This window comes from Sebastes umbrosus, chromosome 3 (genome assembly GCF_015220745.1).
Source record: "Sebastes umbrosus isolate fSebUmb1 chromosome 3, fSebUmb1.pri, whole genome shotgun sequence".
Taxonomy (NCBI): Eukaryota; Metazoa; Chordata; class Actinopteri; order Perciformes; family Sebastidae; genus Sebastes; species Sebastes umbrosus.
Window position 1 is genome coordinate 7,010,446 of NC_051271.1, and position 235,845 is coordinate 7,246,290.

Consider the following 235,845-nt stretch of genomic DNA (forward strand, 5'->3'; position numbering starts at 1 on the left):
TTCGTTGATTTCACGGCCACAGGTGTCGCTGTTAAGAAGCATTTCTGAAAGTTACAAATAGTCCCTTTAATGGTAAATGGACTTGCATTTATATAGCGCTTTTCTAGTCTTCCAACCACTCAAAGCGCTTTACACTACATGTCAGCATTCACCCATTCACACACACATTCATACACTGATGGCAGAGGCTACTAAGGTGCCATTTTTTGCCCATCAGGATCTAATCTAAATACTCATTCACAATTTGGGGTTCAGTGTCTTGCTCAAGGACACATCGACATGTGACCCGGAGCAGCCGGGGATCGAACCACCGACCTTCCGATTGGTGGACAACCTGCTCTACCCTCTGAACTGTAACTGGTTTCTTTTTTTAATCACGTTGTTGTAACTGGTCTGTAACTGGTCTCTCTGTTTAGTCAGGTTGTTGTAACTGGTCTGTAACTGGTCTCTCTGTTTAGTCAGGTTGTTGTAACTGGTCTGTAACTGGTCTCTTTCTTCAGCTAGGTTGTTGTAACTGGTCTGTAACTGGTCTCTCTCTTTAGTCAGGTTGTTGTAACTGGTCTGTAACTGGTCTCTTTCTTTAGTCAGGTTGTTGTAACTGGTCTGTAACTGGTCTCTTTCTTTAGTCAGGTTGTTGTAACTGGTCTGTAACTGGTCTCTTTCTTCAGCTAGGTTGTGTGACAGGACCATCTCCACTTCCCGCTCAGAGTTGCTGCTGGTAACTGTGTTTGACAAACAAATAAAGAAACACTGTCAACCAGTATTATCATCTTAGGGCTTCATCAACATGCTAACAGAGTACTCACATAGGCAAACCAAAGTTATGAGTCCAATCAGGAGGAGAAGACACAGCAGACCCAGACACACTGCAGCAGCTCTGCAGGAACTCTTCTTCACATCTTCAGCACCTGAAGGTTACATGTAATATTGTGCTTGTTTGTATTTCAATGTCAAATTAACTAAAGTCAAGTCATCCTTTGTATTGTTGCTTCTCATAATACAACACACTGAAATTCAAAGGGGGGCCTATTGTTACCACAAGTAGGGGAGTGTGTCTGGGGGGGGGCCTATATGTAATTCATTAATGAACTGTTGGTATTAATAGTCCCTTGCTGTTTGACTCTCTCCACATTTTTGTTTCTCAAACAAGTCTTTTTAGCTTTTTTGTATTCCTTTAATATATACTGGGAAAAAAGGTTCGGAAACTTGTGTTTGGTCAATTTTTTCTCTGTTGTTACAATGCTAATTGGCATTATATTTTACGTCGTTGGAAAGCCCGTTTATTTACCTTCACGATGATGTCCAATTTGTAAGGATCATGCATTTGTGGGATGAGCAGCACAGCTGATTATGTCGGTAGCGCCCGAGAAAAATTTGCCAAAATGCTCTGTCAATGGTAAACAGTGTATTCTCCTGTTGGTATTGACTCTTGTTTTGAATTGTTTGGTGGATTGGATGATTGAACTCTCCATCAGTAACAAGGAACAAACAAGACAAACAATTAGCATTGTAACAACAGAGAAATAATCGACCAAACACAAGTTTACAAACTTTTTTTTTCCCAGTTTATATAGTCGTTTGTGTGTGTAAAAAATAAGTGTAACGTGTTTATTACCTGAGAGAGCAGGTCCAGTTCTTTTTAACTCCCACGACACATTTTCATAAATATCTTCTGAACTTTTGGTCTCCCTTTTCCTGTGGCTGGGATTAGCTGATGGTCTCTCTACATTAACATAGATATCCAGTTCATCCATGATGTTCAGCTGAACCGACGGTCCCGTTTGGTCCTGTGGTGCCTGAAGCCATCAAAGTCTGCCGAGTGTGCTCTTGAAATTCATCGAGTACAGAGTAACTCTAACTTTTAGAAGAGGAAGTTTCTTTCTAAAATATATGTTTCTCACATCATCAGGAAATCGACGGTGGTGTGAAATAGTTTAGGCGACCACTTTTACCTATTTGGCCTATTAGTTGCAGCTGCATGATGGTGCTTTCCATTTTGGTTTGTGCAAAGTCTCTTGAATGTCACACTTAAAACATCTACTTTTTTTTATATTCTCATTATTTTTTTTTATTAAAAAACAAAACTCTGTAACTCGCACACCTTGCTAATGTATATAGTGGGTGATTCTATGTTTATAATTTAGATTTGTTATGAGAGTTGTAGTAGTCAGGTATATTTATAGTGTATTCCAATATTATTTATATTGTGTATTCTATGGATATATTTCTTTAGTGTTGATATGTACATTTTATGTACTGTTCCTTTGCATTGCCTGGATAACCTACGGCTGTAACACAATAATTTTCCAATTTGGGATCAATAAAGTACATCTATCTATCTATCTATATATCTATCTATCTATCTAGTAATAGCTTATTGATTAATTTGAGTCACATCGTCAGCACAAGAGGCTGGCATTATGCCACGCAATCATCTCACTCATATTAAAAGACAAAATATTTATTATTAGATGTGGACAGTAAATATGTTGGTAAATTAATTAGCATTAACATGTAAATCTAGCTCAATTGTTATTATCACCCCCATAAAGATATGGATAAGGCTTTGTATTGCTTTCCATTTTGTACATACAAATAAGCCAGTATCATTATCCAGTCAAATACTGCTTTACAGCAGCACCTCCATAAAATAAGATATGCATATACTGTAATTAGAGATGATCTATTATGCTTTTGTGCCTTTTCCCTTTCCTTTAGTGTGCTATATTGTTTTTTGTGCATGTAAAAGGTCTGCAAAGTTACAAAGCCCAAAGTCCACGCCAAAGGGAGTTACTCCCCCCCACAGAAACACTGCTCCTGAACTGCCTGAAACGCCTTGTTGAAGTCCCGCCTTTTCTTCCGTAATGTGGTGATGTCACCAAGTAAAACATTTGCATAATACCTTCCTAGCTGATAGTTTGGCACGCCCTCAAACAAAACTAGCTAATTAAACATGTTCTAGTAGAAACCCAAAATACAAGCATGCACCGAAAAAAAAAAGCATAATAGTTGTCACGGTATGGCACTGTATCCAGATGCCTTCAGACTTTTTATAGACTGGACTGAGTTGTTTTCTGTGTTTTGGGTTTTCTGTACTCTGATTTTCCTCCTGTGTTCATGTACTGGCTTTCCCTCCTTTGCCCATCTACACACCTCCTCTGAATCGGCCTCGTTAGTTCTTCCCAACTAATCAGCTCCTTTCTTGTTCACAGTTTTTTTCCTTCTGCCAATCAGCTTCCTGCCCATCCCTCGGCCTAATCACCTCATTTCCTTCACCTGAGCTTCTCTGCCCATCTCTCCACTTGCACTTCATCCTCTCATCAGATCAGTTTGTATTTAAGTCCTGGTTTTCTGTTCAGTCTTTGTTGGATCTTTGATTTTGTCATGAGAGTTTCTGTTCTGCCTTGCCTGCATTGGAAATTTAATTAGAGTTATTTTCTCCAAGTTCCTGTTGTCTGATCCTGTTGTGATCTCCTGCATTTGGGTCCACCTGCTCCACTCTCCCTGACAATAGTTCCTCTTTAAAGGGGCCCTGTTGGGTTTTTGCAAAATACACTTTTTAATCTGAAATCAGTTCTGAATGCAAAGAAGACAAAACATATGTTATTCTCTAGAGCCAGAGACATTGTGGACAACAGTTTGCATATTACCACTCTGAATGGACTTAGTAGTTCTCTGAGTATTAATACCTCGGCATCTGGCTGGACCCAAAACTTACATTTAAATTTCACATTGACACACTGTAGAAGTAATCCCTTTCTAACTATATAAAAATGTGATAAACAATGATAAAAGTATTAATCCTATAACCCTTTTTTTTATTACTGAAACAGCATACAATCATAGTGCTACTGTCTTTTTTATAGACCCCAGTGCTGTAAATACTCACACTGGCCGCTTCAGCTCACAGCTATAGTGATGTAATGCTGGCAAATGAACTCCAAATCACCTCGCAGCTGCGTGGACAAGGCTGCCACTGAAGGGGCCCAAAACAGGGAATCTGTCTCTGACATAATGGATGTCGTGGAGGCACCTAGATCATATGTATGGTAAATGTTGATTAGTAGGATATTTTGACAGAGAGCAGTAAAAATGGAGAATACAAAGATATGTGATGGCGGAGAGGTGGGATGAGTTCTTTGATCTAGCATATAGGGTTGTGATGTGGAGCCCGCGAACAGTCGCGTCCGGAACGGCACAGGTTTGGTTGTGTTTTTGTCTGCTGATATTGAAACACAATAAAACTCTGCTTTTTGCACCATACTTGTAAAGCATCAAGAGATTCATTTGAGTAACCTATGTTGACTTTCTGACACCTGAGCTTTATTTCCTATGTTCTGTATGAAGCAAATAGTTGAGGCCGTTTTCTTGTCTGTCTTGGATTATGGTGACGTTATCTAAAGACACGCCTCTGCCTCCACTCTCAAACCGTTAGATTGAGTTTAAAGGATAATGTACAGCGAGCCGGTCATTGTTGTGAAAGAATCCCCACTACAGGGCAATGGCACACCTCATCATTGTCACTCATCACCCTGAAAGGGATTCTTTCACAACAGTGACCTGCTAGCTGTACATTATCCCGCTTATTACACGGCTACTTTCTTAAGAAATCAATAATTTGACACAGAAACGGTCCGCTAGCAACGGTCTGTTATAAATAACAATGTTTTACTATAAAGAAATGACAGACCGCAGAACGGCATGATTGACCAATCAGAATCGAGTTTACAACACAGCCATGTAATAATTATTTATAAAGCCCTTAATGGCAACTTGCCGTCATACATCATGGTACAGTACATACAAAATGGTCCTATAGTCATTACTCAACTCGTTCAAGTGATCGGCTAAAGCTTGAAGTCCCGTGTGCAAACTTTCAATTTGAGGAAACTACTTTTGGTGTTTGTGTTGTAAAACCTTGGAACAGTTTACAAAACACATTCAAATGAAACACATTTGTACCTCGGTGATTGTAAATGCATGATTACAAACTTCTCCGCTCTTTAATGTAACTGTTATTTACATTGTTCTATTGTCGTCTGGCTGATTGCTTCTTGTAATTCCTTACTTATTTTCTGTGTGTATTTATTCTGTATTATTACACAGCTGTGTTGAATACTCGATTCTGATTGGTTAATGACAGAGTTTTGCGGTCTGTAATTTCTTTATAACAGACCGTTGCTATGGGCACAGTTCTGATGTCGGACTCTGGTGGACCGTTTTTGTGTCAAATTTTTTATTTCTTCAGTAAGTAGCCGTGTAATAAGCGGGATAATGTACAGCTAGCAGGTCATTGTTATGAAAGAATCCCCTTCAGGGCGATGAGACACTCCGCTCCGCGTCAGGGTGCTGCGTCACCCTGTCAGGGATTCTTTCACAACAGTGACCGGCTCGCTGTACATTATCCCTTATTTATTGTACTCTCGACATCATTGTAAATGAGGACATGCCCTCAATGATTCCTTACGATTTAAATAAAGGTTGAATGAATGAATAAATTAATTTGTGCATTCAGATTAAACATGAAGTGAATTTCATCTTTTCAGGGTTTTATAAGCTGAGTTATGAAGCTATCTTCTTTTCACAGATCCAGAAGTTTTGGTCTCCACATTGTATATCATTCCAGCTGTTATCCAGTTCATGGAACTTTATTTCAACACAGTCTTCATTTCTGCCTTCAAACCCGTTTGGCTCCCCAGGAGCCCAGTAGCTGAAACCAAAATATAATCTTTTACAACCCAAGAAGCATCTGATGGACAGCGACATGCTGGAATGTGACCAGGTTTAAGTTACAAAATAAAAATGTTCCCTGTGATTCATTACAAATTGATTTATCAATAACATTGAAATTTAAAACAAAGCTTTTAGTTTCAGCATTAATGTAATTTGAATAAAAGAGTGAACCTTTTGGTGAGCGGAGTGCCATCCACCCATTTCCACGTCCCTTTAAACATCAGTCCGATCCATGTCTGCTTGTGGAATTTTCTTGTGAAATCCTTTTTTGTAGAGAAAAACAGTTGATCACTAATCAATAGAAATGGAGGTGATTTAAATCCACGGCCAAACCTGGATAACATGTTTCACTCTCTCTTATTATTGTCTCTCTTAACCTCCAAGTCACACTCATTCACGCATTAACACCTGCTCTTCTTTGCTGTTGATGATCACCAGGTCTGCACCTCTCTGCAGACAGTCAGCTCTGCTTTCTTGCCAGGACTTTCTGACAGAAGAAATGTAATAGAGACTGGGACGGAAATGCACCCAGCCTTGTTGGAAATACTGATCTGTTTTGGATAACAACAAAGAGAAACCTTAATATCTCAGAAATTAACATATGTGATTATGACAAATTGAACATTTTTGAAAAGTGATTTTGAATTGATTAAAGGGACTGTTTGTAAGAATCAGAAATCGTTTGTTAACAGCGACACCTGTGGCCGTTAGGTCAACCAAAGTCAGCGTCCTGTTGCTCGCGTGCACGCTTGTGTTCGCTCTAAATAGACATGAATGAGCATTGATCAAAACAGTGAGGAGACACACGTCAGCTAAAACCACAATATCACTCTATATTTCACCTGCTTGTCAGTAATGTTATAGCTGACCAGGTGAAGGTCTCTCCATGAATCAATGCTGATCCTAGTGTTGGCTTTTCATGCCTCAGCCTCCCGATCGTGGAGACACCGGAGTTTTGGTCCAAGACGATAACGTTTCTCGCTGCGGAGCCCATCACTTCACAAGACATGGGAAACCTCTGTTGGTCTGTAGGAGCAGCAGCATTTATTTCTGCACAAACGTCCACTGTACATTCACTAGATATTCTCAGAGCTAAATTAACTCTTATGCAGTGTGTAGTGTGCGCACATGCACGAGAGGTGGAGCGAGCTGAGTGAAGGCAGGCAGGCAGGCAGAGGAGCAGAGACTCCGGCCCTGGAGACCAAAGCTACGGTCTCCCCAGCGTCCTCCGACCGCGGCCAACACTGTTTACAAGATGGACTTCACTAGATAGAACCAAGAGGTTTTGGTGGAGTCTTGTCTGAACAGCGTAGCCACACGCGAACGCGCATGGGACATCAACCCGGAATGATTTATACCTGTAAGAAGTTACAAACAGTCCCTTTAAAACGAAATGCAAAGTATGTATTATAAAGCTCAAAGTAAAAAAGAACATGATGAAAAAAGGTCGGTGAATTACAGATAATATAGCAGGCGCAGTAGAGTTTCCTTTAACCCCGCCTGCTAGCGGGGTTAAAGGAAACTAAGGGACGTCTTACCCCTACTCCACTATATCTTTACATAGCAAATAACTGCTATAATAATGCTCTGTATATCGTATAGAGAACTTTTAAAGACAGAATTTAAAGTTTAAAAATTATTTGAATCAGACTTTTTGCAAAAACAAAAAACTAACTTAAATCTGATTGGCCAGGTGGCCAATTGATTTAATAATTATATGCTAAAATAGCATATAATGGTTAAAATAGGGCCCTTAGGCTTGAGAAGCGGCTGCTCTTCATCAGAGGTGGAAAACCAAAACTAATAGAAGACACTTCTGATCAGACACAAATCTCACCATTGTGTGACTTATTGTCTACACAAATTATGACATGATAACCTTTGACCTCAACCTGGTAGCTGATGTCATGATTCAGGGAGTTTTTTAAGAAAAATTTCAAATAAGTTATTTGCTAATTATTATCTATTTATCAGCAGACATGGAAATAAAGCATATCAATTAACTTTGTATTCTTTTCCTGGAAATATATTAAATAAATTACCAACTATTGGGAAATGGTGGAATATAATTGTTAAATAATGTTTATAATAAGGTAATTTTCAATAAATTTTGATGTAAATATTGGGGTAATTTGGCAGTAATTCCAAAGAAATTTCAAATAGGTTACTTGTTAATTATCACCTAATTACCATGAAATTTGCGGACCTGTAAAATGAAGTGATACCAAAGTCTGAATAAAACATGTTTAATAAATCCTACAGTGTCTTCCCAAAAAACAAAACCCCAGTATAACTGTAAAGTCTTATTTACAACAGTGGATCATCGTATCAGTCCGTTTGGCTCTGGTTTATTGTGGGGTTCATCTGATAAACTATATATAGTTTGGCCCAAGATTGCGCTGAATGTCTCTTTGGATGCACGCTCTCATTATTGGTATGACGAGTTTCATCCTCATACTGACCAAAGTTAATCAGTTCTCTCTTCAGCTCGTCAGTCAGGTTTGTGCAGCTGGCCTCTATATCTGGTGTCTTATTGTCTGAAAGAGAAGAACACTTCATTGAGAATTCATGTGTCAAGAATACTGGACTAAGTTTACAGGCTGAAAGTTGTGTCTTGGGTTTACAGTTTTTCTGATTCGCTTTTGCTAATTTTTTTGAAACAGTCTTAACTTTCTTTAAACTTTAAGTACAATTGTCACGACTGTTTGACGGGACATCACAACTCTGTTGCACGTCTGCAAAAAGTAGTAACTCACCCAAAACACTTCATTCATGTTTCAAAACCTCGTTGTTGTGTCAGTAAATTGACCACCAAAATGAAAAGTTGTTTTGTTATCGTGTGAGCCGTACTGGTCAAAAATGTTTAGACGTTTTTTCACCATTGCACTCAACTGGAAATGTTTCTAATATACAAAGCTGTGTTTTGTTCTTCTTTTTTGTTGACACTGACTGCTTACTGTTATACACAAGAATGTAGGTTTTGTCTCGCTGAATGCTGTTGTATATCACACTGATCTTTTTAGATCCGCATTCTAACAGCAGGTCAAATACTCTACAATACTGTTATAGCTTCACAGAAGTATTACAATTTACAGTATTTGTGTACCAATGTACTTTAAACAGAAATTTCTCTTTTGATCCTTCATGTAAAGTCATATACTGTGAACAGAAATTTTGCCACAAAAGGACATCTATGCCCAAAACGACAACAACCCTGCAACAATGAAAAAAACCTGCTGTAGTTCAGTTAAAAAACAACTAATTGTACCTCCTCGTCAGAGATATTTATGTAATATACATGAATATCTAACAGATTTTGATAATTGAATGGATAATTTTGCATGTGACGGTTCAAACGATGAATGAATATTAAGAAGTTGTGTAGAGGACGACAACTTCACTAAGAATCAACTCAGCTCAACTTTGATCAGCCAGACGTGTTCAAGTGATTATTGTACTGACTCTTTTGTACATGTGCCAAAACACGTGCAATTTGCTTGAATGAATGATAAATTCTAATCTGTTGTGAACAACAAACTAATTGTTCAGAGATTTGAATATATTGTTTTGAAAAAATAATTCTCGTTCAAGAATTGAGCCCAAAGCGAATGAGAAAAACTGTAACAAGGGCAAAAATATGATGCATGAACTAAATGGAAAGTCCCCCCCTCTTCATTCTGAAGAGTTCAAGTTCACTTTGTTGTGATATTACGATTGTGTTGTGATTCTAAACTTCCCCAAACTTGTGTAACTGAATTTTACTGAATTGCATGGAAACTGTGATGGAGCCTGAAAACACAAACACAGAATTATAATGAGGCGTTGCCATGTTATCATTGATCAAGTGAACTAAACACTAATAACATTATTAGGGCTGTCAAAGTTAACGTGATAATAACGTGTTAACGCAAATTAGTTTTAACGCCACAAATGTCTTTAACGCATTAACGCAACTTGCAATTTTCTAGGTTGTAGCGGGCTCAGTTTTAAAGCTAGAGTGAAGATACTGGCATAATATGAAACTAGAAAACCTGATGAATTCATTGATAACAAACATGTTGGTGGTTAACCAAAAGATTAAATAACGCTTCAAATTTAAGCTAAATTTTGGCGAGAAAAAACTGTCATGGCCATTTTCAAAGGGGTCCCTTGACCTCTGACCTCAAGATATGTGGATAAAAATGGGTTCTATGGGTACCCACGAGTCTCCCCTTTAAAGACATGCCCACTTTATGATAATCACATGCAGTTTGGGGAAGTCATAGTCAAGTCAGCACACTGACACACTGACAGCTGTTGTTGCCTGTTGCCTGTTATCATTTGAGCATATTTAATGCTAAATGCAGTACCTGAGAGGGTTTCTGGACAATATTTGTCATTGTTTTGTGTTGTTAATTGATTTCCAATAATAAATACATAGATACATTTGCATAAAGCAAGTATATTTGCCCACTTCCATGTTAATAAGAGTATTAAATACTTGACAAATCTCCCTTTAAGGTACATTTTGAACAGAAAAAAAATGTGCAATCAATTTGCAATTAATCCTGATTAACTATGGACGATCAAGCGATTAATCACAATTCAATATTTTGATCAATTGACATCCCATTAATTTCCGGTCCTATTATAATAGAGCATTTAAAAAGTCTAGGAGCAACAGTAGACACAGTTTGACTCACAGAGAGCGAGATGCAGGGAAATGTTGAGAGCAGCTTGTAGGACACACAGGAGTCCGAAGCTCACAGCAACCAGATGTACGAGATTTCTCCCTGTGTGCATAAATCAGGCAGACATGCACACAAAACAAGATAACAAGAGACACGGGGTTACAGAGTTATCTGGATAATTTTGCTCTTGACCAAGAAGTCAGAAGTTAGGCAGCTCTGTGAACCATTATGTACTTGGAAGTCAATTAAACAAACAAGAACTATAGCTGTAAAATGGTCTTCAGTGTAAAATGTCAATGAACTGACATCACATAAAAGCAGATCTATAATATTTTTATACATTTTCACACAAAACAGATGGAGGAATGAGTTCTTCCTCAGTTTTTCTACACTGAAATTTTCTTAAATTTCTGAATTATACATTTTAAATGTATTCATTTTCTATCCATATTGCTTTTATGGTTGAATGTTAAACTGAAGGTTTTCTGTCTCACCAGACACTGCAGCAGTCCTCCCCAGGGCGTTGCTCCTGGCTGATCCATCAGATAGATTTACGTAGTCCATAGTGATCTCAGATTGTGCCATGTTTTCACCACTGACTGGAGAGTGACAATAATGGTGATAGAGAATGTGTTTTTATCAGTGTGAAACTGATGTGTAATCCACTTCTTCTTTTACACTTTGTCTATAAACAACAACGCAACACATTTTTGTTGTTCCTCATTTTTCCTTGATCTTTGACCGCTGCTCCAGCTACAACTTGGTTTCCTGCAAAGTGGAAAATCTTAAAGGTCCAGTGTGTAGGATCCAGCGGTATCCTGCAGTGAGGGGAGGGGATTGCAACCAAGTGAAGCCTCTTCCGTGTGCCAAGCGTGTTGGAGAGCTACGGTGGTTGACGCGAAAACATGAATGTCCCTCTCTGGAGCCATCTGGAGCAGAGCCAGTGCGTAGAGAGAGTGTGTTCGTGGGAAATGAGTGGTGAAGCAAGAGAGAGAGCGCGGCGGCGACGGGAGTGAGTAACGTTATTGTCTCCGGCCAAAGCAGGAAAAGTTAAGAGAGTTTGGTTTGTCCTTTCTGGGCTACTGTAGAAACATAACGCTGCAACATGGAGAACTCCGTGAAGAGGACCCGCTCCCTATGTAGATATCAACAGCTCATTCTAAGGCAGGAGTCTGCAACCGGCAGCTCCGGAGCCAAATGTGGCTCTTTAGCCTCTCTCCAGTGGCTCCCTGTGGATTTTTAAAAAAATTAGTGGAAATGAATAACTGTTTTTTGTTTACATTTTCATTTTTATTAATCATTGTTGTAGGTCTATGGTACGACGGTACGACGGAGTATTAGGGCCACATTGAGGAAAAAAGATAAATCGGATATTTCGAGAATGAAGTCATAATATTACGAGAATAAAGTCATAATATTATAAAGTATTAATTTTATTTGTTACTTTCTTTTTTCTCGTCAAGTTATGACTTTATTCTCGTAATATTACTACTTTATTCTGTAAATCTCAGATTTCTTTCCCTCAATGTGGTCCTAATACTACGTAGTACATTTGTACTTTGTCCCTCACTGCATTAGACTTATATACAATATACTTAGACTCTAAACTGTGTTACCTTCATCACAATGCTCAAATGTTTTGCAGCTCCAGACAGATTTATTTTTCTTTTTGCCTAAAATGGCTCTTCTGATAGTAAAGGTTGCTGACCCCTGTTCTCAGGAAACAAAACACAACGATTCTTATTTTCAGGTGAGAACGTGTTATCATCGTGTTAACTTTGACAGTCCTAATTTAAAAACAAATCTGGCACAGTGTGAAGCCTAAACCTTCCATTATTCAAATCACCACCAATAGATCATACAAGAGATATTAAGGACACGTGTATTAATTAAAATGACTGATAAAACATTACATTAGTCATTAAATGGAAACACATTACACATGTTTGTGTTAAAACATCTCACAGCAGAGGAGAGGATATCTATCGGCTCTGTGAATATTCTGATATTCTGTTCTAAAATCTAAAATCTGCCAATATTGGACAGTGAAGTATACTGTAATTACACATGTTGCTTATTTAGATTAGATATCTGGGCACCTGTGAGCCATTTAGATGAAAATAAAAGGGAGTTTTCTTTCCGTTGTCATGCAGCCATGAGACAACAGAACACAACATGTGTTGAAACACAAAATGTCGTCACTGGTAGAGCTCGAGGTGAAAAAACCTAAATTTCCAACATTGCTGCAAAATCCGGGACCGAAAGCAGAAGTGCCAACAAAGTAAAATGACTCATTCAAATGGTCATTTCAGATGATGGTTATCAGAGTTATGAAGCTTTTTTCGTCAGGTTGTTTATCTCTTGAACCAACCAGTGCTTTTGCTTCACTCCATCTTCTCCTGCCGTCGTCATAAATTATAACAAAGATTTGCAATTTGGGAGAAAGAGGAAGAGGAAGAGGAAGTCCTACAAACTAATTTTCAGAGTTTGAGGTCAACACATTGCTAAAGGAAGTGAAATCATAACAAGCATAAGAAACCACGAGAGCATCACATACCCAACTTTTATCCATCGACAAAGACACAAATAGTATATTCACTCTCTGGGTACGGGAACATGTAGTACCAACAGCAGTTTAACTGATGTGCATAGCTTCATCTAAACTGATATACTGTAGCTTTATCTGGGACAAGATGCATGTAGACAACACATAAACAGGAAAAACACCATTTTATACACATACACTTATATTTTTTTTAAAGAGATGGGAGATGTTATATAATAAAATACATTGATTATCTCGGTGTGCTCAATTTTATTTATTGTTTTTACATACGGAAACATTTTATTCCTAGTTTTGATATTTCGAAATCTGATGTAAAAAAAAGAAGAAAGAAAGAAGGTGTACACATATTTCAATTGGCTGGCTCTAGCCTTTTTTTAGTGCCCTAGGCAAAATGTATCAATTTATCAAATATTTTGAATTATATAATTATAAATAGCTTTCAGTCGTTCAAGTGAAACAGATTTTAGTTTGAGAAATTGTATTTCCACATAATTATTTCTTCCTCAATTTGACTTCTTCTCATTAGCTCACTCTTGGGGAAGACACAAACCAGAAGAGGGAACACATAGTTCACTGATCAGACTCCTCTGAACTCACCAAATATTAAGGCAACCAGGAGAATGCAGCAAATAGAGATGGCAGATTATGTTAATGAGCGACCAAGACGTGAGCAGAAACGCAGAGGGGATACAACTCAAACAGGTAATAACACACTTCATTTTACTGTTTATGTACTGTTAAACAACACAGGTTGAATTGTACGTTTCTTTTAGTCGCACAACCCTACAAATGTAATTTATAGCCTACTCTATCTGCAAAACGTTCCCTGACAACGCGTATTAACAACAAAACCCACCAATTGCAATACATTGGTTATGTTTAAGAACTCATGATTAAGGTTAGGTAAAGATTGTGGTCTTGGTTAAATATTGAAAAAGTCAATGTTGACTTCACTTGTATGTTTACTGTTCAATATCTAACCAAAACCACAATCTTTGTTTCACCTTAACCAAACTGTTTTTATCTCTAAGTCCTGCGATGTACATCAAAGTAAGGAAGCAGTGATTCCATCTCATGGGACCTTTAAATGCTACCGTAACATGACAACACGCTATTGTTGCTAATATGCTAAATTCTAGTTGAAAAACTCACAGGTAGCATCAGCTCTTTATTCAACAAGCGTGTTTCAATACTGAACGTATACACACATTGGTGAATGTTATGTGGTTTATTCAGTGGGCAACTCCAGAGTCTGAGAAGTGAGGCCAATGCTGAAGTGCCTTAAACTTGAATCATTTCTAACAGCCAGCAGGGGGCGACTCCTCTGGTTGCAAAAAGAAGTCTGATTGTATAGAAGTCTGTGAGAAAATGAGTCTACTTCTCACTTGACTTATTACCTCAGTAAACATTGTAAACATGAGTTTATAGTCCCAATCAGTAGTGTCAAGTCTTCAATACAGCCTGAGATGGCTGCTACCATGGTTATATAGACTTTTTCTTATTGTTTGTATGTGTGTTGATTTTGCAGAGAGAAGACTCTGTCACCTGCTTTTTCTCGGCTTTGGCGTGCTGTTTATCATACAAGCCATTCTCAATATTTCTCTACGCCTTACATGTGAGTATGGTTTCTTGTTATTGTGCAACTTAAAATGTGCTAAGACAGTGTTGCATTGACAGCACCACAATATTGCAAATACACACGCTGAGTGGTGTAATTGTACATGTTGCTGTCAAACAAAACCTGAACAAAATGTTCTTTTTTATATATCAGTGTACTCAAGCAAGGACTCAGCCTACTCAAACTGCAACGCAACTGATGTCAGCGGCCAAAACCAGGTAAAGGAGGAGGAAAATGATTGTGAGAGAAAGAAGCCTGGCGAGTACAACAGATGTCAAGACAGAATCAACGCCTTGACCAGAGACAACAGCCGGCTTGAAAACAGAATCACTGATCTCACCAACATGATAAACAACTTGAGGGAGGAGAGGGACAGGCTGAAGCTGAGGGGTGAGAACAAATCAATCTTCTGACCTCAACTTTAGTTCCTCTTAATGTCATCCTCTTCCTCCTCAACTCATTCTTCATCATTCTTTCAGTCTTCATCTTTTTCAATTTGGTCACGTCTCCTGCTAATACCATGTTGAAGAAAAAATGCCCCAACCTTGTGCCAGCGAAAGATAGGTGCTTCTTTGGTTGTGTTTTCTGTTAAAAACACATTATTTGTTGTTTGGTTTCAGCTACTGGGGCCCTGGGGAGCCCAACGACCACGAAAATGAAGACTGTGGAGAAATAAAGGTCTATGGAAAAGAAATCAGCTGGAATGATAAATCATGTAAGAAGCTAAACTACTGGATCTGTGAAAAGGTGGGGCCTGCATAACTCTGCATCAAAACCCACCAGACTGTAAATCAATATGCTGCAGGGTTAGTGGCTCATCATCATGTATGCATGTACATAAACACATACAGGCCTTTCTAGTTTTTCTGTTTTTTTTAACATTCTAACATTCATTCTGTCTAAACACCTACATTCAGTGTGTTTAATCGTGTAATTAATCATCCTTAGATCCTTTAATGGCTTTTGTGTTTTTGAGTAACATGCAGTGTAACAGATATACTGCATCATGTATGTGTCAAGAGGTTTTTCATGCATAGACTGTAGCTTTCGTAAATCTTTGATTGCTGTACTGACTGTTTTGTGTTCAATACCACATGTTGAATAAATCATATTCATTTCATGAGAATGAAAACTATAAGCTCGATTACTATAAGTGAATTATTTAAACAGTGTTTGTATAGGAATGATTGGTAACACTTCATTTACAGGTCCGTAAATTTCATGGTAATTAGGTGATAATTAGCAAGTAATCTATTTGAAATTTCTTTAAAAAAACTCCCTGAATCATGACATTACCTACCAGGTTACATTTGTGTAGACAATAAGTCACACGATGGTGAGATTTGTGCCTGATCAGAAGTGTCTTCTATTAGTTTTGGTTTTCAACCTCTTTTACAGGTCCATATATTTCATGGTAATTAGGTGATAATTAGCAAGTAACCTATTTGAAATTTCTTTGGAATTGCTGCCAAATTACCCCAATATTTACCTCAACATTTATTGAAAATTACTTTATTATAATCATTATTTAATAATTATATTCCACTATTTCCCAATAGCTGGAAATGTATTATTTATTATTATTTATTTAATACATTTCCAGGAAAAGAATACAAAGTTAATTGATATGCTTTATTTCCGTGTCTGCTGATAAACATATAATAATTAGCAAATAACTTATTTGTAATTTGCTGCATCCTCCTGGTTGCCTTAATATTTGGTGAATTCAGAGGACTCTGATCAGTGAACTGTGTGTTCCCTCTTTTGGTTTGTGTCTCGCCAAGAGTGAGCTAATATACCCATTATTACACAAATAGGTTCCGAAGAAGTCAAATTGAGGAAGAGACAATTATGTGGAAATACAAATTTTCAATTTCTGTTTCACTTGAACGACTGAAAGCTATTCATCATTTTATAATTCATTAGAAATGTAAACAATCCTCTTTGTTACTGTTGTCCATATTTTTATGTTTGTGTGCCAAAATAATGGTGAATCAAAATAACAGTATAGTCAGTAATAATCATATGCGTGATGGGAGAAGGTGCCTGCATCTATAGGGCAGGTTAAGATGTTTTACTGTGACTGTTTCAGTTTGATTTTCATGCATTTTTTTATTAAAATAGTTTAACATGACATGTTTTAAATATGAAATTAAGCATGCATGAGTGTAAGGATATGAAGACAGAGAAAATTCACAATTGCAGTTTTGGTTTTCCACCTCCAATGAAGAGCAGCCACTTCTCAAGCCTAAGGGCCCTATTTTAACCATTATATGCTATTTCAGCATATAATTATTAAATAAAGTTTATTATAAAGTAATTTGCAATTCATGTTGAGGTAAATATTGGGGTAATTTGGCAGTAATTCCAAAGAAATTTCAAACAGGTCACTTGCTAATTCTCACCTAATTACCATGAAATTTACGGACCTGTAAGATGAAGTGTTACCCAATGATTCTGTCTTAAGCTTTTTTATCCTTATCAGTGGTTGAATACTGTAACCGTGATCACTATAAGCGGTTTCCATTGTAACTGTATTTATCATAATATAAATAAACAATTGGTCCCTGATATTATCGGCTTAAATGTGTTTAGTCACTTTCACTACAACGACAGTTACAGGAGTCTTTTGTCCTGGGCTTTCCTCTCCAGTTGTTTCCATGTCAGCCCGCTCTGTTTGATGTCCGTGTAGAGGTCCCTGCGCCAGGTGTTCTTGGGCTGGCCTCTCCTTCTTTTGCCTTGTGGGTTCCATCTAAGGGCCTGCCTGGTGATGCTGGTACCGGGTTTCCGGTTATTGTGGTCTTGGGAGCTTGACCAGATAGCCCTCTTGCCAGTCTGTTGGTACTTCCCCTATTCTGAAACAGAGGGTGCAGCATCTCTACGGAGGTGTCCATGTCTGCCTTCAGTGCCTCAGCAGGAATGTTGTCTGGTCCTGCTGCCTTGTTGTTCCTTAATTGTGTGATGGCCTTTTTAATTTCCAGCTTGTTGGGTTTCCCACAGTTGATGAGCAAATCCGTCTCCGCAGGTTGAATGTCTGGAGGGTTAGGTGGTGTAGGTCTGTTCAGGAGTTCTTCAAAGTGTTCTGCCCATCTCTCCTGTTGTTGTTCTAGTTCTGTGATCGTCTTCCCTTCCTTGTCTTTCACTGGTCGCTCTGTCTGTCTGGTCTTGCTGGACAGCTTCTTGGTGGTGTCGTACAGCTCTTTCATGTTTCCTTTTGCTGCCGCCTCTTCTGCTTCTTTAGCCAGGCTGTCGATGTAATTTCTCTTGTCCTTCTTCGCACTTTTCTTTACCTTTCTGTTGACCTCTGTGTATTCTTGTTGGGCTTTTGCCCTGGTTGTTCTTGTACGACAGTTGTTGATCTCTGCCTTCTTCTGTCTTCTCTCTTCTATCTTGTGTAGAGTTTCTGCTGATATCCACTATTTCTGCTGGCACTTCTTTAGTCCGATTACTTCCTGACATGTTGTTGTGACGGCCTCTCTTATCTTTTCCCATTGGTCTTGCATGTCTTGCAGTGCTTCTTCAGTTTCAGTTTCAGAGTGGCAACTAGCAGGTGGTGATCTGATGCTATGCTAAGTGATCTCCTGAACTTCCTGGTTATACAGAGGTGGTCGATCTGGTTCTCTGTCACGCCATCCGGTGATATCCAGGTCGCTTTATGAATCCTCTTGTGTGGAAAGACACTTCCACCTACGACTAGGTTGTTCAGAGCACAGGTGTCTGCAAATCTCTCTCCATTCTTACTCATCTCTCCAAAACCCTGCTTGCCCATTACTTCTTCATAGCCTGTGTTGTCTCTTCCGATCTTTGCATTGAAATCCCCGATTAGAATACTGATGTCTTTTCCCTTTATCTGTTCCAGTATGCTCTGCAGTCTGTTATAAAAGTCATCCTTATTTTCATCGTTGCTGTCGTTTGTTGCTGCGTAACACTGTATCACATTCATCTTGATCTTCTGCTTCTTAGTTCTGAAAGAAGCTGTTATGATTCTTGGACCATGTGCTTCCCATCCAATCGGTGCTCTCTGTGCTGTTCTTGATAGAAGAAGACCAGACTCCCTCTGTGTGCGGGGCTTTGTCTTCTTCATGGCCCGAGTAGAGTAACAGCTCTCCTGTCATCAGTCTTTGTTGTCCAGATTGAATCCATCTTGTCTCACTGATTCCCAACAGGTCTAGATTGTATCTATTCATTTCTGCTGCTACTTTCATGGTCTTTTCGGTCTCATACATGGTCCTAACGTTCCACGTTCCAATCCGGATGTCCCTGGTTGACAGAAGGGGTTTCGGCTCTGTGACTTCCTTGACTTTATGGCTTTCATCACACAGTGTCATATTTCCTCTTGATGAGGAACCCTCCTCTACCAGGATTTGATTCTGTCTTTCTGTTGTCAACGTTTCTGTAGCATATAGGTTTTTTACAAGTTGGGGTTGCTAGCCCCAAGCCCAACCGTCCAACATTTCTGGCTTCTGGTGTGTTTTGGAGTTGGTTTGTTAGTCCTCTCCCCTAACTTATTGTCTTCCAGGTAGTGGATTACAGTCTCATACCACGTGAGGCCAGACAGGCTTTGGGTCGTGTACAAGCTGTCTCGGCATGTCAAGCCCAACCAACTCCTGCTACTGTGTAGTGAAAGCTGCAACTAAGGCGAGCATTTCATACCAGCAGCACAAGACAGCTTTTTGATGTGCAGAGTTGGTACTGAACCAGTTTCCCGTGTAGTGTATGTGACTGATGAGATATTTCACATAGTTCATTTGGTGATGTGCAATTTTATATTTTCTCTGTCTTCATATCCTTACACTCTGGCTAATGCCTGCTTAATTTCATGTTTAAAATATGTCATTTTAAACTATTTTAATACAAAAATACATGAAAGTCAAACTAAACATCCTAACCTGCCCTATAGATGCAGGCACCTTCTCCCATCACACATATGATTATTACTGACTACACTGTTATTTTGATTCACCATTATTTTGACACACAAACATAAAAATATGGACAACAATAATAAAGAGGATTGTTTACATTTCTATTGACCATTTCAGTACTTTCAGTACCCTTCCATACTTCTCCCATAGGTGCATGAAGATTACTCTTCAGGCAACTTTGAGAAATTATGTATATTAGATTATAAGGTAAAATGAAGAAAGGGCATTTATCAAATATTTTGAATTATATAATTATAAATAGCTTTCAGTCGTTCAAGTGAAACTGATTTTAATGTGAGAAATTGTGTAATGTATTTCCACAGAATTGTTTCTTCCTCAATTTGACTTCTTCGAAACCTATTTGTGTAATAATGGATTTATTAGCTCACTCTTGGCAAAGACACAAACAAAAAGAGGGAGCACACAGTTCACTGATCAGACTCCTCTGAACTCACCAAATATTAAGGCAACCAGGAGGATGCAGCAAATAGAGATGGCAGATTATGTTAATGAGCGACCAAGACGTGAGCAGAAACGCAGAGAGGATACAACTCAAACAGGTAATAACACACTTCATTTTACTGTATGTGTACTGTTAAACAACACAGGTTGAATTGTATGTTTTTTTTAGCTGCACAACCCTACAAATGTAATTTATAGCTTACTCTATCTGCAAAACGTTCACTGACAACGCGTGTTAACAATAATACCCGCCGATTGCAATACAATGGTTATGTTTAGGAACTCATGATTAAGGTTAGGTAAAGATTGTGGTCTTGGTTAAATATTGAAAAAGTCAATGCTGACTTCACTTGTATGTTTACTTTTCAATATCTAACCAAAACCACAATCTTTGTTTCACCTTAACCAAACTGTTTTTATCTCTAAGTCCTGCGATGTACATCAAAATAAGGAAGCAGTGATTCCATCTCATGGGACCTTTAAATGCTACCGTAACATGACAACACGCTATTGTTGCTAATATGCTAAATTTTAGTTGAAAAACTCACAGGAAGCATCAGCTCTTTATTCAACAAGCGTGTTTCAACACTGAACCTATACACACATTGGTGGATGTTATGTGGTTTATTCAGTGGGCAACTCCAGAGTCTGAGAAGTGAAGCCAATGCTGAAGTGCCTTAAACCTGCATTCTTTCTAACAGCCAGCAGGGGGCGACTCCTCTGGTTGCAAAAAGAAGTCTGATTGTATAGAAGTCTGTGAGAAACTGAGCCTACTTCTCACTTGACTTATTACCTCAGTAAACCTTGTAAACATGAGTTTATAGTCTCAATCACTAGTGTCAAGTCTTCAATACAGCCTGAGACGGCTGCTATCATGGTTATATAGACTTTTTCTTATTGTTTGTATGTGTGTTGATTTTGCAGAGAGAAGACTCTGTCACCTGCTTTTTCTTGGCTTTGGCGTGCTGTTTATCATACAAGCCATTCTCAATATTTCTCTACGCCTTACATGTGAGTATGGTTTCTTGGTATTGTGAAACTTAAAATGTACTGTCTGTCTGTCTGTCTGTCTGTCTGTTAGCAGGATTACTCCAGAAGTTTGCAATGGATTTGAATGAAATGTTTTGGAGGAGTGGGGTGTGGCACAATGAACAATCCATTAGCTTTTTGTGGCGATTCAGGAATTTTTTAAGGATTCCAATCAGCCTGAGCATTAAGACTACTGGGTATAACACATGCGCAATGTAACTGATGACCCGTGACCCCGCCTCCTTCCTTATGACAGCAGAGAGATAAGTGTGTGGATGTGTGGCGAGACTTTGAGGTGCAAGAGCTGTTGGCCGTCCGCGGTGAGAAAGAAAAAAGTGGTAGATGACGGGATGAGAGACAACGAAGTGTAACATTATACAGACATAACAAGGCTGCTGAATGAGAGAGGCATCTGCCGATACGTTACACGGAAACACACCGTGTTAATAATAAGCCGACCACCTCACGGTACCGCCAGCTGTGAGCTGTGATCTGTTTTTAAAGTCAGGCACCTTGGCGGAGGTCTGCGCTCTCCGAGTGCCATTCTAGTTACGTCTATGATCTGAGACAGTCAAAAAATATTAGTAAACATGAACAACTCTCTCCTAAATCCAAAAACTAGAGATCTAAAACTGAAACGTGTGATGTCATAGGGTATAAAGTGTGGAGCTGCTCCACAGACAATGAATTGGGAGAAATGTTCTAGATGATTTTTGATGAATGATGATGATGAATGTTCTGAGTATATTAAGACATTTACTGTTTCACAACTGAAAACACTACAATAGAAGAAGCTTATTCGGGTATAAAAAACTACACTAATAAAAGTGAATCTTTCTGCTCTTTCAGACAGTTCTGGTGCAAAGACGCCAGATCTTGAGGCCATTATCAAAAGCCTGACTGAAGAGAGGAAAGATTTGAAGAGGAAGCTGAGCACCTTTGGTGAGTATGAGGACGAAACTGACTGCACCTCTGTGACACGGAGACTAAAAGATACGGCAACATCATAAAAAGGTTTTTCTATCTCCTTTTACATGTTTTATTTCAATTTCTTTTACTGAGAATGTTTTTTCTTCCATTTTGTTATCCTCAACAGCTACTAACTCCCAACTAGTATGGGTGTATTTCAACCACAGATTCTATTACATTTCTTCCATCGCCAAGTCCTGGCCAGAGAGTAGAGAAGACTGCCAGCAAAGAGGTGCAGACCTGATAATCATCAACAGCAAAGAGGAGCAGGTGTGTAAGAAAGTGAAATCTGTCTGTGAGAGACACGAGAGAAAAAGTGTGAAATCAAATCAATCAAGTTTTGTTTATTATTGTTTCTTTCTCTTATTGTAAACAAGGAATTTGGAAGTCAATTCAAGCGGGACACATGGATCGGACTGACTGACAGAGAGACAGAGGGGGTTTGGAAATGGGTGGATGGGACTGCACTGGGCACAAGGTTCATTAATTATGTTTTTTGTTTAAATTAGTTATTAATAATGTAGTATTGCTATATTAGAGCAATATGACTGAATACAACTTTAGTCTCCTTCATTAACCCTCCACCCAGCAGTGGCAGCACTCTTTGATTTTTATATGTTATGTATTGTCGAGGTGGAAATTATGAATCACTTGGCTTTTTTGAAGTGTTTCATTCAGGATAATTCAAAGATGTATCCAGTTAGTTAATTGTTTTTTAAGCTAAGCAATCACACCGCTGTTCAAATGCTCTTCAGTTTAGTAATGTATTAGTATTTATGACTTAACATTTCCTTGTGTGCTGCAGCATTTGGCCTTTCTACGTCTGCTAGGGTAAACCTATGGTCACCAGAAATGTAAAACTATTTTTGCAATATTGTTATTATTACACTGATAAGACAGTTTAATAATATTGAGGTTTAATTTGGCTACATGCTGCTTTGGTTGTGTTTTCTATTAAAAACAAATTATTTGTTGTTTGGTTTCAGCTACTGGTACCCTGGGGAGCCCAACAGCTACAACGGCACAGAAGACTGTGGAGAAATATGGAACTCTGAAAAAAACAACAACTGGAACGATGTACAATGTAACATGCAAAGGTACTGGATCTGTGAAAAGGTGGGGCCTCCATAACTCTGCATCCAAACCCACCAGACTGTGAATCAATATGCTGCAGGGTTAGTGGCTCATCATCATGTATGCATGTACACAAACACATACAGGCCTTTCTAGTTTTTCTGTTTTCTTTTATATTCTAGCATTCATTCTGTCTAAACACCTACATTCAGTGTGTTTAATTGTGTAATCATCCTTAGATCCTTTAATGGCTTTTGTGTTTTTGAGTAACATGCAGTGTAAAAGATATACTGCATCTTGTATGTGTCAAGAGGTTTTTCATGCATAGACTGTAGCTTTTGTTAATCTTTGATTGTTGTACTGACTGTTTTGTGTTCAATACCACATGTTGAATAAATCATATCCATTTTATGAGAATGAAAACTATAAGCTTGATTACTATAAGTGAATTATTTAAACAGTGTTTGTATAGGAATGATTGGTAACACTTCATTTTACTGGTCTTCAAATTTCATGGAAATTAGGTGATAATTAGCAAGTAATCTATTTGAAATTTCTTCTGAATTACTGCCAAATTGCCCCAATATTTACCTCAACATTTATTGAAAATTACTTTATTATAAACATGATTTAATAATTATATTCCGCTATTTCCCAATAGCTGGTAATTTATCATTTATTATTATTTATTTAATTCATTTCCAGGAAAAGAATACAAAGTTAATTAATATGCTTTATTTCCGTGTCTGCATATACATATAATACATATGTTTCATATAATAATTAGCAAATAACTTATTTGTAATTTCTGCATCCTCCTGGTTGCCTTAATATTTGGTGAGTTCAGAGGAGTCTGATCAGTGAACTGTGTGTTCCCTCTTCTGGTTTGTGTCTCGCCAAGAGTGAGCTAATAAACCCATCATTACACAATTAACAGGTTTAGAAGAGGTCAAATTGAGGAAGAAACAATTATGTGGAAATACAATTTCTCACGCTAAAATCTGTTTCACTTGAACGACTGAAAGCTATTTATAATTATATAATTCAAAATATTTGATAAATGCCCTTTCTTCATTTTCATTTTACCTTTATAGTTATAGTCTAATATACATAATTTCTCAAAATTGCCTGAAGAGTAATCTTCATGCACCTATGGGAAAAGTATGAAAGGAAAATTACTTTATTATAAGAATTATTTAATAATTATATTCCACTTTTTCCCAATAGCTGGTAATTTATTAAATAAATTTCCTGGAAAAGAATACAAAGTTAATTGATATGCTTTATTTCCATGTCTGTTGATAAATAGATAATAATTAGCAAATAACTTATTTGAAATTTCTTTAAAAAAACTCCCTGAATCATTACATTAACTACCAGGTTACATTTGTGTAGACAATAAGTCACACAATAGTGAGATTTGTGCCTGATCAGAAGTGTCTTCTATTAGTTTTGGTTTTCCACCTCTGATGACGAGCAGCCGCTTCTCAAGCCTAAGGGCCCATTTTAACCATTATATGCTATTTTAGCATATTATTATTAAATCGTGTTTATAATAAAGTGATTTTCAATAAATTTTGAGGTAAATATTGGGGTAATTTGGCAGTAATTCCAAAGAAATTTCAAATAGGTTACTTGCTAATTATCACCTAATTACCATGAAATTTACGGACCTGTAAAATGAATGATGTTACCGAATGATTCTGTCTTAAAGGGACTGTTTGTAACTTTCAGAAATGCTTGTTAACAGCGACACCTGTGGCCGTTAAGTCAACGAAAGTCAGCGTCGGGCTCGCGCTTACTTCATCTAAATAGACATGAACGAGCATCGCTCAACACAGTGAGGCGACACACGTCAACTAAAACCACAATATCACTCTATATTTCACCTGCTTGGCAGTAATGTTAGCTGACCAGACGAAGGTCTCTCCATGAATCACTGCTGATCCTAGTGTTGGCTTTTTCAAACGTTAATGTCTCCGACTGCGCCCGCAGGGAGACACCGGCATCCGGTCGGAGACGATAACGTTTCTCGCTGCGGAGCCCCGTCACTTCACAAGACATGGGAAACCTCTGTTTATCTGGAGGAGCTGCAGCATTTATTTCTGCACAAACGTCCACTGCACATTCACTAGATATTCTCAGAGCTAAACTAACTCTCCTGCAGTGTGAAGTGAGCGCGCGTTCACGTCTAGAGGTGGAGCAAGAACGCGAGAACGCGCGCGGTGTGTGAGTGAAGGCAAGCAGGCAGCAGAGCAGAGACTCCGGCATTACGGGAGCGTGCATACGCGAGCGAGCATGGGATCCCGACCCGGTAGATTTATACGTGTAAAAAGTTACAAACTACCCTTTAAGCTTTTTGATCCATATGAGCAGTTGAATACTGTAACCATGATCACTATAAGCTGTTTCCACTGTAACTGTATTTATCATAATATAAATAAACAATTGGTCCCTGATATTATCGGCATAAACGTATTTAGTCACTTTCACTACAACGAGAGTTACAGGAGTGAAAAGTGTATTTATTTATTTATTTATTTGTTAATATGTTACTCAAAGTAGTAAATGAGGAAGAGCGCCCACCAGCATATTTCAATTTCTTCTTTTTTTTTTAGAGGGCAACCAGTGACCTCCAGAAGGCGACTGTCTTTATAGCCTACGCCTTAAGCCGGCCCTGCATATTTCTGTCTTTGTGCGTTGGCAGAGTTTCAGTCAGCTTTTTGATGTGCAGAGTTGGTACTGAACCAGTTTCCCGTGTAGTGTATGTGACTGATGAGATATTTCACATTTTCATTTGGTGATGTGCAATTGTGTATTTTCTCTGTCTTCATATCCTTACACTCATGCCTGCTTAATTTCATGTTTAAAATATGTCATTTTAAACTATTTTAATACAAAAATACATGAAAGTCAAACTAAACATCCTAACCTGCCCTATAGATGCAGGCACCTTCTCCCATCACACATGTGGTTATTACTGACTATACTGTTATTTTGATTCACCATTATTTTGGCACTCAAACATAAAAAAAATATGGACAACAATAATAAAGAGGATTGTTTACATTTCTATTGACCATTTGAGTACTTTCAATACCCTTTCATACTTCTCCCATAGGTGCATGAAGATTACTCTTAAGGCAATTTTGAGAAATCATGTATAGTAGACTATAACTATAAAGGTAAAGTGAAAATGAAGAAAGGGCATTTATCAAATATTTTGAATTATATAATTATAAATAGCTTTCAGTCGTTCAAGTGAAACAGATTTTAGTGTGAGAAATTGTATTTCCACATAATTGTTTCTTCCTCAATTTGACCTCTTCTAAACCTTTTAATTGTGTAATAATGGGTATATTAGCTCACTCTTGGCAAAGACACAAACCAGAAGAGGGAACACAGTTCACTGATCAGACTCCTCTGAACTCACCAAATATTAAGGCAACCAGGAGGATGCAGCAAATAGAGATGGCAGATTATGTTAATGAGCGACCAAGACGTGAGCAGAAACGCAGAGGGGATACAACTCAAACAGGTAATAACACACTTCATTTTACTGTTTATGTACTGTTAAACAACACAGGTTGAATTGTAAGTTGTTTTTACAACCCTACAAATGTCATTTATAACCTACTCTATCTGCAATACATTCACTGACGATGCGTGTTAACAACAATACCCGCCCATTGCAATACAATGGTTATGTTTAAGAACTCATGATTAAGGTTAGGTAAAGATTGTGGTCTTGGTTAAATATTGAAAAAGTCAATGATGACTTCACTTGTATGTTTACTGTTCAATATCTAACCAAAACCACAATCTTTGTTTAACCTTAACCAAACTGTTTTTATCTCTAAGTCCTGCAATGTACATCAAAGTAAGGAAGCAGTGACACCATCTCATGGGACCTTTAAAGGGACTGTTTGTAACTTTTTACAGGTATAAATCTACCGGGTTGGGATCCCATGCGCGCTCGCAAATGCAAATGCGCGCTCGCAAATGCGCGCTCGCGTGTGGCCGGAGTCTCTCCTCCTCTGCCTTTAGCTCTGAGAATATCTAGTGAATGTACAGTGGACGTTTGTGCAGAAATAAATGCTGCAGCTCCTCCAGACCAACAGAGGTTTCCCGTGTCTTGTGAAGTGACGGGGCTCCGCAGCGAGAAACGTTATCGTCTCCGACCAGGTGCCAGTGTCTCCCTGCGGGCGCAGTCGGGAGGCGATAACGTTTTCTCTTCCTGCATCAGCCCCGGCACCGACCCGCTTTTCCTGCTTCAGCCCCAGAGGCTGTAATGAAGTTGTAATGAAATGTAAATCCATTATGGCAACCATTAGCATGCTAATGATTGTTGGTTAGTTTGGTTACTTGATGAATTTTATCATCTAAAAGTTTAAAATGCTATAGAGCATAAGAATAATTTATGATACGTCAACAATACACAGCAGCCTCACACGGCTGCTACCATGGTTATATAGACTTTCTTATTGTTTGTCTATATGTGTGTTTATTTTGCAGGGAGAAGACTCTGTCACCTGCTTTTTCTCGGCTTTGGCGTGCTGTTTATCATACAAGCCATTCTCAATATTTCTCTACGCCTTACATGTGAGTATGGTTTCTTGTTATTGTGCTACTTAAAATGTGCTAAGACAGTGTTGCATTCACAGCACCACAATATTGCAAATACACACGCTGAGTGGTGTAATTTTACATGTTGCTGTCAAACCTTTTTTATAATTTGCCGTCAAACAAAACCTGAACAAAATGTTTGATTTAAATTAATTAAAAAATATATTTTAATTGTAACTTATTTTTTATATATCAGTGTACTCAAGCAAGGAATCAACCCAGTCGAATAGCAACGCAACTGATTTCTGCAACCAAAACCAGATGAAGGAGGAGGAAAATTATTGTGAGAGAAAGAAGCCTGGCGAGCACAACAGATGTCAAGAAAGAATCAACGCCTTGACCAGAGACAAAAACCTGCTTGAGAACAGAAACACTGAACTCACCAACATGATAAAGAACGTGGAGGAGGAGAGGGACAGGCTGAAAAGTGAGCTGAAGGGTGAGAACAAATCAGTCTTCTGAGCTCAACTTTAGTTCCTCTTCATGTCTTCCTCTTCCTCCTCTCATTCTTCATCATTCTTTCAGTCTTCATTTTTTTTTTTTCAGTTTGGTCACATCTCCTGCGAATACCAGCGCTTCTTGTGGTTTCTACAAAGAAACCTTTGTTGCTGCTGGGAAAGTTCAAAAGCAGCAGCTCTTGTTTAGTAAAGTTTTTATTTTCTAAATAGCACATGCCATTTAGAACAGCAAATATGAACGCTTTAACTGTATTGGCGTTAGCTGCACAACAGGAACAGTTGTTGCATTGCAGTATCTTTTCTGATACTGGCACCAGGAGTCACTTAGGGGTTTTATTTATCTTTGCCAGGGTCTAATGAGATCGCCGTCTGTGAGAGTGGTGTGTCGTCGGTGTGTGCATGCATCTCTGTGTCTGTCCACAGCTAATCTTGCATACTAAGCTGACAGCTGACAGTACTACCAGTACACACACTGCTGAGAGCATCAGCGCCGCTAATGGCTAACAGAACTACACACACGGCTGCTCTGCAGCCAGAGACACAGTTATTCCATGCCTTTTTATTGCGCATCAATCTCACGTTTACACTCATATTGTCAAAAAATTGACTTGAATAAATGCTTCAAGTCGCCGTTATGCCAGTGAGACGGAGCTGAGTCGCGCCCCTTAGAGCCGTTGTAGACATCCCATAGATTAAAATGAGAGTGTATCTGTTGTGTGAGACGTGTGAGTGAAAAACACATCTGATACACTTGCAGTCTAGATGAGGGGTTAGCCTGTTGTGGGTTGTATTCAGTCAATCAAACATTACAGCTGTGGTCGTTGCAGACACACCTGGTGGAGATCTGCACTAGTTTTTTAGTTATAATTATAGTTTTCATTTTAGACATGAATATGTGTTTGCAATTGATGACTGTAGCGTTGTAGTCTATAGGTACTAATTACAATTAGTGTTTTTTGGTCATCTATTGTCTTTAAATTAAATTCATTGTCAAAGTTGGAGATCTATTTGTAGTTATAGCTGCCCATTAAATGCCTCAGAGTCTAATTCGTGATGTGTCGTTTGTTTCCTCCTCCAGAGCTGAGGGGTTGTAGTTCCTCTCAGCAGTGTCCTGCAGGTTGGACATTGATTAACTGCAGATGCTACTTCGTCTCCACTGAGGTGAAGACATGGAAGGACAGCAGGGAATACTGTCAGAGTAAAGATGCTGACCTGGTGGTGATCAACAGCGAAGAGGAACAGGTAAATCAGGCTCTGAATGTATGTGTGTTTGCTATTCTTGATGTTAAAGTCATAGTTACATTTTCTACGGTCTCAATCAACAGAAGAGCTTGTACCGCCTAAAAGGGAAGAGTGGTTGCACGCACTGGATTGGTCTGTATGTCCCAACTGGGAGCACTGGGTGGAAATGGGTGGACGGATCTGCGCTGACCAAATCGTAAGGCCTTTAGGAGAACCCTGTATTTTTCTGCTAGGCAGGTTGATTCAAATAAGATCTCAGTAATAAATGTTTCAAATTCAAACTGTGATTAGAAAGAAAACGCTGACACTAAAAGTCTAAAGGTGACTCACAGACACGTCAGTCCTGACATGTTAGCAAAACACCCATTTCAGTTTTGAGAAATATAACATTACTCTGAACAACCTGGTTTATTGGTTCTCACTCCAGTGATCCAACATGAATATTTAGACTGCATCTATCTGATCTCCATCTCTATACTGTCACTTAGATTTTGGACGCCTGGCCAGTCGAGTCGCCACCCCGTGATCATAGAGGACTGTGTGACGATGTGTTTCTCCTACCCAGAGCTGGCCAACTGGCATGACTATCCATGTTCGTCCAAGCAACGCTGGCTGTGTGAGAAAGCTCCACGTCCATGTTTATAGAATCAGCTCAAGAACATATTATGTTTTTGTGCATGTAAATGGCTTTTTCGCAATTCGCTTTGGCTCATTTTTCAAAACAGTCTTAACTTTTTCTAAACTATAAGTGCAATTATCACAACTGTTTGATGGGACATCACACCTCTGCAAAAGGTAGTAACTCACCTAAAACACTTCATTCATGCTTCAAAACCTAGTTATCGTGTCAGTTAGTTGGCAAATGCTACCAAAATGAAAAGTTTTTCTCATTCACTTTGGTTCAATTATCAAATGCCAATTTTTTTTTTCAAAACAATGAGCTCAAATCTCTGAACAATTAGTTTGTTGTTCACAACAGATTTGAATTTCAAGCAAATAGCGTTAGTTTTGGCACGTGTGCAAAGGAGTAAGTACAATTGTCTACAATTTACACGAGTGATGAGTTGATTCTCAGTGAAATTGTCATCATTTGAGCCATTACATGCAACATGATCCATTTTAATTATCAAAATATGTGACATGTATATTCCATAAATATTTATGATATGGTGTTACGTACTGTGATGAAGTACATTTTGTTGTGTTTTACTGAACTGACCGCAGCTTTTTTCATTGCTGCAGGTCTGTTTTTCTTGTTTGTTTTTATTGGCATTGATGTCATTTAGTGGCAAATTTTCTGTTCACTGTATATAACTTTATATGAAAGCTCAAAGGTGCATTTTCTGGTTACAGTACATGTAACACATTGCTACACAAATAAATTTACTGTATACATACAAATGTACATTTTTCTTTTCATGTGTATTACAGTTTTGTACAGTCTTGACTTTTCCCAGTGAAATTTTCCCTACTGATGTAGAAATGAACCATTTTGTAGTTATTTTAATCAGCAGAAAGAACTCCATATGCTCGTAAATTTCCAATAGAACATGAAATCAAAACATTTCTAAGACACAAAGCTATGATCAATTAATGGCATAATTTAAATAAAATGATCTGAAAGCAGTTATGTAATCAATCAATCACAAAAATATCTTAAATGAGAAAATATAAATGTAGGGATTGTGTAACAACCCTTTCTCTAACCCGACCTCCTCACCCTCAAAAGAGCACACTACTTTCTCCACTGGTACTAGATATTGGTATCGGGTGTTAATTGTGAACTGCAGAATGGTTCAATATGAATTAGGGCTGTCAATCAATTAAAATATTTAATTGCAATTAATCACACGATTGTCCATAGTTAATTGCACATTTTTCTATCGGTTCAAAATGTACCTTAATAAACTTTAATATTTTGGTAATTAAGAAAGGAAGTTTGGACAAAAATCTATATCATTAATTTACCTATACCGACTTCTCTCACTTGATTTATTACCTCAGTAAACATTGTAAACATAAGTTTATGGTTTCAATCGCTAGTTTCAAATCTTCTTCAATACAGCACGACGTTCATTTAGTAAATTATGGTCCCATTTAGAGTCAGTAGTGGTAGGTCTTGAGCCTGGTAGATAGCTCAGGGCGTTTGCCCTTTTCTATCCATAAGCAGTCTCCGATGGAGGGAGGAGAGAGGAGATGGAAGAGGAGCCCAGCGTGTCCCATGCCAGTTGAGTAGTTTTGTTGTATTTATTGGGGGGGTTCTTATAACAAATAAACTAAAATGAAATATGAATAATAACAAAATGAAATAAAACTAGATAAAATAGATAAATGAATAAATAAAAAATAATATAAAAATATATAAATAAATAAAATAAAATAATATAAAAATATATAAATAAATAAAAACAGAACTGGGCAAAGATCAATATCAAAGTGTGTATATGTGACTATGTACAGTGTGTGTGCTTGAGAGGGGGTGGGGGGTGGCTGGCAGTCAAATCAAATTAAGGCAAGACTAAAAAAAAATAGATATATAAATAGATAGATAGATGATGTTTAAAAGAGTGTTGGATAAAGGGTTGATAGTTATGGTGGTTTGTTTTTAGAGGATTATGGACAAGGGTTTCATTTAGAGTCAAATAGACCATAAAGCAGGGGATGCTTTAGGGAGTGGCTACCTTGTGATTGACAAGTTGCTACCACGTTGTCCGGTCTGGGAGTTGTTCGTGTTTTCGTCTTACAAATTTAACCCTTTCACAGTGTGTTCATGAAAGTTAATTATAACACTTTGGCTGCCTAAAAAATGTCTTATTCAGCGTCCAGTTGTGCTTAGCTCCACCCTCTCGTGTCACTTCTGGTTGCAAAAAAAAAAGATGGCAATGGCCAAAAACCAAGATAGCGACAGCCAAAATGTCAAACTCGAGGCTTCAAAACGGCCGTCCACAAACAATGGATGACGTCACAGTGACTACTAATACATGTCTATGGTCTAAAGACTACAAGTTTGAAAATGAAAAAAAAAAATCTGGCTGTGTGGTGTTAAGAAGAAGTGAGGTCACCAGACCTCTGTAGCCCGCTGCTTATCTCTGCCATAGACTATAAGGATGTGAAGCTAAAACATCTGGATCGCCCCCTGGTGGCTGGCTAAATGGTCAAAGTACACGTCAAATACTTTTTTCCCAAAGATGGTTTCTGTCAGTTTAGGTAGCTCGAGGCTGCCGCTAGCTACACACCTGAATCTCTGACCAAACTGTTGACAGTCGAGTTGCTTCAGCTAATCTTGAAGAAGAGTGATGAAGAGAGGATTAAGTTATTAAATTAGGCCTGCCAGAAATAAATAATTACCTTGAAGCTCTCTCTGAAGATCATTTCTCTCTTTGGCCATGTCTTCAACTCTTTTTTGGAGCTGGTCTCTCTCTTTAGTCCGGTTCTTGTAGCTGGTCTGTAACTGGTCTCTCTCTTTAGTCAGGTTGTTGTAACTGGTCTGTAACTGGTCTCTCTCTTTAGTCAGGTTCTTGTAGCTGGTCTGTAACTGGTCTCTCTCTTTAGTCTGGTTCTTGTAGCTGGTCTGTAACTGGTCTCTCTCTTTAGTCAGGTTGGTGTTACTGTGGCGTAACAGGACCATCTCAGAGTTGCCTTTGGTGACTGTATTTGACACACAAATAAAGAAACACTGTCAACCGGTATTATCATCTTAGGGCTTCATCAACATGCTAACAGAGAACCAAAGTTATGAGTCCAATCAGGAGGAGAAGACACAGCAGACCCAGACACACTGCAGCAGCTCTGCAGGAACTCTTCTTCACATCTTCAAAACCTGAAGGTGGAAGTCAGTATTCGTCATGTGTTTGTTCCTCAATGGAATAGCACAGGTGTATTAATGATTAATGATCGCTGAATTCCAGTCAGAGCTGGTTAATGTGGCCCGGGAAAGGGAAGTTTGGGGTCCCCTGCTGGAGCTGTTGCCCCCGCGACCCGATCCCGGATAAGCGGTTGAAGATGGATGGATGGATGGAATTCCACTTAGGGGAGGTCCTGGTATTTTGCGTATACTCTCTTACTGGAGGATGCAGTAATGGAAGTGAGCCACCATTAACGTTATTAGTTTTCCACCTGAGCTTTTCCACCTGCTCTGACATGTCAAAAGGTTAACTGTGGAAACAGGTCTGCATTATGAGCTTCATGGCATGGCTGAAGACTAAAAAAGATGATGTGAGAATGTCAAAATAGGACCTGGTCCTGTTGTTTTTTATGTCTCATCTATCCAATCTTATACAGCAAATATACTATCCTATGTATGTATGTAGGACATATGAGACAGACAGACAGGTAGATACTTTTCTGTTGGTCATCAGTGGTGTTGTCCTGTGATTTGTCCTGTGATTTGTCCTGTGATTCGTCCTGTGGCGGACTCTCCTCTGCCCAGTAGTTGTCATAAATCCTCGCATTGTCGACGTCTTTGCAGGCGTCTGCGCTTCTGTCCTCCTTCACAGCTGCCTGAAATCTACCTTTTTTGGTGAGGTCTGGTTTGGTATAGATATCCTCAGACATGGCATTCATGGCAGCATAAGGTACGGTATAAAGTAGGGAACAGGGAAGTAATTATATCCCTTGACCACATAGGTTTTAATAAAGGGAAAACAATAGAGGAAATCACTGACACAGGATCACTTAATGACTCGGATAATTACAGTAAACTTGGAAGAGGTGACAATACAGAGCATTAAGCCACCATAACGCCCCGTTATTTATCTCTTCTTTGTTCAACTATTACAGTTTTTCTCATTCGCTTTGGCTCAATTCTCAAGTGAGAATAATTTTTTTTCAAAACAATAAGCTCAAATCTCTGAACAATTAGTTTGTTGTTCACAACTTATTAGAACTTCTCATTCATTCAAGCAAATTGAGCTAGTTTTGACACATGTGTGCAAAAAGTAATTGTCTACAATATGCAACTGACGAGTTGACTCAGTGAAACTGTCGTCCTCTTCACAACTTCTAAACATTCTTTCATCACTTGAGCCATCACGTGCAAAATGATCCATTCACTTATCAAAATCTGTCACACATACATGCATATTCCATAAATATCGATGACATGGTGTTGCAAATTTTCTGTTCATTGTATATGACTTAACATGAATGATCAAAGGTGAATTTTCTTTTTACAGTAGCCTACATGTAAAACATTGCTACACAAATAGTTACTGTAAACACACATGTGCATATCCTGTTTCTGTGTTTACAGTATTGTAGCCTATAGTATTGACTTTCCCAGTAAACTTTGACCTATACTGTTGAAATGGAAATCTAAGCAACTCAGTGCAAAACACAACAGCATTCAGCTCAACAAAACTGACATTCTGGTATCATACAGTATAAGCAATCAGTGTCAACAAAAAAAATAGAACAAAACAGAGATTAACATATATGAAACATTTACTGCCATAGTGGAAAAAACATCTAAACAGTTTGACCAGTACGGCTCATATGATGTCAAAACAGCTTTTCATTTTGGTGGCCAATTTACTGATAAAATAACTAGGTTTTTGAAGCATGAACGAAATGTTTCGGGTGAGTTACTACCTTTTGCAAACATGCAACAGAGTTATGATGTCTCATCAAACAGTCGTGACAATTGCACTCACAGTTTAGAGAAAGTTAAGACTGTTTTGAAAAGTGAGCCAAAGTAATTGAGGAGAAACTGTAACATTAATGATTGCTGAATTCCACTTAGGGGAGGTCCTGGTTTTGTGCGCATACTCTCTTACTGGAGGATGCCGTAATGAAACTGAGCCACCATTATTAGTTCCACCTGAGCTTTTACACCTGCTCTGACATGTCAAAAGGTTAACTGCAGAAAAAGATCTGCATTATGAGCTTCATGGCGTGGCTGAAGACTAAAAAGAGGGATGTGAGAATGTCAAAATGGATTCTCATTTTTCTCTATTTATGCTCTGCATTGACAATATTGTACATACAGTACACACAGTATATTATATGTATTATATTGTGTATATATTAAACATACATATACATATATTGATATATTGTACCAAAACATGTGCAATTGAATGTGCTTGAATAAATGAGAAATTCAAATCTGTTATGAACAACAAACTAATTGTTCAGAGATTTGAGCTTATTGTTCTGAAAAAAATAATAAATAAATAAATATAAAAATAATTCTCATTCGAGAATTGAGCCAAAGCGAATGAGAAAAACTGTATTAGTGCAAAGCTACGACCATCAATGACAGCAAACCTGTTTTGAATGATCAGGAACCTGACAGTTCCTGATATTAGTCTTTGTTTTACTGTAAATAAATAAAATACAAAATTATTATATATATATATATATATATATATATATATATATATATATATATATATATATATATAAATATAAATATGAATAATAATAAGTTACAACCCGGCTCTTAGGTTGCAACAAAAATGGGAGTGGAGACGAGGTAAATGCAAAAAGTAACAGAGTTTATTTACAAAACACCAATTAATGAATAAATGTATAGATTATTATCAGTAATCAGTGGTGTAGGAGTGCATGGATGCGTGTGTGAGTGCATATAGAAAAAGAGGAAGAATAGCCGCGCCGCGATGTCCACAGGAATGGAGTGATGTGCGTGCATGGAGAGAGAGCGACATCTGTTGAAAGGTAGAGAGCTTTTATCCCAACCACACCAAGCCCAGGTGTGGCTCATCAACCTGACGACCCTCTCCTGCAAAACAAAGGAGAACCAGCAAAAAAGACACAGGACACCTAGTGGAGTGGAGGGGTCGTCACACCCCCCTCCATAAAAACGGTGTTCCCACCGGGAATGCCGACAGAGAAAACACTTCTAACAAAATACAATAAACTACATAGCCTAATAATTTCAAAAAATAAACCTTTCATACTGACCAGTTCTGTAGTGTGTCACCCAGGCAGCCAACCAATCACCACACTGCAACCCAGCAACTCCAACACCTGGAGAAGCATTTAAGAATTTACAGCATAGAGAGATTAGACAGTAATGGTACATCACCAGATATAAAATCAAGATGTTCTTTGGAGGGTTGGTCTATACATGGAAATCCAAGACTACGTGGTTAACATACAGATCGTCAAACAATGTGCAAGTATCGGACAATATGACGTGCAAAATCCCAGCTACCAAAACATACAGAACTGGACTTGCCATAAGCTCCAGCTACCAAAAACACACAGAACGAATATAAGCGCTACCCAAAAGTAGCATCGAAAGGTTCCTCTACAACAAAGGCTCACTAGCCAAACAAGTCGTCCCAAGACGCACAGCACAAAGAGGCAACCAAACTACAACAAAGCTCACACCAACCAAGGCATGAGCTGCAGTGCTTATGTTCCCACAGCTAACAGGCCAAGCTACTAAGTCGCACGTCACAGCACAACCAATGACAATTCACCACATCCCTCCTGTAATCATTTACTTGCCTACCACATGAACCACTATAACCTCCTGCAACAGCCATCATTCAGGTTCTCACAAATGGAGCACTTTCAGTGTAACTGGGTCCAACTACCCAGAAACCCTCCAGGCTGTTCAGAACTCTCATAACTGGGTCCAACTACCCCAGCCATCACACATTATTGGTCTAAAGGCACCAACAAAGCCAACAGACAGTGTTGCCCAGGTCAAATAGTGCACAAAAGAGACAATGTCTCCCAAACTAATGTGAAAGTCTCCCCCTACCTAAACTACCTATCTCAAACTAATCTACCTATCTCAAACTAATCTACCTCACTGAACCCTAGTCTTCATGCAGATTAGCGGGAGGCTCTTTAAACACTGAAACCAGTAGCCTCGGTTAGGCCCCCAGCAAGCTGGTTACCCACCTGACAGCTCTAGATGTGTCCCCGAGACAACTGCTCTGACCGCACACCACACAAAAATAACAAACTAAAAAAAACAAACCAACGAGCCCAAATGGACCACGTTGCTATGCCTACCCAGGGAAACTCCACAAAAGCCAAAAGTTACTCACTAGAGGACCCTGCACTCACTGCTGATAGCTCACACCTGCCAACCCGTGTTAACACTGGCTTCAGGACCAACAGAACTCAGTGCCACAAAATCACCAGCATGCACAACTCAATACTAACACACCAGAACAAATCAGCAACTTGTTATCCAATTCAGCTGCTTACATTCACCAAAAAAAACAGCAGAACAGCCTACTTACCACACTCGACCATGTCTCCCAAAAATCTAGATGCACAACTCAATTTACAAAATGAGGTGCACCTGCCGACTAGGCTACAACTGATCTCATTCATGAAACCACAGTCTCTGCCAATCAAGCATTAACAACTTGTAGAACCAACTGCACAATACCAATCTAAACTGGGTCAAACAAGTTAGGACGAGCCCCCATTTGTTACAACCCGGCTCAAAGGTTGCAACAAAAATGGGAGACCAGACGAGTTTAAAAATAGTAACAGGCATTTATTTAACAAACTAACAATAAATAACTAAATAAATGTGGAAAGTCAGTAATCAGTAATGTAGGCATGTGTGGGTGTGTGAAAATGTCTGCTGCAAACAAAACCAAAACAGGTGTGCCAGCCAAGGAAGAGAGAGCCACATCTGTTGAAAGGTAGAGAGCTTTTATCCCAACCACACCAAGCCCAGGTGTGGCTCATCAACCTGACGACCCTCTCCTGCAAAACAAAGGAGAACCAGCAAAAAGACACAGGACACCTAGTGGAGTGGAGGGGTCATCACAATATATATAGTGTTTTCCTGTGTGTAAAGATTGTTCACATATTTGCATGAACCTGCAGTCAACATCCTATTATAGTATGTGTACACCTGAGCAGTTTGGATGTGTTCCTTACCTGAGAGTGCAGGTCCAGTTCTGTTTGGCTCTAGCGTGTGGATCAACACATCTTCATAAATACTTTCTGAACTTTTTACAAAACTCTTCCCTTTGCCAGGATTACCATTAGGAGATGGTCTCTCCTCATTGACATAGATATCCATCAGGTGATCCATGATGACGTTCAGCTGTAGTGACTGCACAGTTTGGTCCTCAATGTCTTGATAGTCAAAGTGTGCTACTGAAATGACAGACTGTTGTTCTGGACTGCACTCACAAGAAGCAACAAACATAGTAATACAGGTGGCAGCTCAGTATTCACACATGTGATTCTCTGCTTCACTGTAACAGGAAACTGAGGTTCTGGTGGGATGAATTATTTTAGCTGACCACTTTTACCTGTTTGGCCTCCCAGGTGCATGATGGAAATCTGAAACATCACTAGATAGATAAATAGATAGATAGTGTGATCATCGTATGAGCCGTATTGGTCAAAATGTTTAGACGTTTTTTCACTATGGCAGTCAACCCTGGAAATGTTTCCTATATACAAATATACAAAACAATCTCTTTTGTTCTATTTTCTTTTGTTGACACAGACTGCTTATACTGTACGATACCAGAATGTCAGTTTTGTTGAGCTGAATGCTGTTGTTTTTCACACTGAGCTGTTTAGATTCCCATTTCAACGGTAGATTAAAGTTTACAGGATATATACATGTTTGTTTACAGTAACTGTATTTGTGTAGCAATGTTTTACATGTAGGCTACTGTAAAAAGAAAATTCACCTTCGATCACTCATGTAAAGTCATATACAATGAACAGAACATTTGTCACAAAATGACGTCAAAACCCTGTAACAATTAAAACGGTAGTTTCGTAAAAAACAACTACTTGTTCCTCCTCACTGTTCAAAACACCGTGTCATAGATATTTATGGAATATACATGTATGTGTGACAGATTTTGATAATTGAATGGATCATTTTGCATGTGATGGCTCAAGCGATGAAAGAATGTTTAGAAGTTGTGAAGAGGACGACAGTTTCACTGAGTCAACTCGTCAGTTTTGATCAGCAAAACGTGTGCAAGTGTTTTTTGTGCATATTGTAGACAATTACTTTTTGCACACATGTGCCAAACTAGCGCATGTGTGCAAAAAGTTATAGTTCTAATCAGTTGCGAACAACAAACTAATTATTCAGAGCTTGTTTGAGCTTATTGTTTTGAAAAATAATAATTCACTTTCGGGAATTGAGCCAAAGCGAATGAGAAAAACTGTAATAGTTGAAAAGAGAAAAGATAAATAATGGGACATTATGGTGGCTTAATGCTTTGTATTGTCACCCCTCTCAATTGTACTGCAATTATTCGAGTCATTAGGTAATCCTGCATCATGACCCAGGTGATTTCCTCTATTTTCTTCCCTTTTTAAAACCGAAGGGATTAAATTACTTGCCTCTTCCCTGTACCGTACCTTATGGTGATATAAATGCTAAAATGATGTGGGACAGAACAGAGTAGGTAACACCTGAGTTGAATTAGGTGAAGTGAAGAAAACAGCATGTCTGAGGATATCTATGCCAAACCAGACCTCACCAAAAAAGTTAGATTTCAGGCAGCTTCGAAGGAGGACGGAAACAAGGACGCCTGCGAAGACGTCGACGATGCAAGGATTTATGACAACTACTGGGCAGAGGAGAGTCCGCCACAGGACCAATCACAGGACCAATCACAGGACAAATCAAAGGACAAATCACAGGACAAATCACAGGACAACACCACTGAGGACCAACAGAAAAGTATCTACCTGTCTGTCTGTCCGTCTCATGTATATAAATTACATAGGACATTGTATTTACTGTAAGATTGGATGAGACATAAAAAAAACAACCAAAGTTTAGCTACCTTAAAGTAAAGTAGTATACTTCAAGTTTATTTTATAAAGTAAAATTAAATAAAGTTCAAGTATATTTCCCAAGTATACTTTATGTACTAAGTATACTAATATCAATGTACTAGCAGATGTACTTTAATACTTCTTGGGACTAAATTGACCCACTTTTTAATTTATAAAAATACACTTTTAAGTGTACTTTAAGTGTAAGAATAGCAAACTTTGAGTACACAACTAAGTTGTATTTTGTACCTCAACTATACTATGAAGTGGACTAAAAGTGAACTTATAGGTATACCTTTTGTTTACTAGTTATATACTTGTAGCCCCTCCTTTATTTCATGAAAGTTCGTTTGAAAGTATACTCTCAGTAAACTACTATTTTAATAGTTTTTACTTCAAGTATACTTGTAAGTTTTCTTTAACTTATAGTATATTACATAAAGAGACTTGTTTCCTTTTGCTATTTGACTTGATGTTTTGTGATGATAGAGAAAAAAGGTTTTCGCGCATAACGGAGAATGCAAAATAATTCTCAGTATGAGCCAAGTATACTTAGACTTTTCTGTATACTTGTCAGTATAAGCCAAGTATACTTAGACTTTTCTGTATACTTCTCAGTATATAAGCCAAGTATAATTAAGTATACTTTTGTTAAGTATATCTCTGATAAGTACATAAAAAGTAAACTGAAAGCATACACTCTTATTTTAAGTTTAAAAGAGGTATACTAATAGCACACTTGAATAAACTTCTTTTAGATAAGGGGACTGTATATAGCCAAGGGCATTTTTAAACGTGGGTAGCTAAAAATAACTAATTGTTAACTTTTAATGGATCAAAACCCAACTAGATATTAAATGCAAATCCTAATTAAGAGTATGCCACTAATTCTCAACTCTCATCAGTACTGTTTATTTGTGCCCACAGCCGCTTCAGTCAATGTGAGTTCAGGAAAGAAGACTCGTCCCGGAGCTGCTGCATTGTTTCTGGGGCTGCTGTGTCTTCTCTTCCTGGTGGCAGTCATTGTCCTGGTGGTCGTATGTATGTTTTTTTCTATATTCTAACTATATGGTACATTACCCGTATATATGATGTACGTGATCTTTGAGCCTTCCACATGTTGGACCCTTGCTGTGCCAGTTATTCTAGAGAAAAATCGACTGTCGGGGGACAACGCCAACCTGATCAGCGAGAGAAACGAACTACAGACAAGTTACATCAAAATTAAAAGTCTCAACGTCAACCTGACCAGCGAGAGAAACGAACTACAGACGAGTAACAAAGAAATGAAAAGCCTCAACGTCAACCTGACCAGCGAGAGAGACGAACTACAGACGAGTAACAGCCACATGAAAAGCCTCAACGCCGACCTGACCAAAAAGACGAGCCAGTTAGAGATCGAGAAAGGACGTTTGAATGCCACGAACAAAAACCTCACCAAAGAGAGAGATGAATTTAAAAGACTGGCTGGTGAGTGAAAATATGAATAATGGTTTTAATCAAAGTATAGTTTGACATTTTGGAAATTGTACTTGTTGTCTTTCTTGCCGGGAATTAGGTGAGAGGATCGATACCGCTCTGACGTAGCCTACGATAAGACTGGAAACAAGGGGAAACAGCTAGCCTGTCTTTGTCAAAAGATATTATAAAAAATTTAAAAAATTCAACCAAACAGTAAAGCTAAAGCTCCCTAATTAAAAAGTTATATAACATTTGTTTAAAAAATAGTTGTGTAACAGACTATTTCTTGACTGGAAGCGGTTGCCAGGCAACCAGCAGAGACTCCAGGAAGTTACCGGTCCTGGCCAAAGATATAAACATAACTTCCCTAAAATGGCTATTGTCATTTTTACAGCTTGCTTTTTGTATGACTTAAACAAATAAGATGTAACGTGTTAATGAGGCAGCTTTAGAGGTGCTTGTAGGTGGATCTTGTTACATTTGGACAGAGCTAGCTGTTTCCCCTTGTTTCCAGTCTCTATGCTACTGACTGTAGCTTCATATTTACAGTACAGATACAAGAGTGTTGTCAATCTTCTCATCTAACACTTTGAATTAAAGTGAATTAGCATATTTTAAGCCACTGTTTAGACATTGAGAGCTTTTTAGCTAGGCTAATTCAGACAGGACAAGTGGCTATACAGCATATACAGCATATACAAGCGGGTACGATGCTCTATATTGTGTTTTATTATCTTTTATCTTGTCATGAAGTTATATACTACGACGGAGTATAAGGGCCACGTTGAGGGAAAAGTCATATTACGAGAAAAAAAAAAGTCGTCGTATTATGAGAATAAAGTCATTATATTATTATCATATAGTCATTTTGTCACAGTCCGGCTCTAGAACTGTGACAAAAACGGGAGACACACGGGTATACTGAACAAATAAAGTGATTTATTAACCAAAATATTTAAAAAGTAAGTCAAAAGAATGTATGGGAGGAATCTGTAGAGTGAGTGAGTGTAGGGAGTGGATGTGTGAAAATGTGCTGCATGGATGTTGTGCTGTAAAAACAAAGACAAAGAACCAAAAACCAAGTAACAAACAAAGGTATGGTGCGTGAGGAGTGGTGCCAGCCACAGACTTCTTCTTCTTCTTCTTCTTCTTCTTCTTCTTTGGGGTTTTACGGCAGCTGGCATCCTTTGTGTTGCATTGCTGCCTCCCTCTGGTTTTACCCGTCCACTACCCCTACTCTACTACAGTCTCTAAATTCATCCAGTGTTGATCAGAAACTTAAAAATCACCTTTCTCCCCTCCACCGTGTCCCCGCATCCAAGCAAATCCTCCATCCTATTCTCCACAGGTGCCAACCTCTGCAAACCTGCTAACATACTCCGTCTATTTAACTCATACTTTGTGCATTAAGTAAGTACATGTTCAAATGTCTCCATGACCTGACACTCGCTACAGTGACCAGTAGGTTGTTTTCCAATAATATGCAGTGAGATGTTCAATTGGCAGTGCCCAATTCTTAGTCTGCTAATTATAACCTGTTTTTTTCTGTTTTTACCATGACTTCTTACCCCTCCTACTTTATTTTGGATTTTGTGTAAATGTCTCCCTTTGGACTCTCTATCCCAGTGCTCCTGCCACTGTTTATTGACCTCCCTCCAGACAATGCTTTTTCCCTCCGATTTTGAACGTTTTAAGCTTCTTTCGACCTGCTCTTTCATGGTCGCCTCCTTTGCTAATTTATCTGCCTTCTCGTTTCCTGGTATCCCTCAAGGCCTATGGAAAGGAAGCTGGGTCACGCGTCATCAACGCGTCACCAACGCGTCATACCTCCGGGGGTATAACACATGCAAAGTAAAATCTGGCCTGCAATCTCTGAAATTGAGCCAATCGCAACGCACGACCGCAGCTTCAGTTACACTGTGCATGTGTTGTACCCTATACCCATGTCCGCCCGTGACCCAGCCTCCTTTCCATAGGCCTTGGTATCCCTGAGTGTGCTGGTACCCACACGAATACTATGTCCTTCCCCTGTCTGGTTATATGTGAACAATATTTCATATACTAGGTCTTGATGGTATTTGGATGTTCCTGATTTAATGCTTGACAGTGATGAAACTGAATCACTACAGATGAGTATTTTACTCTCTCTTATATCCTCTGCCCACTCCAATGCTAACAGAATTGCAACTAATTCAACCGCATACACACTCAAGTAATCTGATGTTCTCCTATTAAACCCCATCCGGTGACTATATCATCGCTGCAACTTCAACATCAACTGCATTTATTCCGAAGAAAGTACCACACGGACCTGGGGGAAATTGCCTCTTTAGTGGAGGAGGAAATTACTTTTTTTCTCATAAAGTTATGACTTTATTCTCGTAATATTACGACTTTATTCTAGAAATTTCAGATTTTTGTTCCCTCAATGTGGCCCTTATGCTCCGTCGTAACATACAGTAGCTATTGTGACAGAAGACATGTCATTTTGTGTTGTAAACAGAGAAACCGAGCTGTTCCTGTCCCTGGATAACATTTGGCTCTAGTTGTTATTTGGTGGTCACCTCAAGAAAAAACTGGCGTGACAGCAGGACGTTCTGTCAAGGAAAAGCTTCAGACCTGGCGATCATATCTAGCTTACAGGAACAGGTGAGTGGAATGAAAAATGTTTCTTTCTCTTGAACCTATATATTCTCTGCAAACTGCAGGCCTATACTCTTTAAAAGATTTGTAAATGCTACCAAAATACAAAACCTGCTTCCCTTTCCAAATTCATCATTTTAATATTAGGACTTTTTTGTTATTGTTATTAATGGTTTCTGATACATGTTAAAGATTTGCATCAGAAATAAAACAAACCTATGTGTTCAATAATGGATTAAGAAACACTTTGCTTGCTGTGATATTGTATGCAGTGGAAAGTTTGGCCTTTTAAAAAGGTGGAAGTGGAGAAAAAAAGGTTAGTGTGGCAAAGCAGGTTTTAGTCTTCCTGAAATGTACGAAACAACGAAGAGGAAGTCTATAATGACTTCTGCAAAGTTGCAGAAGTGAATACAGGATATGAACAATGTAAGAAGGGGAAATGATGCATTTAAATTTGTGATTATTGTGATAGTTCTGTTTTTTTACTCTTCTACCTGCATTATTGGTGCCTTCAAATGAAACTCGTGAGCTCATGTTTACAACATGGGAAGTCGTGTACACGATATGCTTGCCGTTCAAGTGGTGAGAACACCGCTGCTAAGCAACGGCAATATTAACGTTACTGTCGGCATCTAGAAGCCACAGAGGCTAACAATTTAGCAAGCTAGCAAGTAGGTAACATAATGCAGGAAATGCAAAGGCATAATGACAGAGGAAGAAGATGAGGCTGTTGAGAATATCTACATTTTCCTCAGACATATTATAAAATTACAAGAAAAAATATATATAACTAATTTTACAATATGTAAGGGATAATGTACAGCGAGCCGGTCATTGTTGTGAAAGAGTCCCCGACATGGTGATGCTGCATTGTCTGTGTCTCTCATCGCCCTGAAGGGGATTCTTTCACAACAATGACCCGCTAGCTGTACTTTATCCCGCTTATTACACGGCTACTTACTGAAGAAAACAATATTTTGACACAAAAATGGTCCGCCAGAGTCTGACATCTGAACTGCGCCCATAGCAACGGTCTGTAATACAGAAATTACAGACCACAGAACGCCATGATTGACCAATCATAATCAAGTATTCAACACAGCCGTGTAATAAATTAACTTATTATGCACCAAAAAATGTACTTTCATGGCCTCCGCCATTTCTGACAACGTCAACAAACATGTCACAGCTCGTGAACTCGGAGCTTTCAGAAACTTTCCACTTACAAGGTTGTGAATACCACAAGAGGGGGGCGTTCATATGGACTCTTCTCACGAACACGGTAAACACAACCACATTTGAAGGCACCATATCACAACAGGCCAGCAGATGTTTTGACTTGTCATAGTAGGAAAATCACGGGTGTTTCTAATAACATTAACGATAGCGCCGTTCTATTCAAGTGTCCCAGTAAGTCATGACAGTGAGCCAGTGAGCCAGCATGCACAATGCCAGGACCCTGAAACTGAAGCAGCTAAATGGAATTCAGCCATCATTCATTTTAGCATTTACACCTGTGCTTTTCCTACTGTGACATGTCAGAACGGGGGCTCTTTATGTGCCTAATGTCTTTGGAAGAACAGTAAATAAAGAATGATAAATATCTGATTATAATCTTTGAAATCTAGACATTCATCAGCTCACTTAACCAAGATTACTGGATTGGTCTGACCGATGAAGAGAGCGAAGGAGAGTGGAAATGGGTAGATAGAACGGTACCTACCGAAAAGTAAGACATTTTCCAATTTCACCATGCTACATTCAAAATGTTTGTCAGAACAAGGAAACAAACAGTGCCTACTTAATTAATTGATCAATTTACAATAAAGCTCGGGGCTCAGTCTTAATGTGGCTCTGGAGGAAAAGTCTGCACAGACTTGAATTAAAAGTGATGAAGAATGATTTATAGATTGGCAATAAAGAACTAGTGTATATATATCGAGAAATTATGTGATATTGAGCATCCAGAATCTGAATCTTCCAAATGAAACACCTGAGCTTTCTGTGTTTGTTTATATTTAATGTTCTGTTAAAATCATAATTATGTGGGACCTCATTTTAACATGCTCCAACTGTATTCATTTCTAATATTTTAGTAATGGTTTAAATTTATGGTTGAGCAGATTTTGTTGTCTCTAGGTACTGGAGAAAGGACGGCCAGCCAGATAATTATGGAAGTCAAGGAGAAGACTGTGCTGAGATTTCAGACATTGATGGAACATATACCTGGAATGATTTGCCCTGCAGTAGCAGTGTAATGTTTATCTGTGAGAAAATGAGATGAAATCAAATTATTATTGTACATTCTTGAACTGATTCGACATCTGTTTTGCTCTCTCACATGTAAAATATTAATAATATATTGTACATTCTTCTCCTCTGAGAGAAACGGAGTGCATCTCTGTGCTGTATTTTTTATGCATAAATAAACTTCCGAGCTCAACTTCAGTAATATGAAATTCATGAATTATTTGTTGTGTCTGTGATGTATTAGCAAAACATTTGTCTCGGATGATTTTGTTAATTGCAACGACTGAGTGATTTAGTACATGGGGCATTCTATCAGAAATCAATCACTGTCTGACCTCCGCCCTTTCAGTTTGAAGCTGCAAGAACCGGATATGTCATATGAGCGAGCAGGGCGGTGTAGTCCCGTGGGTCTGATGCACGTTCATTATGCCGAGGAAAACCACTCTGGATTCAGCAATTAGTTCATTTTTACAACTTTTAGGACATAACGATTTAATTGAGGGCTATATAAGTGTTCGTACGGGGAAGTTGATTTACCTAAAAAAAAAAAATCAATCCTCTGATTTGCAGATGTCTCTTTGTACATCCATGGCCACAGACTCATTGGCGTTTTCAGTGCAAAATGGCGGCAGTGCTGTTGTCAAAAAAGCATGGGAGTATAGTCTCTTTGCTTCTATACTCTTTGCTGGTACTCCTGTCTGTTTCTCCAAGCTGGGGGCTTTCCGACCGCCATCTACTGTAGGTAATACACTGACTATGGGTAAGTACTTCAAACATCCCCACTTCAAAACCCCTTTACTATCCCTTTAATAATAGTAAACTGTGCAAGTAGACATGTTCTGTCAAGATAAGGTTTTCAAACAGGAAAAAAAAAACTTGCAAGGAATAACATTTATTTGTATGTCTACTTGTACAACAATGTGGAAATGTGAACACCAATGGAAACATCAGGACACAATGCAGATCACAATAACACCAGTAACAGTGCAGATTAAATGATGATGGTAATTGCATTGCCCAAGTGCATGCTGGGAAGTCATCAGACAAGCCTACATGATGTTGAGGTGCTCTGGCTCAGACAGCTGAACGCTTTTTCTTTCCACCTGACCCGCCGAAAGTCCCCCGTCAGAAATGTGCACGCACACTCAATAAAATCTATTCTAAGGCAAATTATATCATATCAATTATAATCCATCAATAAATAGTTCAAATAAAAAAAGGCATTTATAAAAGTATGTCATTTAAAAATACATTAATGAATTCATAAATAAATAATGGAATTTAAAAAAATTTAAAAAGAGAAATAAATAACTGGATCACAAATTGAATTAAGAATATAGGTTTTAATCTCCCTTGTGGACTTGAGGACTCTTGTGGTCCTCCATACTCTACAACCATCTGGTGACCACCGGAAATTATTTCGCGACCCCCTTGGGGGTCCCGACTCCTAGGTTGGGAAGCACTGGTTTAATGCACAGATATTAAAGGCTCTGCACACCCACACAGGTGTTTTCACTTTGGCTGATTAGTCCTCTGGTCACTCGGGAGGAGCTCTGCTGGGTAAACACCTGTGTGGGTGGACTATATGTGTGCAGCAGGGACTTTAATGCTGGAGGAGTAGGCTATCTCAAAGGGAATGTACTACAATACATGCCAACACATTCACCGCATACGGTGCAAAATGTTGGTGGCATTAGACAGTAAAAAGGTATGTGCTGCCTGACCCAACAACAATGGAAATGTATCTTTCTATAAAATAATTTCTGAACATTGTAGAGCAAAACACATCAATTCCTTTGCTCCATTTTAGTACACAAAAGATCAAAATGGCCATTCTTAAAGGGATAGTTTGGGTGTTTTGAAGTGGGGTGGTATGAGGCACGCCCTCAGTTTGGAGAAACAGTGGTTTGCCAACCGTCATCTACTGCAGGTAATACACTGACTATGGATAAGTGCCTGATACAACCCCACTTCCAAACACCCAAACTATCCCTTTAAGTTAAGCTAAATGCTTCAAAATTAACCAATAGTCACATTATCATTCCTCCGTCACCGTGAATATAACAGTGATTCAACTTATTTTTACATTTTCTGATCTAAATGCCTGGTATTGTACGATTTTTTCTATCAGGTGCACCGGAGGTAATGTGTTATGTATTACAAGCTTTGTATCAAATTATGCATCTACCATGACTCACTGTATTATAAATGTGTTCCCTCAGGCTATCCTAATTTTAGTCTAGGTGTTTTTGTGGTATTGCACAAGAAACCATGCCAACAAATTCAACGCTACATATATATATTGGAGAGAAACCTTCAAACATATTCATTGGAGTGGAAAAAGATAGAGGAAAATGTTTCATTTAATATAAACTGTAGACCTACATCTTATTTTAAATATATATTGAAAATGGAAAAAGTCATTATGCCTGGCCATCGTAGGGTTTTGTTCTTTGTTTATGCCTTTCTATAATTAGGGGCCCGCCATGGACTGTGTATGAAGATGGACGACATGAAAGCTCCCCAAAAGTGAAGACATAACATCTGGATCGCCCCCTGGTGGCTGACTGCAGTATAGGTCATAAAGCTCACCTCCTCCATGTTATCAGATAGGACATGGTCCAAACTAAAAAGTCAAAGTACACGTCAAATACATTTTTGGTTTGGATGGTTTCTGTCATTTTAGGTAGTTCTTATCACGCTGATGTTTGATCAAGTGTTCATTTTTCTGATAAGTTTGGTTTTAATTAGTTATTTGATGCTATAAAAAGGGGGTGAGACGTTATAATTGACAGCTGTGAGTCTCTCTCGATGACAAGCTGTGGCCGTATATACAGTCTATGGGGCCCATTCATTGTCTTTGTTTTGGTTCATTTAATGTATGTTTGCTTTTCATTTAAATCTAGGGTTGGTAATCTTAAGAATCTAGCAAGAGTACATTAGATTTATAAAATTATCCAACCGAAAAACTGAGCCCAGTGTTGCCAACTCTTTTCTAATGAAAGCAGCTAGCAGCACTAGCTCCAAAAGTCCCTCAATCTAGTGCATCACTGACAGCCCGTCCGTTCCTCCCTCCAAAGCCACTCCCACAAAATAATCATTATGAACGTGAACAACAAACTATTGTACTCACAGCTGTCAATCTAGCCGCTGGTGGAAGACTCCGGTGATGCATAATGAGTGTACGGGCAGAGTGCACGCAGGCAGGTAGACAGGCAGGTAACCTGAAACGATGGTACAGGCTTATTACTGGCCTAGAACAGCCACAAGATATCCTATCCTATCTGATTTATTGATTGCGCTCGGGATGTAATGAGAATTTCTACAAATATAACAAAAAAAAATGTTGAAGAACATTTCCAACTCTAGCTTTAAGTGGTCACTGAAACTTGAAACACGTTATGGACAACAAATCAAATGTCAAAGTGACTGTCAACCAGGTGACTTTAGGAGGAACAAGCAGATAGACCAAACAGTAATAACTGATGACTTCCTGTTTTACGGCTCTTCCCCTTTTATACGGCGTCACCAGTGTGGATGTCCAGAGTCATTCAGAAAACAGACACAGCTATTATATCAGGATTAAAACCAAACTTTGTGATACTGCGAGCAATCGTTAAGTTATAACATGTCTGGGGACGTGAACGCTGAGCCTGGCAAGGTCAACAAGTTTTACTGTGATCAGGACGACAAGGAGAATATAGTGAACATCTACGTCAGTTCAGAAAGCCTGAGAGTGTACGAAAACCCCTGGGTGGAGGGCATGTCACCAAACACACCGGGACCTGCAGAGGCTCAGCAGCACTCAGGTACGGAAACGGGGTCAACGGGGTCGACATAGATTTTGATTTTATTTCCTTTATTTTCTTATTTTTTAATTTCAGTGTATGTTTAGTTTTCTGTGTGGTTTGGTAGTGTGGTACAACAGTGTGATTTTGGTGACTCTGAAGAGGTGTTTTTAATGTCATTTCCTTGTGTTTCATGAATTGTAGCTTACATGTAGAAATAATAGATAACAAAATCCTCAAAATCCTGAGCCTGATGTTGATTATTTATTTGTGTCAGTCGTCCCTGGAGACTCAGGAAGGAGGAATCATATCAGACCTGATTCTGTGTTTCTGGGTGTGGTGGGTCTTCTCCTCCTAGCCGGGATCATCTTCCTCGGGGTTCAAAGTGAGTTTTTCCTAATTTTAGTAACAGAAACGGTAAAGAAATCAGCACTTCACATGTTTTTTATTATATGATGATTTCAATGATATGTGGGAATATTCAGTTGTTCTGTTTTGTTGTTCCCCTTTTCTACAATAGTGAATAAAGACAAAACCAGCTGGACAAGAGAGAAAAACCAGTTACTGGCCGATAACACCAATCTCAGGAAAACGATTGTCCGGTTCACAGCCAATAACACTGAACTCAGCAGGGAAAGAGACAAATTATGTAGGAAGTATTGTAGTAAGTACAAATATCACCACTTATATTTTGTCTTTTCTCATTGGTGAGGTATTTGTGTTTATTCAAATGCATCAACCTTTGTCTTCACAACAATCTATTATCATACAAGATTCTCCATGGTTCGGTCATATATATATATATATATATGTATATACAGTATAAATATATATATATATACATATATATATATTAACATTTATATAAAACAGCACATGATTTCCAATGTTGTGATATGTGGTGGCCCTGAGATGGAAAGCATAACAACATTTCAGATAACAAATAAACAAAACAGGATATACTCCTACATCTGCAGACAACACAACAGCACTTTACAAGCTATTTCTATCATTCTTAATCCTGGATGAATGGATGTATATGATGTCACTAGTCGAGGTAGAAAGTAGGAAGTGGTAGGGACATTTTTCATATTATTATTCATATTCATATTCATATTATTATTATTATTCACATTATTCATAAAGCTAAATGTCTTACCTCATCTTATAAGTTGGTTTTGATTGAAATTGAATGTAATTTTATGTCTCTTAAATTTGTAACAAATTACTATATTAACTAAAATTTACTCAAAATGTTTCTATTATTATTATTATTATTATTATTATTATTATTATTATTATTATTATTATTATTAATAATAATAACAATAATAATAATAATACTATCATTATTATTATTATTGTTATTAGTAGTAGTAGTAGTAGTAGTATTAGTATTTCTTTATTTTATTATTATTATTTATACTACATCCTGACGATATATTTCGTCTCTCTTTATTAACTGAATTGGTATAACTGATTGTACTTTATGTACTTCTATTTCCATTGTAAATTTAAACAAATGTTCTATACATTTGTGTTACATTTTCAGCATTCAACACATTGTAAATGTGTGATTTAAATAAAGGTTTTAAAAGAAGTAGGCCGAGGTGGTCATACTGCTGTGTAGTTCCACCTGTATATTAGGGAAAGTGGTGGAATGTAACTAAGTACATTTACTAAAGTACTGTACTTAAGTACAATTTTGAGGTACTTTACTTGAGTATTTCCATTTCATGACACTTTATACTTCTATTCCACTACATTTTTGAGGCAAATATTGTACTTTTTACTCCACCACATTTATTTGACAACTTAAGTTACTTTGCAGATTTATATTATTAATACACAATATAAATCAACTAATAAATTATCATGTATTATTATAGGTTAGGCCAGTTGCATATAAAGTAATTAAAATAAGCTCCATCTTTACCAGCTGCAACAATAAAGTGTTGAACACATGAATGCATCAATAATTATAATCCAATAATATGATATTATTATGTAATGGGCCATTCTGTATAATGAGTACTTTTACTTTTGGTACTTTAAGTGTATTTTGATGCTAATACGTTTGTGATTTTACTTAAGTAAGATTTTGAATGCAGGACTTTTACTTGTAACCGAGTATTTCTACGCTGTGGTATTAGCAATACCGTATTAGTACTTTTAATTATAGGTAAAAGATCTGAGTACTTCCTCAACCAATGGTCAGGGATTTATCATAATGGACTGCACTTCCCTGGTTTTGAAATAAAGTGAAAATGAGACAATGAAGCCAGAAAAACAAGTTCACTCTGTGTTCAGATGTCTCTCTCCTAGCAGAAACAAAACTGTCCCAGCTGTTTCTGTCCAAAACAAAGTGCAGACCGCTACTGCTCCACTACTTTAACACACCTGAGATCTATAGCAGTGCTGCTCACCAAGGTGAAGCTGTTGAAATGAGAAGAAATGCATAAAAAAAACGCATGTTATTATTGATTCAGTTATTGTATGCTTAATAAGTGGAGTGTCTGTATTCTGAGCATTTGATATGCGATTTAGTGTTTTGCTTTTGTATGTAAGGACTTTTGGGTTTGAAGGTAAAACAATTAGAAAGTCAGTTTGGCTCTTAGTTGCATTAAGGGTTTAGCGTTTGGGCCATTGGAACCCTGTTGTGAAAAATGAGCCAAAGCAATGGTAAAATACTGTACTAATTCAGAGAATGAATAGAGCAAATCCTGCCTTGTATTTGGGCTGATTCAAACATCTCTCCCTTTGAAACACAGGACTGAAGCCCGGGAAATGTAAGAACCAGGATTGGCTTGATTGTACCTGATAAAGAAAGGATCTGGGATGGGTGTCCCGCTGACCACAGACAGGTATTGAAATTGTTGTTCTTTTCGAAATATTTTTGTACTGAGTTGTATCACGTCAGAGCAGGCAACCTGGATGAAAAGGAGTGCTGCTGTACACACAAGCTCAAAATGGGTCATTCTTAAGCTAAAGGCTTCAAAAGTAACCATTAATAACAAATGCCTGGTATTGTAGGGTTTCTCTATCTGGTGTACAGGACATAATATCTTATGAGTTGCAGATTTTGTATCAAATTCTGCATCTGTATGTCTCACAGTATAAATGTGTTTCCTCAGGTTATGTGTCCCCATTTTAGTTATGATGTTTTTGTGGAATTGCACAAGAAAATGACCATTTGCAAAATAAAGGAGGACTAGATTAATTGCCAGACAAATCCTTTGTAAAATATATACATTTTATTTGGATCTCAAACATGATTATAATTACTTCATATGTCGCCATTTATAAGAAATGAGATTGCATATTTTATATATAGAAAAAATATTGTATATATTGTATTTAAATAATATGTTTGTTGTAATTTTAATTGTGTAATGTGTTTTGTTTTCTGTCTCTGCAGGTATCCGCATGTCACACATCTTTTTACAGCAACGTGTTAAGACAGAAAAGCTACAGGATGAAGATGGAGATCGATATGTTCAAACATTGTGTGTCAGAAGAATTTACTGAATCTGTTACGTTTCTAATTAATTGTGTCACATTAGTGCATTTCTCTTTGAAATAGATTTTTACATGCTATTGAATTTGTTACACTGGAGAGTTGGTTAATAACCAAACGAATGCCCCATGTTATATAAATGCAGCTGCTAAAACAAACTGTATTGTATTGTCTTTTTTCTTAAAACATCACATGATGAAACATTTATTTAAAAATGATATATACCAGTATTTCAACCGTTTCTCCTCTCAAGTACCATTGGATCAATTGTCACAACATTATCTTGATCAATAATGTTATGATGATATTCAAAGTCAAATGATTAAAAAGTACATTCCACTCAGCAACCCGACCCGGCGTCAGTGCAACAGTAACAAGTGTAAATGCAAATTTGCGAGAGTTAAACCTCACTTTAGTGTTTTCAAGAAAGAAATGGAACTATATATTAAGACAATATATTCTGCAAAAAAACAAAAAGGCTAGTAAAACAGTGAGTTTGTGCTCCCAGTTTTTACTTAAGTTACTGCTATGAATTTATTTATATTAACCCTTGACATGCTTTGCGTTTTATGTTACTTTTTTAAAAATTAAATTTTATGTTGTTGGGTTTTTTTTTTAACACTTTATTTCCTTTATTTGTATTGTTTACCTATGTATCGATTTAATTGTTCTTTGTATTGTTCACAAATTTAGAACACATATGCTGAAAGGTTATTATGGAATTATTGCCCAAAGATGCAAACAAAAAATCTGCCTACTGAAGCTTTAAATATTCAAATACATTTTTTTTTAAATTTAAACATAGATAAAGGGTTTGTTACGACTTACTGAATAACACACTAGAGTGCGGAAATGAAGTAGTACTAGTAATAGTAATAGTTTTTTAAAGTTTTCTTTCTTTATTTTTCTTTTTTTTTCTTTTTTGTTCTCTTTCTTTAATTTATTTTTCTCTCAATTTTGTTTTATCCATATTTCATTTTATCTTATTTTGTTATGAGGAAAGGGAAGAAAAAAATAAATAAAAAACTCCTCAACTGGCCTTGCATGGGCCATGATGCCTCAACACCAACTGGGCTCCTCCTCCATCTCCTCTCTCCTCCCCCCAATGATTTCCTCTATGGATAGAAAAGGGCATAATAAGCTCTGAGCTATCAAACCCTGTTTTGTGACAGGGAGGGGGGTTATAATTTAAGAGGAAAATTGAATTTTAAAAAGCATTGTGTTCGTACAAAAAAGAAGAGGTTGTGTATTTCAGTCTTTGGGGTGGATTTGTGGAATGGGTTGGGTGATGGGTTGAAGCAGAGCACAAATATAAATCAATTTAAAAAGCTATACAAAAAAGATATTTTTGGGAGGTATATGGTTAAGGAAGAGTTGTGATAAGGGTTGTGTTAAGGGTTGGTTATATACTGTTTAACTCCGGATGGATATGTGGGTTGTAAATAAACTTGGGATGCTGTTCATATATTTAATTTGGGATGTAAATAAATCTGGGATAGTTTATATTATATTATATTATTATTCTATGATATACGAGTTATTAGTGGAGAAGTGAGAAAGGGGTAGGGAAATATAAGTTTTACTTTTACCTACTCCTTTTCGGTCACTATTACTCTTGTTTTGTTTGTTATTATTTTGTATCTGTTTTTATTTATTTTGTGTTCGAAATATAATCATTCATTCATTCATTCATCATTTAAAAAGCTATACAAAAAAGATATTTTTGGGAGGTATATGGTTGAGGAAGAGTTGTGATAAGGGTTGGTTTATATCTACTTTTTAACTCCGGATGGATATGTGGGTTGTAAAAAAACTTAGGATGCTGTTCATATATTTAATTTGGGATGTAAATAAATCTGGGATAGTTTATATATCATATTATCATTCTATCATTCTATGATATATGAGTTAATAGAGAGGAAGTGAGAAAGGGGTAGGGAAATATAAGTTTTACTTCTAACCTACTCCTTTTAGAACACTATTACTCTTGTTTTGTTTGTTATTATTTTGTATCTGTTTTTATTTATTTTATGTTCGAAATAAAGTCTTTCATTCATTCATTCATTCATTCTCACTGTGAAATATCATTTTCCACTTGTGCAATTTTGTTAATAGTGTGTTTATTGTCAATACTGTATATACTGCTCCTATTTTTATACTTCCTTCTATTTAAATGGTTCATATTTTGTTACACTTTGTTTAGATTTTTTTTTTACTGTCATTCATTCTTTCATTCATTCATTCATTCATTCATTCATTCAAACCAGGCTCACGAATTTACGATACGATAAAATAGTACCATGGGTGTGCCACCACTGTTTTGACGCGCATTGATACAATGTAATCCGCCCCTCCGTGTTACGTCACATCCGTCTCTCCAGACAGACTTTTTGTCTGCCGGCATTTTCTTTTTGTTTTGCCTGAGTGAGCCGCCTTTAGCTCATAGATTATTATCTTCTGTTTTGTTTGAAAGGATTTAAACGAAGTCTGCTTCTCGCTACAGTACTCTGCTACACATAATGCCTGGGTTTTCAGACAGAGATCGTGGCAGAGATAGAGGGTAAGTGTTTCTGAACGTTGACAGTTAACCGACATCAACCAGTTTAGCATAACGGTTGCTAACGTTACTGGTTGCTAACGTTACTGGTTGCTAACGTTACTCTCTAACCACGACGGTTGTCTTGTTTATGTCGCTACTAGTTTGTTATTTAGACACACTCGTGTATTTAGATGTGAAAACACCGTGTTTTTAATGTGGTGAAGCGTCCCTGCTGTGGCGTATCTGTGATGTTCTTTGTATCTCTGTCTACTGGAGGTAAAATGGCAGCTAACGACAGCTCTGTCAGTTTGCACAGCAGCCTGGTCGTTGTCATGTGACGCAGTGGGGTCTCTTCTTGCTGGATGCACATACAGAGATGAAGATTAGTGTCACATTATTTTTAACGAGTCGTTCTTTATTAGCAGTAGTGTCTCACCCGAGAATGGCTCATAAGCTGAGTCCCATAATGTTACACTTCTCTCATGTATAATTTAAATAACTCTCAAATCAGTAATCTGACAGTTTAATGTAATTTACTGGTGAGTTATTTATTTATTTATTTATTTATTTATTTGCACATATATAAAACTGCACAAAATCCAGTCAATGAAAAAGAAAACAAGAAATGTGTCAGGTGAGGTCAAGAAGCCACAGGCTTATACAAAGGACCTCCCCTAACCCCAGGAAAAAAAAAAACAATAACAAAAAAGGAAGAAAGATCTAAACTAACATCATTTTAAAAATACAACAAGAAGTACACCAAACAGTGGAAAACAATCGCATAAAAACAATGAAATACATACAAAAAAACAGTACAGAAGAAAAGAAAATATGATATCTGTGTCAGTTTGCACAACAGCCTGGTCGTTGTCATGTGACGCAGTGGGGTCTCTTCTTGCTGGATGCACATACAGAGATGAAGATTAGTGTCACATTATTTTTAACGAGTCGTTCTTTATTAGCAGTAGTGTCTCACCCGAGAATGGCTCATAAACTGAGTCCCATAATGTTACACTTCTCTCATGTATAATTTAAATAACTCTCAAATCAGTAATCTGACAGTTTAATGTAATTTACTGGTGAGTTATTTATTTATTTATTTATTTATTTATTTGCACATATATAAAACTGCACAAAATCCAGTCAATGAAAAAGAAAACAAGAAATGTGTCAGGTGAGGTCAAGAAGCCACAGGCTTATACAAAGGACCTCCCCCAACCCCAGGAGAAAAAAACAATAACAAAAAAGGAAGAAAGATCTAAACTAACATCATTTTAAAAATACAACAAAAGTTAAACAACAACAAGAAGTACACCAAACAGTGGAAAACAATCGCATAAAAACAATGAAATACATACAAAAAAACAGTACAGAAGAAAAGAAAATATGATATCTGTGTCAGTTTGCACAACAGCCTGGTCGTTGTCATGTGACGCAGTGGGGTCTTCTTGCTGGATGCACATACAGAGATGAAGATTAGTGTCGGAGACGACCACATTATTTTTTAAAAAGTCGTTCTTTATTAGCAGCAAGCAGTGTCACCTAGAATAGCTCATAAGATGAGTTCCATATATAAAAGTTGTACTACACAAAGCTACAAATTTCTCTGTAAAAGTCCAATTTTTAGATTAATCAGAAGACGCGTCTTATTTTTATACATTCCTTTAATGACAGATGTTAGGACCTGGACACTATTTTATTTTTTCTGCATTTACTGCAGTCAGAGGCATTCATTTAAATCCAGTGACGGATGAGACTTCAGTGTCTCTCTCTGTGTGTTTGAACACTATGAAGTGTAAGTGGCAGCAAAATCATCTGATGTGTCAGGAGAGATGAGGAGTTTTGTTGTGAAACTAAATTTTGTGAACTGAGCCATGTTGCTATATAAAAATAAATGTAATTGAATGTTATACTTTTCTCATGTATAATTTAAGTAAATCTCAAGTCAGTAATCTGACAGTTTAATGTAATTTACTGGTGAGTGTTTATTTATTTATTTATTTATGAGTAGGGCGATATTCATACACTTAAATTTGGTATTGTAAACAGTGTTGGGTTTGTCTAAATTAAAGTGTAGCAAGCTATTAAGCAACTATTGTTAGAGATAGATAGATAGATAGATAGATAGATAGATAGATAGATAGTAACTTTATTGATCCTTAGGGAAATTCAAGTTTCCAGCATCACAGTTCCATAGTGCAAAACATGTTAGTAAAAAGGCAGTAAAAAAGTTAGTAGTGCAAAGTACAAAAAATATACCAGATATAAAAATACAAGGAGATGAAGAAAACTGATAAAACTGAATATAGTGCAGGGTAACAGCTGTGATACACGACTATTAAAAAAGTGAATATAGTGCAGAAGAGACTGCTAAAAATGAGTATAGTGCAGGGTAACTCCAGTAGCTTAGTCTATGTAATATTTGTAAAAACAAATAGTATTTCAGTTCCAACTTTTGCCTCTAAGGTGTAAACTATGTATCTGCTTGGAAGATTGCGTCCTCCACATTATACTGACTTTTAAAGCTGTTCACTAATGTAAAGCCCCTAAGTTACCCATTTTGTGTAATTTATGTGGAACTAGAAAACTGGGAAGAGAGGAAAACGTGTGTATAGTTTACAATACTTTCCCTCCAGTGATTTAGTATTGCATGTTCATAATAGGGGTGTAAGAAAATATCGTAAGAGATTGAAGGAATTACAAACAATAAGGCTAACTGGAATAACTAAACGTGAAGTGACGGTCAACAGAAAATATCCAAACCTATCTCACCCTCTTTGTCTGACTCTCGCGGTCCAAGTGAACAGGTAAAAATAGGTGAAACCACACCCCTGTGACAATTACCGCGGAAGTGATAATAACAAAAAGAAGGTGTGCAGCCTAAAAAAAAATAATAATAATAATAATAATAAACAACAGTTTAAATACACACTTTGGCTCCTACACAAAGATGTAATGAACCAACTTCTCTTCAGGTCGAAAGAACAGTGGTTTAATCATCTGCTTCTGTTCTTATTTTGAAAAATATAATGCATGGAGTCTCAGTAGGTGCGTGGAAAGATTGGTCGTGTTGCCGTTGTATTTTTATCTGGCCTTTGCATATTCTGCAAACAGCGAGTGATTTGTCGAGGACAGCTCCCTTTTTGAAAAAGCCGAAATGTTTCCACACGCTGGACCTCAAAAACTGCTTGAAAATCTCTCGCTCGTCTGGTTCTTACCCGCCATCAGCTATGCTTTTTTTTGTTATCGTCTTTCTGGATTGGCGCTGCAGGCGCATGTCGATGACGTCATACACAGGGAGAATGAACCGGAACTTCACTATTAAAAGTGCTAAAAAATACATCCATATAACATTTGTCGTGCTTAAATACAAGGTGCAAATTCTCAGTATCGATACAATAGATTATTTACCTTGCAAATTGATTTCAGATCGATATACGTCCCCCGTGAAGGACAACTTGCCGAGTTCCTATCGTTATGTGAGAAATTTGTGGAGTGCCCCTTTAATAAGCGTAATCTTTTGCCGTGCTTAATGCTGTGTGTCCCACTCTTTTACACAAGGTATGGTGGAGGTGGAGGACCCCCTCGTTTTGGTGGTGGTGGTGGTGGAGGAGGTAATAGGGGCGGACCTCCTCCAGGAAAGTTTGGCAACCCTGGTGAGAGGCTGCGAAAGAAGCACTGGAACCTCGACGAGCTTCCAAAGTTTCAAAAGAACTTCTACCAGGAACATCCAGATGCTACGCGTAGATCACTTGTAAGACCTGCTTCTAGCTGTTTCTCTTTTCTCAGTTTTAATTCATGCGAGTATATATATATCAACAGTGGACGTTTTTTTTTCCTCCTTCAATTCCAGCAAGAGGTTGAACAGTACCGAAGAAACAAAGAAGTTACAGTCAAAGGCAGAGATTGCCCCAAACCAATTATAAAATTCCATGAAGCTGCTTTTCCAAGTGAGTAGAAATGCTCCACCACACAAATGATCTTGAATAGCTCTTTACCTATTATATGTGTCATTGTCAGAAGGTTTGATGTTCAACAATTTAACTTGCATATCTTATTTCTTCAGGCTACGTCATGGAAGTCATTGCCAAACAGAACTGGACTGATCCAACTCCGATCCAGTCTCAGGGGTGGCCAGTAGCCCTGAGTGGCAAAGACATGGTTGGCATCGCTCAAACTGGGTCTGGGAAAACCCTTGCAGTAAGTGAAGTATTTTCCAATTACGATTTTTCAGACCCTTTCTACCTAGCACGAGGGATGTCACGGTGAGGACATTTTCCCACCGGTTAATAAATTTGTAACAACACCGATGTTATTGATTACACCGGACATTTTACAAGAAATCACGATGCTCGATATCTGCAGAGCGCTTACTTTGATCTTTAATGTCGGATGGCTGTGTGTCTGGCCTCTCCGGTCGAGCTTTTGCTGTGGGGCTGCAGGTTTCCACCCGGCACCGCAGAGCCCACACAGGCTGTAACCGCTCCTCATTAACGTTATGGTTCCCTTACAGTATTGGGTTTAAATCCGAAATATTGCCAAATAAGTGCTTTTGCTTTTTGCTTTGACATCAAATCCCTCTCCCTCGTCCAGTTTGTGTGAAATCTGACTCCTGCTACTCTGTGCTAAGACTCAGTACGGAGCAGACACTTCCTCTTTCGGTTTGTAGCATCCGTCGTCGTATGTATTGATAACATGCTTAGTTTTTTCCAAATTGGAGTCTTTTTATTTGATGAACGTGGGCGCTGGTACGCAAAAAATTAACTAAATGGGTTTTATTTCTATGAAAAAAAGAAAAATTATGGTGGGGGCGGTGTATGTAATCGATGTATTTTCGAACACAGTGTAACACCGGTAACACCGACTACTGCAGCAAGCCTACCCAGCACCCATATGAGATAAATTTGTTGTCTGTCATTAGACTTAACACTTTTGCCAAATGTTAAGACCCATTCGAAAGCAGGTGGACTAGGTTGCCAAGAATGATTGGCTCAAAATTGAACAGAATGATGTGAATACAGACCTTTTAAACAATGTCAACACTCGTCAGCTGAGGGAAGAAATATATCCTGTTGCTATGTTGTGGATGTTAATGACTACCAGGCAGCTGGTGCTCATTGGAACACTGATACATGTGCACTATGAGTTAAAATGTATATTTAGAGCTCAGTCCTTTATTTTTCTTTCTTTAGTACCTTCTGCCTGCTATTGTGCACATCCAACATCAGCCATTCTTGGAGCATGGAGATGGACCGATTGTAAGTACACTTAAAAATATATTATTCTTTTGTGTGATCAGACCGGTTTTCTCTCTCTGCACAGGATGCTGTTGACAGTCCAATTTTTGTAGAACAGGAAATTACTTTTAAGCTATCATAATATTATAACTGAAGGCCCATATCGTCATATCATATTGACACCTTTTCCAGAAATTTAATACGGTGTGCCAAACAAATAAGAAACCAGTGAAGCTGCTATCTTTAGTGTTAAGTTTGTGTATGTCTTGTGTTCCACCTGGCTGCAAGAAGATTTTTTTCTTTGGTGACAAAGTTGTCCAAGCAGTACCATAATATTATGGTATCAGCAGGGTTATCCCAGCTTGTCATGCTATACTGAGCAAGTTTAAACGGAGCAGTTGTTGTCTGCACGGATCATTCTTTCTTGGTTGTTGTGAAGTTACTTAGCTCTGTTTAAAGATTGTCCTACATGAATGGATAAAAAGTAGCTGTAACAGCCCAATGCAATACACAAAATAATTATGATTTTGAAAAATTGTATCCATCTTTCTTCAGTGCTTGGTACTGGCGCCAACCCGTGAGCTGGCTCAGCAGGTGCAACAAGTGGCTGCTGAATACGGCAGGGCCTCCCGTCTCAAGAGCACCTGCATCTACGGTGGTGCACCCAAAGGACCCCAAATCAGGGACCTTGAGAGGGGTATGCTTACTTTGTTATTTTCACTATGTAAATGTTAATACAATTCATTTGACTCTTCTTTTCAATCAGGGATTTGTTTTATGATTTAAGGTTTGATTGGTTTTAAGTTTAAATATATAATATTGTGTTTTCCCTGGGGTTTTTTTTAGGTGTTGAGATTTGCATCGCTACCCCGGGTCGTCTCATTGACTTCCTGGAGTGTGGTAAGACCAATCTGCGTCGCTGCACCTATCTGGTGCTGGATGAAGCAGACCGCATGCTGGATATGGGATTTGAACCTCAGATCCGCAAGATAGTGGAACAAATTCGGGTAAGTATATTATTATCTTTTACTTGGCAGACAATTGACATTATGAGACAATCACAGAGTAATTAAATTGTTGCAAACATGACTACTACCCAACTGCTTTGTTTATGCTCCAAAGAGTGGAATTAAATACATAACCAAAGAACCTGCAACCAACACTCATACTTCAGAACCCAGATTAACTGTTATACTAGAAATACTAGATATTAGACCGGTGCATCCTTACATTTTTAAAAAGTTAAATGTGAGGGATAAATTGACTTTGAAGCTGCAAAATAGTGTCGAAGTCCTCCTTTTTGTCCTTACCAGCCAGACCGTCAGACCCTGATGTGGAGCGCCACCTGGCCTAAGGAAGTTCGCCAGCTGGCTGAGGACTTCCTAAAGGACTACGTCCAGATCAACATCGGCGCACTGCAGCTCAGTGCCAACCACAACATCCTCCAGATAGTTGATGTTTGCAATGACATGGAGAAGGAGGACAAGTGAGTAGATGAATTCATACCTCTTTATTAGCATTAGTCAGTCAACTGATGTGAGGAAAACTTTGTATCAGTCCATGACCATATGTGTTACAGTTATCCTTTCCTCTCAAAACATGCTTTAAATAGGCAAGTAGTTCAAGAACATTGTTTATTTAATCTTAAATATGTGTGTGACTGTACTTGCATCAGTAGAAACACAATGTCTGTTGCAGTGACAGACTACATTTTGTCAACTAAGTTTTGTCTTAACTCCCTCTTTGTCTCTTCTCTGTCAGACTGATCCGTTTGCTGGAGGAGATAATGAGTGAAAAGGAGAACAAGACCATTATTTTTGTGGAGACCAAAAGGCGTTGTGATGAGCTCACCAGGAGGATGAGAAGAGATGGGTAAGGATCTCCTCTTCCCTCCCATCAAAAAATGTTTATTTTAATTCTATTCATCTGGAAATTTAACATTCAGGCGATGCCAAATGATAACTTTTCTTTCTCATTGCTCTTATTTGTTGTTGCATTAGTGTTTAAAGTTCAATCTGTCTGTCACAGGTGGCCAGCAATGGGAATTCATGGAGACAAGAGCCAGCAGGAGAGGGACTGGGTCCTTAATGGTGAGATTTAATAAATCACATTTCAAGATACGGTTTAAAAAAAAAAAAAAAAAGTATATATATATATATATATATTTATATTTATGAATCCTTCTCACAGGCTGTTCTGTAATTGAAGTAAATATTTGTCCATCTCCCTTCAGAGTTCAGATATGGTAAAGCTCCAATCCTCATCGCCACAGATGTGGCCTCGCGTGGCTTGGGTCAGTATGCCATTGAGTAGCACCACTTTCTTGTCAGTGTTTCACTTACTTTAAAGAAAGTGGGTTTGCTTTCTTTAACTTTTCTATGCATTTTTCTGAGTTTTTCTCACCTTAAGGTGGAGTCTTTGTGGCAGGCGCTAGGCATGACAGTCCCAGGCCTCGAGAGGGAGAAGGATGACATATTGGAAGTGCTCAACTGGCTTGCCACCCAGTGGGCCTAGAGAGGTGAAAGCACTTGTGTGCCAGAGATCTTCAAAAGGCTGTGTGGCTAAGCCTTCGTCTCTGATATGTTGTTGAAATACACACACATCTGTTCTCTGTCCATGGATTTCACCTGACAACTGCCATCCAGCTGTTTCCAACTCAAACGTTAAAAAAAAAAAAAAAAAAAAGATATGCTTGATGTTGTGACTTTTGCCTTGCATGCTGTTGTGTTAGAGAGCGCTGTATTGCAAGTCACTTGTTTGAGATTTGGAACAATTGTTACCTTTCGGAGCTTGTATCACACAGCATGGGTGCTTGTGAGCCTGTCTAAGCTTTCAGTTGTTTTCTTTTCCCGTCAAAGTGCTGGATTTCTTCATATGGAGAGAGCAGTTTGAAATCTTTTACTTGTCTCTGAAAATTGATGAGACCTGGCACATGTGTTTAGGGGGTAGTGGGAACCTCTAGTGAGAAGAGAAAGAGAGTGAGACAGCTCAAACCAAAGTTCCTCCCTCGCCTGCGTTTTATAGTCATGTCGAGACCTGCCAACGAGAGACATTTTCTCAAGTGAACACTGGCTTCTTGGAAGATCTTGCCTTGATGAGACTGATGAAGGGGGTGGGGGGAATTGTTCCGTGCTCGGTTAGGGGTCCCACAGGGTTCAATGCTTGGGCCTTTTTCATTTTTTTTGAAGGGGGCCCCTGTTCAAATTAGTACTTGGTCTATTTTGTCTTGGCAAGACGTGCAGTGCGGCCTTTAATATCAAGCTTCTTTTGAGAGTGTACTGGGAAAAACGGACCTGCAAAAATGTACCCCAGAATGGTCCTATATTGGCACATGAAGAGGCCCCAGTGCATATCGAGGCCCAACTGCGTAGAAGCTCCTGGATGTCACTTGACAATTTGTGGGGGATTTCGCTGCATTGGGAAAGGACTAGTGAATGCATACTCCTTTATGGTAAGACTTAAATCCATTTTTTTTTTCTCCCTTGGTTAACAAAAGGGAGAGTGAATGTCTTTTGGATCTTTTTGATTATGGTAAGCAATTGGAGTGTGCATCGTTTCTCTCTTCCCACAGTAGTATTCCCATGGAGTAGATGTATACACAATCTCATGTTGTCTTTAACACGTTTCCTCCACAGCCTAATGACCATCTTCTCCCCCCAGCCTCCACAGTTGCTAACTTGTCCCTTTGATCTGGCTGTTGTGGTGTGCAAAATCCTGTGTGGCCTCCATGTTTTGTTTTGCCACACTGCAACACTTTCACAGATGTGGAGGATGTGAAATTTGTCATCAATTATGACTACCCTAACTCCTCCGAGGATTATATCCATCGCATTGGACGCACTGCCCGAAGTCAAAAAACGGGCACTGCCTACACCTTCTTCACCCCCAACAACATGAAACAAGCCAGTGACCTGATCTCTGTGCTCCGCGAGGCCAACCAGGCCATTAACCCCAAACTGATCCAGATGGCAGAGGACAGAGGAGGTAAGATCTGATACTTGTTTACATTAATAATGCTTTTCAAGGAAGATATCTTTTAGTAGATATGAGAATTGATACTTGATGACTGTCTATTGATTTCAAAGATTCATATTGTACGCCTCTGTATTAGGAACTAATATCCCAGATGGTTTGGATGAAATGATATAATCTTCGGCTTGTCATTGTCTCAGAAGCCCTTTTTTAGACTTTTTACCTTGTTTCGTAAATGTTCTTAAAAGCACTTAATTATCTCTTATGCAGTAGTTGAGATTCTTCTCATGTCAGATGCTTGCAGTGGTTGGCAAAAGAGGCTTTATTTATCTTATCAGTGTCTCTTATGCCTCGATTAAGCTTTATTTATGCTTGCCGCATCCGCGAGGGTCCCATGTGTCCGCATGGCCAAAGAGATGTTACACCATCAGACATGGCCCTTCGCGGGGGTTCCGTGCAGCAGGTTTTTGCCTGTCCGTACACATCCAGAGTTTTCTAACTACGCGGATGGGCAGAAAACTTTGAGGAGCTTTGAGAATGTCTGTTTGCCGCAAGGAGAAACCTGCACGTAGTATAAAAGATCCAAACATTTCCTCTTCACGATTCCACATCAGCTCATGTCCGTGCAGCCATCCTTATGGAAAGCATAACCAAAGTTTTACACTCCCGAATGGACATCTACACGGACAGTTGCTGACACCACAAACGCAGAGTAGTCCTGTTTATACAGTCCGCTTGGAGGACGAGCTCCACACATGCGCAGTAGATCGCTGTCTGTGCGGCCACAACAAATTGCCGATGCGCGAACATCTGCACAAAGCCTACGTGTACACCCTCTGATGATGAGATTTACATAATGCGGATACTCGCGGTTGCGGAAAGTATAATCGAGGCTTTAGCATCACTGCCATGTTGTTGTAGGTTCAGTGTATTAATAGTCTGCACCCACTCTACTCTCTCTTTTGTCCCTCTCTTGTCTTCATCTCATGCAGGTCGCGGAAGGGGGGGAAGAGGTGGCTACAAGGATGACCGTCGGGATAGGTATTCCGGGGGTGGGAGGAGCAACTTTGGCGGTAGTAGCTACAGGGACAGGGACAGCGATAGAGGGTTTGGCAATGGGCCGAAGAGTGCTTTTGGTGGCAATAAGGCCCAGAATGGTGGCAGCTATGGAGGTAACAGTGGTAACTCTAGTGGTAGCTATGGCAACAACAATTATAGCAACAGCAACGGACAGGGTAATTTTGGTGCTCCAGCAAACCAGGTGGGTGCTTTTGGTAATCAAAGCTTCCAGGGCCCCCCTCAGTTCGGGGCCATGCAGAGGGCCGCTCAGAATGGCATGAACCACCCACCATTCCCATTCAACTCTCAGCCACCACCACCACAGGCCCAACAGCCACCACCCCCACCACCAATGGTGCCCTACCCCATGCCACCACCCTTCCCTCAGTAGATATGATATCCGCACAATATATGGAACCAACATGATTTTGGTTTAGTCTTGAAATCTTACAATATGATTATTATTATTATTATTATTATTATTATTATTATTATTATTATTATTATCCTTTGTACTGTTTAACTTTGTTTTGCTTACAGCAGGGTTGGAAATATTCACTAAACCCAGAAGCATTAAATGGGAGTCATAGACACGTCTCCTATAGTGCAATTATGATTGCTGCACTTTTCCTTGGATGTTTTTTTTGTTACATTCCTCAGTAATTTATTTTTACTAGGTAATGCAGTGTTTTCAGTTTGTGGTATGTTTTAAAGTGATGTTATGAAGATCATACAAAAAGGGTGCGTGTAACCCTTTTAAATAAAAATAAGAAATTGGGATCCGTGTGTTGTGTTGACTGTGTGGGAAGGTTGGGTAGCAAGAACTATTAGAACTGGGATTGTTTTCATGTGGATCACTTTGCATTGGTATACCAATACTGAGCTGACTTGTCAGAAACAATGCTGCACAGAAATTAAAACAATGCACACATTATTGGCAGGGTTGGAAATTAACTTTTTGTCCACTTGCCACTGTGGCTGGTGGATTTCATAATCTAATCATTAGACAAATCTAGCAGCCAGAATTTGGCTGGTGCTAATTTCCAACCCTGATTGTTGGGAAGTTTGGGCTCCCCTGCTGGAGCTGTTGCACCCGCGACCCGATCCCGGATAAGCGGTTGAAGATGGATGGAATTATTGGGCATCATGGATGTTTGCAACACCTGGATGTTCCTGCTCCACGTTTTTGGAGCCACTACCTTACTCTACACAGCTAAACTGTCCGGTGCACATAAGATATTACTTAAATTCAGGGCTGCAGCTACCGTAATTAAACTACCCGTTTGTGAATTTTTTTTTTTACGAGGCTGGTTGCAGTATTTTTTTATATTATCTTTAAATTACTACTAAAGATATCGGTCCTACTACTTTAAAGCAAAAAAAAAAGCATTTTATTCCAGACAATGGGGACAACGCTTCTAAAAACATTATATAAGAAAATAAAGATAAATATAGAGTACGGTCTAGACCTGCACAATATGAGAAGCCTCTCGAGATAACTTCTGTTATGATTTGACGCCATATATAAAATTATTTAATTGAAACAAGACGATATTATACGTTGTTTTGGTATATGATTTACCTCACTGGGACTATTTTTGGTGTTCCTTTGATTATCATTATTATTCAAGATTCAAGATGTTTATTGTCACGCCGGTTTTACAGGTACAAACGTGTGAAATACTTTTTGCTGGGAAGCTCCATTAAAATAAGTTATATTACATTTACATTACAATTTAATTTACATTATAATTATAAAAGGAAATACTTTGTACAAGGACATATTAAGAACATATACAGGCATATTAAGAACATATACATTAAGAACATATACAGTATAAGATATATTTTTGTGTGAGGTGTATGAATTAGATATTTAAAAGTCTGATGGCCTGGGGGAAAAAACTAATATATAATATTATTATATATTATTATTAATATATAATTTAATATATATAATAATATATAATATATATTATAATATAATAATAATATATAATAAAATATATATTATTATTAATATATAATATTATTAATAATAATTATGAAAAGCAATACTACTTGAGTACAAAAAAAACTTTTAAAAATATAGACATTAATTTAACTATTAAATAAAACATTATAAAATCACTTATTTTTGTCAAAATTATACTGAATATGAAGTATGTTAAAATATATCTAAACACACTGATTATTTCAGAAAGACCCTGAATGCACCATCTGACCGAAGCATTCGTAACCCGGATGTAAAGATTTCACTTCCGGATCACATGTCACATGTAGTTCCTGTGAATTTCAAACTTTCTCCAGCGATTATGAACATTAACTGTGTGACAACAACTATCATTTTAACATAAATGGTGTATTTTACAGTAGTTTTTAAGGTTTATTTGGACTTTACTCATGAGCAGTCATCACTACACTAGACGACCTTTGAATGTCTCTCAAGCTTCTCATCATGTTGTCTCACTGTGTCAGAAACGTCCCATCAAGACTCCTCTGCATATTAAAAACCTCCCAGTGTAGAATAACACCTGCTCTGCAGCAACACACCAGGAGACACTGCAGTGCATCACCATCCAGTGAGGGTTTGGATGAGGTGAGGACTTTGCTGCAGCTCTGTGTGGACAGGTACTATGTCTCACCTGGTGAGACTAACACAGAGCTGTTTAGGTGTGGGATGAGCTGCAGCTATGGTCCTCTGGGCATGGAGCTGAGGAGGAACCTGCTGGAGCAGTGGTGGCACTCTGTGACCAGCTCCACAGCTCAGGTGTTTGGGATAAACACTCTGAGCAGCAGCAGCAAGGACACAGCAACAGATGGACTGGGGATTGTTGAGTCTGAACATTTAAAACACATACTTGAGCAGCAAGATCTGAGCAAAGAGCAGCTCATCCAGAAGGTGCAGATGCTCATTCAGAGGTCTCCATCTCTGAGGACAAACTTCCTGCAAGGTAGAGTCCTGCATGACATATTGTATGATGATTATGATGACATGAAGTTTGGTGCACTGTAAACAACACTGTTTGAATTCTGGGACCTGATCTGCACATGTGAGGCTTGTACATTGTACATGATTGGAAAATCTGTGGATTAGCTCTGTTCTTCACTACATAGACAGACATTTGGGGAAAAGTGTCAACAAGTATATTTTATAGCCTTTTTCCTAACAAGTGCCTTTAATTGTATTTAGTGTGACTATTCCTGTCTGTAACCTGCTAAGTCTATTCATCTACGCAAAAAATAATGTTTATTAAAATGTATGTAAAAAATAAATAGTGCATTCAAACAAATCAGTAAGATAATGTAAAATAAAGGTGAAAAACAGACATATAATATATTTTTAAACAGTAAATTCACTGTAAAATACTTTGAAATTAATAAAAAAAAACAGTATTTTTCATTAACAGTACAAAGCTGTAGATTTCAGCGATAGTATAATAGTGTTAATTTTAGAGTAACATAAAGGCAACCCTGCTGCCAGTTCTTTACTGTTATTTTACCGGGAAATTCTTAACAGTATGTGTATAGCAAGGTGATTACAAGATAGACCATCTTTGGTTCAGCAAACCATCATGGAGCTCCAGTAAAATCTGACCTTGGTTGAGTCTATCCTAGTTCAACTCCACCTACCAGATATTATATTTAAGTTTAGGATCATTGTGGTTGAGGTTAGGACATTAACAGTCTGCAAAGGAGCTGGGATTTGTACCTGTCCTCATCTTTGATGATATCAGTCTATAAAAGGGATGCACTGATAATGGATCAGATATCTGTTACAATGGGGCAGATTTATTCAAGTCAATTTTATTTTTATAAACTACATACATAATATACTGTATATTTAATTCCTGCTTAAGTTTTGACCAATGAATTAAAAAGGGTTACACTTGAATTGTAATTCCTGTTAATTTTGAAGATTTTTGTTACCAAGTTACTGGTGTATGATTTATCATTTTAATAATAAAGAACAATTAAATACATTTATATCTATGTATTTATTGTTCACATTTTGCTTTAAAAAGTTAGCAAAGCGTAGCCTGATGTTGCCGTACACATAAAAGAATGATCCCAGTCACTTCCACACAGTGAGGCATACAGCTTATTGATTAAACACTGGTATCGGATCGGTACTCGGTATCGGCCGATACCCAAAGCCCAGGTATCGCTATCGGTATCTGGACTGAAAAGGTTGGATCGGTGCATCCCTATTAGTTTAGTCTATAGAGGGACAAAAGGATAGTGCATCACTCTTGGGAACATAACTGGTGGTATCTATCCTCAACTTGTAACAAAACAATTGACTTATCAAACAATGTTAATCATCTTTGTTGAAGTACAAAATTAGAAAGAATTGAATACAAACACAACAGTAATTCAGTCTGGTTTTGTTCTCAGGTGCCTTGGAGCAATTTGTCCCCTCGTTGAAGCTGGTGAACAGGAAGCTGCCCTTCGGCCTGGCTGAGACTGGTCTGTGTTTCCAGCCCTCAGATGGCTCCGGTTGGTGAGGCTTCATCTACTGTCTGTCTGTCTGTCTGTCTGTCTGTCTGTCTGTCTGTCTGTCTCTCTATCTGTCTGTCTGTCTGTCTGTCTGTCTGTCTGTCTGTCTGTCTGTCTGTCTGTCTGTCTGTCTCTCTATCTGTCTGTCTGTCTGTCTGTCTGTCTGTCTGTCTGTCTGTCTGTCTGTCTGTCTGTCTGCCTGCCTGTCTGTCTGTCTGCCTGCCTGTCTGTCTGTCTGTCTGTCTGTCTGTCTATCTGACAGACTGTCTGGCACTACAGATTCTCCAGATGAGATTTTGGAACGAGAGCAAAATTATTTTTGCTCCTTCATACTCAATATTGCTTGATGACTTTATGTTAGCACCACCTGTATGTTATATGAAGACAAGTATGTGGTCGTAGTAATTGAGTAATGTGTGCAAAAAAAAATAACGTCTTTTATAAATTATTAAACCTTTTTCTACCCACTCTTCTGAACATGGAATGCTAGCAATATGTACAACTCACTGACTGCTAATCCTATGAAAAGGTACATCAGTATGAACATGTAATGTATTTATAAATAGATTAGACAGTCTAGCATCTTTTTGGTTATTGTGGCCATTTCCAAAAACAATGTCCTGTAAAAATGTTGTTTATCTCCTTACATTTGGTAAACAAAACCATTTCACTTTTCTGTAGATTGGTCTGCAGCACATCACCTACAGTCAGTCAAACTAGCTCTTCTGATCATATCAGTTTTCATGTCAATAATTGTTTGCATTCATGTTGTTGTACACTGTTCATTATTTAACCACTAGAGGGCAAACTGGCCCTGGTTTTCTGAGATAATAGAGCATTGCTCTATTTCTTAATAAAAAAAGTATATTTGAATACAGTTAACAGCTAAAAAGTGTGTTTAATGCTGCTGTAATTATAAAGTAATGGTTCTTTGTCTGCCAGCCCGGCTGAGGTCACCCAGACGTCTCTGGTGTGGTTCTGCTCTCCTCGTACCTCTTCCCAGTGGCTGGATCACTGGACGCGACAGAGACTGAAGTGGTGGAGGAAAGTGAGTATTGTTAAATATGAAGGAGTATTTCAGAGCAATGATTGTAAGCAGAACAGATCCTCGTCATTACTCAGATACACACACACACTTTTATATGTTGGAAACAGCACGTAGGAAACATGTATTCTTGTGTTTTGTAGATTTTGCTTGGATTACAATATATTTATAACCACCTACAAGGTAGGAAATACAGTACTACAAACACAGAAGTACAATAAGTGGAAATATCAAATATGAAGGTCTACGATGAATGTATTCATTTATAAGTACTCCAAGTTCAGTCTGAAACGGTCTAAAATATCTTATGACGTCCCATCATTGATACTCATTTTTATTACTCAAAGATAACCTCCCTGATCTTCCTGCAAGGCCCCCAAACATAAAATTTCCCTCCAGAAAGCCGCTGATGTTTTGAACTTTAAGACTTCAAAAATCAACACTGAGATAGGAAATTTGGGGAGAAGTCAGGGATTGTAAATATTACTAAATCTTCAGTTACATGAACTCTGGTCAACCCATGCCATGTCTTTCCAGTTTGCCTTGTCTCCATTAGACTTCAGCAGCAGTGACGTCCCAGAGGAGGAGCTCGAGACGGCGTCTCGTGGTGTGAGGATCGTTTACAGGTTCCCGTGGGGACAGGAGCCCCTGGAGACGCTGTGGAGCAGAGGAAACGCCAAGCTGCTGCACACACACAAAGGAGTCCGTTCCAAACTACAGGTCAGCCTGCATATCTGTTTTTTTAGTGTCTTCATGACAGGACACTTTGTATGTGTGCTTTCTATGTCTGCATTCAGTTTCTTACCTGTCAGGTTGCCAAAGCAATCACGCTTGACAGCATCATGGAGATATTTCCAGAAAAATCACAAAGCAGCTATTTGCTGCTATTTTGGCTTTTCTTCAAGGTAATCACACGCAGTGTTAATTGTCTTTATAAACACTATTCAGAGTCGAGATGGCCGTAAGTCAGACACTCACATCGTCTCGGTAACCGGGAACATGGACCGCGGTGTGATGGCCTTCATGTCCAACTCACTCCAGCAGCAGAAAAAAGAAGACGGCAAGCAGAAGCTGGTGCAGAGGAAGGTGATGACCACCGCTGACCCACTTGTAAAAAAAATGATAATATGTTATTCCACCGTCTCATTCTTTTGTGATGTGATCCTCTATCACTGAGCTTGGGTTCGCTGTTGATTTCAGGTCCTGAAGTTGCATCCAGTGTTGGCTCCAGTCAAAGTGGCTTTAGACATTGGCAGGGGAGCCACTGTGGAGCTGAGGCAGGTAAGAAAAACATCTATGATCAATTGTTTTTATTTTATCTTGATTAAGTCTGTGTGAATACACATCCCAACAGTGAGTCAACTGATGATAGAATCAGCACTAAAGTATTTAATTGAACTTGTTTGCTGCGTAGGCATCAGTGAACGTATAATAATGAGTATTTCATTATTTTGTAGGTTTGTGAAGGGCTGCTGCAGGAGTTTATGGAGGCTAAGATCTCTGCGTGGCCCGGGTATCTCGACACTCAGCCAACGTCAATGGAGCAGCTGAACGTAAAGTAAAGTACAATTCAGTGTTGTAAAGGAAGAAAAATTGCTCATTAGCAGCAAATTATCAGTGTTTGTCTTGCTGCAGACTGATGTGCGTCTCTGCGTCGATGCATTTTAGGTACGATGAGATGGGAGTGCTTTTCACCGTGGTGATCAGCGAGAACACGCTGGAGAGCGGCCTGCTTCAAGTCCGCAGCAGAGACACCACCATCAGAGAGACCAAGCACGTCTCTGAGATCAAGAACTTTCTCTCCACATACATTTCTGCTGCCGACAACATCTGAATGGACTTTTTGTTTTGGCAGCTAAAAGGAAAAGAATGACTATTGTGCTGCTTCAGGTTTTGCATCCCTTCCAGGTACAAAATCTACGAGTTAGGGACTTCTTGTGAGGAATATTTCAGCTGAACGGAGCATTTAATGGAAATTAATCTTTTCCTGAATGACTTTTGACTCAATGTGACCGAATTAGGACTTGTGGATATTTTATGTGTTTATGTGGCTGTGGCCATTCTGTACCTCATCTTTGAAAAGGCTTTAAAGAAACTATTTCTGTGACTGGTGACGAGGAGATGTGCACAGTGTGTCATGTTGCTCAAAGTTTATGTTGCACATACCCCAAGATTTTTATTGGGTATGACTTAAAGGTCCAGCGAATAGCATTTAGGGGGATCTATTAGCAATAATGGAATATATTATTCATAACTATGTTTTCATTAGTGTATAATCACCTGACTTTGAGAATCATTGTGTTTTCATTACCTTAGAATGAGCTCTTCTAGCTACATAGGGAGCGGGTGCTTTTCACGGAGTCCGCCATGTTGCTCCGTCATGTTTCTACAGTAGCACAGGACTGACAAGCCAAACACTGGCTCTAGAGAGAGACTTTCACGGTTTTACGTTGAAGTGGCAGCTTAAATTTGGTGTTGCGAATGCACCGGTTGAAAGACGGAGGAAGAAGAAAGAAGAGGAATAAGTTGGTGCTGGTGCTGCTGGCTAACCATTTAGTGTTGTGAAAATTTTGAGAACCCAAATTTTGACAAATGGAGGATTGTGCTTATTACTTAGCACAAGAAAAAGAAAGGGAGCATGAATCCTCGTCGTCAAAGAAGCAGAAACATGAAGCTAAACGAAATCGTGACAGGCAACGGCAGAAAAGGAGGATAAACATTGGTGTGGCCTTCATGTTTTCAGAGTGACACCAGAGTTTCCTGTTTTCTGCTGAACCTGAAGGCCACCGTAGATTCTTTACACGCTTGGAAACGGAGGGGTGCAACCTCACCGCTAGATGCCACTAAATCCTACACACTGCTCCTTTAAGGACTTACAGCCTCCTATCAGTGCTTCTGAGACAAAGAGGTGGATAACTACAGCATGTGATAAAGTCACTGTGTGAATTCACCAGGGTGGTATTTACATGACCGAAGGAGGATTGGGATAAATCTTTTGTGTGTTTATTTCTGTCTCACTTTCTATTAAAATATACAGAATGTCTCTTTTAATATTTAAATTTGTGTTGTTGTTGTGATGGTCCTTGTTCTCCCTGTTGTTGTAGATTAGTTGATTACTAATGTGAGGTTCAAAAATCATTCTTGACCCTGGAAAAACACCTGAGAGTCTTACCTCAAGGTCCATTTTATAACTGTTCATAAGCTTCCAATCATATTACACAATCTTCATCATATTTTACATCTCTAAATTAGGGCTGTGTATTGGTGAGAATCTGAATGCCTCAATTAAAAAATGATGTATTTCTTCTGTATCTTCCTGTCAAAGCATCCTGCCAGAAGTATCCTGCCACACAAGTGACACAAACAGCACAGATACAATACAGTATGACAAACACATGAGAAAATGGCTAAAAACAGCATAGGTACATTAATAAACACTATGTACAAAAAAAGGCGGATTACTGGATGTTCTTTGTAAAAATGGAAGAGAGAGAGAGAAGTGAGGGCTGGTCAGCAAGTACAGCAGTCAACTATGACTTGTTGCAGCTTTTGTTTGAACATGTTGAGAGAAAAGCTGCAACAAGTCATAGTTGACTGCTGTACTTGCTGACCAGCCCTCACTTCTCTCTCTCTCTTCCATTTTTACAAAGAACATCCAGTAATCCGCCTTTTTTTGTACATAGTGTTTATTAATTTACCTATGCTTGTTTTTAGCCATTTTCTCATGTGTTTGTCATACTGTATTGTATCTGTGCTGTTTGTGTCACTTGTGTGGACTGTGCTACTGCCTCTTGGCCAGGTCATCATTGTAAATGAGAATTGGTTCTCAATTGATTTTACCTGGTTAAATAAAGGTCAAATAAAAATAAAAAGTATCAATCAATCAGCTCAAATCTCGCGAGAGTTGGATGTAGCTCCGCCCCTCCCTGTGTCGTCATCGGTCGCTGGTTGTACTCTGAGCATGTGTGTGTAGCTGGTAGAGCTCAGCCGTTAGCATCCAGAGATCCAGAGACATTTAGAGATGGCCGCAGACAAACAGAACGACGCTAAACTCTCCTCCACGGGAGCGAATAAAGAAAACGGAGGACTCGGACTGGAAAGTATCCTTCAACAGCAGCAGACGCGTAGCGGCCGGTTCGTCCTTTGGTCCAACGGTTCTGTGTCAGAAGCTAACGGCTAGCTGAGCTAACCTAGCTAACTGTTAGCTTCTGAGCTAGCTCTCTGTAGAGGATAACGTCGGTTAGCCTCAGCTCTATTTAGGCTACGTGTCACACTGAAGCAGGCTGTCAGTCAGTGGCAGGCTTGAAAAGCAGATTTATGTGGCTTGTCACAAACTTTTTGTTCAAGAATAAGGATGTTAAAACAACAGTTAGTATGTGCTGCTATAGATATATATGTTTAACTGGTAACCTCTCAGTTTCAGTAGCAGCTGTGTTCAATATCACAGCACCACATTCACACTGTTCTGGGTCTGCACGTCCAGTGCTGACATGGCTGTCATATTCATACTTCAATATGAATTACATATGTTCCCCTGGAAGAAAAAGCAGATTTATGTGGCTTGTCACAAACTTTTTGTTCAAGAATAAGGATGTTAAAACAACAGTTAGTATGTGCTATAGATATATATGTTTAACTGTTGTAGCCTCTCAGTTTCAGTAGCAGCTGTGTTGTTTCTGCAAAATATCACAGCACAGACTTTTCTGGGTCTGCACGTCCACTGCTAACATGGCTGTCATATTCATACTTCAATATGAATTACTTATGTTTCCCTGGAAGAAAAAGCAGATTTATGTGGCTTGTCACAAACTTTTTGTTCAAGAATAAGGATGTTAAATCAACTGAGAATGTCAGATAGTATGTGCTGCTATAGATATATATGTTTAACTGGTAACCTCTCAGTTTCAGTAGCAGCTGTGTTCAATATCACAGCACCACATTCACACTGTTCTGGGTCTGCACGTCCAGTGCTGACATGGCTGTCATATTCATACTTCAATATGAATTACATATGTTCCCCTGGAAGAAAAAGCAGATTTATGTGGCTTGTCACAAACTTTTTGTTCAAGAATAAGGATGTTAAAACAACAGTTAGTATGTGCTGCTTTAGATATATATGTTTAACTGGTAACCTCTCAGTTTCAGTAGCAGCTGTGTTGTTTCTGCAAAATATCACAGCACAGACTCAAGATTCAAGATGTTTATTGTTATACAGGTACAAACGTGTGAAATACTTTTTGCTGGGAAGCTCCATTAAAATAATAAGTTATATTACATTTACATTACAATTATAAAAGGAAATACTTTTTAAAGGGCATATTAAGAACATATATATTAAGAACATATACAGTATAAGATATATTTTTGTGTGAGAAGGTGTCGTATGAATTATCTGTTTTCTAGGTCTGTACGTCCAGTGCTAACACAGCTGTCATATTCATACTTCAATATTAAGAACATACATTTCCCTGGAAGAAAAAGCTGATTTATTTGGCTTGTCACAAACTTATTGTTCAAGATAAGGACGTTAAATCAACTAAGAATGTCAGTTAGTATGTGCTGCTTTAGATATATATGTTTAACTGTTGTAACCTCTCAGTTTCAGTAGCAGCTGTGTTGCTGTTTCTGCAAAATAGTACAAAATACTTCTCTAGGTCTGTACGTCTAGTGCTAACATGGTTATAACATCCATACTTCAATATGAATGACATAAGTTCCCCTAGAAGTACCATGTGTGTGATGATATAGATATATGTTTAACTGCTGTAGCCTCTCAGTTTCAGTAGCAGCTGTGTTACTGCAAAATATCACAGCACAGACTTTTCTGGGTCTGTACGTCCACTGCTAACATGGCTGTCATATTCATACTTCAATATGCATGACTCAAATGTTCCCCTTGGAAGTACCGTGTGTGTGTGTGTGTGATGATATAGATGAGGTTGTCCCTTAACACCAATTTCCCAGTTTTGCAAATAATCAAGGAGTCCCAGCAGCAGCATGGCCTCAGACACGGAGACTACCAGAGATACAGGTGAGCTGTGCAGGTCATACATGACCTATAACACCTGCACTACCTGGACCATAGCTGCAGAGATTTGTGTTTGGTAAACTGTTGTATGGCTGTTCACATAGAGGTGCACAGTTTTGACATGATCACAAGCCATTCATAGGGCATATCTGTGAACTTTATGTGTACTTAAATTTTACATTTCACATTATTTTTTATCCAGATTACTGTGATATAACACAGTATTTATTACCAAATTAGTTTTCTACATTGAGAAGAAGCTGTTTGCATGAAAACCTCTCCTGCCATATGGCCCACATGCAACTGTGCTGGTGTACAAATGTATCTTAATACTTTATTAACCACACTTGTGCAATATAATGCAATCAAATACAACAGCAAAGTGGCCACGCATTGTATTTTACACACATCATTGTCACTACTTTTAACTCTAAGTGGCTAAAATAATAAATCTTCCTTTAGTCAATTTAGAATAATAGTTTTTCAAAGAAAACCCTGGAATTGTATCGGTGAAAATTTACTGTGTGGTTGTCATGTCTATTGTGAGAAACCAGGGTTAGAAATGTACATGTAAATGTTATGAATTTACTGTAACGTAACCATCTTTGTGTAACTGTGTGCAGGGGTTACTGCTCCCGCAGACTACGACGCCTGCGCAAGACTCTTGGCTTCAGGATGGGCAACCGACACAAGTTCATTGGGAAGAAAATAACGGTCGAAATGCTCTCTGACAGCAGGTGAGGAATGGAAAGTCTGAGTCGGACATTCATGTGCAGTTAACCGGCTGATGTTACGGAAGAGCCTCATATACAGTAAATAACGGTTTGATACACAAACCCTGTGTTTGAAGCAGGATAATAAACGCACATTACTGAGGAGTTTGGACCGTTCGTACATAAATGTTGTGCCGTGTTGTTATCTACAAAAGAAATAAAAGTCTGCAACTGGTCTGGTACACCTCGCTGCTAAACTACAGAATTTAAACCAGCCCTTGTAATGAATATATCTGCAGAAGATAAATTGGTGATTGTCGACCTTGGATTGGAATTCAGTTACTGATTGCCAACTATAAATGGTGAAAATATGCTACCAAGCAACTGATGCAATGACCTTCCCCTCTTCAGGTATCTGTTGCTGGTTTTGATGGAGGCAGAGCGTGCATGGAGTTACGCCATGCAGCTGAAGCAGGAGGCCAACACAGAGCCGCGTAAGCGCTTCCACCTGCTGGCACGACTACGTAAGGCTGCCAAGCACAGTGAGAAGCTGGAGAAGCTCTGTGAGAGCCCCCGCGTCGACGCCAAGACCAAACTTGAGGCGCAGGTACACAATACCTTCAACCTGCTTTTACAGACGTGTATAGAATAAGAGGTATACATGTGCAATGAGATTGTAGCCTCAAAGGTCCAAAAGTGTTCTCAACCTTTGTCACATCACTCTTTGACTTTATACCATTTTTTAATGGTCGCTTGTTACTATGTATGAAACAAAATTAATAACATTGTTGACATATCCATCCATCCATTATCTTCCGCTTATCTGGGGCCGGGTTGCAGGGGCAGCAGGCTTAGCTGGGTATTCCAGATGTCCCTCTCCCAGCAATGTTTTCCAGCTCTTCCTGGGGGACCCCGAGGCGTTCTCAGCCCAGAAGAGATATCAAATGTGCAGGGTCTACCCCGGGGCCTCTTACCAGTTGGCCGTTTCTAGAAAACCTCCAAAGGGAGGCGTCCAGGAGGCATCCTGATCAAATGCTCGAACTACCTCAGCTGGCCCCTTTGGACGCAAAGGAGCAGCGGCTCTTCTCCGAGCTCCCTCCGGATGTCTGAACTCCTCACCCTATCTCTAAGGCTGAGCCCAGCCACCCTACAAAGGAAACTCATTTCGGCCGCTTGTATCCGCGATATCATTCTTTTGGTCACTACCCAAAACTCATGACCATAGGTGAGGGTTAGAACGTAGATGGTCTGGTAAACGGAGCGCTTTGCCTTCCGGCTCAGCTCCCTCTTCACCACAACGGTCCGGTACAACGCCCGCATAACGGCCGACGCATTGAAACGACTGTCCATGTCCTGCTCCATTTTACCCTCATTTGTGAACAAGACCCCAAGATACTTAAAGAACTTATTATTTAAAGCTGTGTTACAGGGAGCAAAAATCTATTATTCACTAATAATCATCTATTTTATTTCAGGCGTACACTGCATACCTGACTGGTATGGTGGAGTTTGAACTGCAGGAGTGGAAGCTCGCCATGGAGGCCTTCAACAAGTGCAAGTGAGTTTAAACATCACTACAGTTTCTTAATACATCGGTAGAATAAGTGGCAGTTTGTCGTGTATGATTTTTTTATTTCATTGGGAAATTTTAAACAACCACATTTGTGTCTTGTCAGGACCATCTATGAGAAGCTGGCCAGTGCTTTCACTGAGGAGCTGGCAGTCCTGTACCGCCAGCGTGTGGACGAGATATCACCCAACATCCGCTACTGTGCTTACAACATTGGTGAGTAACACTATCTTAGACTCTTTAGGCATCGTGAGACGTTGTTCACTAAGTGGACATGTCCCGAAGCTCATATCACCCACTCTCTCCCTCCAACACACATACACACACACAGTTTAACTGGATTTTTTTTTTTCTGTCTGATTGCAGGTGACCAGAACGCCATCAATGACTTGATGCAGATGAGATTGACTGGTGGAGGAGGAGGCATGATGGCTGAGAAACTAGAGGTGAACATACAGGAGTTGGGCATTAGTTTATATGCTTGTATCATCACTCATCTTTCATATATTTTTGATGCCTAATATCGTATCAGGGGAGGAACACACACATGCTCCTCAACTTAGGTCTTATTAAAAAATGTAAACTGAGCAAATTTGTGTGCATCAAAGACCTCTTGGCTCGTGTGGATCTGAAAATCTATGTTTTATGAAAAACGTTTCATGTGTTTCTTATTTCTCCTCAGGCCCTGATCACTCAGGCAAGAACCAAGCAGGCAGCCACCATGAGTGAGGTGGAGTGGCGAGGGCGGACGGTGCCCGTCAAGATAGACAAGGCCCGCATCTTCCTGTTGGGTCTGGCAGACAATGAGGCCGCCATCGCTCAGGTCAGTATATTTAGTTCCTGCTTTGTAGGGGCTAAGAACAAACTGTTTGTTGGGGGCAAAAACAAACTGTGCTGCGCTCAATGTGAAGCCCTTATTGTTATCATTACGTCAGCTCTTAAAAATACATACTGAGGTGTCCCTGTGGTCTAAAGCCCAAATGATACGAGGGTCCGCGTGATGTAAATTTCTGCCCACATGCTGCCCAAAATGTATGACTGCGTAGACCATACACAAGCAGTGATTGACAGCTGCCTAGAGACTGGTCGGCTCTGATTGGTTGTTTAGGTTCGGGTGTGGTGAAAACTTGCAAATGCCATTAGGAGCACTAGGAGGACACAGAGGAACGATTTTTCCAAAAATCTGTCTCATGCACTACTGTCAGGATATAGTGACAGTTTGATGAAAATAACTTTTTATCATATTTACGCAAAGTTACCGACTGTAGCTTTAAGATTTGATAAGCAGAATCGTTAAACTCCAAATGATACCCAACCCTACTTGTGCGAGCCTATGTCCATAACTACTCTTCCAGTGTATATACCTTTCTAATGTTAAGGTGTCTTGGCTTCAGATGAAACATCTCAAAATGGACATATAGCCTTAGTTTGAGCAGATCACCTCTTCCTCACAGTCCATGCAGTTCCTTAAACTTTCAGTAGGTGGCCCTCTCCTCTTTCCAGTCTCACACGTTCCCTCGCTGCCACCGCAGCTCATTCCTCCTGCTCTCTGATGCCAGAAGGCTCAGCACTCCCTTCGGACATACCTGTCACACCCAGAGCCACTCAGGTCTCTGGCATGCAGCGTCTCTCATTGCTCGACTACATTCTGTGCATTTCAGCCCACACATGAATACAGGGCTACACCCAGCAGGTCTCTGTGGACAGATTAGTATTATCCTCTCTAAACACCTTTCAGTTTCAGATGGGCCCTTTTGGGACTCAACTGTAGCGTTACAGTCTATTGTTAAAATAATAGTGACTGTAACTGAATGAATATGTAACTGAATAACCTTCAGCTAACGATTATTTTCATTGTGGATTAATCTGTTGATTATTTTCTCGATTAATCGATTAGTTGTTTGGTCTATAAAATGTCCGAAAGTGGTGAAAAATGTTGACCAGCCCAAGATCACGTCCTCAAATGTCTTGTTTTTTCCACAACTCAACTCAAAGATATTCAGTTAACTGTCATAGAGGAGTAAAGAAACCAGAAAATATTCACATTTAAGAAACTGGAATCAGAATTTTGACTTAAAAAAAACAAAAAAAATGACTCAAACCGATTTAATCGATTATCAAAATAGTTGCTGATTAATTTAATAGTTGCCAACTTATACATAAATTGTTGCAGCTGTACTTTGAAGCTAAATTATTGTTTGGTTTTTTCTTGATATTTTATGACCTACATCATAAAATAACATCCTCAGATATTATCTTTGTGAGTGAATGTTGTAAACTAGCAAGCTTAGGTGCCATTTTCCCAAATTGCTCAAGAGTATCATCACACGAACACCTTAAGTTTCCCTTGTGTTACCCCTGATCCCCAGCTCGTGGCCTCTGGGGACAGGAAACGCCGTATTGGGCCGTACATCAGTCCGAGGGGAAGAGCTCCGCTGACTCCTCCCTACTCTAATCGGTTTATCCGTCCAGCCCTCCTCCTGAACAAGAGAGGATGCTCGACAGGTTGAGCAGGTCATGCTAGGCGTTGCCAGGGTGTTGGCACGAGTGTGTAACACTAAATAACATCGAGCCTTCTGGGTGGATGAGAGCAGCTGTGTGACCAGACTATTATCACTACGAGGAATTTTCCTCGTAACATTCTTCCACTGTGTTGCCTCCTAAGGTTTTCGCCCCTTTTTGAAGGCGAATATGTGACAGCAACATCCACAAAAGTGATACTGTATCAACATTTCTTTTGTCATTAATCGCTTACATCTTCCCATTTAGTCCAACATGGCCTCTTTCTTTAAGTACGAACAAATATCCTGTAGACATCCGTGACAGTCGTAGAGTAACACAGGCCTTTTGTTCGGGTGTGTCGATGAAAGAAAGCTGAGGTGAAGAACAATCCCGTCATTCACAAATATTTGAACCCTGAAACTCCAGAGCGTGATGGTTGCTGATGAGTTGTGTGCAGGAATGCACCGGCAGCCTGCCGGGCCACATACCTGTGCCTCTCCCCCAGTTAGCCACAGTCACAGTTGCTCTTTGTATCAATCACCACTACGACTTGAGGATGAAATATTTGTGTTTGCATGATTGACTCTTATGAGTGCAAGCGTAGCTTTAATCAGGTGGAAAGTGTGTCAGAGTTCAGATATTGAGACTAATGTGTGTCTATCTTCTTTTTTTTTTTTTAAGCGTTTTTACGTTTATTCTTTTTCATTTTTAAGATATTTTGGGTGTAACCACTCAGACTAGGAGATAACATTTGATTCTGTAAATTTCTACAGGCTACAGTTCAGTTTTGCGGTCTAGAAAGTGTAAAATGTTTCTTCCTCATATTTACAAAGAGTCTTCCCCTCCCAAATTCCTCTCTATATGAAACCCGTGGACATAGTTTCATGATTTATTTTTCTTCCTTAAATCTTTCTACACCTTTTGTCATAACTGCAACATTGCACCACAAGGCACTAATTGCAACATGCATGTTATCATTCTGATCTGGTGGATCAGTATCAGTGCTGATACAGACCTGCCAAATGTGACCGATCCACATTTTAATACAGTTTTCTGGTTCGCTGTAATGAGATAATGCTAATGATTAACCTACTAGCACTATTGATAGTATTAGTATCGACTATTGATAGTACTAGTACCACCATTTCCTGCATCAGCTTCATAGTAAATACATTTTAATTAGGACTGTCAATAAATAAAACATAATCGCAAAATAATCACACCTTTTTTATCTGTTCAAAATGCACCGTAAAGGGAAATTTGTCAAGTATTTAATGCTCTTATCCACATGGGAGTTGACAAATATGTGTGCTTTATGCAGACATAGGTATATATTTATTATTGGAAATCAATTACCAATGGATTCCTTAGGTTTTTTTGTAGCTTCATATGATACCAATAACTTTACTCTAGCTTTAAAACTGAGCCCGTTACAACCTCCGAAAGGTCGATTGCGTAAAAGAAATTATTCGCGTTAAAACAAATTTGCGTTAATGCGTTATCCCGTTAACTTTGACAACCCTATTTTTAATGTGAAGCCAATATTATTATTTTACTATGAAACTGGAAACGTTTGTGTCAAATATCCACTATGTTCCACTATAAATCTTAATTATTATACCCCCGCGACAACATAGTCGGGGGTATATAGTGCTCCGCGTGTCCGTCCTTCCGTCCGTTTACGTGTCACACGTTCGTTTCCGGAGCAGAACTTGAAAACTATTTAACTTAGGAACTTCAAATTTGGTATGATGGTTGACAGTGTGGTCTAGTTGTGCTTTTTGGGGATTAGAAGTCCAGGGTGCCCAAAAAGTTTGAAAATTTTCCAAAAGGGCAAAACCTTTGAACCTACTTTAGTAGGGGTCAAGCAGTGAGCGGGGGTATGTGAGCCGTGCTCATTTTTGCCTTGTTGTTTCTGTTGTGCAGACGGCCAACGAGGAGACCAAAGAGCATCTGTATGAGACGCTGCTGGCCGAGTGCAGAGACACCATCCAGGCTGTGAAAGAGGAACTCAAGAGTGAGGCGGTAAGATAACACGGGTTTAAAAAGTTCACATATTTTGGTGAAGGAGAGGGATGAGTTTGTTGGTGATTTTTTGCTAACAGGTCAGAGTTGTCTGTTTGATTTATAGCTTACAAACAAAAGTTAAGACGTGTCGTTAAAACAAGAATGTGTAAAAGCTTTTTCTTTTAATTATCACTTGTCTTGTCTTGTAGAAGCAGCGAGAGAGGAGCACTGATGGTGACAGCAGCAAGGTGTCCAACCTGCAGTTCCTGCACAGGTAAAAGAAACACGTGTTGAAATATATAAACATCAGTTAAGAAGACACTTACTTGTGCTTGTAAATGCCAGGATCAGACTTCACATATTTTTGAGATGGTTGCTGTGTCCGATTATGCGATCACATCCTGTATCTGTAATTATTTCTATTATCTATCTGCCAATTCTTCTCTCCATTCATTGTTTTGTCTGTAAAATATCAGAAAATGGTACCCATTGGAATTTCCCAGAGCCTAATGTGGCCCCTTCAGATTGCTTATTTTGTTTGATCAACAGTCAAAAACCCAAAGATATTCAGTTTATATATTGCAAAGACAAGCACAATAACATATCCAGGCCTAAACATAAATAAGTCTTTCCACCCTCTGACATTTCTCTCATTTATCTCCTTTATAAGTGAATAATAAATGTGCTGTGGGTCTCCTCTCCCAGCTACCTGACCTACATCAAGCTGTGTACGTTGGTGAAGAGGAACGAGAGCATGGCTCACACTCTGCAGGCTAAACTGAAGGAACCCGAAGTCGACGAGAGCAAGAGAGGGCCCCGTCCACAGGATCTCATCCGCCTCTACGACATCATCCTGCAGGTAAATGTCAAATATATTGTGATCATTTTAATCACAAGGCCCTGTATGTATGGAGAAATAGTTTAAAAAATAAAATAAATGAGTCAAGACAAAGGTGCCTTTTTTACATGAATCGTCCATAAGAGCAGCATGTATTTCAGTTAGTATAGTTAGTTAGATATTGTTTCTCAGTTGCTCACAGTAGCTGTGTGGGTGTGATGAGTTGTTGATCTGTGTTATCAACAGTGAAGGGATGTGTACATGGCCTTGTTTGACAGTTTCTGTCACTTCTTTGTCGCAGTGTAAAAGCTGTTTTTCACCAGTGCGATGCGAAAATGTGGTGCGTGCGAATTATCAGTGTTGCCGTGTTCCAATTTCGTCAATGAGGCCGAAATGAGTTTCCTGAGGGTGCCCGTGTCCACTTCACACAACAAAAACTTAGACAGGGAATGTCTAAGGGGCTAACGTTAACTACACAACACATAAACTAATCGAACCCCAAATGTGATGCTAACGCTAGCTGTTGTGGCTAGCCCCGTCCCTTCACCAGCATATAACGTCAGCAAGTGCATATCAGCTACATTACCATCTTCATTGTATCCCAGCAGCTGGGCGATCTCAAGCCATATATTGTCCTTTATTTGGTTGTTGAGGTCGTAGTGTTTGTCGTACATTGAACCGAAAAATGACAATTTGTCCGCAAGTCTGTTGCCATGAAAACAAACCTGTTCCAAGGCCCTGAAATTACATTCTCTCCGTACAACAAACTGGCTAATTGTGTAGAATGGATGTGATCAGTTGGAACAAAGAATTTCATTGGTCAAACATATTTACGCAGGGGGAAATCCGCTGAAATCGAGGTCCGTCCAAAGTTTCCCCCGCACAAATGTTCCGCGAGAGTGTGCAAACATTCATGAGAAACCACAAAATCATTTTTTATACATTTTCATGCACATTTTTCGGACTTAAATCTGTGCTTGGTGTGAAACGGCTTTATCTCCCCTTCTGTTTCTCCTCGTAACCTTCCTCTGTCCGTCCGTCTCTCCAGAGTCTGGCTGAGCTCTCCACCCTGCAGGGCCTTGAGGATGACCACACCTTCCAGAAGGAGGTGTCCCTCAAGACACTGGTCTACAAGGCCTACAGGTCAGACATTTTTTGGGGTTACTACCTCCTAATCAAAAAATACAACTAAGATTCAAATATTAAAGTGTCGTCTGGATATTTTTTCCAATTTTGAAGTGTTTGTGAGACAGTTAATGTTCATTGCTGCCATATATTGGCATGACATCCATGAGCCCACATTGTATTACTCTTGCAGTTGCTGTCCTCTTGTAGTCATGTCTTTTGTTTTCATTTTTTATACATAAATACGTACACTCATGTGTTCCCTCTGAACCGCTCACAGGTGTTTCTTCATAGCCCAGTCTTATGTGCTGGTGAAGAAGTGGAGTGAGGCGCTGGTGCTGTATGAGAGGGTGCTGAAATACGCCAAGGAGGTCCAGTCTAAGGCCAAGGGCCTCAACAACAGCCTCAAGGTTGGTCATAAAAACTATTTAATCGCATGATTGTCCATGATTAATTGCAAAATAATGGCAAATATGCTGCTTTATGCAAACGTATGTATATATTTATTATTTGAAAATCAATTAACAATGCAAAACAATGACAAATATAGTCCAGAAACCCTCACAGGTACTGCATTTAGCATAAAAAATATGCTCAAATCATAACATGGCAAACTGCAGCCCAACAGACAACAACAGCTGTCAGTGTGTCAGTGTGCTGACTTGACTATGACTTGCCGCAAAACTGCATGTGATTATCATAAAGTGGGCATGTCTGTAAAGGGGAGACTCGTGGGTACCCATAGAACCCATTTTCATCCACATATCTTGAGGTCAGAATTCAAGGCAACCCTTTTGAAAATGGCCGTGACAGTTTTCCTCGCTAAATTTTGTACAAGTTTGGAGCGTTATTTAACCTCTTTCACCACAAGCTAGTATGACATGGGTTAACGCGTTATCGGGTTAACTGTGACAGCTCTAATAAAAAGAAAACAAGCAATCTCTCAGTACCACACAGTTTAATTTGCAAAAAGGCCCCCTACACATGTGTTGACATAAACACACCAAAATAAAAAGGAAACAAACTCCACAGAGATTTTCAGATGGATTTTGTAGTAAAAAAAGTCACATTGACAGTTTACCAACATCTGTACTCTACTAGAAACATCACTGTGTTTGTTTCTGCAGGATCTTCCTGATGTTCAGGAGCTCATTGCTGAGGTCAGCGCTGAAAAATACTCTCTTCAAGCTGCTGCTATTTTAGGTGAGAACACATACAGTTTTGTTTTGACAGTTTTCTACCCAACTCATTAATTTTTTTACAATATGAGAACCCGTTTAGTCACATTCTTCTCTGTTCTGCTTCATTCTGTGTACAACCCTTGGGAAATGTTTGTGTTTCAGACACTGATGAGACGGCTGAAGTTCCCTCTCAGCAGCAGGTCAAAGACAACACGGTAAGAGAACAAAATCAAGAGACGCCACACCAATATGGTTAATGTTGTCCTTCATCATGGAAGCAGCAGGTTTTTTAAAAAGAGAAATGAAGAACAGATTTAACAGACAAAAGGATGACAGCGATTAAAAAAAAAAATAAGTTGAGTCTCTGAGTTGTTGGTATAAACTTTATTATATATTGCTCTCTTTTTCACTTCTTCCTCCTTCATGCAGCCCCTCTGCAACCGCCTGGAGACCTTCCGCCTCGACCCGGCCCTCGTAGGAAAGCAGCCCAATCTGGTCCAGTTCCCTCCCGACTTCCAGCCGATCCCCTGCAAGCCGCTGTTCTTTGACCTTGCTCTCAACCACGTGGCCTTCCCACCCCTGGATGACAAGGTGGAGCAGAAGGGCAAGGGCGGCCTCACCGGCTACATCAAGGGCATCTTTGGCTTCGGCAGCTAAATCAATCCTCCGGGCTTTGGTCCCCACAGGAGAGCCACGAGGTCCTGAGTTCACCGCAAACAACCAGACTTGGGTCAGATGTTAATTAGAATAATTTAAATTGCTTTTATGTTAGATTTTTTTTTTTAGTGCCTAAGTGCAAGATGGGTGGAGTTTGAGGAACGCAGAGTGTAATCTACCAAGAAAGATTATAGAAAAGTAATCGAATCAATTTCAAGTAGCAATATGACCCAAGTTCACCTGCCACCTTTAGTAATAACATCTGGCTGCACGGGCTCTGAGCATCCCTCCTTAATTTGAGCCATGGAGGTGTCTGTGGCTTTCAGGTTTTACAGGTTACCATGCCGTGGTCTATAAGTACAGCCAAGTTGTCTATTTCACAATGCTGTCAGAGTAAACTAGCCACTTAGGCATCATTAGTAGTTGTTTTTTTTCAGTGTAACGTAAGCGCCTTTATATGTAATTTTTTTTTCTTTATGTAAGAGATGTTTTCAGCATCGTTTCTTAATCATAAAATCTACAAAGTGCAGTTATGGCAGCTACTTTGACGTAAAAACACAAAGTAGTACTCATCACATACCATGAATATCCGGTGACATGTAGTTCAACACACTGAAGTTGTTTTATCAATCAGCTTCTTCCGCTGCGTCCCATTTCCTTCCCTCCACCTTTGCTCTGGTCTCTCTCTCTCTCTCTCTGTGCATTAAGACGCTAATTTGTTACTCAAACCTTCACCTCGTATACTGACAAGTCAGTCTGGAAGAATTTGGATAAAGCTTTTTTAGTTTTAGGTGCATCAACAGGATGATGAAAGACAACGCCATGAATCAAAAGTGTGAAATGTTACTTTAAAAAAAAAAAAGTGCTGGATTGTTCAGTGTTTTTAATTTATCAACTGGGTCATACTGTATATGTTGTCCTGTATGACGTGTGTTGTTAGAGAAGGGTCCAACTGCTTCAGCCCGTCTAGATGGAAGCGCAAGCCGCAATTTTTAACACCCCTCGGTGTCTCATGTTTTCAAGGCACAAGGTTTCTACTAAAGGGCGTGCTGGGTGATGACTGTATGGTACCAGTTCAGCCCTTCAGACTGTAATTCATTCATATTATGTTTTTTTATTTTGATATTTGCATTTCAGTAAAATCAATATCGTAGGACAGCAGTCAACATAAAGGACTGGAGGGAGTTGTTAGCAGCCTTTCATTCATCACACCACCACGCCTGTTTGTCCATCATGAGTAGGACTAAAAATGTTTTCATCACGAGTGACATGTCTATGGATATACTGTAACTATAAAGACCTTTCATCTCCTCTGATCCTTAAGGGACCTGGTTAGCCTGTGATACCTGGTTAAACACTAGCTGGAGGATCACTTTGCTTTCTAATTTTTATCAATGTCTTTGGTTTTAATTTTTTGTTTCCCCCTTCAGTGTTTTATGTTAAAGAATTAAAGATGGACGTGCCGGAGTAGTTCCAGCACTTTACCTCGATTGGCCTGGAAAAAAAAAACTGTTGAGTCACGATAAGTAATTGTCGGAAACATTAAGTGGAAATGAGCTGATGAGAATGTATGATTTGATTTAATATCCAGGCCTATGATTAAATATATTTACACCAAACACTGATTTCTTCGTTCACTTCTTCTACGGAGAATTCAGCGACATTAATTGAAGTTCTTTTGATTCAGAGAAGGCTTTTTACTGTGGCAATTTTGTTATAGAGTTACAATACAATCAAACCTTGCATGTTTAACAAAGCAAAAGGTGAAATACCTGAAGGAATTTAAGAGGTGTGTGACTGTCGTCTTGTACCTCTTGTCTTGGGTGTGTTAGTAGGAGTGCATAGGATGCCTTTGCAGGGTGTGGATGTGTTTAGGTTTACTTTGTGTAAATGCATTTTGTTACTCAAACACAACTATGCAAACTATTCCCACCCCCTACATTTTAACATCCAAGTCACATGTATATTTAATTGAATTAATTAACCACCCCACACACACACTTGGCATATCTACCTGATGTTTTATTGCTGCTGCCTGTTCCTATACACGCACGCACGCACGCACGCACGCACGCACGCACGCACGCACGCACGCACGCACGCACGCACGCACGCACGCACGCACACACACACACACATTTGTCACAAACACACAGAAATGTGCTCTGCCTGGATGGACTGAAGATATTTGACGATGCGGAGATAAACGCTTATCTGCAGGAAGAAAACCAGAGATGAGACACAGTATCATTATCAGTCTTCTCTGTGTTTTTACATTTCTAATAATCAGATTATTCACCACCTGTATTTTGCTGTTTTGAGATGAAAAACATGAGAGACATAGAAGTTAACACGAGTAGATATTTCCATTTGTTGGCACGCACATATCTTTGTTATGCTGACTGTACAGTACTGTACTTGTTCAGGTGAAGTGAAGGGAAGAAGTTCAAGGTACAGTACAAGCATGAAAGCTTTGTAAGATTGACTCTGTAAACCAGACAACCATGCTGTGTTTAGTTTAGTGAAAGAGACTAACACACCCTCACCTTTGTCATTTCCTCTCAGTTCAATTCAGTTCAAGGATTTAAGTTCCCATTCCAATCACCACACATTTATTTAAGTTAAATTGCATTGTTAGCCTGAGAAAGCCCATGTAGGTGTTTTTTTTAATCACAGGTAGCTTTGAGCTGCGGTGACATCACTGAGCTTTAACACCCTGAAGGACCAGCGTGCAGCCTTTCATCTAGATTTACAGCCGTTCTTGGTTGTCACTTGTCATGTACTTCTTTGTAATGTTTTCTCTTTCTCTCAATATTGGAAGAATTTATTACTTCTGTTCATCATTTTAGCCATGCTCGCAGCGTGGCAATGACAGCTATTGGATGGATCCTCATGAAATCTTGTACAGACATTCATCGTCCTGAGAGGATGAATCCTACACTAATGACTTTTCTTCATTGAGGCTGACATTTTAGTGTTTCTGGTAAAATGTCTCGACAAATATTGTCTGGATTATGAATGTGGTTCAGACATTTAAAGATAAATTGTAAACCCTCGTTTGATTCCTTGACTTTTCCTCTCCAGCGCCAACATCAAGTCGCACCTAAACTAAGATGGTGAACATGGTAAACTCTAATATATCTGCTAAAGATAAGATAAGATAGAACTTTATTAATCCCGAAGGAAATTCTTGTGCCAGAGATTGCTCAAAATTACAACAAAATTACAACAAGTTCAAGTGTGTAAGATACAAGTGTATAAAATAAAAAGTACTATTTCTAGCACCAGTGCCTAAAAGTAAGATACATTTAGTAAAATTAGTAAATAAGATAAGTAGAATAAAAAAAGGTAAAGTAAGCTAAAAAAAAAAAAAAACAGAAAAAGAAGTAAAATTGCATATGATGAGAAAAAGAAGTAATATTGCACTTGTTGGACATTAATATCACACACAATGAACAGTGATATTGCACACGAAAATGGAAAAAGTAGTATTGCACATGATATTGATATTATTGTTGTCAATGTCCGGTGTTTTCAGCTGTCCAATAATAAACATCAACATGTTTGTATTTTTATTGTTAGCATGTTAAATTAAGACAGGGAACGTGGTAAACATTAATATATCTGCTAAACATCAACATGTTAACATTGTTATTGTTGGCATGTTAAATTAAGCTGCTCTTGAGCTTTCAATTATAATCAGCAGATGGGGTTCACAGGTAATAAAGATTTTCAAATTTCCATTTTTCTGAGCACCTTTTGTCCAAGTTCACTTAAAATGTAAGATTTAAGGTTTATTTTTGACTTTGGAAACAGCAGCTGATGAAAACAATCTAATCCACAAGGTCCATTTAGTAGCTGTTCTGGAGCTCTCAATCATATCAAGATTTATTTAAAATAAAATAAATAATAAAGATTTGATCTATAAATCACTTTAAAAAGCTAGACAACAAATATATTTTTGGGAGGTATATGGTTGAGGAAGAGTTGTTATAAGGGTTGTGTTATATCTACTTTTTAACTCTGGATGGATATGTGGGTTGTAAATAAACTTGGGATGCTGTTCATATATTTAATTTGGGATGTAAATAAATCTGGGATAGTTTATATATTATATTATCATTCTATGATATATGAGTTATTAGAAGAGAAGTGAGAAAGGGGTAGGGAAATATAAGTTTTACTTCTGCCTACTCCTTTTAGAACACTATTACTCTTGTTTTGTTTGTTATTATTTTGTATGTTTTTATTTATTTTTATGTTCGAAATAAAGTCATTCATTCATCATTTAAGCCTATATGGATAAGAGGTCCTTAAAGGGCTCAGAAAAAAAGGCCAATTCCACGATGACTTCATCTGCTGAGGAAGATCATATGTTTTGATCAAAAGCTCCAGAACAGCTAGGATGAATTAAGGGTGATTGGGACATCAGGTTGAATGGGACATTAATACTATACCGGGTTTATTTTCTCGCCTGATGAGTGAAAATAAAACCTTTTTTGTTGAGCACTATGAGCTATGAAACCTCATAATCAACACTGCATGCCCTCATTGGTGTGACGTCACGCAGGTGGGCGGGGCAAGCATCAAACAGGAAGTTGACCCTGAAAAGCATGAGGTGAGGAAGATGACATAACCTTTAGATGGTTTTCATCATAAGGTCATATTAAAATTGTCATAGCTAATACATGGCACAAACTTTTGATGGAAACATGAATATGATGTGCTACTGCAAAAAAAAACATTTTTTTAATATTCTGTTAATATATTTGGATTTAGGATGTTTTTATTTGGTCAGTTTGGGTGAATGGGACAGCATGGCTTTTTGGTTTGCTAAAAGTGCTAGCTTTAAAGTAAAATAATCAAGTAAAGTAAAGTAAAATAAAAAATAAGATAACATAAGTACAGCAGTGAAGGAACGGTGTGCCAATGGTAGTGCAAATAGTGCAAGGGTACTGAATATAGTAGTGTATATTATAGTGTATGATACAGTAGTGTAATGTAATAGTATAATAGTAGTATAGCTGTATAATATGATAATACAGAGAGAGATATAATGAGATAAGATAATATAATAATAATAATAACAATAATAATAATATAGGTGTAGTTTAGGCTAATACAACAATAATAATAATAGTAATACTAATGATGGTGCTATATATATATATATAATATGAATGAAATACAGTTTCCAGCAGTCAAGTACCTAGGTGAATATATAAACTACACAAACAATAACAAATACTAATACAAATAGTATTTGTTTAATATTGTTTTGGCATTATTAAACCAGGATCCATATACAGTCGCTTCTCCCAGGTCTTGCCCAAAATATTTTCTCCTGAAAAGGAAACATATATATTAGGCCTATAATAACAAGCTGCTTGTGTTGTATTTGGGAGCTGAATGTGGATCTCTGAGCAACAGAAAGAGTATCTGTTTTTCCAGACAGGTGGACGCACCCAGAGATAGAGACAGTGAGAGAGAAAGACTGACTGGTCCGATGAAAAATGTGTGCTCTCTGTGCTGTTCTCCTCTCTGCTGCAGAGAAAGCTGCCCGGCTGCATTCCTCGCCATGATTTCCTTTTGTTGATATGCTGCAGAGAGACGCCCTGATCCTGAACGACTCGCTGTGTCTGTTGATGCTACACATGGGACTTTGCAATGTATGGAGCCGTGTCTTTTATCATTAACGTTGTTATTACATGTGCTTCTATGTGAAGGTATTACGTAATTAACTTCTTTTCTGGCCCACAGGCTGTCAGGCATTTCCACTGTTGACTGTACACACCGTGCGTCTGGTGTTTGCAGCATTGAGTTTATCTTTCAGGGTGAAGATGGGTGTGAACAGAGCAAGGAAATATAAAAAGACCACTCTTAAAATGTAAAGTTGAAAATAATGATAATAAAATAATAATAATAAAATGCCTGAACAATCCAATTAGACCCAAACTTAATTAGATGTCCAATTAAAACAAGAAAATAGATAAAAAATATATATATATATATTTTGCTTTTATGCAGTTGAAAGAAGGAAGGCATGTATGTTTACTGAATAAAAGATTAAAAACAAAAAATCCCCTCAAAAATCAGCTGTTTGTGCATGAAATATTATATGAATGAATCTGTTATTTTCAGAGATACAGTACTGCTGACCTGCTTGGTGGAAGTAAAAACTGGTTTTCAAACCAGACCCCCCAGATCAACTCGCTTTGCCCGTGGAAAAACTTTTGCAAAATGACAGCAGGCCAGTTAATAAACAAATCAGAATAAAGGCAAAATGCCAAAAAAAATACTCCCAAAAAAAAAAGAAAGACAAGCTCTATCAGTCTGATCGCAGGAAAAGGCGTATGAATGACACGATAACGCGAAAAGCATTTAGCATGCAATTGCTTTCTTGCTTTTGTTGTGTCATTTGAACACATACCTGTACTGACTGTGTAATGTGCAACAGTCAGCGTTAGTGACGGAGAATAAAAGGAATGTAAAGACCGCTTATGGTGGGCAGGCAGGGCGGGAGGTGGTCCAACAAACACAGGACTTTGAAGGAGGAGACCGGTGTTTGAGACCCGTGTTTTGTAAGTTATGTTAGTGACGTTTGTAACGTGTTTTTAATGTGTTTTTTAGTGACATCTGTGACGTGTTTTCCGTACGTATGTTACGTTGTTTCCGTGGGTATTTTACTTAGTTAACGTACTTATTTTAAGCCCAACCATGACGTTTTTCCTAAACCTAACTAAGTGGTTTTGTTGCCTAAACTCAACTGCGGACATTACTGTTTTGTTGCGTGACGTACAAATGACGATATGCGATAAGCCTAAAATGCGTCCTTATGTTGTTTAATGTCGTACTATGTATACGCGATCCCGTGACACCGGGTTGCTCTATTAATCTATTTTGATGCTTCTTTCATGCACTCGGGCACCTTATTGAGGCTAGATTAAAAGTAAAAAACTAAATTCCCGTTGTGAATCAATTTATTTTCATTGTGAATTAGAATATGGTTGCGATAATAACGCGTTAATGCAAATTTGTTTCAACGCCACTAATTTCTTTAACGCATAAATGCAACTTGTGATTTTTAGGTTGTAGCGGGCTCAGGAATCCATTGGTACCAACATGTCATGCTAGCTTGTCTCAATGGAGGTTAAATAACGCTCCAAACTTGCACTACATTTTGACGAGGAAAAACTGGTCTGGCCATTTTCAAAGGGGTCCCTTGACCTCTGACCTCAAGATATGTGAATGAAAATGGGTTCTATGGGTACCCACGAGTCGCCCCTTTACAGACATGCCCACTTTATGATAATCACATGCAGTTTTGGGGCAAGTCATAGTCAAGTCAGCACACTGACACACTGACAGCTGTTGTTGCCTGTTGGGCTGCAGTTTGCCATGTTAAGATTTGAGCATATTTTTTATGCTAAATGCAGTACCTGTGAGGGTTTCTAGACAATATTTGTCATTGTTTTGTGTTGTTAATTGATTTCTAATAATAAATATATACATAGATTTGCATAAAGCAGCACATTTGTCCACTCCCATGTTGAGAAGAGTATTAAAATACTTGACAAATCTCCCTTTAAAGTACATTTTGATCAGATAAATAAATGTGGGATTAATTTAATTAATTTTAATCACGATTAATCCTGGACAATCATGCGATTAATTGCAATTAAATGTTTTAATTGATTGACATGTACCTATTGTCTGTGATTCAAATTGAGGCATTTTATTCCTTTATTAGATAGTGACAGAGAGATGACAGGAAACAAGGAGAGAGAGATGGGGGATGACATGCAACCCAGCTACTCCGAGACAAGTGGATGTCAACCTTTTCGAGTCCCGACCCCCCAGAATAATCAGGTTAGTGATCATGACTCCCCAGTTTTGTTTGTTATCAGCTAGGCGTTGTCCAATGTGCTCCAGGCACTGTGGATTTTTGATGCATTCTGTGACTTTTTCTCTTCCCCTGACCCGACGGAAATCCAAAATTCAGAAACTCATGTGCCCACTCACAAACACTCAGTAAAATGTATTCTGAGGCAAATGTTATCACTGGTATAGGGGATATAATGTAAAATAAAAAACATTTCCAAGTCAAAAATATGTTATTTTATTTTTAATAGATTATTTTGTTTTTCTCCATAACCATCTGGCGACCCCAGGAAATTATCTCACTTCCCCCAGGGTGAGAACCAGTGCATTAGACCACTGCGAGTACCCCAATAGTGCTAACGTTTGTCACTCATTAGCCAGATTTTGGAATCACTCTAACTTGATCTCTCTCAACTGTATTCAGTGTTCAGTTTATGAATACCATCTGGTATAAATAAATAGTGTTCCTTGCAGGAATTCAGTGTCCCCCCTCAGCCCCATGTATTATGCATCCTACGGTAAATAAAGGGTCCCTGCTCCATGTGAGAGATCTGAGAGTGTTTTTTAGGGCCCCGATGAAAAGGCAGGGCAGGACCGGGGGTGGGAGGAAGGGAGGGAGAGAGAGCTGAGGGAACAGGTCGGTCCGGTCTCCCTCCACAAGGTGGATGTCTGGGCGGTGACACACACCTGTTAACCTGTCTGGGAGGAGCTCCCAGCGTCAGACACTGCACTGACGCAAGTGCGTGTGTGTTTGAGAGTGTTTGAGAGGAACCAAAGGGAGAGGAGAGACAGAGTGGGAGCCACAGGGTGAGGAAGACACAGACGAAGAAGGAGTAACAGAGAGAGAGACAGAGAGGGAGAGATTTTTTTTGTGTCCTGACCCCCCCCAACGACCTCCAGGATGTTTAAGAAAAAGGAAAGTACCACAAAGGTCTCGGGCAAGACAAGCAAGTGAGTTATTAAATGTGATGCACGTATGAATGTATGTGTGTGGTGACACCGTATCTCGGTCATAGCACCCCTCCTCCTGTTCTTCTCCTGCAGAGAATTGTGTCATGTTTCCTGTGCGTGCCGTTGTCCTCTTTTGTGGTTCCCCCTCCTGTTACACTATGGCCTGGGTTGATAGTTTGCTCAAGCAGATTTTTAAGTGCTGCGTTATGTCAGGGTTAATCCTCAGTGATGGTGAAAGCTTTATGAGATGTTTGCCAGGCTGCAAATGGGGCCCTGAGGTTAGGTTTACTTTGTAAACACGAGGTGGAACAGTGTGCTTAAAGACAAGAGGTGGAACTAGTGAAAATGTGTTTATGACTAGAGGTGAAAGTCACAAAGAGAACAAATCTCATCAATCTGCTTCTACAGGCACCCAAACCCCACAAAACATGACTTCATGGGCCAGATTTCACCTAATCTGAACCAAAATTTAGACTTTTAGCAGCTAGCAAAACATTGTTGTTGGTGATCATATTTCATTGAGACAAAAATCTATCCTCTGAGAAGTGTGTGTGACCTGGCTGCTGTTTAAAATGTAGAAATATGTGTCACTAATACAGTACATATTTCAAAGTAGTACCTAAATATGATGGATGGAAGTACAGTAGAAGCCTGCAACTTGATTAAGAAACGTTTTTAAAAAGCTTCATTTGATGTGTAATATGTGAAATGTTGCCGTCCTTTTCATGCATTAAACTTAAAGAGACGTAGACGGTAACGAGCCAAATGATCATTCATTGTCATTTGTAAAAATGTGAAAAAGACAGTTACTGATCTCACAGCAGGTAAAGAGGGATGATCAGATGATTTCACAATGGGGAGTGATGAGGACCGGCTGTATCTGTGTTTGGACTCTCACCTTTACTTGACTTAAGGTGATATAATTGACATAATGGCTTTAAAAACCACACAAATCCACATTGACCACCAGTATGTGAGCTGACAGAGAGACTCTGGAGACATGCCAGAATGCCAGAACGCCAGAATGACTCATAGTTTCCTCTTATTGTCCCTAACGGGTGTCCCAGTACTGACGTGGTTTCACAGACAGGAGGAGACAGGAGAGGACCGGGTGGTTCCACCTTGCCCCGGCCCCTGGACATGTTGTCCGACTGCTGAGGTGTGATGAGGGCTGGGCAGTCGGTACTGCTCAGCTGGTTTCTTTCTCTCATGTGGGCGTTGGTTCCCAACCGTTCTTTTACGCCGTGACACACAGGACATGCTGCTCTGTTCATTTCAGAGATCTGCATCACCAATTAAATCAATTAAGACGGTGAAAGTAGGGCTGCAACTAGTGATTATTTTCATTATTTAGTTATTCAAGTTGATCTTTTAGTTTATGAAATGTCAGCAAATCCAGAACCAAACGTCAAAGACTCATCATTTTGGCCGCAAATCCATCAAATATTTCACATATATACGTGATAAATGACTTTAATGATTAATCAAACTTGTTGTTCATGCATTTTCTATCCATGGACAAATAGCTTAATCGACTGAGAGATGAATCAATACTTAGTTTTCTTGGTTTCACACCGGTAGCAGTGTCTAACTTTAAAAATCCACCTACAGTGTGGCGAAATGTAAAGAAACTTTAAATCATCAATTATAATAAGAAACGACATGCACAGATAAAGCGCAGAACATAGTGATGTGATAGTGTGTCTGTATGGGTGTGTGTGTGTGGGGGTGTGTAAGCATGTGGGTGCTGGTAGCTGTATGAGGGCGGATGACGTGATGTCCATAAGCACTGATGTCAGTATCCCGGAGGCGCCCATCTTGTTCTGCTGGTGCAATTTGTCGCTTACAAAACAGCTCACATCATTAGTGACACGTTGAATTAGTCTGTGACTGATGATGGTATACGCTGCTGGGAACTGTCAGCATTTCATTTAGTGAACAGTCGTTGTGCAGAATGGAGCTTTTAACATGTATATTTACATTAAATGTGATGTGAAAGGTGCCGAACCTGCCAGCTCTGAACGGCTTTCGACCTCTTTGAGACCTCAAAATTCAACAATTTCATAACATAACACTGTGAGCTGGGAGGAGATTTAAAAGTTGTAACCAAATCAAGGAGTGTTACTGCGAAGTAACGCAAAAAAAATGCAGGCAAGCCCTTCGAAATTATGCGGGTTATCCAGTTATCCTGCTTTCAAGTCAAATCAGCCGTAGCTGCCAGCTGTGTAGCCGTGGCCATTCATATAAATGCAACAAAATACTCATTAAGTCCTTTTTTTTAACTCATTATAATATATTTTAGTACATTATTTGCCATTAGAAGTTGACATTTAGCTCACTAAACACAAAAAATTAAACATAAAACAAGTTATTATTTAAGGGTTTAACTAACTACTTCAGGGGTCGGCAACCTTTTTGATGTGAAGTGCCCTTTTAAAATGTTCTTGTTAATCCGTGTGCCATATCAACATTAAGGTTAACAATAAAATAATTATGACAGCACATTAAAATCTCCAACAGATCTGATATTTTATTCCAGCTATAGGCAACGTGCATAGCGACATTTCTAAGAAATATTTTTCTCCCATAATCAGGACTTTGTAATTCTATATATATATAGAGCGCACTATACAAGACGGCTGCCATCCTTATGAAAACATCCACACCTGAGATGAAATCATCAACCCGACCAACCTTCCACCAGTCTTGTTCATCACCAATAAAGTTAACAGATTATGCGAAGAAGCCGGTGACTACTAGCCGATACGAGGCAGAATCGGACGGGAATGAGTGGAATGCGGGTGGGGAACATTCGGCATGCGGATGAGAGGACACTTCAACATTTCTAAAGAAACTCTCTTGCACAATTATTGCTATATAGCCAGCCATTGGCTAAGATACCGTGTGCCACCATTAGCACAGTAAGGTTGCATACCCCTATACTCAAGGGAAGCAGACAGTACACGTCCTCCACAACACACACTTTAATAGGCTACTCTATCAGAAAGTAAGCACAACTACAAGCCGAGTATACATTTCTGTAGGCCTATAAGGCAAGAATACTTAATTATACTTTTCTTTAAGTCTCAATCAAAAGATTAAATACAACTAGGTCTATAGGCCAAGTATACTTAGACTTTTTTGTATGCTTTCTCAGTACGAGCCTTAAGAGACCTTGAATGTAATGACAATTTTTTGTTTTTAAATTAGTATCTCATCCTACTATCCTACTATATATATATTTTTTTTTATATTATTTTTACTTAAGAAAAATAATATTATTCACAGATATTTAATACAAAGCATTTTCACTTTTCTCCCACCCCCCACTGCCTAGACAAAATAACATATAATAACATATCTGCACAGGGAATGATGGTTCAAAATTAGGTAATAAGATTAAAAAAATTAAAAATAAATAAATAATGTAAATAACCAAAAGCAAAATAAATAAATAATAAATAAAACAAAGATAAAAATTAATATATTACCTATTAATAACATATTTATATTAATAATAAATATATATAAAATTAATAATAATATTTGTAAAAAGCCAGCAAACACATAATTAATAAAATAAACCATACATACAGATTGATTGATTTAACATTTTACATAGTAAAAGATACATATACATGTTCAAGCATATACATGTAGGCTTATTTACCATCAGTTATTAACACTACATTCTGGTATATAGAGCACTCAATCCTACTATATTAATAACAACACAACATATCAGACTTTGACTTTATCGTTGTTGTTACGTAGTCCATCAATCTTTATCAAGATAGAGACGAGAGGCATTCAGTGTCTGACATGAAGATGTGTTAGAAAATAAGAATTCTATTTATTTTCAGAGAGCAAACAAGATACACAAGTATCAAAAGCACCCCGAGAAAGGACAGGTGGAATAAAAGTAGATCACATTATCATACTGCTTCATTAATCCAAGCTCTGCTGACTCTTCTGGGTCCTTGTCATTATTGTTTTTTGGCCAGCAGAGAGAGCAATGTCTCCTCACCTCCAGCTACTCACTCACTCACTGATGAGGCGGTGTCAGAGATGGTTTAAACAATACCACAAGTATTTCTGTGGCTGAAATGGAGAAAGTTGTGAAATAATTATGTGTACTATGTGTACTATGTGTACTATGTGTGTGTGTACTATGTGTGTGTGTGTACAGCACATACCTGTCTCTCCTGCTGAGTGAGCAGGAATAGGAAGACCATTGTCAGAGCGGCTGCAGAACCAGATCAGCTGGCAGCTCAGTGACTCAGTGAGTCAGAGCCGGAGAGGAGGAGCAGGAGCGCTGCATTCCTCTGTCGCTGCTCCATCATTACACAGAGCTGCGCCAAGATTGCATTTAGGCTGCTGCCATAAATCTACCTTATATGACACACGCTTGTCTTCTCCCCAGATGACTTTGAGGTAACTTTGATTTGTGGGTCAATTAACCAGGGAGGTCTTTGGTTTGCTGTTACACATCAGCGTTAGTATTTCAGAGGTTTAGGTTAAAGTGCATGAATGAAGTCTTGCAGGTTGTAAAATGAGCCCTGTTGCATAAACTCTCTGGGAGAAGTGCAAGAGTTTAACATGCTTAACATGTCACATTTTGAATGATTTATGATACATCAGTGGAGAGATATTGGAGTCTTCACTTTAGTTTCCTAAAGTTTAGTTTCACTGATGTGAAACTGATTTTAGAGAGTAAATGTGAGTTGGTAGTGTCTGGAAGGGAACCCGCAAGTTGGGGAAACTCTCGCCAGATGGTTAAGGCTAGGCATTGATCTCGAATAGTTAAGGTTAGGTTAGGATAGGTCACCGAGCAGCGAGGCTCGCAAGAGTTTTTACAAGTTTTTGCAGATCTCAGATCCGATTTTGCAATTTGCGGGTTACCTTCTAGACACAACCTCTTGGATGTTACAGAGCAACTTCTAGGTGGATTAATGTGGAACAATATCAACAAGATATTTCTTTGTACACACTACAGTGACATCTGGACTCGTTTTTTTGTAAGGCAGTTTTAATCACCATTAGTATTGAGGGATTGCACATTTGGACACACAAAGTATTAAATAGAGTAATAAATTCAACCTGCGAGTTTGTCTTTAAATGGGATGTAAGTTAAAAACCTGATTCACTGTGAGTGAAACAGAGAAAACAGCACTGGTGAGTGAGCAGTGTTTCCTGTTTGACCACAAAGTTTACTAGAATCAAAGCTCCTTTATTGTCCTCCCTTGTTTAAACTCGTTGGATTTCTCCTGTTTGCAGATGATTTGATTTGATTTGCATTCCCTATAATTGATCACTAACTCGCCATTTAGTCAAACGCCGAAGATTTAGTTACCACAAATCCTCTTTACATAAAAAAACAGTTCATATTAGATTGTAACATCACACCGTGTTATCTTTATTCAAATCATCATCAGCTCCAAATCCCACATGGACCTCTTATTTAGTTTTATGGGTGTAGTTCAACGTTCATTGCCACCCAGGAGAATCTCCACCTCCCTTTGTCTGTCTGAGGCATCGCTTTACCTTTTCTCATCGACACAGAGCAACACACACAGCGACACTGACCCTACGTCTCGTATAGTGCGTGATTTATCAGGTTGTGTTTGATCTTGATATGACCGGCGTCAGTCAGATAATACAAAAGAGTGAAAAGAATAAAAGGAAAACTGCCTCCGTGCAGATTTTTGATAGCGGAGAGATCTTAAGATAGCTTTTGACGTCATGTCTCTTTAGTTCATATTAAAAGAAAAAATATATACCAATTTTACTTTCTACTGTTCTTGAAAATGCATCTTTAATGGTATGAGAAAGTATAAATGTCCCTTTCTTAATTAAGAGAAACATCAAATTAAGGAACCCAGATACTCACAAATTTGGGTTCAATGGGCTTTTTGGGGGGAATTTCTGAGTTTACACTTTCAAAACTTTGTCAAGTTTATCAAGAAAATGTTTGTTTGTTTGTTTTTTTAATTGGAAGAACATTACAAGACATAAATACCATATCAAATGAGTAGTCTTTCCGTTTTTCCCTCCCACCGTCAACATTAAGAAAGATAAAGGAAATAACCAATATCACACCAATGACAACACTTACAACAAGACTTAAAGCAGCAGTGACACAAAAAATAGTGAAACACTACGCAAATAAAAATAAAAATAAATAAAGTAAATTAAAAATTTGAAATTAAAAATCAACAACACCAATCCAACAAAACAAATAAGGAGGCTCAGTCGTCACAACCAGGCAAAAGAGGTCAGAGATTCAATGTAGTTTTAGGGGAGGTCCACAAAACAATGGACTAGAAGAAGTCCATTGTTTTCTCATCAACATTTATGATCAATGAGATATTTATCTATTCACTGAGAGCCTCTGAGTAAGAATGTAAAACTAAAAGGTAAACTGAAAGGACTTCCTGGCCACGTCTACTGGTGAGTATCAGTCTCTCAGAGGATTCAGTGGGACTGTGAGAGGGATTATGGAGGAAAATTCTGATTTGATTCTCAATAACGCACCATCTGATAGTCTGTAGTTATGGCTTCATCACTGACCTTTTTCGACTCCTTTTCCTCCTCCTCCTCCTCCTCCTCCTCCTCCTCCTACTCCTCACCCTGCAGGACCCGGGCCAGCAACTTGGCCATCTTGATCGCCCAGATGCAAAAGAATGCCGACACGGTGGAGAAAGACATCCTCCGTGCCGAGGAGCTGCTGGCGGTGGTGAGAACACACACACGGAAAAAAGACAAATACAAACTAATGCACAAATCTCTTTCACTGGCAGCCCCTTAACTGTTGTCTACTTCCACCAGGATGGCGAGAATGACAAGAAAGAGCAGCCGACCCAGCACCAGGCCGAGATATCGGACAAGCTGGGCGAGGCCGAGGTCCTCCTGAAAGACCTCTTCCTGGACGTCGACAAAGCAAAGAAGTCCAAACACCCGCAGGCTCTAGAGATCGAGAGCGAGTGAGTGTGGAGTTTAAAATATTAATTAGTCTGCATTTATTCATATGATTATTTCAGAATGAATTTCTCAATAAATACTAAGTTCTTTGCGTCTCTTCTGCCCTCCAGTGTCCTCCTCCTCCACGAGCGCTGGTTGAAGGACTGCGCCTTCTACCGAGACATTTTCGAGCAGGTCGACGACGTGTCGCTGATGCCCAGAATCGACTGGGGACCTGTTCTCAACCAGAAACAAGTACGTATAATAACACAGAACATTTGAGCCAGTCGGCTTAAAAACCCCTTTGAAGGTCCAGGATTCATGTTATTCTTTGATCTTGGATTAACGCTGGCAGTATTTCATATATTTCTTATTGTCAACTAATCCAGTGAAAACCAACAACAATGCTGCAAACAACATACACCGGTCAGCCATAACATTAGGTCAGCATGGGCAGAATTAGGTGGAATATGACGGAAACTACCACAAAGAAAAGGGTAGGGGGGGGTACGACATGAAGCGACACAGTTCATGTGAGTCTCACAAGAATCACTGGATGCATTCAGGCAAAGCATAGAGATGTTACGAGATAAGGGGAAGAATAGAAATGTGTTATTATTTAACTTAGATAGACATTATATCAAAATTATTACACGGCTTTGTTGAATACTCGATTCTGATTTGTCAATCACAGCGTTCTACAGACCGTACTAGACTGTTGCTATGTATAACAGACCGTTGCTGTGGGCGCAGTTCTGATGTCGGACTCTGGCAGACTGTTTTTGGGTCAAATTATTGATTTCTTAAGTAAGTAGCTGTGTAATAAGCGGGATAATGTACAGCTAGCGTGTCATTGTTGTGAAAGAAACCCCGACAGGGCGATGCCTCAACTTGTAGACTACCTCTGATCTGGACCTCTACCGTGTAATATTTTAAAGTAGTTAAAAGTAGGATCTTGAAGTACAGGGAGCCAATGTAATGAAATAAAAACAGGGGTAATATGATCAAATGTGCTGGTTTTGGTTAATATCCCAGCAGCAGTATTTTTATACAAGCTGTAGTTTGCTAATTTAGGTGAACCGGAGAAAAGTGTATCGCAGTAATCAAGCCTAGACGAGACAAATGCATGAACAAGTGTTTCAGCATCAGCCACGGAAAGAATGGGACAAATCTCAGTGGAAGTATGCAGTCTTAGTAATACTGATGATGGGTTCTTCAAAGTGAGAGACTGGGATTAAAGAGTGCTTCTGTCAGCCTGTCAGATTTGTCCATTGGTGGTTATTTTGTCTCCACATCCCATTAACTGTGTTCTTCCTGTGTCTTTGCCCTCAGAAACTGGTGAGCGCGGAGGTGTACGGCCCCACCATGGCCGACCTGGAGAAGCAGGTCGCCGCTCACAACATCCTGCACAAAGAGGTCGAGGCCTACAACTCGCAGCTCTGCGTCAGCTCCGCAGGCAACAAGGTGAACATACGTGCATTCACCACAAGCTGATTAAAATGTCCTGCTTGTCTTCTTTACTCTTATTGAAAAACTGTTTCTCCACAACTTACATGTTGTTATCTTGTCTTTTAGGATAACTATTTAGCCCTGAAGAAGCAGTACAACAATATACTGGTGAGTTGATTTTGAGTTGAGCATTTATTGGGAGATCTTTCAGAAATGCCTCAGTCTCAGATGTTTTACTGTCTTCTGTTCATGCATCAGAATTAAATTCTTTGTTATAGCATCTTGGTAAATAAAATCTGCAAACAACAAAACTGATTTTGAGCTATTTGGCCTCTTCTCTCCAACTGATACGCCGTTTGTTTTATCTTGTATTTTCAACAAGAAATACATAACGATAAGGAAGCTCTCAAAGTACTGTTTTATTTTGACATAAACATTTATACTTTCAGAACTTCTCAGGTTTTATTGAGTTTTATTTAATTTCCTCCTCAGGATAACTCCAAGTGGCGCCGCCACTACCTGAACAGCCTGTATGACTACATGAACGGCTGCAACAAGGAGCTTGTCTTCCTGGGAGAGGAGCAAGATAAGATCAAGAAGCAGGACTGGAGTGACCGCATGGTGGACCCGCCTGATGTCCGCAGGCAGTATGAGGTCAGAACTGACGGGTTGTTACAAGTCTAAAATAATGAGACGATGTTTCTTCCAAACTGAGTTATTTGTTCTGTACCTGGATAACCAAACATGTAAATAAACACCCACTTTGATTTGATCTGGATCAGAACTTCAAGAACAACAGCCTGCTGTCCCACGAGAGTGAGGTGAACAAACTCCAGGACGAAGGAGAAAGACTTGTTGGACTGAAGCACCCTGCCAGTGAAACAATACAGGTAAGTCTTATTACCCAGAAGACACTGCTGTCAACAGCGAAGGCGACGCTTTACAGGGCCAAAGACTTTAACTTTAAAAATAAACTTTAACCTTTTAGATTGCGATGTTTATTTGAATTTTCTTATACGCAACATAACATTGGGCAATGGCATATGATACAATACCAATACATATGCATCCTCCCAAAATATACAGTAGGAACATCAGCAAGTCAAAGCAGAGTCATGAAGACAAAAGACAAAAGAGGGGACAAAAATAATATTAAAAAAAGTAATAATATATTTTAAAAAATGGGTAACTACTTGCAAAGGCTAAAACAAAATTAAGAAAACAAGGATTAATAAATAAATAATAAAGAGAGACAAACAATAAACCAAAAAAAAGTCATAGTCAAGTCAGCACACTGACACACTGACAGCTGTTGTTGCCTGTTGGGCTGCAGTTTGCCATGTTATGATTTGAGCATCTTGTTTTATGCTAAATGCAGTACCTGTGAGGGCTTCTGGACAATACTTGTCTTGTAATTGTAATAATTGTTTTGTGTTGTTAATTGATTTCCAATAATAAATATATACATACATTTGGATAAAGCAGCATATTTGCCCACTCCCATGTTGATAAGAGTATTAAATACTGGACAAATCTCCCTTTAAGGTACATTTCAAATGGATAAAAAATGTGCGATTAATCGCGATTAACTATTTTAATTGATTGACAGCCCAAAAAAAAAAAAAAAAAAAACTTTAACCTTCTAAACTAATTTGAATGCCACTTAAATCCAGGTTCATTTAACTCATAACATTACGTTACATCTCCAGGCTCAGAGAGATGCTGTTCGAGGCGAGTGGCAGAAATTCCTCAATCTCTGCATTTGTCAGGAGACACACCTGGACAGCTTGGAGGAATACAAAAAGGTAAATATGGGATACAGTACCCCACAATTTGACATTACTATAATCTGGATTTGAGTCAAGTTTTGTGTGAGAAGTTGTGCACTTTGTGTCTCTTTGTCATGCACTGAATATCCCTGTAGGGTGACACATTCAGGTTTCATACAACAAACATGTTTTTGTGCTGTTTTCCAGTACCAACTGGAGACTGAGCAGCTGTCAGAGACGCTGACCAAACTCAACAGCAGCCTGGACCCCAAGACCGTCAGCAAGAAGAGCAACGCAGAGACGCTGCTGCAGCTGGAGGTACGGAGGAACTTCTAAAGTCACTACTACAGAGACAGAATCGACGACGATGCACATAATAAATTCAACGTGCACCTCCTTGTGGGGAAAAACACACTTCTCTTACTGTAAATAGTTATATGAAGTAGAGCGGCAATGATTAATCGATTAGTTGTCAACTAATAAATTAATCGCTAACTATTTTGATAATCGATTTTGATTAATAAGTATTTATTTTATAGAAAAAAAGTCTAAATTCTCTGATTCCAGCTTCTTAAATGTGAATATTTTCTGGTTTATTTCCTCCTCTATGACAGTAAACTGAATATTTTTGAGTTGTGGACAAAAAAAGACATTTAAGGACGTCATCATTTGAGGATTTTTCTGACATTTTATGGACCAAACAATTAATCGATTAATCAAGAAAATAATCAACAGGTTAATTGACAATGAAAATAATTGTTATTTGCAGTTAATTTTGGAGCAGAAAGTACACATTGGAAAATCTGAATTAGGATTATTTATATTATTATTATTATTATTGTATACGCATTTGTATACCTACCTATCTTTTTTTTTTCTTGACCGTATTTCTTTATATGTTGTTTGCTTTTATTTTCTATTTTTATTTAATAAGTTTATCTGACTGGAGCCGTGATCAACAGAAAAAAAGAACTGTAAATTTTAATTTGTGGTCCCTTCGCAGATATTAAAAAGACACTCAATTAAGAAATAGAATAGAATAAAACAAATTCTATACACCGCATAATAAATGTGCACAAAATACGACAGTACACATCTACCAATAATTAATGCCACATTCTTTCTTTTAGTATTTTCGTTATTTGTTTTCTTTTTATAAAGGTTTGTAAATTGTTTTCTTTTATTTAACTCTGAATCTCACAACCTTACCTCAGTTAATAAAATAGATTAATTCTTTAAAAGAGGTCCAACTCAGTGGGTTTCTCCCATTGTTCACACTAACAAAACATTTATCAGGTATCCCAAAGTTTAAAAAACAGAAATAGATACATTATGTAGGATATTTGCAATATTGTTATGGACACAAAATGTGCATTAAACTATCATTAGAGATTCTTTAGAGATGAAGAACTTTGATTCAGTCTTAATTCTAGGATGATGTGTCTCCCACCAGGCCGAGGAGAAGACCGTGCAGAACAGTGAGCAGCTGCTGGCCGACCTGAGGAGTCGCAGCACCACCATCGCTCCTCTGAAGCTACGACGCGTCGCCCCTAACAGATCCATCACGGTGGAGTCCCTGTGTGACTGGGAGACAGATAAGGTTGGAGCTTCTAAACCGACAGAAGCTGTCAAATATCCACAGCTGAGATGGTTCAACTCAAGCGTTCGCCAATGTTTCTTTTCTAAACTTTGTGTTTTATTTATTATTATCATCTAGGCTTCTCTGGAAAGAGGCGAGAAATTCACCCTGAAATCGAACTCGGATGACAACTGGAACATTATCTCCACCGATGGGGCAACCAAAACCTTCCCGGGAGTTTGCTTCCAGATCCCTCCACCTGATCCAGAGGCCATTGACAAAGTGGACCTGTAAGTAATGCTGACTGCGTTATTATGTGTTATTATGCAGCTACAACAAACATATGTCAGTAATACTGTTTCTATTCTTGTTCCTTAGGTTGGGTGGTGAACTCGCAGACATCAAGAAGAGAAGAACTGCTCTGGTGGCATCGCTGAAGAATCACAAAGCCGAGGTCTCCAGGTCCCTACAATCAGGTCATTGTCTATAAATTAAATCCTAATTATAAGGCACCATAGGTTCTATAAACCGTCATGATTATTTACGACTAGTTGCACAAATAGTTTTTAATTTTCATCTTAAGACCACAGTCAGATCAGGCCATCAATAAACTTCCCTGTTTCCTCATTCAGCCCCAGTGTCTTCTGCCCCACCGGATCCCAAAGTGACAGCTCTGGCTCAGCAGCTGGACCAGCTGGACGGTGACCTGGCCAGCGCTGAGCAGAGCATGCTGAGCCGCCTGCGAGCCCCGCTGAGCCGCTCAGACCCGGCCGGAGATCTGGCCAAGAGGCTGAGGGAACAGGAGGTGAGGGGAATAAAGTCACAGACAACTGTGTTATTCATTTAATCTTTATTTATTGGAGCTAAAGATTGTTTTATTCTATCAATCAGCTCTTTAGACTTAGGTTAAATACCACTAATTTACCAAATGTCATCAACGTCAAGGATCCACAGATAAACTGTAGAAAGCTTCTGAAACATTTAGACCATGACGTGTTTCTTTTTTTGAGTTTACAGTTTTAACAAGGAGGAACCCTAGATGATTTGATTGATATTTGACGACACCCTACAGTATATGAGTGTCTAAAGTATCTATGTATGTCCCTTACAGGAAGCTGCCAGGGCTCTGAAGGCTCTGGAGCAGCAGAAGCTGGCAGCTCAGGCTGACCTGCAGCCCCTGCTGTCCAAAGATCCCAGCTCCTCTGCACTGCCACTCAAACTGAGCGCTGCCAACAATAAGCACGACAGCATCGCAGAACTCGCTGACCTCTACACCAAGAAGTAGGTGTTTTGTTTTGTTTGGGAAGTGGCGTTTATGCAGTGACATGGTGGAGGGTTTCTTGACGCCAATCAATATACAGAACGGTTATCCCTGTTTTAAAACTGCAAATTAAAACTTTTTTTGGGGGGGCTGTGGCTTAGAGGTAGAGGTCGTCCCACCGATCGGAAGGTCGGCAGCTCGATCCCCGGCTCCTTCGGTCACATGTAGAAGTGTCCTTGAGCAAGACACTTAACCTCAAATTTCTCCCAATGCTGTGCAATCGGTGTGTGAATGAGCGTTTAGTTTAGATCAGGGGTTCTCAACCTTGTGTAACTCCAGGCCCACGTCTGATTGTTAAAATAATTCCGAGGACCACCTACCCAAATAAATGACAAACTGGGCTATAAATATGTGTTATGCCACAGGCAGGTGTAATGACCCACATACATATTCAGCTTACCCTCACCCATCACTCCCTGCCATTATGAATCCAAACTATTCAGGGGCATATTTCCTCACCACAAGCTTTGGAGCTTTTCCTGGTGCAGGGTTGTCTCCAACATCACTCTTCGTAAAATAAAACGTTCCATTTTCTGTCACTGCATCCGAGACATATGTCTGTAAAGGGGAGACTCGTGGGCACCCATAGGACCCATTTTCATTCATTCGGTCAGAGGTCAAGGGACCCATTTGAAAATGGCTATGCCAGTTTTTCCTCGCCGTGTTATTTAGCCTCCTTCCCGAAAAGCTAGCATGACATGGTTGGGACCTATGGATTCATTAGGTTTTATAGTTTCATATCATTCCAGTATCCTTCCTCTAGCTTAAAACCCGCCCGCTACAACCTCTGAAAAACAGAATAGCGGCCGTTGGATTTTGAAGAGGTTAATCTAAACATTTGTCAGTACCTCCAAGGCCCACTAGGTGGCACTCTGAGGCCCACCAGTGGGAATAGCTGGTTTAGATCCTGATGGTCAGGTTGGCACCTTGCATGGCAGCCTCTGCCACCAGTGTATGAATGTGTGTATGAATGGGTGAATGCTGACATGTAGTGTAAAGCGATTTGAGTGGTCGCAAGACTAGAAAGGAGCTTTTACCATTTCCTCAAAGAACGCAATAAATGATAAATAAGAAATGTGACAAAAAATATTTTTATATTTTTATAGGCGTACATCTGTCTGTCTTTGTTGAGCTGTGCTACTGAACTAAGTAATCTCAGTAGGCCTACACTTCATCGATGCATTCATCCTGTTTTTTTCAGAGGGAATGCATCTCTCCAACTGGAGAATCAGATCAAGAAGGTGGACGGCCTCGTCTCTGGGTTTGAGAAAAAGCTGAGTGACGACGGTCCAATCCCTGACGTGCCAAGTGCAATCCAAGCCCGCGCCGAGGACATTCAGGTGAGAAGAATAATCTGCATTTAAAAATTGTACCTCTACTCCGTAAAAGGCAGTTCTTTTTCAGAATTTTAAAATCACACATCTCCTTTGCTGTTTTCAGTACCAGCGGAAGTCTGCGGCGGCGGCTCAGGACGACATGAAGAAGCTGAGTCAGGATCTGGAGACCACGGAGCAGCTGTGCAGCTCTCTGCAGCAGGGCTACCAGGAGTACTGCCCTGACATCCGGCGCCAGAGGACTGACGTCAAGCAGCTGCAGAGCCGCTACTCCAACGTGACCAACCAGCTGAAGGAGAGGTGAGAAACAGACTGTGAACAAACCGTATCAAATGAGCTCGGGATCCCCAAAGGAGTCATAAGATAAACGATGATTAAAGGCATAGGAAAGAAGAAGTTTTGCCTCTTCAGCCCTATAAAAAGTATTCAAATGAAACAACAGGGACAGACTTTGACGAGTTTGCATGCACTATACAACTTTACTATTATGCCGTGATTCAAACATACAGTATTATACATTAGTAGAGATGTTTTTTTGCTTTGGTCTATCTATCTAAAGGCAATTAATAATGTCAATAAAAGGATTATGTTGATCCTTATTTCACAGAATTTGTCATTACATACATACGGTACATAAAGAAAGCAGTATATACTGAGATGATGTGGTCAGGCAAAGGTTTAAGATATTTATACCTCTGATAAAAAATATTTTTTAGGAAAAGGAATGAAAGAAAGCAAAACCTTTTGAAATGTCAGTCATTTAATTTTCTGCCATATTGATGAATCCTCTCAGAGAAAACCTCTTACAAGAGGCTGCAACCAAGAACCAGGAGTTCCAGAGTACGTCCAGGTCCCTGAAGTCCTTCCTGGACAACCTGCCACGAAATGAGATCAACTACAACGATAATCTGTCTCAGGTCGCTGCCAGGCAGAGCTCCCAAGAGGTGAGGCTGTGATTTATTTACACATATGCGTTGTTCTTTGTAAATCTGTAAAAAAATATGCTTAATTAACATCTGTTAAATGTTTCACCACAGAGGGTGGTGGATGACCTGAAGAGGAAGGGAGATGACATGGACAGAGTGTCTGACCTGTCTCAAGACCTGCAGGGTGTACTCAATGTAAGAGATTATAATACAATGCTCTGACATATTAGCAAGAGAGTGTATCGGTGATTCTAGGCATTATATGAAAAGAAAATATCCCTATTGTTACCATCAGTGATGACATCATTTTATTACCAATCTAATTCTTGGTTTTTCAATAAATAAAAAATGCAAACGAGTCCACAAGTGGGAAAACAAGTATACTCGATTAACTGAATAAATAATTCTTCACTGTGTGTGTGTGCAGGAATACGAGACCAACGCTGACAAATACAACAGCACACTCGAGAACGCTGGAGTCACTATTTCCCAGAAACCTCGTATGCTCACACTGGCTGAGGCTGTTCAGAAAGAGGTAACATTTAAATTCCTCCAAGTTTTTAAACACAATGTAAATGTTTTGTTACATTTATTAAAAGATCAAGGTGGCTGATGGTTTGCTGCTATGTCTCCTGTTTATTACAGGAGAAGGGTCTGGTGAACCGTTACGCTGAAGCAACAGCTGAAAACACCCAACGCCAAAAACAGATGGGCTTGGCTACGAATCTCCTTGTACAAGTAAGAGAACAGGACATGAATAAAAACATCCTCTTCACTATAAAATGTGTTTTCCATAAAACTACGTCGCAACTTATTGTCATTTAATTAATTTGCTTTTCCTGCTGCAGAACGAAGAGAAAGTCCAAATGGTGGCACAGCAACAAGTGCAGCTTGAAAGCAATCAAAGGAGTTCTTTAGAGATAGATAGTCTGTTAAAAGAGCTGGATGAAGAGAGGGAGAGGAAAAATCATACCGAGACAGACCTGAGAACCTTCAAAGACAGGATGATGTCACTGAAGAGTCGCAGAGGAGTGGAGCGCGTCGAGGAGAAAGAAATACTGCAGTACTACCGCGACCCAAAACTGGAAAGCGACTTGGTCGATCTGCAGAAAATACTGAACGAAGAGTCCGTGAGGCGTACCACCACCCACACCGAGGTCGAGGTGTTCAACAAGAAAATCGCCATCGTGGAGGAAACCCTCAAAAGCTCTGCACCCAAACTGGTGACCAGAGAGGTGACGGAGTTTGAGAAAGATCCTCAGCTGGACATAGAAGCCGCTAAGATTAGAGACGAGATAGCAAGGATGAGGGATGAAATTCGAGTGAGAGACGGGGAACACATTCAGATGAGGACAGAAGTCACGATTCTGCAGCAGAAGGCACCGCCCATCAAACAGAGGATTGTTAAGAAGGAAGTGGTGAAAGTGGAACAAGACCCAGAGATGTTGAAAGCAGTGCGAACATTTGAGGTGGAAATTTCTGATGAGAGCAACAAGGTCAAGCTCCTAAACGACGAAATCTTCCAGACAAGAAGCCAGATTAATGCACTCGAGAGACTGATTCCTAACATTAAGCCTAAAATCATCACTAAGGAAGTGAAAAAGATTGAACAAGACCCTGAGCTCATCAATGAATCAAAGAGGGTTCGAACAAGTGTGGAGGAAGAGAGGATTGAAAACGACTCTCTGACCAAAGAGGTGATGGTGCTCCACAGTCGCTACCGAGAAGTTCAAGGCTGGAGGCCAAAGGTTGAGGTGAAGGAGATCGTTAATGAGATCTACCGGATAGACCCAGGCACAGAGGTGGAGATAGTGCGGCTCAGGAAAGACATACAAGACACCAACAAGCAGCGCTCTGATTTGGACAGGGAGAACATCCAGGTCACAACTGATGTGAATATCCTTCGTTCTGAGAAGCCCAAGGTGGAGGTAAGGGAAGTTCTCCAAGAGGTGGTCAAGGAGGAAAGAAGCCCTGAGAATGAGAGAGAGATCCAGAGGCTAAATGATCAGGTGAACTATTTACACACCACTTACAACTCCCACCTGGATCAAGTGAGAGTGCTCAAGAGAGAAAGAGATGAATGGAAAGCGGAAAAGTCCAAGATAGAGACCAAAGTCATCAACAGAGAAGTCATCAAGTATGAGGCTGATCCTCTGCTGGAGAAAGAAGCTGACCGCTTGAGGAGAGTTGTGCGGGAGGAGGCGCAGGTGCGGCGCAACACTGAAGAGATGGTGTTTGACCTGCAAAACAAATACATCCTGCTGGAGAGACAGAAGCCCGAGGAGAAAGTGGTTGTGCAGGAGGTTGTGCGTTTACAGAAGGACCCGAGGCAGATGGTGGAGCACGACAGGCTCAGCAGGAACCTGGATGAAGAAGTAATGACCCGCCGTCAGATAGACCTAGAGCTGCAACAGCTGAGAACAACGGTGGAAGAGAAACTGAGGATCCTCAGAGAGAGCGACGTGCGCCAAAAGAGGACTCAAGCCGAGTTTGAACTCAGAGAGATCCGACTGCGCATCACACAGCTGGAAAATGCCCCACCTCCTGTCGAGGAAAGTATTGTTGTCGAGGAGGTGCTGAAGGTTGAAAGAGACCCAAAACTGGAGAGGATGACAACCGGTCTTCGGTCAGACATGGACAAGGAAACCAGCAACATCCTGCGCATCCAGAGAGACATCCGTAACATCACCCTAAAGCTTGAGATCCTGCAGAAGGAGAAGTCTGGTGAGAAGACGGTGTACAAAGAGATTGTCCGCGTTGAGAAAGACCAGGCCGTCGAATCCGAGAGGGATCGCCTGAGGGAACAGGTGTCTGAGCATAAATTTGCTAGACAGGACCTGGAAGATGAACTCAGACGCCTCAATGGGAAAATCACCCACATGATGGGCAGCAAATCGAGCTCTTCAAGAGAGGAGAGTACCCTCAATCTGAACCGAGATGCCTTACAGAGGGAGAAGGACAACCTCACTCGGGAGCTCAGGACACTCGATGCCTCGAGACACGACATCAGCCTGTCCTTCCAGCAACAGAGCAGGCTAATGAGTGAGAGAACGCAGACGAGCAGGCAGAAGAGCCTCAAGATGGGGTCTGACTCTCAGCGTCTGGAGAGGGAAATCCTGGACGAAAAGGACAAGATCCATCAGCGAGACAGCGTCATCCGGGAGCTTCTGCTGAACGTGCAGAAAGAGGAGCACGCAGAGACAAGGACCAAAGAGACCAACGTCTCCACCAAAATCACCATTCTGGATCCAGATACAGGCAAAGACATGTCCCCTTATGATGCCTACCTGCAGGGCCTGATTGATCGCCCACAGTACATTCACCTGCAGGAGCTGGAGTGTGACTGGGAGGAGATTACTTCCCTGGGACCTGAAGGGGAGACATCTGTGCTGCAGGATCGCAAGAGTGGAAAGCAGTACTCCATCAAAGAGGCCCTTAAGGCAGGCCGGGTGACAGAGTATGATCTCCAACAGTACAAAAAGGGCAAGATTCCCATCTCAGAGTTTGCCTTGCTGGTTGCCGGTGACAATAAGAAGCAACCCCAGTTCAACTCAATCCACAAGTCCACCAAAACTACGGTGAATTCGACCAACTCAGTCACCACCTCTAAAGAAATCTACCCAGTTGCTGGAGTAGTGGATACAAACACTAACACCTGCTTTACAATACGCAGCGCCACCCTGCGTAAACTCATCGACCCCACTACCGCCCAAAAACTTCTGGAGGCTCAGGCATCAACAGGCGGCATCATTGACATCAGCAACAATATGAGATACCCAGTTCACAAGGCAGCGCTACGGGGTCTCATTGAGGACAGTCAACTCCAGAGGCTACTCAATGCACAAAAGGCCTTCGCCGGCGTTGAAGACCCCATGACCAGAGAGTGTTTGTCCGTGGGAGAAGCTGTTCAGAAAGGCTGGATGCCGAAGGACACCGCCATCCACTACATGGAGGCGCAGCACCTGACGGGAGGGCTGGTCAATCCCAACACCGGCCGCAGAATGAGCGTCTTTGACGCCATCGGGGCCAAAATGATCGACAGCACAATGATGAGGGAGCTGCAGTCCGAGACGACCTACGCCAAGGATATCGTAGACCCGATCACGAAGGAGAAGATCAGCTACAAACAAGCTCTGGATCGCTGTAAGACAGACTCCGTGTCAGGCTTACCAATGCTGCCCGCCTCCTCCAAAGAGTCTGGTTACTCTAAATATGCAAGATTCTAGATATGTTTACTACATAGTTGGAGTTATCTGGTCTGTGGAGTGATGTGGTAAAATATTAAATGTACTGTTAGATTATGGGAAATCCATATATTAATTACAATGTGCATTTTGACTCAGGAAAAGTCTTCTACTGCAAAGCTTTCTGTCTAGCCAAATGATTGCTGCTGCGTTGCCTTTGTTTACCAAACATGTCTGATGTGGGCAGATGTTTGATTTAATTTAAAAAGAGAGAATATAAATGCAGTTTATTATCTTTGATGTTGTTGCGTTATTAGGGATACTGGGACATGGTGCAATGCTATTTACAAAGATTGGTTTGATTCTGTATTACGCATGGGCTATCCTTGACACTTTAAACTCAGTCTTGTTTGATACTTTATGAAGAAACAAATATCAATAAATTTAAATTATAATGGTTAAAGAGCATGGACTCCCTCACTTTCTGTGCTGTGCATGTTGTCCTTTTAAATAAAACACACAGGCAGGTACAATTTAGACAATTTTTCAATGTTTACTTTCAAGAACGTAATACCAGACTCCAGTTAAAAAAATTTTACCACAGCTTCCCATTTTATGCACCTCTCACTCACCACAAGTGAGTCAGGAGGAAGAGGGTGTGTTCCTCAACTGATATCAAATGACTAATAATGGGCACCCACTACACCCAGTGTACACAAGCATGCTGGTTACAAATATAACACATTAAAGCAGAAGTAGGTAGAAATATGATTAAAAAAAGTTATTTTTATAAAACATCCTGACAGTAGTGCATGAGACAGGTAATCTGAAAAAAATCTGGTGCCTCTGTGTCCTCCGGTGCTCCTAATGGCATCTGCAAGATTTCACAGACTGGAGGAAAACAACCAATCAGAGCCGAGCTGGAGCCTTGCCGTTTCTGATCAGCTGTCAATCACTCGCAAGCTCCAATCAGACGGTCAAACTAGGCAGCTCTGATCAAATATGAATCAATATTCTGTTATTGTAATGCCTATTTCTCGCCTCAAATGTTTTCAGAAACATCTTGTAGTGTACTGTTTAGCTGTAAAATTAGAAAGTTTGTGACCCGCCAGCCATGTTGAGATCAGTTGAGGAAATACCAAGCACCGCCCACCAGCTGGAAGTAGTCTTCATGGAAGTATGTTTTGTTGTGTCAATAAAAAATATGATAAAAAAAGAAACATGGATGTCAACCCAGTCGTTTGGGGCTTTAATTGTCAAATAATAAACCCCAGGATTAAACATTAATCATAAACGGTTATGGTCAGAGGTAGACAACATAGTCACATAAACTCTCTTTTAACCAAATGGTCTTAAAGTTCACTTGAGCAACAGCTGTCCAAACAGCTTCAGAGGCAGAGCTGTAGTCCTTTTATGGTACTCAATGTGCACCCTGTGAAACTTGATGAACGCAGACCCTGATCAGGATGCAGGTCGTGCAGCATCACCCTGTTTGTGCTCCCTCTCCCTGAAGAAGCTCCTTTGCTCATCGATGGCTTTCTGTAGAAGGGCAACGTTTACACCATCGACGCAGTTCAGCACACGGGCACGGACCATCGCACCAACCCCTGCAAGACGAAAAGATGTAGATAAAGGCAGGCGATAGAGACAAAAAATCCTGTATTATATACTATGTACTTTCACTACATTACTTGCAGATAGACTGTTTTTTGATTGATATGTGGACCCAAGAAAAACAGGAAACTTCATGAATGACTCATCATTCCCCAGTCACAGATTAGAAAGTCTTTCCTTACCCTCAGCATTTTCAATCTCACCCAGAACTATGTACTGGGCCCCAATTATTGGGTTAAAAGGCTCCACAAACAAGGTGTGGACAGCCACGTGGTGCTCTTTTGAAGCATGCTGAGCGGACAGTGTGGCCCTGGACTCTTCAGGCTGATAGCAGACAAGTCTGGAAAATAAAACAGGAAGGTTTAGCATCCAGTCTGGATGATACAATTTTATCATTCATTTTACATATGAACATCTTATACATTATGATGCATTATTACAGATTACACTAGGGATGCAACGATACTGATACCGGATTGGATATCTGGCTGATACTGACTTAAAGGGACTGTTTGTAACTTCATATACGTATAAATCAATCCAGTTCGGTGTCCCAAGCGTGCTCGCATGTGGCTACGTTGTTCAGACTCAGACTCCAAGACAAACTACACGGAAGCACCAAAACCTCAAAGTTCTATCTAGTGAAGCCTGTCTTGCAAAACAGTGTTGGCCGCGGTCAGAGGACGCGGGGGAGACCATAGCTTTGGTGTCTGCTGTACTCTGCTCCTCTGCCTGCCTGCCAGCCTTCATTCACATAGCGCGCTCATTACTCACTCAGCTCGCTCCACCTGCACATTTGTGCAGAAATAAATGCTGCAGCTCCTCCAGACCAACAGAGGTTTTCCGTGTCTTGTGAAATGACGGGGTTCCGCAGCGAGAAACGTTATCGTCTCCGACCTGGTGCCGGTGTCTCCCTCCGGTCGCGGTCGGGAGGCTGAAGCAGGAAAAGCCAACACTAGGATCAGCATTGATTCATGGAGAGACCTTCGTCTGGTCAGCTAACATTACTGCCAAGCAGGTGAAATATAGAGTGATATTGTGGTTTTAGCTGACGTGTGTCGCCTCACTGTTTTGACAGATGCTCGCACACATTCAGTTAGCGCGTGCACATGGGCGAGTGCGAGCAACAGGACGCTGACTTTTGCTGACTTAACGGCCACAGGTGTTGCTGTTACAACCAATTTCTGATTCTTACAAACAGTCCCTTTAAATAGCTGGATCAGATATCGGTGTCAAGGGGGCCAATCTATTAAATTCAGTTCTATTATATACTATACACATTATATATTGGAATTTGAAGTCCAGTTTAAGTTTTGACCAATTTGTCGCTGCATTTAAAAGATTTACACTTGTAATTCCTGTTAATTTTGAAGATTTTTTTACCAAGTTGCTGGTGTACGATTTATTATTTTAATGATAAATAACAATTCAGTAAATTTATATCTATGCATTTATTTGTTACATTTTGTTTTACAATGAATAATTCCAGTATATAATGTATATAGTACATAAATATAGAATTGAATTGAATAGATCGTGTCACCGATATCTGATCCAGCTATTTGAATCAGTATCGGCCCCGATCCAGAATCGATATATCGATGCATCAGAAACCAAAACCCACCTGCCAAATACTCTCACTGATTCTCCTTCCTGCACCGCTCCAGAGTTTACTTCCCAGGGGAAATGAAAAACTGCAGCTGCTGGAAGCATAATGAAGCATAGTGGAAAGAAAAATGTGAAAGTGTTGAGGAAGTCTGGGTACTTCCGGGGTACTTCCGGGGTCTGGGTCACATGACTTGTCTCCGCTTTCCAGCTAGCGATGGGAATTCCGGCTCTTTTTAGTGAGCCAGATAATTTGTCTCAGCTCACCAAGAAGAGCCGGCTCTTTCGGCTCCCAAATGGCTCTTCGTTTTATCACTTCTGCCTTCTATAATTCAGCCAAATTTAGCTTTAGCTGTTTTGACCTATGATTAGTATGTGTGCACATATATCACTTAAATTATTCAATATAATTATAATAAACCCTATAATCTCCAGAATACCATAATTTGACATGCTGCTTCGTTTCCGACTTTCACTCATCTTGTCTGCTATTTGCGCACTGCACTCTTCTCTCTTTCTCTCCTCCTCTTCCTCCTGCTCTGTACCTGTAGACTGTCAGCGCGCCATGCACCCCCGCCACTCGCTGCTTGATGGTATGATCCTCGTCTGTCATTACCTGATTGGTCGCACGGACGTCATTAACACAACATTCAGTCACAGTCAGTGCATGGAGTGCCCGTGTTGAGGAGAAGAAAGTTTCCAAACGAGCCTCCATACTGTTTCTGGTTTAAAAGCTGGGAGCAGCAGCCAATGGAGGGAAAGCCTTCGTCCAATCAGGTGGGGACAGCCTTGTGTCTAGTGACAGCCCACCAAGCGTCCAATGTTGGGAAGCATCGCGGCCCCTCGCGATAAAAAACGCCCCTGTGGACATGTACCATTATCGTTCACTTAAAAGAGCCGGCTCTTTGAACCTGCTCGTTCTTGACCGACACATCACTACTTCCAGCAAGTCTCTGCGCCTGCGCCAGGAGGAGGAGGCCGTGACAGGAGACCCTTCAAGTTGAGGTTACAGGAGGTTATACAACACAACTCTCATTGTACTTTTGCGTTATAAGTGTTGTTTTCAGTCGGATACAGAACCATGAATCCCGATATTATGAAAGAGCGGCAAAACGCCAGTTTTAACGTCGAGAAACTGACCAACATTCTGGACGGAGGCCCTGAAAAGACCAGAAGAAGGAGAGAAATAGGTGAGTTTGAAATGTCCTATAATGTTATTAGGAGTTATTGTGCTCGTTACCGCCGACACCGACAACTTCATATAATGATGATAGTGATGATATGAAAACAGCAGTGTTGTGGCGAAAAGGGAGCGAATGTTTGCTTGTAGTTTTCCTGTCGACAGCAACAAGGTAATATTCTGTTTGTCCTGAATTGAAGCAACATTTTACGTTATTTAGAAACATATCTCAACCTAAATCTATTTAAGATGATATTTCTTAAGTTAGGTATGTTAGGGTGACTTGGTGAGCTCCACAGGTTAATTCGGCGTCCGTTTCATGTGTCAAACATCTTTACAGTAACGTGTACAGTAGTGTCCATTGATGCAAGTTAACAGGTAACCTGGCTAACGGTTACCAACGGTTACCAAGGGTTACCAACGGTTACCAACGGTTACCAAGGGTTACCAACGGTTACCAACGTGTACCAAGTGTTACCAACAGTTACCAACGTGTACCAAGGTTTACCAACGGTTACCAACGTTTAAGATAAGATAAGATATTTCTTTATTGGTCCCACAGTGGGGAAGTTTGCAGTGTACAGCAGCAAAGGGGATAGTGCAAAAAACAAGATGCATCAGCTAACAGTAAAAAAAAAAGAGCTAAACAAAGTGTGACAAAATATGAACCATTTAAATAGAAGGAAGTATAAAAATGAGAGCAGTATATACAGTATTGACAATAAACAGACTATTCACAAAATTGCACAAGTGATTTTACCAACGTTACCAATGTTCACCAACGGTTACCAATATTCACCAACGGTTACCAATGTTCACCAACGGTTACCAACGTTTACCAACATTTACCAACGGTTGTGCAACTGAATTTCATGCTGTGCTACTTTATTGACATTGACAAAACACAGCGTTCTAGGTAGCAAAGAACAACATACTGTGTGTTTGATTCAATGTGGACGGAATATAAATGCAGGTCATGTCAAATCATGGTAATATATGTATATATAGCTATGTAAAGAGGTAGATTTTTGAATGTGGACCCAAGTGTGTCAGTATGTGTATACACATTTAAAAATGTACGGTGCCATTATTGTGGCAAACCTCCTATTTGCACATGTGTGTGTGGAGAGTTGTGTAACTGTATCTCAATCCATGTGTAATGAGTAATCAGATTTGTAAATGTGTAGACTTAATGTGTAAATGTGTAGGGGAGAGTGGGGTAAGATGAGCCAATTTTTACTTATGCTGTCCTCGAGGTTAGGAAAAATGAGACAGAAGCAGAATGAAAACTTGAACCTTAAATTCAGGATCTCTCCTATCAAATGAAATGATCAGCATGCATCCATCACAAAGCTGTCTGGAAAAAATGACCTTCCCAAAAAAAGTGCTCCTGTGGCTCAACTTGCCCCAGGTAAGGGGTAAGTTGAGCCATCGTGGGGTAAACTGAACATCTGAGTTTTTAAGTTTAAACCTCAGCATAAGTGTGTTAACAAACAGTTTCACAGTTATGAACTTGTGAGAACAAACCACCTGTGAGTTTCAAGACCATTGAACAATCAAAATATCATTCAATATTCGACAATATTCCAATCGTCAAGGTTGCAGTGAAATATGAACTGTTGCTCCCTCCTTGCAGTTCCTCCAGCCTTTTGAGGTTGAGGTAGCTCCTTCAGCACATCACCCAGTGGAAAAGATGCCTCATCCTTTTCCTTGAATACAAAGGTGGGCTTCTCACGTCAAGTGTTCCCCCGGATTCTTCTGAGAAATCTTGCACTCACTTTGTTGCCCTCCAGGCTCTCAACCAAGCCAATGTAATGGTAGCTTCTGCCTTTGGATACAAAGTTTACTATGACAAAGTCACCAACTGACAGATCTGAGATGTCTGATTCACTTCTCTCATCATTAGAACTCTCATGCTCAGAAGTGTCATCAAATGGGATGGCATCACACTCTCCTCAGAACTGCTGTACACTGTGATTTTCGTCTTGGTCTTTGGTTTGACCTAGGCCTACCTGCTAAACCCTGCTCTTTCCAGTTGTTGGGGACAGGAAGGTTGTTCTTTCTGCCAATTCCAATGCCAGTTCACAGCATTTCTTTGGAGTAAGGCTGTGGAACTGTTCAGCTAGCTTCTTGATATGGTCTGCAAGCTCCTTCTCTACCTCCTCTGTGAGGACCCTCTTTGCCTCTGCTGTTCCACTATAACCAACTGTTTTAACTTCCTTTATCTCCCTCTTCTATAAAGGTTAACACATAAAAAAATCAAACCACGTTGTGTAACACTCAACAGTAATACCATTTTATACATCAGAGAATTAATTTGGTTAATTTATGGTGGGGTAAGTTGAGCCAATGGCTCAGAATAATAAAATCATTACACATGAATACAATTGGACTCATTGGATCCACAAGAGTCTCAGCTTTCCAGTGATACCCAATTTATGTAATTCTAAGACTGTTTATGGACCACAGTATGCAGAACTATTCAAATACACCATTATAGAATAGGTGAAAATAACACATTTGTACTGCATGCAAAAGAATGCATGGTTTTTGCCCAAAACTGCATGGGATTATCATAAAGTGGGCATATCTGTAAAGGGGAGACTCGTGGGTACCCATAGAACTCATTTTCATTCACATATCTTAAGGTCAGAGGTCAAGGCCCATAGGATTTTTAAGAGGTTAGTTAAAAATCAATGCAGCATTTTGGAGAATCGATTCAGTAGCACACAACATTATATCGTGATACTCATGCGTATCTATATTTTCTTACATCCCTATAAGTGTGTAGACAAAACTGTAAATGCGTACATATATACTTGATCATGCATGGATGTACTGTATTTGTGTAGTAATCTTGTCCTTGTAGACCTCAGTTCTAAGTTCAAGCACCAAATCTTGATACACACTCACAAATCTTCATCAATCATTTTCACACGTGGGTACACATTCACAGATTTTAACTAGACTTTTGGAAATGTCCTCTTTGTCTGTACAATATATGTGCTTTGTTGACTAAAAGATACTTTCCTGATTTAATATCCACCTTCTACTGTAGAGTCACTGGTTGTCAGCGACCCGGACTTTAAGGAGGAGGACCCAAACTTCCTGTCCCGCAGTGAGCGCTATGACCAGGCTGTTAGAAAAAGTGCCCAGATGATCCTGAAGCTCAGAGAGTATGGCATTGCAGACCCAGATGAGATCTACTGCTATAAGAAGTATGTGGTAAACGAGTCGACATGTGAGGCCAACAGTCAGCTGGCTTACATACTGTACTGTAGATCAAGATAGGTCTATGTGATTGCAAGGCTGAGGGAGAACAGCCCACACACAGCTGCTAGGGGAGGTGAACACAAAAAGCCTACACAAAAAGGGGATTATGTCCTTTGAAGTGCTCAAAAAACAGATCTCATGTATTGAAATTTGTGGCTCTGGCTTATTGATTTGGAAATGAGAACTGTACATCATGATACCTCAAAATGAGAATTTTGGCACAAGGAGATAGTAATACTAATAGTGCCCTATTATCACTAAAATCATGTTTAGAAAGCAATGTAAGGCACTTAACAGTCCAGTCCAGTTTGTTCTCATAAACATTAGGGCTGGGATGATTCACCTATCTCCCGATTCAATACTATCACGATACTTGGGTGCTGATTCAATATGTATTGCGATTTTTAAGTATTGCGATTCGATATTACAATTTATTGCGATTTCTGTTAACTTTTTTAACACTAGACCATGGGGAAAAAGTTAAATCATACACTTCTATGGACCTTTACTTTGGAAAATATCTAAATTAATACAGTAAAAATGTTTGATTTTCAGCATGTATGTAGTCAGAGATGTCATAAAGTCAAATATATCAGTCATTGATGTCAGGCATTATTTATTACATTTTTTCCAGCAACCCAAAAATCAAAGAATAAAGACATTCCCTCACAAATTAGTGGTATTTTCTTTTTAATTTTTAAGGGACATGTAATGTTTTATACTTCCGGTTAATATAATCCAATCAACCTTATTTCCATATATGTATTTTGTATATACAGTTCCCTTTGCTAACACCTTATTCTGAAAACCAGACGTAGTCACACACGTATACTTCCGCTAACTTCACCAAGTGCGTCGCTAGCTCTCTCATCAGCTCCGTTCTCTTTATACATCCATGTTCAGCTCCACCGGGCCGTTTGAATGCATTCAATATAAATGTCAGTATATGGGTGCTCTACAGTTGTAGCGTCGGCCGATTCTAGCTCTGCTTTTCCTGGCAATGTGTGAAACCCAAAGTGTTTCCATACTTTACTGTATGTGTAGTGTTTACCACTTTGGATTTAACATGTGAGGGTTCAAGTCGTATCCACGCGGACCATCCGCAGTTTTTTACTTTTTTGTTTCGGCTTGCTGCGGTTTGTTTTGTTGACAGAGTTGGAAAGTGACATTATGTTACTCTGACTACAACAATAAAAGCGGTAACTTCCTTCAACCTCCGCATAGACTCAAATGAAGCAAATATATTGATTCTGGCATTAAAAAATCTATTTCAAAATCGTAAAAAAAAATCATGATACATAGGTGAATTGATTTTTTTCCCACCCCTAATAAACATGGAGGTAACAGTGGTGAAGTGACTCTGGCACACAAGGAGTGCAGAGTCAGAAATAAGAAATATTACTGTGTACTGTCAGTCATTTACAATTCAAATTTAATAGAGGGAAGTAAAACAAACACAATATATACTTATGTAAATACACTTAGTTTTATACTTACTGACTATATGTTTTTAATATAGAGCAAACTATTATGACCTCTGTCAGATACTGTCACTATCAGGTGTTTGCAATTTGTAAATTACACAATGTACGTGGTTGACATGTTACACAATGTACAATGGCTCTACCACACCCTGACCGTACTTTATGACAGCAACCAAATAATATACCTAAATATAACTCACATAAATGCAGTCGGAGCAAAGTTCAACATGAGATTAAAACTGGGTTTTTCAAAATCATTATTTTAATTGAGGCAGCATGTAAAAAGGATAGATGTGGATCCCATTAATACCTCTTATACTGTCAGTCAAAGTTGTAATTTGACTGTTTTGCAGAAAGAAGCCCCAAAAGGCATTGTTTAATGAGAAAAATATGCGCCACTTTATCCAGTCCTAATGATGAGGTTACCTCAACCGGAGACTTTTTATTTTATCTGAAGTCTTAATTACTTGTTCAAACACTGAATTTGACTGAAAAACTTTTCAAATGACAGAGCAGCATGTCCAAACAAGTAAATAAATTGTATGTGTGAGATGAACTTGAACCTCAGCCATAAAAATCATAGTCTGTCAGTGCTACCATAGCAAAGTGAGTCAGCGAATACATCAGAACCTTTGAGTAACAGCAAGTCTGAACTTAAGTTGTGTATCCTATACCTTCCCTTCACCCAGTTTGGTGAAAGGCAACTTCCAAGAGGCTATGGGGCTTCACTTTGTCATGTTCCTCCCGACCCTGTACAACCAGTGTGACCCTCAGCAGTCCAAGAAATGGTTACCTCTGGCAGAGTCCTTCCAAGCCATGGGCACATATGCCCAAACTGAGATGGGTCACGGTCAGTCCTGGACTTAGCCATAAACTTATTTACTTGCTTGTTGGTGAAGGCCCTCAGACACAATTGTCATTCGTTTTTTTTTTTTTTATGATAAGTTCCAGTAGCTGTTCTGGTGATTTCTTGTACGTGTTTGACAGATCCAAATCATGTAAAAATTGCAAAAGTAGTTGCATGCGTGTCCTGACAATTGTGTTTTCACGTTACATTTGTTCTAACAAGAGATGCTGACTTATGGCTTGTTGAGTATGTGTACTGTAGCTGCATTACTAACAGCGCTCCACTAGTGGTTGTCCCTTACACCTTCAGGGTTAGTAGTATCTTAAAATAAGATATATTAGTTTTGTCTTGTCTTTTCCAAAACGTATTCCCATTTACTTTAGGTAGTTCTACTGCTTTCCTACTCACAACTCTCTCATTCCAAATTCATATCATGATAATGCACTTGAGTTTACTTTATGGCAGTAATCAAATAATATACCTGGATTGTTGGTTAACTGATAAACTATGTTATAACTATGTGCCTGTAAACAAAATTACATTACCAATGTTTGTTTCAAATACCATGATGTGTCATGATGTAGCTTGGGCACTATGATATGAGCACAGCCATTACAAATGGTGGACCATTTTAACATTTTTATTGCACCAATTCCACTGCCATCCTGTAACTGTATCAAACAACTAAACAAATGGATGGTTTAGAAATTTCCGGTGGAAACTGTGTTATATAAATTGTAGCTTTGCCAACAGTCGGTGTAGCTGTGTGTGGCCACGAGGTAAATCAGTGACAACAGTCAAAGTCCAACATGAGATTAAGTCAGCAAATACATCAGAACCTTTGAGAGTAACAGAAAGTCTGAACTTGTGTGTCCTATACCTTTCCTTCACCCAGTTTGGCTAAAGGCAGCTACCACGAGGCCATGGGGATACACTTTTCTATGTTCCTCCCGACCCTGTACAACCAGTGTGACCCTCAACAGTCCAAGAAATGGTTACCTCTGGTAGACTCCGCCCAAGTCTTGGGCACATATGCCCAAACCGAGCTGGGTCACGGTCAGTCCTGGACTTAGCCCTAACCTTATCTACTTGCTTGTTGTTGAAGGCCCTCAGACACAACTTCATCGTGCTGTTATAAAATAGCACAAATTGGCATTTGTGTTTTTGACTGTGAATTCTTGTACATGTTTGACAGATCCAAATCATGTAGAAAATTAAAAAGTAGTTGCATTGTTACATTTGTTCTAGCACAAGAAGGTCAGGGCTCTACAATAAGGATTGCCCACAAGTAAAATGCCACATCGGGCTAGTAAATCTAGCAACTCTTTTGCCTGATCGGGCAAATGGTAAAAAAAGAATTAAACACATTTCTCAAGAGCTGATGATGGAAGCAGCTAAGGAGTGAGCCATCTCGCTTCCTTGTCATCTCTGTTGAAAGATTCACATGCGCAGTACCGATCGGGCACTCGCGAGAAAATGCCGGCAGGTAAAGGCAAAGTTCATGAGCTGAAGCGCAAGCGAGTATTTCAGTTATCCTGGAAACAGGAGTTTAGTTGGGTGGCGTTAGGGAGAATGTGGGCAAAACTCCAGATTCTTAAATAATTATTAAACATGACAATTAACTTTAGTCTTTGTTGTTATTTGATAACCACTAAAATAATTAATAATTAATTAATCAAAATTGACTTTGTCAAGTAGATTTCTGACCCACCTGCCTGACCGGGCAAGTGAAAAAAAACATTAATGTTGAACACTGATGGTGACTTATGGCTAGTTAAGTGCGTGTACTGTAGCTGCATTTCAAACGTCGCTCCGCTAGTGGTTGTCTCTTACACCTTCAGGGTTAGTAGTATCTTAAAATATAATATATTAGTTTTGTCTCGTCTTTTCCAAAACGTATTCCCATTTACATTCGGTAGTTCTACTGCTTTTCTTCTGAGAACTCTCTCAATGCAGCTTTATGTCATGATAAGGCACTTATTGAGTGCATTTTGATTACTATGTCTTGATTACTTATCATCTCTTTTGCTAATAATTAACTCATTTTGCAATGAATTCTAATCAGTGATTTAGTCTTAATGACTGGGTCTGTCTTCGGTTTGGCTGTTGACATCTTGAGTGGCCAGAAATGGTGAAGAAGTTGTTCTGGCATGTGTATTAGTAGGTAGTGTAGACTGGAGACTGAATCTGGTCTGAACATCTTTTATATCTTTTTGCATTCTATTTTGGGTTGTCCATCCATTGGTACCATTCTCCTGATGTGTTTGGTGGTCAAAGGTCAAGGTCACTGTGACCTTACAAAACAAGTTTTTGGGCATAATAATTATGACAATTTCACACAAATGTCTAACAGGATAACATATTGAAGTAATGACATTTTGGACAGACATGGATGTAAACTGCAACTTGACTGGTTGGAGGAGACATACAACCGCAAGGCGGATAATTCTAGTTTGTCCTTTTCATGCATCCTCACATCAAAAGCGAGAGAAGCTACTTTATATGCTGCACAAATATGTGGTCTGGGATCCCATAATGAGGCTGAGTTCAAGCTTCTGAATGTGTCTTTGTAATCTGAGAGAATGTAGGCCAAGCCAGCTATTGTTTGTTGCCCTGCTGTAACAAAGTCAAGTGGATGTTGTTATGAATTAGTATTTCATCTTTGCAATCCTACACTGAAAGTTAAGAATCGATGGCCCCATCTTTAATAAACATTTTGTTCACCTGTGCTTTGGAAGATTACAACACTGGGCCAAATCCAGTGCATCCAGAGTGTCCTTATGTTGTGACCTAATGTGTGCCCTTGGCCACGTTTCTAGGGCTACAACTAACGATTGTTTTCTTCATCAATTAGTCTGCTGGTTGTGTCTTTATCAATCATTTGGTCAGTAAAACATCATAAAACACTCAAAATGTGCCTACAATATCCTAGATCTATCTAATGAAGAACAAGAAGTTTACATTTGATCACTAAGTGTAAAGAAGAGGCAGCTAAATCAGGAGTTTGTTTGACTCAGAACCTTTATGCTTTGATTTGATCAGCTTATGGTCAGAAACAGTGAACACGGGCAGGCAGAACCTAAACTGAGAACTGGCTAAAAGACTAAAGTGCTGTACATAACTGAGGCATTCAAACTCACATGTGGCGGGGGAACTTTATTGATGCAGCTCCTAAAGACAGATATAAAATGAGTGGAGTTTCAAGCCAAATTATGAGCTTACAATCAAACCAATATGCATGATATGCTCACAAGCTGTTTAAATTTGTCTCTCACTTCTGCCTTCACTTCTTTCTTGCACAACATCTGTCCTTATCCCTTCCCTCGCTTCTTCTTCATTTGAACCATATCAATTCATACCCATAATCTCTCCTGTGGAGTTTTGAAAATACTTTATCCAACATTCTCTCCTCATTCATCTGCCATTACATGGTTAAAATCTTCTATATTGCTGTCCTCAAAAATTCCCTAAGCATCTCCCTCCTTGCCCTTTCCGCATCACCACCTGCTTCTCTTTTCCGTTTGCCCATGCCCTGCGCGGCCTAGCTGTGTGCACCCAGACAGGCCAGAGCCCTTGGATCTCCATCTGGGGATGTTCCTGCCCACACTGCTCAACCAGGCCACCCCAGAGCAAATGGACCGTTTCTTCATGCCCGCCTGGAACCTAGAGATCATCGGCACCTACGCTCAGACTGAGATGGGCCACGGTAAAATGCAGTCCAAAATGTCAGACCTAATCAGGCCTGAGATTTTGGACTACTGGGATTATTTGGTTTATCATTGCCTATAGACCCCAAAATTGTGTAGTAATGATATTGCAAAAACAGACCGGTGCTACATTTTAAGACTGTGATAGGTCTGATGCTTTAGTTAAAACTAATGTTGATCTAATAGGCACTAATATGTACTCGTACTAAACTACCATTAATAATTGTCTGAGAACGTTTATTGTTTGTCTGCAGGTGTTTTTAAACATCCTTTCCGCCATATTTTGCTTTTGTGTAGGATACAAGTAAATTCAGTCAAGTAGGGAAAGCTACACGAGTGGGCAGACACACAAACAAATCCCAAGTTTAACTTAATTTTCTAAACTGCTAAAAGGTAGGGATCGGATTGGTAGTGCTGAAAATCTAGCAAGAGTACACTAGATTTTAAAAATGATCCAACCGAAAAACCCAGCCCAGTGTTGCCAACTCTTTTTTAATGACAGTAGCAACACTAACTCCAAATGTCCCTAAATCTAGAGAGAAAATCACCAAGTCTGCAACACCGACAGCCCGTCCCCTCAGGCCTCCCTCCAAAGCCACTCCCCCACTATTATCATTATGAACATAAACAAAGAACGTGGCTATTCTTGGTGCTCACAGCTGTCCGGTGATGCACAATGAGAGCACGGGCAGAGTGCAAGTAGACAGACAGGTAGCCCGTCCAATCATTACATTCATCCCAAATTAAATGGTTGGACGGGTTTATTACAGTCCTGCGACAGCCAGAGATACCGGATTTTTCCCTTTTTTTGTCAGAGCACTTGATTCATTGATTGCTGTCGGGATGTAATGATGAATTTCAACAAATACAACAAACATTTTTTTTTGAACAGCACTACCAACCCGTCCTTTAACACGATGACGAGCGCAACCAAAATTAGATCAAATATTTGATAATTGTTAATCATATTTTCAACCCGTCTGACCGCTTGTGTCAGTTGACCCACTGGACATCTATAAAGATTATCAAAAGTTTATACAAAATTAGAGTTCCCTTTGAATTGCATGCCCTAACCTCTGGAATAGAGTCTGTCACTAGGTGTTGTCTCCCTGACCACCAGCCTGCATCAGATAGTCCTCTTAGACAAACTAACTCTCTTGCTCTCTTGTCAACCCTTTATATGTATTATTGACAGAACTGTTTCCTTTACTAACTTTCTTAGATGACATAGATACAGCATGAATTTAATTATCTTAAGATATGATATGTTTTTAGATCTGTCAAACACCTACAAAGTGCACTGCTTTGCTCCTGTATGTTTTTCATTGAAAAGAGTTCAGATACCTGTTAATGCATATTTCAAATTGTCGAGGGCTGAACATGTTTTCTATCCATTATGATATTTGATGTTTTGAGTTATCTTTTTTTTGCTTTTATTGTTGAAGTTTTATTTTGTTCTGTATGATTTAATCTACAGTCTGTTCATGTCTCTTCAATTCATTTTTTGCGTTTCAACCTTGTACTCTGTATGTGTGTGTTTGGTGGGCTTTGATATGTTGTCTCTCCAGGCACACACCTCAGGGGGCTGGAGACCACAGCCACATATGACCCAGCCACGCAGGAGTTTGTCATGAACAGTCCCACAATCAGCTCCATCAAATGGTGGCCTGGAGGACGTAAGTACAAGAGTTATTTTGCAGCCTGGAATTGGCATAGTATAATAATTCCTCTAAGCATAACTAATATGTTTTGTTTTCCTCAAGATGTTACACTACTTTTAACCCTCTCACTCTCTTTCTAGTTGGAAAGACCTCAAACCATGCCATAGTTCTGGCCCAGCTTTACACTCAAGGAAACTGCCACGGTCTGCATGCTTTCATCACACAAATCCGCGACATGACCACACACGTACCCCTGCCAGGTAACCATCGTCTGTGATGTCTCTCTGGATGTGGTGTTTGTGGTAAAGTCAGTCCTCATTTACCTTCCCGTCTCTGCCTCCCCTTTTTTTTCGATCTGTGTCTTTTTTCTCTGTCTCTCTCTTTAGGTATTGTGGTTGGAGATATCGGCCCCAAGTTTGGCTTTAATGAAGTTGACAACGGCTTCCTGAAACTAGAGAACGTACGAATCCCACGGGATAACATGCTGATGAAATACGCCAAGGTAATGTGACATTATTTGAGTTGATGATTTCCCTGAGTTCAAATGGGTTTAAGTTGAATAGTGTAATTGCACATGTGCCGACACCAGAGGGCTATTGGTGGTTTTCACCGCTGGTCTGTTTACCATTAGAGGGTGTAAACTCATGCTGCAATAGTTGCATGACGCAATAGTTAAAGTTGTTTATTTTTTTGTTGAAACTTTTTTAGAGATGTTGATTCAACTTTGTGGTTATTTTATAGGATGTCATTTGTGGAGCTGTTGGACTGTAGTGAATTATACAGAGAGATGTTTCTTTTATTTACCCTACCCCCATTGATATAAATGGAGTGGCCAAAACAATAGAGCTCTGATGAAGACACAGTAGGGTTGAAATTGTGTGTTCCAATACCCATACCACCATACTATTTGGTAAGCTAGAAAAAGATTTGGGATGTCCTACTGCATCTGGTCTAATTTTGCAGTATGCCAGCCAGCGCGCTTTTCAGGCTTTTCTGACCCACAATCCTCTGCACAGCAGATATATGATCAAGAGGGTGAAAGTTCAAGGCACAATGTTATGACGTAAGTAGTATGTCCCAATTGTATGCATACTGCATGCAACAGCACGTACTTTGTAAGGGAAGCTGCAGTACGTACTGTAGTGCGATTTTGAACGCAGCCATAGTCTGTTGCACTTTGCACAATTAAAGGCTGCAAATGAATCAGTGTGCTCCAGGTTCTTTTTCGCCTCGTAAGTTTGCTGTCCTCGAACTGAGGAGCACCTGATTCAGCTGCATATTGCTGGAAGATGGGTGGAGAGCCTGTTTCAAATAGAAACAGCGGTCAATAAAAACAATTATACAGCACCACAAATATTCTCCAAAATGACCACAGAAGTTGAATCCACGTCTCTCTTTTAAACAGCTTCAACAGGAACTGAACATTACAACCTTCATGAAGGTAGCATTTATTTCAGGACTGCTGTATTATACTGCATTACTTCTATCTACTGTAGGTGTGTGTAATAATAAACTGAGTTTATACAGTATATTGAATTGAGAGTGTGACTTTTGCTCCGGAAGCATCTGCAGCTAGAATGACTCTGTCTCTCCACTAGGTGGAGCCAGATGGAACCTATGTGAAGCCACCAAGTGCCAAGCTGACCTACGGCACCATGGTGTTCATCCGCTCCATGATCGTAGGCGAGTCATCTCGGGCCCTCTCCAAATCCTGCATCATCGCCATCCGCTACAGTGCTGTTCGACACCAGTCTGAAATCCGCAAGGGGTCAGTCAATACTAATGAATGCATAAAGGCACTTCAGCAAACAGCTGCACAAATATTGCACAACTCATAGAAGTTACAAGAAAAAACAAACCCATGCTTAAAGGAATAGTTCGGGTTTCTTGAAGTGGGGTTGTATGAGTTACTTATCCATAGTCAGTGTATTACCTAACTAAAGTAGATGACAGTCAGCACGCCCTCAGTTTGGAGAAACAGACAAGAGTTACGACAAGGGAAGCAAAGCAATGTACTGCTGTGGACGGGGCCGGCAGCAAAACGTAATTTAGCCACCTGAAAGAAAGGCTCATCTAAAAAAATCTATGTCAGATAATTGTAATCATTTGAGAAATGCAGCTGTTTTATGCTTGCATACACTTTAATATTTCTTTACATTTGCTGCAAATACATGTATGGTGGGTTCAATGAAAAAACAAGAAAAATTACAAGAAAAAAAAAAAATCAATATCACTTTAAGTGTACGCTCATGAGGGGTGGAAGTAACAAAAATTAAATGATAAAAATGGAGGTGATGAAAATGCATGTGAATTGAAAAATGGAGCCGTAAAAATGGATGTGAAAGGAAATCTTTTTTGATGAATTATCAAGTGGTTTGATTAATTTATAGCTGATTTGACTAAAACAGTCGTGATAAATTGCTATTCATCATTTAAGGAAAGTGGCCTCAAGGGGCGAACCGCACTCTTGACTTAGTGCAGACATTTGTGGTTTTTGTTGACATTTTGGGCGGTAGTAACAAAAATTGCGTGCTGTAAACGATAAATGTCAGTTGGGTATTGTGTTTATCAAATCAATTTACAATTTATCACTATTTTTCAATACACATGTATTTTCATCACTTCCATTATTAATCCGTAAGCATTTTCCTTAAATGATAAATGGCAATTTTGTGTTGTGAATGATGAATGTAAGATGGGGAAAATTATGAAACATGGCTCTGTGTTCATCATTTCACGACTGTTTTAGTCTAATCGGCTTTAAGTGAATCAAATCACTTCATAAATTTATCACTCCATTTTTCAATTCACATCCATTTTTACAGCTCCACTTTCATTTTACATGCATTTTCATCACCTCCATTTATATCAATTCATTTTTTTTAATATTGTCAGTGCTTTACCTCGCCATCAGACAGCCCTTTCTGATGGGAAACTAACGTAATGTAAAAAGTTACTTTTAAAAGTAACGTTACCCAACACTGATCCTCATGTATTCAAGGGAAGTACAACCTTGACATGAGATAGAGAAAACTACAATCTGTGTGTTTGTGTCCCTCAGAGAGCCAGAGCCTCAGATCATGGATTACCAGACGCAGCAGTACAAGCTGTTCCCTCTGCTGGCTACGGCCTATGCTTTCCATTTTGTCGGCCAGTATATGAGACAGACCTACCACCGCATCAGTGGAGACATCAACGAGGGGGACTTCAGTCAACTGCCTGAGGTACTGACTGGACGTGCACATGTAGGGTGTGATCGAGGTTTAATGATGACAGAGGATGATGCGTATTGACTGACTGGGCTGTAGATTAGTCTCAGTCTTTCCAGTTGTATGTGTGGTGAGTGTGTGGAACAAGCAAAAGCCAGTTTAGTGATTTAGACTCTAGATAAGTTTGTTTACTGACACCACGTCAGTATGAAAGCAGACGCAGCTTGCAAGTTCCTCAAATCAAGTACTATATTTATTCTGCTATATATTCCTCTGTCTGTGTGGCTGGTTACACTCTCTTTATTACCTTCAATTGCTAGCACCATTTTATTGTGGTAATTAAGAGCTGCAACTTCTAATTAATTTACAATCAGTTTTAATGTCTCATAATAATTAGGGCTGTCAATGTTAACGCAAATTTGTTTTAATTCTATTAATTTCTTTAACGCAATAACACAATCAATCTTTTGGAGGTTGTAGCGGTCTCAGTTTTAAAGCTAGAGTGATGATACTGGAATCATATGAAACTAGAAAAACCTGAGGAATCCATTGGTACCAACCATGTTATACTAGCTTCTTGCTAAATTTTAGCGAGGAAAAACTGTCATGGCCATTTTCAGGGGGTCCCTTGACCTGAAAATGGGTTCTATGGGTACCCACGAGTCTCCCCTTTACAGACATGCCAACTTTATGATAATCACATGCAGTTTTGGGGCAAGTCATAGTCAAGTCAGCACACTGACAGCTGTTGTTGCCTGTTGGGCTTCAGTTTGCCATGTTATGATTGAGCATATTTTTTATGCTAAATGCAGTACCTGTGAGGGTTTCTGGACAATATTTGTCATTGTTTTGTGTTGTTAATTGATTTCCAGTAATAAATACATTTGCATAAAGCATTATTTTTGCCCACTCCAATGTTGATAAGAGTATTAAATACATGACAAATCTCCCTTTTAGGTACATTTTGAACAGATAAAAAATGTGTGATTAATTTGCGATTAATCCCGATTAACCATGGACAACGATGGACAGCCCTAATAATAATACATAAAAACTTTAAATATTAGCAGATTACATACTAAATCCCATAGCCAGCACTGGCTGTTTCTCATATTATAGACCATCCATAGCAAATTCTAGTGCATACATTAATGTAAATTTATGTGAGCTGTTGTTTACATCATTCAATATTTTGTTTTCAATATTCTGGGTCATATTTATTTATTTGATTTAAAATATATATATATATAATTGTCACCTAGTGTTTAAGCTTGCATGAAGCTATTTTCACCTCATTGCCCTCCAATCTACAGCTACATGCCACGTCAGCGGGTCTGAAGGCTTTTACCACGTGGGCAGCCAACTCTGGCATCGAGGTGTGCCGCATGTCATGCGGTGGCCACGGCTACTCTCGCAGCAGCGCCTTGCCGGACATCTACGTCGACTTCACCCCTACATGCACCTACGAAGGGGAGAACACGGTCATGATGCTGCAGACTGCAAGGTAACTCGTCATACAGAATCTTGTGACCACAAATGTGACACCTCACTAGGACCAAGTTCACAGCCTGACAAAGTTGTCCACCCAGTTCTGACGCAAACACACTCTAGAAATGACTTGTAGTTTGTTACTCTTGTGCTCATACAGTAGGAGTGATGTTATCACTTTACTTTGTTTTTACTTAAAAGTTATATAAAACATATAGTAAGATTTGCTAATTAATAAATTGCACAGTTTAGTACAAGTACTCAAACAGCAGTGCTCACACAGAAGTACACATTTGGCTTTTTCATTTTTGTCACACACTTTAATAGAATGAGAGCGAGACACAAACAAATACAGACACATATAGACATTAACTTACGCCCTCTCAGCAGCCCTATCATACCACAAAACTCCTCCCACGTCAAAAACAACACACAGGTGACATTTCATATCCTGTGATGGCTGTTATGGTTTTATATCACCAGTACTATAAAGGTCAGCTGTGCAGTTTAGAAAAGCTGTGATATTTTTGCCTTTTGAAGGGATATTGTTTCCATGGCAAAGATGTGCAAACAGTTACTGAAATGTTCAATTACACAATGAGTTCATAACTGATCATTAAAGGAACAGTGTGTAACATTTCAGGGGATCTATTAGCAGAAATGGAATATAATAGTCATAACTAGGTTTTCATTAGTGTATAATCACCTGAAACTAAGAATCGTGTTTTCATTAAGAATGAGCCCTTCATATCTACAAAGGGAGCGGGTCCTCTTCACGAAGTCTGCTGTGTTGCTCTGTCAAGTTTCTACAGTAGCCCAGAATGGACAAACCAAACTCTGGCTCTAGAGAGAGCCTCTCACGTTTTTACGTTACCTGAAGGCCACCGTAGTTCTCCAACGCGCTTCTGAAACTGCTTGCTTTCTTCAAGTCCCTTTCTTTTCTCATGGACTGATTCGTTTAAGCTGAACAGATCAGAGTGGTTTCCCTCACCGACGGGCTCCGCCGCTGATTCAATATGCTGAATCAGTCAAAAAACCTCAGACACGGGCTGACCAGAGCCGACGCTGCAGGACACACCACAAAAAGTAGGCCGAAGGACGCTCACTGAGGGCCCAAAACTGTCCGATGACCAACCGACGGCTTGGTGTGTCAGGGCCTTTAGTAAGGGAGGAGTGAACGGAGGAGTGAACGGAGGGATATTCAGTTTGTTGCAATCTGCAACCACACCACCAGATGTTGCCAAATCCTACACACTGTATCTTTAAGTACACACACAAAGGCCAAAGGTGTTGTGAATAAGAACGAATGAAGAGGTTTATATACGAAACCAGGGTTGGTTTTGGTGTTTGTATAATGATGAGATACTAGATTTATTTTTAACAGCACCACAAGAAATACTGCATTTGGGTACGGCTGAGTTCCGTGACTGAACACAAATAGGTCACTAGGAGTTTGCTTGCGCACCCATGTTTAATTGTTTAAACCTCACCTGTGTGCCTCCTCAACTTTTGTCTCTGCAGATACCTGGTGAAGTGCTACCGTCAGGCTAAGGCAGGACAGCAGCTGAGCGGCATTGTGTCATATCTGAATGAAGCAAAGCATCTGAGGGTCCAGCCCCAGCCCGTCGCTGCCAGACCAACCGTGGTCGACATAAACGACCTGGCTACCCTGGTGGAGGTCTACAAACAACGAGCTGCCATGTAAGAGACGAGAGCAGTAGAGAAAATGATGTAGTTGCTCGAGCTAGACTGTGTTTTCATTTCTGGTTTAGTTTGTTAATGCTTTTTACCATTTCTCATTCTTTTCCACATTTTCATTGGACACATTTATGTTGTGAAACAGTTGTTTTAACTTTATTTGTTTTAGTAGTAATTATCCTTAGTCAATGTATAGCTTCTTTGACCCTTCCACTCTTGGCTCTCGGTTGCATGTAGATATTGTATTTTGCCTTTCAGTGATGGATATTGGATATGGGCACGTGCTAAATACGCAAATTTAATGTGTCAATTTAAGTGTTTAACAAGTGCTTCAAAAGAGGAGGGAGAGATGTTGACACACCGTCAGCTGCTTCGTCACACAGTTAGATTTTTATCTCAGGTGTTGGGGTTGGCCAGAGCTTCAGTTGTCAACATTATTCACCCTGATAGTCTAATCAGTTCTCTCTGCTGTCAACCATATTTCTGTCTTTCTCCTTTTCACTGTCACTGACATAATATGCTGCCCTGATCACATCTCTGCATACTGTCAGCCTTAGTCACATCTAAATTCATTTGGCAGCCAGTGTCAGCTGTGTGATGAGCACAAACGGCGGCTAAGCCTGTCTGGTGGAGGGAGACAAAATGTGTTCAGAGGGATAAAGGACAGTTGCGTGTTAGTAATCATTTCTTCTGTGTTTATGATAAGGCTCCCTTCAACATATTCCTTCCATTAAAAAAAATATAGATTTGATTGATAGCTAATTTGTGATAACTAGGGCTGTCAATCAATTAAAATATTTAATCACGATTAATCGCATGATTGTTCATAGTTAATCGTGATTAATTGCAAATTAATCATACATTTTTTTATCTGTTAAAAATTTACATTAAAGGGAGTTTTGTCAAGAATTTAATACTCTTATCAACATGGGGGTGGGCAAATATGCTGGCTTTATGCAAACGTGTATATATATATATATACATATATATATATATTATTGTAAATCAATTAACAACACAAAACAATGACAAATATTGTCCAGAAATATACTCAAATCATAACATGGCAAACTCAAGCCCAACAGGCAGCAACAGCTGTCAGTGTGCTGACTTGACTGACTTGCCCAAAACAGCATGGGATTATCATAAATGGCCATGCCAGTTTTTCCTCACCAAAATGTAGTTTAAGTTTTGAGCGTTATTTAACCTCCTTCGCAACAAGCTAGTATGACATGGTTGATACCAATGGATTCCTTAGATTTTCCAGTTTCATATGATGGCAGTCCTTCAGTCTAGCTTTAAAACTGAGCCCGCTACAAGCCCCAAAAGATCGATTGTGTTAATGCGTTAAAGAAATTAGTGGCGTTAAAACATTTTGACAGCCCCAGTGAAAAGACAATCTTATTCCATAAGAGCAGCTCCAGATTTCAGGGGAAAGGCTATGGAGGATATAAAGTGTCTTAATGTTTTTAATTCATTAATTACAGATGATGTGTGTGTGTTTGTAGTCTAGTTGAGCTGGCAGCTAAGAGCATCCAGCAGGAGTTGCAGCGCAGGAAGAGCCAGGAGGACGCCTGGAACAACAGTGCTATTGACCTGGTCAGAGCCTCAGATGTGAGTTCAGTTCTGCGTTTTGTGTGTGTGTGTGTGTGTGATCATGATCATTACATAGTTTAAAGCTTTCCATAGTTTGTGATACACAGATCTGACTTGGACTTATGGGTAAGTGTGGAGATTGATGCTGAGCTCCCGAACCCAATATGTCGTTCTTATGCAGCTTTAAGTCAAACTCAAATCCTGCTCATCATGTTTATCTTATTTCTTCTTTTTCTGTCTCTTTCTTTGTTATTTATTGCCTTTCATTCATTTATTTATCTATCTCCCTGTTTTTTTTTTGTCTCCAGGCCCACTGTCACTATGTTGTCGTGAAGCTCTTTACTGACAGGCTGGGGGAGATCGGTGACACTGCGATACACTCAGTGCTGTCGACCCTGGCTCTGCTCTACGCCCTGCATGGCATCACAAATAACTCTGGAGACTTCCTACAGGTCAGAAAAATCATAACCTAGAGAAACAACATGGTCCACAGTCAGTTGTTCATCTTATTGCAGGTGTTACAGGCATATCGTGCAAAGCTGCTCTAGTTATTTGCATACTCCCTGTGCTGTTGGGACAGTTTTACTGTCTGCTTCCATATGAAGTACCGGCCTCAATTCTTTCTTTGTCTCTGAGCTAACAATATGGGGTCTTTGTGTGCAGGATTTGAATGCCTGTGTGGCTGGTGGGCGGTGGCCTTTTTGCTGATTAATTAAGGCAAATTCGATTTTATCAGTTGAGCTTTTGATTGAAAAATATAAGACTTCATGCTTTGTTTAACAACCCGCTGTCTCTGATCTCTGTTTCCTCACTGTTGGGGCAGCTGAGTAAGGTCCAGCGTCACGTTTTCATCCACATCTCTATCTGTTTTATTCTAGGCTGGATTGCTGAATGTGCCCCAGGTGATGCAGGTTTCTACTCGTATCAAGGAGCTGCTGTCCCAACTGAGGCCCAACGCTGTTGCGCTGGTCGATGCCTTTGACGTCCACGACAGGAAGCTGAATTCGGTCCTGGGACGATATGATGGGAACGTCTACGAGAACATGTTCGAGTGGGCTCGCCGCTCACCTCTAAACGCCACAGAGGTCAGTCGGTGTCAAAGGGGGTGAAATAACAGTACTTTTACGGCACAGGTGGTACTCATAAAAAGTTTTGCTGTTGGGTCAAGCCTTTGGCCGTACAAGCTGAATGTTAGCAACAAGAAAAGGATGCAGGCCTTATCTGAACCCCAGCGAGCTCAGCCTGCTTCCTGCAGTCACTCCACTAGTTCCCCCACGGCGGTGCATGCTCGATTGGGTGGTCGTGTCCGGCCAGGTCTTGTTCTCCTGTCGCCAACCGTGCACTGAGCTTGTTGAAGCTGAACCTAGAGTACTTCAAGGATGAGGGTTATCATTCATTGTCCATCACGGTCTCAATGAAATGCTGCTCTTTCTGTTCATCTGCTGCATGCAAATCTCATGCGTCCATAATATCTACCCTCCTTGGCGTCTGCTCTCAGACAGGCTCATATGAAATAAGACCCGCCCTTTTGATGGTTGGCAGCCGATCAAAAATTCAAGACTTCTTAGCTTCTCAATTTGTGTGTTATATCTGTTGGCGAGAGAAGGGCCTTTCTGTGTGGAGTTTGCATGTTCTCCCCGCGTTCGCGTGGGTTTCCTGCGGGTTCTCTCGTTTCCTCCCACCACCAAAACATGTATCCCCCATCCCCAGGGGGCGTAAAAACCTATGCCAAATCAATGTGCGGATCAATAATCCGCTGTGGCGACCCCTAACGGGAGCAGCTTAAAGACGAACAACAACATCTGTTGGCAAGAGAAGTTTAATATGGCAGGGGCAGTATTGCTTGGAATTTGGACACCATTACTATTTCGGTATAGAATAAAAACATTTTTGCAGTTGCATCTAAATAGATGTGTATAGTGACATGAACAGTAGCCAACAGTGAAAGTCCTTTTTGTAGGACTTTAATGCTTTAAGCTTTTGAGTTAATCTTTAAGTCCAGATAGGCTCAGTTACATAGAGCAGGTTACAGAAGAGGAAGTGACTACAGTAGCTTTTCTTGACTATCTAAAAAGGTACTATTGCATTTGTGCTGTATGGCCAACCACATCAGTGGAAGAAGACTGAGTGAGTGAGATTACATAATCCAACAGAGGTGACGTCATGCGATGCACGCTCGCAAGTGCCTTTATTTTCAGCTCCGCTGTAGGGCTAACAGTGTGCAGCCACACCTAATGTTCGGTTAGAAATGGTGTCCGCTAAACGCTGAACGACCAGTACAGTCCCCACTACAACTCAGACTCCAACACAAACTCCACGCTGAATTTCGTAACTTAACGGCCACAGTTGTCACTGTTAACAAGCAATTTCTGATTCTTACATATAGTCCCTTTAAAGCTTCAGTAGGCAGAATATTTTTGGCATCATTGGGCAAAGATTCCATAATAACCTTTCAGCATATTTTAATTCAAGTGTTCTGAGAGAAAACTAGGCTTTTGCACCTCCTGATGGCTCTGTTTTCAGGCCGACGGGAGACTTTGGCCAATCACTGGTCATTTCAGAGAGAGAGCGTTCCTATTGGCTGTGCTCCAGCTGGTGGGCAGTGCTTGGTATTTCCTCAACTGATCTCAACATGGCTGCCGGGTCACAAACTTTCTCATTTTATAGCTAAACAGTACACTACAAGATGTTTCTGAAAACATTTGAGGCGAGAAATAGGCATTACAGTAACAGAATATTGATTCATATTTGATCAGCGCTGCCTAGTTTGACCGTTTGATCGGAGTTCACAAGTGATTGACTTGTGACTTGTGGCTCTCATAGACGGAAGCTGGACGGCAGACTCCAACTCAGCTCAGATTGGTTGTTTTCCTCCGGTCTGTGAAATCTTGCAGATGCCGTTAGGAGCACCGGAGGACATACGATTTTTTTCAGATTACATGTCTCATGCACTACTGTCAGGATATAGTGACAGTTTCATATTTGCTCCGTTTCTACCCACTGCTGCTTTAACAAACGCTCCATTCCTTCTTCCTTCCACAGGTCCATGAATCCTTCCACAAGTACCTGAAGCCCCTGCGGTCCAAACTGTGAACTGACCCCCCTTGCACCTTGATTCCTGGCTGCGAGCCTTCAACTCTGTGTATACAGGCACAACCTTAACCACATTACCACCACCTTCCCTACTCTACTCTCTCTATATGTGGTCAAGTTGAACACCATAATCAGCCACTCTAAAGGCCATGGTATACTGTAACATGATGGAGCTGTATACATTGTTCTCTTGGGTGATGGGGGATGATGGAGGTGAGCTGTAAGCAGGGCGGACAACCTAAAACAATCTGAAGACGATGCAGCTAATGATTTAAGGAGAATGAAAGCAAAACCAGGAATGAAAATTTGATCTAAAAATCTCTAATGAAATCAAAAAATAGCTTCAAGAATACTGAAAACAATCACGTATTTGCAGTTTTAGATGACCATGTTTTCTCTAGAGAAATTCCATTGTGAAGTGTCTTAGTATTTCATTTTCCCCCCCATCTTTTGTTCACTTTCTGCTGCGTGCCTGATGGCTCCTCTGTGCAAGCCAGCCAAGATAGAAATGCCTAACAAGAACAGAATGTCATTATGAACGTTACATAATGTTAGAGCGTTTTATGTTAGGAACAAACCAACAGCAAAAGCATTTTGGTTGTTTCCCCTGACGACGAGGACCAAGAAAGACACTGTGCTGTCTGTTATAATTGTTATCCACGACCTTTATTAATTGCTTTAGGCATCAAGAAGGAATTATACAAGGTTGATGCAACTTTTCTTCTTCAACCCCCATACCTTCCATACCTGTGAATAATGGTGTAATATGACTGACTTAAAAGACAGCCATAATCTAGTTTGCACTGGATAATCAGCAAATTAGAGCCAACAGAAACATGAAGTGAAGATATAAAAATATTCCCCTGTGAAATACTGTGACATGACGCCATTTTGAACCCGTCAGTAGATAAAACTTCTGCATATGCATCAAGTTCATCTGTGCTTCAGAGCGGTACAATTTTTAATAACTACGCCTTAAAAGTCACTGTTCTACATTGTATGGAACCGTTCCTCTCAGCCTTAAGTTGATAGTTCACCCAAAAGCACTTCAAATCTTCCAGTTGCTGTATTTCAATCACAAAGGTAAAACAATCTGCCTTTACTTTCAGCCCCACCACCTGTCACATCTCTTGCAGTATAATGAATAATATTGTCATACTTTAATGATCCACTTCACAGATACTTGTGTGTAAGTTATATACAGTATACAGTACAGTACTACAGTAAGTGCACTCCATTGATACAAGCTGAGCTCAATAGACCATTTCACAGGTGTAAACACAAGCCAGATGTGTCCCAGTTTATTTCCTGTTGCAGTGGATGTGAACGACATCAGCTGACAGGAAGTAAACATGGATATGTATGTTTGGCGTTCAAGTGGTTAAGTCGTGAGACACCGCTGCTAAGCAACGGCATTATTAACGTTACTGTCGGCGTCTAGAAGCCACAGAGACTAACAATTTAGCAAGCTAGCAAGTGGCTAACATAATGCAGGAAATGCAAAGGCATAATGACATTTTAATCAGACATATTATACAATTACGAACAAAAACAATATAAGACTAAAATTTCAATATATTAACTTATTATGCACCGAAAAATTAACTTCCATGGCCTCTGCCATCTCTGACTTTGTCAACAAACACGTCACAACTCGTGAACTCTGAGCTTTCAGAAACTTTCCACTTCATATGGACTCAACTCGCGAACACGGTAAACATGACCCCATTTGAAGGCACCAAGAGACCCATCAAGAGATAATATATGTGAGACAGTGGAATGATTTACAAAGACTTGAAATGAAGCACTTCAGGGTGGTTTGTTCAGAATTCCTCAATTTCTGAGCTATGGTGGCTCTCTGACAAGCCGTGTGTTCGATCATTAGAATGAACGATGACACTATTCTGTGTTTGTGGAACAGAAAGCTTTTTGCAGATAATGGTGAAGGATGTTTTAATGTGTAAAAAGCACCTGCAAGGACGCGTAGTATGAATTTCTGACAGTTATCGAATGTTTAATGCGGCCACATATTCACTGTATATGGTAATTAGTATTCTCCCTCCCTGCTGTGTGGGGTTTATATAACGAAGGGTACTAAAAACCCCGGCCAACATCTACATGGATTCTTTTCCTAGTTTTTAATCCAGCACATTTCAAACTCAAAACTTTAAATAAATCCATTGTTAATATGCTGCGATGTTCAAATCCTGCTGACTGAATTTTTCTGATTCATATATGATGAAATAGTTTATGTGCAATCTGGATCTTTTTTTTTTTTTTTTTTTTTTTTAGATTAATGCTTCCTTTTCTGTTATTACAGTTTCAGAAACAAAAAAACAAAAAAATATAACATTAATAAACTGATTCATCAAGCAGAAATTTATAATACTTAATATAATTGGTAGATTTGTGCTATTGGTTTATCTCAGCATGCAGTAGTTTATTTTTTATCATGGAGCAACCAAATCCAACAGTTTAAATGGTAGACACTGGGGCTGGTGAATAAAAGAAGCAACAGAATGACTCATAAAATGTAATGAGGTTTGTTTTGTGACTGTAATGACTGTTGTGCCTGAGGAAGTTGTCTTTTCTTAATGTAATTAGTTGTAATTAGGCTCATAGTAATTAATTTCTGTATTTGTATGATTTTTTGATCCATTTATTTCTGCCGTAAGGGCCAGATTATCAATATGTAATGACTAAGCTCTTTGTTAAACATATTTGTGTGATAATGTTTTATTGAATAATAATGATTTTAAACAATATGATTTTAAAGGTTGGTAAATCATTTGACCTGCAAGTTGTATTAATAAAAAAACTAAATAATCAATTTGTTTTGTGTCTTGATCCTGTGGTTAACCAGCTTGAACAGTATTAGGTCCACTTTGGAAAACATTGCTTTAGGCCCAGTTTTAATAAATATGCATTACCACTTTCATGAGAAATGTACTGGAGGAACTTAACATGTAAATCAAAAACTTATAGTGTATGAATGATCACCTTTCAGCCTGAAATGACACTGGGATCCCGCTGCAAAAGTGTACAGTAAGAAAAATACAGCAAATAGAAAAACGTACAAGTACAAGTTTCAGTTTTATAGCTGGCATAGATGAGTTTATTAATCATGGTTAGTGCTTATCAGGCTGTGAACAGTTGTAAAAGTCTGGCGGGGCTCTTTAAAGTCTAAGAAAATAACCGATGTTGGAAGGGTTATCTTGGACTGGTGCTTGAGACTTCAACGGCTTTACAGAAAGCCTGTGTTACTAACTAGGGGTCTAGAGTTTTCTAATTAAAGGCACTATCGATTATGGGAACTGTAAGGTTAGGGTTAGCATTTTTAGGGCTCGACCCTCACTAGGGTCAGGTTACGCTGCCTCCGTCATAACTTTACGAGAAAAATAGAAAAGAACACGTTAAATTACTACTTTATAATATTATGACTTTATTCTCATAATACAACTTTTTTTCTCGTAAACCTAGGACTTTATTCTCGTAAACCTAGGACTTTATTCTCGTAATATTATGACTTTATTCTCGAAATCTCAGATTTATTTTTTTTCCTCAATGTGGCCCTAATACTAGCATCGTGGCTGCTAAGTTAACGCTCCCGGACGGGTGAACTGGGGACCCCCGTCAACGAATATCTGTTGTGCTTCTGCAGCTGGTACGAGGCGGTTAACGGTTAATAATCGGTTAACAAAGGGGTCGGTTCTCGGTTAGGAACATTTTTCAAAATGAGCATCCCTAATATATATAAACAATATTTGCTTCGCTCAATTTTTTTTAATCTAAAAATTCAGAAAAAAACTCAGAAAAATAAGGTACTCAAAATAAAAAAAAAAATTAAACTTGAACATCTCAGTATTCTGTATGGTTAGTTTCACAACAGGGTATTCAGTTGCTTATAAAATTTAAATTATGATGGCCTTTCTTTGCTTCCATACATTATGACACACTACTGACTACTTTCCCATGTGCTGTCCATACAAGGACATTTCTTTCTAGAGAATTGCTTGTTGAAAGTTGCACAGTAATAAAAACAAACATTGGCTGGGCATTAATTATTAAAAACCACTAATGTATGGAGCTAAACAGAGAACCGTGCAGCGCAGTATGCTGTATGTATGTACAGTAATAGTATGTGTGTGTGTAGGAGTTAATCACTTACTACGGGACTGTTGGCTCCTGTAGTTTCCACACCGCTGCTGTTGGAGGAGTTGGACCCGGGCCAGGCTCTTCTTCTGTGGGCACGACGACTCGTAACTCCGCCCCCTCCTGTGCTCCTCCGCGGAGGATGTTGGGTGTTGGAAGAAGAAGAGGGAGGGAAAGAGGGAAGTAGTGACAGTAGCTTTACAGTATCGCTGCATTTCGGACATATTTCACCGTGTTTCTAATGAATGACAGCCCGGTTGTTTCTTCTCGGAGGTGAGTGGAACGAGACTCCTCAGAAGTAACGTCTGTTTTTGAACCGTTAAAAAGCCGTTAAAAGTTTAAACTTCGGCCAACGGCCATTATCGAGTTTTTAAAATTAAAACACATTAAATGATCTTTCATAAGTACTCTGTTAAATATAGTTTCAGTATTAGAGGTAAAGCTTTTATTATTAAACAGTTAATGACATTTAACTGTACAATGTTAGCTTTTAAACGGTGGTTTCCATCCAACGGTAGACGAGCCTCGACAAGCCCTTTGTTACTCTAACGTTGCTTTAACGTTACTCTAGCGTTACTCTAACGTTTACCCGCCGGACAAATATATACGAACAACCATAATTCATCTCATATTTCCTCCTGTTATCCCAGTTAAGTTAATTATAGTCTCCATGTGCCGACACATTTGTTGTTTTACACTCCTCCCATTTGTTTTTCAGAGACTGTAGGAGGGAGTGTTATGACCGTAATTGACATTTACATCTGAACTTGACGGAAATAAACCACATTGTGTACAGATTACCCAACGGAAGGATGTTAGGTTATCTTAAAGAGATATATGTTTTAGATTTACTCAGTGGTGACTGATATAAAGACAGTCAAGTCAGTCATTAAATTACTGCTTAAAATGTTACTGCAGATACCAAATGGAGTTGCATAATATATTAGGGCTGGGACCATACTCCTATCTCTAGATTCAATACTATCACGATACTTGGGTGCTGATTCAATATGTATTGCAATTTTTAAGTATTGCGATTCGATATTACGATTTATTGCGATTTTTTTGTTAACTTTTTTAAAGGGACTGTTTGTAAGAATCAGAAATGCTTGTTAACAGCGACACCTGTGGCCGTTAAGTCAACGAAAGTCAGCGTCGGGCTCGCGCTTTGCTCGCTCTACATAGACATGAACGAGCATCGCTCAACACAGTGTGAGGCGACACACGTCAGCTAAAACCACAATATCACTCTATATTTCAGCTGCTTGGCAGTAATGTTAGCTGACCAGACGAAGGTCTCTCCATGAATCAGTGCTGATCCTAGTGTTGGCTTTTCCTGCTTCAGCCTCCCGACCGCAGCCGGAGGGAACAGGGGAGACATAGGAGTTTTGGTCAGAGACGATAACGTTTCTCGCTGCGGAGCCCCGTCACTTCACAAGACACGGGAAACCTCTGTTGGTCTGGAGGAGCTGCAGCATTTATTACTGCACAAACGTCTGCTGTACATTTACTAGATATTCTCACAGCTACGAAGTCTTCTGTAGTGTGTAGTGTGCGCTCATGCACGTGAGAGTGGTGTGAAATAGCAAGAACGAGCGCGGCGTGTGAGTGAAGGCAGGCAAGCAGAGGAGCAGAGTACAGCAGAGACTCAGGCCCTGGAGACCAAAGCTACGGTCTCCCCCGCGTCCTCCGACCGCGGCCAACACTGTTTAGCAAGACGAGCTTTACTAGATAGAACTTTGCGGTTTTGGTGCTTCCGTGTAGTTTGCGTTGGAGTCTTGTCTGAACAGCGTAGCCACACGTGAGCGCGCATGGGACACAGATCCGCAATGATTTATACGGTTAAGAAGTTACAAACAGTCCCTTTTAAGTATTGCAATTCAATATTACGATTTATTGCAATTTTTGATCACTTTTTTTACCATTGGAAGAAGTTGAATCATGCACTTCCAGGGACTTTTACTTTGGAAAATATGTAAATTAATACAGTAAGAATGTTTGATTTTCAGCATTTATGTAGTCAGAGATGTCCCGAAGTCCCAATATGTCAGTCATTGTCAGGCATTATTTATTAAAATTTTTTCCAGCAACCCCAAAATCAAAGAATGAAGACATTTCCCTGAGATTCAGAGTTTAAGTTTAAGAAATGCTAATTTAACTAACAAACAATTATCAGACTAAATATTGTGTGTGAAGCACCATGTCACCTTTATTTGTAGGGCCTGCGTATCGTCGTAGATTAATTCACAACTTTTTTACGTCATTGTAGATGCAGTGCCTGTTTAAAATTCCCCTCCCCCCCTATAAGATCAACTATATGTGCACACATCTGTGTACAAGAGGAAGCCGTGAATAATGACATACTTTTGCATGGTGTTTTTCATTACTGTCCTCATTAGCACATCATTGTAACTTTCTGCAGCTGTGAAGACAATGCAGAAAAATAGGAAATACATTGTGTAAGCATAGAAGGCAACGGGTGTACGTTGTACAACTAAGCAACAGCTGCATCTGCATGGTTGAACCGGCACGTCGGTTGCACCAGCTGCACACCTGTCACTGTCTGAGTTAACGGACTGTGTCAAGGAAAACTGTGACCCAGTGCAAATTAGAAAGTTTACATTCTGTGTGACTGTAAGGAGACGTGAGTTAAGGTCACGCACGCTTCATCAGAATCAACAAGCAAGCTCAAGCCATGTAAAATACATACATTTGGACATCCTGTTTTTTATGTTCATGTTTCTAGCAATGAGATTTTGTGTGTTGTTAAACCTGGTTTTAAACAGAGGCTTCTACCATGGATGATCTTCAGAGTGGTTCACAAGACTTGAAATTGTTGCCTCTTTTGATAGAGTGCAGTAACAGAGAATGCATCGGCTCAGAGGTTTCAGTTTCTTTATTGTTACCTCCCCATCGACACTGTACCACAGTCCATGTTATCTAATAAGAATGTGGTGCCTTGCCTGCCCTGAAGAGTGTATATCTGATTTCACTGCTCTTATAATCTGGAGTTTGGAAACCCCTTTTCTTGTCCATTTGCATTTCAGGCTCTTCCAGTCTGTCACAGTGCCACAGTCAAATCCTATCATCACTTCCCTCTAGGGGCTTTCATTCCATGATCTTATCTGCTGCGCCATAACACGCCCAGGAAATATTGTGGAATTTTTTCCTGCACTCCCATGCCAACCATCTCCCAACGGTGCATGACACATTATCTAAAAAATATTGGGACACTCCGGAAATGTTTTGAAACCCAAAGACTCATAAACCTTAAAAGGATTTCTGTGGATACTCTGGCTTTGCCATAAAGCTCTCAATGGTGCAGAGAGAGTAGGTTGTATCGACCATTTACATGTACTGTGGCACAGAAACTGCTCATTTTCCTCCATGTTTCTTATGAGATCCACCAGGGGACAAAATGTCTTTACTCACATTCTGTCTGGCACCGCAGCTAATTTGTGACAGTGAGTGAGAGTACACTACTTTGTGTTTCTCAGTTTTAGCAGCCCGGCTGGGCCAGTTGACAGTACTTTATATGACAAAACCCTCAGAAGTTTTCGGTGACACATTGCAACATACACATGTATGCATGCACTTGTTGCACCACCGACAGACAGAAAACACGACAGGGTAGTAGCAATACCTTGTCGTATGTGTTGTATGTGTACACACGCTAGTTATTTAGGTCACATCTCGTGGATTGCGAGGAACTCTTGGACTGGGAACAAGGCTGTTGCTGAGGTATTGCATAGTAGTAGTTGCTCGCTCCGTTATGCAGGTTTGGGCATGCAGACTCTTTGGAAAATGGTGCAATGTTTTAAACTATCTCTGGAATGGTTAGGTTGAAGCCAAGGTCCTTTTCAAACTGGATGCCTCGATAGTGAACTTGAATTGACTGTCTTCTAATAGCTTTGAGATGGAACTATTGATTTGTTCCAGGCACCAAAGTGCTATTATTATCAGCCAAAGATGGGTATAATGGGATATGTAAAGAACCAAGGTTTTGTTTAGAGAGTCGTCATCAAGAGATGTTGTGGTTGGAAGTGAAAAATGAGGGGGCAGTTTCGATTATTGCTCTGGTAGCGCACACACAAACACATAGACATCACTGAAACTCACACACTCTCCTACGCCTTCAGTAGCATTCAACTCATTATGGTCTGCTCAGTCATGATCAGCACCCCACACACAGAGCAACAGAGCAGGCAGACCAAACCAAGCATGTTGTCCATCTAACGTATGTCTGAAGCTTATCAGGAGGACGTCATTTCATTGCTGCTATCAAAGGTTTTGATCGTCTTAAAAAGGTGCTTAAAAAGCAAAGCACTCCTCTTCATTTTCAAGGCATTCTGCCAGCTGACTGCTGGCCCATGTTGTTAAGCTCTTTCACACTCAATGCTTTCTGGTCCTCCATTTACAGCATGGGACTTGTCCAACAGCTCAGTGTGTTGAGACGGACATAGGCTTCATTAGGAAAATTCAGTTTGTAAAACATGGAAACAGGAAAGAAAATGAGTTATGGGGAAAAAATTCACCTATGTATTGCAATTTTTTTAATGCCAGAATCGATATATTTGCTTCATTTGAGTCTATGCAGAGGTAGAAGGAAGTTACCGCTTTTATTGTTGTTGTCTAAGTAACGTTACATCATATCCGTTCCGTATCCGTCAACCAAAACAAAACGCAGTCGGCTGCAGTGAGCCAAAATGACAAAGCAGAAAACGGCGAAGGGTCTGCGTCACATTTTAAATCCAAAGTGGTAAACACTACACATACAGTAAAGTATGGAAACACTTTGGGTTTCACACATTGCCAGGAAAATCAGAGCTAGACATCACGGCTAAAGCTGTATGCTAACTCTGTCATGGACAGGAAACGTTATCGTATTGCGATAACGTGCAGTCAAGCCGGCCGTCTATCGCATCTCTGTGGTCAAATCGGCCGGCACTACAACTGTAGAGCACCCATATACTGACATTTATGTTAAATACAGTCAAACGGTCCTGATGGAGCTGACCATGGATGTTTAAAGAGAACGGAGCTGACGGGAGAGCTAGCAACGGACTTGGAAAAGTTAGCGGAAGTATACACGTGTGACTACTTCTGCTTTTAAAAAAAATAAGGTGTTAACAAAGGGAACTGTATATACCAAATAGTATATATGGAAATAAGATTGATAGATTATATTCACCAGTAGTTTAAAATATTACATGTCCCCTATAAATTAAAAGAAAATACCACTAATTTGTGAGGGAAATGTATTAATAAATAATGCCTGACAATGTCTGATATATTTGACTTCAGGACATCTCTGACTACATAAATGCTGAAAATATATTTTTACTGTAATGTATGATTCATACTTGAAAACAGGAACATTTTGGGACTTTTCCAAAATGAGAGAAAACCCCTTATCCGATATAGCTGATTGCTTACTTCAGTCATGCACTGCTCACATAAAGGGACACAGTTAAATACTTTGCTATGTTTATGTGGTAGCTTTTTGAGAATTGAGAAAGTTATGACTATTGGAAATGTTGTGAATTTCATTGGAAATGTATTAGATCTTATATGTTCAGCACGTATAGCAGACAACACACTCAGTTCTCCCCCGAACTCTTGTTCCAGAGTCGCCTTGAGTCTGAGGCGGCAATCCAAAAAGAGAAGTGATAGCTACCCCATGGCTTGTTCACCTCAAAACAAGCAAACATTAGAATGAAAACCACAACTTGAAAATGAAAATTAGGAAGTGAAAATTTTGGATGATGGTGCCAGAATTAGGGTCAGTGAATCAACAAGATGGTATAGTTCGTCCTCTGTTTAGAGAAACATTTTGACCTGCGTAGGAGGACTACTGGTCAGGTTGTCACCAAAATCCTCTTAAATCTTCCTCTGGAGACGATGAATATCCATACTAAATTTCATGGAAGCCTGGCCAGTGTTTAGCTTTTCCATAACACGGCAAACACACATTATATTATAGATAAATATCTAGAAATGGGGGGAAAAAATTCTGATTGCACAATATCTTTGGCAACTTTCTTGATTTCCACGTGTCATTTGTACGCCATGTATCCTGTACCGACTGCAAATATAAACGCATCCGCATATAAATGCTACGGTAAGAGTTGGTGACGTAGTGTGAGATTGGCAGGTGGGGAGGTGGATGGCCCCAACAAACACCAGACTTGTAGCCAGGAGACCCGTGTTCGAGACCGTTGTTGACCGGTGTTTTGTAAGTTACGTTACGTACGTTTGTCACGTGACGATTGTCACGTGTTTTTATTGACTTTGTAATGTGTTTTCTGTAGTTGAGTTACATTGTTTACGTACTTATTTTAAACCCAACCATGACATTTTTCCTAACCCTAACTAAGTGTTTTTCTTGCCTGAACGTAAGTTAGTGGTTTTCTTGCTTAAACCTAACTGCGGACGTTTGCATGACGTACAAATGACACGCAAAAAGCAGCGTACAAATGACATGCAAAAAGAATAAAATGCATAATCATGGAATGTCCATGTAAAGTCATGGTATTTATAAGCCTTCCCACGAGACATGTGTCTAATCAGATGAATAGACATCTTGGCCATTTCCAATAAAAACATTTCTAGATGACCTTTAACATGTTCCTTTTTTTCTATTTTCTTTTTTGAAGAAATTGGGTTTGTTCTAGGGAAACTGACTGGCAGTTTAAATACACAATATCTCCTCACATTACTATTCTAGCACACACTGTTAGTGTGGTCAAGTCCCACACACAAATTAGCACTTGACATAGTTGTCCACACACTTACTGACTGTGTGAGACAGAATCTGTGTGAGGATGTGAACATTACCTCACTGCTGTCCTCAGTCTTCTTCTTCTTCCCACTAATATTCATCCCCCACTCCTCGTTGCACTGATGCTTCATAATTTTAATCACACTTGTTCTTTAAGCCCTCTGAGTAATAGCATGTGTGAAACTATCTTTAATGGATATTTGGACTGCTGTGTTCATGCATAAATGTGCTCTTCTGGTACTTTGAGAGACATTTATTGGTAAAATTCAACAGCACTCGCATTTAAAAAGCTTTACATGAATTAATGCAGTTTAAAGTTTATGGTGGAATATGAAATATACACTCACGATAAACAACACAGTTACACACGTGTCTTTTGTATGTGTCCTTCTCAGGAATCAGGAGGATCTACAAGGGAAATTTGGTAGATGTTAAGAAGAAGATGTGATGAGGCAGTTTACTGAAGGTCAGTTCCTCATTTAGCAACTGAGAGTTTCATAATAAGTCCAATAATGGCACTGGCAATGCCCCTGTTTCCACTGTGAACATGCACAGTAAGATTACAGTCATGTTGAGGTAAATGTTCATCATTACTGTAGTTAGGAATATGTGAATAAGCAAAGTCTCAAGTTTCTGCAACAAAAGTTAGGATGTTGTTGTGCAACATTGTCTGGAGCCCAGGTTTCGATTATTACACATTCAGACCAGTGTCAGCCATGTGACATGTTAAACCAGCACTGCCTGACTCAAAGTTACTATTGCTTTTACAAAATTTGATGATGAAAGCCTGTTCTGCAAGGTAACACTTGTTAATATTGGAGTAGATTTGAAGCTACTACAAGCTGCTCTGGCGAGTCATATAATGCTTAAAATGGAAAAGTTGGAAAAAGAGGTTGAGCTTGGCACACACAACACTTGAGTTGAGTGAGACTCACTCTTTTCTCCACACAGTAAGCAGCATCAACAAGCTCGCTGTGGAGGCGCATAGTGTAGTTTCTCAACAATTCCCTTGGCTCAGATCTCAGAAGAATGCCAAAAATATACAGCGAGTGAAAGAGTTTGGTTGCTTTCGAAGTAGGCATTGTTGGTGTCATGTTATTATATGATAAACAGAACGTATAAGGCTGTAGCGCAACCTAAAGCTTCTATGATAATAGTAGTTTAAATCCAATAAAATCCAGTATTTCATATGTGATCATGGTGTTTTACAGTATGCAATGTGTTTCTATTAGGGCTGTCAAAGTTAACGCAATAATAACGCGTTAACGCAAATTTGTTTTAATGCCACTAATTTCTTTAAAGCATTAATGCAACTTGCAATTTTTAGGTTGTAGCAGTCTCAGTTTTAAAGCTAGAGTGAAGATACTGGCATCATATGAAATTAGAAAAACCCAAAGAATCCATTGGTACCAACCATGTCATAGTAGTTTCTCACAAAGGAGGTAAAATAACACTCCAAGGTTACACTAAATTGCCATAGCCATTTTCGAAGGGGTCCCTTGACCTCTAACCTTAAGATATGTGAATGAAAATGTGTTCTATGGGTACCCACGAGTCTCCCCTTTACAGACATGCCCTCTTTATGAAAATCACATGCAGTTTGGGGCAAGTCATAGTCAAGTCAGCACACTGACGGTGTTGTAGCCTGTTGGGCTTGTGTTTATCATGTTATGATTTGAGCCTATTTTTATATGCTAAAAGCAGTACCTGTGAGGATTTCTGGACAATATTTGTCATTGTTTTGTGTTGTTAATTGATTTCCATTAATAAATATATACATACATTTGCATAAAGCAAGCATATTTTCCTCTTCCATGTTGATAAGAGTATTAAATACTTAACAAATCTCCCTTTAAGGTACATTTTGAAAAAGATAAAAAATCTGCGATTAATTGCGATTAACTATTTTAATCAATTGACAGCCCTAGTTTCTATAATATCATAACTTTGTTAATTGTCAAACAATACAACTGCATTCATGTTAATAAGCTCAAGCCTGGAAAAGCCCTCTTATACCCTTGGCATGTTTGTCACAGTAAGTGTGCTTGGTCCAAGTGGAATCAGTCAAAAGTGAGTGTGGCAGAAAATGAAACATGATATCTTCTCTACACCCCTGCATGCGGGTTATGTATGGGGTTTATAAGATGGGGACAATTTGTCCTCCTGACTGCATTTTGCAACCCGTCCCATGTATCCAGAACTATACAGCTCTGAGTGAATGAGCACAGTCCAGCCTGTCTCCAGGTTCACAAGCGATAACCACAGACTGTAAAATATGGATGTATTCTCTGTGACGTCACCCATAGGTTTCTGAAGAGCCGTTGTGAAGCTCAAAGCGGGTAGCTCCGGCCGTCGCCTTATTGGCAGTGACGACAGCCTAAAGCTTTGTTTATACTCGTGCGAGACACTTTGGCGTGGACCTCGGTAGATGTGCATGCACAGAGGCATTTATGCTCAACGCATTGTTTGTTGCAGTATGCTCCGAAATGCCAGGGGGTTTACCAACAAAATATTCTGTGGATAAGCAAGAAGTCAACGAGTGGTACCGGAAAGGAAAGTTGTCTGACCGGCAGCAGTACGGATGTATGTACCGCCAAACATTGCATTTGTGTACTCTCTCAGTGCTTCCCCTCACGATCTCTCATATTCTTTCACAGCCTGCAGCAAAAAGCCTCTTCTTTCCCCAGTCTGTTGCCTATTTCTTTCCAAGTATTTAATGTCATGTGACTGTCCTTGTGGTCTCTCAATGAACAGTTGTAGAGATGTCTGTACAGGCGAAACTGCTCGGCCAGTCTTCCCTCGAAGGCATCAGTGTTGAAAAGAAAGGCGCATGTAGTTACAAAAATTCAGAGATACACGACAAACCACCGTGACAAGTTGTGGAGCCTTCGCACACCACACGAAAGCCGGGATGGCATAATTTTCTGGTGCGAAGCAGGTGGCCATCACCATTTTAGCAGTGACGACACAGTCTGTCTCCTGGCTAATCCAAAAACGGGCAAAGAGGTGGATCGTCGGAGGAGTTGAGGCAGGTCCGGGTGATGCAGCAGTGCAGACATCTAGCAGCTAGCAACCTGAGATGACACCCACCTGTCACTCAAAGCAGCCACACTCTCATTTATGCCAAACTTTAAGCCTTAATATAATTTAAACTGGTGAGTTATATAAACATTCACCCCCCATACAGTTGTCATGAACAGGGAAATTAGCTATAGAGACCAAAACCGTTTTTTGTACCAGGCTGTAAACATGTTTATTTCTGCTATAAAGTTGGGCATCTTAACACGGGGGTCAATGAGGATTGACTCGCTTTTGGAGCCAGCTTCAAGTGGCCACTCGATGAGCTGCAGTTCTTTTGGCACTACTTCTGCGTTGTCTTCTTTTCTCAGCACCTGAGGTTGCCGCTTGGGGATAACACTGCCTTGAGCGTCAGTCAACGGGAATACTCACAAACAAAGGAACACTGATACATGCTCAGGGCAGGCCTCTCTCAGGGGAAAGAAGTGACTGAACCATGGTGACACACTCTCAGTGGAACACGTGATTTCACCAAACACAAGTGGGGGAGGGAGGTGGCTAACAAACACTGACAGTACAGTCCCGCTGATTAACGGTCAAGTCATGAACTGTTAGATGAACCACTGATTTGTTAGACGCACAGACATTTGCTGGAAATGGTACTTTCCATGTCATGTGATGACATTAGCTATGGGTGATGTCATTGTGGACATAACATCTTCCTTGCTCTGACACATGACTCTTTGGCAGGGAGTGTGTTGACAGATTCACTTGACACAGCCGAGGATGGGGCATCATTGAATATTTCTTTCCAGTGTTTCCCATTTTTTCCGCTTTTATATGCTTTTTCTTTTCCAAGCTTAAACTTGACTGAATTTGACTTTCATTTCTTGTCATTCCGTCATGGTTACAGAAACACAAGTAGAGCGACATACTGTATGTAATTCTCTCAAAACCCATTCGTTACATTCTAAAATTAAACATCACATTAGCTAGATGTGAGAAAGTGCACGGATGGTTAATGATGAGAAAGAAATGATCCATGTTTATTCAGCAAACATGCCCTTATGGTGCTGCTGCTGCCTGCTGACGTACAACCATTCCCAGACACAGCTGGGGGAAATCATGCTCATGGATTCAGCGAAAAATAACAACTCGTTCTTCAGATGTTTTTCCTGTTGGTGTCTGCCAGAACAGGCTTGCTGCTTAAACCTGCAGTAGGCAGAATATTTTTGTCATCATTGAGCAAAAATTCCATAATAACCTTTCAGCATATTGTAATTCAAGTGTTCTGAGAGAAAACTAGACTTCTGCACCTCTTCATGGCTCTGTTTTCAGACTTTTAAGAAAGTAGCCCGTGACGGGAGACTTTGTCCAATCATAGGTCATTTCAGAGTTTCTATTGGCTGTTCATTCAACGGAGGCAGCTGTCAATCACTCGCAAGCTCCGATCAAACGATCAAACTAGGCAGCGCTGATCAAGTATGAATTAATATTCTGTTTAGATGTTTCTGAAAACATTTGAGGCCAGAAATAGGCATTACAGTAACAGAATATTGATTCATATTTGATCAGCGCTGCCTAGTTTGACCGTTTGATCGAAGTTCGCGAGTGATTGACGGCTGCTCACAGACGGCAGGCTCCAGCTCGGCTCTGATTGGTTGTTTTCCTCCGGTCTGTGAAATCTTGCAGATGCCATTAGGAGCACCGGAGGACACAGAGGCACATGATTTTTTTCAGATTACCTGTCTCATGCACTACTGTCAGGATATAGCTTTTTATAAAAAATAACTTTTTTTAATCAAATTTGCTTAATTTCTACCCACTGCAACTTTAACACCAGTGTCTCATCGTCAGCTTTCTGCCTGTGTTGGGGAGCCTTTTAATCGTTTTTGTCTCATTTGTTAACACTGCTGTGGTCTGAGAAAATCAGAATATAAAATCAGCTCAACAACAACAAGCCTACTGTAAAATTATCTTATCTAGAGTGGCGCCATATAACAGTAGATTCTATTTATACACACTCATGGTGGAGTTGCATGCTGTTTTATTGAATTAATCTCCATGCTCTATATCAGGGGTGTCAAACTCAGTTTCCTGGAGGCCACTGGCCACATTGTTCTCTCCTTAGGGGACCGCTTGAATACTCTGAGGAAAACAAACTTGTTTGTTTGTGTTTTTCAACAATACATTTTAGCCCCTGTGCAACTCATCTTTCCCTCTCTCCTCCCTCGTACCTAGCTCTGTATGTTTAGTAGAGTAATGCCACTCAAGATTGTATTCCTACAAAATGGCAGCTTTCTCCTCGCAGATGAGACAGGACGCAAGCTAATTAATAAACTTCAAAAAATAAATAATTGTCCACCTCTCTTAAAACTGTGATCCAGGTCGCACAATTAGATGCTGCTTGCTAAACGTTAAATATGAAAATAAAACGGCTGTGTTTTATGTTAAATGTTATGCTCTGAGTTTGCAGCCTTGCTTACTTATTTAAGTTTCTAAAGCTGAGTATTTTGTGCTTAACACAAATTACTTTTAATGCCACTAATTTCTTTAAAACCTAAGCTAACCATGTCATAGTATCTTGTCGTGAAAGAGGCTAAATAACTGAGGCTAAATTTTAGCGAGGAAAAACAGGCATGGCCATTTTCAAGGGGGTCCCTTGACCTCTGACCTCAAGATATGTGAATGAAAATGGGTTCTCTGGGTACCCACGAGTCTCCCCTTTACAGACATGCCCACTTTATGATAATCACATACAGTTTTGGGCAAATCACAGTCAAGTCAGCACACTGACACACTGACAGCTGTTGTTGCCTGTTGGACTTGAGTTTGCCATGTTATGATTTGATCCTATTTTTATATGCTAAATGCAGTACCTGTGAGGGTTTCTGGACAATATTTGTCATTGTTTTGTGTTGTTAATTGATTTCCAATAATTAATATATAGATACATTTGAATAAAGTAGCATATTTGCCCACTCCCATGTTGATAAGAGTATTAAATACTTGACAAATCTCCCTTTAAGGTACATTTTGAACAGATGAAAAACTCTGCGATTAATCATGATTAATCATGGACAATCATGCGATTAATCGTGATTAAATATTGAATCGATTGACAGCCCTATATTATATATATATAACAAAAAATATCATAAACAATATTCCCTGTCCCCCGTTGGTGCCTCATATTCTGGAGGTTTCTATCTCTGTTATCTTTCCTCTGGAGAATACAATTTGTTGTTCGTTGCCGGTCTACATTCATTGGCTTTGGTCAGCAGCAGTCTCCCCGCCACTTGAGCACTCTGTCCATTAGCCAAATTCCTAGCTATTTCATTATCTAAGTGGGTGGGTTCCAGCCCGTACCCACTACTTCACTAAACCACACACTAGATTGCCAGTAGCCTCCTCTCCGTCTCAAAAGGACTAAATCAGACCCAAGCTTGAAATATTTATTGCACATAATTGAAAACATTCTCGGCAGGATTGAAATATACACCCCTATTAACATAAAGGCATCATAGAAAATGCTGTTTTTTTCTGGGGGGCGGGGGCAAAGTAAGTGACATGAACAATATGTAAAGCCCTGTCTAACTGTGTCTTGGCTCTGTAGTGGAAGCTACGCTATTGACTGAGCTGGTGTCAGATTTCCCTGCTGCTGCCATTCCTGCCGCAGACACCCACGGTCTCGCATTGATTTTACCAACCACAACTCCATGACAACTTCAAGGCTTTCAGGACCATAATGACATAATGGATGTGTTGGCCAAGGCTTGTGTCGTTAAAGGTTTAGGTTTGCAGTGCCTTTTGGCTTCTCTGGAAATACACAGTGCAATGCTAAGAGACATTCTGAGCTCCAGGAATAGACTGGCTGGTTGTTTCGCTGTTTGACTGTGATTGGTAAAGACTGGAAGACAGAGATAAGTAAGTTTAACAATATTATTTAGTCTCTGATCAGACAGAGAGACGGGTTATGAATCTCATTACATCAACTCAACTGACTAGACGAGCGAGATGTGTTATTTGTGTCGTCCAGAGTGTGCATTTGCATTTTGCACACGGGATGTTCTTCAGTGAATATGATGCTTTGTTTGTAAACACTGAGTGTAAGACGGGGATCTTGATCCTACCGGTACTATCATGAGTATTCTTTAAATAGTTGGGTGTAAAATGTGTTTCAGACATAAACTGGTGATCTCATTCAGAGCAGCTTTCAGCCCAATGAAGCTACTAGATCACCAATCATTATACACACCACTATATGCAATCAATAAAAAGGATTGCAAGGCTGTTTTCGGTTCAAGCAGAGGAAAAGGATATGGATTACCAACCACCTGGAGGATGCATGATGATTTGAGAGCACTATTGATTGCTGTCATCTCATGTCATCGGGTGTCACTCCCAACAGCTTAGCAGTTGGTGTATCAGTTGCTTTTTCATTAGTGGTCCAAGTACGTACATTTGGTGCTGCAGAATCGATTTCTGGTTTATTTAGTTGGCTAACCAGTTGCCTTGAATTTATTTGGAATTTTAAATTGAATTTATTTTTTTTAATATGGCTGTCAATCGATTAAAATATTTAATCGCGATAAATCGCATGATTGTCCATGATTAATCATAAATTTTTTATCTGTTCAAAATGTACCTTAAAGGGAGATTTGTCAAGTATTTAATACTTTTAACAACATTGGAGTGGACAAATATGCTGCTTTATGCAAATGCATGTTATGCGTATGTACATGTTTATTATTGCAAACCAATTAACAACACAAAATAATGACAAATATTGTCCAGAAACCCTCACAGGTACTGCATTTAGCATACAAAATATGCTCAAATCATAACACGGCAAACTGCAGCCCAACAAGCAACAACGGCTGTCAGTGTGTCAGTGTGCTGACTTGACTATGATTTGCCCCAAACTGCATGTGATTATCATAAAGTGGGCATGTCTGTAAAGGGGAGACTCGTGGGTACCCATAGAACCCATTTACATTCACATATCTGGAGATCAGAGGTCAAGGGACCCCTTTGAAAATGTCCATGACACTTTTTCCTTGCCAAAATTTAGCGTTTAACTTGATAAACTAATGTCATACACATATCTATATCACCCATTCCAGGTCACTGGGTTAGGAACCTCAATATTTTCACAGGCAAATAAATCATTACATGACACTTTCAAATTAAACTCATTTATAAAATGTAATTAATTAAATCTAAAACTAAATTACATGTAAACATATTTAAATTAATTAAACTGAATCTTTAACTATGTTTGTGCTGCTGTTACCACTTACACTTTCTTATCAGAGGATCGTTGGCAATGGCAGAAATGTAATATTGTTTAATTATTTGTGTACCTTTTTGTTTGTTTACTCATTTTTTAGGCACATATTAAAAGTGAAACGCTCCGGCAGACACATCCACTTCCTGTCCTCCCGCCTCTTCGCTTCTAATTACATTAACTTAAATCAATTAATCGAAGCGCTGTAGCAAGACACGGTCGCTATCCTTGATATAACACCATTTCTCATCTGCTGGAAGTAAATGCAGAGCCTTTTAAGAATCACTTAAGAAATTGCCTATGAAGGCAATGAAAAAGCTAAGGGAAGTTGGCAATGATGTGTTTAGCAGATTGAACTGGAGGAGAGCCAGCTGCTGCTAAACGGACTGTTTGAATAGACTGTAGTAATTTATTTTTTGAGTTATTGTTGGGCCTTTAAAGTAAAGTAAAGCTGAGCATTTCTTATTTCTTATTTCTTGTTTGATGAGAATTGAGCTTGGTTAAATATTTTCACCCTGCCCTAGTGATCCAGTTCACATGAAGGCAAAACATAAGTTATACCATATCAACATGCAGTAAAGATACATGTTTTAACAGTACTAGTGAGTTCATATTTCTTTGCAGAAATATTTAATGTCATCCGTTATCAGTCGCAGTTTTTGTTTTCAACATCAACTTTGTCTCGTCTTTGTGAAAAAGAAGTGGTTGTTTCATGAATATATTTTTGACTTATTGTTATCTTATTGTTTATATCTACTTCAATTGTGCTTTTGAATTACATCCATTGTGATTTTCTCATCTCCAGCACGCTGACAGGATGGCATCACAGGGGGGGGACGAGCCTCCTCCAAGCAGAGGTCAATCAGATAGCCGTCTACAGAGCAAGAAGCCGCCCAGCCTTGTAATAGCCATCCCTCCACCTGAGGAGACGACGTCACACGACCCTGCAAAACAGGTAGGCTGACCGTTTTGACCTCACTGCCCGGCCTCTCGGGGCAGATTGTCACTTAGAAGATGTGTTATCACAAAGACTAACCACTTCCTGTTACACAACTGCTGTTAAGCACTTTCCCACGCGTGTGCCTTTAGACTGCAATCTCTATTATACTAGATACTCTTTACTGTCAGAAATCATGATTTAACAACAAGAATAGTTTATTATTTACATCGATTTCCCTAAAGAGCAGGGAAATAGCTTGATGCTGACCATGAATGCAGTAAAGTTGTAAAGTTAAGTCTTTGTCTTTTAAACCGGTAGATATTTAACCTAACCAAAACCTCAGCCGTTTGTTCAAAGAGTAATTTGTGAAAAGAATGAAGGAAGCATCCATTAAGTTAGGTCAAATTACAATATATTCACCTATTATGCGCCACAAAATGAACTCCCGTGGCCTCCGCCATTTCGGAGAACGTCAACAAACACGTCACAACTTGTGAAATTGGAGCTTTCAGAAACGTTCCACTTACGAGGTCGTGAATACCACAAGAGGGGGGCGTTCATATGGACTCTCGTGAACACAGTAAATACGACCCCATTTGAAGGCACCGATACACTTATTGCCCCAACATTCACAATGGCTGTTAAGTCTTACCTTTCACAATAAAAGCCCTAGACATATACGCTCCATCACTGCTTACCAGGGGAACTTAAATTCACTCAGAGCATTTCGCTCTGAGACAACTCAACAAATTAGCTTACACATGTATTTATCACACACAAAAATACATGTGTGTATTTATTATGGATGATCTACCAGCAGGCGTTGATCTGGCACGTTTTATATAATATATAATATAATTATATAATTGTGTGACAGCAATGACGTAATTAACGGCGCCGACAAATTGACCTGAGTAGTGTCTGAAAGTGTTTTTATCATTTTGCTGATGAGCTCACTAAATAGTCCTCTACATAGAACTCCCTGGATAGGTCACCTGACCTGACAAAAAGGTTCAAACTCAAACTCAAGAGAAAGTCTCAGTATGTTGATTTAGAGCACAATCAGAAGGTTGAATTCGGATTAAAACACCCTCAATCAGCAGTGATACAGGAACTTCAGTTCAGTTTTATTGGAAATTAATAGTAAAAATGATGTTCCTTCACATCCTTACAGCAGTTAAAGCGAGTCATTTAGCTCACCGGGTTGATGGACTCTTTGGAAGGAGATGTCGTGCCTACTAATCGTTTGACTCAGCGTTTGCATATGCTTAGGAAGGACAAGAAAGACTTGTTGCGGCAGTACTTTATTTTTAAAAGTTCAGAAGGGATTAAAACATGTTAATGAGGGTAGCGTGCTCTCCCTCTCTGTTCCACTTAATTTGCCATTTGCTCAGACAGGGAGGCATTTTGGACAGATGTTATCCAGTTTTCTGGGCACAAGGCCATACGTTTCCCCGTGTGGACCCCATGCCTAGAACATAAACGATGCCATTTCAGCTATATAAAGTAGTAGGTTGTCAGAGTTTAATTGAGCATGGTACAATTAAACTGTTCCCAAAGAGCAACTTGTGTAATAAACATGCAAATAAAGTGTGAACTCGGGCAAGTACTGTAGCTTTGGTTGTTACAAGAGAGAAAAGGAGAAGCAGAAAGAGGCCCCACAGCCAGGCTACTAACTGGTGTTTCCATTACTAAAACACTTTTGAATAAATTTGGAAATGCTTCGCAACTTCATGAACTGTTTTAATACTGAAACAACTACATGTACATTTAAAAACTGAAGACAAAAAGTCTATTGTTAATCTGGGCTCTTTTCTGCAAAGCCTAAAGAGAGATTTTAAGTGCACAAATCCTGCATAAAGTGTCCAAGATCGTATAATTAATAAGTCCAACCATTGTTTTTCTCTGTTAGTTGCTCTACAGTGGCAGATACCGTGTATCTCCCTATCTCGACAAGCTGAGCCACAACCTGAACATACGGCTCACTTACAGCTTGCCTCGAGCCCCATTAACTCTCAGAATGACAGCACCATTAGCCTCGTCCAACTGCAGAGTCACTGCAGGTTAAGATAATGGACTCTCGCTGCACCCCGTATAATTGAAGAAACACTATAAACAGCATACACAAGTGGGTGTTTAAGAGAGCAGGCCCCTTTTAGCAATGCCCGACCACATAAAATATTGACTGCGTCCACATTAAATGTGCACTTAATCCCAATATCTCAATATTGGGATTTAGTCCTGCCACTGACCCTGAGTATTGTAGTCATTAGAATAATTACTTAATTACTTTCTTAGCAGTCTGATGATTTAAGAATAATTTCATCTGAGGTGTTCCCTGCAGTCCTGCAATAATAATTGCTAGATAGTTTTATTCTGCTAATTGGCCAATAAATTACTGTAGACCTTCATAAATAACTATGCTGCTGTTGCCGCTGCTGCTGCTTTATTTAGGTAATTGTAAAATTCCTACTACTGTAATTGTAGGAATTTATTAGGGCTGTCAATCGATTAAAATATTTAATTTCACGATTGTCCATAGTTAATCACGATTAATCGCACATTTTGTATCTGTTCAAAATGTACCTTAAAGGGAGATTTGTCAAGTATTTAATACTCTTTTTAACATGGGAGTGGGCAAATATGCTTGATTTATGCAAATGTATGTATATATTTATTGTTGGTAATCAGTTAACAAAACAAAAAAATGACAAATATTGTCCAGAAACCCTCACAGGTACTGCATTTAGCATAAAACATATGCTCAAATCATAACATGGCAAACTGCAGCCCAACAGGCAACAACAGCTGTCAGTGTGTCAGTGTGCTGACTTGACTATGACCTGCCCCCAAACTGCATGTGATTATCATAAAGTGGGCATGTCTGTAAAGGGGAGACTCGTGGGTACCCATAGAACCCATTTACATTCACATATCTGGAGGTCAGAGGTCAGGGGACCCCTTTGGAAATGGCTATGCCAGTTTTTCCTCACCACAATTTAGTGTAAGTTTAGAGCGTTATTTAGCCTCCTTCGCAACAAGCTAGTATGACATGGTTGGTACCAATGGATTCTTTAGGTTTTTTAGTTTCATATGATGCCAGTACAAACCTTCGCTGCTACAACCTCCGAAAGATCGAATAGTGGCAAAAATTGCAAGTTGCGTTAAAGAAATTTGTGGCGTTAAAACAAATTTGCGTTAACGTGTTATTATCGCGTTAACTTTGACAGCCCTAATAATATCTCAATTTCCCACTGTTTAGGCACTATTAATACATATTCATTATACCGTAACAACAATCACTATATCACTGTAACAGCATTTCTCCTTTCCTCTGGTCAGCCACTACGACCGTCCCTAAAAAAAAGCACGGGTGGTCAAGCAACCGATTCTGTGTCAGAGAGCGTCACTGGAGCCAGAGATGGAGAAGCAGAGGGAGGCTTCTCGTTCAGACGCAGAAGGTCAAAGCTTGGAAGACAATCGTCGATCTCACAAAGCATCCGCAGGTAAGATTAAGAGTTTGCTGTTTGGGTCATGTTTATTATTTTTGTTTGTGTTGCTCAACATTCAGGCAAAGAAGGAATATTACTTAGAAGTGAAAGTCAATTTGTCGTTCCATTGCAACATCAGCGCCCAGCAGAGCTACGCTTCCGCCATTTTGGACTGAAAGCGACTACAGGACACGTCATGCTGCTAGCACTACTAGCTACTGGCCGATAGCCGGTTGTTTGGGAACAGAGACGTTAATACATCCACCACGGTACAGGCTTACAGCATACAGCCCATGGGTGTATTATAAGATAATAAAAGTGATGAATTGTAGCCAATATATACATTATTACAGTTGCACACAGCTAGCAGGAAGCCGGCAGAACCGGATATGTCATATGAGCGTGCAGGGCGGTGCAGTCCTGTGGGTCTGATGTACGTTCAACTTTTAGGACATAATGATTTAAATGAGGGCTATTTAAGTGTTCGCACTGGGAAGTTGATTTACCTCAAAAAATGACTGCCCCTTCAGCGTAAAGAACTGAACAGATGCTATTTAATTGTACTCTGTGATACTGAGGACACCGTTTTGTTTCTGTACCTGTAGGAATACAGCCCAGTGGTTTGGTGTGGGGGAAGACTGTGAGACCAAGCAGCAGCTATGGCACAGGAAGAGCCTGCGTCACTGCAGCCAGCGCTACGGCAAGCTGAAGGCCCAGTATAGAGAGCCTGAGACGGCCACCAGCATCGACCAGGGCCCCGACTCACCAGCCACAAGCAAGATGCCCAAGGTATGTTACTGTCATAGAGACATATGAGCACTGTGTGCCTTAACATACACACTCTAATCCAGCCATTAATTCACATCCTGATTAAGGTTTTATTCTACAGAATTTGTATAGAAACATATCATATCCTGATCCTGTTGCATGATTAGACCAAAATATCATACAATGGAAATGACTACAGAGACAGCAAAAAGACACAGAATGAGTCAGAGCAGGCTCTGAGTCATTCCACTTTCCACTGAATCTCACAACCAGCCAACAGGTAATAACTTATAATAATAACAATTGTCCCACCTGTATGATTTAACGTTGTGACACTGAGAGGCTTCTCTGGAAGGACAGGAGGAAAAAATTTGTGGTAAGAGAAGGAGATTGAGGAGAGAGGGGAAAACGTGTCCGGCTTTAATAAAACAGAGTGCTGTATGGTGATAGATGTGGACCATCTGTGCCCCAGATGAATCATGTCACTCCCTTCAGTCCGTGTCAGACAGCTCTACTCATCCTCTCATCTTCCACTATTTAGTTTTTCTTTCGCTCTTTATTGTGTCACTACCCTCACCTGCTTTTCTTGACTGCCGTGGCCGGAGGCATTATGTTTTCGTGTTGTCCATCCGTCCCATTCTCATGAACGCGATATCTCAGCCTGAAAGGAATTTCATTACACAAACGTCCACTTGGACTCAAGGATGAACCGATCAAAGGTCAGCGGTCAAAGGTCACTGAGACCTCACCTTTTGTTTTTTACTTAACTCCCTCGATACTTTGCCTCGCAGATCGTTTGCTTTCCTGTGCAGCGTGCACATTGATATCATGACGGGAAAATTAATGAATAACGAATCAACCTGTGGTTGAAATCGCCCTCGTCAAGTCCTCCGCTGTCCTCAACTGGCTCTGCGGTACACATGCAGACCGGTGCCCGTCTCCCTTCATGCCGCTATCGAGTGAGCGAGCGAGGAGCCCCGGCAAATGGGTGCTGTTCTGCATGCATGCTCGTGCTGAAGAGCTGGCTTACAACGGCAATGTCTCACCCTCGGTGAGGGAAAAGCAGTAGCAAAGCAGTCCGTTTCATTACTTTGTATTCATGTAATAAATATACAAATATCAATCAGATGGTAATGAGAAATGATGCACAACAACAAAAAATCGGTTATAATAATTATCCGCTTACAGTGATCAATAAAACCCGGACAGACGTGAACAGTATAAGCGGTTTCCACTGTAATTCATATGCTAATTATGCCAATTTTACACAAATATCTATTAAGTTAAAATGATTAAGTGATGACATTTTGGCCAGACATGGATGTAAACTGCAACTTGACTGGTTGGCCGATAACCGTGAGGCGGTAATTCTAGTTTCTTTTCACTTTTTTAATCTGGAAGGCCAGTGATAAGAATTTCCATATAGAAGCATTGTGTTTTTTTTTACATACATGTGTACACAGACAACCGAGAGGGCGACTCTTTCTCAAAGTGTCACACTCAGACGTTTAGTAGGTTTTTGCCAAGTTTATGTTAATGTCATGGTAAACACATTTATGTCAGGTTGACCCTAATCTCTGTTTTTGGCAGATTGTTGATCCCCTGGCACGGGGGCGAGCCTTCCGTTGCCCAGATGAGGTGGACAGTCGCTCCCCCAGGACGCCCCACGCCACTCAGTCGGGTCCCGTCACCCCGGGTGTCACCTCACTCAGCTCCTTCACCAGCCAGCGCTCCGGGTACAACCGCTTCCCCAGGCGTAGGAGGGAGTCTGTCGCCCGCATGAGCATCCGAGCTGCATCCAACCTCCTGAGGGTGGGTGGTGTACCAGAAAACTTCTGTGTGTTAGGATGTATTCCAGATAGGGAAGATAGATGTTTTACTTATTCTGCAACCACAACTTTAATTACATAACTTACCTTTTAAAGTTTAAATTATTCCTAAGTAGAGCAGGACTGATCTCAGAAACATTATGCATGTGTAAAATAACTTTTTTGTTGTTCAGCGTCATAGCGGCATGGCAGGCTCCCTGACCGGTCGCAGTTTCCCCAGGAGGAGCTTTATCAGGCCCAGCTGGATGGACGAGGACACCGTGGACTCAGCAGACAGGTCCGAGTCGCTCTTCTTCAGCAAGGTCAGCAGTCACTCTCTCTCTGTCCTCCTGTCAGTGCCTTGGCAGCAATTTCTCTCTTTGCTGCGACTTCCTTTTGGCAATTTTTTTAATCTTACTTCCTTTCCCTCCCTGCGTATGTCAGCAGTCACACTTCTCCACCACTGTGTTCCACTTTCACTGCTAATCTCTCATCAGCCTCCTTTCCACAGCAACCACTTTCTTTATCCTTCCTTCCTTCCATACACCCATATCTAATAAGTATATGTTTATCAAGCTTTCTATCACCCTCTATAGCCTTCTATATGTCAAACCTATTAAAATATGGGATGTTTGAAAGATATAACTCAGAAGATGCTCATCATCTCAGCTGTATTTCCATCCTCCTTCATGTCTACTACAGCAGAAACGGGATCCTATTGTCTAAACACATATGAGGCTGCTAATTCATTACTGCTCTCCATTTTTTTCCTCCTGAACTTCCTCTTCCTCTACTGTGACCTCCGTGACCTCTCCTGCGTAGGTCGATGCCCATGGTGAGTTCTACTCTATGGCTGACGACGTGTTTGAATCGCCTCCCCTGTCTGCAGATTTTGCTCCCAGCGGGCAGTCTGACCAGAAGTTCCCAGGCCTGTGAGTAAATACACAATGACAAACATTTAATCACCTCGATAAAGTATGGTCAATAGAGGTCAATACAACTGCTGTAGTTAGACTGTAACAAAAGCAAAAGTTATTTTCATTTTAAATTAGTTTTCATTGTTTTCTTAAGATATTTACTTATCGCATTTCATATGCAATTGTTTAATTCGTACACCTTCATTGTCTTCTTCGGCTTTATCCGTCTAAACTCCACCTTTCTGCTCCCTCTATCACTCTTGCCTCGCCCCTCTTTCTCACCCTTTTTCCATTTCTTCAATGCCGTTCTCCCAACCCCAGTAAGGACGTATCTCGAACGCCCAGGACGCCACAAACAGTAGGCCCCGAAAAGAGCCATCCTCGCCGAGGCGGACGCATCGCCTCCCAAGTTAAGCACTTTGCATTTGACAAACACAAGCGTCAGTACGGCATGGGCGTCGTGGGGAAGTGGCTGAACCGGAACTACCGACGCAGCATCAGCAGCAACGTCCAGAAGCAGCTGGACGACTTCCGCAGCCACAGGTCGGGAATGAGCAGATGCTTAATATGTGTACAGACACATTAGTAATAATCGACTTGTAGACCTCAGTCAGCAAGAGAAAACTAACCAGAGAAGTCAGCTACTTTGTTTTTTTATTTAATTAGTTTAGTTTTATTAATTTTAGGCAGATTTGAATGAAGACATTTTTCTCCCCGTAATGTGATGTTTGACACCAGAACTAACTGTGTTGGCCAGTCATGATTGTCACCTGATTGTGGTTCTCTGCTGTGTATTTCAGGCCCTACTTTGCCTACTGGATCACGTTTGTCCATATAGTAATCACTTTGCTGGCCTGTTGTACGTACGGTTTTGCCCCTGTGGGGTTCGCACAACATTCTACGTCTGACCTGGTGAGTGAAGCTCAAAACTGACAGGTTTATTGTGAAATACTGACTTTATTTGAATTTCTTTTACATAATTAGTTGCATTTTACTACCAAGAGGACATAAACATCCTGCTATCTGTAGTGCCAAAGTGGCTGGTTATTGTTTTTTTTTGTGTAGGAATCCATGCTATCTAGTTTCATTTACATAATCTGCTCAATCAATACATGGCTGAAAGCATTAAATATTGAAAACAACTCTTTTTTTTGTCCAAGCAAACAGAGTTCATCAACAAAAAGATGCATTTAAGAGACGAAATGTATTTTTTTTTAATTATTCTTCTCTCAGAAATCATAAATGAACACTTTAAATGTTTTGGTGCTTACATGTTAAACATTTAGCAGATCATTTGCCAACTGTGTCACTCTGTCGCCCTCTGTAGGTGCTGAAGAATAAAGGTATTTATGAGAGTGTCAAGTATATCCAACAGCAGAACTTCTGGATTGGTCCAAGCTCTGTGAGTCTCTTGCTGCTCTCAATTCAGCTGCTATATTACACTATATTGTTTTCACTATCTGCCTCGATGGACACTCGCATGAGATGTTTGTGTTGATGTGTAAAACCCAAGTGAACTGTTCCCTACACCACCAGACTGTTTTTGCCTCGCCGGATGCAGCAGCGTTACACCCTCATTAGTTTGTGACTTTATCACTGGCTGCATTTCCTGTCACATACTGGTGTGTCAAACAGATTATTTTTGTATCCCGCATTCAGCATTTGAGGTTTCACTTGATAAAGTGGGAAGTAGTCAGTGTTGTGAACACATATTTACAGCTTGTTAACAGACAGAGAAACGTAATCTACATCCAGAAATAACGAATGTATGGAATTGATTTTGAGTTTTTCTTCACTGTAGATGACTTAACTAATGTGTGGGTTTGCCAGGTTTGCGTATCTTATGTGTAATTTCCTCCACTTTTCAGGACGACCTGATCCACCTGGGAGCCAAGTTCGCGCCGTGCATCCGTAAGGACACACAAATAGTCAGTCTGATCCAGAGGGCCAAAGACCTGGAGAGAGAGTCCGGCTGTTGCGTTCAGAACGACAACTCCGGATGCGTGCAGACACGCAGCTCCGACTGCTCCGTAAGTGGTTTATCCTGCTTCTTCATACTTTATTAACTTGTCAGTATAAAAAACCCTGCTGCAGTTTGAGAAAGAAGTCGAACAAAGACACATTCAATGAATATGCACAAGTAAGTTACACCCACCTATGGCCACAGACTAGAAACAGCATACACTCCTAAACACACACTCACACGTGAGATTGTAATCTGTGAGCAGTTAATCATCATTCTTTGCGTACTGCCACACATTTTTTTGGTCATTACTGTAATTACATTTGTCAAGAAAGAGTTTAAAAAGTAAGTGCAACAAGATTTAAACTAGGGCTCAAAGTTAACATGATAACACATTAACGCCAAATCGTTTTAACGCCACTAATTTCTTTAACGCATTAACACAATCAATTTTTTGAAGGTTGTAGCGGGCTCAGTTTTAAAGCTAGAGTGAAGATACTGGCATCATATGGAACTATAAAAATCTAAGGAATCCATTGGTACCATGTCATACCAGCTTGTCGTGAAGGAGGTTAAATAACACTCCAAACTTGCACTAACATTTTGGTGAGGAAAAACTTATGGCCATTTTCAAAGGGGTCCCTTGACCTCTGACCTCAAGATATGTGAATGAAAATGGGTTCTATGGGTACCCACGAGTCTCCCCTTTAAAGACATGCCCACTTTATGATAATCACATGCAGTTTGGAGCAAGTCATAGTCAAGTCAGCACACTGACACACTGACAGCTGTTGTTGCCTGTTGGGCTTCAGTTTGCTATGTTATGATTTGAGCATATTTTTCCTGTTTCAGTTTATGGACAATGTTTGTCATTGTTTTGTGTTGTTAGTTGATTTCCAATAATAAATATATACATACATTTGCATAAAGCAGCATATTCCCCTCTCCTATGTTGATAAGAATATTAAATACTTGACAAATCTCCCTTTAAGGTACATTTTGAACAGATAAAAAATGTGCGATTAATCATGGACAATCATGGGATTAATCGCGATTCAATATTTTAATTGATTGACAGCCCTAATTTAAATGTAACAAATCACTTTCCTCAGTACAAAGATATTTCTAAGTTGCTTGTGGGGAAAATGCAAAGATATCATGTTGGGTACATTAACATTTCTTAATATTTAAATTTAAAACTGATATTTCTATATTTGTTGTGAGTGTTCAAGATGCCTAAACAAATGATTGCTATTTTGTATATTATTAAATTCCCTTGTTATTCAATAAAAATGAATACTAAAATTGAATACAAAAATATCTGTATATGCAGGAGACGCTGGCCACCTTTATTAAATGGAAGGATGAGCATTTGGACATGAACAGGTCCTCTGGTTCTGTCTGTCACCAGGATCCCAGGTGAGAATGTGTGTATGTGATCATTGTGCCACATGACATGTACAACCCTAAGAACAATCAAAGTAAGTTGTCATTATGGATTTGTAAGTGAATGAAGTGCCCATATTTCAAGTCTTCTTCTGTCCCTGTGGTGTTGCATGTTGTGACCAGAACGTGTGAAGAGCCGGCCTCTGCAGTGCCTCATGTATGGATGGATGACATCACCCAGTGGCCGGTAAGGGGACACTGCTGCTTATTTGGAAATTAATTTTCTACACTAGCGTTCTTCATTTAAAGTTACTACAAGGAACTTTTAACTGGTTATGAAACAGTCTCAATTTAATATTGAGGCCTCTATTTGACCTTCAAAAGTAAACGAGATCATCAGCGAGAAGATTGACTATTTATCTATCTATATAGTATCTATATTGGCATTCTTAATGTCTGTCATCGGGTCGTCAGACGACACGGTTTACGACATGCAGGTTCACCAGAAACTCCTTCAGCTCAGACTCCAGTGGAGCCTCTAGCAGTGACCAGTCTGCAGTAGCCTTCGCTGTCACCTTTGACCTGCAGTCAAAGCTCCGGCGGGAGGCGGAGAGCACCGCACTCGGCAGCAGCAGCTCCTCCTCCGGCCAGGAGCAGAGCTTCGCCTCGCTGCTTCGCCGGTCCCTGCTAATCCAGATGGGAGAGGCCAAAGACGAGGTGGTGGTCGGGAGGATCCACATCGACTTCAGTGGGAAGTTCCTCTGCGTATGCCAGCGGATGGAGAGAAGCTGCAGCGGAGCAGCAGGGTCCATCTGCAGCTGCAGGACCTGGAGCTCACCGCCCGCTTCCTGGGAGCCAACACCGACACCACGCTGCTGGAGGCCCTGGCCATTTTGCTGGGCTCGCTGGAGGGAAGGGAGGCACTGGAGAACCAGAACCAGGACTGAGCGGGTCAGACTGTCAGACCCTGCTGCAGTAAAAAGCGAGTTTGGGAACTGCAGATCTTCTTGGAGCTCGTAGAAACACTACCGCTTTTGTCCACAGGGGCCGCCAAAATCAACACGATGAATGTTCCTTTTAATAACTTTAAACAAAATATTTTTCTCTATGCTAGTCTGAGATATATAACAGGAAATAAGATAAAGGCAAAGATCATTGTGCAGTATGTCGATTTAACGGCTCATTGCTTGTCTCCAGGTGTGTACGGGTACCACGAAGTCGAACAAAACAGGCTACAGACACATGGACTGTAACATCAAGGGACGACCTTGCTGCATAGGAACTAAGGGCAGGTGAGACAACAAGTGTGTTGTTCACTGCCTGCAGATATCCCCTGGATCTACTGTTCCACATATTAATCGACTACATTGCCAGGATGCCTGAAGAAAATTTGAACTGCATTTTGCTTGTCCCCCCTGTAGATGTGAGATCACGACCAGAGAGTATTGCTCTTTCATGCATGGTTACTTCCACGAGGAGGCCACACTCTGCTCACAGGTAGTGTGTGTGCATGTGTTATGTGTGTGTGTGTGTGTGTGTGTGTCTGTCAGTGTGTGCATTTCTAAACTCATATATTACTCTTGCACAGGTCAACTGTCTGGATGATGTGTGCGGCTTGTTGCCCTTCCTCAACCCCGATGTTCCTGATCAGTTCTACCGTCTCTGGCTCTCTCTCTTCCTCCATGCTGGGTACGCACTGCACCCCTCACGAAACGAAAGATAGAATTTCTCTTTGAACATATTTAGATGGGGCTCTTAATTTTATTATTTCTTTTTTTTCTGGTTTTCAGCTGAGTCAGCTGTTCAAGTATAGGCGTAGCCACAGCAAAAGTAACACTTCTTAACTGCTAAATAGCTTGTGTTTAATATGCCTTGGCACAGTGCTAAGCCTATTACGCTGACTCAATCAGCCGTTTCAGTCGTTTGCTGTGAATTATTGCTAAGTGTGGTTTCATTGTCAGCATCCTTCAGGATTTAAACTTAATGAAATATTTCTAAATGAGGCCCCAACGCTCGTGAGCTGCTCACTAACATTAATACTGATGCTTAGTGCTAATACCAGGCACGTGGGAAATCCCTCCGGTCTGCTTTTTAAAACAAGCAAACAAACAGGCCAAGGAAGCTTAATGGAAAAACAAAAAGTGCAGATGTTTGCAGTGTGTGTAAAAATGCATATGATATAATACACTGGTTGAAATACCAGCAGCCTGCTCAGATGTGTCATTCTCTGACTGATGCAGGCTGTTACACTGCGTGGTGTCGGTGGTGTTCCAGATGACCATACTGAGAGACCTGGAGAAGCTGGCAGGTTGGGTCCGCATCGCCATCATTTATATCCTCAGTGGTATCACTGGAAACCTCGCCTCCTCCCTGTTCCTGCCCTACAGAGCTGAGGTGAGTTCTTCACATGGATACATGCATGCACAGACATTAAACGCACACAAACAAATGAAGTGCACACATATACAGTAGACTCTTAAAAAAAAATACTGCAGGCGTTAACAAAAGCAACATAACGGCCAAGCACGGCCAGCTACATTGTCGGCAAGTAGCTGTTGAAGTTTTGCTCAAGCGCTTGTTGACGAACAGGATGAAACAAAAATATGATTGGTTGATGCTTCACCGCATCATTGGAGCGCTGAAAAAAGTTGAGACGAGCTCAACTTTGATTTGACACTTTGTCAGGTGGCAACATGTGTCAGCCGTCAGTTTGTAGCATCATGTTTACCGGCTTCCATTGAGAATGACTTGTAGCCTGTTGCTGTGTCGCTCGTAGTGTGAACGCAGCATTCATGTTGTGGCGGATTGATCGGGCATACAGGCTGCAGCAGGATGATTACATTGTTAGTAAGATGAACTCAGCAGAGGGAGTTGGCGTGGGCTTCATTTGGCTGTTAGTGAATAACAAACAACAACATCAGCTCATCTCGCCATGTCTAAAAGTAGTAATAGTAGTAGAGTAGTAGTACTAGTAGTAGTAGTACAGTTTCCTCTTTTTGTAAACTTACCTTTTTATTCTTTCTTTCTTTTTTTACCTGTGTGTGTTTACAAAAGTGAAACCAAAAGGTTACATTCAGTTACGTAGACATTAGGGATGGGTCATGATTTTCGATTTTTTGAATAGTCATTAAATTATTAAAAATCGCCGCGCCACTCATAGTTTCAGAAGGTAGATCAGCTGTTCCAGCAGCGGTACATATCGGCATTCAAACCAGACAGAAAAAAAAAATAAAACTCACCAAAAACCGTCATGCTTTGTCTTCCCACCGGCCTCTTCCACTGTTCCAACAATGTGGTTGAAATAAACTCTTAATCCACAGCTTTAGATTGGAAAACGTGCCGACCTTACACTGCTGTAACTTTCCAGTAGCGCAAATTCAAAGAGAACAGGGGGATGGGGCGGGGGGGGACTACTTTTCCTGCCAAGAGATTTCCAAGAGAAGCCGATTTATTTCCATTGCTTAAGCACTCACACTTCATACTCAGATATGCACACATTCACACATTCACACAGTTAAAGACACACATGACATAATGTTCTCTGAGCTGGTCAAATGTCTGGGTAGTGACACAGATGTGAGATATGGACCTATGCTCTCCAAAATCTTTTAACATTCCTTGAATTAATTAAAGACCCAAAGCTGCCGCCCTCACCAAATTGTCAGACTGTTGTACTTGATGCATTGTTCTGTTCCCCTCCTTCGGGCCACCTCTATATTTAGACTTAATAGCTGCTAAATCTAGTCTGAATGTGCCACATGAAACCAAGACAGCCTTTACCGATCATGTTGCAGCAGTTTTTGATGCCAGTAAAATACACTTTTTTACACATTTCCATTGTAACTCTAGTTTTTTTTGCCTGCTATTCCCACTCAGTGGCTTAGCCCAGATTACCTTGTCTCACTTACCGGAAGGGGGTTTCTCACACTGGGGATTATTAGAGCAGACCTGACTGCCCCCATCTAGAGAGGTCTGGGGGGGCAAACCATAAGGAAACACCTCATGGTGTTAACTGTTCAGGTGCCTGGAGAAACTGAGCTTAAATGGATAACACATTATGAGACTGCTTTACTGTAGCTGAGTCATTCCTATGAAGACAGCAGTGCCATCCAAGCAAGTGTTAAGCTCATTTTGTGTCGTTGGTTTTAGGCTACAACAAGTCTCAAATCTTCTCTCAAAAAATTAAACAAATGTTTCAGAAACAGGTGAAGCCTGTAAAGAACAAGCTGTGCTGACATTTACGCACACAGACCATAGCTCTGAAGTTTAACGTATGCATTCCTCCGAACTTTTAGGCAGACATGGTTTTGTTTCTATCGGTAGCAACTTGTTTTGAAAGAAGAACGAAATAGTTAAAGAGGACCTATTATGATTTTGTGTTTTTTCCCTTTCCTGTAGTGTGTTATATAGTTTTTTTTGTGCATGTAAAAGGTCTGCAGAGTTACAAAGCCCAAAGTCCACGGGAGTTACTCTCCCCCACAGAAACACTGCTCCTGAACTGCCTGAAACACCTTGATATAAGTCCCGCCTTTTCTTCTGTAACGTGGTGATGTCACCAAGTAACACATTTGCATAATACCTGTTAGAGGCTAGTTTGGCACGCCCTCAAACAAAGCTAGTTAGAGCGGAGCTGGAGCGGAGTCCGAAGGGTTTGGTTCAGTTGACCAATCACAACAGAGTGGGCCAGCTGACCAATCACAGCAGACTGGGCTTTTCGGCGTGAGCTCAAACACAGATTGCGTCCGAAATTCCACACTAACATGCTATTTAGTACCCTAAAACAGTATGTGAGATATTTTAGTGTGTCCGAAACATTAGAATGAAACCAATAGTACGCGAATTGCATACTATATCCGGTGAAATATTACAGTATGCAACGCTGGACACTACGGCAGCATAAATATCCCACAATGCAATGTGGTAGTGACGACAACGTTCATAACGTACGTTGACGGACAGCTCTGTAACATCAATAACGCTTCAATTTAAGATTTAAGATTTCCCTTCGCTAGGTGTAATATATATTTTTTAATTAATTCAGACTTTGATTCTCACAAACCGTCGTTTTGGTTACATGAGGTCGGTACGGGTTACCATGGTTACACGTCTCCAACCGGCAAGGAAGTGACGACGTAAATTACTGCTCAGTGCGTCCGAAAAGATACATACTGCTGTTTATTCACACATAAGTATGTTGAATGATAGTACATAAGTTGAGCAAGTGTTAGTATAAATGGGGGAACTTGCTGAATTGAAAGGCTGAAAAGATGAAAACAAGAGAAAGACCACTTTTGGTTCAGTTCAGTGTTGACTTTGTAATGTTAGAGACAGCACACACAAGATGATTTATGCTGATATACATCTGCAGGAGGAAGCTTCATATGTTTTATTTAGAAATCATTACCGTAATTAATCTACTCCATAATGTCCCGTCGGATGTGCTGATGGAAAGTTGAAGCAATCCTCTCGGCACGCAAGATTAAGTTGGTGTGTGTCTGTGAGAGAGAGAGAGAGAGAGGTTGCTGAGTCAACCGCAACTAATTAGATGAGGTCTGTATACGCTTTTAAATCACTCTGATCAGTCGATGCTGTTCTTTTCTGTCAACCTCCTCTCTTTGTAAGTGATTCACATGAGACATGTTTTTTTATACCATACACACAGGGAGAGAATAAAAGAATGAACCAGGAGATCCACTGATATTTAAAACACAGATATAGATTTATCTGCCGTCAGTTCCAAAAGCACCGCAAGCCTGAAACTACAACAATCGGTGCATTCAAATGGGGTCGTGTTTACCGTGTTCACAAAACGAGTCCATATGAACGCCCCCATCTCGTGATATTCACAACCTCATAAGTGGAAAGTGTCTGAAAGCTCTGAGTTCACGAGTTGTGACATGTTTGTTGATGGAAGCTCATTTGTCGGTGCATAATAAGTCAATATATTGTAATTTGAGTATTGTTTTTCTTCGTAATTTTATAATATGTCTGAGGAAAATGTTGATATTCCCAACAGTCTCGTCTTTTTCCTCTGTCATTATACCTTTGCATTTCCTGCATTATGTTACCCACTTGCTAGCTTGCTAAATTGTTAGACTCTGTGGCTTCTAGACACCGACAGTTACGTTAATATTGCCGTTGCTTAGCAGAGGTGTTCTCACGACTTAACCACTACACCACCACCAAGCATATCATGAACAAGACTTCCCGTGTTGTACACACTAGCTCACAAGTTTCATTTGAAGGCGCCAATAGCCTCTTTCCTTTTCTAGAGGAACTCTATTCTAGAAGTTTCTATTTCAAGGTATAATCTTTGCAAAAAAACAACACGTTGATCTGTTCAAATCTCAGCGTGTGAAAAGAACACAGTCTGGGTTACCTAATTTTTTACTGGCACGTCTGTTCTCTTCAGTGTGTTTCTGTAAAGCCCACTTTCCCCTTTAACAGATTAGTCGAATGCCATTGTGTGGGTGAACAAAGGTCACTGCTACGGTACTTAGTGAACGGATCACACTTTTAAACCCAAACAGTTGTTGCAAAGACTGGACTGATGCTTCTGGTCTGTACACCTTTATGAACACAACAGGTTCCTTCTAGCACACCAGAGTTCATATGATGGACAGTCGTAGTGGATGAGCAAAGAGAGCACTTAGTTCTTGAACAATGACCGATTTTATTGCTTCTTGGCCTTTTGTATTTATGTCTTGATGTCATGGAGACATGTGTCATCTTGTTCATAAGCCGACACCAGTTGCTCTCATCTGATATTCGCGTGGTGTGTGACATGAGGTGACTCTCTGTATGACGTGAGAGCCAGAAATCCCACCATCCAGCTCTGCTTAGCGCTCACCAGCTCACAGGTCTTCACGCACCAGGAATAAACCGGAGGAAGAGCTCGCAAGGCACAACACAGGACGGTCAACACGCTTAAAGAGGCAGTTTAAGTGGATTATCCTTTAACTGTTGAGTTAAGGAGACCCTGTGGCAGCTGGGACTGGAATAATGATAATTCTCTCAAGTAAAGCAGGTCTACAGAATTGTGAAAGTTCAGCAACTTCAGCTACTAAAACTCTGCAGAGAGACGAGTAAAAGTCAACATCCTTTTAAAGAAGAGTGTTCATAAATCTCAGTGTTTCAGTGGAACATTATTATTAGATCAAATTAATCAAAAGTCTCTTTACTAGACACAGATGTGAGTTGAGTTTAACTAAAAAAAACTATTGCTATTGATACATATATTGATACATGATCCTTAATCACGTTTCCATTCCCACAGATTTAACGTGCAGCAGTAAGTAACTGCTAATGTGCGAGGTTGGCAGAGCTGTCCCTGCAGTAAACTGCCCCATCCTTTAACACCTGTTCCAATACTTTCTATGTCGGCCAACGGTCAGTGATTACGGCTCGCGTTTTAGGAACGTGTCAGCTTGCGTGTCTGGTGTGTGTGGGTGGAGTGCTGTGCCATGCTGCTTTTCTGTTTGTGGGAGTTTAACACAGATTAGCCGTCTGCCTCCGACCAGGCCAAGCCTCCAAACTCAGCCCTGACGTCACTCTAATCTGCTCACCTCCAACTGTAGTCCTTCCACTGAACTAAGAGACATTTCTAGAGATGGTCACCATGAGTCACTTTAAATAATTGCTACCTAAAATACTGTCTTGGTCACTAGGTTAAAGTCCAACTGAAATTAAATTGCACTTTTGCACGTTGTGTGTGTGCGTGTGCGTGTGCGTGTGCGCGTGCGTGCGTGTGTGTGTGTTGCTTATACTATGACTATTTCCTCTGCAGCTGCTGGGAAATTAGTATTTAACATCAAAAACTTGATATGATACATTATTGATACCTCAAGGAATAAAATCCTTCGTAACACATTTTAACTCAAATCTATACGACCTACTTGTGTGACCCTGTTTTCTACCCAATACATGGATGAGGCACTCACTGTCAGGAAGATAATTTGCTGTTACTTGAAGCAAAAATAAATGAACACTGTCGACTGACGTCAAGGTCGCCAGTAAGCAGGATGTATGCATTTTATCTCCGGTACACATCAGAGATGAAGCGTGTATCCAGTGCTCAAAAGTACATGTGAGTCATTAGTATACGCAATGTGAAGAGTGTTTTCTATGTAAGTGGGATTATAGTTTAGCTTATTTGTGAAGGGACAATGCAAATGACATGTGTGACACATGGTGTAAAAAAATTACGTAATTAACCAAAAGGCTATTTTTCATCTTGTTGTCCCTGACCAAGGTGTTACAGAAGGCATCCTAAAATACATCAGAACAAAAACATCAAACAGGACGTGGTTTAAAAGTTGGAAAAGGACACACGGATGTTAAAAGCAGTAGAAACAGTCGTGACATTTATACATATAAAACGATATTGTTAGACAAGCAGGACATATAGATAGAAGCCGCAAAAAGAGCGTTTAGTGCTGACATGTGTATTTATTAATGCATAGAAGAAACCGGTAACACTTAATTTTACAGGTCCGCAGATTTCACGGTAATTAGGTGATAATTAGCAAGTAACCTATTTGAAATTTTACCGTGAAATTTGCAGACCTGTAAAATGAATGATGTTACCATGAACTCTAATAACCTTCCTTTGTCAAGATGGTTTTAATTGAATTGTGTGATAGCCTGTAACTTGTCTTCTCCTCTTGTTCTCTCCCTCCAGGTGGGTCCAGCAGGGTCTCAGTTTGGACTCCTCGCCTGCCTGTTTGTCGAGCTGTTTCAAGGTTGGCAGATGCTGGAGAAGCCGTGGAAGGCCTTCCTCAAGCTGCTGGGCATCGTGCTCTTCCTCTTCATGTGCGGCCTCCTGCCGTGGATCGACAACATCGCCCACATCTTCGGTTTCCTCAGCGGCTTGCTGCTCTCCTTCGCCATCCTGCCCTACGTCACCTTCGGGAGATTTGACAAGTACCGGAAGCGCATCCTCATCGGCGTCTCGATGTTGGCCTACATCGGGCTGTTCTCTTCCCTCATCGTCTGGTTTTATATTTACCCGATTAACTGGCACTGGCTGGAGCATCTCACCTGCCTGCCCCTCACGAGCAAGTTCTGTGAAAAGTACGACATAGACCATGACATTAACCAAGTGGTGCACTAGTCTCTGGGCTACTGGTCACGTGACTGTGCTACCGATCCACTATCTTCTATCCAATGACCGGGTCAGCTGTTTCAAGGTCAGCTCGGTGGCCTTTTCAGAATGTGGCTATCAGGTTTTATTCACTCATCAAAGTCCATGTGAATAGAACTGAATCAGTCTTTTCTCCTCAGTCTGCTGACTTCCTTCAAACTTTACTCAACCTTTTTAATCCTCAGTCAAGTCTGGCACTACCTAGGACGTTAATTTGCTAATGGGATAGTAATCGGAGGACAGGAAAAGGTACTCAGGACGTCAAAACTGCATAGAGCTGGGTGGACCTAAAGGAAAAGATCTACAGAGTGAGAGACTGTCTGGTTCCTCAAGAAGCCAAATGAATCACCTCTGGCCTACAATCCCTTTTCCTTTTAACTCTACGGATGACAAACAGCTGAGATGAAAAGGAAGACTGATGCCGTGGTGGGTCATTATTTCTCTGAGATGCATCAGATGCCTCTAAGTAACACTGGGTTTAACACTACAAACACTGTCATTCAGTTCTGCTGCTTCTATATGTTTTAATAGTCGTGAAATGCTTTCAGAATTAAAAACCTTTTTTTATCTTCGCTCTTTTGTATGTATGCACCGTAGACTGTATATAAAGATGGACGACGACAAAGGCGACGTGAGCCGACGCAACTGGTGGCCTTCGTCGCCGCTAGTTCTTTGATGTCGGGTTGGTGTGTCCCCAGCTAAACACAGAGGAGGCGGGATTTATGACCTATACTGCAGCCAGCCACCAGGGGGCGATCCAGATGTTTTGGTTTCACTTTTAGGGAGCAGTCATGTCGTCCATCTTTATATACAGTTTATTGTTTGCACTTGGCATGTCAATATTCTTTGGAGCAGTGAAATGTTGTGCTAAAGGTAACAAGGTGTTCCGAGTATTACCCGTGCAGCTGAAATAGTTAAAGGGAAATATATCAGTGGTCAACTAAGGTAAGATTTCTATCTAGAACCACTAGTTGCCTTAAACAGACTATGCCATTTTACAGAAATGCCTCATTTGACTTTTGCATACTGCTCATGATCAACTTGCTGAATGCTGATGAACACAATTCTGACCCGAAACCTACCAAAGCGACCACACACATGCTGCTTATATATATGCATGTTGTTCTTCCCAATCCCGTAGTTTTCCGTACGTCACTGCCACAAACACAAGCTCTCAGTGAAGCTCTACCTATAATGTCTCATATTTTGGTTATATTTGTCCGTTCACACAAGTGGGTGCCTGAACCGTTTTGTAGGTTTACTCTGGAAAAAAAGTAATGAAAATAATATTTATTCCAGGAGTAATTATCTAAACAGGCATTTTTGTTCCATCGAAGCATCAAATTAGAATCACAATGTGTCATTTATGTTTCACCTGAGCCTTAAAATGTTTGTGAAATACACCGTAAAAGGCTTTGTTTTTATCATTTACACAAAAACAATGCAAGAAAGTCTTGTCCTCTACGTATACTCTTTTTATCTGGACGCTAGCAGCTGATCTCTCGGGTTGTGGTCAACGACCCACTGTTGCTGTTCTGGTGGCTTTATGAAAAAGTGTATTTCAGAAGTGGTAACACCTGAAGTGACAAATCTCTCCCTCGGGTTCCCGGCTCTTGTCTTAGATCTTGTTTGTTTGTTGTCGGTGATCCTGGATTCTGTTGATCCAGGCTGTTAGGAAAGCCACCGTAATGACTGTTGTTTGGAGGATTAAGTGAGTTACTAAGTGAGTTATGAGATTACGTGAGTTCGTCTGTTGGCCTGACTCACTGATTCTCTGCTGTTGTTGAGAACATGAGTTGGTAAATACAGAATAGGCTGTGTGTTGAACAATTGAAATGTTTTAATGTTTAGATTGTTAAGGCCAACTGTTAAAAACATAGGACTCTGCTCTATACTAAGTATGAACAATGACATCCACCTGTTTTTAGGAAACCTCTTTACTGTGCCTTTTTGACATGTGAGTGTTTGATCTGAACTCCAACATCTTCAATCATAACACAGTTACACTGCTGTGTTTGCAACGGGACCAAATCATTTCACCCTTTTTCTATTTATTGGAATAAAAAGGGAAACTTTCAAATGGATTTCAGGTCAAGGTACTGTTCTGTTTTGCTTTTATATGTCAAAATCTATGTGTGTTAATGCAAAATAAATGCCACTCTAGTAATAATAATGAGGTTATGTGTGTCGGAGAGAAGATACATTTCCTGTTGGTACCATGTTGAGTTACCCACTGAGTTTGCATCCGGCATCAATTTCTCTACTTTATCTGTATTTTTGGCGCCACACCAGGGAGAGTTTGACCCTGAAAGATAATTTGAATTTGTACATTAAAGTGAGAAAAAAATGGAAATTGTGTTTTCCGTGGATCTAAATGAATGTTGTACATTTAAAGAGGACCTATTATGCTTGTTTTCAGGTGCATACTTATATGTTGTGCTTCTACCAAAACATGTTTACATCCTTTAATGTTCAAAAAATGCTTTACTTTTCTCAGCCCATCCTCCCGAAAAGCCCAGTCTGCTCTGATTGGTCCGCTGGCCCGCTCTTTTGTCATTGGTCAACCAAACCAAACTCTTCGGACTCCGCTCCAGCTCCGCTCTAACTAGCTTTGTTTGAGGGCGTGCCAACCTAGCTGCTAGGCAGGTATTATGCAAATGTGTTACTTGGTGACATCACCACGTTATGGAGGAAAAGGCGGGACTTCAACAAGGCGTTTCAGGCCATTCAGGAGCAGTGTTTCTTTGTAACTTTGCAGACCTTTTACATGCACAAAAAAACTATATAACACTAAAGGAAAGGGCGAAAGCACAAAAGTATAATAGGTCCTCTTTTAACAAAGTGAGAAAAACTGCAAATTATATTTCCGTGGATCTAAATTAATGTTGAACATTTAACTATAAGCACAAATTCCTGTAACAGAACTATTCAACACATGCGATATGATCGAAAGCTCAAGAACAGCTACTCAATGGCCTTTGTGGTGTGACTGTTTTCTCAACTGCTGTTTCCATTTTTAAACAGCAGCTTTTAATTTAAGTGCTCAGACAAAATGGCAATTTGAACATCTGCAATTTCATAACAACTGGGTAAACTGCATCTGCTGATGATCATGTGATGTGATCGAAAGCTCCAGAACAGCTACTAAATGGCCCTTGCGGTGAGATTTTTTTTCTCAACTATTAAAATGAAAAGACCTCGAAGCAGACATGTTATAAAATAAATCCTTTTATTATTTGAAGAACAAAACGTAAAAAAACAACAACATCAACAACATATTTGTCTTGATTCAAGACTTTGGGAGGCAGAGGTGGTGATTGTCTACAAGGGGGAAGGCGAGAGGAGACTATCGAGGAGACATTCTGAATGCACATATATTTAGGAAATATACTAAATATACTTATTGTGATTTTATGATGTACACACAACAGTCACTGATGGAGACAGACAGGATTACTCAGATCTTAATAGAAAGCAACAGACGAACATGTTCAAGTACATAACATTGACTTATTATCTGACATGTGATTGCTGATATCCCTCCCTTTGTATTTGAATTCCTTGAAGGTTAGATGTTTACTTTGGCATAATTACTTTAAAGTCGTACCGTCTTCATAGTTATACAAAATGTAACACGAACAGAGATCTTCTAATGCTGCTGTGAAAGGCAAACTATACAGACAGAATGCATTAATAACTGCTTTTATTGACTAAAAAAATTTCCTTTTTCTGGCTTCATAGAGAGCAGGAAACCATGTTAGATTGGATAAATAACACATATTAAAAAAGAGGGCAAAGAAAGAAACAAGGCAGCAGCATTCTATTGAATACAATATTACATTATTCACAATATAAATAAGAGTTTTATACAAAAAAAACAAATTTGAAACATTCTTTCAGGACTTTGCTCTAATGATTTTTTTGTACTCACATTAAACTACAGATCAATATATTTGTAGTTTCCCACCAGTTTTCCAAACAGCTGTTGTTGGCAGCTGGATGGCAGCTCTTTGTTCTCGGCTGTCTGCAGACTCGCAGCCAGAACACACACCACGCGCCTGCTGAGCGAGTCTCACTCACGGCGATGATCACAAACACTGCGCCCGTCGCTCGCGTCCGACGACGACGCTTAGACGTCCCCCTAATTCTGTTTCCAAGAAGGGGAGAAGTCACGCCACTGCCACCACCGCTGATAGCCAAAGAGATAGTCCTTCTGTCCTCAAACACCGCTGTTACGACGCATAAAGGCGTGGCCCCTGACTGGGTACATCATCTCGATGAAGGCCATAGGCCCCACCGTGATCTCACTAGGGCCCCGCGCCTTGAAACCTGACTTCCGGTAGAAGGGAACCAGGAAGTCTTCGCACATGAGCACGGCGCGGCGGACGTAGGGCAGGCAGCGGAGGTACTGCAGGTAGCGCCACATCAGGATGGAGCCTTTGCCCTGCTGGCGGAAGGTCCGGTGGACGGCCAGGACGTGGATGTGGACGGTGGTCCCGTTAGGCTTGTGGAGGGTGAGGGCATCCTGGGAAACAGAGAGGGAGGGGACAACTGTAAGAACAAGTAAATGAACACAGGAACACATTTATGAGCATTAAAACGCACCATTGCTCAGTTCAGGAGTTTTGATGCAACAGCATCACTTGGTCTGGTATGACCAGTAGCTCATGGTGGCTAATGTTAAAGGAACAGTGTGTCGGATCTGCCGGTATCTAGCGGTGAGGTCGCAGATTACAACTTCTCCAGTGTGTCAAGCGTGTAGGAGAGCTACGGTGGCCGACGTGAACTCCCGAATGGCCCTCTCTAGAGCCAGCTGTTGTAAGGGAAGAGTGCTTAGAGTGGTGGCGACAGCGGCAGCGAGTAACGTTTTCGACTCCGGCCCAAGCAGGAAAAGTTAACAGCGTTTAGTTTGTCCGTTCTGGGCTACTGTAGAAACATGGTGACTGGCTCCCTGAAGAGGACCCGGTCCGTATGTAGATATAAACGTCTCATTCTAAGTTAACGAAAACACAACGATTCTTATTATCAGGCTCAAGAGTAGACCTATGCAACCCTGCATTTCACTGCACATTGAATGAGCACGTGACAAATTAAACTTTTGAATCTTTTAACCATTTAAGATCAGTAGGATTTTCAGTAGTTTCAGTAATTTCATGAGGCCTCTGGATCTCTCTTCACATAGTATTAAAGGCCATAATAATGCTGAAGCTTTCTCCCACACATCTGAATATTTCCAGTGAGATTTAAGTGGCTCTGTGGAACATTTATCCTCCACCCACTGAATTTATACCATAAATGTGTCCTTAAATCTTTCAGGATCGCTTCAGTTAATCTGATTTGAACCTCGCCTTGCATGTCCCTTGCCAGTCAGCCTGAGGTAAATCACTGTCCAGGTGTCCTGCGCTCTCTTACCAAGGTAAGCTTCTCTTGGTCCCACAGTGAGCCGATGATGAAAGCCACTAGACGGCCCTCCTCGAACCAGCCAAGAGACAGCTCAGGACACAGGGTGAGGAAGTGACGCACCTCGTCCAGGTGGAGGGGACACTCACCGGACACTGAGATGAAGGCTGTGAGGAAGAGGAGGAAATTGGACATTAAGAAACCTGATAACAGAAAGGTGATGTTCCCTACTGTACTGACTACCATATGTGGAAATGATGCTGGACCACTGCCTGGGATGTTATGCAGGTTAAAGACACCTGAACTCACCTATGCATTTAGGCAATTTTGTAGTGGGCCACACATCATAGAAAGTAAATGTTGAATATGATCATTGGAAAGAAGATAAATTATTTTCTGTAAATGTCCTGATTTATTCTTAAAATTAAACTCCAGTCTATAAACTGAGCCCTGCCCTGTTTGATCATATTTTTTCCTAACAAGCATTTCTGATTCTTACAAACAGTCCCTTTAAAGGAAAGAAAACAATCCTGTGTGCGTAATTGCGCATGGAATAACTGTCCTGGAGTAATTAAGACATCTATAATAATAAGTGATTTAGGCCTGATTCAGTAAAGTATTAAAGACTCTGCTTACCTTCTCTCTCAATCTCGAACACACTGATGGCGTCCTCCGGGCTGAGGGAGCGGAACTCGCTGGCCGGCAGCGTGTGTCGGCGGCCCTGCGACACCGGAGAGCGGATATGGAGTGGCCTCAGGAACGGCAACGCGCCCAGCACCGACATGCTCTGATGGTTATCACACAAAAGTTGTTAAAAGTAAAACGAATAAGACTGTTTGACTTTCCTGCTGCTCTATCCTTCAGTATCTCCTTGTCTTAAACTGCTCTCTCCTTTAGTATCTCCTCGTCTTAAAAGCCTGATCCGTGCGTAACAGGATGGAGCGTAGAGACTGAGCAGAGAGCTGTGCGCCTTCAGTATTTATACCCTCGGGTCAGTGCACACGGCTGCTTGGTTATAATCCTGAAGCGAGCTGGATGAACAAATCCTCCAATTCCCCGTGAGTAAGTTGAACAATAAACATATTTAGTCTGGGTCAGGAGGGATATATCCGTGTGTTGAGAATTATCCTCGTCATGCCACCATCAGACCTGCAGCAGATTTGGATTTTACTGATCACATGTTGTGGGGGGGTCTCATACCAACACGTTACCAATATATTATCAAGAGTGACCTCAGGTATGAAGTCACTCACCTGTGTGCCAGAGTGGAGGACAGATAGATTTAGAAAGGAAGGAGCTCTTCTGATTGGTTAACTAATTAATGTCACTGCCAATTAATGTTGTCACACTGTGTGTTGCTTAACTTGGCCATCTTAAGGACTCGACTTACCTCTCTTCATGTGATTTTCTCTTTCCATTGTCCCCTTTAAGTCCCGAGTTCACGGTTTTTCCACGCTTTATTTTTCCACGCTTTATTTTTCCAGACCTGTAAGAGGATTAGAGGGCGTGTAGTTTGTTTGTCACCTCATCAGAGTTAAATAAGCTTTACTACTGTATGTTAAGAGTTTCAAGAAGCCACTGTTGTTGTCCTCTCTGACATAACTTTACTAAACTTTCCCACAAGGTGTTACTCACTTCTTTTTATAATCAGAGATGATATATCAGCAGAACTCAATGCTTTACTGTCATGTGTTATTTAGGAGTGGTCCAATTAACACAGACTGACACCAAGAGCAGGTGAAGTCCTTGTGAGGGTCACAAGGCTGCAAATAATCTCCATCTCCAGATAAACACTGAGCTTAAAATGTGTGAAGCTTTTTCCTGGTATACATGCTTTTTATATTTTTAGATAGGCTGTGAGAAAGATTCAGGACTCCCAGCAAGTTGCACTCAATAATTGTGAGAGCTATACATTTCACAATTTCTTTTTTTTGTAATATTTTTTATTTAAGAAAAAGAATATTATTCACAGATATTTACCACAGAGCATTTTCACTTTTCTCCCACCCCCCACTGCCAAGACCAATTAACATATAATAACATATCTACACAGGGAATGATGTTACAAAATTAAGTAATACAATTTAAAAAAAAAAATTAAAATAAAATACAAAATAATGTAAATAACCAAAAGCAATATAAATAAATAAAACTAAAATATAATAAAAGTAAATAAATAAAAGATTAAAAAAGCCAGTGAAAGCCAATAAAACAACGTATGTGTTTGTGAGCGAGCTTTAAAGGGAAAATCCACCCAAATTTCTTTCTTCAAGATGAACATTCAGAAGAATTTGTTAAATTTACTCTTTGCAAAGTTCTCTAACAGGATGACATTTCCCAAATAAAAGTGTTGTTGAATACACAGGACATCAGATGCAAAATAAATTGTTAATATATCAAGTCACATCTTCATTCACATTCTAATTTATAAAGAAAAAAAAGGTGTTGATACCCTCTCCGTTAATTATGTCTCTACACACTGACTGTTAATATTAACAGCTGTAATCTGTGTGACAATAAACAGGAAGGTGAAACTGAGAATACTTATTTAATTCCACAATTGATGTATCTTTTCCTATGCAAAATGTCAAATCAATTAATCTGTATGTATGTTTTATTTTATTAATTATGTGTTTGCTGGCTTTTTTAAAATCTCTCTATATATAGATATATATACTGTATATACACAAAAAAAATCAGGTTAAACAACTGGTAAATAATGGCCTGCATGCCAGATTGAGGCTGACGCTGCCGCTCAGTGGTGACGGAAGGTACTGCGTGATGACGTCCTCCCACTGCGCTAGTTACGCAGCGCTCCGTTCCTCCGTAGCGACGTAACGTCAGCACGTGCACTCCGCTGCTGCTGCTTCCAGGTTACATCTCATTCCACCGTCATCCTCCTCGCGCTCTGAGCATCACCTCATCACTCCCTGACAACAAGCAGCAGAGCAACGGCAGAGCAACGATGGCGGAGCAGACCCTAGCAGCAGACCTAGCAGCATCAGGACCAGACCCAGCAGAACCAGCATCCCCGACCCGGAGCCCGACCCGGACCCCGGGGGGCCTCTCTCCCCTCAACAGCCCGGGCTCGGAGCCTCCCTCCCTGGCTCTGTCTCCCTCAGCGGACGGCTCCCAGCGGCTGCTCTTCTCCCACGACCTGGTCTCCGGGCGGTACCGCAGCTCGGTCCGGTTCGGCCTCGTACGGATGATCCACGGAGAGGAGGACTTTAACTCGGACTCGGACCTCGATGATGGCGGAGGTGGTGGAGGGAGAGGTGGTGGTGGAGGAGGAGGAGGAGGACGAGTCCCGGGTGGTGGTTCGGACACTGAGAGCGGTGCGGTGGACACCCCGAGTCGGCCTCTCTGTCGGGGGTTCGTCCGCGTCCAGTGGTACCCGGAGGGAGGAAAACAGGACATCAGGGAGACAAAGGTACCAGCTAGCTGAGTTACACTGTTTACACTGAGGGGACCCGGGTTAGCCTGACATGAGGGCTGGTTTTAACTGCCTGTTGTGCGTTTACTTATGGAAAGAGATGAGATATGATGCTTCACTTAATCCATCTGCTTTAACACACATCACCTAGCTAGCTGGTTAGCATTCAAGCTACACATGCTAGCTAGTGTAGCTCATTGCCTCATGTCACTCAGCTGCTGTTAGCAGGCTTTCCACCTGATTTAATACACCAAATATACACAGACTGTCTGGCCAGGTAGCACTTTTCTGTCTGTTTATAGTGTAGCTACTTTATTTAAGCAGGTGCACTGGACTCTGCTAGTACACCTTATTGATTAGCTCATCCATGACTCCATGTAGTTCCTCATCTGGGTGTGACTTGGCCTGAGACCAAACATTGTCAAACACTGTATAAGTTATTTACACAATATCTTAGTTTCCTCTTCTTAAATAAGATAAGATAATACAAGATATTCCTTTATTAGTCCCGCAGTGGGGACATTTGCAGTGTACAGCATCAAAGGGGATAGTGCAAAAAAACAAGAAGCATCAACAAACAAAGTGTAGCAAAATATGAACCATTTAAATAGAAGGAAGTATAAAAATAGGAGCAGTATATACAGTATTGACAATAAACACACTATTAACAAAATTGCACAAGTGGAAAATGATATTGCACAGTGAGAATTCAATTAAATTCCACCTGAAAATATCAGGTTATTGTCAGTTTTTGGTGTACACCTGCATTATATTTCAAAACCAGCCTGACCTGTCATCTACTGAGAGCTGATAAGGTGAAGAAAGCTCAGAATTAATTGATTAGGTGCAAGACCCGGCTAGTACACCTTATTTATTAGCTCATCCATGACTCCATGTAGTTCCTCATCTGGGTGTGACTTGGCCTGAGACCAAAAATTGTCAAACACTATTAAGTTATTTACACAATGTTTTAGTTTCCTCTTCTTAAATAAGATAAGATATTCCTTTATTAGTCTCGCAGTGGGGACAAAAAACAAGATGCATCAGCTAACACGGTAAAAAAAAAAGGGCTAAGCAAAGTGTAACAAAATATGAACCATTTAAAAAGAAGGAATTATAAAAATAGGAGCAGTATATACAGTATTGACAATAAATAGGCTATTAAGAAAATTGCACAAGTGGAAAATTATATTGCACAGTGAGAATGAAATGAAATTCCATCATTGTCAGTTTTTGGTGTACACCTGCATTATATTTCAAAACCAGTCCGACCTGTCATCTACTCACAGCTGACAAAGATAAGATGAAAAAACTCACGATTAATTGATCAGGTGCAGGACCCTGCTAGTACACCTTATTGATTAGCTCCACCATGACTCCATGTAGTTCCTCATCTGGGTGTGACTTGGCCTGAGACCAAACATTGTCAAACACTATAAGTTATTTACACAATGTCTTAGTTTCCTCTTCTTAAATAAGATAAGATAAGACATTCCTTTATTAGTCCCGCAGTGGGGAAATTTGCAGTGTACAGCAGCAAAGGGGATAGTGCAAAAAACAAGATGCATCAGCTAACACAGTAAAAAAAAAAGAGCTAAACAAAGTGTAACAAAATATGAACCCTAAAAATAGGAGCAGTATATACAGTATTGACAATAAACAGATTATTAACAAAATTTGACAAGGAGAAAATGATATTGCGCAGTGAGAATGAAATGAAATTCTACTTGAAAATATCAGGTTATTGTCAGTTTTTGGTGTACACCTGCATTATATTTCAAATCCAGTCTGACCTGTCATCTACTGACATTTGACACAGATAAGATGAAGAAAGCTCACAATTAATTGATAAGGTGCAGGACCCTGCTAGGACATCTTCACCTCCTACCAAGAATCCAAAATCCCTTTGAATCTGGACCATAGACATGATGTTAAAAGTAGGGCTTCACGATTTAAAAAAAATATCTAATACGGATTATTTTCACTGATATTGCAATTGCGATATGATTTGCGATATTAGAAGAAAATGATCATTTTTACATCATTATTCTCATTTTCATTGAAAAACATTAAAATGCATGATTTTTGCGTGGATTCGTACCAAACAAAGATGGTTTCTTAAGTCTGTAGAATATGATGTGAAGGCCAGGACATCTCTGCAGCACCACAATATTTATTTTAAAATGGTATTTTGACACACATTTCACCTTTAACAAATACTGCCATTTCCTCCTCATGCTGCGATTTGCAAATTGCAGTTGGCTCTGTTACAATTTCAATAACATTTCGATTAATTGTGCAGCCTTAGTCAAAAGACCCATTCAGGGTTTTACTCTGTTATGGAGATACATAAAGTAGCTAACCTGCTTCTTGGATCAGTCTTCAGATGTAGCACTTCATTTTGGTCACAAAGCCACTGTTTTACCAGTTCAATCTTGGCGGCTTTGATTTAATTAATCATCGAACATGACAGGCGTCAATAATTAAGAATGTGTAAAAGTGTCAAGATTTCAAGGTAATTGCTGGTAAAAGACACTAGAGCTGTAATGATTAATTGATTCATCGATTAGTTGACAATTTAATTAATTGCCAACTATTTTGATAATTGATTTATTGGTTGAAGTAATTTTGTAAGAAAACAAACTCTAAATTCTCTGATTCCAGCTTCTTAAATGTGAATATTTTCTGTTTTTTTTCTTCCTCTATGACAGTAAACTGAATATCTTTAAGTTGTGAACAAATAAAGACATTTGAGGACGTCATCCTGGGCTTTGGGAAACACTGATTGACATTTTTCACCATTTTTTGACGTTTGTTTTTATTATAAAGATTTCTTTTTATTAGCAAAAGACTTATTTTACAATTCAATTCCAACATGTGTCAACATTTCTTTTTGTTTTTAAAACAAATATTGAAACCAGAAAAATAAAATAAAACATAAGAAGAAATAATAATAATAATAATAAATATTATTATTATTTTTATAATAATGAGTAAATTAAAATATAGAAATACTAGACACATTCAAAGTAATGATTGAAATAATAAAGAAAAATGATTAGAAAATAAACAATATAAAAAATATGTAAGAAAACCCAAACGTATTGAATAAAATTGAATATAAACAAACATCTAGTGCACATACACGTTTATAAATCTGAATGCGTCAGTAGCAATCATGGTTTGAAGAAATAATAATAGTAGAAAACAAAACTGCCCCACCTTTCTGACATTTTATAGACCAAACAACTAATCGATTAATTGAGAAAATATTCAACAGTTTAATCGACAATGAAAATAGTCGTTGGTTGCGGCCCTAAAAGACGGCATCGCACTAACTTGTTCCACTTAGAGACACAGTTGGATGTTCATCTGTTGTTAATGGTGGTTTCATTGAACACCACACCCAGAGTATTTTTCTTCTTCTAAGGTTTATTCATCTATTTCCTCCGTTCTTTTTTGGGCTTTAATTACTTCTGCATACTTTCAGCAACAGAAACCATTCAAATATAAAAATATTCAGCTCATTAAGGACATTAGTGCTATGACTTTTCTCGTTTCTACTATTTATACTTTTTAAAATATTAAACTGTTTTCACTATTCAATACTACTTTCTGTCCAAGTACTTATAATTCTAAAGGTTCATTCCCCCCAAAAACTACTTTCTGTCTAACGAGTTAATTAATTTCAACTTCTACCTTTGACAGTATTACAGTTTAGTTTCCTGCTTTCTAGCAATGTATTTCAGCTCTTACATTTTTTGGGGTCATGCAGTTCAGCTTTCAACTCTGCCAGTTTTACAATTCAGTTCCATATTTTCAGCAACGCTTTGCAGTTAATTTCAGCTGTCAGCGTTCCCACGCATTTCCAGCAGGAAATGCATTTTCTAGTTATATCTGTTTTTTCTACAACCAAATAATGAATGAAATAGTAATTGGTCAGGAAGTGGGGGAATGTGCTGTCAGCTATATTCCCCCGAGCTTCTCTAGATTTCCCCTGGGCTTTGTGGAACAGGGTTTAAAAGATGACTGGTCTGGAAATGGCTCATACCAGCTTGTTTTAGAGAGACAGGATGGGACCAGAAGAAACCTATTTCAGGTTGCCTTGCTTTTGTCTTTTGTGCTAAATGAGTAAAGTTCTGGTCTGAGTGTCATTCAACCTCACAACAAAGGCTGCGTTAGACAATGACACCGATGTTTACACACCTCGTGGACTGTTAATGCTGTGTCATTACGAGTCCCCAAAGGATCTAGTGTGTGCCAGTGTGCTCACGTATGGATTTCACTCTGTAGTGTTCATGTTTATGTAGTGTGTGATTTGTCGTTTGCTTATCTGCTTGCACCACATGCTCCGTCTCAGCGGGCTTCGTCCTGAGAGCGCGGTGAAGATTTCTAATCAATAATTCATGATTACTTCCTGCAGTATGCAAAGTCTTCAAGATGATATTCCTACAAAAAAAATTGTGACTTATATTTATTCTGCAGGCGGCACCTCAGTGGAAAACGTTTTCTCTCGGGAGCAATCAGTGGACGGAAAACTGATGCTTAAAACCTCTTTAGGGTTTCTCCTGAGGTCAATACAACCAGCATTTTGACTAAGATTTTGATAGTTTGGAGCAGAGCAGCTGCCATTAAGTGCAAATAATACACGACCCAAGATGGATAGTCTAATGTTTTCTTAGTTTCTTTGTTGCTTCAATTATAATGCCTGAAAATTTAGCCATTCTCAGTTTAAAATTTGCCTCTAACATTTATCAAATTTCATTGTCTTAATGTGTTCCTGCCACCAGAAGGATTCGTGAACATACACACGTTTAACATTGACTTTGTATTTCATAACAACCTGCACCAGATTTTCTAGAAGCGGTACAAGAATAAACAGAGGAGCTTAATGGAGATTTGTCAGCATATATGATGCTGAGGCGAGCTGATTCAAAAGATGTGAGACCAACTGTGGCTCACAAGGAAGTTTAACTGCATCTTGCAGACTCCCTAAAAACACAAACATCAGTACATTAAACAACTACCACACAAGACGCACCTGCTTTGGGGAGGGGTCTGTGAGGAAGGAGGGGAGATGGGGACATAAAAGGCAGTACTAATGATGTCGTATACAAGTTGTAATGTAGGCCTCATATCTCATGACTCTTCAGTTAGTAGCAGAGCAGCGAAGAAAAACTGATTGCAGGTAGTTTGTCATATAAGGACTTGGTCATCTAAGACTAGTTTGTACCAGCAGCCTCTAAAGCGTGATCGGCTGAAGTTCCACCAGTAGCCTCGAATCAGGAACATCTCTGCAGCTCACTACTTCACTCTAACACAGCACATTTTTTTGCACCCTATGAAATCTTAATAACTATCTCCAGAGGAAGTGATGGGGCTTAGATCTGTATCTCCAAGGAGGTTTGAACCGGGACACCTCGGTATAGTTGTCTGCTGCAGGAACATGATAGGAGGCATAGAGGGCCTGAACGATATATGATATACTTGCAGTATTTTTGCCTTACAGTGGATGGTGGGGTCATTGTTTTGTTCACTGTATAACTGTCACTTTAAGTGATTTACCAACAATTCACCTTAACCTTCTGCTGCAAAGGCACACAAAGACCAGATGCTCAGTGCACCTCTTTTGTATTTTAGTAGGAAGGTACAGTAATAGATGCATAATCCTGTAAGGACGAGGACATCGTCTGTGCTTTATCAGCAATTCAGTACTTTGACTGTGGATTAAGATGATTATTATCCTCACTGACTAAACTATATTTACAGTAAGTGCAGGTTACTGAGAGGCCTGTTACTGTTGTTCACTGATTTAGATGCATTTTTATGTTCATTGTCAGTGAGTTTGTTTTTCATTTTGTTATTAAAGATAGGGTCGATGATGTTGGAAAGCTAGCCTAATTTGAAAGTAGCTTCGCCTCAGGAGCTCCGTCTAAACCCACCCCCTCCCCTCGGGGCTCCTTCCAAAGCAACACCCCCCCACACACATGCACGAGCACCGCCGCTTTATAACTACTTCACAGAGCGGAGAGAGGACCTCAACTCAGCAGCGCTATCTCATGACAAGTAACCGCGGCAGTGCTACTGCAGGGCTGAGTTTTCTCTTCCATTCTCCAGTAAACTTGCGGCGGCGACGCGCTTTGAGTTCAGGCTGGTGCACGCCAAGGGTAGAGTACGAGCAGGGAGGCATCTGATTGGTTCTTTCCAAGCGGATCGCGAGGCAGTGATTGGTAGACTTTTTTACAGGATTACAGCAGCTACAGATGACCGCTCTTTTCCGGTCCTTTTTCAGAGCTCGCAAGTAATGGATCGCTGTTTGGGTGTAAAGACCATTTCAACCAATATAACAAATAGCGTATACTGGAGAACATTGTCAACCGTGCCTTTAATCTTACTGACATATATGTTACGTATAATGTTTTAAGAATAAATTCTAAAACTATTGTGTTAGAAGAAGAAAAAAACTCTTTTACTTCCCCGCCTGCTTTGGGGCCTGCCACAGTCGGCATTACTAAACACGCAGAGCCCTGTTGCTGCAGCACAACCTTGAAATCTCCATCCAAGGACAGAAGTGCACCGCAGCAGCAGCAGGTAGCTATCGATGGGATGCACGGAGGGAGCAGCAGTGCAGCGGGTGTCGGAGATGTACCTGAATCTATCAGTCATTCGGTAACTGAAACTAGAGATGGCTCGATACCACACTTTTAACGTCCGATGCTGCAGCCTTGAGTATCTGCCGATACCGATACCGTCTCTTTCCCTCTCTTAAAGTTTAATAAATATAATAACTTGAGTTAGTTTGCAGATTCAGGTTTATTTATACAAAATATAATGAACTAATAAATGATGATGTATTATTATAGATTAAACTACCCGGTAGTATATAAAGTCATTAAAATGTCCTCCACATTTACCAGCTGCAACATTAAAGTGATGAATGCATCAATACTTAAAAATATTAAGAATCGCAACGCATATCGAATTGGCACCCGAGTATCGTTTCGTCCCGGCCCCAGTGATGATAAGAGAGGAAAAAGTGAGGAAGTGGATGGAAAAGATGTGGAGAAAACAAGTACTGAATACCAATTAAACCCCATAAGGAGAAAGTGAAATTAAATCAAATAAAAATTCTTGACTGGAAAAGCTGTAATGGGACGGGCAGACAGTTTGGTACCAGATGGCTGTTATGGTAATGTGCAGGCTTTTAGTCCTTGAGATGGCAAGATCCCACCTTCTGCTCTCTGAGCCATTGTAAATACCCAGCCTCCTCTGGTGTGCGGTCTCAGGCAGAGCAGCAAAACTATTTCATCCTGTTACAATGCCCTCAAGTTGGCAGCACTATAGCGCAGTAGTCCCAAAGCTGCACTTTCCGTCCGAGTGCTGCCTTCATCGGATAGCTGTGATTTGGGTTTAATAAATTCTACGTGGCTGCTTGCTGGTCCATGACCCCTCTGTCACAGTTGAATAATCATTATTTTGTTGCCTTTTTTATACTTTAAGTTGCAACAGTCATGGACAGATAGTTTGTTGCATGAATGCTTTTTTTTTTTTATAGGAAATAAGAAATATTAGGTAAAAAAAAAACATTGAGTCTAATGCTTTATGAAGTGAACAAGGAGACTCCTGGGGTTTTATTGCTTTTATATCGTTACCTTTTATTGTGCTGAGAGTCTTTGATTTTGTTTTGAGAGACACCACCTGCTCAGCTGGTCAGAATGAAACAGCAACCAGAGTCAGTCAGTCATTTAGGGAAGCTTGTTTGAGTATTTGGGCTGTCAAAGTTAATGCGATAATAAGGCGTTATCGTTTTAATGCCACTAATTTCTTTAATGCATTAACGCAACTTGCGATTTTTAGATTGTAGCGGGCTCAGTTTTAAAGCTAGAGTGAAGATACTGGCATCATATGAAACTAGAAAAAACCTAAAGAATCCATTGATACTAACGACATGACATGACATGACACACTAGTTTGTCGCAAAAGAGCCTAAATAACACTCCAAACTTACGCTAAATTTTGGTGAGGAAAAAGTGTCATGGCCATTTTCAAAGAGGTCCCTTGACCTCTGACCTCAAGTTATGTGAATGAAAGTGGGTTCTCTGGGTACCCACGAGTCTCCCCTTTACAGACATGCCCACTTTATGATAATCACATGCAGTTTGGGGCAAGTCATAGTCAAGTCAGCACACTGACACCCTGACAGCTGTCGTTGCATGTTGGGCTGCAGTTTGCCATGTTATGATTTGAGCATATTTTTTTATGCTAAATGCAGTACCTGTGAGGGTTTCTGGACAATACGTATCATTGTTTTGTGTTGTTAATTGATTTCCAATAAGAAATATATACATACATTTGCGTAAAGCAAGCATATTTGCCCACTCTGCCCATGTTGATAAGAGTATTAAATACTTCAATCTGCACACTGTTCTCTTTCAAATAATCATATTGATCTTTGGTATGCTCGTGGTAACCTTCCACATTGCACATGGGCTATGGCTTTTTGAAGCTCACCTAGTGGCTAAAAGTCACCCATAGATATTTAAAAATTTACATTCTGCTCCGTTTTCCGCATTAACACCCTCAGATGAGTTTATGATTGTCGTCATGCATCCTTCAGCGCTGTTTGTTTGCTCAGGAGCCATCATGCAGGTGCTCGAGGTAGGCTGGCAGGCGTTGGTGTAATCTGGGACATGAGGCCGCTGCCAAGGCCCACCCAACAGAGCCTTAGAGTACAAAGCCTTAGTTATGGGTTTGAGCAGGTGCCAGGCAGGCGCAGGAACACACACAAAACACACACACACACACACACACACACACACACACACACACACACACAAAAATAGGTTTTGTCATCAGACATTGAGGTTTTGCATGCGTTACCGCAATACGACAACATTTCCTGTCCATGACAGAGTTTGCATGCAGCTTTAGCCATGATGTCTAGCTCTACTTTTCCTGGCAATGTGTGAAACCCAAAGTGTTTCCATACTTTACTGTATGTGTAGTGTTTACCACTTTGGATTTAACATCTGAGGGTGCAGGTCGTATCCACGCAGACCCTCCACTGTTTTGTACTTCCTCCTTGCAGCCGGCTGCAGTTTGTTTTGGTTGACGGATATGGAACGGATATGACGCCACGTTACTCAAGACTACAACAATAAAAGCAGTAACTTCCTTTTACCTCCACATAGACTCAAATGAAGAAAATATATCAATTCTGGCATTAAAAAAATCTATTTCAAAATCGTACAAAATAAAATAAAAATCGGGATACAGAGATGAATTTTTTTCCCTACCCCTACTATTGATGTGGATTGTACTACTGATTATTGGTCACTGGTTATTTTTAGGGTGTGGACACTGGAGTTTATGCCATGTTGGTATTGATTGATACACATCTGTGGCATCGTGTCGGACAAATCCAAGCGTGCAAATCAATTCCCGGTGGCACCGCTTCTACTTCCCACTTGAAAGATGATGTCAGCAGATTGTATTTACAGGAAATCTGATAGTACAGGGACACAACACGACCGTCCCCTCCACACCCTTTAGGTTCCTCTTCTCAGGCCTCATCTCCTACCCCCCCTGCTTTCTATTTTCTCACCCTCCCCCACCACTCTTTCCTGCCCTCCTAACCCATCCTGATAACCTCCTCCTCATCCTCATCCTCCTCCTCCTCCTCCTCTTCCTCCTCCTCTCTTCCTCCTCCTCCTCCTCCTCCTCCTCCTCCCCCCGTGTTCACCTCTTTCCTCTCCTCCCTCAGTGTCCCAGCAGACCAGTGTGTTGGAGAATGTTGACGTAATGTGCTGCTGCTGACTAGATGGTCGTCCAGCTCCTGCCCCGAGATAATGGATCTCATTTGATCCTCTCTTTCTCTGCATAGACCACACACACACACACACACACACACACACACACACACACACACACACAGGAATAGACAGACTCTGAAGTGACTTGCTCCGCTGCTGGAGCCTGCATCCATCCCAGCAGCCCTCTTTCCTCCCATCTCTTCTTTCTCTCCCTCCCTCATCCTCTCATCCTCCCTTTTTCCTCTGCAGTATTGGCCCTGCCCAGTGGGGAGACTGTCTGCTCTCTCTCTCTCTCTCTCTACCCTCTCTTCTTCCTCCCCCTTTTTCTATCTGCTGTGTTTGCTGTGCTCCAGTCTATTTCTGGCTCCTGCTTTTCTTGTTTCCTCACCCTTTCTGTTTCTCTCCTGGGATCCGTCTCGTTCTCCCACTTGTTGGGCTGGCTGGCTGCTGCCTCCTCTGTGCCTCGTTCAATGCTCATCTTCATTTTCTCCGCCGTCACACCCCTGCCTACCCCTTCGTTGCACCCTCCTCCTCCTCCTCCCTTCAGCCATCTTCTCCATCAGACTTTTTCCCTCATCTCTGTGATTGACTCTCGAGTATTCTCCATCCCCATCCTTCATCTCCCCATCTCTCTGTCTCCATCTTATATCCTCTGCCTCTGTGCCGACTGTGTCTTCATCTCCCTTTCCCGCTCTCATTTCATATTCTGCTTGTTTACGCTCATTTCCCTCCTTCTAATGTACAGCTCTCTGTGTCTTGCAGCCCTCAGTGCCTCCCTCACTTTTCTAAAGCTTTATTTTCTTCTTGCTTTTGGTCCTTTTTTTTTCATTTCATCCATGAAACTACACTGCAAGAAGACTGCTCTATAATAGATATTGTGTGCTATTAGTTCACTTGTCATTCCCTTGTGGTCTCCGTGGGTAAAAAGCCCTGTATACCTGCTCTCTTTTTAATAGAGCTGTGCACCCTTCCTGTGTGTCTGAATCAATAGTCAGACAGCACTGTCCGGCAGCAGCGAGGAGAAGGTATCAGGGCGTGACACTTGATCGATGATTCAGTTGTTTATTGCCATATATCAACCAAGGTTGCAAAGACTTGTCATTGATTTGGATTTTATTTTTGGCCTCATCCCATTTAAGCAAACTCTCCTACCGGTATTTATTTTGTCTTATATTTATGGTAAAATTCAGATGGAAATGTCCTTATAAAAATAGTCATAGAGATCTCCATCCTTGCTTAGTCATTGTCTAGTGTGACGACCTTACGCTTCGTTTTGTTTAGGAAGTGCAGCATCACGTTAGCCAATGAGGACGCTGTGACAGAGCTGTTCTCCTGACCAACGGGAGAGCAGGAGTTTGGTGCTCTTACTGGCGCACTCGAGCTTGAGAGGTTTGTGAATGAGTAATGTGTGAAGTGGCAGCAAGGTTTTTTAGACATGTTGCTTTGAATGTGGAGCAAACAGATAGACGGCAGAGAAGTGGATTATTCTGTAGTAGCGTTTAGATATATTTCTATTGAGGTTTTGATACTTTTTAAGCCCCCTTTCAAGTCGGCAGGGGATGAATGCTTGATGCTTAAAATAGATTGTGGGTGGAGTATCACTTTAAGTAACCTCCTGTCCCTATCAGGTGGGCCTAATAAAAAAGGCTCTGGAGGGGTTGGGTGGTGGTTGTTTTCAAGGTGCGCTCAGACTCGATTTCTCCTGGGGAAATTTACTTCGGTGTTGAGACAGGAAGTTGTGTGAGAAGGGTTGTAAACGTAAACCGCAGGAAGCTATGCTGCATTCCATTTGAACTGGGAAGTCGGAAGACTCTTCGTCTGTTCACTTCCTCCCGGAGAATAGTGAATTATATTAAACTCTGCAAAAACTCTAATGATGCAGCAGAGCCATGATTCGCCCGAGGCTGACGGCTGAGGTGGAGGATGTGGCTCTGTATGATGACTGCACCTTCGTTTTCACAGATCGATATTTAACAGAATCCGTGGGGGAAATTTCAGCAGATGTGTGTGTGTGTGTGTGTGTGTGTGTGTGGAGAGAAATGCAGTATGTGCACCTGTTACTACCACCGGTGTTTATTTGACTTCCTGTTGTGTTTTGTGGATCAGATGGCTCGTTAGTACGGAGATGAAACTGAAAGACGAGAAAGCCTGGTGTAGAAAACTGTCTGTCAGATTGGAGAGAACAGGCGTGGCCCCAAGCTGCAGTACTCTGCAGTGTCTCTTTCTCCCCCTCTTCCTCTTCCTCTTCCTCCTCCTCCTCCTCCTCGTACGGCACCTGAATAATGACTTGTGTTAATTAGGCCGGGAAGTCAAAGCAGATACTGTCCTCCATCGATCCCTGTAATCAATCTGGTCCCTTCTACCTGATCAGCCTGGATGGAGAGGCAGACATGGTTGTCTTCTATTCAGAGCCACACAGATACCACACACACATAGACACATATCCATTCGTGCAAATGTGCATGTCTTTTTCTTTTGTTGTCTGACTCTGGGTCCACCACCACCTTCCCGCCTCACTTCTCATCATCACACGAGCCATAGCAACAGTCTGCTGCTTTGTTGTTAACCTAGCCGTCTAGTTTTCTGATCCTTTTGCAGTACGTTGTGTTTGCATTAAAGTGGTAGGCAGTATATTTTTAGCATCATTTGGCAAAAATTCCATAACAACCTTTCAGCATATTGTAATTCAAATGTTCTGAGAGAAAACTAGACTTCTGCACCTCCTCATGGCTCTGTTTTCAGGATTTAAAAAATCTAACCCGTGACGGGAGACTTTGACTAATCACAGGTCATTTCATTGAGAGAGCGTTCCTATTGGCTGTGCTCTGGTCATGTGACTGTCACGATATAGCGACCCTTTTATAAAAATAACCTTTTTTTAATCATATTTGCTCCGATCTCGCCTACTTCAGCTTTAATGAGGTGGGCATCTGCGACTCTGTATACCAGGGAAACGAGAGGGGAAAGTGTTTTAATTGGCGCTATCCACTGTATTCACAGTATTCAGTATGTCTGTTGTTGTAGAAGGTATCAGTTGTGATATGGTGGGTTTTAAATAAAAGCAAAGATTGCTTGGTGCTCTCCTAATTGTGTGAGACTTTTGTTTCAAACTTCTAAAAGAAGAGCAGTGGAGGATCCGAGAGCTCTTGTTGGGACATAAAAAGAAAGGAAATCTGTGATATATGAAGGTTATTATGCATGCAGTGATATGAATAGCCAGGTATCTGATACCCCAAATATGATCAAAACAAGCTTAAGACTAAAGTGGGACACTCAGTCACCCTCCCCACTCAATCACTCCAGCAGTCACTTGTTCCAGCAGCATATGAGTGCTGTCATCTCGGGGAAATACTTCCCTATAATGAACTGTGATAAGAGGGTGAAAATATTTCTTTTCTTCAGCTCCATATCACTATGATCAGTGAGAGATAGCACTATCTTCCTTCCACTCTTTAGTCTCTTCCTGGAGAAAAATCACTCCCGCTGCAGGGACATGAAGCTCTGTAGCAGAATATAAGAACATGATTTTAAAGTTACACTTCTTAAAGCTTCAGTATGCAACACATTTTTTGGCATCATTGGGCAAATAACCTTTCAGCATATTGAAATTCAGGTGAAAACAAGACTTTCTGCAACTCCTCTTGGCTCTGTTTTCAGGCTTTAAAAAAATCTAGCCCGTGACGGGAGACTTTGGCCAATCACAGGTCTTTTCAGAGAGAGAGAGCGTTCCTATTGGCTGTGCTCCGGCTGGTGGGCGGTGCTTGGTATTTTCTCAACAGATCTCAATATGGCTGCCAGTTGACAAACTTTCTCATTTTACAGCTAAACAGTACACTACAAGATGTTTCTGAAAACATTTGAGGAGAGAAATAGGCATTACAGTAACAGAATATTGATTCATATTTGATCAGCGCTGCCTAGTTTGACCTTTTGATCGGTGTTTGCGAGTGATTGACAGCTGCTCAGAGACGGCAGGCTCCAGCTCGGCTCTGATTGGTTGTTTTCCTCCGGTCTGTGAAATCCTGCAGATGCCATTAGGAGCACCGGAGGACACCAGAGGAACATGACTTTTTTCCAGATTACCTGTCTAATGCTCTACTGTCAGGATATAGTGACCGTTTTATAAAAATAACTTTTTTTTTTAATCATATTTGCTCCATTTGTACCCACTGCAGCTTTAAGCGGGTTATACCTTTGCCAACCAGCCATTTCATAACAACTGGTTGACTAGGAAATCCACATACTGGTCATAATTGATAATGGGAGCAAAGGTCTTCAGTGGTTCTGGGGCAGTGTGACCTCAGGTGTTGCATTGCTGTCTCTGCTCTCTCTTCCAGTGGAGTGGGGTAAATGCTATTGATTTTAAACAGTGTTTTTTTGAACTGGTGAGGAAATCAGTTACTACAGTAGCGCACCGCAGCACGATGCACTGAAAGAATATTAATGAAGAAGAGCTGCGTGTGTGTGTCCGTCTCAAAAAAATGTGTTTAGTACTTCTGAGCTTCTCTCAGCTAAAAGGTTTAAGATGAGGAGGGAGACAGGAGAGTGTGTGTGTGTACTCTAACCCCCAGCAGCAGAGACATGAGGAGCAGACAGGCTGCTGTTTAATAGATTACAAGAGAACATGGCGACCCATCGATCTCCTCCACACACACTCAACGCCAAGTACCCAGCAGTGTGTGTGTGTGTGAATGTACACTTATGTTTGTACTTCTATTCTCAGTAGGATGTTTGGACGTCTTACCACGTAGGAGAGAAAAAAAAAGAGGACAGTCTTAAAAAATAATATTGACTGGTGTCACTTTTGGATTTGATATCACTTAAAGGGAAATTCTGGTGTTTTTCAACCTGTATCTTCTTTTTATTGGATTAATTGTGGCCAATCTGACTATCTCTGTTGCCCTGCAAGTAGGTCTCTATGCAGTTAGCTACAATAGTTGTTTGCTTTTGGTCAGACTCAGAGACGAGCATATACTGTATATACATACAGTAAATGTAAATTATAAGTGTATTTCAAAAATCTTTAGTTAATATACATCGTTTTGCCAGCCCCTTGTTTCCCATATTTCTACAGTGGAGGTGTACGAGTGCAAAATGTGCAACAGAATGGCCACCATTATGTGAATAATGTGCTGCCCACCGACTCCTAACTGGTAACGGTACTAGCTCTCCTCCTGCCGATTTCAACACAGATTTGTTGTTCAAAGTGTCCCATCATAAGGGAAAAAACAGGGTGCGTTCCCTTCAGGTTTAGTAGCGCCACACTGTTGAGCGCTTTTTTTTCTTTCCGCCGTGACTCCGGTCCCAAACAAACTGAAACATGATGTAACAGTAAATCATTTATTCCCCCTTGATGAACCAAACTTCAGGTGTGAAAGCAGCCTAAGACACTGCAACAACTCTCTCTCCCTCCAGTCATTACTTAACATGCAGCAGGCCTCCGTGTTTTAATTTCTTCGCTCTCTTTACTCCTAATTACATTCTCCTCCTCTTCTTCCATCTGTCTCGGCCCAAACTCAGAGGCTCTGGCTCTCTTCGCTGCCACTTTGCTTTGTACTTGCTGCCAGTTCTTGTAGAGTAGGAGCCGAGCCTCCTGCAGGTAGCTTTTTATAAGCAGTTTCATGTACCTGTTTTTTAATTATTGTTCACTTTCTGCCACACAGAGCTGTAGTGGCTTCATTCAGAATAGCAAAAAACATAGACACACACTAGAATTAGCTGATTTGGCATTTTGTCTGTTTGGTGATGCTTTCTCAGTTCAGACTTAAAGTTGTAATCCAAGTTTCAGTTTCTGCAGGTGTTGGTGTTTTGTCTGTGGTTTGAAAGTTACCGGGTCTGAAAAACAGTAACTTGAGTTATATCCATTGCCAATAGAGTATACAAAAAGTAGACAAACCATATACACTAAATGTTAAACTGATTATTTCTCTAAATAATTCATTATAATTACACATTTTCAGTATCTCTGAGCCCTAAAAGTAAGTTTCACTACTTTTAATTTCTCTTAAGTAAAAGTAAAATAAACGCACACATTGTTCTGCTTTCTCCTGGTCTATTTATTCAGCAATTTTTCACATACTTTTCAGTACTTTTCTACTGTCCTTGTGAATCAACAGTGTAGATAATGAAGGCTGAGGAGCTGCAGAGATGCTGCAAGGAATATAGAGCAGCAGCTACTTGTCTTGAATAGTAAATGGATTATATTGGTGCAAATGTTTGCTGATCTGTGTCTGTGTTGTAGTGCAGCAGAGTGCTTCATAAAACTTTTTTTTTTTTTTTGAAAGGAGAAATCCAGCAGTTATTAAAATCATATTTATACCCCCACTACATTTTGTCTAATGGCTCCATTTGGTGCTGACTCATTGTTGGAAAAGCAACGCTGTGGTGTGAAGTTCTGCCCCAAGTAGGTTAAATAAAGTAGATGGAGTGCATTCATCAGACTGCTTCCTCTCCTTTAGAGATAATACAGATGATGGCCGAGATGAGGCAGGATCGCTGTGCTGATATATTTTATAGTTCAGTGTTTCCCAAACCTTTTTTGTGGGGCCCCCCTTTTATAGATAAAAAAATATATTTTCAACCCCGCCCGCAGGCCAGTTCAGAACCATGCATCATTAATATTTAGCGTAACCACGCTGCCCCTTTTATAGTTGATGGTTTTGGATGTTAACAGTGCTCATATAGCATTTAGCTAGCCCTTCTGTGGATCTGACAAAATGATGTAAAAAAAAAAAGCATTTTTAAAGCTTATTTATTTATTTATTAGTTGACTGTGAAAGTTCATTCTGGACTTTGGAAACAGAAGTTCCTTTCAACCGTCTTCCTCAGTGGTTGGAGTTGTCATGGAGACCGTTCTGTTGCCATCACATGACCTGAAGCCCCTGAAAAATCTCTATAATATTAGATATTCATTGCTAAATGTGCAACAGCAGTTCATTTTGACTAAAGAAGTGCTTAAAGCTGTGTTGAGATGGACAACATCACTGCATGGAAAAAAAAAACTCTTCCTGCACTGTATATTATATATTTTTTGTTATGTTGTGTAGTCTTAAATTGTCTTAAAATAGTTAATAGTCTTAAAAACAATGAATGAATAAATAAATAAACACTTCAATGAGGCCATGGAGGGTCATCTGGCAAAAAAGTTGACCCTAACTCAACTTTTACCGCAACGCAACATGATGTCATATAGCAAGGCGCAACATAGGTGGATTGCTTCGTAACGTTATCACAGACTTTTGATGTTTACCTCAGGATTGTTGCGACGGAGGATGAAATGATGATTTCCCAGAGTTGTAAAATCCTGTCTTATACTGTTAAGTCTTATAAGTCTTATGCTGTTGTTATAAAACACTGTTCAGTGTTTCGCTGTCTGAGCCTCCAGTCTCTCATTGATCTACTGCTCAAACTAGCCTTCCTGGATCATATTTAATCATCTCGCTGGTGCCTGAAGCCTCAAGGCCCCAACAACACCTTTTTAATTCAGGGCTATTTTTAGTCTGAATGCCCGTTAACGGGCGAAGTGTGACACAGCGAAATTTAGCTCATGGGAACAAGGTTTCCCACCGCGACTCTGGGAGCTGAGCCGGTGCCAAGTTTGGCCCAGCGGCTCCTGTTTTCCAGCCCGTGTCTCTCCGGGCTTGTAGTTCTCGATCAACGCTGTTTTGCTCCCATCTGTCCATCAAGCTGTGGGTTCTGTAGTTGTAAACCCTGTCGTTTCACAAGTCCTATTTTTATGTCAATGTGTTGATTAATAATTGATAGTGACAATATGTTTGCTGACTCCTTCAGTGTGCTCACAGTAGAGACTCACGCTGGTCAGCTCAGTGAAATGTGTCTCCCTTGTTTTGGATGGCAAAATCATTTGATCTGCTTTCGGGGGGCGTCACCTCTCTGCTGACTGTGCATGTTGCCGTCTTCATGGCTGCGAGCGGGGACAAGACAAGGCCGTGACAAATCATATCAGCGATGTTGTCGTGATCTAAGTGTGAATGTGATTCATGTGGAGTTTAATTTCAAAAGATCTTCTTCAGGTATTCTTCTTTTCATTTTTGTTGGTATTTATTTATTTATTTTTTCCGTTGTGTTTTATTATATCTATTTACTTTGTTTCTCTTTAATTTAATTTAATTTTATATATATATATATATATTTCCCTATTTAGTTTTCTTTATTTATTTTTTATTTATTTTTGTTTATTATTATTCCTATTCTATTTTTTTTACTTCTGTTTTCTAACTTTATCAATCATTTTATTTTATTTTTATTATTTATCTATTTATTTATTCTTTTTCAATTCCTTTTCTATATTTATCTTCTCCTCTTCTCTCCTAATATAAGTATAAATAGACATGTTATTTTTCCTCCCTGTAAATTTATGTTTTCTCTGGGCCTATGGAAAAAAAATATTATTCATCCCTATTTAATGGAACAATGTACTGTATGGACATCGAGGGGATACCGAAGCTCACGGACTGCCTCCTAAGGACACTTATGACCCTGTTGTGTCTTAAAACACGTGACTGTGCTGTACAACTGTTCCTGCTAAAAGGAAATAAAAAAAATATCTTATTCAGGGTTCATCACAGGGTCATTGATGTGAAGAGTTCTCCTCTGCTGTTATCATAAGAAAATGGTGATATCCTCTATCGATAACTTCAGATGCGGCAATGCAATCATCTTAAACTTAAAACTTAAATATTTGAGCGGAGAATAAAGTCTTCTGCTGCTTCACATGTCTTCCAGATGGAAATTGCGCCAACTAAATGTGTCCCCGCACAACATAAGACCCAAACATTTGTTCCTGTGTGTTAATACGAGCAAATTAATATTAAAGAAAAGACATTTTTAAATACTATTGTGTAAACAAACATTTCAAATAATGACATACATAATTATGGCGGTTAAACCCTATTTGTTCATAGTTTGCATTGTTTTGTTTTTCTATGTATAACAAATCTTAAAGGTCCCATATTGTAAAAAGTGAGATTTTCATGTATTTTATATTATAAAGCAGGTTTATGTGATATATAAATACTCTGAAAGTATCAAGACACTCAATCCACGGAGAAATACACAGAAACTGTGCGTTTGAAACAAGCCGTTAGGATTTCTGTCCATTTGTGATGTCACAAATCTACAATATTTAGACCATTTCACAGTTTTAAACGTAAACATACTAAATGTGTCCCAGTTTATTTCCTGATTCAGTGTATGTGAACGTCATCAGTTGACAGGATATAAACATGGACCCAGGCTGTTTCCTCGCAACGCAATTCCGTTGCCATTCCGTTGAAATGCGCTAAAACGGAGCGTTTCAGACAGAGGGTAAATACAGGTATATTCAGACAGACAGTATGAGAAAAATAACGTGTTTTTTGAACATTAAAGCATGTAAACATGTTCTAGTAGAAACCCAAAATACAAACATGAACCTGAAAATGAGCAGGATGTATGTCCCCTTTAAAGTACAGCATTCATTTCATGAAAGTATGTTTGTTGCTATCAATAAAAAATATAATTACAAAAAAGAAAATGATCCAGTTTCACTGACCGACATGCAGCAGCTACTGTCGGTGTGAGATTTCTGAAAGATGAGGACACCCAGCCACCATTTCCTAACCTTTTCTGTCTTTCTTTTACAGCTGAAACTTGAAGATCGATCTATCGTCATTAGAGACATCGTGCGACGAAATCATTCTAATGTGAGTACAGTTTTGTTTCTTCGTCTATATAGCTCTCCCTATTTCACTTCACCACTCTCATACCTTCTTGTTATTTCTAGCTTTCTTTCAATCAAGTCCCTCTCTCTCTCTGTCTTTGTCAGTCATGTCACTGTTCACCGCTCTGTTCCATTTGCTGCATCAGACATGACTGGAATATTATTGCAGGTCGACACTTACAAAGGACTAAAAGGAGACTTTCTGTGTTAACGCGGTGCAACGGCTCCCAATCTGAATACAAATACTTTTCCTTTTTGGGTTGAAATTCAAGTGTTGTCTTGTTCACATACCGTTAAAAAGCTTACAAGCAATATGTTTCTGTTGATGAACAGGAAGCTGCAGCAGTGATGATAATTGATATGATGATAGACTGAACTTGTCTTTGTTGCATTACAGGACAACCAGTGTGGTATTGTGACCAACATTGACATCGAGTGTGCAGTGAAACTAGTGGGAACAAACTGTGTTCTGTATCCAGTTAACAGCAAAGACCTGCAGCACATCTGGGTAAGACATTTTTTACTGAAGACAAATACATTTATGGCACCACTTCATTTTACATGTACTATGCAAGTAATGTAATTTAGAACTAATTATATTTCTACTTATACATAAAAAGTGAAATTTTGCACACCTGTATACAGCAGTGGGTCCGAAAAGTAAAGCCATGTTTTTCGTCTTACAACTTACAACTTTGGTCCCCTAAAATGTCTTATTCATCGTTCAGTTGTATATACAATAACTCCACCCTCTTATGGTTGCAAAAAAACAAGTTGGCGACGGCCAAAATGCTGAACTCGAGGCTTCAAAACGGCAGCCCACAAACCAACGGGTTTTGCCACAGTTACTACGTTCACCTCTTAGATACAGTCTATGGTTTACAGACAGGTGAAACTAGCTTCCACACACTGTCAACACTTACATTTATTGACAAACTACGTTTCAGAGCACGGTAACAAATGCCTGATGACGGTTTATGTACTGAGATGTAGCCATTATAATTTTTTTCTGATAATTAATACCAAACTATATAGTTCTAAAATCACATTTGATAATCTAATAAATATTATCAAATGTGATTTAAAAGTGTCTGTGGAGTGTCTTTTTTAGTCAGCGATTAAGATGTTAAAAATACAGCCTGTCATTGTTGTTAAATATGATTGGTCAGGAGTGTGTTTTATTGCATTATGTTAAAGGATAATGTTTGTTTATTTGAATAAATGTAAAATGATAAACACAAAAATTATCAATATTATGGTATACCTAATACTCAAATCTGTATTTGGTACCAGATGATTCACTTCAGTCGTTGTTGATGATAGGGTTGGTCTAGAACAGGGGTCAGCAACCTTTACTATCAAAAGAGCCATTTTAGGCAAAAAAAAAAAGAAAAAATCTGTCTGGAGCCACAAAACATTTGATCATTGTGATGAAGGTAACACAGTTTATAGTCTAAGTATATAGTATATACAGTAAGTCTAATGCAGTGAGGGCCAAAGTGCAAATATACGATGGAGTATTAGGGCCACATTGAGGGACAACAAATCTGAGATTTCGAGATTAAAGTCATAATATTACGAGAAAAAAGTCGTAATGTTATGGGAATAAAGTCATAACTTTGTGAGAAAAAAGTTGTAATATTACAAGAAAAAAGTCGTAAATTACAAGAATAAAGTCATAACTTTATGAGAAAAAAAGAGAGAGAGGGGGAGTTTACCGCGCGGCCGTTGCAGTTTCTCCACAACTGCTGAACCGAACACCCCCACACACAAGAGCTAATCCTCCCGATGCAGCTTGATCTCCTATCTTCTTTCCATCGTCACTGTGTATTATTTTTATCAAAAATCCTCTTCAGCTGCTTGCTTCTCTCTCCGCCGGTTTTGAGCACGGTCCTGCAACTTCTAGCTTCTTTTTAGGTGTGATCCAACCCGACAGAAGAATCCAGACTAGCTCCGGCAATCGCGTACGAAGGAAGAACCCAAAATGTGCTTTTTTCCAAAATGTTTATCTCAAAGTGTGTGTGTGTGTGTGTGTGTGTGTGTGTGTGTGTGTGTGTGTGTGTGTGTGTGTGTGTGTGTGTGTGTGTGTGTGTGTGTGTGTGTGTGTGTGTGTGTGTGTGTGTGTGTGTGTGTGTGTGTGTGTGTGTGTGTGTGTGTGTGTGTGTGTGTGTGTGTGTGTGTGTGTGTGTGTGTGTGTGTGTGTGTGTGTGTGTGTGTGTGTGTGTGTGTGTGTGTGTGTGTGTGTGTGTGTGTGTGTGTGTGTGTGTGTGTGTGTGTGTGTGTGTGTGTGTGTGCGTGCGTGTGTGCGTGCGAGCGTGCGTGCGAGCGTGCCACAGTCTTGCTCAATAGTCCAAGGCATCTGTCTTTGGTGTTGGTCACATTCCATATGATTCTATACAGTTCTATTGTTACTCAACCGGAGGCTCACTTCCCCTATATGTCACAAGACATGAGGCCTAGAGTTTTTACATTTTAAAACTTTCAAAGGGTTACACAATCCTGGTCATAAATCATTACTGTCATTCGCTTACTTCCAATATGCATAATTAACACTTTGGCTATCATATTTAGTCACATTGATTGGTGATTACATACTCTGTGCCTTTAAGAGTCCTTTGCTGTTCACTTGTAACAGCGTTTACGTGCCTGAGGCAATTGGTGAGGACGGTTGTATGATCTAAAGACCCCATGGTTGTGTTCACGTGGTCTAGGGGATTCACGGCGGCGTCTGGGCGGTCGAGGGGTCTCAACCTTATTTGACAATACATTATTACATGGCTTTTGTTGAATACCCGATTCTGATCGGTGAATCACGGCATTCTACGGTCTGTTATTTCTTTATAGCAGAGAACCGTTGTTAGTTCTGATGTCGGACTCTAGCGGAACGTTTTTTGTGTCAAATTATTTGATTTCTTGAGTAAGTAGCCGTGTAATAGGCAGGATAATGTACAGCTAGCGGGTCACTGTTGTGAAATAAACCCTTTCAGGACGACGCAAAGACCCTCCGCTTTGCGTCAGGGTGCCACTTCGCCCTGTCAGGGTTTATTTCACAACAATGACCAGCTCACTGTACATTATCCCTTAACCTAGCACAGTGCTTCAGGGACCTGAAAGGGGTGAATTGAATATGAAGCCCTGGCATGGTTGGTCTTTCAGAGTAGAAAATGAAGCTGATCTGCAAGCGATTACTCTGCACCCTCACAATTATTGTGTCACTTTGATAAAATGTAATATTGATAGTTTTCTTCTTGTCATTATGTTCTTTCTAGTCTTTTATGTACGGCGACTACATCGCCTACGACTTCTGGCTGGGGAAAGTGTACGACCTGACGAATCACATCATCCTCAAGCTCTCCAACGGAGCCAGGTAGGCTCTATTCGTGTGTGTGTGTGTGTGTGTGTGTGTGTGTGTGTGTGTGTGTGTGTGTGTGATTAAACAGCGTGTACTGTGACCATGTTTAGAGTCTGTTGGCGACATGCTGGCACACATTTCATCAGTGCCAAATCCAGTGAACGTCAACCTCTCGCCTCCCTCTCTCTGCCTCCCTCCAGGTGCTCCATGAGTGTTGAGGACGGTGCCAAGCTGTACGACGTCTGTCCTCATGTCAGTGATTCGGTACGTAGCCACGAGCTCTTATCTGTCACCTGATCAGGTTCATCCTTCCTGAACAGACAGCTGGTAGTCAGGGGTCAGATCCCTGTACAAAAAGCTGGTTCATATAGTCTGTTAATAGTTCTTATATGTTATATTCCATAGTTATAATTGTTTTATGCGATTTGCAGCCTGTCCTGATTATATACTGAGTGTAATATCCATCCGTAGTTGGATATTTACATGCATGTAGGTCTAGTTTGCATAAGAACAAGAGGAAGTATTGTAAGTGCTTGCCCCTTTCTAGAAAACTATTTTGCATTTCAGACTATTCTTGACAGGTCGGTGGTGCACCATGTCCTCTCCAACACTTATTAATGAGATTTTACATTTTCAGAAAAACTAAAAAGTGACTCTGTTTAGATCTACACATCAGTTGTGTTTTATTTTTAACATCTATTTTTCCCAGAAGGTTTTCATGTTTTCATTTTTTTTTTTTATTTAATGTGCGAAAATGTCCATTTAAAATATTGTTTAACTTAACTTTAATGTGAATTTGTTTTAGTTGTTGAATATAATGATAATAATAATACATTTGTACGTGTTGAATAAATGCATCCTTGTGTTGGCTCTAACGGCTGATAAATCATCATCATATTTCCTTTTTTTTAAAGGCAAATCTATTATTTAATTTAATTTAATTTATTTATTTACTTATCTTTTTTCTTTTTTCTTCATTTATTTTTACAAATTTTTAATTTTTTTTAATTTTTCTTTTGTATACCAACATGGGCTGGGGGGTCCTCTTTCTATATTTTTATTTCATGTCATGGAAACACGGATATGATGACCTTTTGCCATGTCTGCAAAAAAAAAAATAATTATAAAGATTTGGAAAAAATAAAACAAATTCTTAATGTTCTCAGGTCTTTAGTCATATTGTGTCCTTGTTACTGTGTTTGTTCTTCAGGGTCTGTTCTTCGACGAGGCGTATGGTTTCTACCCAGGCCAGGTCCTGATCGGTCCGGCCAAAGTCTTCTCTAACGTGCAGTGGCTGTCGGGGGTCAAACCTGTCCTCAGCAGGAAGTGCAAGTTCAGGGTGGTGGTAGAAGAGGTGAGACGAATGATGACGGCCCTTTCTTTTTTCTCCTTCTTAATGGCCAACTGTATTTGGAGTCATATATTTGAATAAATTGGGGCTTTTACACGTAACTTTTGTATCTTAAATTGCCTAAATTAACTCTGTGGTGTCACGATGCTCCTCAGGTGAAAGTGGTCGAACTGAAAGTGACGTGGATCACAAAGAGCTACTCTCCCAAAGGATCAGACAGCGTCTATCCGCCTGCCTCCACCATCACACAGGAGAATCTCTGCAGGTCAGTCTCAATATTCATCACTAAGTCCTCACACAGATTTATGTCTGCAGAACAGATACAAACTGAAACTGTTGTCTTGTTGCCCGCGGGGTAATGCTACCGCGCCGGTTTAGGGTGAGGCGTCTAGGATACTACGACCACACCCAGAGGCAGCTGGGAGAGAGGGCCCTATATGTATTCCCTGCTAAGGGGGACGCCACGCGCATCACCTGTGAAGGACCCGAGGGTGCCCCTGTCCTGCCCGAAGACCCCGTGGCCAGAAAGGTGAGGATAAAATGTGTTACATTTACTCATATATGTCAGAGTATAGATTTAATTGTGCTCTTTTACAGAATATATGAAGAACTTGTTAACTGATACAGCCTGTTATCCCCTCAGGAGCTTATTAACACTTAAAATCAGCTGTTTTACACGAGAAGTTAATGAACAGGGATGATCAGGGTGCCAGGTGCATTTTAAGAAAGTTGTCTTTGAATGTTAGATACCCCTCGGTATTACAGAGACTGTCAGTACTTGTAAACTGTGAGGTATTTTTGATCATCTTCAAACTCTCACTCTGCGTGTGCGTGTGTGTGTGTGTTTCCTGCAGTTGAAAAGGATGTTCAAGAAGGATTCAGGGAAGAAGACGGAGAACGCCGACGCACAAGGTACCAAACAACACTCTGAAGAGAAAATACAGTATCCAGAGGAACATACAATACACGCACACACATATAAAGTTCCTGTGAGACATCAGACCGTCCCCAGTGCAGAGGGAACGGACTAATTGGAAATTGTGCTGGAGTGCAGCTCAGAAACACACTGTATCTGTCTGCATGATCCAGGAAAATAGATATATGGATATGGATATATGGAAATAGATGATGGCCGTGTCTCTCTCTCTGTTTCTGTAAAGCCATAGCAAAATAAAAACCTGAAGTACTCAGACTATGAGCGTATTGTTTTTCACCAGTTTTCATTTTTCACCACAGAAACAGAAGAAGTAATATATGATTTTTCCCTATGCTTCACTACCCTTAAATTGAAATTCTAACGTGTACTCATCTGTGTTATCTCTCACCAGGGGAGCACAAATCAGAGCAGACAGACTCGTCTCATCCCAACAACAACAACGGCCCGGTGGTGCCCGTCCAGAACCCTCCGGACTCCCAGAACACCAGCGACCCCTCAGTTGAACACGGAGAGCAGGACGCTGACGACGAGGGTGCTGAAGACACTGACGACACCAGGTCTGTTAAAATTTACTTATTTGGTTGTTTGTTTTTAAATAGATTAATAGAGTAATTTAATACACGGCTTTGTTGAATACTCGAATCTGATTGGTCAATCATGGTGCTCTATGGTCTGTTATTTCTTCATAGCAGACCGTTGCTATGGCTGCAGTTCAGTTTCAGCAAAACTACAAAAAGTTCTCTGGTTTTAGCTTCTTAAAGGTGATTCTATGATTTTAGAAGGAATATCTATAGGTTTTAGGGCTTTTTTTCACTATTTTCTTACTTTTGCGGACCAAACTATAAGAGGACGGCTATCCTGTGTATGTATGTGTGTACAGTGTGTATGAATAAAAGAGACGTTAACATGTGACTGTAATCCTGGTTGCAGCTCTCTGACGTCGTCGGCCAGCTCCACGGCCTCTTCTCAGAGCGGCGGTCTGGGAACCAACCGTAAGAAAAGCATCCCGCTCTCCATCCGTAACCTGAAGAGGAAGCACAAGAAGAAGAGGACCAAGTTCTCCCGCGAGTTCAAGCCTGGAGACCGGTGGGTAACAAAACTCCTTCTTCCACTGTGTGTTTGTTGCTTGCACGGCTTTGTACTTTTCTTTGTTTCTTTCATTCATTCTTCTATGTTTCATCCATTCATACCTCCATCCATTCATACCCTCTTCACTTCTTACTGCCAGTATGTCTGTCCAACTGTTGGTCAACTTTCCTGTAGATTTAGTGACTCATCACCACTGTGGTGACTGTGTTTCTCAACAGTGACAAATGAGTGATCCAGTGCCTTTTTTTTAAAGAGGACATATTGTGCTCATTTTCAGGTGCAAACTTGTATTTTGGGTTTCTACTAGAACATGTTTACATGCTTTAATGTTCAAAAAACGCTTTACTTTTCTCATACCGGCTGTACTGCAGCACCTCTTTTCACCTTCTGTCTGAAACGCTCCGTTTAACATCCTGGCTTTGTAACTTTGCAGACCTTTTACATGCACAAACAAACTATATAACACACTAAAGGAAAGGGAAAAAGCACAAAAGCATAATAGGTCCTCTTTTAAGTCTGGGAAACAGCTGAAATGTGACATTTGACAGATCTATTAGGCTGATGGGTCTGGTGACAGTGATTCCTACACATTTAGTTCCCCCTCACAACTGTTTCAGGAATTTGGTGTGATCATGAGACCTGTGACATCATCTGTTACCGACTGTTAAAGCAGCCAATAGCTGCTCACCCCAGAAAACTGACAACAGTGTGCGCTGTGCGTCCCGCCGACCTCTCTCTTGTTTGTCAAAGGGCTCATGTCTCGATCTGTCTGTCACTGACACCAGAGCAGCCGCAACACAGAAAGTCTTTCAGTGCCGAATACTGATGGTGTCACTTCCTCAACCACACGCTGTCACACTCATCCTCCGTTTACAAAACAGACTCCACAAACTCTCTCTCTCACTCTTGTTTGTTTCCCATCACCAATCAAACCACAACACTGCAGATCTTCTGTTCGTTGCCATTTAGTTGCCATAAGATTCACGTTTTCCCAAAAGGATATAACGGTGACAGATTACTGTAGCATGATTCTGTGTTTCCTATTCAATTATAAGATAATTGAGTTAGTTTTTTTAAGGAGCTGGATGGCAGTGAAGCAGGACAAAATGAAGAGAGGACGAACTGAGATCTAGAGAATGAGAGGGAATATTGAGGTCCCAAAATGCCGAGAGGGGAGATGAATGTAGTGGCTCAGTGAAGATGAATGATTCAGTCGATAAGAGGAACAGGATAGGAAGAAAACAGTAGCAGAAATATCTTACTGTACAGCAGCTTTTCCTTTTTTTGATGAGTGATGAAAAGGTAACCGCAAGAGGGAAATTGTCCTCTATACTAAAAAAGCAAGGCAGAGTTTGTTTTATTTTTTTATATATTCAACATTTGTTAAAATTTAAGACCAAAACAGACAAGCACCACTTCACTTAACAGGAGATCTGTCAGAATCAGACTCCCATATATACATGTGCTAAAAGGGAAAAGGGGTAAAAACACGCTGGCATCCTCTCCAAGGTTAAGCACTGCAGTCTATTAATGGCACTGGATTACTAAATTGACCTAAATTACAGTAACAGATGTAAAACGTACCATGTAAACATATACTGGTCAAACTTGTTTAATAGGGAGTATGTCACCTTCTCATAAGCAGCCAGTTGAGCCATTGTTGTAGCCCATTCTTCATAAGGGGGTGGGGGTGTCAGTAGTATCCGTTTAGCTGTTGGAAAAGCCAAAATAATCCATCTCTGTTCAAAGGAGGACAAGTTAGAGTCTTAAAGTTCAGTGGTTGAGCCCAAAACAGACAAGGCAGAGTTTTTAACATTTCCCTTTGTGTGTTTGTGCAGGGTTGCAGTGGAAGTCGTGTCCACAAAGACCACGGCTGATGTGATGTGGAAGGACGGGCAGGTGGAGAGGGGGATCCGATCAAACGACCTCATCCCCATCCAGCACCTCGACAGCCACGAGTTTTGTCCCGGGGACTTCGTAGTAGACAAACGGCGTAAGGAAAATTAGTTTAATTACATTTTTTTTTTTTGAATTTTGTTGTTTCATTGCACTTCTTCAGACCGGTGAAGACGCAGTCAGATTTCTGTCCCTGTGGACTTTCAATGAGCTTTTGTATATAGGCCGCTCTGCCACCTCGTACCTACAGTATCTAGGTCATTTTGCTGAAACTATGCCAAGTTTGTGTTTCTGTGAAATAGACTGAAATTACAGAGACGTATGTTAAAGGCTTCGATGTTACGTACAACTACAGTTTCCATTTTCTTTCATACAAATATTTCAAGTTCAAGACCTTTTATTTGTCCCTGAAGGGCAATTGGTTTTGCCGCAGTACCAATAACAACAAACCACACATACATCACCACATACTAAAAAACACTTAAATACAGGGGGTAAAAAGGTGAAACCTTGAAGTACAAAAATGTTAGTACATTGAGTTTATAATTATAATTATATACAACGTAGTCGGGGGTATATAGCGCTCCGCATGTCCGTCCTTCCGTCTGTTCGCGTGTCACACTTTAATTTCCGGAGCAGGACTCGGAAACTATTTAACTTACAAACTTCAAATTTGGTATGATGGTTGACAGAGTGGTCTAGTTGTGCCTTTTGGGGGTTAGAAGTCCAGGATGGCAAACATTTCAAAAAATGTCAAAAATTTTGGCCACCCTGGACTTGAGGAAGGTGAGATAATAACAAACTACATTGTGCTCAATAGATTAATTCCATTAGTTCCTAAAGGACAAATCCTTTGGCCCTACTTTAGTAGGGGTCAAGTGGTGAACGGGGGTATGCGAGCCGTGCTCACTTTTGCCTTGTATTACAAAATTAGTTAATGAAAAGAAGAAAAGAACAAGCATGGTAGGATGTGCTGATGCTACCTGTACTTTACAGAATTAAGCAGTGAAATGGGAGAGGGTATGAAAGATAATTTTTATCGGTTAGTTTTGACTGATGGTTGTCTGAGGCGGGAACCAGAGGGCAGAAACTTAAGTTCTTAATGCAGTGGGTGTCTGAAATAATGGATCAGCTGTTTGTTGTACAGTTCAGATAGACATCTCTGCCGAGTGCCGATGATTTTGCTGCTGATTTTGCTCACCCTTTGTTAATGAGTTTTTACTGTTTTTGACATTTTTGTCATAAATCTTTGCATTTAGAAGTTTCAAGTGTTTGTATTCTGTGTTATTTTTTTTGCTCTCTAAACTGTGTACGTACATGTGTTTTTTGCGTGCTCTCTCAGCCCAAGCCCTCCAGGACCCGGGAGTGTACGGTGTGATCCAGTCCGGTGATCACAAGGGCAGAACGTGTGTCGTCAAGTGGATCAAACTCAACTCAAGCAGCGACGACGTGGAGGTCAGTCAGGAAAACAAGACTGCAGCGTTTGTCTTGTAAAGAAACCATGAGAAAGCTTGATATCTATGTATGTGAGAGAGAGAGGGAGAAGGAGAGGATGGGGCCTTAATGCAGGTATGGAAAGCTGTATGTGTGAACCACAGCAACCTGACTACACTCCTCCTTTATATGCTGTTAAGCAGATGGTCTTGTGTTGTGATACCTGGCTGCTGAATGTGACTCTTCAGCTTCATAGTAGAAATGGAAAAAGGCCTGGTATTCTGTTTTTGCTGTATTCCAGGTCTTCGGTATGGAGGAGGATGTCAGCGTGTACGACATCGCAGATCACCCAGATTTCCACTTCCACACCACCGACATCGTCATCAGAATATGGAACTCAGAGAACGGACACAACGACTGCGAAAATGAGGTGAGAAGAATAAGAAACCTCCTGTTCTTTCATATGCACTATATTTAGTCTACCCTCACTGGGGGGCAACACCTCTCAGTATAAGGTAATAAACTTTCACAGCACCACAAACTGCCTGAGTTAACACCTCTCTAAGGGCGCTTTCACAAGCCATAGTTCGTTTGGCGAGACCAAATCTGAGTGAAGTTGATACTTTTGGTTCGTTTTCCATTTAGTCTGGTTCTGTTTCACAGTGCACAAATGAAAGCGGTCCAAATAAAAAAAATAAGTTGCTGAAGGGCGTGTACGAAAGAGCGAATTTATCTCTCTCGTCTCGAGAGCTGCCACTTCTGTGCAGGGAATCTGAGACTTTTAAATATTGCTTTTAACGTTTTTTCACTTTGACTTGGCACTCAAATCCCTTCTCCTCCAGTTTATGACCTTATAAACGTCATTACTTTTGAGGACTTTATTTAGCATATTCTGTATGTTCTCCTTGGCCGAGATGTCAAGCAAACATCGGTCTTCTGCAGAAGTCCACATTTGTTTCAAAACTGGCAAACTGAGAAACTGAGCGTGTAATATTTTGCTGTGCAAACGTTTAGATTACAGGAAACATATTGAGAACATATTCATGCTACCCAAAAGAAACCCCTTCTGTTTAGGACACTCATGAGCTTTTCTCCTGCACCACCCGCAGGGCAAAATGTCAACTTTGCCCACAAACTGTTTCATAATCCAACTGGTGGTAAAGCACATTTATGCCCCCGTAGGGATAGACTGTTGTCATTTTAATGACCTCATGGCATTTTAGAAAGAACCTTAAGGTGCTTTCTTTAAGCCCTTCTCCTGGTAAAGCTTTAAGAAAATCAAATGTATCAGTAGATTGCTCCCTGCATCCAATAGTGTCCTATTAATGAGAAATAATCACAGCTGTCTGTAGTGTCTGATAGTGAGGCTTTGTTCTCTTAGTACAGTCATTTTTATACTAAATCACAAGTTCACCTCAACCTGTATCTGTAAAACAATCTGTATAACACACAATGGTCATATTGTACTATGTGTTGTTAGTTGTTGATGATGGTTGCATCTCTACCCCCTCCTTCCCTTAGACGTCGGTTGGCCAGGTGTCCAGGGTGGATGTGAGCAGCAAAGTGGAGGTTGTGTGGGCGGACAACTCCATGACCATCGTCCTGCCGCAGGTAAATGTTTATCTTTTAATGAAATGAAATTCAGGTCATTTTCAACATTAGAAGTGAGACGTCTGTTGCTGATTGTCTCCTAATAATCCCACACACACACAGCACCTCTACAACGTGGAGTCTGAGATCGAGGAGACGGACTACGACTCGGTGGAGGAGACGAGCAGCGTCCTGTCCACCGAGGAGTGGGAGGACGAGAGCGACAGCTGGGAGACGGACAACGGCCTCACCACCGAGGACGACAGCCACAACGTCAACAACGCAGATGTCACCGAGACGGCGACCCCGACCCCGACCCCCACCGGCTCCACGACGTTCATCATCCCCCCTCAGGAGGGCGGCAAAGTCGGGGTCACCAGCCCCACTAAAGGAGCCCCTGGAGAGGAGGGAGAGGCGTCTGTAGCTGCTGCTAGTCCTGCTTCTGCAGGAGGTGGGGAGCTTATTTTCTAACATTTATATTATTGATCATTTTCAAGGGAACAGTGTCAACTCCACAATGCAAAACATAAATAATTCTCCTTGAATCTTGTATTGTGATAGATTTTCCTCTACAGGACAAAAGGATAAGAGCTTTTTATTCTGCATAGTACTGATGAGTGTTAATAAACAAACGTTTCTAGTGAAATCTGTATCTTTACAGATGGCACCCTCGTATGAGACGACGTTATGAAAAAAAGTGAGAGAAAGTGTGTTGACAATAAAAAAATATATAGAAAATCACCAAACCTAACATTGACACGTCAAATAATCGGGGTGGTTTTCTAATTGTACCAAATGTACGAGTGGTTCTTGCATGAGGCCCAGTTGGTTGATCCTACTAACAGCTATTGCCTGTGTATCCAAAGCCTGATATCGTCTCTTCCTCTGTGCCACAGAGCTCCAGATTTTGTCTCTGTCTTGATCTTGAATTTGAAACAAAACAATAACTAACTTTGATTACTAAAACAGAATTCAAACATCAATTGATGCTTTCACATCACAGAAAACGTTCTACCTGCTGTCCTGTTTGACTTGTCTCTAAATATACTCGCTATAAACTTATAAACCCTAACCCTTAGGAACGACTCCAGGAGCAGTCAACGGAGCGGAGAAGCCCATTAAAGACGGCGCCTCTCGGGGCTTCAGGGAGTTGAAAGAGGCCCTGAAGATCCTGGAGAGCCTGAAGAACATGACTGTTGAGCAGCTCTGGACTGGCGGTTCTCCGACCTCCCCGACATCCGCCGAACCCGCCTCCGCGACTAATGTAGCGAGTTCGGTGACGCCCACGGCCCCGGAGAAACCCACCAAGGAGAAGCGCTTCCTGGACGACATCAAGAAGCTGCAGGAGAACCTGAGGAAGACGCTGGACAACGTGGCCATCGTGGAGGAGGAGAAGATGGAGGCTGTGGTGGAGGCAGGGGGGAGCGGAGGAGCAGGGATGGAGGTAGGTGTTAAAAGGAATTCACAACGTGGCGGAGTTAATTTGCACAGATTTGCCGGTGCAGTCCAAATAGATAAGCAGTGCAACATTAGATTGTGTCTCACCTGCTGGCCTGTTGCTGTTCAGGTAGAGCGAGCTGGAGAGGAAAAGCCCCAGCAGGAGCCGCAGACACCGGTGGGTGGACAAGAATGGCCCAGCGAGTTCCTCAGCGACACACCAGTACTGTGCCAACAGAGTGGCGGCAAGCCTGGCGTCACCTTCACCAGTGCCAAGGGAGAGGTGTTCTCTGTCCTGGAATGGGCTCCAGGTGAGACATGCACACAAACTCCAGACATACACACATCGTTTAGCTTGATGAATTCCCTCCTCACACAACTTAGAGATGTATTTGTTGATTTCTATTTCTTTCTGTGTTGCTTTTCAATCACCATCTGTCTCTCTATTTTTTTTTAGACACACACTCATTTAAGAAAATGGAGTTTCAGCCGGCAGAGGCGAAGAAGTTCTTTAGCACAGTGAGGAAGGAAATGGCTCTACTTGCCACGTCACTGCCGGACGGCATCATGGTCAAAACATTTGAGGATCGCATGGTGGGTTTCCTGTCATTAATGTCGTAGTAAAAGTAGAAATAAATCAGAATTCACTGCATGATTGCCTTTTCAAAAGCCTAATATTATGGTCTAACAAGAGCCAAGATTTCAAGCATGTGAGATGATGTCCAGAAATAATTTCCAAGCATGTGGTTGTATATCACCCTTTGTAAACCTGCATTAAAAGCGTAACATATACAGACAATTTTTAAAGCAGACATGCACAGAGATGCACATACACTCACATTTACAACCTGCTTTTAGTTGTAACAGCAGGGCCAAAATTCATACTCCTAACTTTAATGTATGTGTTTCAAACTTGAATTTATCATGCAGAGTTCTTCACAGATGCGGGTGATACACAACCACAGACTTTGAAATTAATCCTTAGAGTCATTCCATGAGCTCAAAATCTTATTGACCTTTTTATAAGCCCACATGTTATAAATTATGAGCCTTTTATTCTTGGTCTTCAAAACAACACCACCAGGGAGTAGGACCAAAGAGAAGTAGTAGGATCCTCTGTGTTTATGAAAGCAGCAGGGGTTTATGGGAAACAGAGTGTTTATATTTAAAAACTAATTAATAACAACCTTAAGACAGAAGCTGCCAATCCTCATCTCATTATTTTATTTGAGCTAAGATGCTTTATTCTCTTATCTGATCACATTCTCCGGCAGTAACCTCAGTGGTGCATATCAAACAGTCTAGATTACGCCGACTGCTGCGTACATCATAAAACGGGTCATAGAGGTCTTCGCTCTCTTTCTTCCGACACAGGACCTGTTCTCATCTCTGATCAAAGGGCCGACTCGTACGCCCTACGAGGACGGTCTGTTCCTGTTCGACATCCAGCTGCCCAACATCTACCCATCTGTGCCGCCTCTGTTCCGCTACCTGTCGCAGTGCAGCGGCCGCCTCAATCCCAACCTCTACGACAACGGCAAGGTCTGCGTCAGCCTGCTGGGCACCTGGATCGGCAAGGTGAGCGCTGTTTTACCGGTTAATGTATGTGCAGGTTTGATGTCTTATTGAAGGGTAACTTTGGTATTTTTCAACCCGGACCCTATTTCCCCCTGTGTTTTTGTCAAAGTGACAAGTTCTTTAAATTGGTCCACCTAACCGGCAGCCGTAAAACGAGCTGCGAGGCCCCGAGCTGCTACTGACTCAAATTGTTATTGTAGGTGTCTGACAACATTATGGAAAGGACCCTACAGAGAAATCAAATGTTTTTATTACCTTTCGCTTGACCCGTCTGTAATTGTGTCCAAGTCCCGCTCAATGAGAAGTCTCGTTGTGAAATCTGAATATCCGTACACTCTTGGCTCAAAGAAATACGGGCGGCCATTGAATTCAAAGACCTCGTCCACATTGTCGAAATCATCTAAATATTGAGCCATGACATTGAAAATCTTTAAGATAACACTAAGCTACACTTTCTGTTCTCCAACACAAACTATGCCCAGCTGGCACTCGCGTTTCCACCATGGATGTATTCCACTATTCCTCCGGCAACACGTCACCTCGCCAGATTTTAGAACAAGACTTCTCCTTGAGCGAGACTCTTTCCATAATGTCAGATTTGTGTTTCTGTTCCCTGTCTGGATGCATAACTCCTCGATTTTGACAGCTTTGTGTAAAAATTTCAATTATGGTAACTGAATATAGCGCAAATGGTAGGGTGCTGCACCCAAACAATTCGCCAATGAATCGATAAGTCAACAAAAAAAAATATTATTTGGCTGGATTTGCTGTTTGTCTCTTTTATATGATTGTAAACTGAATATCTTTTAGATATGACTGTTAGACAAAACAAGACATTTGAAGACTCTTTGGAATTGTGACGGATTTTTTATAAACTAAAAATAACATGAATTGATTGTTTGAAATATAATATGAATCAATAATGAAAATTATCATGTCTTACCTTTTTTGTTGTTGTGATGGGATCCACAGGGCAATGAGAGATGGACCAGTAAGTCCAGTCTGCTGCAAGTCCTCATCTCCATACAAGGTTAGAGCACACGCACGCACGCATGCACACACGCACACACGCACACACGCACACACGCACACACACTCCTCGTTCCACCTTCTCTTCTCTGCAGCACAAAAATGTTTTATTCATGTGTTCATTTGCTCAGAAAGTCTCCAAGTGCAGAGTCTCACACCAACTAACTGTATCTGCCTCGGACACACAGACACGTTACACCACTTCCATAAAACTAATCTGCACTCTGTCCTGCCAGACAAACTGAACCCAGTCTGTATCTCTCTGGCTCAGAGTTAATGTGTGTTAAACGTGTCTTTAACTGCATAATTCAGATTCACTTAAACCTGCAGTAGGCTGAATATTTTTGGCATCATTTGGCAAAAATTCCATAATAACCCTTCAGCATATTGTAATTCAAGTGTTCTGAGAGAAAACTAGACTTCTGCTCCTCCTCATGGCTCTGTTTTCAGGCTTTAGAAAATCTAGCCGTGACAGGAGACTTTGGCCAATCACAGGTCATTTCAAAGAGAGAGCGTTCCTATTGGCTGTGCTCTGGCCATGTGGGCGGTGCTTGGTATTTCCTCAACTTGATCTCAACATGGCTGCCGGATCACAAACTTTCTCATTTTACAGCTAAACCGTGCACTACAAGATGTTTCTGAAAACATTTGAGGAGAGAAATAGGCATTACTGGAACAGAATATTGATTCATATTTGATCAGCGCGCCTAGTTTGACCGTTTGGTCGGAGTTTGCGAGTGATTGACAGTCGGTTCTCATAGACGGCAGCTGGACGGCAGACTCCAGATCAGCTCTGACTGGTTGTTTTCCACCGGTCTGTGAAATCCTGCAGATGCCATTAGGAGCACCGGAGGACACAGAGGCACATGATTATATTCAGATTACCTGTCTCATGCACTACTGTCAGGATATAGTGACCATTTTATAAAAATAACTTTTTTTTAATCATATTTGCTCCAGTCTCACCTACTTCAGCTTTAACTGCATAATTCAGTATTCACTGAAGTGCGTGTTTGTCATCTCCTCACCAGATTTTGGTTAAAATGTTACCACCACACAGTGAAATAACCACTCTGATGCTACTGGTGCGGTTTGCCCGCCTTTTATAATGAACTCGTGTAACACGTCTCTCTGCAGGCCTTATCCTCGTCAACGAGCCTTACTACAACGAGGCCGGCTTCGACAGCGACCGAGGCCTACAGGAAGGATATGAGAACAGCCGCTGCTATAACGAGATGGCCCTGATCAAGATGGTCCAGTCCATGACGCAGCTCCTCCAGAATCCCATCGAGGTCTTCAAACAGGAGATCCAGGAGCACTTTGTGTCCAACGGCTGGCGGCTCGTCCACCGTCTGGACACGTGGCTCGAGTTGAACGACGGCGCCGAGAGGTGTCAGGCGGCGCACGTGACCTCCAGGTCTCAACACTCAAAAGACCGACCGTCGTCCGTGGAGCCCCTGGACGAGCAGGGCCCCGTGGCGGTGGCTCACAGCAGCCCCAGCAAGCCCGGGGAGGAGGGGGTCACAGGAGCGGGAGTTCCCAGTATTATGGAGGAGGAGCTGGAGGATTCAGGGCTGAGTCCCTCCACCACAGCGGCCTCTCAGCAGGAGCTGAGCCAGAACTCAGACTGCGACAGCACCCAGGGGGGCGCCTCTCTGGGTGGTGAAAACAGGGGCGCGTCCACGGTCGCTGGCTCTGTAGTCCGCGGCGTTGGGGCGTTGGAATTAGGTTCAGCCACAGTTAGCGGAGCAGTGGTGTGCTCCGCAGGAAGCCAGCCGGTGGTGCGACCAAAGAAGCGGAGAAAGAGCTACCGGAGTTTCCTCCCAGAGGGCAGCGGCTACCCGGACATCGGCTTTCCACTCTTCCCGCTCTCTAAGGGCTTTGTGAAGAGCGTTCGAGGTGTGCTGCTGCAGTACCGAGCTGCGCTGGCCGCCGCTGCTATCCCTGAGCACACAGAGGACAAGTAAGTGCCTCCTCGCCGTTCCCCCGACAAACCTCTGCACTGTTCCCTGCTCTCTTCCTCCTTCTCTTCTACCTTTTCATCCGCCTCAAGCTGTAGAGGAGGATCCATTACTGTTGTCTGGGGGCTGGGGCGCTACAATTTTCAATCTTCTGTCCCCCTCTCCAGAGCTGCACTGTGCCCCCAGCACTGCCCACATTTTTGTCCTACATTTCTTAGTCTGTAGTACTGCTCCTGCTGCCCCAAACTCCACAATGTTCTGCCTTCCCCCCCCATAATCCCTCTGGATCAAACCCACAACTGCAGGACAGCAGCACCTTTTGGATGCAACTTGATAATGTCTTTGTTCTCCTCCAGTGTCTCTGCAGACGAGTATGATGGATAAAGAGGGGGCGGACCTCACATGCGCTCACCCATTTGCACAAACCTACGGGAGTCACACAGGAACCCTCATCTGTTCACAGGTAAACACACGGAGCTTTTACTGGAGGCCTTCCCAAGTTTCTCTTTTGGCCTCGGCGGGACTTTAATGGAGGACGCAAAAAAGGACTGAATGAGATGAAAAATCAGTGCCATTGAACCCTCTTCATCCACCTCGCCTCCAGCAGCATCCACCGTACGGGTGGGGGATTCGCTGGATAAACCACTCTGCCGTCTCAATCAGCCTGAAAAAATGTAAAAGCAGACTCGTGATCGTCGCTGCATTTTGGACGGGATCAAAGACGGCCTAAAAAACTGCAAAGCCCAGCTCTCCTGGCTGTTGGGTCAGCTACGGCTGTCTGTAGCACTACTGATACTATCGCTGTACCATCCTGCACTACAACAAACGAATGGACAATCTGGTCTGGGAGAGGCGACGCCGTATAAATACTCCGACCAGGAGGATTCTTTTTAAATAGAAATCACTGGTTGTACGCTTTCTGCCAAATTCTCTCAACACACAAAATATTCAAGTAGAACGTACTGAATGTCAGTAAAACTGCCAACCACAACAGCTCCACTACACGCTGGTATTTTCCTTCGCCAATCACTCGTACTGAACCACGCAGCAAACACCGAGTGACAAAGTTTACATACGAATCACCTCCGGAGGTCAGACCGCTGTAGCTGTTTGGTGCGTAGAGAAGCCAGCCAGGCACAGGACGACAGGCTCTATGTGAAGGCGCGTGCGCTCTAGTCGAGGCTCAACACAGCCGCCGCCGCCGCCGCCGCCACATACAAAAGTTCCATTCACTTTCTGTAGAATTTAGCAAAGTTGTTCGATCACCAAACTGGAACTCGTGCTTTTGGTGTTTTGATGCATTTTTAAGTCGTTTTACTCTCAGAGGCTGAAGTGTTGGTGTCAGAGCGGATTTTTTTCCCACAATGCTCCACTTGTTTGTGACGGAGGTGAACCCACATCACATTTAAAGAATAAATAGGAGAGAAAGAAAACCATACAGCATCCATTCCGTCATCTCATGTCAACATGTTGCCTTACTTGAATTGTTCTTAATAATCTCAGATCATTGTGTTCAGAGCTGCTCGTGTCACGCTTTAGACATTAACCTAAACAGGCCTAGACACACGTAAAAACCACTAAAACCATGCTCCAGTGTTTTCCTCCTTAATAGCAGCTCTTAAACTCTCACACATAGACTGTATATAAAGATGTACGACGCGTCTCCACTTCCTCCCACTGCACAGAAGTGAAGCCAAAATGATCCCAGATACGGGAGATGATATCTTGAGATTTTGACGTCATTTGGAACCAGAGTGTGCGCTGTAGTGATCGGTTGGTGTAGCCGCGGTATCGAGATTGCCCGCTCGAACCAATCGCTAGCCGAGCACGGCCACAGCTCGTCGTCGAGAGAGACTAAAAACTGCCAAGCATGACGTCTCACCCCCTTTGTAAAGCATCAAATAACTCATTAAAACCAAACTTATCAGAAAAATGAACACATCAGCGTGATAAAAACTACCTAAAATGACAGAAACCATCACATTTATTTGACGTGTACTTTGACATTTTAGTTTGGCCCATGTCCCATCTGCTAACATGGAGGAGGTGGGCTTTATGGGCTATACTGCAGCCAGCCACCAGGGGGGCGATCCAGATGTTTTGGCTTCACTTTTGTCACATGTAGTCCATCTTTAAACACAGTCTATGCTCTCACACTGCAGCCGACGATGTATTCCGATTACTTTTTTTCCTCTCCAATTTGCACGTGCAGAGTTTAATAACATCATAATACAAACTACAGTAAGTTTGATGCTGAAGGTTTGTTGATATTATGATTATTTTTGCTTGATTGTTCTCATTTCTGTTATTCCGTGTTGTTTCTCCTACTTGAGCGTCTTATCCCACGAAGACGACTGCTGACCCCCCCACCCCGCCCCACCCTCCTCCCCCCACACCGACGAGAGAAAATTACCCAAATTACAGAAATCAATTGTCTGTGATCTTCTTTTCTATATTCAATATGGATGAAAGAAATCACGTTTTTATTCACCAAGTTACCATGAAACTCTCGCTCCGCCACAGATTGACTGTGAAAGAAAGTGAAACTCACCTTTGGGTCCAATCGTGCTTCCTGGGGAAATCAGAGCAGTCTTTGTTTACATCTTTTTAAATAACTGCATCCCAACATATCGCTCTTTTTTTTTTTTCTTTCAAGATATTATCATTGTAATAATTATGATTATAATACAGGTCAGACAAACCCCCTTGTGCTTGCTATAATCTGTGAAATAAACAAGAGAGCGTTGCGGCTGTCTGGTATTTTACTTGAACAAAGAAGCTTGATGCTGAAGAGTGTTTTCTGAATGAGAGAGCACATTTTGAGACTTTGAGTGATGCTGGGAGAGGATAAAAAAAAACATGAGCCAAGAGTTTTTCAAGAGACTTAAGAAAATAAAGGTTGTGAATGAGGGTATTTTCTTTTGCTTTGTCTTCCATTTTTCCCCCCACCTGCGACTCTTAAAACTGGCATTCCTGTACCAGATGTGGCAATCGGGCGTCCACGCCATTTTTGTCCTCTTCCTTGGATTTGACTTCGCCATCGTAATTTCGTTGCCTTTAATGCTACAGAGGAAGACGTGTTGTCTTCCTCACCGGCTGCTGTAGCTGTAGCATGTAGCCTTGTTTGCTTTCTTTCTTTTTCCCCTCCCCCCCCCCCCCACCCACTTGCTGCTGTTTGTAAAAATGTCCCAATTCTTGGAGAAATGTGTTTTCAATGGTCTGGAGACGTACAGAGTGTGGACCATGCTCCGTCTCTCGCCCTCTTTCTCATGTCATCAGAAACAGAAAATGTGAAGCTATCTCGCTAGAACCCGAAAGCAAAAAAAATCTGGCAGGATATCAAGCACATGATGTACAATTTTCTGTGTATGTGTGTATATTATTCAAATTTAAAACCATTGTTATTATTATTATGATTATTACTGCGAGAAAGTTTGTTTTACAGCCAAAGCATGTAACATGTCGCTTTAAGCCTTTTGAAACGGGCTACACACAAGACTTGACTGTACGATGTCTACATTTCCACAGTGGCCTGTTATTGATATATTTAAAAAACAAAAAAAAATAAAATAAAGTTATGATTTGTAGCCTGATTCCCTCTGTACAGATGTCATGACTATATTGAAAAATATATATATAAATACACACAGTATATATATTTAACACAAACCTGAGTTCTAACAAGTCACGTGGATGCTTGGGGCATATTATGTACAAAATGCTGAGTGTGTATTGTACTTATGATTTAATTTTTTAATGGTTTACTTTTGTTGCGTTAAGACAACTGTATAGTGATGTATTAAACTTTGCAAGCAGTACCATAGTGACATTGTGGCTTATATTTATTTATATCCCTGTTAGCGGTTGTATCCACTACAGATAAGCCTTTTCTTAATATAGCGTGCTGCAGGGATGACGTATATTTGTAGGCCAAACAGGAAGTTAGCATCGCCCCGGTTCCCTCGACAAAAACCCGATGGGATTGTTCCATTGAGTTTTGGATTATTGCAGAAAATAAACTCTGTGGCAAACACACGTTTATGATATTTAACACGTTTTGTTCAGCAAGATTTGTCGGCAAATTTCATGGAAATTAGGTGATAATTAGCAAGTTACCTACTTGTTTTTTAAGAAATTTCAAATAAGTTATTTGCTAATAAATTAAATGTATTATTATATTATTAAATTAATTAAATAAATGACCCGCTCTTGGGAAATAGCAGAATGTAATTATTAAATCATCTTTATAATAAAGTAATTTTGATAAATTTAGATAAATATTGGGGTAATTAATTTCAAATAGGTAACTTGCTAATTATCACCTAATTAAAATGAAAGTGTTATTGACTGAATTAATCTTTGAAGCGATAGTGAGAATCGATACAGTATCACAAAACATAATATCGTGATACTCAATATTTTCGATATTTTCTTACACCCCTAGCGGTGATTGTTATTAGTAAAAAGTTTGCTCTGCACAGTCCCACTGATTGTGATCCAATATTTATTTGTTACATTTAAAAATTTTTATCATATGTCATAATACGGCTGGACAATAGTGCGGCCACAGTATGTTTGACAGCAGAAAAGCATCACAGGTTTCCTTTGATGGTGTCCTGTAATGTTTTGTATATCATGCTGTAGCATTAATATCTGTTGTGGCAGGAAGCTTTGAATCGGTTATCCTGCTCCTGGCTTATATTATAGCACGCAACTACCTCTCTTTTTTGACTCCTATTTTTTCATATTCATATATATTGATTGTGACTTTTGCACCAAAATGATCCTAAACTGTGGCCAATAACTGCTCTGTCAACTGTCATCAGTTAAAGAAATACGTCACTTTAGTCTCCCCGAAAATCAGATGTTTCACAAACACAAATCACAGACACGTTATTTGTCATCATTTATTTATTATATTTTTCCTTCCAATCAAAAACACTCCAGCAGAATGTTTGATTTGATAATAGAAAAAATTACAGACATTTGTCTAATGGAAAAATAGATCTCTCTGTGAATAAAGAATCAATCATTCAATCTTCAGTGTGCCAGAAACAAAACAAAAAAATAAAAACAACTATTTTTCCCTTCACCGTAAACATTTAAACACACAAGACAAGTTTGAGAAGCAGCAGGTAAAGACGTAAACAGCAAATCAAGTCAAGATGGATTGAGTTTCTTTCATCAGGTCCTTCATCTCAAAATGTATCCGTCTGATTGAACTCATTTGGATTTTCAATCACACCGACACCACAGAGAGAATATTGGATTCAGGCTGAAGGCTGTCGCTCCAATTTCTTCTCCTTAGTGAAAAGCTGAAGATCTCCCAAGTGGTAATTGATGAAGAAGGTGGCACCATGGCAACAGCATTAACAGTCTCTAAAGTCAAAACAGCACTGTGCCACTATTATGTTTCTGACAGATGTTTTACTGTCCCATTCTCCAAGTTTTATTTTAAACTGTGATGAGAAATGAGTTGATTTCCAAATGAGAAGTCAGTGAATGCACCACCCTGTTCACACCACCGGGAGGCAGCACAGTCAAGGCACATCAAACAGTTATAAGGACCACTGCATCACTCACAAGAAACCTGACTTTGCATAGAAAATAAAATGTATGGAGGTGGTCAGTAGCACTGTGGTGTAGAAAAAAACAAAACATTATTATTATTATATTAGATCTGTGGTTCCCAACCAAGGAAAATCTGAGGGGGTCAATGGAAAAATATATTTCTGCTTGTTTTTCTCATTAATTACTGGATCATTTTACATCTTTAAGGCCCCTACATTTTTTTCAAATGAGTCTCTCTTTGGTTGAACTTATAAATATACATACTAGCTTTATTTGAATGGGTCAAAGGTTGGGGAAACACTGTGTAGGACAAACAGTATGTCTACTTTTTAACAGTCAATAACCTAAACGTCACGTTTTGGTGCTATAGGCCATATTTTGTCCCCTAAAACAACAACCAAACTAAAGTGGAACAAGCGTGTCTTCAAGTACTCTTTCCATCTTATGTGCTTGTAGCTTATCAGCTCTAGAGTCCTTCATGACTTAATTTAAACCAACTAAATGACAGAAAGTCCACCTCGATGTCCCATGAAGGCTTCAAAACGGCGTTGGCAACAAATTTATACATCGTGCAAAAACATATAAAAGATTTAGAATAAATTAATTTTGGTCTCTCACAAGTCTTAACAGTACAGATTAAAACAACAAACATGACGGTCAGTAAAATGGTTTGATTCTGTTAATGCCACAGTTTTACAGTCACTGTGTGTGTGTGTGTGTGTGTGTTCGCTTTGAGGTGATATGAACCGCAACACGTCCTCCTCTCTTTCCCTCAGCGTCAGGACAGTTTGCTAATGCTCCCCAATGATTTCTTGTGGTGAGGAGGAAGAATAAGGGCGCCCTGTCAGGAACACAACGCCGCCTACCTCATGCAGCATTTAACAAGTCGATATATCTCCCCCCCTCTTTCCTCCTCCTCCTCCTCCTCCTCCTCCCTCTCCATGTACACTCACCAAAGTGCTGTTTTAACCAGCTAAACCCCCTTAAAATCTTGTTTAAGGCTACTCAGAGTTCAGTTCTTTGC

General features: G+C 40.2%; 14 protein-coding genes and 1 long non-coding RNA gene across 24 annotated transcripts; 10 read left to right on the forward strand and 5 right to left on the reverse strand.

Moving 5' to 3' along the window:
• Positions 1-250: 250 nt before the first annotated feature.
• LOC119485254 (centrosomal protein of 135 kDa-like) lies at positions 251-2,104 on the reverse strand. The gene is made up of 3 exons (XM_037764698.1): positions 1,616-2,104; positions 807-908; positions 251-722 (listed from the first exon to the last, which is right to left on the reverse strand). The coding sequence occupies exons 1-3, from the start codon at positions 1,752-1,754 to the stop codon at positions 340-342; spliced, it is 624 nt and encodes a 207-aa protein (XP_037620626.1). The 5' UTR covers positions 1,755-2,104; the 3' UTR covers positions 251-339.
• A 3,096-nt stretch (positions 2,105-5,200) lies between these two features.
• On the reverse strand, positions 5,201-11,386 carry LOC119485253 (CD209 antigen-like protein A). 2 transcript variants are annotated; one of them, XM_037764696.1, is made up of 6 exons: positions 10,898-11,386; positions 10,416-10,505; positions 8,196-8,270; positions 6,142-6,284; positions 5,905-5,996; positions 5,201-5,710 (listed from the first exon to the last, which is right to left on the reverse strand). In XM_037764696.1, the coding sequence occupies exons 1-6, from the start codon at positions 10,986-10,988 to the stop codon at positions 5,563-5,565; spliced, it is 639 nt and encodes a 212-aa protein (XP_037620624.1). In that variant the 5' UTR covers positions 10,989-11,386; the 3' UTR covers positions 5,201-5,562. The 2 variants fall into 2 exon arrangements, with proteins under 2 accessions (XP_037620624.1, XP_037620625.1); XM_037764697.1 differs by lacking the exon at positions 10,416-10,505.
• A 1,983-nt stretch (positions 11,387-13,369) lies between these two features.
• LOC119485251 (CD209 antigen-like protein E) lies at positions 13,370-23,469 on the forward strand. Its single transcript, XM_037764693.1, has 7 exons — positions 13,370-13,671; positions 14,498-14,584; positions 14,741-14,977; positions 21,853-21,945; positions 22,100-22,242; positions 22,350-22,450; positions 22,959-23,469. Exons 1-7 carry the CDS (start codon positions 13,590-13,592, stop codon positions 23,101-23,103), a joined length of 888 nt encoding a protein of 295 aa, XP_037620621.1. The 5' UTR covers positions 13,370-13,589; the 3' UTR covers positions 23,104-23,469.
• A 2,894-nt stretch (positions 23,470-26,363) lies between these two features.
• LOC119485250 (CD209 antigen-like protein C) lies at positions 26,364-30,946 on the forward strand. Its single transcript, XM_037764692.1, has 6 exons — positions 26,364-26,584; positions 27,562-27,648; positions 27,869-28,111; positions 29,209-29,372; positions 29,456-29,568; positions 29,861-30,946. Exons 1-6 carry the CDS (start codon positions 26,398-26,400, stop codon positions 30,015-30,017), a joined length of 951 nt encoding a protein of 316 aa, XP_037620620.1. The 5' UTR covers positions 26,364-26,397; the 3' UTR covers positions 30,018-30,946.
• An 8,806-nt stretch (positions 30,947-39,752) lies between these two features.
• Positions 39,753-47,026, forward strand: LOC119485248 (CD209 antigen-like protein B). The gene is made up of 6 exons (XM_037764690.1): positions 39,753-40,035; positions 41,061-41,174; positions 41,274-41,603; positions 44,098-44,243; positions 45,866-45,966; positions 46,377-47,026. Exons 1-6 carry the CDS (start codon positions 39,798-39,800, stop codon positions 46,519-46,521), a joined length of 1,074 nt encoding a protein of 357 aa, XP_037620618.1. The 5' UTR covers positions 39,753-39,797; the 3' UTR covers positions 46,522-47,026.
• LOC119485256 lies at positions 42,741-54,548 on the reverse strand. The gene is made up of 3 exons (XR_005206230.1): positions 54,536-54,548; positions 48,370-48,372; positions 42,741-42,827 (listed from the first exon to the last, which is right to left on the reverse strand). It is a non-coding gene; the product is annotated as an uncharacterized LOC119485256 (long non-coding RNA).
• Positions 54,549-56,143: 1,595 nt separating this feature from the next.
• On the forward strand, positions 56,144-67,379 carry LOC119485177 (probable ATP-dependent RNA helicase DDX5). 3 transcript variants are annotated; one of them, XM_037764536.1, is made up of 14 exons: positions 56,144-56,352; positions 59,893-60,085; positions 60,185-60,281; positions 60,398-60,531; positions 61,524-61,589; positions 62,124-62,265; positions 62,415-62,575; positions 62,882-63,054; positions 63,330-63,440; positions 63,597-63,658; positions 63,802-63,861; positions 65,331-65,552; positions 66,533-67,073; positions 67,107-67,379. In XM_037764536.1, exons 1-13 carry the CDS (start codon positions 56,312-56,314, stop codon positions 66,988-66,990), a joined length of 1,920 nt encoding a protein of 639 aa, XP_037620464.1. In that variant the 5' UTR covers positions 56,144-56,311; the 3' UTR covers positions 66,991-67,073; positions 67,107-67,379. The 3 variants fall into 3 exon arrangements, with proteins under 3 accessions (XP_037620464.1, XP_037620465.1, XP_037620466.1); XM_037764537.1 differs by having other exon boundaries at positions 66,533-67,056; positions 67,090-67,379; XM_037764538.1 differs by having other exon boundaries at positions 66,533-67,056; positions 67,093-67,379.
• Positions 67,380-68,835: 1,456 nt separating this feature from the next.
• On the forward strand, positions 68,836-75,203 carry polg2 (polymerase (DNA directed), gamma 2, accessory subunit). Its single transcript, XM_037765933.1, has 8 exons — positions 68,836-69,553; positions 70,998-71,103; positions 72,042-72,147; positions 72,682-72,864; positions 73,093-73,230; positions 73,345-73,425; positions 73,602-73,702; positions 73,813-75,203. The coding sequence occupies exons 1-8, from the start codon at positions 69,037-69,039 to the stop codon at positions 73,976-73,978; spliced, it is 1,398 nt and encodes a 465-aa protein (XP_037621861.1). The 5' UTR covers positions 68,836-69,036; the 3' UTR covers positions 73,979-75,203.
• Positions 75,204-76,051: 848 nt separating this feature from the next.
• srp68 (signal recognition particle 68) lies at positions 76,052-90,384 on the forward strand. Of its 2 annotated transcripts, none has more exons than XM_037764105.1 (16): positions 76,052-76,244; positions 78,109-78,175; positions 78,796-78,909; positions 79,297-79,492; positions 80,361-80,443; positions 80,562-80,671; positions 80,822-80,901; positions 81,138-81,278; positions 84,884-84,982; positions 85,177-85,238; positions 85,670-85,823; positions 86,851-86,945; positions 87,208-87,337; positions 88,055-88,130; positions 88,271-88,323; positions 88,538-90,384. In XM_037764105.1, the coding sequence occupies exons 1-16, from the start codon at positions 76,166-76,168 to the stop codon at positions 88,763-88,765; spliced, it is 1,767 nt and encodes a 588-aa protein (XP_037620033.1). In that variant the 5' UTR covers positions 76,052-76,165; the 3' UTR covers positions 88,766-90,384. The 2 variants fall into 2 exon arrangements, with proteins under 2 accessions (XP_037620033.1, XP_037620032.1); XM_037764104.1 differs by having other exon boundaries at positions 76,053-76,244; positions 85,174-85,238.
• A 7,005-nt stretch (positions 90,385-97,389) lies between these two features.
• evpla (envoplakin a) lies at positions 97,390-117,585 on the forward strand. The gene is made up of 22 exons (XM_037764103.1): positions 97,390-97,597; positions 104,234-104,333; positions 104,426-104,580; positions 104,689-104,812; positions 105,890-106,021; positions 106,133-106,174; positions 106,499-106,660; positions 106,789-106,896; positions 107,716-107,811; positions 107,983-108,093; positions 109,229-109,375; positions 109,493-109,644; positions 109,733-109,830; positions 109,987-110,159; positions 110,466-110,635; positions 111,877-112,015; positions 112,116-112,309; positions 112,803-112,953; positions 113,047-113,130; positions 113,363-113,470; positions 113,581-113,673; positions 113,784-117,585. Exons 1-22 carry the CDS (start codon positions 97,548-97,550, stop codon positions 117,159-117,161), a joined length of 5,967 nt encoding a protein of 1,988 aa, XP_037620031.1. The 5' UTR covers positions 97,390-97,547; the 3' UTR covers positions 117,162-117,585.
• Positions 117,586-118,341: 756 nt separating this feature from the next.
• Positions 118,342-147,975, reverse strand: ten1 (TEN1 subunit of CST complex). 2 transcript variants are annotated; one of them, XM_037765693.1, is made up of 4 exons: positions 147,743-147,975; positions 120,358-120,436; positions 118,916-119,073; positions 118,342-118,726 (listed from the first exon to the last, which is right to left on the reverse strand). In XM_037765693.1, the coding sequence occupies exons 1-4, from the start codon at positions 147,948-147,950 to the stop codon at positions 118,581-118,583; spliced, it is 591 nt and encodes a 196-aa protein (XP_037621621.1). In that variant the 5' UTR covers positions 147,951-147,975; the 3' UTR covers positions 118,342-118,580. The 2 variants fall into 2 exon arrangements, with proteins under 2 accessions (XP_037621621.1, XP_037621622.1); XM_037765694.1 differs by lacking the exon at positions 147,743-147,975 and having other exon boundaries at positions 120,358-120,541.
• acox1 (acyl-CoA oxidase 1, palmitoyl) lies at positions 121,281-144,382 on the forward strand. 3 transcript variants are annotated; one of them, XM_037765692.1, is made up of 14 exons: positions 121,281-121,528; positions 124,577-124,736; positions 128,018-128,178; positions 132,398-132,505; positions 132,631-132,750; positions 132,877-132,992; positions 134,089-134,258; positions 135,552-135,714; positions 137,013-137,203; positions 138,709-138,888; positions 140,394-140,499; positions 140,790-140,933; positions 141,360-141,566; positions 143,524-144,382. In XM_037765692.1, the coding sequence occupies exons 1-14, from the start codon at positions 121,420-121,422 to the stop codon at positions 143,572-143,574; spliced, it is 1,986 nt and encodes a 661-aa protein (XP_037621620.1). In that variant the 5' UTR covers positions 121,281-121,419; the 3' UTR covers positions 143,575-144,382. The 3 variants fall into 3 exon arrangements, with proteins under 3 accessions (XP_037621620.1, XP_037621619.1, XP_037621618.1); XM_037765691.1 differs by lacking the exon at positions 128,018-128,178 and adding an exon at positions 126,965-127,125 and having other exon boundaries at positions 121,282-121,528; XM_037765690.1 differs by lacking the exon at positions 128,018-128,178 and adding an exon at positions 130,668-130,828 and having other exon boundaries at positions 121,283-121,528.
• On the forward strand, positions 147,863-185,583 carry LOC119485872 (inactive rhomboid protein 2-like). Of its 3 annotated transcripts, XM_037765688.1 has the most exons (19): positions 147,893-147,999; positions 154,903-154,973; positions 163,621-163,770; positions 167,098-167,261; positions 167,852-168,035; positions 169,605-169,826; positions 170,017-170,145; positions 170,645-170,754; positions 171,061-171,282; positions 171,540-171,651; positions 172,067-172,141; positions 172,608-172,769; positions 174,036-174,121; positions 174,272-174,335; positions 175,286-175,380; positions 175,510-175,585; positions 175,677-175,777; positions 176,329-176,482; positions 182,769-185,583. In XM_037765688.1, the coding sequence occupies exons 3-19, from the start codon at positions 163,633-163,635 to the stop codon at positions 183,198-183,200; spliced, it is 2,526 nt and encodes an 841-aa protein (XP_037621616.1). In that variant the 5' UTR covers positions 147,893-147,999; positions 154,903-154,973; positions 163,621-163,632; the 3' UTR covers positions 183,201-185,583. The 3 variants fall into 3 exon arrangements, with proteins under 3 accessions (XP_037621615.1, XP_037621616.1, XP_037621617.1); XM_037765687.1 differs by lacking the exon at positions 154,903-154,973 and having other exon boundaries at positions 147,863-147,999; XM_037765689.1 differs by lacking the exons at positions 147,893-147,999; positions 154,903-154,973 and adding an exon at positions 161,195-161,452.
• Positions 185,584-185,996: 413 nt separating this feature from the next.
• aanat1 (arylalkylamine N-acetyltransferase 1) lies at positions 185,997-189,559 on the reverse strand. The gene is made up of 3 exons (XM_037763237.1): positions 189,267-189,559; positions 188,643-188,797; positions 185,997-187,755 (listed from the first exon to the last, which is right to left on the reverse strand). Exons 1-3 carry the CDS (start codon positions 189,412-189,414, stop codon positions 187,450-187,452), a joined length of 609 nt encoding a protein of 202 aa, XP_037619165.1. The 5' UTR covers positions 189,415-189,559; the 3' UTR covers positions 185,997-187,449.
• Positions 189,560-191,447: 1,888 nt separating this feature from the next.
• Positions 191,448-231,195, forward strand: ube2o (ubiquitin-conjugating enzyme E2O). The gene is made up of 23 exons (XM_037764818.1): positions 191,448-192,060; positions 211,520-211,579; positions 211,994-212,104; positions 214,866-214,963; positions 215,149-215,212; positions 216,159-216,302; positions 216,455-216,564; positions 216,678-216,828; positions 217,154-217,211; positions 217,628-217,793; positions 218,167-218,322; positions 220,164-220,318; positions 221,564-221,676; positions 221,957-222,085; positions 223,177-223,266; positions 223,369-223,696; positions 224,325-224,689; positions 224,813-224,993; positions 225,140-225,276; positions 226,057-226,260; positions 227,233-227,290; positions 228,427-229,252; positions 229,607-231,195. Exons 1-23 carry the CDS (start codon positions 191,596-191,598, stop codon positions 229,632-229,634), a joined length of 4,197 nt encoding a protein of 1,398 aa, XP_037620746.1. The 5' UTR covers positions 191,448-191,595; the 3' UTR covers positions 229,635-231,195.
• Positions 231,196-235,845: the final 4,650 nt, after the last annotated feature.

Excerpts from the sequence above, each read along its gene's own strand:
- LOC119485254 (XM_037764698.1), bottom strand. The coding sequence starts at position 1,754 with ATGGATGAACTGGATATCTATGTTAATGTAGAGAGACCATCAGCTAAT. Across the intron at positions 909-1,615 it reads AACTGGACCTGCTCTCTCAG|GTGCTGAAGATGTGAAGAAG; the intron begins GTAATAAACACG and ends TGTAACCTTCAG. Across the intron at positions 723-806 it reads CATAACTTTGGTTTGCCTAT|TTACCAGCAGCAACTCTGAG; the intron begins GTGAGTACTCTG and ends TGTCAAACACAG.
- LOC119485253 (XM_037764696.1), bottom strand. The coding sequence starts at position 10,988 with ATGGCACAATCTGAGATCACTATGGACTACGTAAATCTATCTGATGGA. Across the intron at positions 10,506-10,897 it reads GAGGACTGCTGCAGTGTCTG|GGAGAAATCTCGTACATCTG; the intron begins GTGAGACAGAAA and ends TTATGCACACAG. Across the intron at positions 5,711-5,904 it reads GGCACTCCGCTCACCAAAAG|CTACTGGGCTCCTGGGGAGC; the intron begins GTTCACTCTTTT and ends TTTTGGTTTCAG.
- LOC119485251 (XM_037764693.1), top strand. The coding sequence starts at position 13,590 with ATGCAGCAAATAGAGATGGCAGATTATGTTAATGAGCGACCAAGACGT. Across the intron at positions 13,672-14,497 it reads AGGGGATACAACTCAAACAG|AGAGAAGACTCTGTCACCTG; the intron begins GTAATAACACAC and ends TTGATTTTGCAG. Across the intron at positions 14,978-21,852 it reads GGACAGGCTGAAGCTGAGGG|ACAGTTCTGGTGCAAAGACG; the intron begins GTGAGAACAAAT and ends CTGCTCTTTCAG.
- LOC119485250 (XM_037764692.1), top strand. The coding sequence starts at position 26,398 with ATGGGTATATTAGCTCACTCTTGGCAAAGACACAAACCAGAAGAGGGA. Across the intron at positions 27,649-27,868 it reads TATTTCTCTACGCCTTACAT|TGTACTCAAGCAAGGAATCA; the intron begins GTGAGTATGGTT and ends TTTATATATCAG. Across the intron at positions 29,569-29,860 it reads GGATCTGCGCTGACCAAATC|ATTTTGGACGCCTGGCCAGT; the intron begins GTAAGGCCTTTA and ends ACTGTCACTTAG.
- LOC119485248 (XM_037764690.1), top strand. The coding sequence starts at position 39,798 with ATGTCTGAGGATATCTATGCCAAACCAGACCTCACCAAAAAAGTTAGA. Across the intron at positions 41,175-41,273 it reads CATTGTCCTGGTGGTCGTAT|TTATTCTAGAGAAAAATCGA; the intron begins GTATGTTTTTTT and ends TTGCTGTGCCAG. Across the intron at positions 41,604-44,097 it reads TGAATTTAAAAGACTGGCTG|AGAAACCGAGCTGTTCCTGT; the intron begins GTGAGTGAAAAT and ends TGTTGTAAACAG.
- LOC119485177 (XM_037764536.1), top strand. The coding sequence starts at position 56,312 with ATGCCTGGGTTTTCAGACAGAGATCGTGGCAGAGATAGAGG. Across the intron at positions 56,353-59,892 it reads GATCGTGGCAGAGATAGAGG|GTATGGTGGAGGTGGAGGAC; the intron begins GTAAGTGTTTCT and ends CTTTTACACAAG. Across the intron at positions 60,086-60,184 it reads ATGCTACGCGTAGATCACTT|CAAGAGGTTGAACAGTACCG; the intron begins GTAAGACCTGCT and ends CTTCAATTCCAG.
- polg2 (XM_037765933.1), top strand. The coding sequence starts at position 69,037 with ATGTCTCTCAAGCTTCTCATCATGTTGTCTCACTGTGTCAGAAACGTC. Across the intron at positions 73,231-73,344 it reads AGAAGCTGGTGCAGAGGAAG|GTCCTGAAGTTGCATCCAGT; the intron begins GTGATGACCACC and ends TGTTGATTTCAG. Across the intron at positions 73,426-73,601 it reads CCACTGTGGAGCTGAGGCAG|GTTTGTGAAGGGCTGCTGCA; the intron begins GTAAGAAAAACA and ends ATTATTTTGTAG.
- srp68 (XM_037764104.1), top strand. The coding sequence starts at position 76,166 with ATGGCCGCAGACAAACAGAACGACGCTAAACTCTCCTCCACGGGAGCG. Across the intron at positions 84,983-85,173 it reads AGGAACTCAAGAGTGAGGCG|AAGCAGCGAGAGAGGAGCAC; the intron begins GTAAGATAACAC and ends CTTGTCTTGTAG. Across the intron at positions 87,338-88,054 it reads GCCTCAACAACAGCCTCAAG|GATCTTCCTGATGTTCAGGA; the intron begins GTTGGTCATAAA and ends TTGTTTCTGCAG.
- evpla (XM_037764103.1), top strand. The coding sequence starts at position 97,548 with ATGTTTAAGAAAAAGGAAAGTACCACAAAGGTCTCGGGCAAGACAAGC. Across the intron at positions 104,581-104,688 it reads GCTCTAGAGATCGAGAGCGA|TGTCCTCCTCCTCCACGAGC; the intron begins GTGAGTGTGGAG and ends TCTGCCCTCCAG. Across the intron at positions 104,813-105,889 it reads CTGTTCTCAACCAGAAACAA|AAACTGGTGAGCGCGGAGGT; the intron begins GTACGTATAATA and ends CTTTGCCCTCAG.
- acox1 (XM_037765692.1), top strand. The coding sequence starts at position 121,420 with ATGAATCCCGATATTATGAAAGAGCGGCAAAACGCCAGTTTTAACGTC. Across the intron at positions 138,889-140,393 it reads TACAAACAACGAGCTGCCAT|TCTAGTTGAGCTGGCAGCTA; the intron begins GTAAGAGACGAG and ends GTGTGTTTGTAG. Across the intron at positions 140,934-141,359 it reads ACTCTGGAGACTTCCTACAG|GCTGGATTGCTGAATGTGCC; the intron begins GTCAGAAAAATC and ends GTTTTATTCTAG.
- ten1 (XM_037765693.1), bottom strand. The coding sequence starts at position 147,950 with ATGTCCGAAATGCAGCGATACTGTAAAGCTACTGTCACTACTTCCCTC. Across the intron at positions 120,437-147,742 it reads CAGGAGCCAACAGTCCCGTA|CAGCTGCAGTTTTTCATTTC; the intron begins GTAAGTGATTAA and ends TTATGCTTCCAG. Across the intron at positions 118,727-118,915 it reads TGAGATTGAAAATGCTGAGG|GGGTTGGTGCGATGGTCCGT; the intron begins GTAAGGAAAGAC and ends TTCGTCTTGCAG.
- LOC119485872 (XM_037765687.1), top strand. The coding sequence starts at position 163,633 with ATGGCATCACAGGGGGGGGACGAGCCTCCTCCAAGCAGAGGTCAATCA. Across the intron at positions 167,262-167,851 it reads ATCTCACAAAGCATCCGCAG|GAATACAGCCCAGTGGTTTG; the intron begins GTAAGATTAAGA and ends CTGTACCTGTAG. Across the intron at positions 172,770-174,035 it reads CACGCAGCTCCGACTGCTCC|GAGACGCTGGCCACCTTTAT; the intron begins GTAAGTGGTTTA and ends CTGTATATGCAG.
- aanat1 (XM_037763237.1), bottom strand. The coding sequence starts at position 189,414 with ATGTCGGTGCTGGGCGCGTTGCCGTTCCTGAGGCCACTCCATATCCGC. Across the intron at positions 188,798-189,266 it reads GTTCGAGATTGAGAGAGAAG|CCTTCATCTCAGTGTCCGGT; the intron begins GTAAGCAGAGTC and ends TCTTCCTCACAG. Across the intron at positions 187,756-188,642 it reads ACCAAGAGAAGCTTACCTTG|GATGCCCTCACCCTCCACAA; the intron begins GTAAGAGAGCGC and ends TCTGTTTCCCAG.
- ube2o (XM_037764818.1), top strand. The coding sequence starts at position 191,596 with ATGGCGGAGCAGACCCTAGCAGCAGACCTAGCAGCATCAGGACCAGAC. Across the intron at positions 218,323-220,163 it reads GAGTTCAAGCCTGGAGACCG|GGTTGCAGTGGAAGTCGTGT; the intron begins GTGGGTAACAAA and ends GTGTTTGTGCAG. Across the intron at positions 223,697-224,324 it reads TAGTCCTGCTTCTGCAGGAG|GAACGACTCCAGGAGCAGTC; the intron begins GTGGGGAGCTTA and ends CCTAACCCTTAG.